This window comes from Dreissena polymorpha, chromosome 4, assembly GCF_020536995.1.
Source record: "Dreissena polymorpha isolate Duluth1 chromosome 4, UMN_Dpol_1.0, whole genome shotgun sequence".
Classification (NCBI taxonomy): domain Eukaryota; kingdom Metazoa; phylum Mollusca; class Bivalvia; order Myida; family Dreissenidae; genus Dreissena; species Dreissena polymorpha.
This window is the reverse complement of record NC_068358.1, coordinates 27,609,934-27,895,305: the sequence shown is the minus strand read 5'-3', so window position 1 is coordinate 27,895,305 and position 285,372 is coordinate 27,609,934. Positions and strand designations below refer to the sequence as shown.

At 37.5% G+C, this 285,372-nt stretch overlaps 3 protein-coding genes and 4 long non-coding RNA genes across 11 annotated transcripts; 5 read left to right on the top strand and 2 right to left on the bottom strand.

Annotated features, from left to right (window-relative positions):
• Window positions 1–29,337: 29,337 nt before the first annotated feature.
• Window positions 29,338–46,423, top strand: LOC127879456 (sulfotransferase 1A1-like). Of its 4 annotated transcripts, none has more exons than XR_008049103.1 (7): window positions 29,338–29,487; window positions 30,003–30,115; window positions 30,361–30,690; window positions 32,555–32,655; window positions 33,336–33,513; window positions 44,273–44,373; window positions 44,932–46,423. XR_008049103.1 is itself a non-coding variant. In XM_052426306.1 (7 exons), exons 1-6 carry the CDS (start codon window positions 29,348–29,350, stop codon window positions 44,370–44,372), a joined length of 948 nt encoding a protein of 315 aa, XP_052282266.1. In that variant the 5' UTR covers window positions 29,338–29,347; the 3' UTR covers window position 44,373; window positions 44,932–46,423. The 4 variants fall into 4 exon arrangements, 3 of the variants coding, with proteins under 3 accessions (XP_052282266.1, XP_052282264.1, XP_052282267.1); XM_052426306.1 differs by having other exon boundaries at window positions 44,287–44,373; XM_052426304.1 differs by lacking the exon at window positions 44,273–44,373.
• Window positions 46,424–71,700: 25,277 nt separating this feature from the next.
• LOC127876862 (uncharacterized) lies at window positions 71,701–84,684 on the top strand. Of its 2 annotated transcripts, none has more exons than XM_052422357.1 (8): window positions 71,701–71,857; window positions 77,244–77,377; window positions 78,632–78,737; window positions 79,477–79,638; window positions 80,059–80,183; window positions 80,857–80,921; window positions 81,666–81,791; window positions 83,672–84,684. In XM_052422357.1, exons 1-8 carry the CDS (start codon window positions 71,809–71,811, stop codon window positions 83,982–83,984), a joined length of 1,080 nt encoding a protein of 359 aa, XP_052278317.1. In that variant the 5' UTR covers window positions 71,701–71,808; the 3' UTR covers window positions 83,985–84,684. The 2 variants fall into 2 exon arrangements, with proteins under 2 accessions (XP_052278317.1, XP_052278318.1); XM_052422358.1 differs by having other exon boundaries at window positions 71,703–71,857; window positions 84,530–84,684.
• A 1,854-nt stretch (window positions 84,685–86,538) lies between these two features.
• On the bottom strand, window positions 86,539–244,235 carry LOC127878309 (uncharacterized). The gene is made up of 85 exons (XM_052424831.1): window positions 244,196–244,235; window positions 241,589–241,699; window positions 240,425–240,598; window positions 235,327–235,526; window positions 234,405–234,522; window positions 231,209–231,379; window positions 230,430–230,500; window positions 227,437–227,556; window positions 226,422–226,581; window positions 224,340–224,564; window positions 223,733–223,838; window positions 221,174–221,315; window positions 216,454–216,598; window positions 215,718–215,902; window positions 214,837–215,004; window positions 214,145–214,388; window positions 212,106–212,251; window positions 209,945–210,066; window positions 204,265–204,460; window positions 203,587–203,678; window positions 202,767–202,816; window positions 201,695–201,847; window positions 193,011–193,208; window positions 190,319–190,506; window positions 188,218–188,357; window positions 186,679–186,788; window positions 185,967–186,119; window positions 183,305–183,398; window positions 181,667–181,827; window positions 181,283–181,399; window positions 180,232–180,354; window positions 178,345–178,464; window positions 176,793–176,909; window positions 171,045–171,173; window positions 170,479–170,645; window positions 168,369–168,494; window positions 164,767–164,896; window positions 163,438–163,488; window positions 161,529–161,791; window positions 160,784–160,943; window positions 158,671–160,341; window positions 157,699–157,843; window positions 157,326–157,443; window positions 155,626–155,767; window positions 153,158–153,241; window positions 151,255–151,544; window positions 150,167–150,284; window positions 146,513–149,368; window positions 144,940–145,226; window positions 144,065–144,476; window positions 141,072–141,214; window positions 139,542–139,676; window positions 138,897–139,032; window positions 136,983–137,072; window positions 136,325–136,551; window positions 135,245–135,383; window positions 133,399–133,604; window positions 131,847–131,963; window positions 129,357–129,510; window positions 128,485–128,585; window positions 127,793–127,865; window positions 126,375–126,521; window positions 125,641–125,691; window positions 124,109–124,276; window positions 123,254–123,332; window positions 118,049–118,200; window positions 115,301–115,409; window positions 113,188–113,234; window positions 108,916–109,080; window positions 107,900–108,064; window positions 107,169–107,285; window positions 105,624–105,756; window positions 103,530–103,573; window positions 102,472–102,547; window positions 101,459–101,658; window positions 100,709–100,876; window positions 99,091–99,249; window positions 97,568–97,720; window positions 97,181–97,241; window positions 95,144–95,279; window positions 94,649–94,753; window positions 94,397–94,457; window positions 93,901–94,066; window positions 90,493–90,626; window positions 86,539–86,752 (listed from the first exon to the last, which is right to left on the bottom strand). The coding sequence occupies exons 1-85, from the start codon at window positions 244,233–244,235 to the stop codon at window positions 86,706–86,708; spliced, it is 16,173 nt and encodes a 5,390-aa protein (XP_052280791.1). The 3' UTR covers window positions 86,539–86,705.
• Window positions 197,496–200,231, bottom strand: LOC127876863 (uncharacterized). The gene is made up of 4 exons (XR_008048118.1): window positions 200,134–200,231; window positions 199,718–199,782; window positions 199,297–199,338; window positions 197,496–198,882 (listed from the first exon to the last, which is right to left on the bottom strand). It is a non-coding gene; the product is annotated as an uncharacterized LOC127876863 (long non-coding RNA).
• Window positions 202,845–208,656, top strand: LOC127876864 (uncharacterized). The gene is made up of 3 exons (XR_008048119.1): window positions 202,845–202,899; window positions 205,283–205,416; window positions 206,769–208,656. It is a non-coding gene; the product is annotated as an uncharacterized LOC127876864 (long non-coding RNA).
• A 538-nt stretch (window positions 244,236–244,773) lies between the features above and the next one.
• On the top strand, window positions 244,774–246,160 carry LOC127878959 (uncharacterized). Its single transcript, XR_008048864.1, has 2 exons — window positions 244,774–245,244; window positions 245,965–246,160. It is a non-coding gene; the product is annotated as an uncharacterized LOC127878959 (long non-coding RNA).
• A 32,661-nt stretch (window positions 246,161–278,821) lies between these two features.
• On the top strand, window positions 278,822–284,751 carry LOC127879541 (uncharacterized). Its single transcript, XR_008049140.1, has 4 exons — window positions 278,822–279,158; window positions 279,936–279,997; window positions 283,853–283,914; window positions 284,693–284,751. It is a non-coding gene; the product is annotated as an uncharacterized LOC127879541 (long non-coding RNA).
• Window positions 284,752–285,372: the final 621 nt, after the last annotated feature.

Genomic DNA, 285,372 nt, shown 5'->3' with positions numbered 1-285,372 from the left:
ACACTTTTCCGCCTTAGCTGGATTAAGGCTAAAAGTAGACTTCATGTCAATGAAACATACCATCAAAGCGGATATCGTTGTCCCTGATTAGCCTGTGCGGATTGCACATACTAATCTGGGACGACACTTTGAGCACATACAATAAACCCTGTTTTCATAGAGTTCATTTAATGGGAATCTGATAACAGAAATCTACATAGATGACATATACATTATTTTGAACAGATATATCAGATTGGTTGATGACGATAATTGAACACGAATCATTTTGATTTTGCACTTCAATGACGTGACTTTCAAAACTGCTCAAGATTACCGGTCATTATAAATCAGAACTGTTTGAAAATCGATCCGCGTTATGTTTGTTTCAATTTGGATTATATAAATTTTAAGATATATCGGCGATCCTCATGCAAGAATTAAGTTTGACCTTCTTTTAAAGGGACCTTTTCACGTTTTGGTGAATTGACAAAATTGAAAAATATTGTTTCATATGTGCAAATTTTTGTTGTTGTTTTGATATTTGCTAGGAAACATTAATACTGAATACTTACAATGCTCTAAAATACCCATTATATGCATCTTATTTCGATTACCCCCCCCCCCCCCCACACACACACACACACAGATGCACCAATATGTTTATTGATAGGTCTTTGAAAATAACCCACTAAATTATAAACCGTTACAAACGGGAAACGCTTGAATAATTCGGAGAGTTCTGTTGTTATCCTTATATTGTGTTACATTACGAGGATTGCTTATATAAAGTAAAAATAAGCCTGATATTATCAGGACAAGAACGGTCGAGTGGTTTGTGTGCAAGACTTTTAATCCATGGTTCTGTGGTTGCAGCCCAGTTAAGGTTTCCTTTTTTCTTTCCTTAATTTGTATCCTTGTTTTTTTACTGGATGTATTTAGTTCAAATGTTTTCATTTATCAATTTAAAGCATTCAATGAAAAACTTCAATTATGACAAAATCGGTAAAAAGGTCCCTTTAATATGACCTTTTGCATCAGGTAACCATCGCGTAAGTGCGCATTATTAACGAACAATGCTATATTTTTTTGTTTTGCTCCATTTTTAGGAATTAAGAAGATCTATTATATTTCCTTTCCTAATAGGGAGTTAATGAAGCAAAAACATATCTTTAGACATTTATACGAGTGAGAGAATGGAATTTCTTGTCTTTAGTATTATACAATAATATACAACCGGCTGCAGTTGTAGTTTTTCTTTTTAAAAGGGGCATAACTCTTATCAACTCTAATCTACGTCGTCCTGAAGTTATTCCCCCTATCTGACATGTTAATTATCATTTGCGTCCGTCAAGCTCCAGCGGGAAGGAGGGGTTGTAAGAAAGTGTGAGGGTTTGTGACAGGTGGCAGGGGGTTCAGACCATATGGGACGTCACGCAATTATTTATCTAATTATTTATTAGAATTTAATAGCTTTAAGAAATATATACAATTGTTAAACATTAGACTTACAATGCCAGTTTAACTATGGATGGGCAATTTACTTCACCATAGATGGATGATGTCCAGTGAACTTGTGCGGTGCGTTTAACATCAGGCCCGTAGCCAGGGTTTTGAAAAGGGGGTGCGAATTTTTGCCATCGACGATTGTTATTGGGCAACGAGGTGGCGAAGGGGGTATGTGCGGGAGGGGATGCCCCCCCCCCCCTCCTGCAATCGGTGGCTTTGGATGTCCTCCTCCTAGAAAATTTTGAAAATGAAACGTAAACTACTGCATTCTGGTCACTTTTAACTGTATTTAGAGAGTAAAGTTACAGAGCATTGTTTATATAAAATTTCACTTCCATTGACCATACTCAGTGACTGGTCGACATGAATATGATATACATGTAACATACATGTATTCCCCACCACGTTTTTCAATAACCACCTTTTTTGATCAGTCACGGATATACATCATTTTATACGGTGTTTAATCCGACACTAGTATGCGCGCACACACTTTGTTTACATATGCATCAACAAATTTATAGAATGTTAAATCAAACAATAAGAACGGTATAAAATATCATTATTTCTTGAATCTTGATAAAATTGGTGTGTTTCACCATTCCAACATTCTACCATTCATAAATCGAGCAAATTAAATGGAAGTACTTGACTTTTTTATTCGAAACATTTGTTTGTCTGCTACTATGGATAGTACCAGAGGATTAGCATTGCTCTAAACGTGCTATAATAGTGTATTGTACAACAAACACTGATCAACAAAATTGGGTCTTCTCTAATCTGCATCGATACTAAAAATAAATCAAAATTGTATGACTGGTTACTTTATTAGTTTTTTAAACTATTTTCCACAAATAAGTAATCTTTTTCTAAACGAATTTCAGAACAATATAGCACTTAAGGCTTCATTAGGACCCTATAAACACAAACTACTACTGGCCCTATGGTCTCAAAGTCATTAACAATGTATGCCAGCACTTCGAAAAAAAAGATGTAATTATTTGCCCATTATATGCTCACGATCCGTCAAAGTTGATGAACATTTAACGTTAACGTCCACCTGATCATATGTTTTAACGTTTTAAATTCATTATAACAACTGTTTGAGTGTAGAACATTCCTAGTGTCAAGTTTGACATAATTAAAACATTGTGGAAAGTTATGTATGTAGAGCAGAACAGATGCCATTAGGGGTTGGTAAACTATAAAAAAAGCTACATTGCTTTACAGAAATGTTTTGTTTTCTTGTCATTTAACAACAAAATGAGCCTGTCTTGAGCATAGCTGATATTTTTGTTGCTGGAAAATCATTTAGGGGATCCGAAAATGGTTGTACGGAGATATAACAAAAAGACAACGCAGTCTGTCGAAAATGATGTGCAAAATGTGTAATTGTTATAAGTCATGGCTTCATCATTTTGTTATGATATCTAATACAATTATGGCTTTAACAGACATTAATTACGATGACAAAAGTTACAAAACAATCATTAAGTATCAAATATTTATAAATAAGTATCAATTTTATACGGATAAGAGTGCCAGGTTAATAATTATGCATTTTACAGAAAACAAACATCCTTTTATAACAAAGATCCCCAATTACATTTTGCAGGGACCGGCTTCCTAGATCTTCTCAAATTTTGCAGTCAAAATCTCTGTTGATTTCAACAATTCTGCGGTTATAAATTGTAAATAAAAATCACGCGCTATCTTGGGAATGACTTAATCGAGGAATTAATTATATGGTGACCTGTCGGTTGCATATTGAATGGGTACCTGGAAAAAATAAATAACCGTTTCTGCGTCAAATAAAGTTGTTTGCAACTTAAAGTACATTTTTTTACTCGTAATAATAAATATGGACGGCCCCATTCAATGTTCTCATGAAATTAAAAATAAGTTCATTATAATATTATATGTTTTTTCATCGAAAACAAACCTGAAATTTCAAGGCACACGCCTTTTCTTGTTTCATGGCCAGCAATTCTTACCATGAGCTAAGTAGCTTATATATAAGGTGTCAACAAGTTGTTTGTTTCAACCAATCTCCACGCAGAGTTGTCGTTCCGTGCTATCACATATGTACAATCTTTGCAATCAGACCGTGCTATCACATATGTACAATCTCTGCAATCAGAAACAACTCCTTTCAGATCTGGAAGGATTTTATTATTTTGGTTTAAGTATTATATGTGGAAAAGAAGTATAATTTTATTTTATATTTTTAAAACAGTTTATAAGTTTAGGTTCATAATACAAAAATATAATTACCTAAATGTAAAATAAAAAAGCAAAAATAACAACGGGACAATTAGTGTGCCACGTGGCTCGGATATCATCACGTGATTGATTAAAACGGCAGGGATTCGATCGAGCTGTGCTGATTCCAGTTGAATCTCTTCGCATAGGTTGTGTTTCCACCGGCCTACCGACCCTTATTTTCCTGCCGATCCAAAAACTCCATTGGGGTTATTCTACGTCAAGTTTTCGTTAAACTGTGCTGAAGTAACTTAAAATTTACAAAAAATATTGAATAGTGATATAGGGCATTTCTGCATATTCTTGTAAGTGGAAAATCAACTTATTCTAATTATTGTGGCGACGTGGGTTCGCACAAAAGACATTTTCTGTATTGTCTTATACGACTGTACGTGCTAATCTAGTATGTCACTTTACGCACATGAAATACGCCTAGTTGCTGGACCAGAACTCGAACCTCGGATAAATCAACCTCCGTGCAGAGATTTGACTGGAGCAAGCAGCGCTGGATCAAATCCCTGCCTTCATAACCGACCAGGTGACGATAGCCGAGCCACGCGGTACATTAATTTTACCGTTGTTATTTTTACTTTTTTTCTATTTAAGTAATTTGTTTCTTATTATGAACATAAACGTATTTACTATTGTCAAAATGCAAAGAAAATGATACTTCTTTTCATAATATATGGGAGCAAGGAACGACAACTCTGCGTGGAGATTGGGGATATATTTCTACCAACTGAGAAAGCCAGCCCAACAACCTTGGTTGGATCAAACGCCGCTTGCATTTCAGGTCACGTTAATAATAATTAAGCACCACCCCGGCCCGCGCTTCGTGGGTTAAATATGTCAACATGCTTATAAAGCACAATACTAACATGTTGATGCGTACCGGGAAGAAACCCCACCAGTGCGGATTGGTGACCACAAACATGGCTCACATGCGCATTTCAATCTCCGCACACAGTTGTCGTTCCTTGCTCTCGCATACAATCTCTGCCATCACAAAAAAATCCTACCCGATTCGGTAGGATAATATTTTTGGTTGTATTAAGTATTATATGATGAAAAGTAGTATCAGTTTCTTTTAAATTTTGAATATCGTGTATAAGTTTAGGTTCATTATAAAAATAAATTACCCAAATTAAATAAAAAGTGAAAATAACAACGGAAAAGTTATTGTACCACGTGGCTAAGATATAAACACGTGGTTGATTATTTAGGCAGGGATTTGATCCAGCTATGTTGGTTCCCGTCAAATATCTGCGCGGAGGTTGATGTGCCATGTGAACCCGTGTTGAGAAGCGCGCATTTCAACCCCTGTGCAAACGCCTACCTACACTGTTCTAGCGCAAAGTGGGAAAGTCAACTGAATGTAACGGTATCGTCCGCACAGACTGATAAGGGACAACAATACCCGCTTTTATGGAATTTCCCGTTTAAAAGAAGTTTCTACTTAACGGAAATCTCATTGAGGCGGAAAATGTCGTCTCTGGTAAGCCTGTACGTATTGCACAAGCTAATACTTAGTAAAGGACGACACGTATCACACATGCATTAAATGTTCTCCATAAAATTTGAGCAACAGTTATATTATTAAAGTAGCCGACGATTAAGCAATAAAACGGGTGTATCTGCACCATTTCAATTTATATTTTGGGGAAAGTAGCGGCATCTAGACTGAATGTAACTGGTGAAATGGCTGGCTGGGGGGAAAGTAGCGGCATCTAGACTGAATGTAACTGGTGAAATGGCTGGCTGGGGGGAAAGTAGCGGCATCTAGACTGAATGTAACTGGTGAAATGGCTGGCTGAGTAGCGGCATCTAGACTGAATGTAACTGGTGAAATGGCTGGCATGGGGGAAAGTAGCGGCATCTAGACTGAATGTAACTGGTGAAATGGCTGGCTGGGGGGAAAGTAGCGGCATCTAGACTGAATGTAACTGGTGAAATGGCTGGCTGGGGGAAAGTAGCGGCATCTAGACTGAATGAAACTGGTGAAATGGCTGGCTGGGGGGAAAGTAGCGGCATCTAGACTGAATGTAACTGGTGAAATGGCTGGCTGGAGGAAAGTAGCGGCATCTAGACTGAATGTAACTGGTGAAATGGCTGGCTGGGGGGAAAGTAGCGGCATCTAGAGTGAATGTAACTGGTGAAATGGCTGGCTAAGGGGAAAGTAGCGGCATCTAGACTGAATGTAACTGGTGAAATGGCTGGCTGGAGGAAAGTAGCGGCATCTAGACTGAATGTAACTGGTGGATGGCTGGCTGCCGGTGCTGGAGGAAAGTAGCGGCATCTAGACTGAATGTAACTGGTGAAATGGCTGGCTTCCGGTGCTGGAGGAAAGTAGCGGCATCTAGACTGAATGTAACTGGTGAAATGGCTGGCTTCCGGTGCTGGAGGAAAGTAGCGGCATCTAGACTGAATGTAACTGGTGAAATGGCTGGCTGCCGGTGATGCTGGGAAACACTGATATAATTTATGTCCAGTGTTCCCAGAACGGGGCTAAATACTTTTTGGCTCATATGGGGTAATTATATCGTTTGAACATTATCCAAGATAAGAACTGATGCAAAGCATCAAAGGGCGTCGGGAATTTAAGTGTAAAAGGCACTCAATGAAGTTACATGGAAAGATTTTTTTTCTACTGCAAATATTAATATATTGGCCGATTATTTTAATCAAAATAGAAAAAGATAGTGGTATTACCGTTATCTATGATTTTGTGTTATAACCCCCAAATAACCATTATCTATGATGTTGTGTTGTAACCACCAAATATTTCATAGTTCATTTTATTTACATTGGTTTCCTTTTTTTTACTGGCATCCGTGTGCAGTTTTCATTAATGGAACTGAACTGTGTAGGTTTTAAAAAATCTGCTTAATCTTGTAAGCGTAATTTCATATTTTTCTCAAGTTCAAGGGGAGATGATTCTGAACTTATTCTTACGTTGCTCATTTACGATAGGCGTTGAGTACTCATTGATATGAAAACACTGTAAACGTTTCAATGTGTTTACGAACCCCCCCCCCCACCCCACCCCACCCTCTCACACATATATTTCATGGGCATAATAAAAACAAAAAATGGTTAAAACAAAACAGAATATTTATTTAAACTAAAATGTCTACATCAAAACAAAAAGTTAACATAGAACACAAATAAAATAATTGTATTCTACTGGGGCTCGAACCTTGGGCCTCTCACATGTGAAGCGTGCGTGTAACCACTACCCTACGGAACCGCTTGAAAAATCACCTTCTAACTAAGATATTAATAAGTGACTGTATTGTAACGGTTTTCAATAAAGTAATTAACCGTGTAATCGCTGTCGTCTTGTAAAATTAAAGAAAATACACGTTAACCAAAACTCGAACAGCAAAAGTCTGCGCTATTGTTTGAAAAACCACAAAATAAATATATTTTGATTATGTTTTGTTGTCATACAAAACCAGAAAGTTTCACCGGTTCGCGTATTTGCCCAGTGCCTGTGATCTTTTATTATTGCCCAATCCCTGTGATCAGTTATTAATTAAAAGAATTAGCTTTTTCATTATTGGCAACAAATGTTGTAGTAAATGTAATATGCATAAATGCAGTACTTATTTACACTAATTTACACAAAACCACCACTATGCAAGATATTCTTAAAACAAAAATATATACATTGATCCGTAAAATAACTTCTCCTCCCATAAGCGAAAAAAAGTATCACATACTCGTCGCCGCACTTCAGTGCGACGCCATTAAGGAATAAACCATAACACCGTAATTCATGAAATTACATTTAAGCCTCTCCCTGTGAAAACGGCTTATGGTAATACATGTGCATAAAGTGACGAGACTTATGGTAATACATGTGCATAAAGTGACGAGACTTATGGTAATACATGTGCATAAAGTGACGAGACTTAATACATGTGCATAAAGTAACGAGACTTATGGTAATACATGTGCATAAAGTGACGAGACTTATGGTAATACATGTGCATAAAGTGACGAGACTTATGGTAATACATGTGCATAAAGTGACGAGACTTATGGTAATACATGTGCATAAAGTGACGAGACTTATGGTTATACATGTGCATAAAGTGACGAGACTTATGGTAATACATGTGCATAAAGTGACGAGACTTAATACATGTGCATAAAGTGACGAGACTTATGGTAATACATGTGCATAAAGTGACGTGGGACTTATGGTAATACATGTGCATAAAGTGACGTGGGACTTATGGTAATACATGTGCATAAAGTGACGAGACTTATGGTAATACATGTGCATAAAGTGACGAGACTTATGGTAATACATGTGCATAAAGTGACGTGGGACTTATGGTAATACATGTGCATAAAGTGACGAGACTTATGGTAATACATGTGCATAAAGTGACGTGGGACTTATGGTAATACATGTGCATAAAGTGACGAGACTTATGGTTATACATGTGCATAAAGTGACGAGACTTATGGTAATACATGTGCATAAAGTGACGAGACTTATGGTAATACATGTGCATAAAGTGACGAGACTTATGGTAATACATGTGCATAAAGTGACGAAACTTATGGTAATACATGTGCATAAAGTGACGAGACTTATGGTAATACATGTGCATAAAGTGACGCGGGACTTATGGTAATACATGTGCATAAAGTCACGAGACTTATGGTAATACATGTGCATAAAGTGACGAGACTTATGGTAATACATGTGCATAAAGTGACGAGACTTAATACATGTGCATAAAGTAACGAGACTTATGGTAATACATGTGCATAAAGTGACGAGACTTATGGTAATACATGTGCATAAAGTGACGAGACTTATGGTAATACATGTGCATAAAGTGACGAGACTTATGGTAATACATGTGCATAAAGTGACGAGACTTATGGTTATACATGTGCATAAAGTGACGAGACTTATGGTAATACATGTGCATAAAGTGACGTGGGACTTATGGTAATACATGTGCATAAAGTGACGTGGGACTTATGGTAATACATGTGCATAAAGTGACGAGACTTATGGTAATACATGTGCATAAAGTGACGAGACTTATGGTAATACATGTGCATAAAGTGACGAGACTTAATACATGTGCATAAAGTGACGAGACTTATGGTAATACATGTGCATAAAGTGACGAGACTTATGGTAATACATGTGCATAAAGTGACGAGACTTAATACATGTGCATAAAGTGACGAGACTTATGGTAATACATGTGCATAAAGTGACGAGACTTATGGTAATACATGTGCATAAAGTGACGAAACGTATGGTAATACATGTGCATAAAGTGACGAGACTTATGGTAATACATGTGCATAAAGTGACGAGACTTATGGTAATACATGTGCATAAAGTGACGAGACTTATGGTAATACATGTGCATAAAGTGACGAGACTTATGGTAATACATGTGCATAAAGTGACGTCTAAGATTAGCCTGTTTATTCCGCACAGGCTGATCAGACAAGCCATTTTCCGCATTCGTGGTATTTATCTTACAAATTAAGTCTCTTCTTCGCGAAAAGCCAGTTTAGAGGGAAAATATCATCCCCGATTAGCCTGTGTGCAATGTAATGCATTAAGCCCAGTTTTCCCAGAACGAAGTTAAATTTTCTATTTGCCATTATAAATGCAATTAAAAAACATTCATTCATAAAAAAAACATTAAAAATGATTTATCCGAGATGTTCTAACGATACTTATGTCGTAATATGTCATTAATAGTACTACAAAGTGATGTATGTTGTCTTATAAACAAAGCAGATGCGAAATAACCATGACATTTGCTACCTAATCTAATTTATTAAATGTCAACTAAGCTAAACTTAGAACCTTTAATTAATGATCCATTCGCTATAAACATAAGGTTTACGTAGACTTAATTAATTGTTACTGGTTTTGCTGTATTTTCGTGACACGATGTTCCTTTTCAGTCTGTGGTAATGCCACAGATTGGCGTATACCATATACTGTTATATCATGAATATTCGCGGGGCATTTATTATCGTGGGTTGACATATTAACAAGTCTAACACAAATACATCGGACAGTTACCGACGTAAATTCCTCATGTTTTCCCCAAATCAGAAATACACAAAATCCACTCATAGTTTTTTATTTATCCACGAAAATTTATGACGAATATAAATGGGCCGTGCTCTGTAAAAAATGGGTTAAATGCATGTGGGTAGAGGTCGTCCAAGATTAGCCTGTGCAGTTCGCACAGGCTAATCATGGACGACACTTTCCGCATAAAAAGGATTTTTTTGTTAAGAAGAGACTTTCTGTAAACAAGAACACCACACAAGCGGAAAGTGCCGTCCCTGATTAGCCTGTGCGGACTGCACATGCTAATCTAAAATGACACTTTGCGCACATGCATTAAACCCCTTTTTCACAGAGCACGGCCCAAATGATTTTGCAAAACATGAATCCCGATTTGTAAACGTGGATAAATAATTTGTTGTCAGACGAAAACATTTAAGTTCAAATATGACTTCAATCTTTTGACGGTGTTAATGGAATGTGTGATTTAAATAAATATAAACAAGTTAAACTCAATATGACAAGACGACTTTTTCAGAGGTTTCATGAGACGAAATTGAAAAGAATCAAGGGTTAGAAGAAAAGGAAAAGGAAAAGACAGTCGAACGAAAAGAACACGAAATACTATAAAACATATATCCACCGTATATCAAACATACACAAACATAAACATTATCAACATAAATAAAACATTATCAACATATATAAACATTATCAACATGAATAAAACATTATCAACATATATAAACATTATCAACATACATAAAACATTATCCACATATATCAAACATTATCAATATAAATAAAACATTACCAACATAAATAAACATTATCAAGATATAAAAAAAATATCAAAATATATCAAACATTATCAACCTATATCAAACATAATCAACATATATCAAACCTAATCAACATATATCAAACATTATCAACATCTATCAAACATTACCAACATATAAAATATTATCAACATATATAAAATTATCAATATATATCAAGCACAGGCTAATCATGGACGACACTTTCCGCCTAATCTGGATTTTCGTCAAAAGCAGTCGTTCTGTAAAGGAAAAATACAATAAAAGCGGAAAGTGTCGTCCCTGCTGAACCTATTCGGGCTGCATAGGCTTATCTGGGACGACACTTAACGCACATGCATTACAAGGGCGACTCATATATTGGTTTTACAAAGATATATAACTCGAAAGTGTTGCATCTAGTATGCCACTGATTGCTGTACCAATCACATCTAGTGAGATTGTATGCCACTGATTGCTGTACCAATCATTGAGATTGTCTAGTATGCCACAGATTGCTGTACCAATCATTGAGATTGTATGCCACAGATTGCTGTACCAATCATTGAGATTGTCTAGTATGCCACAGATTGCTGTACCAATTATTGCCACAGATTGCTGTACCAATCATTGAGATTGTTAACATTGTTCGATACCAGGTAAGCTATATATTAATTATTTTCAAACAGGAAAGGGACCGAGGGTGTTTCCGATTATAGATTGGCTAGCGGTGTGTTCGAATTTAAATAAAGTAAATAAGTACAAACTTATAAACACAACATGTTAAAGTAATTTTAAATTAATACAAACACGAACGCTTTCTTACCAATCCGTGTGTGATACAAATGTATATACATGTACACATCACAGGTGGTAAGCGTGTGGCTATGATAATTATTGGCGGCGACTAGTATGTAATGCGTTTTTTCGCTTATGGGAGGAGAAGTTATTTTACAGTTCAAATGTATATATTTTTGTTGTCAGAATGTCTTGCATATCGGTAAATTAGTGTAAATAAGTACTGCATTTGTGCCTATTACATTGACTACAACATTTATTGCCAATAATGCAAAGCTAATTGTTTTAATTGATAACTGATCACAGTAGAAAGATCACAGGGACTGAGCAAATACGCGAACCGGTGAAACTTTCTGGTTTTGTATAAAAACAAAACTTCTTTGTTCCACTATCCTAGTAACCACCTAGTTACTTATAAAGGCGCTATACAGCGCGAAGCGCGACACGTATTATTAATTGTAATAATGAGTCTTGATAAAGGAAGCAGCCGCTTATCAATGAGGAGCACCATCACAGCACCCCAGTCTCATTATTATCATGTCCTCCTACAGGGTTTTTTTAAGAACCACATATTAAAGGCCGCAGGCCTGACCCGTATCTTGCCAGTGGTATGGACCCTTTGGTATGGACCTTTAACCCCGCTCACTATCCAGCGTTTAAACTTCCGGGTTTACATTTAAACCGACTATTAATAGCTTATTAATATCTTTGTTAAAAGGTGATTTTTCAGGCGGTTCCGTAGTGTAGTGGTTACACGCTCGCTTCACATGTGAGAGGTCCAAGGTTCGAGCTCCAGTAGAATCAAATTATTTTATTTGTGTTCTATGTTTACTTTTTGTTTTGATTTACACATTTTAGTTTAAATAAATATGCTGTTTTATTGTAACTGTTTTTTGTTTTTATTATGCCCATTAAATATATGTGTGAGAGGGTGGGTGGGTGATTCGTAAACATATTATAGAGCCCTATCTTTCCACCGCGCAGGTGCCCATCTTCCCGCCTTTTCTTATCAACACAATATTATAGCCAATAGGGTATACGGACGATACGGACCATGTACCATACGGCCCAGACTCTTCGCCAATAGAATCAAAGGGATATTGTCACGTGATGTTCTTCACAAAATCTAAGTGCGGCATTTTTCTTACAACGAGACTTAACACATATTTCTCAAAATGGTAAGGGGCTTTTAAGCAAATAATTATGCACCATGGGTGTCCTATTTTTGCACCATTTAATGGCATGCAATGTACTGCTATGGCTTTAGATTCTCTTCTGTGTTTTTTTCCAATTTTGTAATCGGTCGTATTCGCCACAAGACATCGATCATATTTTGCTTGAAGGAAATAGACTTTATTCGGAAATATGTAATGGAAAAGGGGAAATCAGATATCTTGGTCATGCAGACTTGCCAAACGAAGTAGTTTTCGAACACAATTCTTTTCAGGTACAATATATTCGAGACGTTTATTTTGGCGTGATTAATAGAAATGTGGGCAAACATGTTTTTACGAAGCAATTGCTCAAACTAGACTTTGGCACCCCATCATATGCTGACAATAAACCAATTGACAATTTCAGTATTTGCTTCTCCACAGAAAAAAGAGTATTTTATTTTTGATTCCCATGAGCGTGATATAAACGGGCGATATAGAGAAAATGAGGCTGTCGTGCTAATAAGATTTGGTTCTTTTGATGACCTGGTCCACTTCCTTTTTACAGACTATTCGGGTTCTCATTTTGAACTGACTCCTGTTTTTATAGATATAAAAATTCAAGGAAATTCTAATAATTTGATTAATCATAGTTGTCCAAATTCATTTGAATATATACCAGACAATGCAGGCCAGTCAACAATTGAGTTGATTTCCTCTCCGGTTCAAATTTAGAAACGATGACCTTTGCAGCATGTAACTCTTAAGATATTGTGCCATTGTCAAGGACAAGAAAGAAACAAAAAACAAAAGTGTCTGATTTGTTTGAAGGTCCGGTGAAAAACTCTAACTCTGCAATGAGCAATCATTCATACACAATGCCATCGTGGAAGAGAAAAAAGTTCAGACCTAAAGATTCTGTTACGTTTGCAGATATGCTTTATACTTCTCATCATAATTCCAGTGAGTCTGCAAGCACATTCTCTATGTTAAATGTTGCTCATGTATGCGAGGTTTCAACTGTCAATTTAGCATTTGTTGATTACCTCAAGCAACCAAATCACATTTTTAGTAATGAAAAGTATATTCGATTGCAACCTAAATTTTATTGTGCATCCTGTTGCAGATTTTTGTTTGAAGATCAGGTAATATATTTTAGAAAAAACAACTCAATACTGACTGATCTTGGGATAACGCCACCGTGTGTTGTTTGTAACAACTGTTATTACAGTCTAAACAAAGGTGATTAACCAAGTACAGCCTATTATAAAAATAAGTTGGATCCTGGAATTGTACCAGAATGTTTGCAGTGTTTGAGCAAATTAGAAAGAAGGCTTATTGCTAAAATCAATATTTTCACGACTGTTGTAATATTACCTGGTGGACAATATGCTAAGAGAGGTTTGGTTCTAGATTTAACTTCAAACACACTCGAACTAATAGCTAAATTGCCCTCAGCTGCAGCAGACTTTCCATATGTTGTAGTAAACTTTGAATCTGGCTCAACAGAACCTAAAGAGGTACAGAGTGAAGGAGTATATGTGAGACGCATACAGCAAGCCCTGCTTTTGATGAAAAATAACAAATTGTACCATGACTTATTGTTAGAATGTGCTGATAGCTTTTTAATTGAAAAAGATTGTTCCAGTGATTCCTTTCAATTGACTGAAGTAGATGAGGATGTTCTTATACCAGTAAATCCATCAAGTCTGTATTTTATAAAGGGAATTCCTGAAAAAAGTATAAATAAAGCTGTTCATATTCATGACATTGAAGGTGGTAAAGAAATGGCGTATCCTTGGTTATTTCCCTTAGGTTGTAATGGATATAAACAGGTACGAACTTTGAAACTTCTGCCCAAGATGTATTTTAAGAGTCGCTTATATAACCATGAAGGCCGTTTTAGAAAAAATGCAACATTCCTGTTGCATAGTGCTGAATCCTACAACATTTTATGTTTAAAAACGGCTGTAAATATTAAAATGAAAATTTGTCGATCTGTGAATGGCAATAATATACCAGCTTCTGTAAGCTGTTTACGCAACATACGTATGAACACATATTTGTTGGAGAATTCTTACATGTTTATGAAAAATATAAAGGGAACAGTTGCGTATTTCAAGAAATGCTATATGACTTGCTGGATGTTTAGGGCCTCCCACTTTATTCATGACTTTATCTGCAGATGACATCCACTGGCCAGAGTTGGGCATGACTTTGGAAAACACGAGTTTCTAGGATGCATTTGATAAATCGTTTTACAATTCCATGCGAAGTGACCCATTACTTGTTTTGAAAGAAGGTTCCGTTCTCTGTTAAAAAATATGATAATTAAAGGAAGTCAGCCACTTGGAAAAGTGTTGGATTATTTTGCAAGAGTAGAATTTCAAAACAGAGGTAGTCCTCATATACACATGTTTTTTTTGCATTGATGGTGTACCTAAAATTATCAATAATGATACTTCTGATGCAGCAATACATTATATTGACAAGACTATATCTTGCAATATACCTGACCTTAATGAAGAGGCAGAGTTGCATGCACTTGTAAACTGACTTCAAATACATCACCACAGTCCATACTGCATGAAAAATAAGCAACCATGTCGTTTTGGATTTCCAAAGCAGACAGCAAAAAATACCAGACTGCTTTCAAATGTGTTTGTGCAGAAGAAAAATAAAGGTCGATTTTATGTGATGGCAAGAAACTCCGAGAGCAGATATATAAATGATTATAACGCAGTTATTCTTAGACACTGGCGAGCAAATATGGATATTGATTTACATTATTTACAAAACGCTGAAGGGGCAGCATATTATGTTTGTTCATATCTTTGCAAGTCTGAACCTGATGACTTGAAGAATGCATTAGCAAATTTAATTCATAAAAGACAATCCATCAATTCCTAGAAATATAAGATAATTAAAGATTGGCCTTTGTACTTTGAAACACAGAAGAATGAGTGTGCAAGAGGCTTCATATCGTATGGGTAATATGCAGCTTCTACATGCTTCAAGGCAATTTGTATACTTAAATACTTGACCATTAGAGAAACGTCTCAAAATTCTGCGACCTCCGGCTGAACTTGACAATTTGACATTTAATACTACAGACGTTTTTCAGCAAAGCATGCTTGATTATTATCGAGATAGGCCTATAAGTTTAGAGCATTGTAGTTTGCTTTATTTTGTCTCTTGGTTTGTTAAAATTCCTCAACTTTCTAAAAGGGAAAACAAGATTTATTGAAGAAAATATAATGCATGGTTTAGGTAAAAAAGGTTTATTTAGTGTTGTCAAATACCCCAAATTTGCATTTGGTACAGATGGTTATTTTTATAGCATGGTTTTGCCTCATCGAAATTAACGTGAAATCTTAGGTGATTTTTCAACTGCACGTGAGGCCTTTGAAAACAGAAAAGATTTGTTTGATGAAGGTGTTAAGTTCATGTTCATAGCAATTGCTAATGAAATAGAAAATGCAATCAGGAGAATTCGTCATGTGGACAAGAGGTAGTCGGTACAAATAATAATATATTGCCTGAATCCGAATTATGTGACACTTCTAGTGATATTCTTCCATTATATCGTACCTCTATACCTTTACTAGAAAATGCAGATGTTAGAAGTCAACATGAAGAGGAGAATGAAATTCATGATGTTGATGCCCAATTACACTTGCATAACTTGCTGTGTTGTAATATGTCTGAAGTGGAATTTTATGAAAAACTGTCATTACTTTCTTCATGTCAGTTAAATGCATTAAATAAGATTAAATTTCATTTTCTTGCATCTGGTCAATGTTTAGAGCCTTTCCATTATTTTATAACTGGATGAGCTGGTACAGGAAAATCATTTATTTTAAACATGCTTGTTGCCTACTTGCAAATATATACTTCTTCTCAGACTGGTGTTTGTCCAGTTGTTGTATGTGCACCTACAGGAACAGCAGCAAGAAATATCAGGGGTTTCACAATTCTTAGTTTACTTAAAATTCCTATCAAACAATTTTTGGAATATGAACCACTTTCAAATTATCGGTTGTCAATACTACAACGACAGTTTCAAACAATATCTACTATTATTGTAGATGAAATCATCATGGTTAGTGCTCCAATGCTTACTTACATCAGCAGAAGACTTTCAGAAATAAAAAAAATGATGACCGACCATTTGGAGGAATAAATGTTATTCTTGTTAATTTTATATTACGTGACTGATAAGAACAAACTGGGGCCCTTCACACGGACAGCGGATGTGTTAATCGTTCCCTTTGATACAATTCAAGAACTTTAATTAGACGATGCAAATATACGGCCTTTACCTTGCAAAAAGACTAGACTAAAAGCATACATTTGCGCCTTTCGTCTCATTGCTGATTTACTATGAAGACGCACTGAGCAGTGACGCGGAAACTGCGCAATTACTTGTCCTGCGTGTACAGTAAGAGAATACATCTTATATCCTTAGAATGTAATTATAAGTAAACAGACATTTTGCATTTTTTTATTTTTTCAATAAATACAAGAACCGGGATTTTCGTTGTATATCAAAAAATGTTTTAAAGAGATGAACGCAAATATAGGATTGAAATTACGGATACAGACAAAATAATTCTTAGCACTTGCTATTCTTACACGGTTTCTCGCGTATGTCTTAGATCCTAAAACATTGTCAACATGTCGTGAAAATCTCTGCAAAAAAGAGGATTTCCAAACAGCTCATACCCCTCACATTATACTGCAAAAAAATATCTTCAAGCAGCCTTTAAATTCATCACGGATGCTTGTTAAAGAAATAATCAAGCGTTTTCTGTTCTGCTCATGTTACGTTTTTTTAACACAGTCGTATCATTCAGCGAAACTATTTTATTTTATCCTGTTACATGCCTAATCACCAGGTAACCTAAAAACCCAAAGGATATTAGGCTAGTTGACCACGTGACCTCGAATATCGGTCTGTCGCTCTCCGCGCTTGCGCATGCCTTTACTATTTTCTATTTATAAAATATACTTTTTTATATTTATAAAATACCAAATAGATGTAAAGTAATGTTTGTTTAAACATTATTATTTAAACAGCATAATTTCGTCTTTGTGTATTGAATTATTAACGAGTAACTCGATTTGTGTTGTTAAACAAGATGGAAGCGAGCCTAAGCGCTTTGCATGACGTGACGTCGCAATACTTTTGTTCGCGCGTGGTGTTTCCCATATTAAATATTTAAACACAAACTACTCGAAAACTGGATATTTTAGAAACATTTCAACGAATGTTGTAAATGTGACATGATAAATAGAATAATAGGTTGGTGTCGTGGATGGAGAATGGTTATCTAGCTCGTCGAAGGATCTTATTGGGTTTGCCTTCGGCTCACCCGATACATTTTTCCGACTTGCCATATAACCTTTCTCCATCCACGTCATCAACCTATTATTCTCGATATTGTTCCCAGATCGTCTGGACAGATCTTTACTCAAAAGTTTGAGATGATCTAACGGGGAATGCCACTTATTAAGCTACTGTGGGTTTTTTTACTGACAAATGACACTGCGACAGTCCATTGTACGTGTGTATTAATATGAAGGAAAGCGCAATCCAGGTGTTACCTTTTAAAAACGTTCAGGTATTACTGACATTAATAAGCACAAGAAATGATAAGTAATTATTATAAACGCGACCATTCACGGCGACGTCGCGCCAAAATCAAAACATTCTCCCGGCCCCGAAAAAATAGAAAATAAATATGCAGTAATATTAACTTACGACACATACCACAATTAAAGTAAATAAAATATTATTATTGCAGTATAATTAACAAGAGTGCCAAACTTTCACAAACTTCGCCCGTTTGAGGGTTGGGAATACTTTGGTGAAGATTGGATGAAAACTACTTGAATTAGAAAGCGGACACAATGCTGAATGTATGAAACGCACTTAATGACCCCATGTCCTTGTTTTTGACCCTACATGACCGATTTTCAAACTTGGCCGATACATCATCTAGAAACATCTTCTGACCACGTTTGGTGAAGATCGAATGAAAACTACTTGAATACAAGCGAGCACCATGCTAAAAGCTTGACATGCACTAAGTGACCTCGTGACCTAGTTTTTGACCCGGCATTACCCATATTTCAACTTGACCTAGATAAAATTTAGACACAACTTCTTACCAAATTTGGTGAAGATCGGATGAAAACTATTTCAATTAGAGAGCGGACGCCATGCTTAATCCTTGAAATGCACTAAGTAATCCCGTGACCTTATTTTTGACCCGGCATGATCCATATTCGAATTTGACCTAGATATTGTCTAAATACAACTTCTGACCAAGTTTGGTGAAGATCGGATGACAACTAGAGCGGACACTGCTGTGGACGCCGCCCGCCCGCTGCCTGCCAAGGGTGATCTTATAATACGTCCCGTTTTCAACGGGTGAATAAAAATCTAGTCAGCAGACTTACTAGGTTCATTTCAATTGGATACACTTTAGTGATCATTAGTGCAGGTTTGAAGTCCCGTTTGCAAAATTGGGTTGAGAGATTTTCTCATTTGATGTGAGTTAATTAGTCCTTATACATGATAAATCATAGAGGTGCCTGTCCGTCACACTGCCAGGAGCCTCAAAATACCAAAATCCAATATGGCCGCCGACGGCCATGTTGAAAAGAAAATAATATTGTCTTTTGGAGTAATAATCAAATGAGTTACCTCATAATTATGTATTTTTGGTAAGATCTCATTTATGAAAGGTCATGTTAAATATTGACGGTAATTGATCCGGAAATGTCAAGTACTAGGTCATATGATACATCAACGACCTTCAGTAGACCTTGGACAGTAAAAGCCAGTGTATAAACTTTAATGTGACAAATTTTGACGTAATTAATTCAATTACAATATTGTTGTTCACGTTTTACGTAATAATGGAACATTCAGATAATTTACGCATGTTGTACTTACAGACAAGTGACTAGTAATCTAAAAATTTTCACATTCGGTGGAAAAATACTGCAGTTAGCGGGACTCAAACCCAAATGCAGATGGTATGAAAATGTGATAATCGACCAAACATCTAACCAAGCAAACCCGTGATATTTGTTCAACGTTGGCTCAAAGTCAAACCGACGTAACATCTATTTGATGTCGGGAAGACTTTGAGCCAATGTCATGTGTTGGTTGGGTAATCACTGAATCATCCCCAGTCCTAGGGACAGGCTAAGTTGGCCAACGGGCTTACACATTATTCCATATGGCATTATAGCAAAACGCACACAACTTATCATTCTCATTTTAAAGGCTCTATAAAGGTGACAATCCGTAATTTTTTACCGATTTTTAAATATTTTTTTCATATTCTATTTATAAAGGTTATCAAAAAACAATATATATATATATATATATATATATATATATATATATATATATATATATATATATATATATGCTATTGGACATAACCATAAAAAATGAGCAATACAACTTGTTTTAAGCTCAAAATACAGTGTCCTCCAAGTCATTTGTGTTTACAAACAATCAGTTTATTTACATCGCTGTTTACTTGGGAAGGTGAAAGTGAAAGTGACTCAGGTCACCAAAAATATATCGTTGATTTTCATCGTTTTCCGGTATCACTCACAAAGTAGGTCTCTTCAAAATGGTTAAAATGTTTGTAGTGATCTAATAAGTTACTTTCTGCTGGTAAAAAGTTGTTTAAAATAGAATAAAAATTGAATTGTCTTCGGCTATTTTAAGCATACGTCGCCGCCTTGAGGCTACACATCACGTTAGTTACAAAGTTGTAAACATTTCTTCCAATTATGAAACGGGTATATCTTCCATAATTCTTCACAACGTTGCACCTTAGCTGTGTTATAATCATTTTTTATGCAAGAGTAACTGAAATCCGGTAAAAGTTATACTAGTTTATATGCATAATAATTGGATTTGCCACCTTTATAGGGCTTTTAAATGGTTTAAAATTACGTTGTTTCACATAGATTACATACAGTTCCGAAGTTAGGCATTTCAAGTCAGGTTTCCACAAGAATAATTGTCCACTTTACCATGACAAAATGTGAAACAAAGCACCCCAGCAGCACGGCACGGACAACGTCGAGTATCGCACTTTCCTGTACACTTGCACAATATCAGCAAGCTCCGTGGTAAAGGCTTCAGGCACTCCTCCCATCCACCATGTATAACTGGCGCCAGCCGTGTCTCGGGACCATCAATATTTATAAGCAGTTTAAATGCCCTATGTATTAGAAAGGCTCCTCTAAGAATATGTCCTTTGATTACACTGCTTGTAGGAGGTAGGCAATCAAGTCCAACACTCGCACTGTTATAGTTCTCTAGTCGGAGATGGTCAAATGTTTCCGCAGTTGTCGTCGATCTGGCCCCTGCCCAGACGCGTGCCAGATAATTTTTTGCTTATGCTTCATCCTGCTCTGACACGGTATCTGTCTCTCCAAAATTCATTAAAAACTGTACCCGGTCAAAGGTCACAGCTGTGTGCTTGGTTCTCATTTTTCTCATGAAGTTGTCGCCTGTCAATATGTGAGCCTTTATCGTTGTCCTTGCCAGCGGTGTCCCAAGCCGAAAAATTCGACGCTTCTCACCAGTACCATACTGATGCCATATTTATTTCATACCGAGTGTCTGAAAATATGGAGTAAAGTGAAGCAATAACGCAAAGCTGTCGGTGTCGTTGGACATCACAACAACTCTTTAACACAGTTTGATACGAGCAGCCCACTCAACATGAGCCACTACCCTGGCATCGGCCGTCTCAATCCAGTTCAACAGTTCAGGAATGACTTCATTACCAAACTTAATTGCTAGAAGAGTTTCATTTTCAGAGAAAACTAAACTTGCAATGATAGGGTTGGCACAGACGTTATTGCATACTATATCCCTCACCAATAGTTGAAAATAAGGCTTATTTTCCTCGGATGCCCAGAATTTATTAAGTTGTTGTGGGATTGGTGTGTCTCTGCTAATGTCAATAATTGCAATACCTGTTGCTTCGTCTCCGCGCCGCAACCGTTCACCTTCCTTTAAAGACATTTCAACGTATGAGACTAGTACAAGATGAATGTATTCTGGCCCCTATGCTTGACGCTGAGTTGCTGACAGTATTGATTTTACCACCCAGAGTAGAAAATTATGCAAGTGGCATCTGTCGCATCTTAGACATGAAGTCCACGATGACATGAGTGGGAAGAAGAGATTCCCGACTCCATTTACTGATGTCCAGTCTAGATCCAATCTCCCCAATAAGTTTTGACTTATTAACATGGGCTGGGACGTCACCATCAAATAATGGAGATGAAGAAATCAAATCATGGGATAATTTCTGTTTGAGGGGCATGCCTCGTTCCTTTGCAATGTCCATGCTCCTCTGTGCATCTGCCATATCGTTGGATGACGGGGCTTTCCGTTCCTTAAGAATAGCTTTTGAAGTCAATAATGACTGTTTAAGATGGTCAGTGAACCTGGGAAGCTTTTTCTTTGAAATGGTGGAACTGATGTTTTTGGCTTTCTCAACTATTCTCTTCTGCCTGTATGCGCGGTAAACACGTTTATCATTTTCAATACATTTGAAAAGCCGTACAGCAACCTCTTTGTCAACAGCCAGTTTTGTCAGTAAATTGTGTAGTGGAACGGGAACATTGACCGTCACTGTGTATGGGTTCTGACCTTCGAGCACATAGTTCAACAACATTTCTTCATTGTGGTTGAACGAGTTACGACGAGTGGCGCTCAGCGAATGCTGAAGATGACATTCTGTGTGATCCATCGGATTTTTGGTGGTTAGAAGATTTAGGAGGCTGGTAATGGACCCTATCTCATGGAACAAAAGCTCAAATTCTGCTAATGCACCAGCATTGCGTGTCTCTCCTACAACATAGTGACCTCCTGGACCCTTTGATACTCTCTGAATAGTCTGCTCAACCTTTAGATCACCTGCAACACTGCAAAACCATCCTTGGCGGTCAAAAAGAGATACTGTATTGACATTTTCTCTGATAAACAGAGATCGTTGAAATGTAAACATTTAATACTAGAATCAAAGCAACAAAGCCAATTAATTAAGCATCATTTTACATGAGAACATACTAAATAAACCAAAGTTTATCAAAATAGCAGCCAGCATGCTGTGGTAAACAGACTCGCATTTCGCAATACTATACCATGACTTTTCCCGCTTTTGTAAATAAAATGATCGGATCAATCTAAGCAATCAAAATGCACTAATAAGCATAAAAATTAAATGACTATCTATTAAGAGGAATGGTTTATTGCATATTTTTATTGATTTTAATACAAAAACCATATGCAAATAAACATTTGACAATTTAAAACTGCATAAATAAGTATTACATTTTAGTAAAATTGAAGCTGTCAATTCAGCAAATCAACGAATCAAAGGACTGAGCGGTATAAATGACAAAATGACCTTGTAAATGCCGTTTTAAGGTCATTCTGACTTTGAAAAGATACATTGATTACATAATTTTATCCTGCACACCATATTTAGTCAGTATATATATTTATTATATATGTATATTGTTGTTACGGTAGATAAAAGTACAAATTGTATTATGTCAATGGCGGCCATCTTTGAATCGATAATTGCAAAAACGTGGCATGATGCCAGACAAGCACCTAGGTTTTTTTGAACGTCTACAAACCCATAAACTCAATTCCACTGAGAAACGCCCTCAACTCCATTTTGCAAACGGGTCCACATACCAAGTACAGGACTACATTTAGCATTATTGTTCTTAGTGGAAATGGTTTTTAATCACTCTGAGGACGATTATCAGCCCTTACACCGATGTTGAAATAATGTCCTCCAAGCACGTGTTAAGCAACCGAGCTTGTTCCATTTCGACACTTTCGTCAATGCTTTCACAGTCTGGGTCTACTTGGAAGTCGCTTAGTTTTTCAGCGTTCTTCATATTCGGACTAGACTCTAATTGGCTGCTGATATCCGAATTGAACAACATGTCGAGTCGACGCATTCGCTCTCCCTTTCTGTCAAAGTCGCTGTCCATAATAAGTTCATGAATGATAAAATATTGTCTGCAATAAATGCACGGTTGTCATTACCTTCAAGATCCTCGAAAGTAACAACCTCTATTGATAGTGTACGTATAGCGTGTACAAGTTATAAATTGTATGATAGAAAAATAAAATGAGTTTTACGTATATTTACTTAACGCCAGTATATTTTCGTTGCGCGAAGCAAATGCTCGTGCTATGGTCCCTGTTAGCACGTGCGCGTAGCTATTAAGTTTCGTTACATAAAATATTTAGCGAACATTTCAACTCCAGATAACAATAAGTTTGAAATAAATGCCAAATATCATAATACACTAATTTAAATTGTGATGATTATCTAGAATATGGGCCACCATGTTAATCATTTGAGGTTAAAAAATGTATCATTCACCATTGAATTATAAGCCAACCAACTAAAATCTTCATTGACATTTAACCACTGATAAATTAATGTTGTAAAGCTGCGATTGTATAATAAAACATGTAATATATTGATAGATTTCAAATTTATGTTAATATTTGTATGTAGGCCCGAGATGGAATATACTTATACCCATGTAAAATCCACTAACCCTTTTATTACTTAGATACGTATTGTGCCGCATGTGTTGTCCCATAGAAAGTTACATTTAATTAAATACCTTTCTTACTGAATTCTAGTTAAAGGCTTCCTTTTCAAGCCTGAGATACTGATGAGAAGCCAATAGCATACAACCTGCACAGAATGCGACTTACTCTCAGGCTGGTTTTAACCCTTTGCATGCTGGGAAATTTGTCGTCTGCTAAAATGTCGTCTGCAGAATTTCTAAAATTAGCATTTTCTTCGATTTTTTTCAAAGAATACTATCAGAATAGCAACAGTTTGGATCCTGATGAGACGCCACGTTCTGTGGCGTCTCATCTGGATCCAAACTGTTTGCAAAGGCCTTTAAAATTCAGCTCCAGCGCTTTAAGGGTTAAGCTGGTTGCAAAAGCCATATGCACTTTGCTTTTAATGGCGAAAGTGTTAAAAGGGCCTTTCCACGTTTTGGTAAATTGACAACATTAAAAAAGTTGTTTCAGATACGCAAATGTTCGTTTTAGTTATAATATTTGTGAGGAAACAGTAATACTTAACATAAACCATTCTCTAAATTATCCGTTAGATTTAAAAACCTGAATATTATAAATCGTTGCAACGCGAAACGATTGAATAATTTGGAAAGTTATGTTGTTGTCGTTATATTTTGTGAAACTACGATTGTTTATGTTGTATAAAATGCATACTTTATTCTATGAGCACGGATGGCCGAATGGTCTAAATGTTAAACTTTTACCACCGGGACTCCAGGGGCCAATTGTTCGAGCCCTGTTGAGTTTTTTTTTTTTTTTTTTTTTACATTTTATTTTTGATTTTTTTACTGGAGCTTTTTAGATCCAATTTTTACATTTATCATTATAAAGCATTAAATGACAAACTTCAATAATGCAAAAATCTGTGAAAAGGCCCATTTAAAGTAAACAACGTTTACAGTTACTTATACAAGGGTGATCATCCAAGTGTTACCTTTCCTATCTAAAGAGAGTGGCAAAAGACGTTGGTTGTTTCCTTTGAAGGTATCTGGGCTGTTACCCATGTCACACATACATTTCCTATCACACCGGTGTTTGCTGAAATACATCCAGAACAATAAATAAGAATGTAGCCTAAAAGGCATGTATTTTCAAATTGTTAATGATGAGTTACTTTTAAATATAAATTGCCTCTTTTCACAGTGACACTTTGCTTAAACTGACTGATATTGTTACTTTGTTCATCATGTTTGTAATGGAACGGTTTGTGTGTGTGTGTTTTTATTTTATTTTTTATTTTTTTTTGGGGGGGGGGGGGCACACATTTCTTGTTACAATTGTGTTTTGTGTACAGATGTGGTTTATGTCATTGTTGCATTTTAATTGATCAATTCAGGGTCATAGGATATTAGTATTCAAATCAGTAGGTCTTTACAGTTCTTAATAGCTCATTTGACAATAAGTTTATATCACTCAGAACAAGAGTGCAAATGTTTTACAATTCGTATATCTTCGCAATCAAGTACCAATCCCGCATTTCATTAAAATCATGTATAACACAAAGAGCTATAATTATATTATCATTTACTTCGATGATCAACATGCATGCAGTTTAATTAGAATATCGATTAAACAACAAAATGTGCTCCTCTGTTTCTCTGACGTTTTACCTTATTATTTCGTATAAAATAAAAGAGTTGTTGAACTTATAGGGAAAAAATAACTCAACAGAAAGACGCAGCAAGTATCGCAGCTTCTACCTAATTTAATGACCATTATGTATTCCACGTTGGCATGTTGACGCGTCTTATAACATTAAACTGATTCAGGAATCACACTCCACCATTCCGTACTATTTGCTCATATGTTCACATTAGTTTTAATGAATGGATGTAAATAATCGAACAATATCTGGTGATAAATAAAAACTTCGAGCCAAACCTCGGCACTGTCTTTAGAAACATCCGGGTCAAGCTACGAAGAATACATACTTCTGCGTATTTCCATTATTGTCAATGAATTGAACATAAGACGTGAGTTCCATTCGTTCACTTTAAAGTTCAAGTTTTATTAGCATGACACACTTCGGATTCATTAATTTGTAGGTTATTGGAAGGCTACTTCGAATGGTGACTAGTCAACTTCGTCACTCAATACATATAGTTTGAAACCTAAAAAGAAAATAGCATACTCAATGGTTCACATTGCTGGCTATACACATACGTTGTTCTTTCATAAATACATTGCGGCGTGTATGTTCAACCGCTCAACGTGGTTGCTTCCTTCTGTTTTATGGTTCAGTTTATTCGCACATTACCTATAGTTACTAATGTAAAATTTCGCAGGTAGGTTAGAAGTGTGTTAGTCCGGGACTCGAACACGGGACCTCCCGCTAACAAGGCGAGTGCTCTATCGACTTTAGCTAACCGAGCCACTACACCTATCACGCTTAAGTTCAATACCGTGACATGCTCCCCTACCAAGTTGATATTCATCCTTGAATATTAGTTACAAAGAACGGTGTACAACTGAACTTGATGAACCCACAGGCACATGCTATTGAGAACTATCATAGTCCCACGATGGACATATTGTTGCCTGGTGGAGAAAGTGTGCAACCAGACAGGTACTCGAACCCGGGACATCCCGCAATCAAGTGTTCTACCGAGTAGGCTTGTCTGAACCCCTGACACAGCTTATAAACCATCCCGATTAAATTCGATACCTTCACAGGTAGAAAAATGCTCGTAGTTATGGTATAAACATGTGCACTTAAGATGTAAAGCTTTTTAATTTTGAATTGCGGCCTAGTTCAAGTTCTAAACTATCTCGGTAAACATATTAATCGCATACACCGTTAATATTAAGATTCTTTGTAAACATGTTTATCTCGTGCACTTCATGAAACTTAAAAGATGATTAAGTGAGAATGCTTGGCTCCCAACTTCTTACCCACAATTGATCAATACTATCACACAGCGAAGGTTTACTCTCATATATACTATGAAATAGCGTAGGTTTACTCTCATATATACTATGAAATAGCGTAGGTTTACTCTCATATATACTATGAAATAGCGTAGGTTTACTCTCATATATACTATGAAATAGCGTAGGTTTACTCTCATATATACTATGAAATAGCGTAGGTTTACTCTCATATAAACTATGACATAGCGTAGGTTTACTCGCATATATGCTATGACATAGCGTAGTTTACTCTCATATATACTATGAAATAGCGTAGGTTTACTCGCATATATACTATGACATAGCGTAGGTTTACTCTCATATATACTATGACATAGCGTAGGTTTACTCGCATATATACTATGACATAGCGTAGGTTTACTCTCATATATACTATGACATAGCGTAGGTTTACTCGCATATATACTATGACATAGCGTAGGTTTACTCTCATATCCACATCGTACAAAACTGCATACACTATCCTCACTCATTCACATTGAACATGGAGAAACAGATGACTTCGGGCGTTAGATGAACACATGTCGTTTTATTAGCATGGTAATTACATTCAGCAAATAATATGAAATTACGATAACGCATGCATTGTGGCTGTACAAGGCGAAGTCAGATTGCATTGCATCATAACGATAAAGCTGTAGATTAGCGAGTCAATTTTACAGTAGTGAAGACGATCATTATGAGGCACATACTAGTTACTAGTTACGATATGAAGTTGATATATCGTCACACTATTCTATTATTTATAAAATAAACTCATATAATATATAGAGAATAACAGGTTACTGTCTGATCTTTTTGTATTATTTAAGGCAAGGCTTATAATATAAAGGCGAGGCTTGCCGAGCCTTTATTTTATTCGTGCCGAGCCTGATATATTACAAAAAGATCAGGCAGTAACTTGTTTTTCTGTTTATTATACCTTGACGTTCCCGGATTTCGTTAACAAAATGAAAAAAATCGCTAAAAAAATCTTCATTTTTAGCGGGAAATAATATGATTGTTGTCGTTTGACGTGTTTATAATGACATCATGATCACTTGCGCTTAATATTAGTAAAACAAGTTTTTTTTCTGTTTCTCTTGAATTTTGTGTTCAAAATATTTTACATTGGTATCAAATTAATTGTTTTGTTAAATCTTATTCGAATTTACTAAAAATGATTACTTTATAGTTGATTCTGAGTAATATGACCTACCTCCTATCATCGACTGATATAAGAACTTCCTTTTAAACTGATATAAAGAGAATAACGTTTTGTAATATATCAGGTGAGGCTTAGAATGATATACCGGCGAGGCTGATATATTACAAAAAGATCAGGCAGTAACCTGTTGTTTTTTTCAGTCACTATTATATCAAGCATATAAATGCAGCGGTATGATAAAAAGTGACATTTGGTTAAAATGTGGTAACATTTTGTTTGTATGAGTAATTCATGGATATTGTGTAAAGAACTGAATGACTTATTTTACATGTTACGTTGTGAACTCAGTTGTAAAAGTACCAATAACAATCATATTAAATTCTAATGGTAAAGAACTAAAATGAACGTTAGTTTACTATTTTGTTGCAATGTCGTATTTGAGCGTTTCTGTTAAATTTGCCACATTTAAGCAAGCCTTTTCACCGATTTTGGCAGATATTGAAGATTGTCATGAAATTCTTTATATCGATAAATGTAAACAATAAATCTAAAAAGCTCCTGTAAAAAAAGAATAAAATAAATAAAGAAAATAAGTAACCATCAACTGGGCTCGAATCTCTGACCCTTGGAGTAAAAGTCAAACTCGTACACCACTCGGCAAAACGAGCTCATACAATGAGTAATGTATTTTATACTTAATAAAAGCAATCCTCGTAGTGTCGATAAATAAAACGACAACAGCAAAACTCTCCCAATGATTCAATCGTTTCGCGTTGCAACGCTTTTACATTTTCATGCTTTTTAAACCGTCAAAAGATGCATATACATGTAAAGGATATTTAAGAGCAAAGTAAATGGTCAGTATTACTGTACACGCAATTATCATAACTGCAACGACCAATCTGAAAGATTTTGTTTTATTTTGTAAATTTACCAAAACGTAAAAAGGCCCCTTTAATATGTGAACTGGTAAATGTTCTGAATTTTAAACTTTTATCACGTGTATGTGTGTACATGCGAGTGTATTGCTCGACTGTCAGTGTAATAGTTGTGTCTGTGTTAAGCAAGTTTAACAAAATGACAACGAAAATTAATTTAACAACCCCGAATGGCATAGAACTTGAGTATTGCTTTGCAAAGGGGATATATTTTAGGTAAGTAATGCTTTGCAGAGGTTACATCGTTATTAATTACATCCATTGGATGCAAGAGCGCAAGACATGTCCGTACGAACGATATAAATGGCGATTAACATTTTACTTTTCGTACCTGGTTCTTGCTTGTCGTTCTGGAGATTGCAAACATTATAAAACACTGTGCGATTTTTAGTTACCAACAACTCCAAACTGTAAATTGACAGCCTTTTAGTGATTTTCTTTCTTTTGCGTTCTATTTTGTGTTGTTTTAATGTGCAGGTATGTTTTTCATCCACTATTTTGTCTTTTGTTAGAACCTATGCAAGTAAACAGCTGTGTTACAAATATTTTTTTTTAATTATACAATTATATTTTGAATATTTTGTTGTACTCGTTAAAATCTATAAATAATTGTCTATAAGGATATTCTGATTTTTTAGTTAATATTTCTGTACAGTCATTTACTCAGTGTTATTTGTATATGCTGCGACGTCTTCGCAGTGACACCCTCTGTACTTAGTTCACATTTTCAGAGCCTCAACGCTAGAGCACCTGACCGATGGTGACCTGTCCAAACAAGTTGAAAACGTGCAAAACCTTCCGATTCGTGATGACGACGTCTACCTTGTTACGTTTCCAAAGTCAGGTATCTATGCTTTAATGCGGCCAACTTGATTGAAATTGTCATATGCGTTATTTATAACATTATAGTCGCATATAATTTTGTTCAAATTATCCATTCCATTAAGATTAACACTATATATGTTTAGCTGAAGCTCAATTTTCTGGCATTTTTTGTTCTGTCCTGAAATTTAGTTTGTGTAATTTGTTATGTTGCCTATGCATGCTTGAAAATCAATTGCGTTTTATACTTGCATGTTCGTTGTCAAGGAACTCACTGGCTCTGGGAAATCGTCTGCATGCTACGAAAGGGCAAATCTGAGTACGAAAAGGACGTAAAGGAAGTGGCATTCCTTGACTTCAAGTCCACAGAACAAATCGAGGCACTTCCGTCTCCTCGTGTCATCAACTGTCACTATCCCGTTCATCTTACTCCGCGAGAGATATTCACGAAAGGCATCAAGATTATCCACGTACAAAGGAATCCAAAGGATATAGCCGTTTCGTACTTCAATCATATTTTTAAGTTTAGCAAAAAGCCTTCACCGTTGAAAACGTTCAGCGACTTCCTGCCTTTAATGCTCGGGTCGTACGGCATAGGTTTGTACAATAGTAACACATTTCTTGAAAATTACATATAAGTTTTATCCTAGTATTAAATTATGAAAAGTAAGTAGCAGAACAAGCAGTATTTTGCGCAGTGAGAGCAAATCTTTTAATTTTTGATTTTTTTAGTAGGAATTTTTATTCTGATAATACCAATCAAGTTGTACGTGTAAGTTACGCAGAATAATTGCAAACGTACAGCCATTTCCGTTCGTATCAGTATTCGGTCAAACACTTCTGAGTTTTATTTGCTCGGTTCTACATAGCACATTCTTCGTGTAGATTTGTTGATTTTTTTGTTTACAGTTTTTAGCTCACCTGATTGCTCAGGTGAGGTTTTGGGATCGGTTTTGTCCGTCTGTCCGTCCGTCCACATTTGGTTGTAAACACTCTAGAGGCCACATTTCTTGTGCGATCTTCATGAAACTTGGTCAGAAGATTAGTCCCAATTATACCTCGATCAAGTTAGAAACTGGTTATGCTGGGTCAAAAACTAGTTCACTAGGTCAAAAAAATAAAAACCTTGTAAACACTGTAGAAGTCACATTTCATGCCTGATCTTCATGTAACTGTGTCAAAATGTTTGTCTTAATGATATGTTGGTTTCGTTCAAAAGTGGTTCCGGTCCGTTGAAAACATGGCCGCCAGTGGGTGGGGCAGTTTTCTTTATCTGGCTATAGAGAAACCTTGTACACACTCTAGTAGTCACAATGTTTGCCCAATCATCATGAAACTTTGTCAAAACATCGGTTTTATTGATATCTCGGACGAGTTCGAAAATGGTCCAGATCGGAGAAAAAAACATGGCCACGAAGGGGCGGGGCAATATTCGCTATATGTATATAGTGAAAACATGTGAACACTCTAGAAGTCACATTTTTGGCCCAATTGCATTTTTATGAAATTTGGTCAGAACATTTGTTTTCTAGATACGAGAGTTGAGTTCGAAAAACATGGCGGCTGGGGGGGGGGCATTTTTCTTATATTTATATATTTAAAAAAACTTTGTCAACACTCTAGAAGTCACATTTTTCCCCAATCATTATGAAACTTGGTGAAAAGATTGGATTTATTTATATCTGAGATAAGTTTGAAAATGGTCTCGATCGGTATAAAAACATGGCCGCCAGGGGGGGGGCAGTTTTCCTCATATGACTATAGAGAAGCCTTGTGAACACTCTAGAAGTCACATTGTTTGCCTTATCATCGTGAAACTTAGTCAATATATTGGTTTTATTAATATCTCGGACAAGTTGGAAAATGGCTCAAATCGGTGAAAAAAAACACACTTTTTAGCTTAGTGAGGTTTTAGGATTAGTCTTTGTCGACTGCCGTTGTAAACAGTCTATCATTCGCATTTCTCAAGCCCTTTTTATCAAAGTTGCTAGAAGCTATATGGCCACAAGATCCGAGTCAAGTTTAGTAACGAGCAAAATCACATAATAAATGCCATAATTATTGCCCTTAGATTGTCAAAATTTTCATTATATTATACACAATCCTTGTAAACACTCTAGAGGTTACAATTTTGTTTCCGATTTTATGAATCTTGGTCATAATAATTATTTTTGTCAGAAAAGTTTGATGTTTGTCACGAGGGGTCAAAATATAGGTCACCAGGTCAAATCTTACAAAAAAATCTCGTAAACACTCCATACGTCAGAGTTTTGGTTCAATAATGATAAAACTTGACCAGAATGTTTGTCTGGACAATATCTAGGTCGAGTTTGACGTTTGGTAAAGATTGAATGAATCGACCCCTCAGGTGAGCGAACTAGGGCCTTCTTGGCACTCTTGTTTAACGTATTCTCGAACATTAAGTGCTACAGTAAACAATGGTATTTGAATTATATTCCAGATCTATATTACCCTTGGTGCAAATATGTAAAGGAGTGGGAAAAGTTTTCCAGAAAACATCCTGATCAAATTCTTAACATGAACTTTGAAGACGTAAAAGAGGTGAGTTTCAAGAACACTAATAGTAATTCTTTTTCCGGACATTTGTTTACATATTTTTATCGCATTTATAAAAGAAGTTTAAAGTTAGTAATTTTTGTGTAACGTAGGAAGTGGGTTTTACGATAGAAATTATAACTATCTATACTGTACACGCATTTGGTTTGTTGTATACTCTGCAACAATTTTGTTAGTTACAGCTTCTTATTGACCCCGTTCGGTGTTATTCAGGTTCAGTAATTTAAAATGGGGCTTGATCTACTCTATCGCCTAGTATACACTTATTACCGTGTATCATACTATGTGGGGAGAGTGAAAAGCCATATAAAACCGCGTAAAGAATGTTAATGTTACCGAGTACTATTTCTTCTCAAGCATTAACGTAATAACATGATATAATATCGCTAGACTGAATATTACATGACGTCTTCTTATTTACTACCGTGACATTTAAAGTTATTAATCATATATGCAAAGCTCCAGGCCTAGTATTAAAAATGCACGGTCAGCACGTGATTTGGCCAGCACATAAAAAACGATTATTTTGTAAAGATAAGATAAAATAAGATAGGCAAGATAAATAGAAATACATTTTTTAGCAAATCTCATTAACTTTATCTAGTTTCACTAATCGTTTGATGTAGTTTTCACGATATTCAAGTTTCAAATCACATCTGTCACAGAACCCGATTCGGGAGATTCGCAAAGTCAACGAGTTTCTTGGAACAAAGTGCAGCGACGAGCTTATAGCCGATATATCTGAGGCTTGCGAGTTTGAAAATCTGAAGAAAGCGGACGCTGAAGTGAAAGACAAAAAGGCGTTTTTCAATCATGAAGGACCTTCCCCAATGTATCGTAAAGGTAAAATGAATTATTTTCTTTACATATACGAGCATATTAAATAGCAAGGCTTCTTATCGACCCCGCACGGTGTGATCTCTCATCTCCTAAACAAATGACCTAGTAGAATACGAATGGCTTAGAGAGGTCAAGTGCGCGGCCTGTTCTTTCCTTACACATATCAACGTCAAATAAATGGCGTCTGTTTTAAAAAAATGACAAATTAAACACTGACATAAACATGGTATTCTTTTTATCCTACAGCATGTAAATAAACAACGTTTAATTGTTAAAAACAAGATAAGTATTGACTCAAAGCATCAAAGGGCGTCGGGAATTTCTGTGTAAAAGGCACTCAATGAAGTAACATGGAACGATTTTTTTCTACTGTAAATATTAATATAGTGGCCGATTATTTTAAGCAAAATAGAAAGATACCGGTATAACCATTATCTATGATTTCGTGTTATAATCCCAAATAACCATTATCTATGATGTTGTGTTATAACCGCCAAATAACCATTATCTATGATTTTGTGTTGTAACCCCCAAATATTTCATAGTTCATTTTACTACATTGGTTTTCGTTTTTTACTGGCATCCGTGTGCATTTTTCATTAATGGAACAGAACTGTGTAGGTTTTAAAAAATCTGCTTCATCTTGTAAGCGTAATTTTATATTTTTCTCAACTTCAAGGGGAGATTATTCTGAACTTATTCTTACGTTGCTCATTAACGATAGGGGTTGAGTACTCATTGATATGGAAACACTGTAAAAGTTTCAATGTGTTTACGATCCCCCCCCCCCCACACCACCCTCTCACACATGTATTTCATGGGCATAATAAAAACAAAAAAATGGTTACAACAAAACAGCATATTTATTAAATCTCAAATGTCTACATCAAAACAAAAAGTTAACATAGAACACAAATAAAATATTTTGATTATACTGGGGCTCGAACCTTGGACCTCTCACATGTGGAGCGAGTTTGTAACCACTACACTACGGAAACGCTTGAAAAATCACCTTCTAACTAGGATATTAAGGTAGTAGTAGCCTAATGGGTTCTTTTCCAGAAACACTCGTTGTTATTATTTCCACATAGTTAATTGTATATCACAACTAATTGCAAAATTTTAAAACATTTTAACTTTTTATACTAGGTTGAATACACCTACCTCTTGACTCGGTTGGTCGTTTTCTATGGATTTACCCTATATCCAAAATATATAGTTATTTGTAATGGGATATATATATATATATTGACAATTAACTTAATAAACGTACTCGACTGGATTATGTTAGTAGAAACAGAATTTAAAAAGTGTCATTGAAAGAGAATTGTGCCTTTGATATCCAATAATATATGCACTTATCTGGATAAAATGGCAAAAACGACAACAAATGGTTCAGTGACAAGAAACTTTAATTACGTTTTATTTCACTTGTAGGGTGATGAAATGCATATATTGTACATATTTATTTAACACAACATATTTTCTACACACTGAATGAAATTCAGGAAGTTTTACCGTTCCTATCTTAAGAAATTTTACTTTGAGTATGCCTACCTCAATTCATTTTTACGCAATGAATGTAAGTATAAATTTGTATATCACTTCTTTTGGGGGTTTTCTAGTTGCTAATTAAAAGCTACAGTTATAAACCATGCCATGTGAAGAAATTTAGCTAACTTTGATTTAATATTGATATAATAATACATTAACAAGAGCACCGAATAACGGGTGCCACGCTCGGCAAGCGTAAGCTTGTCAGAATTAATCTATTTTAGAGGTCACAGTGACCTTGACCTTTGGCCTAGTGACCCAAAATTGGTGTGGCGAGAACTCATCAAGGTGCATCTACATACATGTATGAAGTTTCAAAGTTGAAGGTGGAAGTACTGTGATGTTAGAGGCAAAGTTAAAGTTTTATATTAGAGGTCACAGTGACCTTGACCTTTGACCTAGTGATCAAAAAATGGGTGTGGCGTGTAGAACTCATCAATGTGCATGTACATATGAAGTTTCAAAGTTGTAGGTGGAAGCACTTTAATTTTAGAGCAAATGTAAAGGTTTTAGCACGACGCGGACGTTGGACGGCGGACGACGAAGAGGCTATGACAATACCTCGGAGTTTTCTCCAAAAACAGCCGGGCCTATAATACAATCTTAAGATCATCTAAAGTCAAAAGGCAACATATGAATACAGGCGCAGTTCACCGAAAAATGTCAAAGTTGTCCTTAATATTACGTAGCATAAAGATGTATGAGTTATCATGTTTCTTTAAACATGTAGCACAATAATATACAACTTATATTTTAATAAAAACAGCCAGATTAATGACAACTAGATGTACATTATTTAGTATCAATATAAAGCCATTACGTGATTGTGATTGGCCGCGTGTCATTTGAAAGCCATATTATCTAGTTCCGTCACTCTTCGTCACTGAAAAACTGACCGATTTTAGGGACCACTTCAGATAAAATATTTTTTTGCGTTTGTGACTTTTGGTAGTCCCTCATTATTTTTAGCAATGAAAGTATCCCTAAAGTCATCCTCTCCGGAACTGGAAAATATGGCTTTCAAATGACACAAGGCCAGTCCATATCCCGCAATGTTTTCAGTTGTTGGTCGCTTTAGAGTTCCTCTATGCAACAGCACCTCTAATAATCTAATGTTCTTTGCCTTTAAGGCTTTTCATGACTTAAACAAACTGAATTATGGTTTGCAAAAACAGTAAAGATGTAGGCAATATTGTCAGTAATTTTACATTTTTAAGCAAAGATCCCAGTGCTTACACATCATCAGGGGCACTGTGGGCGTTGCAGGTTGCCTGGAGAACACGTTCACTAGATCTTCCTGTTTGTGTGACTGTCCAGGATACGATTTTTGAAAACCGGCATAGAGTCAACAAAACTGCTTACATAATTACAAAACGTTTCAAAACAGTGTGTGTTCAGCAATAGACTAACCAAAACCGGAAAATCAAACCTGCGCCCATTATGAGCAACACAAATGGCTCTGGGAAATTTTGCAAGCCACATCATGCAATCATGCAGAGAAGTTTTAATTGATACACCTTCAACACTTCCAACATCCATTTACACGCATTATGCTATGATCATCAACATAGATGCCAATCACTTTCTGAGATTCGGAAGAAATTGGCACTGTTGTCTTCACATATGTCGAGAACTTAAAACCCGTCTTCAAATGCACAGCAGCATTCTGAGTTATATAAGGCAATACTGTACCTCGATATGAAATACAAAATTAAATTCACACAATGCTGATTTCATGAACTTTATCATTCCCCTTTAAGTTAAATTCTGAGGCCTTATATGATCGTTAGTCGTTAGACTCAAATTATCGCTTGTGAAAAGAATTCACCATTTATATGAATAGCTCAGAATTTTAATATACCTATGCTCCTTAATAAGATTTAGTACTCAAAGTAGTGAAATTATTTTAAAAAAGAACTGTGTTCGTGAAACACAATGCCCCCTACTGATCCGCTTTGAAGCCATATATTTGACCTTTGACTTTGAAGGATGACCTTGACATTTCACATTTCAAATACGCAGCTCCATGAGATACACATGTATGCCATATATCGAGTTACTATCTTCACTAATGCAAAATTTGAACTTTGACCTTGAAGGATTACCTTGACCTTTCACCACTCAAAATGTGCAGCTCCATGAGATACGCATGCATGCCAAAAATCGAGTTGCTATCTTCAATATTGCAAAATTTTACATTTGACCTTGACATTGAAGGATGACCTTGACCTTTCACCACTCAAATGATGCAGCTCCATGAGATGCACATGCATGCCAAATATCGAGTTTTTGGACGCACAGACGCCATATATTTGACATTCGACCTTGAAGGATGACCTTGACATTCATCTTTCACCATTCAAAATGTTCAGCTCCATGAGACACACATGCATGCCAAATATCCAGTTGCTATCTTCAATATTTCAAAATTTGACCTTTGACCTTGAACGTGAAGGATGACCTTGATCTTCACTTTCACCACTCAAAAAATGTGCAGATCCATGAGATGCACATGCATGCCAAATATCAAGTTACTATCTTCAATATTGAAAAAGTTATGGCAAATGTTAAAGTTTTCGGACGGACAGACGCCATATATTTGACATTTGACCTTGAAGGATGGCCTTGACCTTAAACGTTCACCCTTCAAAATGCAAAATGTTTAGCTCCATGAGATATACATGCATGCCAAATATCAAGTTGCTATTTTCAATTTAGAAAAATTTGACCTTTGACCTTGACCTTGAAGGATGACCTTGACCTTCACCTTTCACCACTCAAAATGTTCAGCTCCATGAGATACACATGCATGCCAAATATCAAGTTGCTATCTTCAATATTGAAAAAATTTATGGCCAATGTTAAAGTTTTCGGACGGACAGACGTCATAATAATCACTTTAGAAAACCACAAAATAAATATATTTTGATTATGTTTTGTTTTTAAACAAAACCAGAAAGTTTCGCGTATTTGCCCAGTCCCTGTGATATATCCCCTGTGATCAGTTGTGGATCAGTTATTAATTAAAACAATTAGCTTTGCATTTTTGGCAATAAATGTTGTAATAAATGTTAAAAGGCATAAATGCAGTACTTATTTACACTAATTTACACAAAAAATCACCAATAAGCAAGATATTCTTAAAACATATATATAAAAAATACATATTGATCCGTAAAATAACTTCTCCCATAAGCGAAAAAAAAAACGCATTACATACTAGTCGACGCACTCCAGTGCGACGCCAACAATAGCAAAATACAGATCAAATTAAATGAATCTGATATTTCGCAGTAATATCAAAGTTATTTTTAGGATTTTAGCACTCAAATGAACTTTTTGCATTATCGCCTAATTTCGGACATATCCATCGTGGGACTCGCAAGTTACATAAAATATGGCCGTCACTGTACGCGTCAGGTTGAGAGTGTATATCCCATAAACCATCAATCACAAACTATGGAACGCCATAGCGACCTTAACATGAAAACGTATATTTTATGACTATATATATAATTATATGATGTTGAATATATATTATGTGATGTTACTTTGGCATTAAACGTTGTAAATTAACGATAGTTTGCGGATAGTTTAACATTATATGATCCTCACGGTCCATTATATTATTCTTATTGTCCATTTTATGCTGCCTATTGTCCATTATGTGATGCCCATAGTCCATTATATGATGCTCACTCTCCATTATATGTTGCTCACTCTCCATCAATTGATGCCCATGTTCCATTATATGCTGCTCACTCTCAATTATATGATGCTCACTCTCCATTATATGCTGCTCACTCTCAATTATATGCTGCTCACTCTCAATTATATGATGCTCACTCTCCATTATATGATGCTCACTCTAAATTGTATGATGCTCACTTTCAATTATATGATGCTCACTCTCAATTATATGATGCTCACTCTCAATTATATGATGCTCACTCTCAAATATATTCATGATGCTCGCTCTCAAATATATTCATGATGCTCACTCTCAATTTTACGATGCTCACTCTCAATTATACGATGCACATCATCCATTATATGATGCTCACTCCCCATTATATGATGCTCACTCTCCATTATATGATGCTCATTGTTCATTATACGATGTTCACAGTCAATTATATTATGCCGGTTGTCCATTATATGAATATCATTGCCCATTATATGATGCTCACTGCCCATAATCTTTGTTCAATGTATGATTTATTATGTTGCCTGGTCCGTTTGCTATATTCTGGTGCTAGTTCTTTATTATAGGCTCATTATTTATCATTATGCAATGCTCAGATTCTATTTTAGGATGACCAATATTCAAAAATGATTGGTGGGCTGGAGGTTATTATTTCCCTGATGATGAATTGTTAGTGTTAAGGCTAAATTGTTCGTGGCGATGTGAAAATTTTAATCAATGAGACAGATACATGTGGCTGACCGAGTTCATTGTCTGATAAGTGTGCCAACGATTCCAACTCGATTCCCTGGCCAACAAAAAAATGCTAAGAGTGCATGGAGGTCAATTTCTTGCAACACTTTTTCGACCGTTTTGCGGACGGCCATGCTTCTTAAGTTAGCTAACAACAAAGGGAGGCAACCGTGCAGATATGCACATGCTCATTAGACGGCTAATATAAACATGATGCCGTGAAATGAAATCTTAGACCAATGCAGCTGAAGCGTTTCGACCGTCATGCCGGCTATTAAATTAAAATTAGATCAATAATTTTAATTTTAATTAATGTATCAAAAACTGTGACGGAGAAAGCTACTGTGGTTCGTCTGAGCCTAGCTTGAGGCACAAGAAAAATCAACAACAATGTGACTAAAATATATTTATTCTTTAAAATTATTCATCACTCATACTTAAGCAATAATGCAACAATACAAACAATTCATATAGAAATACAGTTCATAAACTTTCAAAAGTTAATCATAGTTAAAACAAGGTTTCAAAAACAATTATACACTTTCATGTCAACAGTTTGTGTTCAGTATGAGGCAAATGCCTGTATAAAACACTAGGATAAACAAACACCCGTGATCACTTTAATTGAATTCACTCACAAACTTCACTTTCACTAATCAAATAATTCAGAGCTCACATCCATTGTATTATTCACTAAAGTAAGACACTTAAATAAAACAAACAGTTTAAATCAATTTCTTCGGCTTGAATTAATCACTTATAACTTGCATTAATCACAACACATTAAGTCACTTTGGTAAAATGACTAGCTGAGATTTGTCATTTAATAAATTCACTATATGTTCACTTATCACTAATTAAAAACACTAACTTGTTGTTGCACAAAATCACTAAGTCCTGTTCTTTATTGAACCACTAACTCAAATTTCCACTTAGAGAAAAAAATACTAAGTCCCTTTGCCTTAGTAATAACTAAGTTAATAATTCTCACTTAGTTAAAAGAACTAAACTAACTTCACTAACTGAACATTCCCAGTTAGGAAAACACAGTAAAATACTAATTCAATATTTTCATTTCAAGAAAAATAAGACTAAATCACTTTTATTTAGTGAAATATATACTTAGAACTTTAAACTCACCTCCATGATAAATTTTTACTAACAGATGCCTATCTCTCTAAACAGCTTGTTTCTCTAAACTGTTCTGGCAGGTTAGTAATTCACTAACCCCAAACTTTCAATTAGTGGACTAACTCTTTCAACTTAGAGCCAGGGGGGTCTGACATTAGTCTTTAACTTGTATGCTCAGATGTTTCGAGTGAGTAGTTCTTTTGGGAAAGGCCAACAATGTGCCAGTCCCCTGATTCTGAGGTGTAGCTGGCATATATCTAGGCAAACATCCAATCAAATGAGAGCACTGCTATCCTTAGTATCCAGGTAAAGATAAGCACTTGCCAGCAGCACTGACCACTGATGTAAACTATCTGCATCAACACTTACAGAGAGTTTAGACTTTAATTCATTAATGATGGATCAGGTATATTTTCATTGTATGATAATTCTGAAGAAATGAGATACATGCTTTAAAGTTTTAAGCATGTATCTCATTTCTTCAGAATTATCATACAATGAAAATATACCTGATCAATCATTAATGAATTTATCAGTTATTAAAAAATGTAATTTAAAAAATCATTATTGTAAGAATAAATACAAAGTAAAAACAATTACAAGGCAGGCGTTACACAACATTTATATTGGTGTTTATAAATAGTTAAAAATACGTTTCGACCATCTATTCTACATAGAATCCTCCCCTTATATATTCATTATATTATATTATGTGATTATTATTAGTATTATATATGTGAGAGAACTGAGAGGCTTGATAAAGAGCATGTGCTTTCTCGCGCTACTAGTACAGTAAATGAATTGCTTTGTCGAGAAATACACTTGTGCCACGCTCGACGATCGTATAATGAAATTTGCACATAATATAATGAACAATGTGGATCAGATAAAGGGAGTGAGCATCACATAATGATGTACAATGAGCATAATATAATTGAAAGCGAGCATCATATAATTGAGAGTGAGCAACATATAATGGAGAGTGAGCATTATATAATGTACAATGAGCATCAAATAATGTAAAATGAGCATAATATATTTCAGAGTAAGCATCATATAATGGAGAGTGAGCATCATATAAAGTACAATGAACATCATATAATTGAGAGTGAGCATATCATGTACAATGAGCAGCATATAATGTACAATGAGCAGCATATAATTGAGAGTGAGCTTATCATGTACAATGAGCAGCATATAATGTACAATGAGCAGCATATAATGTACAATGAGCAGCATATAATTGAGAGTGAGCATCATATAATGGAGAGTGATCATCATATAATGTACAATGAACATCATATAATGTAGAGTGAGCATCATTTAATGTAGAGTGAGCATCATATAATTGAGAGAAAGCATCATATAATGTACTTTTTTCTATTTTTTATTCAATAAAAGACATACAATGTATACATGTATATGATCATAAAACAAAGTGATGCCATTTAGCAGCAGTAATGTTCAAACATGTTATACAAGATATGCTAATATATACTTTTTGTTCTTGTGGTTTGCTTTTGATTAAAATAAAGGTAATATGTATTATTTTCTTTTTGGTTGTTTGTAAAAATAAACAGAATAGTTATGCATATGGATGAGTTGCATAAAGTGTGTAGGAAACATACTGGACTTGTTTATGAAAGTTTAATAATTGATAAAACAGTTCAGATAAATATCATTTAATGTACAATGAGTATCATATAATAGACACTTATCTTTATATAATGTACAGTGAGCATCATATAATGAACAATGAGCATTATATAATGGACCGTTAGCATCATATCATGGTGATTTGTCATCATACTATCATTCATTATTGGCGTATAATGCCAAAGTAACCTCATATAATGTAAAATCAACATCATATACTGATACAGATAGCCATGTAATATACTTTGTCATGTTAAGGCAGTTATGGCGTTTCATAACAAACAGTCTCAATAAGAATAAGTGTTCAACAAATAAATGTTTATGCGTGTCCAGTATAAAATTAGTACTCTGTATCAAATTGCGGGGAGAGGGTTAGTTAGTAGCCGTGTACAAAATTTATCTTCCTAGATACCACTCCTGTCTTTATAAACATCGTTATAACGGGGAAAAAATATATATATACTGCATTTAATAATAATGTTTACGTTACTTTTATGACGTTATTTGACTTTTAGAACTTCAATGACGTATACAGGCAAATGTGGAGGAAAAAATCACGGTCAGAGAGTGACCTATCTTAGCCAATAAAAGAACGATTATTTTGTACGACGTGAGATATCTTTGAATATTTCTTAGCGGTTGCAGCAACCTTTGACTAATACAGTTGTTGTATCACACATTGAAATCATACATACACATGTCGTATGACTATGCATTACCTTTCTCATTGCATATACTGCTAGGCATTTTAATCTTTCTTAAGGTGTAACAAACGTTGTAAATGAAATAAATTAACTTAGTATGATAAAGCAATAACTACATAATGTGTAAGTATCTTTACATTAAATATACAGTTGTATCAGAAAGTTGTCAGGAAGTGACGTAAATCCGCACCATCAAAAGAAGTACAAATTATAACAATACGATAGTGACACGAGTAGATGTACCACAGAAGCATATAACAATACGATAGTGACACGAGTAGATGTACCACAGAAGCAGCGCTACACATAAATACGATGTGTATTAAATTTAGATAAGAAATGGGACTTTTTAGTTTGAACCTCTTTACGCTTTACTCGATTCTATTAAAACTTCAGGTTTATTTGGATACTCCATAATTTATTTCAAGTGTCAGTCGTGGACGAAGCAACAACAGTACTTCATTAAATGTCGTATTCCTATTTCTCCTGACCGTTGGTTAATGCTTTATGCCAAATACATATAGGTAATCTTACTTAATCAATTAAGTATACTCACTTTGAAATACATGCCAGTTATTCAGCATTTCACAGGCGGAAATCCGTTTTCGTATTCAACGGTTAAAAAACGGATTTTGTAATGACGTTTTTAAAGCCACACACCTTGAAATGAGATGCATGTGAGTCAATACATTAAGATGCAATTTGAAAGTGTGCACAATTTTCTTTTAATCTATAGCCTAGTCTAGCAAGTATTTTTTTTTATTGTTAAACCGAAAGTATGATTTCTATACGTATACGTATATTTCGACAAACGCGATTATTCTTAAGTTTAAAAGCGCAAAATAGACGGATTTCTACCTTGTAACCACAAGATATATTCTTATTGGCATAGCTAAAATTAAATCTATAGCCTAGTTAGCAAGTAATTTGTTATTTTTCAAACGGTACCGCTTTTAAAACCGAAAGCAGGATTTCTAGACGTATAGGTCCATTTCGACAAACGAGATTAGTTTTAAGTTTTAAAGTGCAAAAAACGGATTTCTACATCGTAACCACCAGATATATTCTAATTGGCATAGCTACAATATGTTTCTTTTTTATACTTAAATTTACTATGCCATGTAGTTCATTTCAAGGTGTGTGGCTTTAATGGACATACATAGTAATGTCATTATAACATGAACATATTAGTGTTGTTGAATAGAAAGCAGGTGTAATAATCAAATGGTTAAATAAGTTTTGCATTGGTGGCGTTTTGATGTTGTTTGTATTGTACTAGGTATTAAATAACAGGGAACTGTTATGGATGTGGTTTTGTGCTGGGTCGAACACACCGTTCAATCGCCTCCAGCGACGACTATGGATCATGCAACTACTGAGGTACTGTATAATTAGTCACGACCGTCACCATTAGGCTTTTTTCAAAACCCACTCGAGTTTAATAATTGATAAAAATGTTGTTTGTTCACGTGGGTTGTTGTTATTTGGAAAACACGAAAGAAAAAGATTTCAATAAAATGTTTTTTCATATTTATCTTTGGTCTAAATCCTGTGAAATTGGAGTTTGACTGAAATAGTGGTGAATTTTGTTAGATTATTTTAACCACATTCTAACGGATTTCTTGAGAAGTTAGCAACTAGAAAAGTAGGGATTACGTTCTCAAAGTACTTCCTACTTGGGCTCTAAACGAACACACTCAAACCTGCTCAATCCAATACGAAAAATACAAAAAATAGGGAAATACTTACAATCTGCTTTCCACCGACATGTATACAGTATCGCAGGTGTCACAGTTGTCGCTGGAGGCGATTAAACGGTGTGGTAATCCTGCTCGTCTAATACAATGTCTCACAATAATCTCATGCGATTCACTCATCAAAACACCTTCGTCAGGCTATGCTCCCTGTTTCTTATTCTCATATGATCGTTTTTTACAGGCGAAGTTGGCGATTGGAAGAACTGGTTCACAGTGAGTGAAAGCAAGCAGATGGACCGATGGCTCAGTGACAATTTAACCGACACCGACTTGAAGTTCAGATATGAATTATAACGACGAAATCGATTTGCAATGGATTAAAGGCACACACCTTGAAATGAAATACATGGCATAGTAAATTAAAGTATAAATAAGAAACATTTTATCTATGCCAATTAGCATATATCTGGTGGTAACAAGGTAGAAATCCGTCTTTTTTGCGCTTTACAACTTAAAAATAATCGCGTTTGTCGAAATGGACGTATACGTCTAGATATCCTACTTTCGGTTTTAAAAGCGGTACCGTTTGAAAAATAATATATTATATGCTAACTAGGCAACATATTAAATTTTATCTATGCCAATTAGAATATAACTGGTGGTAACAAGGTACAAATCCGTCTTTTTGCGCTTTAAAACTTAAAATTAATCGCGTTTGTTGAAATGGACGAATACGTATAGAAATGATACTTTCGGTTTTAAATTAAAAAAATAAATAAATTACTTGCTAACTAAGCTATAGATTTAATCACAATTTTGCACACTTTCAAATTGCATCTATATGTATAGATTAACATGTATTTCATTTCAAGGTGTATGGCTTTAAGCCTCGTGAAATATTATTGTTTTGGCACAGCATTGAAAGTCAATTGACACTAGAGTTCATGTATCTCTTCACTCTTGCTTGGATAAACATTGATTAATTATTGAAGATACGTTGAAAATATTTATTCACAAACCTTTTTATTTCAACGATTGACGAATTTAAATTTGTAAATAGTTATTTTGTCCGGTATTTCAAAAATCATATATTGGATTACCTTAGACATGGAAAAGATAAATATCAATCGTTATCTACGCATAGGTGCTGTACCAGTTTTGAAGTGTAGATAAATCCAGATTTTCGATAAAATTGATTACATTATTCTGTGAAATTAAATGCAGTTAATCTGCATCGATGACTTCGTGTAGGCACATGAGTAGGGATTTACGCATATCTTTATGAACTATTGTGGGTATTTTTGTATTTCGGGTTTTTGCGAAGGTTAAGAAGCAATCTTTCGGCGGATCAAAGACAATAAACGCAATTAAATGATGACGATGTTCTTGTCAACACCTTATTAAAATAATCCCTGCGCCTTAATTACCGAAAAAAACTACATATGGATGTGTAATTGTTTGGTTATTGTAAACTACATTTACTAGCAAATAGCTTAAGTGTGTATAAGTGGTTGGAATCGGTTCCCCAAAACCGAGGTGATTAATCGGAGACCATACTCCGTGATTAATCGATTATTCAGCATTTTATACAAAAAATGAACTTTTTAATATTTTTACCGCTTTTTTTGTTGATATAAACATTATATTGCTATATTTTACAAAAAAAGAACTTTATCATGAATATTCCTTATGTGTTTTGTGATTTAATAATTAATAAATGCTAAAAAATCTTGCTTCATGTTCGAATTAGTGAAAAATCTTGTGGCTGCAATGTTGTGCACAATTTAGTGAATTTACCCATATCATTCACTTAAAAAAAGTTCTCTTGAGAGAATGTAACAATAGAACCAGACTATTGCCAATCAATATACGTCCCCACCAGCTCCACCATTGTCAGAAATATTTTTGTTATATGTTGCCATAGCAACCAGAATTCTTGACGTATGAACAACATAAAATGACGTGCATAATGTCCTTATTGCCCATCTATCCATGTTTCAAGTTTCATGAAAAAAAAAACTTTTAAAGTTATCGCAGGATCCAGAAAAGTGTGACTGACAGACGCACAGAGCGCAAACCATAAGTCCCCTCCGGTGAAGCCGGTAGGTAACAATAACCAAAACATAATGAGTGCAGATTTGTATAGTTAAGAAATGAATTAGGACATATATGATTCAGGATTTCTTCCAAATGAACTTGGACAATTTACAAAATAAACAATGTAACATCGTATGTTTGCATGGTTTTATTTTTAGAGTAAACATACCATGGTTCGTGTACTGATTACTGCAGTAATTATAGAACACATATGTCATATCAAGGTTTCCGTCCTTTGCTGGTTTAGTAGGATTGGTTCCAAACAACAGATTTTTTCTTAGATTTTTTTAGAAAGGGAACAAATTCTTCTCTGATAGACATCTTGAATGAATTGCCTATACACATCCGTATTACGATCGCTGATTGGTATAAAGGGATTGTTTTACCCAATAAAAAATTCGTTTCAGTTGATCGGTAAACAGAAATGGTCTAGTTAAAAAGTTATCGAATGATCGGTACGGTAAAAAATTTATCAACTTTTCGGCGACTCGAATTTTTCATCGTCACGACGCGTCGACGATCTGATTAATCAACTCACCACTAGTGGGTATACATTTAATGTTGTTAAATTCATCGACATATTAGAGTATATACATATGATTTTCTGTCCAGATTTTTAAACTAGAGATTTTAAAACATATTTAGTGTATACGATGTTAATTGCTTTAACAGGCATTGAACTGGTTGCAATGAAACCTGCTTTCAGGCACCGCACATGTACCCATTGGCAGACTGTAGTTAAAATGAGGTATTATTTACGAAGCAATGCGCTTGAAGCTGAATGAAACACAAAGCAAAAATATTTGCTCGCAGTAATATTTACCCATTATGTTGGAAAATTCTCTAAATGCCCTGATAAATGTAAGATACTAGGCTAAGATTGTAACTGAATAAAGCTAATTGGAAATTGTCTTCATCGCTATAACACTCGTTTACAGCCATTCAGTTGAGTAAATATGCATGCAGAAACAACAACAGCATTTATAAGCTTTTAGCAAAAGTAAATTTTTTTTGTCAAATGCAACATACACATGTGAAATGACATGGACTATGAGATTTATGGTACTTACTTAACATTAGAAGTTTATTTATTTGTCATATAATATGTATGACTCAAAATTTAAAATGACTGTTGTTCATTAAATACGTTAACAATGTTTTGATATAATACTGATATGTTTATTATTTTGAGTTCTCATTAAGATATCAAACTTATTTAACGTTGGAGATACTAAAAAAATGACTTTAAATAGGGTTTTCTAATATTTATAGGTTATTAGACGTTTCACTGTACAATACGGAGATATATTTGGACGTGCACACAGTTTGACGTCATATTGGACGAGCCTTTAGGCGAGTCTAATATGACCTTCAATGAGTGCGAGTCCAAATATATCACGTATTGTACAGTTTAAACGTCTAATAAGCTTTTTATTCTATAACCCTTTCTTCAGCTCTTTGTTTCACTTTAATTTTGATTTGAAAATGCTTTAATTGCATCTATGCTATTTTCAAGACAAGCACCCGTGTGAGTCGATTATAGTACATTCGGATACTTTTTCTCGGTAATGGCTTTTATCGTTATAAAACAATTGCTTAGTGCGCTAGTACTCAACTGACCAATATGGAAAAAAATACAGACTTTTGGATCCAATACCGGAATATATTGGACGGTCACGTGGTACATATGAAGAATGCCGATTGGATGAATTTTTTGGACATATAATAACTTCGTGTATTGAAAGAGTCCCGAGCAATATTGTGGTATTGACCTTGTTCTAATTTTAATCTAGGTGATTGGAATGGGCAGAATTGAGTAAGTGCTGTTTTGAATTGTTTCGTTGTAATGATATCCAAATAATTTGTGATACTAAAATATCTTTGATGCGGTTATATGTATTAGGTCGAGATGAATTATTGATCTAAGTGTTTTATGCAATACAAATGGCAAGTTACTGGTCACCTCATAACCCTGGGCTAGTTTATAGGCATGTGATTATTAGTGTCTTGTTCTGAGAAAACTGGACATAATGCGTGCGCTTAAAGTGTCGTCCCTGATCAGCCTGTGCAGTCCGCATAGGCTAATCAGGGACGACACTCTCCGCTCTAATGGTATTGTTCGTTTAAAGAAAGTCACTTTTTTGAAAATCTAGTTTAAGCGGAAAGGGTCGTCCCTGATTAGCCTGTGCGGACTGCACAGGCTGATCAGGGACGACACTTTACGCGCATGCATTATGCCCAGTTTTATCAGAACAAGGCTCATTATATAAGGCTCTTCAAGTGACTCCCAAGGGGGACCCTCTCTCTTGAACGCAGACAGGTGGTACAAACATCTCGGAAAATGACCGATGCAAGTTAAAGAAAGTCATTATTTTGAAAAAAGAACATCATTTTATGATGACAAAAATAAACGGTTCACAGTACCCTCGTATTCAGATTAGCGTGTGTGGATGGATATTAAAACGATCGCTTTTTGAACGCTACTGTTGTAATTGTGTTGTACTTACATGTTAAGTTAGTGTTTTGTTTATTTAAGACATGTTCTGACTTGTATAGCCTTATAACTCTTTCCAGTTCACACAAGCATGCAATCAAGCATACTCCTTACGAATGTTTGTCACAACCTCCGTAAGGTCCAATCATAATGATGTATTTACATTCGATTAATGTTGACAGAGTTATGCATATTGCATAAAATAATGCTTTAAATTATTAAGCTACATGTACATGTAATGGGCCAATACTGAACTTATATTGGCAAAATGGTTTATGCTTTTAAAGCTTTTATTACAACTTTTGGTATATCGCAGTAAAGAAAATATGTATTTCAGTTAAATTTATTTATTGCAGTTTTTACCTAGACCAGTTCAATTATAGTAAAATGTGTCGAGATTTATAAGAATAAATGATTGTTGTGGCGTTTGTTTTTATAAAATAAAATGAAAATATAACACTTTTCTACACCAAATGGTCAATTATAAAACCGACTACGTCCCTGCAAGTTCTCATTCATATTTCAAAGTTTGAGCCGACCTGACGTACATTTGTACTCAAGAAAGAATTCTACCAAATTGGCAGTGCGGCTAAAGGCTGCGCAATTAAAAAAACAACACAAATCAATATTTCAACTTAAAAACGTCAATAACCAGCTCCAAGATTGTCCATGTTTCAACTTCATATCACAAATGAAAAAATTTGAAACAACGACCTCTATTTATATGCAAATTGTCTGAACGTATTGCATTTATGGTTTGAACGTTGTAACTGCATTGAACGAGAAAAACGTACTTGGAACCGACTGCGACCTCCTTAAAACGAGTACAACGTACTAAGAACTTACTGAGAACTTATAGAACGTGTTGCAAACGTTGTAAGAACTTATCTTTTAGTTTCTATTTATATACACGAAACAAGATCGTACTTAAAACGTAGTGCGGACGGGGTCGGTTTTTTTGAGAACGGATTGGACGGACTAGAAACGAACTCGATCGGCGATGCATCGTACAGCTAATTTTGGTCCAATCGCACAACGTTCTGGCACGTTCCAAACCCGACCTTAGTACGACCTATCTGTTCTTAGTACGTCCATTCCGTTTCCATTACGTTGTTACTACGTTTAATTGTAGAACGGGATGATCGGAAGAAAATTTGAGTAGGCTCAAAGTTCTGAAACACCTGTGCCGTTCAACCCCGTTCCAGGCCGTCAACAAAGTTCGAAGACAGTTCGTAACACGTTGCTACTACGATCACTCCGTTCTCAAACAGTTCGAGAACGTTTAGTCAAAATGTTTAGAACGTATTTCGAACGGAGTCGATGTATCGGGGGTATAAACCAATCTCTGGTTTAATGGTCGCCATCTTTTGAACTATTTTCAATCTTGCCGGGTCGTGTGCATCGAAATGCTACTTTTTAAATGTCAGGGAAAAAATATAAAGCATGAGGACGCCAGAAATAGCAACAGTGGAAGGCGATATTAATTGCGAAAAGTTGGGAATTTTAGCACATGTTGCACGGTTCTGTATATGTATAGTGTTATTATCAACTGTATTCGAGGATATTGAACTGGTAGCTGAATTGTTGGTGGAAATGGAATTTCGAAATATGTTATTATATTATATCGTGTAGAATTATTATCAGCATCATTTATGTGGAACATTGCAATATTAAAAATACTAGTGTTTCATAGTTACTGTGCTCTTAACATAGTTCACTGACCATCAACATTGAAACGATTCCTGTACACAGGTAAATTAAATATTTGAATTTGTGCAGAATTTTTATTTTTACAAATAATTATTTATTTTTACCAATGTATCTTAGATAGATTGCACTGAAAGTATAAAGCTTACTAAGACACTCAAGCTGTTTCCTGGGTAGCAACAATATTTGTTCACAATATAGCAGGATCATGCGGCCTCGGGTATTTTTGGCCTCGGCTTTTAGCCTGGGTCGATTTTTCTCCAGTTTTATAAGCCCATAAATCAACTCGGCCCTATCTTTACTAATTCATATTATTTACAGATTTTGAGAACCCTCACTCAGTGTTAGTGGGGATCAAGCAGGGACCTTCTTATAGCTAAATGGAAACGATATCCAGTATGACTGCAACACTTTTTGTATATCATTAAATATCATCATTGATGATCCTGTTATTCTAACTTCATTACCAATTAACTGAAACAATGTTAAACTCATTTTTGCTACTGTCCTCTGCACAAAACATGATATATCTGCATGTACATCCAACCAAACCAGTAAAACTAACTGTCACTTAATTAAATTAATTACAGTAACTTTTGTGCATGTGAGCTTTTCAACATTAACAGCTCTTGAAAAAATATACTTCACATCATATTTCATATTGTTTTATTTAAGTATAGGCTTTTAATTGTATTATTCCAACACTCATGTATGTGGCTATACAACAATACAACGATGTGTCACATTATTTATGAAAAATGCCAATACATCGCCATATCATCTGTGATTTAAGGCACGTAATCTAGTGATGTTATCTGATAAATAATGAAAATATAATAAATGCAAAGTGAAACAAATCAGTTGAATAATGCGACCAACTAAGATTTTCTAAAAGAGCAATACATATCGTGAATTAATTTAAATAAAAGCAAGTGGAAACTTTGTCTCTGGGATGATGGGATCACAGTTAAGACTTATTTGTAAAATCTGCAAATTTGCCTTTGGCCATATAGAATTTGGGAATAATAACCCTCAATTCACATAAAAAGGAACAGGGTGTAGCACGCTGCTGTTTAACTCTTGATCTTGTTGATGAATTGTACGGGTAATTTTCATACAACAAAAAAGAATTGGCAGATACATTTTTTCTAAGCAGAACACATGATTCATACAAATGATATCATATTGTGTAATGAGCTAGCATATGAGCAAACATTATATCTCATATTAGTGGTGCACATGTCATGTATGTTGCACATTAAAAAATCATATGTCAAGATAATTTCTGTATCACTAAAGCATTTCATAACAAGAAGACCTGCATTTAATGCCAATTACATGTAACAGTATTCTGTATTTCATGCGCATTTAATACACTTGAAAATACAGATAAGATACACATTTAACAGAAACAAATGTATTTATTCTGCATATTTCCAGAATTAATACTCTTCAATGTCTTAAAGTGTATTTTTTATCTTCACAAATGATTCATACATATGATATCATATGGTTTATGAAAAATCATTTGAGCACACTTTGTATCTCATATTAGTGGTGTAAATGTAATACTAATGTAAGTGTCACATTTCGAGGGAAACATTTATATAAAAGGGTTTTATTAATCTTTAAAGACGTTATGACAAGATACTGTCTGTATCACTAACGCATTTAATTACAAATAGTGCATTTTATGCCCATTACATAAAACAGTCTTGGCGTTTCTCGTTTTTATGCATTTAATGTGCGTGTACTACACTTGAAAATGCAGCCAAGACAGGCATTACACAGAATAAAATTATCTGTTCTGCATTTTTACAGCATAAATACTCTAAAACGTATTAAAATATATTTGTTATCTTCACAAATACACTCTTCCAGGAGATCATTATGTTGAAGTACCTTTTAGTAAGTTTTAATGATATTTTCAAATGCATTTGTACACTCTTTTGCAAAGAAAAAACGTCGTACAAGTCAGAAATAATATGCAAGTATAGTTATAATAAAAGTTATTTATGTTCATAAAAAACAGTGGCATATGCATATCAGTGCCTATGTAGTAGCTGTAGGCCTTATTAAGTCTACTTGTGTTGGACATCATGCATTTTGTATACTAATACATATGTTGCTTTAAAAATATAGCTTCCCATACAGCTCAATACAATGTTCAATAGACCAGACTATGTAGAGTTGGAAAAAACATCACTTTTGGAATAATCTTTGCAATAATGTATAATATGCTGATTTGATTTATAAGTGAAATAGACACTTGCTTATAAAACCTGATTTTACGTCAGCACTAAATGTTTAGTTTGAGATTTTTATTACTCAAAAAATAAAACCGTGTCCATGAACACAGTTTATGAATGAAGTCAGAATCATAAAATATGCCATAACTTTTCACAAGAAAGTCATGGAAAACTGCTTCTTGTATTAAAAGAATAGAATGAATATTACAACAAGACTTTCTGAACGTGAAATAAACTGTTTTGTCTCGGAAAATAACCAAAATGATGTCCATTCAAAGTTTTATATCTTAGTTCAAATTCAGATATATCATTGTTAAAACACTACTTCAATTCCTTTCACACAATACTGTAATAATTTCACAGTTTATGATTGTTATTGACTCTTTGTTAACTTAATTAGTTATCATTATAATATTGATGCATCATCAATTTAATTATAAACATGTTACATCACTGTTTTAACACTAATACTTTAAAGAATAAGGCTGGCTTAGTAGCATAATAATTCCTGAATTCTAAAGTACTTTCACACAATAAAGGAATACTGCTGTGATAGTAATTTAGCTCATGTGATATTAATTTGGCTCCAATAGAGATAACCCAAATCAAAGTATAGATCTATTAGTAAAACTAACATTGATTGACATTGATAAAACGATATTGAAAAACATGTATTTGTAAAACTATTGATACAAATATGAATTGTTTTATTACATCATTTAGGATTATTTTGTTAAGCCCCGAAGACTATCACATTGTAACAGTCAATATACGGAAAATCAACATTAGCATTTTTTTCCTCGTTCATCAATGTCATAATTGATAAAAATGTATATTAAAATGGTATTATTTTTATATTAAATGGTAAGATCTGCTTTGTCAGCTAGATTGTCACAATCCAGTGGGGTTTTATACTGAAGTTTTCTCAATGAATGTGGGGTTGTCCTGAGAATCAATCACACATGGTATCATTGGGGAGATGCACTGTTAAGTTAATGATCATATCAGCCACACATGGTATCATTGGGGAGATGCACTGTTAAGTTGATGATCATATCAGCCACACATGGTATCACTGGGGAGATGCACTGTTAAGTTGATGATCATATCAGCCACACATGGTATCATTGGGGAGATGCACTGTTAGGTTGATGATCATATCAGCCACACATGGTATCATTTGGGAGATGCACTGTTAAGTTGATGATCATATCAGCCACCCATGGTATCATTGGGGAGATGCACTGTTAAGTTGATGATCATATCAGCCACACATGGTATCATTGGGGAGATGCACTGTTAAGTTGATGATCATATCAGCCACACATGGTATCATTGGGGAGATGCACTGTTAAGTTGATGATCATATCAGCCACACATGGTATCATTGGGGAGATGCACTGTTAAGTTGATGATCATATCAGCCACACATGGTATCATTGGGGAGATGCACTGTTAAGTTGATGATCATATCAGCCACACATGGTATCATTGGGGAGATGCACTGTTAAGTTGATGATCATATCAGCCACACATGGTATCATTGGGGAGATGCACTGTTAAGTTGATGATCATATCAGCCACATATGGTATCATTGGGGAGATGCACTGTTAAGTTGATGATCATATCAGCCACACATGGTATCATTGGGGAGATGCACTGTTAAGTTGATGATCATATCAGCCACACATGGTATCATTGGGGGAGATGCACTGTTAAGTTGATGATCATATCAGCCACCCATGGTATCATTTGGGAGATGAATTGTTAAGTTGATGATCATATCAGCCACACATGGTATCACTGGGGAGATGCACTGTTAAGTTGATGATCATATCAGCCACCCATGGTATCATTTGGGAGATGAATTGTTAAGTTGATGATCATTAGTCCTTTATAATCCAGTATACATGTAAAAAGCGAACTTACAACTAATAATCAAGGACAGGATGTTATCACTTATGCATGTAGAGGGATACACAGATTGTCTAAGTCTGTTTACAGCCTTGTAAGAATAGATTGTCTAAGTCTGTTTATAGCCTTGTAAGAATAGATTGTCTAAGTCTGTTTACAGCCTTGTAAGAATATATTGTCTAAGTCTGTTTATAGCCTTGTAAGAATAGATTGCCTAAGTCTGTTTACAGCCTTGTAAGAATAGATTGTCTAAGTCTGTTTATAGCCTTGTAAGAATAGATTGTCTAAGTCTGTTTACAGCCTTGTAAGAATAGATTGTCTAAGTCTGTTTATAGCCTTGTAAGAATAGATTGTCTAAGTCTGTTTACAGCCTTGTAAGAATAGATTGTCTTAGTATGTTTATAGCCTTGTAAGAATAGATTGTCTAAGTCTGTTTACAGCCTTGTAAGAATAGATTGTCTTAGTCTGTTTATAGCCTTGTAAGAATAGATTGTCTAAGTCTGTTTACAGCCTTGTAAGAATAGATTGTCTAAGTCTGTTTATAGCCTTGTAAGAATAGATTGTCTAAGTCTGTTTATAGCCTTGTAAGAATAGATTGTCTAAGTCTGTTTACAGCCTTGTAAGAATAGATTGTCTTAGTCTGTTTATAGCCTTGTAAGAATAGATTGTCTAAGTCTGTTTACAGCCTTGTAAGAATAGATTGTCTAAGTCTGTTTATAGCCTTGTAAGAATAGATTGTCTAAGTCTGTTTACAGCCTTGTAAGAATAGATTGTCTAAGTCTGTTTATAGCCTTGTAAGAATAGATTGTCTAAGTCTGTTTATAGCCTTGTAAGAATAGATTGTCTTAGTCTGTTTATAGCCTTGTAAGAATAGATTGTCTAAGTCTGTTTATAGCCTTGTAAGAATAGATTGTCTAAGTCTGTTTACAGCCTTGTAAGAATAGATTGTCTTAGTCTGTTTATAGCCTTGTAAGAATAGATTGTCTTAGTCTGTTTATAGCCTTGTAAGAATAGATTGTCTAAGTCTGTTTACAGCCTTGTAAGAATAGATTGTCTAAGTCTGTTTATAGCCTTGTAAGAATAGATTGTCTTAGTCTGTTTATAGCCTTGTAAGAATAGATTGTCTAAGTCTGTTTACAGCCTTGTAAGAATAGATTGTCTTAGTCTGTTTATAGCCTTGTAAGAATAGATTGTCTTAGTCTGTTTATAGCCTTGTAAGAATAGATTGTCTTAGTCTGTTTATAGCCTTGTAAGAATAGATTGTCTTAGTCTGTTTATAGCCTTGTAAGAATAGATTGTCTAAGTCTGTTTACAGCCTTGTAAGAATAGATTGTCTAAGTCTGTTTATAGCCTTGTAAGAATAGATTGTCTTAGTCTGTTTATAGCCTTGTAAGAATAGATTGTCTTAGTCTGTTTATGGCCTTGTAAGAATAGATTGTCTTAGTCTGTTTACAGCCTTGTAAGAATAGATTGTCTAAGTCTATTCAGAGCCATTGTCTTTATTTGGCGTCTGTGATGTATGACCAGATCGAAAGTATACATGTCGAAAGTTTACTGTTCTTATTATATTTTCAATTATTTATCGAATACCCGAGTATAACCTAACATGTCATTCATCTTTATTGCAAGGCAATTTAAATACAATTCGTGCATATTTATACCAGGTTCATATAGACAGTTGTAGGATTGCATTCTCAAGATTAAGAATGTCTGCACATAATTTAAAAATTGAAGCTGGTAGATGGAAAAAAACAATACCTACTCCACGCGAAAATAGAACATGTTGTATATGCCATAAGTTAGAAGACGAATTCCTTTTTTTACTTGAATGCCTACTTTACGCTGAATTAAGAAAAAAATACATTAATAAATATTACTATGTAAGACTAAACGTACCGAAATTAATCGAACTTCTTCAGTGCAATAATAGTAAAATAAATAGAAACCTGGCAATTTTGTTAAGAAAGCTTTCAAATTGAGAAATACATATCAAACATATTATGAATAATTTAAGCAGTTTCATAGTGCATACCTCTCACACGCTCACCTAACACATAACATGATAAAATATCTTCCTCGGTACATTTATTATTCTGTATAACGTATTATATTACAAATGATGGATTGTAAAACATTTCATGTGTTTATATGTCTGTGCATGTGTTAAGGTTCATGGGAGGAATAAAATTCATTAAAACTTTGATTTGGTTTTTCTTCATTCAATGTGGTACAATATGGTCAAACTATATATCATTTTAAAGGTAAAGACGGATAGAATAACACAAACACATTTTTGGAATTCAATTTTTTGGCTTTATTCATATATTTTTTTAACCAATACATTTTTACACTAATTTACAAAATCTCAATCTATAGTTAGGAAAGATATGCACTACCGTAATTTGAATAAATACAAAGCTATATACATATACAAGGTCAAGTTAGCAACATTTCACAGAAAATTATTGTCAGAAAACAACAAATGGGTTATTATTCAACTGCATTTTTTGGATAATTTTCCTAAACAAAGTGCTAAAAATAACTTAACTGAACTACTTTTTAAAAATCCAGGTATGGTGGATAATAAGATTCACCATTCTATTTCAAGGACTTAACAATTTTGCAATAACCAAATTGAAAATTTTAAACCATCTCAAATTGAAAGTAATTGCAGACGGCATATAAAATTGTAAATAAATATAAAGAAATAGGTTTGACTGGGAAGAAATCATTGTGATAAAAGGAGATATTGCTCATCAATAACAAGATGTTCTGAGTTTTGTGCAGACGACTCTAGAAATCTCAGTTTTACATAGAAATACACAGCTAGGTATCATGTTTTTTTCTTTCTTCCTTTCTGAACAACTGCTGTGCTTGTACCGTTTTGAATAATGTGTTCCTTTTGGCAAACCGAATCTTTTTATACATTTGTATATTGATTCCTTCTACCCATTTTGAAAGCGTGGCACTCGCTGTGCTCCGTAGAAAGAAACGTGCATTACAAATCGGTCGAAATCACGTGAAGTAGTAAGAAAACCTGGTATGTGTATACACATACCTGAGAAAACACATAATTATTTTGACAGTTGGGTCGCGACTAGTAAAACAATTGTTAACATTAATCAGGAAGAGATCGCGCTTAATAACAGAAATGATCACACAGAGATATAATCACTTACTCCAATTCAAATATTTCCCAGCTGAAAATTTTCCCCCACACGTCTTTTTTTAGTTTATTTGCATTGTTTTTCTGGAGCCGAAGTGCAACTCACATAATATCCATCCGACTTTCGTTGTTTTCACTTTCGTTATTAAAAACTCTGTTTAAAAGAATTATTTTTAACTTTAGGTTGTTGAAGCGAATTATTATTATATATTATCAATAAAATAGTATACCGTGATGAATTGAACGGAGTTTCGTATCGATCTGTCTGTCAGTCTGTAAGCGTTCTATTTTGTGCGCAATAATACAAGTACATGTGATTCGACAACAATTGTAAACATTGGTGAAATGCTTCTTACAAAGTTATTTTTTTGGAGTGTTTATGAGGTCTGATCATGCAGTTTGCACACATCAATGGAAAGATTACAATCCAATGCCTTTTTTAATCGTCAGCCGTTTGGAATGTCAATTAGGCGATTAGTGAGTTTTTAGCATGTTTCTTTCAATTTTATTAATCTAAAAATGGCTGCCCCCATCGTCATGCAATGACATGTGTTCGAGTTTTGATATTTCTAGATATGTAAAAAAATACAAGTATAGCGTAACTTGCCCTCATCAATGTCGATATTATTAACTAGTTATATAATTTTCCGCCGAAATACGTTGAATAAACACCATTCAGATTTTTGAAAATAGGGTCTATTTTTGTGTTAAAATCGCTTTGAATTTTGATTGATTTTGTCGATGGTATGAGATTTTGCTGCACAAAATTGGTAGCAGTTTGAAGGAAAACCATCCTTTCAAGCAAATATGTAAACATTTTCAATGTGGTACTCTTCGTTTAGTCAAATTTGAGTTCAATGCTAGGGGTCCCACATTGTTAAAACTGAAGCCTCTACATGAACCTTTAAGAGAATATATTGTTCTTCATAACAGCGTGTAACAATCTGCATGTTTAATTATAACATTGGCATCGATGTGTGCAGAACATATTTTTGTATATTTTTGTGTACTCATTGGCATTTCTGCCCCGATGTATATGAAAATAAATCCTAAAAATCCATAAAAGCATTAAATCAAAGATTGATTTTGTTGTATCATATTTATTTCTTACTCAAGTATTGCTGTACAAATATATATTTAATGTTTTCTTGAATGTATATACTATTCAAGTAATAAACACATAAACATAGATTTCTCAAAAAGTGCAATTTTTGCCACTGAAATGTCGTTCCTTTCTTGGTTTCTTGGTAATAAGTAAATCGATAACCATTACAATTACTGGGGGCAAAGGTGGAGTATATGGTCTGCTAGACATCTTCCTCGGCCTTACACCTTTTGCCGCGGATCAGCAAGTCCCATCACGTTACAGTCTTCCAGTCTAAAACGCGCAAATCTAATTAATGAGTTGTTGTCAACGACTATACATGTTCACTTAATGAATTTCAGATTATGGGACTGCTTTCTACCGTACTATTCCGTCAGCAGAAAACCAATACGCAATGTATCCAGCGCCAAGTTGTTACGTACAGTTTGCCGTTTGATAAATGTTAAAGGGATCTTTTCACGGTTTGGTAAATTGACAAAATTGAAAAAAGTTGTTTCATATTCGCAAGTTTTCGTTTTAGTTATGATATTTGTGAGGAAACAGTATTACTCAACATTTACCATAGTCCAATATAGCCATTATATGTATATTTGACGATTTGAAAACCTAAAAATTATAAAGCGTTGCAGGGCGAAACGATTGAATACTTTGGAGAGTTCTGTTGTTGTCGTTTAAATTTACGAAACTTCGAAGATTGCTTATATAATGTATTAAATACTTAAATTGTGTATATCCGGCGGAATAGCCGAGAGGGCTTATGCGGTTTTAGTTCAGACACACTCCAAGACTCCGGGGGTCACTGGTTCGAGCCCTGGTACCGGCTACTTTTTTTTCCTTTTTTAAATTTTATTCTTGATTTTTGACTGGAGCTTTTAAGATCCAATGTTTACATTTATCAATATAAAGCATTTAATGACAAACTTCAAAATATGCCAAAATCTGTGAAAAGGCCCCTTTAACTCGGTTAAATCATTGTTTATGTACATACACGCCAGGTATTATATGCAAAGTTTTTAAATGTTCCTCTCTGAATTTCATGCGATTGGTATTGTTCGTAAACAATTGAACATGGATGTCGGTCAGATCAATTGAACATGGATGTCGGTCAGATCAATTGAACATGGATGTCGGTCAGATTAATTGAACATGGATGTCGGTCAGATTTAAAAATGCCAAATTCCAAAACTGACTAAATCGTTTAGCTATTTGCATAAAATAGTAAATTGACGTTAACATAAAACTATTAGCTAATAATGGGCAAGAACATTAAAATAAATTATTCCTCTTCCTTCTTTTTGTTTTAATTGTGAGTGAATCAACACATTATAATAGTTGAACAAGTTTAACAAACCCTTCTATTTAAACATCTTAGATTTTCGGATATAAAATTGAATAACTGCATCACTTTTATGTACAACAATATGAAATTAAGTTTGAAGAACATACATATAACATGATTTTCCTATTCAATTAATTGCACGGACGGATTTTGTTGTTGCGAGTGCCAGTGATGTTCAATACAGTCAAAGGTATAACATTAAGATGAAATGCCGTCTTTGTACATAGAAAGGATCTCGTGTAAAGCAAATATCGTTTAAAGCTATGTAAAAATATTGTATTGTAGAAATATTTGTATGTATGCAAACAAGGTTGCAGTAACAATTTGAATGTAAAGGTTCATGTTCAACAGTGTGTAATTAAAACAGTATTTCTATCGTATCTTCCGTTATTAATGTCTAAGGCCGGGTTTCCATGCATCCGTGTCCGCGCTCCGCGTCCGCGTACCGTGTTCGCGTTCCGTTTACGGACGCGGAGTATCGTTTCCACGCATCCGCTTATTATCTAAGCCTTTCCGTGTAAAAAGCTCATTCCAAACGTGGTGGTACTTGGATAAGGATGTCGTTATTAGAAGAGCACACATTTTTTAGGATGACTGCTGCGGCAGCACTGTATGTTAGTAGACGGAAAAGCAGACAAAGGTGCTGGACACGTGCCATCATAAGAAATCGTCAAATTTACGGTACATATACTACCATCTTGTAAGAGAATTAGAGCTGAACGATGAAGAGTTCAGGAGCTTGGTAAGTTAAAGAAAGAAAGAAAAAACCATGATACCTTGGTAAGTTATTAATACTTATTAACAAAATATTTTAATATTGTTATAACCAAAGGTATAAAAAAAGTCCTAATTATCTCCTTGTTCCATACCGCTATCAGCTAATTTCTCCAACACCACAGTACAGAAAGCCGAAACTAGCTGATAAGCCACTCTGGACAGGCTGAATTAATGACAATTAGCAAAGTTATATTGATACACATTACTGATTATTCGTTTTACAGACTTTAAAACTTGTATGTGAGCCCTCGATTTTTCACGGACGCAATACGCGGACGAAAAATGCGGACGCGGAACGCGGATACATGGAAACGCTCCAACAGATTTTAACCAGTTTGTTTATTCGCGGACACGGACACGGAACGCGGACGTGGGGACATGGAAACTCGGCCTTATCAGTGTATGTTTTGCTGTCTTGATTTTATGTCTTGGCACTTGCATTTGAACGAACAATAGAGCACTGAAAAATAGTATATTCATTTCAAGCCGAGCACACCCCCTACCACAGATTTATTGCCGAAAGTACATGGCGGGAAAAAAAATAGCATTCATGTCATAATGAGCATGGCTTTTAACACTTTGTTTCCATTGACTATTTAATAACCAAACAGCATCCATTCCTCTTATTCCATTCCCAATATCTGATTCACTTCTAGCGGAGACATAAACATTATTTTACTACCTCGAATTGTTGATTACTACAGTTTGTCTGAAAAGAACGTCGGTACTTATTTATGTTTGCATTTTACATATTTACATTGTACATATGTATCACCCTAAGTAAAACTTATATATACTAGTGTATATTAAAACAAACATTAATATTCGATGTACATTACGTATATACGTATTGTCACAAAGAGTTGTATTGTATTATTTTCAATACGTTTTCCTAATATCCATGCTATCTGCAATCCATGAACCTTCCAATATGAAAACAATTAAGATTGCTATCATATAAACCTGTTTGTTTAAAGAACATTCGTGGATGAATATTTCAGGTCATAGAAAGACGTCAGCCGTTAAAGCTTGTCTACGCATACGTACACAATTGTAACAATATATGTATTGGGAGAACATGTATTCAGAGCTCCAGATAAGGATTTAGTTTAAAGGGTATTTCACCCCTGATATTATTGTTAAAGCGTATTTTACTCCTTTGTTTCAGCCATAAAGGGTATTTGGGAATATTTAGAGTATTTTCCATTTCCATTGACACTTGACAAAGTAAATAGCTTGTTTACTCTAGAAACATTTTTTTTATATTATAAAATGCAAACAGAATGAATTGAAAATGACGATATAAACAGACTTTCTTTAAAAATATTTCCGCACGAGCCGCTGGTCGCTTAAAAATCCCGTTTGTTGATCCACAAGCAGGCTTATTTTGATTTACTTACTTTTGATTCAAAGGTTAACTTACACTAAAAACTCAACTTTATATTTGGTTAAACACTTTAATTGATTTAAAATACGTACCAAGATTTTTATTGCGTTTTGTTACGTACTGGGCCGATTTTAATGCGTTTTTTTTTCTATTTTCAATGCGTAAATACGCAGATACGCCTCTTATCTGGAGCTCTGCATGTAATTTCGTTGTGCGTTACGAGTAAGAATATCAGTTCGTCTAAGACCACAAATAAAATAGCCCATGCATTAACAAACGCAGAGACATTTACTTGTAAGCGTCGCACTGAAGTGCGAGGACTAGTTTGTAATACGTGTTTTTTCGCTTATGGGAGGAGAAGTTATTTTACGGAGCAATGTATATATTTTGTTGTCAGAATATCTTGCATAGTGGTGATTTTTTGTGTTAATTAGTGTAAATAAGTACTACATTTGTGCCTATTACATTTACTACAACATTTATTGCCAATAATGCAAAGCTAATTGTTTTAATTAATAACTGATCACAGGGGAAAGATCACAGGGACTGGGCAAATACGCGAACCGGTGAAACTCTCTGGTTTTGTATAAAAACAAAACTTCTTTGTTTCACTAGCCTAGCAACCACCTAGTTACTAATAAAAGCGCTTTAAAGCGCGAAGCGCGACACGTATTATTATTTGTAATAATGAGTCTTGATAAAGGGAGCAGCCGCTTATCAATGAGGAGCACCATCACAGCACCCCAGTCGCATTACTATTAAGTTCTCCTTCAGATTTTTTTAAGAGCCACATATAGATGGCCGCAGGCCTGACCCGTATCTTGCCAGTGGTATGGACCCTTTGGTATGGACCTTTAACCCCGCTCACTATCCAGCGTTTAAACTTCCGGGTTCACATTTAAACCGACTCTTAATAGCCAATTAATATCTTAGTTAGAAGGTGATTTTTCAAGCGGTTCCGTAGTGTATTGGATACACGCTCGCTTCACATGTGAGAGGCCCAAGGTTCGAGCCCCAGTAGAATCAAATTATTTTATTTGTGTTCTATGTTAGCTTTTTTTTATGAAGACATTTAGTTTAAATAAATATGTTGTTTTACTGTAACCATCTTTTGTTTTTATTATGCCCTATGTGTGAAAGGTTGGGGGGGGGGGGTTCGTAAACACATTAAAACTTTTACAGTGTTTTCATATCAATGAGTGCTCAAGCCCTATCGTAAATGAGCAACGTAAGAATAAGTTCAGAATCATCTCCCCTTTAAGTTGAGAAAAATATGAAATTACGCTTACAAGATAGGGCAGATTTTTTTTAAACCCACACAGTTCTGATCCATTAATGAATACTGCACACGGATGCCAGTAAAAAAGCAAACCAATGTAAATAAAATGAACTATGAAATAGTTAGGGGTTACAACACGAAATCATAGATAATGGTTATTTGGGCGTTATAACACAACATCATAGATAATGGTTATTTGGGGATACACCACAAAATCATATTAAATGGTAATACCAGTATCTTTTTCAATTTTGTTTAAAATAATCGGCCAATATATTAATATTTACAGTAGAAAAAATCGTTCCATGTTACTTCATTGAGTGCCTTTTACACTGAAATTCCCGACGCACTTTGATGCTTTGCATCAATACTTATCTTGTTAAAACAAGATATCGTTAAAAAAGATATACGGCGTTGATTGTGGTTGCATTTTATGAAAGGTAAAGAGTTCAATGAATGAGTTTAAGGATAGCGAATGTCTTTTTCTGTGCAGTTCTTAGCTGCATCACACGCAGTACGGGATGTAACGCGGAGTTTTTGCGGCTTATTTTACATTATTACATATTGCTGGTCAAAAACCTATAGATACAAAACAGAAAACCAACAGAAGCATGGAAGGGAAATTAAAACATATGAGTCAACCGGCCACACTCGAAGTATCCGTACATATTTTAAATATTTATACGCCCGTTCTTCGAACAAACCTGTTTAGTGGTTTGTCGGGCATTGATATTTGATTCGATTATTAACAGTATCGAAAATCATCGCGCTCAAGCCTAATACATTAGTCAATATGGTGGAATAATTCTTGTTAAAAATAATTAAAAATAATATTTATCATGGTATTGTTGAAAACACATTAAGAATCTATTATTGACATACCATAATTCTATCGCTGGATATCTTCATTTAACATCTTTCTGTTCTAAAGAAAATTCCAGTTCACCTAGCTCACGCTATAGCGTCTTTATTATATAACGATTATTTTACTGGCCGCGAACTCCGGTCAGCACATAAGGTAGTCGTGAAGACGCAGCGATGACCTGTATCTGACCCTGATACCTCGCGGGTTGAAATGAAATTCATTACAGTAAGGCCTCGCTTCCACTGCTCTTTATACTGCTACATGTTAACATGTTGACAGGAATATGGAAAATGGTTCTAAATATGAGAACATAGCCTTTAAGTACAAACGTTCTCGCGCTGGCAATCCTCTGAAAATAAAAGGTGCACGCACACACTGTATTGATGTCGAGATTGAGTTTAAAACTGTTCTATCTATTAAGCCTTGTTATAAGAGATAAAATTGTTTGCTGAACACACAGTAGAACAGTGTTACAAAACGCGGGCATGTTTCCAATGTTCTAGTCGTATGCTTAAATCAGCTTATGTGATAAATGAAGTGCATTCATTCTGACCTAGCCGCGGGAAACTTTATTTGAATTTTATTGGACAGTTACAAAGGTCAGGTAAGGTGAAAAGCTGGCGTATACAGCTACGCCGAAAAACCATCATTTTAAATTAAAAGTATCAAACAATAAGGAAAAATCAACTTCTCCGAAAAAAAACTATTCACTATCAAAAATATAATATAAATAAAGAAAGTGAAAAAAAATTCAAACAAGTTGATTTTTCGTTATAATTTGATTATTTTTTATTCAAAATGTTGTTGTTTTTTTCTAATTATTATCATAGACACACGCTAACCACCTTTGGTACACATGTACTATCCAAAACAATTGAAATGAACCTCGTTCTGGAAAAAAATAGCTTAATGCATTTGCATCAAGTGTCATCCCATATTAGATTTTTCAGCCCGAACAATCTTACCAGGGAAGACACTGCCCGAACAATCTTACCAGGGAAGACACTGCCCGAACAATCTTACCAGGGAAGACACTGCCCGAACAATCTTACCAGGGAAGACACTGCCCGAACAATCTAACCAGGGAAGACACTGCCCGAACAATCTTACCAGGGAAGACACTGCCCGAACAATCTTACCAGGGAAGACACTGCCCGAACAATCTTACCAGGGAAGACACTGCCCGAACAATCTTACCAGGGAAGACACTGCCCGAACAATCTTACCAGGGAAGACACTTTCAGCTTTTATGGAATTTTATGTTTAAAGAAGTTATCTTTTAGACGAATATTTAGTTTAGGCGGAATTTACGCATATGCATTGAGCCCGATCTCCATGAACGAGCCTCGGATAATGTTGTTTACTGAAAACTGTCAAAAGAAAACAGACAAAAAAACTGTTGGCGTATTCATCAACACCAATCATAACAACACTATCTTTCATGTCAATGTAACATCAACGCCGACATGCATACATAGCACGCAGATGTCATAAGCGCCCGACGTACCTGTCAGCATGTACTGCACACCGGACAGAGCGGTGACTGTTTTCGCAGATACAATATGCGATTACTGCAGGTTGCGTTGACGATCGACCAACGGGCACTATAGAATCGTTTAACATCATAATATGGTTGCGCAATATTTCAGTAACAAAGAGTTGGATATTGCATCTATAAATTTTAATTAATTTCATGAGTCCACACATAATGCAGCTTCTGGCTCGGAAAGGACCTCATAATTTTCGAAATACACACACGCACGAAAGCACACATGCGTTGTTGCGTACAACTTTGAAGAACAACACACCATTAATAAGTCAATCCAATCAGAAGTACTGAATTTGAGGTATGAATTGCACACGACTTTTTCATATAAACAAGTCATTTAAAATGCCAACTTACAACGGGCAAACTTCAAGTTTCGACAGACACATTAATTTGCATTCATATAAATAAAAAAACAACATAGATACGGTGATTATGTTAATGGAGTTTTGTTGTTGATAAACACAAACGTCGTTAAATTCAAAGTGATATGACTAATGTCGCGGATGTTGTTTTAAAACGCATTTCCTCCACTTATATTTAAATGAGAAAGAACGTGGTTTAAAATCAGAGACCCTACATCGAGAATTTAAAAGCCAAAAGAAAACTAGTAATTCTGAAAATTGAGATAAAACAAAACTGGAGACAAAAAAAGTAGTACCGGTTGGTTTCGTTGTAAAATTGTATAGGGAACAAGCGAATTGTGCGGCGAGACTGATTACATACTTACGTCAGAACAATGGCTTTATTTCACTGACAAACAGTGCTAATTATTCATAATGTTCGCTTTTATTTTTCGCTAATTGAAAAAGTGAATTACCAGTTTAAATCACTGCCGAAGGACATACAATTAAATACCATAAGGTATTTCCTTTAATAAAACGACAGCTTCATCATTCGTTGTTTTAAAACTTCAAACACTTTTTTACTTGAAAAGAGTACCGATAAACAAGAGTACCGGTACACAAGAGTACCGGTATACAAGAGGACCTGTAAACAAGAGTACCGGTATACAAGAGTATCGGCATACAGTATACAAGAGTATCGGCATACAAGAGTACCGGCATACAAGAGTGCCGGTATACAAGAGTACAGGTACACAAGAGGACCTGTTAACAAGAGAACCGGTATACAAAAGTACCGGTATACAAGATTACCGTCAGACATGAGTACCGATATACAAGTGTTCCGGTACACAAGAATGCCGGTTGACAAGAGTGCCGGTACACCAGAGTATCGTTAAACAAGAGTACCGGTATACAAGAATGTCGGTATACAATTGTACCGTTATACAAGGGTATCGGTATACAAAAGTATCTATACAAATGTACCGGTATACAAGAGTACCGGTATACCAGATTATCGTTAAACAAGAGAACCGATATACAATAGTTTCGGTTTACAAAAGAACCGGTTTACAAAAGTATCGGTATACAAGAGTACCGGTATACAAAAGTACCGGTATACAAGAGTGCCGGTATACAAAAGTACCGGTATACAAGAGTATCGTTAAACAAGAGTAACGGTATACAATAGTTTCGGTACACAAAAGTACCGGTATACAAAAGTACCGGTATACAAAAGTAACGGTATACAAGAGTACCGGTATAAAAAAAAGTACCGGTATATAAGAGTATCGGTATACAGGAGTACCGGTATACAAGAGAACCGGCATACACAAGTACCGGTATACAAGAGAACCGGTATACACAAGTACCGGTATACAAGAGTACAGGTATACAAGAGTAACGGCATACAAGAGTACCTGTATACAAAAGTACCGGTAAGCTAGAGTACCGGTATACAAGAACACCGGCATACAAGAGTACCGTTTACAAGAGTATCGGTCAACAAGAGTACCGGTTTAAACTATTGGTATACAAAAGTACCGGTAAACAAGAGAACCGGTATACAAGAGAATCGGTATACAAAAGTACCGGTAAACACGAGTACTGGTATACAAGAGAATCGGTAAACAAAAGTACCGGTTAACAAGAGTACCGGTATACAAGAGTATCGGTATACAATAGTACCGGTAAACAAGAGTACCGGTATTCAAGAGTACCGGTATGCATGAGTACCGGTAAACAAGAGTAACGGTATACAAGAGTATCGGTATACAAAAGAATCGGTATGCAAAAGTACCGGTGAACAAGAGTACCGGTTAACAAAAGTATCGGAATACAAAAGTACCGGTTAACAATAGTACCGGTATACAAGAGTACCTGTAAACAACAGTACCGGTATACAATAGTATATTTATACAAAAGTACCGGTAAACAAGAGTACCGGTATACAATAGTATCGGTATACAAAAGTACCGGTATACAAGAGTACCGGTAAACAAGAGTACCGGTATACAAGAGTACCGGTAAACAAGAGTATCGGTCAACAAGAGTACCGGTTTACACAAGTATTGGTACCCACGATATTTCATAAAATGATCCCATTCAAGTTTACTAATATAGCAAATCTTTTAAAAAAAACTGATCGACGGCGAAAGAGGCGCTTCGCTTTTGACAATAACAAGTTTCAATACAATATCAATTTATTTCACAGTTAATTTTGGATATTAAAAATGAATGCCACTAAGTTTTAGCAAGTAAATATTATTAACATTGACACTATTTGCCAAAAATTTGATGTTATGATATGCGAGAGAAAAACAGCTCGTTAATAATAGCAACTTAAAAATCAACATTAATTTAAAAACAGGCGTAATATTTTGTATAAACCGGCATAACTCTCAATGCCACAATAAAGGTACGAACTCACGCAAATTAAGACTTCACAAATGCGTCAATTTGTCACTAAATTATATGGCTTCTTGACGTCAGTTCTGTACAACAATCTCTTTGCAGAACGTCCGAATAAATAATTGTGTAAACGTTGTCTTGACGTGAACCGATGACATTCAATGAACAAGTGTGATTACAATGTGCGTGAGATTTCGTCCATCGTTATAGGAAACTATCAAAATGACAAAAAGGTGACATGAACGATGTTATGATGGATGTCATCTGTGGCAAAATTGAGGTAATCGGTGTGCAGGACCACGTGACTTTAGGGGGTCCCACCTTTTAACTTTAAAGATTTAAAAACTTGAAAATAACTTGAGATATTTGCAAAAATTAAGTTCTTAGCGGTGTGATTACATGCTGTCCAGCCTGCGTGTAAACCCCGTTGATTCTGCACCCTGGTAATCTGTGGAGGGAACGCTCGTTTGGTGCACGAAAAGGTAGAGGCGTCACTGGTTCTGTTGGTGTCTTCGAAATTCCGATGTAAGTGAACTACCGGTGATCACTATGTACACTGCACTCTGTGTAATGTCTTTACATAGATAGGAATAAACATAATCAAACCCCAGTAATAATTTTGGAAACAATATATTGTTACCGTCCGCAAGTCTTATATTTAAGTCTCGGTCGCTATCCGGTTATATTTAAGTCTCGGGTCGCTATCCGGTTATATTTAAGTCTCGGATAGCTATCCGGTTATATTTAAGTCTCGGATCGCTATCCGGTTATATTTAAGTCTCGGGTCGCTATCCGGTTTTATTCAAGTCTCGGGTCGCTATCCGGTTCGTGCAGCGGTTGATACTCAGGCTTCCCACCTAAGTGACCCGAGTTCAATCCCCACTTTCGATGCAGGCATACAGACAGACAGACAGACACTGTCAGACAGATAAAACAGTTTATTAATGTCTCACTTTGTACATAACAACACAATAAAGCGTACACAATTATTTTATATATATAGTAATTTCATCGGAATAGTTTCCATACTTTATGTCCATGCAATAAAACTGCATAGCTTGTTTTAAACATATGCGAAATTCTGAATTTCTTTTTGCATAGATCTAGTTTCCAGCATGTTCTTTCAAATAATTAATTTGCTTGTGCAAGAACAATCTGATAAGCGCCAAAAGAAATGACACACAGATATATATTTATGAGTTGTGCTCTATGAAAAAGGGGTTAAATGCATGTGCGTAAAATGTCGTTTTAGATTAGCCGGTGCATTTCTCACAAGCTTATCAGAGACGACACTTTCCGCCTAAACTTGATTTTTGCTAAGAAGTGACTTTGAATTGACTCTTGTGGCTATAGTCCATGGATCGGGTTAGGCAGACAGGGAACATGTAAATTTTTATATGTATGTTTTATATCTTAATTACCTAAACGTATATTTATCCTGGTTACTTATTTACTGAGGTTTGAGTTAGTCGCAATGATTGTAGATACGTTTGTACTATATTTAGTAAGTAATTCTTGAAATGAAACATATCATAAAAAGGGAAAGTGTCTTCCCTGATTAGCCTTTGCGGACTGCACAGGCTGATCGCGACGGCACTTAGCGGACATGCATTAACCCCTTTTTCATAGAGCACAACCCAAATATTTCATATTTGACATAAACTTAAGGAATTCATCTGCCGGTATATCTCCAAACACCGTACGAAACCTCCGGTAATTATCGTTAATTATTGGGCTAGATTGCACTTTACCGGTTCGCAGTTGTTTACCACTATCAACAAAGCGGGGGTTTGGGGGCGGTAGCCCCCGATACTAGGATATATATAAGATTAAAATAATTATTAGGTGTTGCGTTCAAGGTGTTAGGTGTTGCGGATTAGGGTAAGGGTTAGGGTTCGCTTTTCCGTTATTTACGTACCGGTAAAGTGCAATTGGCCCAATTATTGCTGTACACAAGGTCTCAACACGCTTCCCTAAACAGCATCGTTCGAGGAAAGCTTGTTTAAATGCATGCGGGTAAAGTGTGATCAGAGATGAGGCTTATCTGGGTTGATACTTAACGCACTTGCGCCAAGCCCAGCTTTCCAAATGTATCTCGGAAATTCGTCGTATCATGCACACAAATCTTACGGCGTTTTCCGGAGATAGTCGGCGTATTCCGGAGATAGTCGGCGGCTTCCAGAGATAGTCGGCGTTTCATGATTAATGATTGCCACCGCATGAGGCCATCTATTAATATCACCGAATTAATTGTCGGCTTCACGAAAAACGCATTTGTATCAAATATGAACTATCTATTGTGCCGCAGCGCCGCGAGCTGTCACGTTACGCTCAGCGTTTGACAGGTCGTGCTCGACTGACGTTACGGCGACGTATTTATGTCTGACGGTACGTCAGCTAGAGAGAGCTCCTCAGTTGGGATCTTGCGTTCACAGGATGAAGACGACGATTGCCATACTCCTGCTTGGTTTATGCTCGCAGCATGGTAAGTGGGATCTATTTGGAGGCTTCACAAATAATTTAGCCTTGCTCTGCGAAAAGGGGGTTTAATGCATACGCGTAAAGTGTCGTCCCAGATAAATCAGGCTATTCAGGGGCGTAACTAACCGTCTAAACTCAATTTTTGCTAAGAAGACACTTTCTTTAAACGTTAAATATCATACAAGAATGAAGTGTCGTCCCTGATTAGCCTGTTCAGACTGAACATGCTATTATGCGACGGCATTTTTACGCACATGCATTGAACCAACTTTTCACAGAGCAAGGCCAAATGAGAATATATTGTTAAATTATAATTATTGTTCAGGGACATTCTTTTTCGCCTATTTGAGCGGTTTAGAAATGCGCGAATATTAATTATTTACAATATTCTCATTCTTTTTTTGTAATAAGCGCTAAAATTTAAGCCGCCAAATAATATTTTTTCATAACAAATGACACTTGAGAATACTGTTAAATCATTCATATTCGTCGCCTGTAAATTTCGTGTTTTTTATGAAAAAAAATATACTTTTTCGTTGACACGTTAATTCGTGGAATTCCGAATTTAGAAACATGAGGTGTTTCGTCGGTCACTTACCGATGTGTTTGTGGAAAATGCTTGATTCGGTCCAATCAGTAAATGAAGGAATATTAATGGTCGAATAATCATGGCTTCTTTCTTACATATCATTTTTCAAAATTATAAACCATGCGACTTTTATATTCCATGGACTTTTTGTACGATAACTTACGATAATGTTTATCTTACGACTTAAATTTAAGCAATTAAAACACACGATAAATGTTCTCCTGTGATTATTAAAAAAAAATAGAATTACTGAAAATAACTAATTGTTCATGTTTTGTACGTATCAATTTTATTTTCTTGCCTCGTAATAACTCGTATTTTTTAAGTTTGTCTCACGGTTTTAGATAATTAAAACTCAATGTATGTATTCAAATATGTGTTGTCTTAAACGCACGAATTTAGTTTAACTCTTACACAACACACTGTATAATTATCTATCGACAGTGCGTTGATGAACAAGGCGAGCGGAATACGGAGCGGAATATCGTAAAATAAAGCTCTCATTGCAAGTGCAAAATTATGGGCCGCGTTCTGTGAAAACTGGACAGAATGCATATGCGTAAAGTGTCGTCCCAGATTAGCATGTGCAGTCCGCACAGGCTAATCAGGGCCGACACTTTCCGCTTTTATGAAATTTTTCGTTTAAATGAAGTCTCTTCTTAGCAAAAGTCCAATTTAGGCGTAAAGTGTCGTCCCTGATTAGCCTGTGCGGACTGCACAGGCTAATCTGGGACGACTCTTTACGCACATGCATTATGCCCAATTTTCTCAGAACGCGGCTCATATATGCGCAGATAACGCAAGAATCAATATTTTTCAATCAACTTCGTTTGTTTATCAGCCGTTAAACATCTCTGTGTGACATTCTAATATTTGATCAACGTATTGTTTGTAAGGAGCAACCTTCGAGAAAACATGGCTCGATGCACTGCGAAATTGTCGCTCCAGATTAGCCTATGTTGTCCGCACAGGCTAATACAGGACGACACTTTCTGCTTTCAATTAATTTGTGTCTAAAGGATGTCTCTTCTCAAAGGAAATCCAGTAAACGTGAAATGTGTTGTCCACGTTCAGCCTGTGCGGACAGCACAGACTGCAGAGGCTAATGTAGAACGACACTTACACACATGCAATAATGTCAGTTTTCCCAGGACCTGACTCATTCAATCTCTTTTATAAACTTTTCATAGTTTTAGGGCCGATTTAAGCCAAGGGTTAGGGTCAAAGCAGTTTGGTACAATGAGCGGGTTGAAAGAGCTAAGCCTCGCTCTGTGAAAAGGGGGTTTAATACATGTCCGTAAGATGTCGTCCCAGATTTATCAGGGACTACACTTTTCGCTTTTATGATTTTTTTTTCGTTCAAAGAAAGAATCTTCTTAGAAAAAATCCAGTTTAGGCGGAAAGTGTCGTCCCTTATTAGTCCGTGTGGACTGCACAGGTTAATCTGGGACGACACTTTATGCATAAGCAGTGAGCCCCCTTTTCACAGAGCGAGACTCAGCCCTTTCAATCGGCTCATTGTTCATATTTCTTTTACCCTTTACATTGAACTTACTAGGCCCTACAACTATTAAAATTGTATAGAAGTGACTCATATACGTGAATGAACAGTGAAAATTATCGATAATTTAACTGTTTACTGTGAATTGACGCCATTTTTGGACTAAAAACGTCATTATCCAAGCGAAATTCTTAAACTCTTGACAATGTATATAAACTGAGAAAAAAGCATAAAATAAAAAGAAAATTTGTTGGATTCTGTGGAATATCAGTTTTAATTCACTCGTGATCATAGAAAATATATATTTCCACTCGTGACTGCGCCACTCGAGAAAATACTATTTTCTATGATCACTCGTGAAATAAAATCGATAATGCATCGAATCCAACGAATATCCTCTATATATTGTGTGACATTACGAGGATTGTTTATGCATTGTATCAAATAAACCAATCACTGCATTAGCACGGTTGGCCTGTATGAAATAAACCAATCACTGCATTAGCACGGTTGGCCTGTATAAAATAAACCAATCACTGCATTAGCACGGTTGGCCGATTGGTTTTAGTGTTAGACTGACCCCAAGGTATAAAATAAACCAATCACTGCATTAGCACGGTTAATAAACCAATCACTGCTTTAGCACGGTTGGCCTGTGTAAAATAAACCAATCACTGCGTTAGCACGGTTGGCCTGTATAAAATAAACCGATCACTGCAATAGCACGGTTGGCCTGTATAAAATAAACCAATCACTGCATAAGCACGGTTGGCCGATTGGTTTTAGTGTTAGACTCACTCCAAGGGAGTATAAAATAAACCAATCACTGCATTAGCACGGTTGGCCGATTGGTTTTAGTGTTACACTGACTCCAAGGGTCAGTTTTTCGAGACCAGTTGTGTTTTTTCTCTTTCCTTAACTTTATTCCAGTGTTTTTACTGTAGCTATTAAGTTCCAATATTTGCATTAATAACCATTAAAGGATCCCTTTAAATGTTAACAAATATGAAATAGCATTACACAAATTAATGATGGTACACGCGGGAACTCGTTGAATTTATTTTATTTTTACTGACAGTGACAAAATGACGGCAATTTATTACCAAAATGCGACAAAAACGAACCGGAATATGCATCATAAAATGATAAAATGATAAATGACTCAGCCCTCCAGAGCGACACACAAAGATAGCATTATGCAGATAATCACATGTATCGACGTTAATGAAGACGTTAATATCTGCGTTAACACAATGGAGCGCTTTGTTTTGCAATGACAGGCGAAAAGACAGAAACTGTCGTCATGACATCTGTAATTGACAGCTTGCTACACGCAAATCAACGCTTTTCGTGTACGCGGTGTACATAATATACTAAATAGTTTTCCCATATAATGTAAAAGCGACAACTTAAAGCGAAAATACATGCAACATTTTGCACATAGAGATTCCCATAACCATACCTTTCCTTCCAGGCCATTTTAAGCTGAATCGATTTAAGCAATAAAAAGATATGTCATGTATAAACCAAGAAAGAACTCGAATGTTTCAGCAACTTCTTTTGCGGCCGTTTTCTCGTGGAGTGTAACCTTTTTTTCAATGTGCACAATGTTTAACTGTTGTCTCTAAGTTAATCATAGTTCAGGGATTTAGTAGTGTACACCTCTTCATGTCCGACCACTATCTCCAAAAGATAAAACCCGAACAACAGTTTAAAGTGTAAAACATGCTTTCGAGTCAACTATGATATTTTTTAGAGAGTACAGCCCTACATGACACGATTATTTAGCCTTCACGACACGATTATTTAGTATACTGTAATCTCGAGATTGGAAATTGCATAGACATATTTCAAAACAATTTATTTTCCGTTTTTTACTGAGCCATAACTGCTTACTTGTTTTTTCTCTCCAGATTACATGTGTAACTAGTGGTATGTGTTCTCTCCAAATTATATGTGTAACTAGTGGTATGTGTTCCCTCCAGATTGCATGTGTAACTAGTGGTATGTGTTCAGCGCGAAAGCAAACACATTTTCTTGCAAAAAAAGCTGCATTTGTTTTCAGCGACGGAGCATTAATATTTGTTTAATAATGACATCTCACTTTGTTTTTGAGCTTATTGATGGAAGACATTATATTTGTTCCTGAACGAAATCAAACCGTTTTCCTGTGCAGTGTGCGACAATATTTGTTCGTTAACGTAATTTCGTTTGTTTTCAGTGGCGAAAGCGACCATAATTGTTAATAATAAATCAAATCAACCCATTTATGCCTAGTGGACTCTCCAATCCTTCTAAATTGGATCAATTTATTTCCAAAATTAGGGATGTCCAGAATGTTTATTTCTATATTAAGAATATTTCTAATAGAAATTCCTTTAAGCAAACAGCGCTGACCCTGATGAGACGCCGCATAACGCGGCGTCTCATATGAGTCTTCTCTGTATGCCAATGCCTTTTTAAGACGCTAGGCATACATGGGTTAATATATAAATATAATTAAGTTTCAAGCGCTACGAGCAACAACAGTGGTTTATAACCGATAATTCACTTTTTCTTTTGCTTGAAAGGCGATCATGTTTTGTCTATGAACAAATCTCACTTTGTTTTCAGAAGTGGAAGCTAAACTATTGTTTCTCTGTTTACGAAGTTTCACGTAGTTTTCATCGACGAAAGTCACCAGATGGGTGTATAACCGAGACATCGATTTGTTTTTAGGCGCTCACGCGAACGTGTTGTTAATTTAGGAATGATCACTTTGTTTTCTGCCCCGGAATATACCATTCTGTTCATTAATTAATTAAGCCTCGACCTGGGAATACTGTGCTTAATGCACGCGCGTACAGTCTCGTCACATATTAGCCTATGCAGTCAACAAAGTGTTATCAGGGACAACACCATGCGCTTTTACGGAATTGTTCGTTTAAAGCAAGTCTCTTCTTAGCGAAAATTCGGTTTCGGCGGAAAATGTCGTCCTTGATTAGGCTGTTCGGACTTCACATACTAATCTGGGGCAACATTTTGCGCATATGCATTTAACAAATATAACACAGAACAAGGCTCATTATATATCAAAGAAATCCCGATCTGTATTTTAGCCCTGAAAAGTACCAATTTGATTTAAAAACACTTCTCACTTTGTTTTCATCGCTTTCATATCATTTAAATTAAAAAATGACTTCTCACATTGTTTTCAGCGCTTTAATATATATCATTTTGATTAAAAAGGACTACTCAAATTGTTTTCAGCGCTTTAATATTATCATTTTGATTACAAAGGACTTCTCACTTTGTTTTCAGCGCTGGGACAGATGAACCCAGCGATGCTATCGCTGCTGGGTAGAGGCGGTGCTGGCAGCATGGGCTTGGGTATGGGAGGCATGGCTGCTCTTGGAATGGGAGGAATGGAAATGCAGGATTTAATGACAATGCAGGTACGTATGTCGTCCGTGTGTCTTCGATAACATGTCGTCCGTGTGTACCCGGTTACATGTCGTCCGTGTGTACCCGGTTACATGTCGTCCGTGTGTACCCGGTAACATGTCGTCCGTGTGTACCCGGTTACATGTCGTCCGTGTGTACCCGGTCACATGCGTCTGTGTGTACCCGGTTGCATGTCGTCCGTGTGTACCCGGTAACATGTCGTCCGTGTGTGCCCGGTAACATGTCGTCCGTGTGTACCCGGTTACATGTCGTCCGTGTGTACCCGGTTACATGTCGTCCGTGTGTACCCGGTAACATGTCGTCCGTGTGTACCCGGTTACATGTCGTCCGTGTGTACCCGGTCACATGCGTCTGTGTGTACCCGGTAACATGTCGTCCGTGTGTACCAGATAGACGTTTTTCCGTAAGTTTATTTGAACTATTTTGAACATCATTTCAGTCATTTGACACGTAAAAAGCCCATATGACCTTGACCTTTAACCTCAAAATCGATAGGCGTGTTTATTTCTTTAAAGCAACCATCACATTAATTAGGATGATGGTAGGTTTCAGCGTTCTTAGGACATTATAAGGAAAGACATTGTTTTGGTCCGACCATCCGACCGACCTACCGACTGTCTGCGGACTGCACAGGCTCATCTGGGTCGACTTTAAACACGCATGCAGTAAGCCCCACAGGCTCATCTGGGTCGACCTTTAACACGCATGTAGTAAGCCCCACAGGCTCATCTGGGTCGACTTTAAACACGCATGCAGTAAGCCCCACAGGCTCATCTGGGTCGACCTTTAACACGCATGCAGTAAGCCCCACAGGCTCATCTGGGTCGACTTTAAACACGCATGCAGTAAGCCCCACAGACTCATCTGGGTCGACTTTTAACACACATGCAGTAAGCCCCACAGACTCATCTGTGTCGACTTTAAACACGCATGCAGTAAGCCCCACAGACTCATCTGGGTCGACTTTAAACACGCATGCAGTAAGCCCCACAGACTCATCTGGGTCGACTTTAAACACGCATGCAGTAAGCCCCACAGACTCAACTGTGTCGACTTTAAACACGCATGCAGTAAGCCCCACAGGCTCATCTGGGTCGACCTTTAACACGCATGCAGTAAGCCCCACAGGCTCATCTGTGTCGACTTTAAACACGCATGCAGTAAGCCCATTGTCCACAGAGTGGAGCTCAGATAATTTTATACCCGTTAAGCTTTACCAAGTGAGTTATTCTTGTCTCCACCAGATGATGAACCAGATGTCTGGCGGAGGAGCTGCAGGCGGCGGTGCCGGCGGCATGGATCCCACCACGATGTTAATGCTCAGCGGGGCCGGCGGTGGCGGAATGATGGGTATGGATATGACCCCAAATTGTGATGTTGATCTGCCTCCAAAATTGTAATGTTGATATGACTCCAAAATTGTAATGTTGATATGCCCCCAAAATTGTAATGTTGATATGACTGCCAAATTGTAAGGTTGATATGATCCCCAACTTGTAATGTTGATATGACCCCAAAATCGTAATGTTGATATGACACCCATATTGCAATGTGTATTTGACCCCCAAATTGTAATGTTGACATGACACCCAAATTGTAATGTTTATATGACTCCCAATTTGTAATTTTGATATGATCCACAAATTGTAATGTTGATATGATCGCCAAATTATAGTGTTGATATGATCCCCTTAATTTCAATTTTAATACGATAATGTTTATATGGCCATGCCATCAAATTGTACTGTTGATATGATCCCAAAATTGTACTGTTGATATGACCCCCACATTGTACTGTTGATATGACCCCACATTGTACTGTTGATATGACCCCCACATTGTACTGTTGATGTGACCCCCATATTGTAATGTTGATATGACACCCACATTGTTATGTTGATATGAACCCCACATTGTAATGTTGATATGACCCCCACATTGTACTGTTGATATGACCCCCACATTGTACTGTTGATATGACCCCCACATTGTACTGTTGATGTGACCCCCATATTGTAATGTTGATATGACACCCACATTGTAATGTTGATATGACCCCCACATTGTACTGTTGATATGACCCCAATAGGCAACGATATGCTTACCAACATGATGATGATGAACATGCTCAGCGACAACCAAGGTCAGGGTCAGGGTCAAGGTCAGGGTCAAGGACAAGGTCAAACCCAAACGCAAGGGGGAAACACCATGGCAACTCGAATCGCAGAAATGCTCGGAGACATGGGCACAGGTAGGTTTGTATATAAATCGGCTACGCAAATTGTATAATGGTTTGATTTTAAAGGTCAATCTTTCCTTCTCTAATTATAGCAATTCAACGATAACGTCTGTCAACTTCTAAGCAAATAAATAACCATCGAATACAGACAACGGTAGAAAACAGTGTTTTGAAAGCATTATTTCGAAAAAAAGCCAAAAACAACAAAACCCACCACAAAAGTTCGTTTTAGTCACCCATCAACCAATGTGATTTGAATTCCTCAAAATAATAAAATATTAGAAATAACCGCGGAAGACATGTCTGTTAAAGATTGTTAAATGGCTTTTGTTCAAGAAGAGAAAAGGAACTCTTTAGAACAGGCCCTTCGTTTAGAATACAGAGGGATACTAGTACTCAATTATTTAGTTGGATGTAACATCTATTCTACAGGCATCACGCCAGCCCAACAAGAACAGATCTGGATGTACCTCACCATGAATCGTTTACAGCCTAAGATCATGGAAGCAGTGGCCAGTCCTCTCGACCGAGTCCAGCTCGAGAGAGACGGTGTCATGGTAAGTTATGCCCCGCTTATATTGCCCCCGCTGTCACGGTATCATGATAGGTCATTACCCGCTCATATTGCCCGCGTCGCGACGGTTGCATGGAAGGTTATGCCCCGCGTATATTGCCCGCACTGTCACGGTATCATGAAAGGTCATTCCCCGCTCATATTGTCCGCACAGCGACGGTTGCATGGAAGGTTATGCCCCGCTCATATTGCCCGCACTATCACGGTGCCATGGTAGGCCCGTCCCGCTCGTATTGTCCGCACCGCGACGGTTGCATGGAAGGTTATGCCCCGCCTATATTGCCCCCACTGTTACGGTTACATGATAGGTCTTTACCCGCTCATATTGCTCGCACCGCGACGGTTGCATGGAAGGTTATGCCCCGCGTATATTGCCCGCACTATCACGGTGCCATGGTAGGTCCCGTCCCGCTCGTATAGTCCGCACCGGCAGATTACATGTTTTTTACATAAAAACTTTGCGGTTCTTATATAACTACAGGTTGTTCAACTGAGTACCTGGCGGTTCTTTTGACTATAGGCTTTTTTACTAAATGCTTGACTTTTCTTATTATTCTTTGTACATGTTTGTTTAGCGGGAGATGCGGTTCTTATAACCATATATGTTAGTGCAGCGAGTGATGTGCGGTTCTTATACATGTTTTTGTCACTTTCAGGGTATCACTGAGCCCCAAATGATGTTCATGCTCAACTCCATGTGTCCCGCCCCCACCGGCTGCAGGTAAGCTCGAATTTATTTTCCACCATGGTTCTGAACAGCCTCTTCTTGGACATATACTGGGAAACTGGGTTTAATGCACTAATATAAATAGTTGACCCAGATTTTTCTCTGCAGTCAACACAGAATAATCAGGGACGACGCTTTCCGCTTTTATGGAATTTCCGTTTAAAGGAAGTCTTTTTTTTTAAACAAAAATCCGCGTTATGTTATTCATGATTAGCTTGTGCAGACTGCAAATGATAATCTGGGACGACAGTTTTACACTCATGTATTAGGCCCAGTTTTCAAAGAACGAGGCCCTTATAATACTTTGATAAGCATATCATCTTTAAATATGATGTATAAAAGTATATACTTTGTCGTTTCATTCCTTAAAGAACGTAATCTCATCTTGTATACCCCTACGACCGAGGTTAGATAGTGTGAGATATAAATCACTGTGTCGGTCGGTCGGTCGGTTTGTCGGTCAGTCAGGGTGTCCGAATGAAATGTTATGTGGAGAGGAATAAGTTTCTATATCGAAAATTGAAACAAGGCATCACCATACAGCGTTGTATGAGCAAAACCCTTCCTTTATTCTAAGCGTTCCAGAGATTTACAATCGGACATGGTTGACAAAACGGTCCGAGAGTGATAGTCACGTTTGTGGCGTATTTCCGATTCCGGTTATGACAAAGTTTGGCGTTTTTCCGGTTCCGGTTGTGACAAAATTCTAGCTTGATTTTTTTTCCGGTTCCGTTGCAGGTTCCCGATGTGCGAGGCCACAGAGATCCCGTTCAGCCCCGAGAGCTTCTACGTGTGCCGCGGCTGCCCTCGCTGCAGGCTCGACAGCAGCCAGCAGTCACTGTTCAACCTTTTTCAATCTCGAAGGTAAGGACTTGTATCGAAGTAAGACTCTGGGAAAATGGTGATGAATGCGAGAGCGTAATGTGTCCTCCCAGAATAGCTAGTACAGTCCGCACAGAGCGTAATGTGTCCCCCCAGAATAGCTAGTACAGTCCGCACAGAGCGTAATGTGTCCTCCCAGAATAGCTAGTACAGTCCGCACAGAGTGTAATGTGTCCTTCCTGAATAGCTAGTGCAGTCTGCACAGAGTGTAATGTGTCCTCCCAGAAAAGCTAGTACAGTCCGCACAGAGTGTAATGTGTCCTTCCTGAATAGCTAGTACAGTCCGCACAGAGCGTAATGTGTCCTCCCAGAATAGCTAGTACAGTCCGCACAGAGTGTAATGTGTCCTCCCAGAATAGCTAGTACAGTCCGCACAGAGTGTAATGTGTCCTCCCAGAATAGCTAGTACAGTCCGCACAGAGTGTAATGTGTCCTCCCAGAATAGCTTGTACAGTCCGCACAGAGTGTAATGTGTCCTCCCAGAATAGCTAGTACAGTCCGCACAGAGCGTAATGTGTCCACCCAGAATAGCTAGTACAGTCCGCACAGAGTGTAATGTGTCCTTCCTGAATAGCTAGTACAGTCCGCACAGAGTGTAATGTGTCCTCCCAGAATAGCTAGTACAGTCCGCACAGAGCGTAATGTGTCCTCCCAGAATAGCTAGTACAGTCCCCACAGAGCGTAATGTGTCCTCCCAGAATAGCTAGTACAGTCCGCACAGAGTGTTTAGACTATTAGGGGAATCCAATTTTTTTTCTAACATTTCCTAAAATATGAGAAGTTAAGAACGTTTGCTGACTCCAAGTTAAAAGTATTATGAAACACTCCATTCTGTGGAAAGTTTAGTCCATTCGAGAGTACAACTAATTCAAAATCGCACCGCTGTGGGGAGTTTAGTTTAATTAAGAGACCTACTTGTTTCAATACAACCTTCACTGTTGATAGTTGAGCGCATTCTAGATACCACTAAAGCAACCAACAATTTTAGAAATGTAACCATATTATAAACACCACTCATTTGCATGGTACTTTGGTTTCAGGATTGCATGGTCTCTTAGTGGAATCGGTCTCATACCGCTTTTGCTCTGCCATTTACCGCTGCCATTTTTTCGATCGCGTTTAGCATTTACTGCATTTGCAATCACTAACCTATCATGTAACAATGTACATCATCGCATGCAAGCGCTCCGCTGTATTTCAAAATCCAACGCAAGTACCAACAACAATTTGTTTCAAGAGAACAGGAAATATTAATGTTATGAGATAACTACGCCATAATAATATTATCAAGTTTTAAATAACCACGTTTGTATCTGTGAATAAATACGACGACGACTGGCACACATGTGTGTGTGTGTGTGTGTTGATTGTTTATAATGTGTAATATACGGGGCTTTGGAACATTGACTCTAGGATTTTCTGCGATATACATTTTGACTCGATTTTACAATGTTAAAGTCAAAATGTACATAGACAAAATCAGATCGACTCTCATAAATGTGGACACGAGTCAGTTATGACTTAAGACTTTTCGAATCTAATACCGTAAAGGCATCATGGTTCTTGGGTTTGTTTTCGTTGATTTCGTGGGTAAAATATGAGATACTAACGGAAACTTGTGTCCAATGTTTACATGTTTTAATACTACATTAACATATGGCATAAAACACATGAATATCAAACGTAATTCATGCACACATCCTGCGTTTGTTTCGCAATCCATATACATCAAACAGAAACGAAGAGAAGTACACTACACTGTGTACTTAGCCGACACTTGACATTTCTTCAATACAGTACCTATATATAACTTGCGTTGGGTTACACACCACTAACTCAGCGCATGCTTTCTTTGTCAACAGGGGCCGCACCGGCGGAAACAGCGCAACAGGCAACGACATGGCCCAGCAGCTCGCTATGATGAGAATGATGCAAGGAGGTGGCGGAAGTAGCAATCTCCAAACTCTTGCGCTTCTCAACTCCCTCCAACAGCCGCAGACGCCGCCAGCCCAACCCCCTCAGCCTGTGACCTCGGCGCCCCAGTCCCCGGCCGCTCAATTGACCTCTGCCCAGCTCCCGGCCGGAGCTCCTCCATCACCCGAGTTCATCGCTTTCATAAAGCAGCGACGAGAGCAGATGCGCACGCAGAACCAAGCGGCTAGACCGCTTATGTAACCATGGCAACAGAAACATAGCGAACGAATTCATTAGTTTTTCATCATTGAGTTTTTAGTTGTACAGAGCAAACAGAAAAGCGATGAAAACTGCATTCACCACGCTGGACATTATTGCAACCGTGTTTAAATTTGCGCTACGAATGTGTTACAAACGTTTCAGTCAACCAACGTGCATCGTTCTTTAAAAGTCACGCATTTAATCTGAGCGTTACCCTAAAACCTTTCTTCAGCAATGGTGGTGTGGCGAATTGTCTGCCTTTAAGCATTTTATTGCGCTTTGAGTGCGAGCCTGGGACATTTGCAGCCATTACAGTGGCCGATCGAAACGGACAAGCTAGCTGGCATTCTCCGGCAGTGCTTTTCGCCTTAAACGATCATCACTGATATATTATTTTTTCTTGAAAGCCTGTTCAACTTTGATATATATATATATATAATTGAAAGAATGTTGTTTTTTTGTTTTGTGACAGTTGTGGTTCTTTTAGTAAGATATTGTTCTTGTATAATGTGGACTATGATGGTGCTGATGATGTTTGTTTGCAGACGCGGCCAGAGCAGCCTAGCGGGAATGGCCTTCTAGAAGTGAGTCACGTGATCTCTCGCCCAGCGATTCGCATCATTCACATAACATGTGTACCAACTATTTACTTAGAACATAATCGCCGAGGCATTGCTTTAAATAAATTTATAATATAAATGTTTTGTGTTTATTCGTCTTTTTTGTAAATTACGCATAGTTCGACGGAATCGTGGTGGTTTCAGGTTTGTTTAGATGTCTTAATCACGTCATTTACAAATTTATGCCATTTAGAAAAGTACTAATATAATTTCACTTTGTAATATTTTAATACATTTTTGTTATCGCACAGTGGACTTGTTAGATACATTGAAACCGCTTATTCACGACAGTGGACTAGTTAAATACATTAAGACTGATTATACGGGACAGTGGACTAGTTAGATACATTAAGACTGCTTATACGGGACAGTGGACTAGTTAGATACATTAAGACTGATTATACGGGACAGTGGACTAGTAAGATACATTGAGACTGATTAACTACAGTAGTGGTCTAGTCATATACATGTAGACAGCTCAACAACAATAGTGGACTAGTTATTTACATTTAGACAACTTAACTACAGCAGTGGACTAGTCATATACATTTAGAAAGCTTAACTACAGTAGTGGACTAGTTATGTACATTTAGACAGCTTAACTACAGAAGAAGACTAGTTATTTAAATTTAGACAGCTTAACTACAGCAGTGGACTAGAAATATACATTTAGACAGCCTAACTACAAATGAAGACTAGTTTTTTACATTTTGACAACTTAACTACAGCAGTGGACTAGTAATATACATTAAGACAACTTAACTTCAGTAGAAGATTAGTTATATACATTAAGACAGCTTAACTACAGAAGAAGACTATTTATTTACATTTTGACAGCTTAACTACATCAGTGGACTAGCTATATACATTTAGACAGCTTAACTACAGTAATAAAGTAGTTATATACATTAAGACAGCTTAACTACATTAGTGGACTAGTTATTTACAATTAGACAGCTTAACTACAGTAGTGGTCTAGTCATAAACATTTAGACAGCTTAACTACAGTAGTGGACTAGTTATATACATTTAGACAGCTAAACTACAGAAGAAGACTAGTTATTTACATTTAGACAGCTTAACTACAACAGTGGACTAGTCATATACATTTAGACAGCTTAAAAACAGAATAAGACTATTTATTTACATTTAGAGAGCTTAGCTACTGCAGTGGACTAGTCGTACACATTTAGACAGCTTTACTACAGTAATGGAGTAGTCATATACATTAAGACAGCTTAACTACTGCAGTGAAATAGTTGTTTTGATACTTCAAGCATTTTTAATCACGGCGATGAACTGGTTTCGATACTTTAAGCCTTCTTCATTACGGTAGTGAACTGATTCGGTTTTTAGACAGCCTAATCACGACATTGGATTGCCTAGATACATTAAAGATTGATCGATAATATCAGTGGATTGATTGATAAAAGGCATTTAATCAAGTCGACCACGGTAATTTAATACCCGTTCTTCAAACATGGAGCGTCATATGTTTGACGACTGACATCTTTTTTTTTTATTGAAGCATTGTTTAAGACAATGCATGGGTACTATTGATGAGAAAGAACGTGCATAATTCGATCATTGTAGTTGTGACTTCATTCTTAATGACGATTCACATATTGTGTCTTGTTAATTCGGCGTAAAATTGACCATTGGAGACACGAAACCCAAATTGTCTTTCAGTAGCGATATTACGCATTATTATTTTAACACATGCGTGCTTGTTGGTGTATAATGCTGATCAGTGACGCAGTGATGAAATGTTACGAATCAAAATGAATACGATCAACCAGTTATTTTTCCAAGAGAGTATTTAACACGATACGCTTTGAAATACTATAAAATGCTGTAAGATATATGTTTGCAATTAATCTGATCCGGCGTGACTCAAGACGAGCAAGAGGTAAATTAATCAAAGTAACACACTGAACATTTAAATACCATCATTCGGACACAAACATGTCATACAAACGATACACAATAACAACATAAATACGTTTAGACTTTACAGTATTAATTGCAAACTACAACATTTATATTCGTGTCCATAGAGCGACTTCGAAGTCCTGTACCGCGCATGTGCGAATTTGTATATTTACTTCCGTTTTCCTGTTGCTGTGAACGCGTCCGCTGGGACAGATTCTGCAACAAAAAGTGATAGTTAAAACGCAAAATGAAACGTAAAGCAATCTTTTGTTATTTTACTTTAGCTTTCTGGTAATTATTTTTCGGAAAATCATTTATATCGCAGGTATTAAATATCGTGGTTTAAAGGAGACTTTTCTTGGACACGTTAATTCGCTTATGTCTGACTTTGAGAAAAACAAGAGACGTGTTTGTCAGAAACACAATGCCCCTTATTGCGCCGCTTTTAAAGAAAATTTCAATATATCATTGGGCAGGTTAAGAAATTTTCTCCCTTTTAAATCTTATTACTTCCCTTGGATTGTATTTTTTTACCTTTGACCTTGAATGATGACCTTGACCTTTCACCACTCAAAATGTGCAGCTCCATGAGATACATGCATGCCAATTATCAAGTTGCTATCTTCAATATTGCAAAAGTTATGGCCAATGTTAAAGTTTTCGGACAGACAGACGGACGGACAGTCAGTTCAAATGCTATATGCCACCCTACAGAGGGCATAAAAAGAGAACAAATTGAAATCAAATTTTCCGATGGATCGGTCAACCCAGAAAATAACCGAAAAAAAAGGATTTTACAGTAACCGCCACAAAACGTAATCAATAGGAGGCCATAACACTTTGCTTCTTCCGACGTAGCCTTTAAATTATAAACAGGTTTGACACGATTTGTTACTCTCATTGCATAAGTAATCTTGCATATCAAAATACACTTTCCGCCTAAACTGAATGTTCGCAAAGGTGAGTCTTTAAATGAACAATTGAACGGTCGGGGTCATGTGAGTCACATGCCCCCCCCCCCCAAACAAGGCTTTAGGGGTCATCTATTGTTCAAGGTCAATGCACATGTGAAATATCGTGCCAATCGTTCAATTCGTCGTTGACAGGTTATTGATCGGATACAATTTTCACACTTATTGTGACAGTGACCTTGACCTTTGACCTAGTGACTCAAATTTCAATAGGGTTCATCTACTGTCCAAGGCCAATGCACATGTGAATTATCAAGCCAATCGGTCAATTTGTCGACGAGTTTTTAATCGGAAACGATTTTCACACTTATTATGACAATGACAATGACCTTGACCTTTGACCAAGTGACCCTCATTTCAATAGGGATAGTATGCTGTCAAAGTTCAATGCACATGTGAATCATCAAGCCAATCTGTCAATTCTTTCATGAGTTATTGATCGGAAACGATTTTCACACTTATAATGAAAGTGACATTTGACCTATTGACCCAATTTCAATAGGGGTCATCTACTGCCTAAGGCAAATGCACATGTGAAGTATAAAGCAAATCAGTCAATTCGTTGACGAGTTATTGATCGGAAACGAAGTGGTATACCGAAAGACCGACAGACAGACCGACCTACAGCCAGCAAAACATTATACTCCCTCTTCTTCGAAAGGGGGGGGGGGGAGGGGGCATGATACAAGCAGAAAGTGTCGTCCATGATTAGCCTGTGCGGTATACGCGGGATAATCTGGATTAAAACGTTACGCTCAGTCAATAAGCCCGTATTTTCCAGAACGCGGCTTATCAATAGTGTACCATCATTATCGAGTTTGGGATGCATTTACACAATTTCAACATGCACTCTGGATTTTATTTTACAAAATCTCTTTTGCGTACCGATATAATTTTCATTTAAAGACCTGTTGATATGGTATGTGATTTTGAAGATTTTTAAAGGGGTGAGATTGAATTTGAACCTCATAATAGTGGGGGGTGGAGGCTCCAAAATTTTTGGAGTAAACATGTAAGCCTCACTCTGGGAAAACCGGGCTTAATGCATGTGCGTAAAGTACCGTCCCAGATCAGCGTAAAGTACCGTCCCAGATCAGGGTGAAGTACCGTCCCAGATCAGCGTAAAGTACCGTCCCAGATCAGCGTAAAGTACCGTCCCAAATCAGCGTAAAGTACCGTCCCAGATCAGCGTAAAGTACCGTCCCAGATCAGCGTAAAGTACCTTCCCAGATCAGCGTAAAGTACCGTCCCAGATCAGCGTAAAGTACCGTCCCAGATCAGCGTAAAGTACCGTCCCAAATCAGCGTAAAGTACCGTCCCAGATCAGCGAAAAGTACCGTCCAAGATCAGCGTAAAGTACCTTCCCAGATCAGCGTAAAGTACCGTCTCAGATCAGCGTCAAGTTCCGTCCCAGATCAGCGTAAAGTACCGTCCAAGATCAGCGTAAAGTACCGTCCCAGATCAGCGTAAAGTACCGTCCCAGATCAGCGTAAAGTACCGTCCCAGATCAGCGTAAAGTACCTTCCCAGATCAGCGTAAAGTACCGTCCCAGATCAGCGTAAAGTACCGTCCCAGATCAGCGTAAAGTACCTTCCCAAATCAGCGTAAAGTACCGTCCCAGATCAGCGAAAAGTACCGTCCAAGATCAGCGTTAAGTACCTCCCCAGATCAGCGTAAAGTACCGTCTCAGATCAGCGTCAAGTTCCGTCCCAGATCAGCGTAAAGTACCGTCCCAGATCAGCGTAAAGTACCGTCCCAGATCAGCGTAAAGTACCGTCCCAGATCAGCGTAAAGTACCGTCCCAGACCAGCGTAAAGTACCGTCCAAGATCAGCGTAAAGTACCGTCCCAGATCAGCGTAAAGTACCTTCCCAGATCAGCGTAAAGTACCGTCCAAGATCAGCGTAAAGTACCGTCCCAGATCAGCGTAAAGTACCGTCCAAGATCAGCGTAAAGTACCGTCCCAGATCAGCGTAAAGTACCGTCCCAGATCAGCGTAAAGTACCGTCCAAGATCAGCGTAAAGTACCGTCTCAGATCAGCGTAAAGTACCTTCCCAGATCAGCGTAAAGTACCGTCCAAGATCAGCGTAAAGTACCGTCCAAGATCAGCGTAAAGTTCCGTCCCAGATCAGCGTAAAGTACCGTCCCAGATCAGCGTAAAGTACCGTCCCAAATCAGCGTAAAGTACCGTCCCAGATCAGCGAAAAGTACCGTCCAAGATCAGCGTAAAGTACCTTCCCAGATCAGCGTAAAGTACCGTCCCAGATCAGCGTAAAGTACCGTCCCAGATCAGCGTAAAGTACCGTCCCAGATCAGCGTAAAGTACCGTCCCAGATGAGCCTGTGCAGTCTGAACATGCTTATCAGAGACGTCACTTTCCGCGTTTACTGATCATTAGTTTAAAGGGAGTCTCTTCATAATAAAGAATTCAATCAAGATTGAAAGTAGATTCAAAGTGCATATGCATTTAGCACGTTTTTCAAAGCGTTGTTCCTTTTTGATTTGCATCAAGGTTTTTTTCAATATGTAGAGCAAAGTCATGGCGCTACAATCTGGGGGATAATACATTGAACAAGAGATGTGTTTGTCGGAAACAAAATGCCCCCTAATGCACCGCTTTGAATTTTCGTTTGACCTTTGACCTTGAAGGATGACCTTGAAATTGACCTTTCAACACTCAAAATGTGCATGCCTCCATGAGATACATATGCATGCCAAATATCAAGTTGCTCTCTTCAATATAGCAAAAGTTATGACCAAGGTAAAAGTTTTGAGACAGACACACAGAAACACAGACACACAGACACACTAACAGACAGGCCAAAAACAATATACCCCGGATCATTCGAGGGCATAAAAAACAAATTGGAAAAGATTATCTTGACAAATCCCGGGGAATAAAATCGTTTTTAATTATCTTGGTGAGGGTCTATATAAGACCCCTGCTAAAGATGACCGTCAAATCACATGTAGCGCGTGACATACCACGTGACTCCGCGCATGCGCGACACCTGCACGCGGACATGACGGGAACAAGGGCGGTGGTCGGTCGCTTATTTATCCCCTCACCACAAAGCACGTTCACCACGCTGTAGCGGTCCACGTCTCCCGTGCAACACCTGAAATATACAATACGACCCAATTGCAACACTTGAGATAGACTATACGACGCAAGTGCTACACTTGATATAGACTATACGACGCAAGTGCTACACTTGAGATAGACTATACGACGCAAGTGCTTCACTTGATATAGACTATACGACGCAAGTGTTACACTTGATATAGACTATACGACGCAAGTGTTTCACTTAAGATAGACTATACGACGCTATCGTTCACGAGAAGCTATACTTACACATAGCTTATGGAAAAAGGTGTAAGGCCTAGACTTGTATCCACCAAACAATTCTTAGATTTAAGTATAAGAGCGATGAATATTCTTTAAATTGGCATATTCGTTAATTACAGTCTTTTGCTTAGAAGGGACAACTTGTCAACGAAAAATACCATCAAAGCGGAAATTGTCGTTTATGATTAGCCTGTCAGGAATGCACAGGTTAATTTGAACGGACACTACTCACATGCATTAGGCCCGGTTTTCCCAGAACGCGACTCATTTACAGACGGTGCAACTAGTGGTATTTTGTATCAACGTATAAAATACCAACATGTACACCGAAAACAATAATGTTTTTTTAAGTTTATGGTTTTGCAAACTTGACATTTTCTGGAGGTTTTTGTAACATTTCCTGTCATAAAGGCGCACACCATTAACAGTGACGACCAGGATCTGTCGTGAGAGACAGCATACATTTATGACAAAAACGGGATGTTACAGTTCTCATCGCAATTTGTATCGGTACAGAATTTAAGTGCAGTAGTGTCAAAAGTGTGGGCAAAACTATCCGGAGATAATCTATTATTGCACAAAGAAATATGGTCCAACTTAAGAAGACATCAAACTATCAAGTTAGCGTTGCATCTTGAGAATATTGCCAAACAAACTTGGTGCAAGAAAGATCGTTAATATCTTTTACTCACATCACACGCAGTATCTGCACTGCTTTAACCCATTTATGCCTAGTGGACTCTCCCATCCTTCTCAACTGGATCAATTTATTTCCAACATTAGGGATGTGTAGTATATTTATTTCTATATTTAGAATATTTCTTACAGAAATTCCTTTAAGCAAACAGCGCAGACCCTGATGAGACGCCGCATAATGCGGCGTCTTATTTGGGTCTACGCTGTTTGCAAAGGCCTTTTTTCTAGACGCTAGGCAAAAATGGGTTAATGCTCAGTAGACACTATTGAAGACATTCAGCCGTATTTCTATAATCGAGCTCAGTGAAAACGGTGTTTAATGCACGTGCGTCAAGTGGCACCCGTGATGTGCTCGTGCAGTACACACAGGCTGATCAGGGACGTAACCTCCCGCTTGTATAATACTTGATTTTTAAAGGAAATCGGTTCTTGGGGAATATTCAGAAAAGGCGGAAAGAGTCGTCCTTGATGCAGTCCGCACAGAGACTTTACCTCCCGCTTGTGTTATATATTATTTTTTAAAGGAAGTAGGTTCTTGGGGAAAATGCAGTTAAGGCGGAAAGAGTCGTCCCTGATGCAGTCCGCACAGGCTAATCGGGGACGTAACCTTCCGCTTGTATAATATTTTATTTTTAAAGGAAGTCAGTTCTTGGGGAATATTCAGTTGAGGCGGAAAGTCTAGTCCCTTGATACAGTTTGCACAGGCTGATCCGACACTTCACGCACATGCATTAAGCCCCGTTGACACAGTGGGAGGCTCATATAATATGCGTTGAACTGATCGACTCGCCACTGTACTGACTGAATGTGCGAAAACGCTACTGTTCTGACTGATCGACTCGCTACTTTACTGACTGATCGATTCGCTACTGTACTGACTGATCGACTCGCTACTGTACTGACTGATCGACTCGCTACTGTACTGACTGATCGACTCACTACTGTACTGACTGATCGACTCGCTACTGTACTGACTGATCGAATCGCTACTGTACTGACTGATCGACCCGCTACTGTACTGACTGATCGACTCACTACTGTACTGACTGATCGACTCGCTACTGTACTGACTGATTGACTCGCTACTGTACTGACTGATGGACTTGCTACTGTACTGACTGATCGAATCGCTACTGTACTGACTGATCGACTCGCTACTGTACTGACTGATCGACTCGCTACTGTACTGACTGATGGACTTGCTACTGTACTGACTGATCGACTCGCTACTGTACTGACTGATCGACTCACTACTGTACTGACTGATCGACTCGCTACTGCACTGACTGATCGACTCGCTACTGTACTGACTGATGGACTCGCTACTGTACTGACTGATCGACTCGCCACTGTACTGACTGATCGACTCGCTACTGTACTGACTGATCGACTCGCTACTGTACTGACTGATCGACTCGCTACTGTACTGACTGATCGACTCGCTACTGTACTGACTGATCGGCTCACTACTGTACTGACTGATCGACTCGCTACTGTACTGACTGATCGACTCGCTACTGTACTAACTGAATGACTCGCTACTGTACTGACTGATCGACTCGCTACTGTACTGACTGATCTACTCGCCACTGTACTGACTGATCGACTCGCTTCTGTACTGACTGATCGACTCGCTACTGTACTGACTGATCGACTCGCTACTGTACTGACTGATCGACTCGCTACTGTACTGACTGAATGTGCGTAAACACAAATCAGTTTATGTGCAATATGTCGTAGTAAATCATAGCCGCGAGTAATGCTTGACAAAAACGTGATTGCGAGTAAATGTCATAATTAGTGGTCCATATTTTCATAAGTAACGCAACAAACGTCAACAAACAGATCTGAAGAACCAGTCCGCACCGGTTTGATTTAAAGTAGACCTGGTCGTTTCTATTAACACTATAGAGTTTTATTATTACTGTTGAATCATTGATAGTTGTCGGAATGAAATTTTGTGGGTTTTTTTTTCAAAAAAAAAAGAAGAAGAAATGTTCGCTTATTTTTGGACTTCTGATTTTTGGGAGCGGCCAAAATCTTCACTCAGTCACTGAGGAAGTAATAGTTTAAACCTAAATTTTAGATAGATTGCATCGACAGCCGAAGGCTAATGGAAACGATCTTGAGTCCATTACTTGATGTCGATGGGGGGAGGACGCTCAAAATGGAGCCTGTGCCCGTGACTTCTCGGTCATTAAGTGGTATTCAATTCGCCATGGCAACAAGTAAATAGTCAAGCATTATTTCTTGGACCACTGTACCAGAACCGGTTAAAAACTTCCAGCAGTATCTTAGCGATGTAAATGGTATAAGTCAACAGCAAAGAAGGAAATAATACGGACCTGCAACTGACGTCCAGGGTATATCCGGTGTGAAGCAACAGTTGGGGTGAGGCGGTGCTGTTTCCACACGAGCCCGTGCAGAATGTGAACTCAACCTTGTCCACTGAGCGACACGTGCGGCCGGCGTCGTACAGGAAGTCGAGGCGCCTCTGCAGTTGACACGTGTCTACGAGAGAGCAAACAGGTGGGTTGAACTTAACTTTAACAGCTTGATCAGGTATTCACCAAACATTTATAATACTTTCGAATAATTATACAAAGTATTCTTTACATTGATATGTTCAAGAATTGCTTAAATTTTAAGTCAAACTTGGCATTTACAACCTTTAATGACGTATTTCTTTTAAGGACATTTCATGTCACCAAAGGCACCCCTGGAATCATGTACAATTTCAAAATCAGACGTGCTTTTTCTTTGTTCTAAGTCTATTCTTTATTCTGAATGGGTTGGTGATTTTTAATTTTGGACCAATCCGTTTTTGGCATACTAGTTTACCTGATTGTTTGACACACCGCGGGCAGCACGGATCTGTGACGTCATAACTGAGCGTCTCGTCCTGAAATCACAACAGCCAATCATAAACGACTCCAATATTTAATAGAAAAGGAATTTTGCTTCATGCCCATATATACACGATGACATTAACACAATCGGAAAAGTAACTTGTATTTTTAAACAGCAAAAGCGTTCAGTATTTTGTGTATTTTGATGACGTCATTTGACGTTTTTAAAGCGTATGTGTTTTACCTCTTTACAGACCGGTATCTCACAGCGAGGGGAACACATGACGTCTCCGTTCACACATTCACAATGGACACATTTGTTGTCAGTTGGTGCCCAAGTTTCACCGGGCTGAAATAGAAGCAAATACATTGATTCATGCTTATCAATATAGTTTAAATCTCTCCAGAGGTTTTGTTAAAAGATTTATATGCGCATAATAATGTTAATAGCATTTGTAAATCATTAACTAAAATACCTTTCCTCCTATTCGTTTACGACATAAATTAACCCAAATTTTTCTCCTCAATTTACGACATTAATTAACTCACATGTTTCTCCACTGCGTTTACGACATTTATTAACCCACACTTTTCTCCACTCCGTTTAAGACATTCATTAACCAACCTTTGTCTTCACTCCGTTTACGACATTAATAAACCCACCTTTGTCACCACTCCGTTTACGACATCAATAAGCCCACATTTGTTTTCACTCCGTTTACGACATTGATAAACCCACCTTTTTCTCCTCTCCGTTTACGACACAGACCTCACACTGATTGCCCGTGACGCACTGACCCTTCTGGTTTCTATAGTAACCGCGCGCGCATAAACAGCCCGTCCGGTTACATACAGCATAGGGCCCTGACGTCAGCCTGGCAAATTGAACATGAGTAAGATGTTAAAAACTATATGAGCCTCGCTTTGGAAATTCGGGCTTTAAGAATAAGCGTTATAAGTCGTCCCAGATGAGCCTGTGCAGCCCTCACAGGCTAATCAGGGACGACACATTCCGCTGTTATTTTATTGTTTCATTGTTTCAAGTATCGTCCGAACAAAAATCTAGTTAAGGCGGATAGTGTCGTACATGATTAGCAGGTGCGGACTGCACAGGCTAATATGGGACGACACTTGGCGGACTGCACAGGCTAATATGGGACGACACTTGACTGCACAGGCTAATATGGGACGACACTTGACTGCACAGGCTAATATGGGACGACACTTGACTGCACAGGCTAATATGGGACGACACTTGACTGCACAGGCTAATATGGGACGACACTTGACTGCACAGGCTAATATGGGACGACACTTGACTGCACAGGCTAATATGGGACGACACTTGACTGCACAGGCTAATATGGGATGACACTTGACTGCACAGGCTAATATGGGACGACACTTGACTGCACAGGCTAATATGGGACGACACTTGACTGCACAGGCTAATATGGGACGACACTTGACTGCACAGGCTAATATGGGACGACACTTGACTGCACAGGCTAATATGGGACGATACTTGACTGCACAGGCTAATATGGGACGACACTTGACGTTCATACTTTAAGCCCCGTTTTCCCAGAGCATGGCTAGAATATACTACATTGGAATTCAAACAAAAGTGGTTAACACAAACTACACATACCTGAATATTTGTGCCTACACTAAATTGTTTTTTCATTTTTTGAATCAGGTTTTGTCACATTCGAATTACTTTTTACAAAATAAATATGGATAACATTTGGAAAATTTCTGATAATTTATATTCTTATTAAGGTAAAAAAGGATAATATAAAACATGATGCTAAAATCAATAAACACATGCTCCCATCGGAAGCCATGTAAGTATCGATGCTAGGACCCATTTAACCCTTTCAGTGCGGGAGCCGAATTTTGAAGGCCTTTGCAAACAGTTTGGATCCAGATGAGACGCCACAGAACGTGGCGTCTCATCAGGATCCAAACTGTTTGCTATTCTGATCATATTATTTCGAAACAATCGAAGAAAATGCTAATTTTAGAAATTCAGCAGACGACATTTTAGCAGACGACAAATTTCCCAGCATGCAAAGGGTTAAATAAGTGTCAATCCTAAACTAGATGGACGTCAATGTCAAAACGAGGTCAGATGATGTGGGTGTGTTGTTTGTGTACATAGATACTGTCTGTGCAAGTACCAAAGCTCTTTTGCGAGCGGTATTTTTAATAAGATGAAACCTGTCATTTTGGGTTAACTAACAATTGGGACCTTAAATAAGTCAACGTGCAAAAAACAGGTGAATGTAAACGCTGGGAGTATAAACAAGTTTGAGCAAACTACTTTCCGAATTTGGTTTCAGATTTTGTTGGAAACTGAGTGTTAGGGTTTGGAGGCGTATGGCTGTTTCAAACACCAATGTATTTTAGCATTTTTTTCCAAGGCAGTGACACAATATTTTTTTCATATATAATGTCTTAGTCTGCTAACAGTATTCCAAGTATCGAGGATAGGTGTGATGTTTGGCGCGTATAAAACTATAACTAAAGGATAGATATGAGGTTTGGCGATAAATTTAAACCGGTTTGCATACGATACTTGTGAGGCTTGGTGCTTATAAAACCGGTTTACATATGATACGTGTGAGGTTTGGCTCTTATAAAACCGGTTTACAACCTCACGAGAATATAGGAGAGGTCTTGTACTTATAAAACCGGAGTTAAGCCTTACTAGTATGTTTCTCACTGTGATATGTAAATAAAGTAAATAAACACGTAATTTTCTCCATCGTACCTATTGGCGCATGTGTCCTCACAAGTCGTACAGTTGGTGTAATACTCATTGGTTCCGCAATCTGAAAGCACGGTGTAGACAATAATGTACACATGTTATATCATTCATATACATGTAATGTATGTTAAATTTATTTCTGAGGGTGAAATATCCATATTTAACAGCTAATATCAACATTCATTACTAACGTCGACACAGGTGTTGTTTTTTGTTGTTGTTTTTTTGCTTGAGGATTTGTGAACATCTATCATTAGTTGCGATGACATATTTCAAGTTTCAATTCAATCACGGAAGAAATATGATCAAACCTCCAGTCAGGGCCAACTCAAATAGCGACTGCCATATAATAATAATCAAACATTGTTTACGGGCCTAACAACTACTTACTGCAAGCGCCTGCATAGCAGACGGCGTCATCGATCAAAGTGGGACAGTCGTAGGTGGTTATTCCTAACACACGTCTGCTGCGCTCCCTACGACCCGTACCACACCGTACCGAACATGCCGACCATTCCGACCAGGCACTCACGTTGCACCGCACTGAAAGATGTAATTGATCCACGTTCTGGATAAAGTGGGTTTAATGCATGTGCGTAAACTGTCATCTCAAATTAGCCTGCGCAGTCCGCACAGCACATAATAATCTGGGACGTTAATGTCCTCACATGCATTAAGCCCAGTTTTCCCATAAGGCGGCTTAATTATTTTTTTGGTTTAAACCAATTTGTTGTTGGAGATCAAAAGACAAACGATCACAAATGATTTAAACAAATTACATTTAATGTTTATACAATTTTCACTTGGCAAGGACTCTCCATAATTATAGAAAATGTAATAGATGTGTACATTTTAAAGTCGTAGGCGTGAAGTTCTGTGGTTTTTCAAAACATTTACTATTTTCGTTGACACGCTTATTCCTGGAGTTTTTTTATTTTGAAAAACAAAACACACACACACACACACACACACAAAGATTTGGGTCGGTAATATGCCAATGTGTTTGTGGAATTTGTGAAACAATCAACCCACGATATCAACAAAAATTAATGCCCCAGGATCAATAATGATATGACTATGTATTCTCTTACTAATGCCCCAGGCTCAATAATGATATGACTATGTATTCTCTTACTATGATCAATAATGATATGACTATGTATTCTCTTACTATGATCAATAATGATATGACTATGTATTCTCTTACTATGATCAATAATGATATGACTATGTATTCTCTTACTATGGTCAATAATGATATGACTATGTATTCTCTTACTATGGTCAATAATGATATGACTATGTATTCTCTTACTATGGTCAATAATGATATGACTATGTATTCTCTTACTATGGTCAATAATGATATGACTATGTATTCTCTTACTATGGTCAATAATGATATGACTATGTATTCTCTTACTATGATATGACTATGTATTCTCTTACTATGGTCAATAATGATATGACTATGTATTCTCTTACTATGATATGACTATGTATTCTCTTACTATGGTCAATAATGATATGACTATGTATTCTCTTACTATGGTCAATAATGATATGACTATGTATTCTCTTACTATGGTCAATAATGATATGACTATGTATTCTCTTACTATGATATGACTATGTATTCTCTATGATATGACTATGTATTCTCTTACTATGATATGACTATGTATTCTCTATGATATGACTATGTATTCTCTTACTATGATATGACTATGTATTCTCTTACTATGGTCAATAATGATATGACTATGTATTCTCTTACTATGATATGACTATGTATTCTCTATGATATGACTATGTATTCTCTATGATATGACTATGTATTCTCTATGATATGACTATGTATTCTCTATGATATGACTATGTATTCTCTATGATATGACTATGTATTCTCTTACTATTGCACGGTCTCTCCAGACAGACTCCAGTCTCCAGCAGCGTCACGTGACATCGTGTCCAGTCCAGGGGGTTCGTGTACTGACGGCGCCGCTCGCGCGTCCCCGAGTCGCAGGTGGCGCTACACTCGCTCCACGCCGTCCAGCCGCTCACCTCACAACCTGCGACATAATACTGACTCCTATTATACCCAGAGAAATTTTTGTTGTAAGGCAGGATTTGAAAACTCCTTTCTACCCTAAGCCATAGCAGCACTATGAACCCCATATCATCAGTGTGACTCCTATCATACTCAGAGAAATTGTTGTTACAATCCATACTTTGAAACTCTTTCTGAAGCAACGTGAGCCACTTAAGTTGAATCCGTACGACGCAAGTGACCCCCTTAGACGCAAAATGACCTAATACGACGCAACGTGACCTCATACGACGCAAGGTGACCCCATACGACGCAGGGTGACGCCATACGACGCAAGGTGACCCCCTTAGACGCAAGATGACCTAATACGACTCAACGTGACCTCATACGACGCAAGGTGACCCCATACGACGCAGTGTGACGTCATACGGCGCAGGGTGACCCCATACGACGCAGGGTGACCCCATACGACGCAGGGTGACGCCATACGACGCAAGGTGACCCCCTTAGACGCAAGATGATCTCATACGACGCAACGTGACCTCATACGACGCAACGTGACCTCATACGACGCAAGTTGACCTCATACGACGCAACGTGACCTTATACGACGCAACGTGACCTCATACGACGCAAGTTGACCTCATACGACGCAAGTTGACCACATACGTCACAACGTGACCCTTAAGACGCAAGATTACACCATATAGCAAGATTTAAAAAACTATTTCTATTTCAATTAATTTGGATCATACTGACACGGTACATCGTTGTTGGCTTTGTGACAATTGTGAGTAAAACTGCTGTATCTGTAGAACATTCGACACAGTTGTTTTACACCAAATCATCTGTAGAACATCCGACATAGTTGTTTTACACCAAATCATCTGTAGAACATCCGACATAGTTGTTTTACACCAAATCATTGGTTCAACGATCCCCGATGGAGTGTTGTAAAGTCATGTTGCCGTTAACTTTCCCATTCATACATGTGGCATCATCATAACATTAACACGTGTGAGATTGTTTTGTTCAGGACATGTACTTGTAAAAGTCTATATGGCAAGACCCCAGAGTACAAGAGATGGGTGACAGAGCACAATCTTTATTATATTTCTATTTTCAGCTCAAGAAATTTCCGTCTTTCTCATATCTAGCATAGATGACGACGCAAGGCGTTTGTTAATTATTATCGCTGAAAGCATCTGCGAACAACAGCGGTGTTGTTGGGGAGGGAAACATTAGTTTAAGTAACTTTGATCATCATCACAGGTTCACAAATTTATATTTCAAGAACCTTCCCTCAGACTCACGGAATCGCCATTGCGAAGTGGATATGGCAACCGCCTTGAGATCTTGAGGCCATGGCTTCAATAACTATTATGCGAGCGTTCTTTAAATCTCCCGAAAAGACACTTAGAACTGTTTCTACGCAATCGTGCTAAAATAAATAGGTTTTAAAATTTGAATTTTAAACTCACATGTGACGTTGTTGTTACATGGCAAAGTCTGCGAGTTTTCCCCGGCGCATGGCGACCCGCCGCAGTTCTGCAAGGGGAGGTTACACATCCGGAACCTGTTGGTCAGTCCGCCTGCGCATGTCCGGCTGCAGCCACTCCAGGATGTCCACTGACCCCACGAGCCGTGAACTGACCACAAAACAACAAAGGTCAGAAAATACATAAACACGTCTATATACACTGATAATTTTAGCTTACAAAATGTGTCGCCATCTTGCCGATCACGTGATTACATCCTCTGGAATAGCACAGACAAATGTTCGAGAAGTAACTCAATTATACAATAACTATTATTATACCTCACTTTTATTCACAATGCTTAACTCCCATAGGCCATCGTGACATAGAAATACTGTAAGACCCAGCGGGAAAAAAATTACTGGCCAAAAAATACTGTCGCCCGCTACCTTAGCAATCACGTGCGGAATGGTAAAAAATTAAACTGTCCCATTCGCGCATGCGCAGTACGCAGTTTTGCATTCCGTTGTAAACAGAGGACCAAATATAAAAATTGTTCATGGTTCATATAAATTGTTCATGTTTGAATAGTTTTTATGGTATAATCATGTCTGACAGGGTGGCAGTAAATTTGTGAACTTTCGGAAAAATACTGTCAACCTAGGCTTCGCCTCGGTTAACAGTATTTCCTCAAGTTGACAAATTAACTGTCACCCTGTCAGACATGTACTATTTTTATACTGTCCGCCTCACCTATAGCGTTCTTGTCCCTCTCGCACCACCGTCCGCCGGTCGTACAGCGGCAGATGAGACACGGCGGTGATCCCGGTATGACGTCACCAACGTTATACGAGAGCCCCTCATAGACGCAGTCCGCCGGACAGGGGCGGTAAGGGCAGATTTGAGTCTCGAACTTCTGACCGCAGTGCACGGGGCTTCCGTGCAACAGTGATCTAGAACACGGACAGATGCAATCACTGAGTGTGGTGTGTATAAACGGACGAGATACTTTATTCAGGGATTTGAACGATTTAAGACAAAAATGAGTGAAAATACTATTCACTTGTACTTTCCAAGGGGCATTTATTTTTTAAATTTTCGAAAATTAATAATTAGAAAGTAATTTTGTTTCTGCGCATTTGTCTTATGATTTGATTGTGCTTTGTTCACATTAACTACTTACACCAGCAAAATATACTAGTCTCTCTCTGGGAGAACGGTACATAATGCATTTGCAAAAGTGTCGTCTTTGATAAGCCTGTGTAATCCGCATAGGCTAATCAGAAGCGACACTTTCCGCCTAAATTAGTATTTCATTTAGAAAAGACTTCCTTTAAACGGAAAGTGTCGTTCAATAAAAGGCTCTGCGGACTGCACATGATTATCTGTGACGGCACTTTACTTACATGCATTAAACCCCGTTTTCCCAGGGCGCGGCTTATATATACTTCAGATTTCAATCTGGAACGAAACTTTACGCAAACGCATGAAGCCTCGCTTTGCCAGAGCGTGGCTCATATATACTTTCCACTTTAATCTGGGACGACACTTAGCGCACATCCATTAAACCCCGTTTTCCCAGAGCGCGGCTCATTTATAGTTTCCACTTAAATCTGGGACGACACTTAGCGCACATCCATTAAACCCCGTTTTCCCAGAGCGCGGCTCATATATACTTTCCACTTTAATCTGGGACGACACTTAGCGCTCATGCATTAGGCCCTGTTCTCCAATACCTAGTCTACCCTTGTACCCTGTCTACTAACCTGTATCGGTTGCGAGTGGCTCGTCCACACGTGTCGCTACACTGTCCCCACGTGCCCCATGCGTCCCACGTGCAACCTTAACACAATATTGACAATATGTATTTGTTAATTATATATTAAAGAAATTCCGAACTAAGAATTGGGGAAATTTCAATATCGAATACAAAAGACCAGATTAAACTACTGCATGTCACAAATACGTCAAAACTATGCAACAAGTATATCAGAATTTATTTTCTGAATTTATAAACTGAATATCATTCAGAAATTTAAATTTGTCGACACGAAATGTCGTTTTTTTTAAGAAAAATAGAAATGATTGTCGGCCATTTTCGATCTGTTTGTGAGGATCAGCCAACCCATGTCCCTTGAATAACGATTCAATAAGTAACGATTGTTCAGTATTTTAATATCTTCTTGACTGTATGTGTCATCGATTTGTTCCGTTTCAATCTACACTGAAACAGTTTAATGTTTAGCAAATCAGTAATCTTTTTGCGGCGGTTTCCTGCACTGTTTTTTTTATATCGTAACAAGGTTATTATCATGATTGGAATTGTATTTATTTTGCCAAACAAATATACTTATGTGCCGCTTTTGGAAGGCCGGGCTTAATGCATATGCTTTAACCCTTTGCATGCTAGGAAATTTGTCGTCTGCTAAAATGTCTTCTGCTGAATTTCTAAAATTAGCATTTTCTTCATTTTTTTTTCAAAGAATACTATCAGAATAGCAAACAGTTTGGATCCTGATGAGACGCCACGTTTTGTGGCGTCTCATCTGGATCCAAACTGTTTGCAAAGGCCTTCAAAATTCGGTTCCAGCACTGAAAGGGTTAAAGTGGTGTCTTTCAGGCTAATCAGAGAATACACTTTTTGCTTTTATGGATTTTTTCGTTTGGAGGAAGTATGTTCTAAAGGTTAATCAAATATAGGCGGAAAGGTCTGCCATGATAAGCTTGGGCGGATTGCATGAGCTTATCTGAGAAGACACTTTATGCGTAAAGCCCCGTTTTCCCAAAGCGCATCTTAAATGACAACACACGTATGTAAACTTACACTCTGGGTCCTTGTTGCACTCAAGGGTACCATTTCGGCACACGCTGTAAAATAGATCAACGATTTTAGAGCTTCACATGTATAAAGAGCATAATACTTTCAAAGATGTAAACAACTTTAAAATATAAATTAACAACATTTTTGCAGCTTTTTAAATTTGAAATATTATATAAGATAACGATTTTACGAATATTTTGTGTGTAAGTAATTTCGGCCCATAATGGGTCATAGTGAAAATACGGACTGTCACTCCAAGCATTTCCTGACATATCTAAAGATATAGAGGATATTTGTTCATGTCAGTGTAAGATCGTTTGTTATATAACACAAAACAAGGGGCCCATGAGGGCCTGAATCGCTCTATGCTATAAACTCTGTGAAAGTTTGGAAAGAATAAGATTGCAACTGTGTACTTAATCGCGCAAACAAGGAGAATTTTCTAAAATTCAAGGGGAGATTATTGTGTACTTATTTCTCCGATACTGCTCATATTCAATAGGGTTCAAGTCCTCATTGATATAAAGATACTGTGCAAATTTCGAAATAATTGGATGAAAACTGTGGAATTAATTGCGTAAACAAGCGGGATTTCAAGATTTTCTCCTATTCAAAGGGGAAGTCATTCTGGACTTATTGCTTTGTTATTGCTCTTTTTAAACAAGGGATGTTTGTAAAACATGCCCCGTATGGGCTGTCAGTTGTAGTGGCAGCGTTGTGTGAATACGTTTATTGTCACTGTGACCTTGACCTTTGACCTAGTGACCTGAAAATCAATAGGGGTCATCTGCCATTCATGATCAATGTACCTATAAAGTTTCATGATCCTAGGCCTAAGCATTCTTGAGTTATCATCTGGAAACCATTTTACTATTTCGAGTAACTGTGACCTTGACCTTTGACCCAGTGACATGAAAATCAATAGGGTTCGAGTCCTCATTAATATTAAGACACTGAACAAGTTTGACAAGAATCGGATGAAAACTGTGGACTTTATCGGATAAACAAGAAAAAGTAACCATTTTACTATTTCGAGCCACTATGACCTTGACCTTTGACCTAGTGACCTGAAAATCAATAGGGGTCATCAGCCAGTCATGATCAATGTACCTTTGAAGTTTCATGACGCTAGGCCTTAGCATTCTTGAGTTAACATCTGGAAACAATTTTACTATTTCGAGTCACTGTGACCTTGACCTTTGACCCAGTGACCTGAAAATCAATAGGATATGAGTCCTCATTAATATAAAGACACTGAACAAGTTTGAAAAGAATCGGATGAAAATTGTGGACTTTATCGAATAAACAAGAAAAAGTAACCATTTTACTATTTCGAGTCATTGTGACCTTGACCTTTGACCTAGTGACCTGAAAATGCAAAGAGGTCATCAGCTAACCATGGTCAATGTACCTATTAAGTTTCATGATCCTAGGCCTAAGCATTCTTGAGTTATCATCCGGAAACCATTTTACTATTTCGAGTCACTGTGACCTTGACCTTTGACCCAGTGACCTGAAAATCAATAGGGTTTGAGTCCTCATTAATATAAAGACACTGAACAAGTTTGAAAAGAATCGGATGAAAACTGTGGACTTTATCGGATAAACAAAAAAGTATAACGCACGCAAACACAACACACACGCACGCACGCACGCACGCACGCACGCACGCACGCACGCACGCACGCACACACACACACACACACACACACACACACACACACACACAGACACCATGCCATCCCATAAGCTCTTCTGCCTTTGGTAGTAGAGCTAATGACGTCATTAGTGTGACGAAATGACGTAATTATACCAGCGAAATTTTCCAGTTAAACTCTTTTACAATGTAAATAAACGGTGAAAAAGCATAACATAAAAAGAAAATGTGTTGGAATCGGCGGAATGTCGATTTTAATTCACTCGTGATCATAGAGTATATATGTTTTATGATAATCTAAAAATAGAAAAAGGAGTTCCGAAAATTTGTTCTTTTCACCGATGAAAATAATAATTTGTTCTTTACACTGAGCACTGTCCTTGCACTGCAGAGATGTTGAATATTTTATCATAAGGTATAAAAGAAACGAGGCCACTTGCCATGTCTCGCAGGGCCCTCTATTTATCTCCATAGTATGTAGGACCACGCTGCCGTCGGTGTCGTAGCAGGGGCAGTTGTTGACGGGAACACACATGCTGTTGTATAGCATCATACCGTCAGCACACGTGCAACCTGTAAATCAAATATAAATAAGTCTTCCTCAGCGAAAATGGAGCTTAATCCATGTGCGTAAAGTTTAGTTCCACATTAGCTCTCTTTGGAAAAAACTTTCTGTGTGGACTGCACAGGCTTTTAGAACGACGCTTTACCCACATGCATTAAGTCCGGATTTCCAAGAGCGAGGCTGATATAAAGATATCATCTGAAAACACATAATATACGACACTTAGACCGTTACCTATGACATTCAATGCCATTGGCGTCTTTTTCGTCCTAATAAACCCCCATACCAATTTGCATGGTCTAAGCTCACAGCATGATCTTCGCATTGCGCGGAGACTTTTGTTTTCCAACCAACCAATCCACCATCAGAAAGACAGTTATTTGCTTACCAATATTACCCCATGGCCCAATATTACGAACTTTCTCAATATTTGAGCTCAACTCAGACGCTGAGATTTGAGTTTTAATGTAGTTCAGAATTGAATATATCGGTCATCTAACAAACATGTTCAAATATCAGCTTTAACCCATTGATGCCTAGCGTCCTGAAAAAAGGACATTGCAAACAGCGTAGACCCAGATGAGACGCCGCATAATGCGGCGTCTCATCTGGGTCTGCGCTGTTTGCTTAAATGAATTTCTTTATGAAATATTCTAAATATAGAAATAAATATACTTGACACCCCTAATTTGGAAATAAATCGATCCAATTTAGAATTAGGCATAAATGGGTTAAGAATATGCATATATTCCTCCTCTAACATAGGGCTGGGTCAGACGCAAAGCTCAAATAACTTCTGTGAACAACACATTAGGTATGCTGACTTAACTCATATTACAATTTGAAGCAAGATGTGTTTGTGAAACACTATGTCCCCCTCCCATATATTTGACCTTTTATCTTAAAGGATGGCCTTGACCTTGATCTTTCCCCACTCAAAATGTGCAGCTCCATGAGATACACATGCATGCCAAATATCAAGTTGCTATCTTCAATATTGCAAAAGTTATGGCCAATTTTAAAGTTTGACGCAAACAAACAAACCAACAAACAGACAGGGCAAAAACAATATGTCCCCCTGTATAGACTGGGGGGGACATAAAAAACAAACACCAAAGTTGTGTCAGAATATTGACTTTTCAATGAGCATTCCTGAGACCAAGGTCTCTGCATGAGTGTTAGGCAAAAAAAGGAAATAGGTCTGTTACTGGTCTCCTTGGGAAAAAAACAGGGTCGGTAGGTAGGGATTATATATGTTTTAGATATTACATCTTATATGAACGAAAATGGACGATTTTTTTTGGCGACCCTAATAAAAAGTTGTGGGTCGGCGCCGATTCGAGAGGCACAGTCGGGCGACCGGAAACGGACCTAATTTTGTTTTGCCTTAACCCGCACAGCATCACAAATCCACACCCACCTGGTACACACATGTCATCATCCTCGGTGCAGGTGTTGAGGCGCAGGTCAAAGCAGGTGTGGGGGCACCTGTTGGCGCAGGTGCTCCAAACTAAGCCTGGAGGACACTTGGAAGGGACTGAAATGTTAGAAAGCACAATACTGTAAATTTTATTATTTGCGGGACATTTGTTTTCGTTCATTTCGCGGTGTGACCGACCCATATATTAAAGATAACAACGCAGAATTGCGCCCATGTTTAACTTGTAAGACCAAAATACGGTGCGCATAAAATACATTACTTGAGCCTTGTTCTGAGAAAACTGGGCTTAATGCATGTGCGTAAAGTGTCATCCCAGAATAGCCTGTGCAGTCCGCACAGGCTAATCAGGGACGACACTTTCCGCTTTAATTTGATTTTTTGTAAGGAGGGACATCCTTGAAACTCAAAATACCATAAAAGCGGAAAGGTTCGTCCCTGATTAGCCTGTGCGGACTGCACTGGCTCATCTGGGACGACACTTTACGCACATGCATTAAGACCAGTTTTCTCAGAACGCGGCTAAATTTTAAACGTAATCTGCTCACACATCCTGTGTTTTTCCTGCAATCCAGATAAAGTAAAATGCAGCAAGAGCATCGTCACAAACAGGACTCATACAGCTTCACCGTTTGTTACAAACATGTCAGCTATGAACAATGCTGTGATTCTTTGTAAAATGTTATCCGTTCAGAAACATAACCTATGCTCACTCTCATTGCAGGTATTTTCGCAGTGGCGAGTCTCCATCGCATCTCCTAGGCAACCAAACAGGTGGTTGCAGGCTCGGGTCCGCAGCTGGGTACCAGCCAGGCAGGGGATACCGGGGGTACAGGCACTCCAAGGGGACCAGGGATTCCAACTGGGCGGTAGAGCAGCTGTTAGGAGGAAAAACATTATATAGACGATATTTGCTGGTAAATACAAGATCAGAGCTTGGTACCAGCCAGGCAGGGGATACCGGGGGAACAGGCGCTCCATTATATAGACGATATTTGCTGATTAACAACAAGATCAGAGCTTGGTAAAAGCTGTAGAGGGATTCCATATATTCCAGCCAGGGTGGGTAGAGTGGGTGTGTGGGTTGGGCATGGGTAATAGGGGTTTTAGAGGTAACGGATAGGATGGATGGGTGGAAAATTGTGGTAGTGTTGGTGGGCCATGATGGGTCGGTGGGGTTTGGGGGTTTGCTGATGGAGAAAATAGATGGACGCGATGGGTTTAGGGGAGTTCTGGTTCGGTTGACTGGATTTAGCAGAGCAGCTGTTAAGAGCAAATGCATTAATATACTTTTTGCATTTTAAAATAAGATCATAGGTACTGAATTTAGCCGATACAAGGGCTTCCAACTTACGGACATAGAGGCTGTAACATGGAATGCCATCTACAATTTAATTATTAATATTTTTGACTTTAGTGTGTAGAACAGGAGATTTATAAAATGAGTCGCGTTCTGAGAAAACTGGGCATAATGCATGTGTGTAAAATGTCGTCCCAGATTAGCCTGTGCAGTCCGCACAGGCTAATCAGGGACGACACTTTCCGCTTTTATGACAGTTAAATGAAGTCTCTTCGTAGCAAAAATCCAATTTAGGCGAAAAGTGTCGTCCCTGATTAGCCTGTAAGATTTGCACAGGCTAATCTGGGACGACACTTTACGCACATGCAGAATGCCCAGTTTTCTCAGAACGCGACTAAAATACACATAAAGATACAAGCAGACACTCACTTGGGCAGGGCTCCACACTGCAATCCTCCCTCTCAGTCAGCTCGGGTTTACATTTGGCCGCCTGGGGACCGCCGCTGACGCGCAGGCGCCGCGTCCGCCACTTTTGGCCGACGTCACAGGATTTAGAGCACAGGGACCAAGGGCCCCAGGGCCAGTAGGAACACTCTGTTAGAAGATGTTAGGAGTGGTAATTTGTTAAATACGTTCACATATGAGCCTCGCTCTGGGAATCCCGTGCTTAACGCATGCGCGAAAGTGTCATCCCAGAGTGGCCTTCGCAGTCCTCAAAATGTAATCAGGGACGACATTTCCGCCATTATTGAATTTTTCTTTAAAAGTGACGAAAATTAATTTAAGGCGGAAAGTTTCTTCCCTGATTAGCCTGTGCGGACTTCGCAGGCTAATCCGTTACGACATTTCACGGCCATGCATGAAGCCCTTTTTTTCAAGAACGCGGCTGATGTTATTTTCATTATAAAATCAACTCACTGCATTTTTAAATAAACGCTTTTCCACCATTTCTTTACATATATAAAGTGATAAACTGGGGAATCTCTTGTGAATACTAATATTTAGATATCCAAATAAAGACGTAATCGATACAGTGACAGTTACAACTCGTTTTTGACGATGCTGCGTCAGCATCGCCTAAGTGATCATACCATGGAAAAATTCCTCTCAATGGTGAGCTATGTAAAAGACCGAGATTGAGATAGTGTCGATATTTTAATCGGCATAATTATCTCGCTCATGGTTACAATATACTAAATACTCGTTTCATGTAGGGCTGTACTCTCTAAAAAAATATCATAGTTGACCCGAAGGCATGTTTTACATCTTAAACTATTGTTCGGGTTTTATCTTTCGGAGATAATGGTAGGGCATAAATAGGTGTTCACGACCGAATCCCTGAAATATGATAAACTTGGAGACTTTAGTAAAGCATTGCACTGAAAAAGGTTACATTCCACTAAGAAACGGCCGAAAAAAAAGTTTCAAAAACAGTCGATTTTGATTAGCGTCAAGTTCTTTTTTGGTTTGAACATGACATATCTTTTTTATTGCATAAATCGATTCCGCTTAGAATGGCCTTTAAGAAAAGGTATGGTTATGGGGGTCTCTATGTGCAAAATGTTGCATTTATTTTCGCTCAAAGTTGTCGCTTTTACATTGAATTATATAGGGAAACTATTTAGTATATTGTGACCTCATTAGCATTGATAACATCTCCAGCAGAGTTGTCGTTCATGCCTCAACATAGGGTACGACTAAAATGCGTATATGACTGATATCGGCGGATAAGACTGAAAAGTGCGGATATGAACAAATAATGGCTTTTTTAATGTATTTTACTTTATTTTTGTCATATGAAAATCGTTATGTGACAAAAATACACGTCGCTAATGTGTAATGTTACAATCGAATGAATTTAAAAGCGTTTTTCATTGGCATTTTAATTTTAGTAACTCCAAATTAATATCCGCGAATATGAACGACCAGTCAGACCACCGCTTTTATTAAATTGCTCTATTTTGAGGCAGTCTTAACATATTTAACACATATTGTGAATTTTTCATTCGACAGTGATTTGTTCATAACAAAACTGCAAAACAAACGCATAAATATTGCCTATATTCGTTCATATTTGCACTTTTCGTTCATATCCGCGGATATGAGTCATATACACGTTTTAGACGGACCGCTCAAGGTCATACAACAATGGCCGCGCCCATGAATGTTCACACTCGTGTCAAAACTTTCTTAGAACATACATCGGCTTGTTTGGCTATTTAGAAACTGTCATTTAGGATATATGAGTTATTTATTAACTAAATCTCCGCTAATGTCAACAATGGATTGAATTCGAAGGATACATTCGATGTGAATGTAAACCTTTATTGACCTTGACCATAGGCGCTCGATGTCAATGCCAATGTTTTATTTATTTATTTGTTTTTTAGTTACCCGTTGTTTATTATAATGCATACACATACTAAATAAATAGAAATCTTCCGACAAAACGTCTTCTTAAAAAAAGATAGTTTGACTATGTACATAGATATTGACAAGGTAAATCACTCGCCATTTTCTAAAGTAACGGAAGTGCGTCATTATGCATTATTAAATCGCTGTCAACCCGCTCGCTTATTGAAATGCGCGCGCAGGCCGGGAACCTCGCTCTTAAAACACAATAACATAAGGTAGCAGTACACGGTAGGAAGCAGAAATATGCGAATTGGCCCCGGTCAAAAAGTGAAATATTGGGAAAGGGTAGGTTTCCATGTCAAATTTGAGGGTGATAGGTCTTATTGTATCCCCAAATTGCATTAAATCCTGAGAATATGACCATTTTCAAATGCGAAACTGTGGGGTCATGACCTCTTGTTGTTGTTGTGTTCTTTGTTACTCAGGAAGGAAAACTGCGGTAGGCATATTGTATTTTGGGTTCTTTTTAAGCTGGAATCGCTAGTAGGGTCACGCTGTGAATTATTGCGCGAAAACCACCTGGATACCTGGTATTTATTCATGGTTTGATGGGTTGTGCTATGTTTTGCGTGTAAAAATATCATTCCAAAAGCAGGCTATCATTACGTTTCATTCGTCCCCAGCCACTTTCGTACATGGTAAAAAGTTGATTTTGAAGCCCCTTTTTGCGGCCTTGTCATTCTTTCACTTTTGTCAATAGTATCACCTGTACAGGTTCCATATGCTCTTTTTTTATCTTAAATGTAAGTTTCAGACTACTTGTGTGCAGTGAATGTGTTTTTATGATTGCAGGTTCATTGTTTTCTGAATTGAGCGTGGTGGAGATCAAGAAGGCGTCCGCGGCTCCGAGAGAGTGTGTGTCTACCGTGGTCTGCTACCATAACATCCACAAAACACAATGGGCGTCAAATTTGATTATTGACGTGCTGATTTTTTTTCCTGGAAATCACCATGGCCGACGAAATCAAGTTAAACAATTGGTATGGAATGATTCATGTGTATGCAATTTACAATATCTTTTGTTGATTGCCCCATTACTTGAGTGAAACAATAGTTACAAGGATTTATCACATCGTCTGTGGTTGTTTCTGTTGAAACTGAAAGTAAATAGAGAAAGAGCGAGGTTCCCGGTGTGCGCGTGCAGTCGCTTGAAAGCTGTTTGCTTAAAAGCGGTTTTCTGACAATAACAAATAGTTTAATTGGATACTGATTAGACTGTCTTTTCCCTGTGACCTGGCTTAAATAGTTTTTTTTTCGTACCCAAATTGTTTTCGTACCCAATTTTTCTTTCGTACCCATTTTTTTTCGTACTCTAATTTTTTTCGTAACCAAATTTTTTTGTTTGGCATAATTTTTTCGTTCCCAAAATTGTTGTACCAATTTTTTTTTCGTACCCACATACACAATTGTGATGATGTAGATCAACTTAAATTGATGCTTTTATATATCCATCGTCTTCAAAAGCATCGTCACACCAGTACTGTCAGTACTTTGATATTGTTACGTAAACGCTGGATTATGATTGGATAATCCGCTCACGTGCCCCGGTTGTCATTATCCGTTGAACCCACTTGGAGCGTCCATTAAACATGCATATCCATTACGTCTTAAAAAACAAGACGTGGACAGAAGTCATGTGCTTAATGTGTCGTCCCAGATAAGTCTGTGCAGTCGGCACAAGATAATCAGGGACGTATCTTTCCGCCTGAACTGAATTTTTACTAAGAAGATAAATATTTTTAACGAAAAATACAATAAAAGCGACACAGAACTAGGCTTAAGTTATTGTTTCAACAACCTTAACAAGGTTGAATATCAGTCCTCAAAAGCAAAATGACGTCATAATTTAGCGCGAACGTCAACGATATAGCGTTCGAAAAAACATATAAAAACAACTGAGAATCAATATTCAAACGCCCGGATAATCCGTTTTAAATCAGTGTGTTTTTTCACAAAAAAAAAATAAAACACAGAAAAGCATACAACAAACATTGTCCCGTCATTTCGTATTCACATGAGCCGCGTTCTAAGAAAACGGGGCTTAATGCATATGCGTAGAGTCTCCAAAAATAGCCTGTGCAGTTCGCACCGGCTCATCAGGAAAATACTTTTTGCTTAGCTTAAATGGTCGTTAAAAAGAAATTTCCTTTTCACAAAAAATCCATAAAAGCGGAAAGTGTCGTCCCCGATCAATCTGGGACGATACTTTACGAAAATGCATTAAGCCCCGTTTTCCCAGAGCAACCTACAATATGTACATGTCCTGATACGATCTGCTGTACATACCTTCACACTGTCCTATTGTACACTGGAGCAGTCCGTTCATACACGTGCTGAAACGAATAATTTGAGTTTGGTTATTTGGATTGTTAACGTTTTCAACAGTATTTGGGATGGTTATTTATACAGGTTCTGAAAAGAATAGTGCGTGTTTGGTTATTTGGATTGTTAACGTTGTCAACATGTTTTCATTCACATAAAGGCGGTAAGTTAGCATATAAACGTTTTCCTGTGTAAGCGATTCTCCCTGTAAAATTTGCGCTCGATTGGTCAGTGTCGGTGTATGGTTGCTACTTAAATGTACACCGGGTACTCTTAGGTATACTTAAATGTACTTTGGGTACGGAAAAGTTACTTAAACGAACCCTGGAATTCTAATGCTGAATTGGTCGTTGTCGGCTAGGTTTTATAAGTTAATTATATTTATATTTATGTCAATATTTTGTAAAACAACAACTATATTATCGGAACTCGTACTCAAAAAAGAATGTTCAGGTAGGTTTGTTCAAAGAGAATTTTGTTTCGAATTTCGTAGCGAGTTTTAATAGATCGGATTTTGGGCGGGAATAACACTCGAGTATGTAGTATAAATTTACCGGGTACGTTTTAGTACATCTTCCGTTCCCGGGGTAAATTTAAGTAAAATTAAGAGTACTCGGGATACATTTAAGTAGTACCCAGCCGACAACGACAAATCTATCACTATTTGCATGAACACCAAGGAAATTGGAGATTCACACAGAAATCAACTCTTTTAGACCTACTGTAAAGTTATTTATATTCGTCTGTTTGTGTCGTTTGTTTTTAAATAAGCTCCATCATGGACACGTACACACATGGATTTCTGTTTTTTTACATATAAAAAGAGGAATTTGCGTCGGTCATTTTCCGATACATTTTGTATACAATTCGTGGACCCGTCTACCCACGATATCAGCGACCATTAATGTCCCGTGAATAATGATTGTACAATTGATGCGAGTTTAATGTAGAGGAGACGGACTGTATCAGTCTACCTTAGCTTTGGTAAAGAAAATCTAGACATCAAAATGTGATACGGGTGTTAAATTAAAACAAGAGCACCACATAACGGGTACATACGCTCGGCTGCGGATGAAGTTTTGAATAAATGAAAGCTTGTCAGAATTTTTTTTTAAAGGTCACCTTGAAGTGACTTTGACATTTGACCTAATGACCCAAATAGGTGTGGCATGGAGAGCTAATCAAGGTGCAGCTACATATACAGTTTCAAAGTTGTAGGTAGAAGCATTTTGATTTAAGAGCCAATGTTCAAAAATTTAACAAAATGTCAAGGTTTTAGCACGACGCCGGCGGACGACGAGCTGGTTATGACAATATCTCGGGTTTTCTCCGAAAACAGCCGAGCTAAAAATAAGCAAATTGAAAGTTTTCAAATGAGCACTGTTCTTAGAAATCTGGGCTTAATGAATGTGATTCATGTGTCATCCCAGATAAGCCTGTGTAGTTCAGGTTTATAATGGAACATACTTTTCGCCTTAACTGTTTTTTGCTCAGAAGAACAAACCTACTATATCAGCAGCAAGTGTGGCCCCTGATCAGCCTTTGCAGTCCACATCAGGGATAACACTTTCCGCATTAATTGGATTTCCACGAAAAAAGAAGCGTCCGTTAAAGCGGAAAATGTCGTCACTGATTAGCCAGTGTGGCCTGCACAGGCTCTCAGGGGCGACGCTTTACGCAATGCATTAAACCCATCTTTCACAGAACGCTGTTCAAATTCTCAAGTTCATGTTTAGAATTAGAATTAGGAGCAATGCTTTGAAATGAGTCGCGTTTTAAGAAAACTGGGCATAGTGCATGTTCGTAAAGTGTCGTCCCAGATAAGCGTGTGCAGTCCGCACAGGCTAATCAGGGACGACACTTTACGCCTTAATTGGATTTTTGCTAAGAAGAGATTTCATTTAAACAAAAAATGTCATAAAAGCGGAAAGTGTCGTCCCTGATTAGCCTTTGCGGACTGCACAGGCTTACCTGGGACGACACTTTACGCACATGCATTATGCCCAGTTTTCTCAGAACGCGACTAAAATAATAAATAATTTAAACTGAAATTTTCAAATTGAAAACCGCCTCTCACCAGTTGCTGCAGTCAACATGTACAATGACGCCGACGTCAACTTTGTCTCCTATGTAGACGTCTTCATCGGGCGACGTTGGCCCGTACTTGCCGTCAGATTCAACATAACCTGAGAAATTCGGAATCAAACGAATCAGCATGAAGTAAATAGTATGAACAATGGCTCTCGACTCAGCGAGCAGTAAATAGTATGAACAATGACTATTAAATGACTATTAAATCAGCGAGCAGTCCATGGTATGACTAATTACTACAATTACCATCGAAACAGCGAGCAGTCAATAGTATGAACAGTGAGTATCGAAACAGCGAGCAGTCAATAGTATGAACAGTTACTGAGCAGCTAATAATATGAATAGTTACTATCGAAACAGCAAGCAGTCAATAGTATGAACAGTTACTATCGAAACAGCGAGCAGTCAATAGTATGAACAATTACTATCGAAACAGCGAGCAGCCTATTATATGAACACTTACCATCGAAACAGCGAGCAGCCAATTATATGAACAGTTACTATCGAAACAGCGAGCAGCCAATAGTATGAACAGTTACCATCGAATCAGCGAGCAGTCAAAATTACGAAAAGTTACTATCGAAACAGCGAGCAGTCAATAGTATGAACAGCTACTATCGAAACAGCGAGCAGCCAATTATATGAACAGTTACTATCGAAACAGCGAGCAGCAAATAGTATGAACAGTTAGTATCGAAACAGCGAGCAGTCAACATTAGAACAGTTAGTATCGAAACAGCGAGCAGTAAAAAAGAATGAACAGTTACTATCGACACAGCGATCAGCCAATAGTATGAACAGTTACTATCGAAACAGCGAGCAGTCAATAGTATGAACAGTTAGTATCGAAACAGCGAGCAGTCAATAGTATGAACAGTTAGTATCGAAACAGCGAGCAGTCAATAGTATGAACAGTTAGTATCGAAACAGCGAGCAGTCAATAGTATGAACAGTTACCATCGAAACAGCGAGCAGTCAAAAGTACGAACAGTTACTATCGAAACAGCGAGCAGTCAATAGTATGAACAGCTACTATCGAAACAGCGAGCAGCCAATTATATGAACAGTTACTATCGAAACAGCGAGCAGCCAATAGTATGAACAGTTAGTATCGAAACAGCGAGCAGTCAACATTAGAACAGTTAGTATCGAAACAGCGAGCAGTAAAAAAGAATGAACAGTTACTATCGACACAGCGATCAGCCAATAGTATGAACAGTTACTATCGAAACAGCGAGCAGTCAATAGTATGAACAGTTAGTATCGAAACAGCGAGCAGTCAATAGTATGAACAGTTAGTATCGAAACAGCGAGCAGTCAATAGTATGAACAGTTAGTATCGAAACAGCGAGCAGTCAATAGTATGAACAGTTACCATCGAAACAGCGAGCAGTCAAAAGTACGAACAGTTACTATCGAAACAGCGAGCAGTCAATAGTATGAACAGCTACTATCGAAACAGCGAGCAGCCAATTATATGAACAGTTACTATCGAAACAGCGAGCAGCCAATAGTATGAACAGTTAGTATCGAAACAGCGAGCAGTCAACATTAGAACAGTTAGTATCGAAACAGCGAGCAGTAAAAAAGAATGAACAGTTACTATCGACACAGCGATCAGCCAATAGTATGAACAGTTACTATCGAAACAGCGAGCAGTCAATAGTATGAACAGTTAGTATCGAAATAGCGAGCAGTCAATAGTATGAACAGTTAGTATCGAAACAGCGAGCAGTCAATAGTATGAACAGTTAGTATCGAAACAGCGAGCAGTCAATAGTATGAACAGTTAGTATCGAAACAGCGAGCAGTTAATAGTATGAACAGTTAGTATCGAAACAGCGAGCAGTCAATAGTATGAACAGTTAGTATCGAAACAGCGAGCAGTCAATAGTATGAACAGTTAGTATCGAAACAGCGAGCAGTCAATAGTATGAACAGTTAGTATCGAAACAGCGAGCAGTTAATAGTATGAACAGTTAGTATCGAAACAGCGAGCAGTTAATAGTATGAACAGTTAGTATCGAAACAGCGAGCAGTCAATAGTATGAACAGTTAGTATCGAAACAGCGAGCAGTCAATAGTATGAACAGTTAGTATCGAAACAGCGAGCAGTCAATAGTATGAACAGTTAGTATCGAAACAGCGAGCAGTCAATAGTATGAACAGTTAGTATCGAAACAGCGAGCAGTCAATAGTATGAACAGTTAGTATCGAAACAGCGAGCAGTTAATAGTATGAACAGTTAGTACCGAAACAGCGAGCAGTTAATAGTATGAACAGTTAGTATCGAAACAGCGAGCAGTTAATAGTATGAACAATAACTATTATACGTATTCTGAATTTCAGATAATTATTATTCAAACTTCATAAATGCAGTCGGATTCAACCCGACCTGGGGAATTTAAAAACGAATCAGCGATCAGTCAATTGTATGAACAATTACTATTCTAAGTTTAAGAGAATAATTATTTAAACTCTACTCTTGACGTCATATTCAAAACAACTCAAAAAAACTATCAAGGAACCAGCAAGCAGTCCATTTGAGAAAATTGGATTTAATGCATGTGCGTAAAGTGTCGTTCCAGATTAGCCTCATCAATTCTCACAGACTTTATATATATATATCACTCACTCAGGGATGACATGACACTTTATGCATATGCTTTAAGCACAGTTTTACTAACACGCGACTCTGTGTAATACCGGAAATACCGGAATAAACATGACATACCAATCTGCTCAGCCGGCTCGTAGCCAAACGCGTTCCGGAAGGTGATCATGTCAAACGTGCACATGCAGGGTCGCTCCATACACAGCAGCGTCTGAGTGGCGTTACCTTGACAACCAGTGTCCCCTGGCCCTGGGGCGGGGCTGTCACATGCTCTAGAGAAATCGGAAACGTAAAATTCTGAGTACAAAAGAGAAATGTTTCCTATTCAGTGTCCCCAAGGTCTGTGTGAATGTAAGGTACACACACTAGAAGCGGAAATGGCCAAGAAATATATTCATTTGAGCCTCGTTCTGGCAAAACGGGGCTTAATGCATGTGCCGGCGCATTCCACACAGTCTAATCGGGGACGACACTTTCCGCATCTATGCAATTGTTTGTGTAAATGCAGTCTCTTCTAAACGAACATCCGGTCAATCCAATTTTCCCAGAAGGCAACTTAAAAAATTAGTGAATTTTAACCCATTCATGCCTAGCGTTCTGAAAAAAAAACATTGCAAACAGCGTAGACCCAGATGAGACGCCGCATGATGCGGCGTCTCATCTGGGTCTGCGCTGTTTGCTTCAAGGAATTTCAGAAAGTAATATTCGAAATATAGAAATAAATATACTAGACATCCCTAATTTTGGAAAATAAATTGATCCAATTAAGAAGGATGGGAGAGTCCACAAGGCATAAATGGGTTAATAAAAGCCGATCTTGTCCATGTATGTGCCGAATATTTCCAAAGCATTGTTTTCATCTCAAAAATAGATTTCACTCCATAAGTGTGATAAAGCGGAGAAAAAAGTATACAATATCTCAGTGTTTATTAAAAACCAGAAAACATACTGTAGAACAATATCTTTGTTATAGAGAAGAACGCGTTATATTAGCCTCGCTCTGGGAAAACCGGGCTTAATGCACGCGCGTTATGTGTTGTCCCAAATAAGCATGTGCAGTCCACACAGTTTAATCAGGGACGACACTTTCCGCTGTTATTGAATTTTGTGTTTTAAGGTTGAAAAAAAAATCAAGTGTCGGTGGAAAGCGTCTTCCCTGATAAGCCTGCGCACACATTAAGCCCAGTTATTCCGGGACGGGACCCATAATACTGTTACTCTGTACAGCCTCTCAAAGTTCCGTTCAACTATGTCAACTTGTGCAAGATTTACTTCAATAATTTTAAATTAATGCTCGCTCTATAATATTTAGTTTAGTTAAAACCTATTTATTTTTGCTCAATTGCAACGAAAGCCTTGGGCATATTGAAACGCTCTCGATAGTACGTTTCCTGTGCCTAGAACCAGTACTTTGTGTCTTGTGGGAGATCTAAAGAACGCTCCCACAGGGGAATCGAACCTGTGACCACCCGGTTTCTAGGCGGACACCATATCAATTACACCACGTCAACCTTAATATCTTAATCACTTTTAATAATCTGTTCAATAATTATACATCTATTACCTATACATAAGAATTAAAACGAAGGGCAATAACATTGTAAATACTTAATTAAGAGTAGTGTACTTGGCATGTCTGTTAAGGCTATCTAGTATTAAATAAAGATTAATTTGAATATATTTATATTCGTTCGTAGTTGTGATCTATACAAGAAACGAACAATTTAAAATATCTTCAAATGGCAAAAACTCCACAAGTACTGTCAACAGAGATTTATTTATTTTACTCTGCACTTACGTCCGATATTGTATATCAATATACAAAGATTTATTTAAATGCTTTCACTACAAAGTTATTTCTAAGTGTAAGTTATGGTTCATGTCAGGGGCGGATTTTTGCAGGCTGTCAAGTGACCTTTTTTCAAAAAGTAGGAAAAAATAGGAACTACTTTTGCAAGAAAAGTAGGAAAAAAGTAGGAAAAAGTAGGAACTTTTCCCTCAAAAGTAGGAATACATAATACTAATTTTTAGACACAGGTCCATGAAACATAGCTTGATACAGAGCAGGAGTGCCATCACATGTTCTGTATGGATACCCACTTGAAGCTACCTTAAGGGCCCAGAGGATTTCAGCCTTTTGTATCTGTTCCTTGTGTGATGGTTGTACTTGCATACAGATAGATTTATCCCCACCACCCTGAGAGCTGCTTGGCTTTGGGGCACTTCCACGCTTTTGTGAATTATCATGCATGTATTTCATGTTTTCCTTGTGTTTTTATCCATCTGCATGACTTATCAGTTGATTAGCACCAGAATTACAACAAGATGGGCTTCATTCAGACAGTACAATATCTTGCAAACTAATTGCCGGTATCTCTCTTGCACCATGATCCAAGTGTTTTTCCACTGTTGTCCAACTTCTCCATCCATGAAGGGTTAAACTTTGTTTTCCCACTAGGCATTTTAGCACTTATAGTGCATCTATGATAATTAAGTTTCAAGCAAAGCTACCCTGTTAAAGAAGTATAAGTAGATGCTGTTCACTTTGGTGTATCATCCAATAAGTGGTTAGAGGTCTTCTGTGTATCGATATAAAAATGGTAATATATTGTGCAATAAAAATGGTAATATAGTGTGCATGTTATATCCTTAAGCAGAAGACCAAATTTATTTAGTGATACACCAACTTGTTGTACAAGATTAATACTAGTATATAAAGCAGTGTCAATGCTCTGCTACAGCTACATTGTGAAACCTTTAAATTGACAATAGGGTGCAGTTATAATAACTTAAGTTACATTCAAACTCACTGGTCATTGCAGAGCAGATTATGCAACTGGAGATAGGACCTTATCACCTGACATCTTTTATGACATCATTGATTGGGCAATGAAACAGTTGCACTACATTGTTTATTCCAGTTTCAAATAATGGTTTTTTCATTACGGTATTGATTACTTCGCCGGAGTGTAATAATGCCGTTATATAATTTTAATACTACGCTGTAACACCTTGAAGTTACCTCACTAACTATGGCATAATTAGACAAGAACTGTGTTTGTCAGAAACACAATGCCCACTATTGCGCCGCTTTGAAATAAAATTTCAATATATATTATTTGGCAGGTTTAGAAAATATCTCCCTTTTAAAGCGTATTACTTCCCTTGGATTGTACTTTTTTACTTTTGACCTTGAAGGATGACCTTCACCTTTCACCACTCAAAATGTTCAGCTCCATGCATGCCAAATATCAAGTTGCTATCTTCAATATTGCAAAAGTTATGGCCCATATTAAAGTTTGCTGACAGACACACTGACAGACAGACAGACAGACAGACAGACAAACGGACTGACAGTACAACTGCTATATGCCACCCTACCGGGAGCATAAAAATGTATCGGGACATTTAGGCTCTGTGCATTTATTTTTAATTACTAAACATGATGTGCCTATGATATCAATAGAACATCATATCTGTTGTCCTGTAATACAGAATTTATTACATTATATTTTTAAATGATGAAAACTCAGCAAAGCATCAGTTTTATCCTTTTCCAATAACTTGTGTAATAAATTCCATATTTCATAACCACTCACACAATACATGGTATCTCTATATCTCTACATTCCAAACAGCAATATCATGTAAATATGCATAAGGTTTGGTCAAATTTTTGTCAATAGAGACAAAATAAAACTGGAATAAACAATGGGTGCCCTCAGCTCTTGCATCACTGGGAACTGTGTAAGGTATGTGAAGTCTGCAGTGTACAAATGCTAAGGAAGTAAACAAGGCACTATTGTTACTTAAAAAAAAAGTTGTCAACATTTTCAAAAGTTACAAAAGAAATAAATATTTATGCTTCCTGAAGAGGTGCTAGAAGACAGTCAGCATGGGTTAATTGTCAGGTCTCATCTAGATGAATGCACATTACCAGGGATACAGTCATGCCATTGATTCATTCATCCTGCAAGTTTACTAAATAAACTCTTTAAAAAAAAATATTCTGAATTGAAAATGAAAAAGTAGGAATAGCAGGAAGATTTGGTAAAAAAATAGGAAAAAGTAGGATCCTGATGAAAAAGTAGGAAATAGTAGGAAAAAGTAGGAAAAAGTATGACCGCTTGACAGCCTGATTTTTGGTAACGGGGGGAGGGGGGGGGGATATTGAAAGATTTGCTGGGGGTTCAGGGGCCGCTAGGGCCCCTGGTTGGTGCAGGGAAAAGTCCATGTTGACGAAGCCCACCGGAAGCTTCACGATTTTAGTGATTTTGAAGGCTTTGACAACCACTTCTTTGAGCATACATCATTGTTGACATAAAAATGCAACGAAAAGAGAATCAATGTGCAAAAGAGGGATACATCAAAATCGCAAAGTTTGATTTGAAAAACCAAGCGACAGAGAGTCTAAAGTTAAATAATTAGCGATTGTCTATGATAAGTGGAAAGTGTTGTGTACGAAAACGAAGAAAAATGAGTTTAAATAGATGATTTAGATTAAGTGTGAAACTTAAATGAATTGACTTTACTTTAGCGATTTTATGGGGGCGTCGGGTCCGCGACCCCCATTGGATCCGCCTATGCATGTAATATGCACTTCCCCTCGAAATCATCTGTCATGACATGATTCAAGTGACATTTAAATTCCTTCGATAGAAGATTGATTTTAATTCCTTTTATAATCCCGAGTTATACTCCGCACGAGAGGTGAGGCAGACGGACTGACGGACGGACAGATTTAATGATGAAAGTCGGACGAAACAATTATTATATCCCTCCCTTTGAGCGCTAAAAGTACTTTTCTTTCATGTTTTTATGATACGCTCAATCAATCCAAAATTGGCACATGTACTCTTTACCGGAATATTTTATAACACAAACTACGAGTGCGCATGCGTAACACATCTCTTTTAAAAAGGAAATAAACTTCGAACGAAATAGGCTGTCCAGTTAGCGTAATGCACATGAATTAAGCCCTCTTAAGTCCTGCTCATACTGACCATATAAATGATGACCGGCAAGTATTCACAAACAACATTTTGTACTTCCGCACACCTAATTTTCGTATGAACAAACAACATTTTATACTTCAGTTTACCTGGTTCTCGTTTTCACAAAAAAACAAAACATTTTGTACTTCCGTTGAACTGGTTCTCGTATTCACATACAAATGTTGCACTTCCGTTCACCTGGTTCTCGTTTTCACAGACATCATTGTGTACCTCCATTCGCCTTGTTTTCGTATTCACATACAACATTTTGTACTTCCGCACACCTGGTTCTTGTATTCACAAAAAACGACATTTTTTTACTTCCGCTCACCTGGTTCTCGCGCGTTTTCCCGTGCCGCACGTGACGTCACAGTCGCCCCAGGCCGACCACGGGGACCAGTTAGGCAGGCCTGAAAATGTACGGGACAGTGTAATGAAAACATCTTAGCCGGGTACGATATATTTCTTCACACATGGTGAATTATCAACCAATTGCCTCAAGAGAAAGTCGTTTGGTCGACGTTGATATGATACACTATGTGACTTTTAACCAATATATTGGTGCCCGATTGAATCAAATGCCTTTCGAGGTACCCTCAAGTCGATTTCTTGGGTAGAACCAGTAGTTGGTGTCGTTGTGGAAGACTTTTATCCAATATTTTACAGAGTTCTCTCAACTATTTTACAGAGTTCTACACCCTACCTTTTTACCGAGATCTATCTTATATTTTACAGAGTTCTCTGCCCTATTTTATTAACTTTTCTCCCCATGTTTACACTGCAAAATAGGGGAGATTAAGCTGTAAAATTGGAGAATAACTCCGTAAAATAGGGGCGATAAATATTAGGACCCCAAATTCAAACCCCACTGCAACCCATCATAACAGTAAAAAAATATGTCTAAGAATAAAGCGAAATAACGGGACGTTATGCATGTGCGTAGGATGCCGTCCCAGGTAAGACTGTGCTTGTATGGTATGTTCGTTATAAGGAAGGCTCTTCTTAGCGAATATCCAGTAAAGATGGAAAGTGACGTCCCTGATAAGCTGTGCGAACTAAATTGCTTATCTGAGGCGGCACTTCACGCACATGCATTAAACTCCGTTTTCCCAGCAAGGCACATTTAATGAAGTCAATGCCATACAAAACCACTGGCACATACATTTAATTGAGCCGCCGTCCTTACCATAGGCACAGTCTGCGAGTCTGCAAGGTCGGGAACCAGTGGCGTCACCGGCACACATGGCGCCGCCGGGACCCGGTGGTGGCTGGTTGCACAACCGGTACCGTGTCTCCTCCCCGGGGCCGCACGACCGTGTACAGCGCGACCAGGGCGACCATGTTCCCCATCCGCCTAGAATCAACCCCCCGAAAACATATGAAACAATTATTTTTACTATAAAAACTGATACTGTAAAATCATTTGTATTCGTGTGACGTTAGTTTTGGTTGAATTCGTTGTTTTACCGTTCCACGAACTAAACACAAACACATCGGAATATTAAAACAACGGAAATTCAACATTTTACCAAAATCAGATATCCACTCTTAAATCTGTTCACGAAAAGTCATTTCTAAAAAAAAAGGAAGATCATGCTGACCAAAATACATGATTTTAGTTAGTTTAAACCTATTTATTTTAGCTCGGTTGCATCGAAAGCGTCAAGCTTATTGTAACGCTCTCGAGTCCGATTCCTGGGCCTAGAACCAGTACTTGGTGTCTTTTATTGAGATCTAAACAACTCATCCACAGTGGAGATGGAACCGGCGACCACCCGGTCGTTAGGCGGACACCATATCCGTAACACCACGGCGACCTTAAATGATTTTAATGTAAAAAGCAGTGAGTTTTATAATGAAGACCACACAAACCATCATCAAAATCCCTAGATGGGTCATACTAATAATAAGAATATATTTTCACATTGTATTGAATGATTTTGCGGAGTTAGCGTGATCACAACAACCATCTCTTGTTTACAATATTTATAAGACGCGTTCTGAGAAAACGGGGCTAAATGCATGTGCGGAAAGTGTCATCTCAGATTAGCCTGTACAGTCCGCACAGGCTAATCAGGGACGACACTTTCCGCTTTTCTGGTATTTTTGCGTTTAAAGGAAGTTTCTTCTACACGAAAATCCAGTTAAGGCGGAAAGTGTCGTTCCTGCGGACTGCACAGGCAAATCTGGGATGACACTTAACGCACATGCATTAAGCCCAGTGTTCTCAGAACGAAACTCATATAGGCATCGCTCTGGGAAATTGGGTCTTAATGCAAATGCGTAAAATGTCGTCCCATATACAGATAAGCCTATCCGCAAGGCTAATCAGGGACTATACTTTTCGCATTTATGGAATTGTAAAGAAATCTCTTGTAAAATGTCGTCCCACTAGAGAAGCCAGTCCGCAAAGCTAATCAGGGACCATACTTTTCCCATTTAAAGAATTTAAAAGAAGGCTCGTCTGAACGATACTGAAATCAGACACTTTACGCACTTGCCTAAAGCTCGTCTGAACGATACTCAAATCAGACACTTTACGCACTTGCATTAAGCTCAGTATTTTTCAGGACAAGACTCAATTATTGTTCAGGGCTCGACTACCGGTAATGCAATTTCGCGTGTTGACATCAAGGGTCTCTGCTAAGAATAGGAATTTATTTATTATAAGCAATGCGACATGAATGTGTAAGTCACTCTCGACACACTGTACCGTACCGTTCTGTGCCGGCGTGGTTGTCTCAAACTTGGTGGTGGTGGTGGTCTCCTCTAAAACAAGACGAAGGTCGTCAGTTTTATATTCTATCAATACGAGGGCTGTTAATTGTATACTCTATTAAAAGCCAGGGCTGTCAATTTTATATTCTTTCAATAACGAGGGCTAGCAATTTTATATTCTATCAATAACGAGGGCTAGCAATTTTATATTCTATCAATACGAGGGCTGTCAATTGTATATTCTATCAATTTATTTATGTATTAACTTGAAATGTGAATTATATTTGAGTACAGTTATAGTTGGGTAGTTTAATACTGGCTATTTGTGCCGCCCTCTGGAAAACGGGGCTTAGTGCATGTGCGTAAAATATCGTCTCAGATGAGCCTGTGCATGCGCTTAGGCTAATCGGTGGCGACACTTCCCGCTTTTAAGGTATGTTCATTTAAAAGAAGACACATGCAAGCGAAAATCCAGTTAAGACGGAAAGGGTCGTCTTTAATTAGTCTGTGTTGACTGTACAGGCCGCGTGAGACGACACTTAACGCACATGAATTTTCCCAGAGCGCGGTGGAATTGTGTCCTTTAGAATGATCATATGTTACCATGTCACATGAGAATCTAGAATAATTACCCGTCAATTCCCCTGGGCTTTTATTGACGGACTGCACATGCTAATCTGGGACGACACTTTGTGCATATGAATAAAGCTCCGTTTTCCCAGTGATGTACTCACCGTTAGCGCGACAACATGGCCCAAAGTCCGCACCCGGGAAGTATGTGCAGCGGTCACTCGGCCTCGGACACGTTGCGCCCGCGGCCCCTCCGCATATGACCTGTTGACCTCCCTGCACTACCGGCTCGTACCCGAAACCGCCGCACACTGCGGGCAGAACAAGGCACATATTACACGACAGGTTAATACAATATTGATGACTACTTTAAATAGGGGATATTTTTTGGATTTTGTGGAATATCGATTTTAATTCTCAAATTGTCATAGAAAATATTATTTTTTTCTATTAACACGAGTGAATTAATATCGATATTCGACCAAATCCAACAAATTTTCTTTTTATTGAATGTTTACAAATTATATATTTTTTATTTTTGCTCAAATAATGATGTCGAAACGCCATGAAAATGACGGCATTTCACAGTATAAAAGTAAATTGTATCGATAATTTTTAATGTTAATTTTCCAAACAAAATATAGTCAATGGTTTTTATATTTCCAATACTCAACTTTACATGCTTTGAACGAAAAACAAAACAACATATAAATAAACATCAACAGTTGAGTAAAACAACCCACTAAAATAACCAAACTGTGTTTTAGTCTTTAGTTTAAACCAATTTATTGAAACGCTCTCGAGTCTGTTTCCTGGAACTATAACCAATACTTGGTGTCTGTGGTATCGATGGAACGCTCCCTCGAACCCGTGACCTCCAGTTTGATAGGCGGACACCATATCCGCTACGCCACGGTTTAAATCTTTGTGCGTGCTTAACAGTGATGTTTTTCGCTTCATAACAAAGTGTGCCTTTTGATTGGGTAAAAAAACGTGACAAACCATAAATTTAAAAAATAAACAGATTAATATTATATAAACATTATACCAATTGTTAATAAGTGCATGATCAGCTGCTTTATAAAATGTATATGATCAACTGCTAGGGAATTTAATTGCTGTATAATTAACTGAACAAACCATATTTAGTTTATTGGAAAAGATTGGCATATATTTGTGGGAAATGTTGGTCAGATGTTTGGGAAAAAAATATTACCTTTTGCCATTTGGAAACAGCCTTTTTAAAAAACTTTTTTGCAATTGGGAAACAGCATGTAAGAGGCTATAATTTTGGTAAAAAAAATGAGTCGCGTTCTGAGAAAACTGGGCATACTGCATGTGCGTAAAGTGTCGTTCCAGATTAGCCTGTACAGTCCGCACAGGCTAATCAGGGACGACACCTTCCGCTTTTATGACATTTTTCCTTTATATGAAGTCTCTTCTTAGCGAAAATCCAATTTAGGCGGAAAGTGTCGTCCTTGATTAGCCTGTGCGGACTGCACATTCTAATCTGGGACGACACTTTACGCACATGCATTATGCCCAGTTTTCTAAGAACGCGACTCAAATATTCCCTTCTTACCATCAGCAGGTGTGGTGGTGGTGCAGTTTTCTTCGTCCCGGCAGTCATAACAGTTGCATTTCCCATCACACAACTAAAAACAGAAGATATTGAAATCAGATTTATATCATTTTCGTCTCGATTTTGCAAACACGTGCTAAAAACCTGTGCGTAAGTAGTCGTTCCAAATTAGCCTATGCAGTCTGCGAAGGTTAAGCAAGGACGACGCTTTCCGCTTTTATGGTATTTTTTCATTTTTGGGAATCGTCCTTGGAACAAAAATCGGCGCAATGCGGAAAGTGTTATCTCTGATTTAACTCTGCGGACTGCACAGGCTAATCTGGGACGAAACTTCACGCACATTCATTAAGCTCAGTCATCCAGAACGATGCTCATACAATCTCGTCTGCATTGTAAAAATACGTCTTTTAACATTTATAACAACGCTACATGACCACATTTTCTATTAGGCAAATGTGCGCAGTAAATACTAATTCTTATAGCAATCCATGATCTTTTGAATCGCACGGAGCACCGTTATCCTTTATGCTGGCTTGGATCAATGTCCTTACAACGGAAGCTCATGGGGCCGAATAGACGGCTAGTCACAAATCTTGCTCAAGTTCACTACAATAACATACCACAGACAAAAATATAGCAAATATATAAACATTGCGTTAAAAATTGTAATACAAAGGCATTGATACACCAACCTCTTCAGCGTGCACACAAGTACTTCCAGCATCGCACGAGAAATAGCACGTGATCGGTTCCGGTGTCGTCGTCAATGGTGTGGGGGCGATTGTTGTCGCCACTGGAACATCATGAAACATGGATAAATGGTGAATTACTAACCGTGGGGCAACCCATATGGCACTAACAAAACAAAAGCCTCGTCCTGGAAAAACTGGGCTTTATGTACGCGCGAAGTGTTGTCCCAGATTAGCCTGTGCAGTTTCGCACAGCTACTCAGTGAGGGCACTCATCGCTAAACTGAATTTTCGTTTTGAAGTGACTAATTTCGGACTGTAAAAAAGAATATGTCAAGAAATATTACGCACATGCATTAAGACCAGGTTTTCCAGAACGAGGCTTTAATAACCGTGAGTTTGATGATTAAAAAACACTCCTCCCAATTTGTAAAATAGCTTCTTCAAAGCTTATGAAAAGTTGTTTATATAAATTGATATGCATTCGACGATAGACTATCACCATCAAACTTCGCCAGTGATATCCATTTTGACACCACTGGAAATAACGTATGACTCATCAAATACATCCCTTATGACGTCATCGATAAATATCGCCTATGACATCATCATTGTTCATCACCTTTGGCATCAGCAGTGTGCATCACTCATTACATCATCGATGCATATCGCCTATGGCATCATGATACAACATCAGTGAAATCACATATGACATCATCTATGACATCATTAGTTTGACATCATCTTTGACATCACCATGTCCTAATTGACTTATATCGTAAGTGACAACATCTATTACCAAATGATTGAAATAATCCGTGTGTTCATCTTACAAGCATAATCTATGACATCATCAATGACACGATCATACGTACCCTCTGGTGTGTAGCAGGCGTGTATCTCAAGGTCAGACACCTGTGACTGCGTGTTCTTGGTTGGACTCACGTAAATGTAGACCTTGTCACCGGTCTGCCCGTAAAAGTTGTACGTGATACGCTTATGATGGACGGGCGTGTTGCACTTGATCTTCTACAAAAACAAGCAACGTGCTTTGCGTAATTAAGCCTAGCACTGGGAAAACTGGGCCTTATGCATGTGCATAGAGCGTCGTCCCAGATAAGCCTGTACCGTCCGCACAGGCCGATCATGGAATACACTTTATGAAATTTTGTGTTTACAAGTAGTCTTTTCTAAACTAAAATCCATTTAGGGCGGAAAGTGTCGACCCTGATAAGCTTGTGAAACTGAAAGTGCTAATCTTGGACGACACTTATTACACTTGCTTGACGCCAAGTTTTGCTAGAAAGAAAGCTCAATTTATTTATTGCATGGTGTATGGGCAGATGGAATAATCACGTGATAGCCAAGATGGCGATCTCCATGCCGAGACAGGCTTTTTTCGTTGATTTCAGTTATTTTTTTAAGCGTATAAACTGCACACAAAAAAATCTGCCTCGGCATGGACGTCGCTATCGTGTTTGTCCCGTGTTAATCCCCTCTGGTACTGGAGTATAAATCTTAATCTTCTGCAACAAGACAAACGCATTACGTTGCAAAGAAAAGTAACGTCACGTTATGCGAACATTTACGTTTACGTTAATAATATTTTAAATGAAAAAGTCAGGATTGCTCTGCGTAATAAATCGAACACACAAACAGTTCTATATTAGAATCAGATTTTTTTACCAAAACCGTCAACCATCATCGTCACTTTCATCATTAGCCGTATAATCATCATCGTCGTCGTCGTCATACTCCTTTCATCATCATCACCACCATCAATATACTCGTCATCATCAATGTAATAATTTTTAGCTTTTTAATCATCAGTATCTAAAGCATCATTATGAGTATTATCTATTGAAGCGTAAATCACTAAGTTAGCTGTACTGGTCTCAGTAAAGTTTAAAGCCACATACCTTGAAATGAAATACATGGCATAGTAAATTTAAGTATAAATAAGAAACATATTTTATCTATGCCAATTAGAATATATATGGTGGTTACAGGGTAGAAATCCGTCTCTTTTGCGCTTTAAGACTTAAAAATAATCGCGTTTGTCGAAATGGACATATACGTCTAGAAATTCTACTTTCGGTTTTACCGTTTGAAAAAAAATAAATTACTTGCTAATTTGGCTACATATTCAATTTTATCTATCTCAATTAGAATATACCTGGTTGTTACATGGTAGAAATCCGTCCTTTTTGCGCTTAAAACTAAAAAATAATCGCGTTTGTCGAAATGTACGTACACGTATAGAAATCCTACTTTCGGTTTTAAAATTTAAAAAAATTAAAAATTACTTGTTAACTAGGCTAAAGATTTAATGACAATTGTGCACACTTGAAATTGCATCTATATGTATTGATTAACGTGTACTTCATTTTAAGGTGTGTGGCTTTAACACTTGACTAATACTACAATCAATCATGCCTTTTCCCGTGCACGGTAGGTCATGAAGGTCCAATCACGTACGTCGAACGATATACATGTGTCATTCGAGACATTTCATTGAATAAATAAGATCGTTGCTATTTATATTAGTTCACATATAGGACACATAACATAATGTATATGTGCCTTACTTAATATACAACAGTAGATAGGGGCCCAGATATTTCACTGAGAAGATGCATAATGCACAGCATGTTTCCACTGAGCCTGTTTTCAGCTCAGCTCTGCTTTTGTGTTCGTCTTTTGTCCGACGTCTGTCCTGCGTCGTCCGTCATAAACATTTCGTTTAAACCTTTTCATTTTTGACTAATTGCTTATAAAGCCTTAGGCTTATTTGAAAAGCTTTCGAGTCCCTTTCCTGGTACTAGAAGCAGTACTTGTTGTCTCTGGATCTAAAGAACGCTCCCACGGTGGGGATCGAACCCTTGACCTCACGATCGATAGGCGGACACCATATCCACTACGCCATGACCTTTGCCTTGTAAACATTCAAGCAGTCAGTGCCAGGTTAATATTGGTGAGCTAATAGTATGGATGTTTCAATGCATGTAACAAGATGGATCCCACACAGTATGCAACACTTATCTCGCTCGTGCCCACTTTGGTTCGTTGACATCACCAGTAATATCACCATGACATCATAATTGACGTCATATATTACGTCATAAGTGATTATGTTAGACCATTATTACCTCGCTCGTGTCCACGTTCTGATTGTTGACATCATCAGTTATATCACTATGACATCATAATTGACGTCATATATTAAGTCATAAGTGATTAGGTTAGACCATGCTTACCTCGCTAGTGTCCACGTTCTGATCGTTGACATCCTCAGTAGTAACACCATTACATCATAATTGACGTCATATATTACGTCATTAGTGGTTATGCCAGACAATGCTTACCTCGCTCGTGTCCACGTTCTGGTCGTTCCTGTTGAAAAGACTAAGCACGACAAACTTAGAGAACCTCAGGGTGAATGTCACCTTGTATACAACAGCGTGGCCCTCACGTGCATTGATCTGAAAAACATGTGAACCGCACTCTGGGAAAACCGGGCTTAATGCATGTGCGTACACTGTCATCCCAGATTAGCCTGAGCATTTTCCCCAGGATAATCAGGGACGAAACAATCAGCAAAGACTTGCTTTCGTTAAGAAAATTTTTCGTAAAATCAAAAGAGTCCTTAGAAGCGGAAAGTGCGTACTCCACAAGCTAATTTGGGACGACCACAGTTACTTGTCATCTCAGATTAGCGTAAGCAGTTCGCACAGGCTTGTCAGGGACGAAACTTTCGGCAAAGACTGGATTTTTAGTAAGATACATTTTCTGGCATACATAAAAGTCCTAAGAAGCAAAAAGTGAGGACTGCACAGGCTAGTTTGAAACTACCACAGTTTACCCACATGTATTAAGTGCCGTATTTCCAGATAGAGCAAGTCTAACCTCAAGAGATATTTTAGTACTTTTTTCTAAACAATATTGGCTTATAAACACACGTTTGATTGTTTCTGTGTAGACAATTCTAATTTTGTTAAAAATTCATAAAAATATCATCGAATAAGCCGGGTGTTTGGAAACATTGGTTTTAAACATGTGCGTAAAGTGTCGTCCCAGATTAGAAATTACAGTCCGCACAGGATAATCAGGGAAGACACTTTCCGCTTAATGGTATTTTTCAACTAAGGAAGTCTCTTCTAAGCAAACTCCAGTTAAGGCGGAAAGTGTCGTTACATATAAGCCTGTGCGAAATGCACAGACCAATCTAGGACGAAACTTTACAAACATGAATTAAGCACAGTTTTCCCGGAACGATGCTTAAAATATTGAGTACAAACCCCCGGTTTGACAAAACAACCAAACATCAACTCATTAAATAACCCAAACATAATTTATCTTAAGAAATAACGCTAAAAAATATTTCTTTACAGTACATATGAGCAACGTTATGGAATAATGACTTATTGCATGTGCGTGAACACATGTGCACTCCGTACATGCTAATCAGGGACGACACTTTCCGCTTTTATGGAATGTTCCAAAACGAAATTCCAAATAAGCAGAAAACCTCATCCCTGATTAGCATTTGTGGACTTCTCAGGCCATTTGGGGATGATATTTTACGCACATGCATTTAGCCCCGTTTTCCCAAAGCGAGACTTATATACAGTACGTGTCATAATTTGAGTCGAGTTCTGAGAAAACTGGGCATAATGCATGTGCGTAAAGTGTCGTCCCAGATTAGCATGTGCAGTCCGCACAGGCTAATCAGGGACGACACTTTCCGCCTAAACTAGATTTTATGCTAAGAAGAAACTTTTTTTAAACAGAAAATAGCATAAAGGCGGAAAGTGTCGTCCATGATTAGCCTGTGCGTACTGAACAGGCTAATCTGGGACGACACTTAACGCACACGCATTATGCCCAGTTTTCTCAAAATGCGGCTCATTGTATCACCTGAAAGAACAGGTAGGGGTACGTCTCCACATCGTCCGTCGTCGGCGACCAGAATCCATTGGACCCCTTTAAAGCCTGCACGGCCTTGGCCCCTGACATCTGGGAGGAGGCCCCTGCTAGGCCGTCCACGCGTGAGAAGTTGATGACCTTGACCTCGCACTCGGGGGGCGACGTGTAGGAGTTGGACGAGTAGGCGGGTGTGGTAACTGAAAAAGAGAACAGGATGACGTGAGCCTTGTTACGCTGAAACTGAGCTAAATGCATGTGTGTGAAGTGTCGTCGCAGATAAGCCTGTGAAGTCTGCACTGGTTATTCAGGGTCGACGCTCTTTGCCTTAACTGGACTTTCGTAAGAACAAACTACGTTTACACAAACAATGCCATAACAGCGGACAGTGTCATCCTTGATTAGCCTATGCGGGCTGCACACTTTACATGCATTAAGCCCGGTGTTCTCAAAGAAAGAGGCAGATTGCTTATTGAGTTTAAAGTTCCTACGGGTAGGCGCGCATTGGTTGTCAAAGATCGATAAATCAATAATCGTAACCACAGACCCACAGGGGTTATGTGAAGTAGGCCACGGAGTATAATGGAATGGAAAATGAAATGAAGAAAAGTGCAGCATCATCGTTCAAACTCTCATACATACCAACATTCAAGCAGGCCCAGATATAAAGGTTGATACATACCAAGATCGAAGCAGGTCCAGATATTTAGGGTGATAATACCAACATCGAAGCAGGCCCAGATATTGAGGGTGATACATACCAACATCAAAGCAGGCCCTTATAATGAGGGTGATACATTCCAACATCAAAGCAGGCCCAGATATTGAGGGTGATATATACCTACATCGAAGCAGGCTCAGATATTGAGGGTGATACATACCAACATCGAAGCAGGCCAAGATATTTAGGGTGATACATACCTAAATCGAACAGGTCCAGATATTGAGAGTGATACATACCTACATCGAAGCAGGCCCAGATATTGAGGGTTATACATACCTACATCGAAGCAGGCCCATATATTGAGGATGATTCATACCAACATCGAAGCAGGCCCAGATATTGCGGGTGATACATACCAACATCGAAGCAGGTCCACATATTGAGGGTGATACATACCTACATCGAAGCAGGCCCATATATTGAGGATGATTCATACCAACATCGAAGTAGGCCCAGATATTGAGGGTGATACATACCTACATCGAAGCAGGCCCATATATTGAGGATGATTCATACCAACATCGATGCAGGCCCAGATATTGCGGGTGATACATACCAACATCGAAGCAGGTCCACATATTGAGGGTGATACATACCTACATCGAAGCAGGCCCATCTATTGAGGATGATTCATACCAACATCCAAGTAGGCCCAGATATTGAGGGTGGTACATGCCAACATCGAAGCAGGTCCACATATTGAGGGTGATACATACCTACATCGAAGCAGGCCCATATATTGAGGATGATTCATACCAACATCGAAGTAGGCCCAGATATTGAGGGTGATACATACCTACATCGAAGCAGGCCCATATATTGAGGATGATTCATACCAACATCGAAGCAGGCCCAGATATTGCGGGTGATACATACCAACATCGAAGCAGGTCCACATATTGAGGGTGATACATACCTACATCGAAGCAGGCCCATCTATTGAGGATGATTCATACCAACATCGAAGTAGGCCCAGATATTGAGGGTGATACATACCAACATCGAAGCAGGTCCACATATTGAGGGTGATACATACATACATCGAAGCAGGCCCAGATATTGAGGGTGATACATACCAAAAGCGAAGCAGGTCCACATATTGAGGGTGATACATACCAACATCGAAGCAGGCCCAGATATTGAGGGTGAGGGTGATGGGAAGGTCGGCCTGTAGTTTTTCCAGCACGACTACCACCACCTGGTTGGCCATCATTCCTGTTGGTAGAGGGATCGGGGCGTCCGTGACTGGAATAGGCTGAAATAAGTGGTGAAAAGTTTTAATAAGTGACAAGCTTAAATAATTGCCAATTAGAAATGAGTAAAAAGTCGAACTAAGAGAAAAGTTTAAATAAGTTTAAAGTGGAAATAAGTGAACAGAGTAAGTTAGGGAAAAGTTGAAATAAGTGAAAGTGGAATAAAGTGTTAAAATGTAATTAAGGGAATATTTTTAATAAGTGAAAAGGGGAAATTAGTGAACAGTTTAAGTAAGGGAACAGTTTAAATAAGTAAAGAGATAGTTAAGTGAAAAGTTAAAGTAAGTGAATAGTATAAATATTTGGAAAAAAGAGAAAAGTTAAAAGTTTAAATAAGGGACATGTTGGAAAAAAGTGGAACGTTTACAAAGATGGAATGTTGAATGAAGTGACAGATGGTGAAAAGCTGAAATAAGTACCAAACGGTGAAAACTTGAAATAAGTTACAGGTGATGAGAAGTTGAAATACGTGAGATGGGATGAAAAATTGAAATAAGTGCAAGCGGTAAAGTTGAAATAAGTGACAGGTGGTGAAATGTTTAAAAAAGTTACATGCTGTGACATGTAAAAGTAAACGACTGTGGATAAAAAGTTCAAATAAGTGGAAGGCGATGAAATATTAAACAATTTACAAGTGGTGAAATGCTGATATGAATGGCAAGTGGTGAAAAGTTTAAATAGTAGCTAGCGGTGGAAAGTTTAAATAAGTGAGAAGAGGTGAAAAGATTAAATAAGTATGAAGAGGTGAAACGTTTAAATAAGTGACAACAAGCGTTTTGAAGTGGACATAAGGGGCTGGCGGTGAATGGTGGAAATAAGTGACAAGCGGTGAAAAGTTAAAATAACTGAAAGGTTGGCGAATAGTCGTTAGAACCTTATACCGAAGGTTATTGTTGGGTTGGTCAAATTCATACTAAGATATTATATGATTCAATTCTCTTACTTGCCCTCCCATGTACGGTATATATTTCGTCTCCCCAGGTAACTGTATAAGGATCTTTATAGTAAGGATGTTCCCATGCGTTGGCAGCACCAGCTTGTCAAGCGCCGCGCCCCCATTGAAGTTGACCGCCACCCTAAGGTTGGCTTCGAACGACACCGCCGGGCCTGCGGGGTTTCCGGGCAACAGGCGACGGAGGTCGAGCGTCTTATCGGAGGTTTCCAGGGACTCTAGAATATGCTAGTTTTTTTTAAACCGTGTGGCAGATGATAGTGTGGCTAAAAATGATGATAATTCACTGTATACGCCTTTTTCTAAATAACAAAGATATCGATCAATTAATTTTAAACATAAAATATTTATGTTGTGGTCTTAGCTAGAAACGCTGTATCCAACAGTTTTTTATTTGAGCCGCGTTCTACAAATGGGTCTAATGTGTTGTTGCAGAATAGCCTGTAAATTTCGCAACGACTATTTACGGACAAACTTTCCGCACGAACTTGAATTTCGTTTTAGAAGAGGCTCCTTTACACGAAAAAATCAATAAAAGCAGATAGTGTCGTTCCTGTCTAGCCTATTCGGACTGCACAGGCTAATCTGGGATGACATTTTCTACTAAATGCATCAGGTCTTTTTTACCCAGAACGAGGCTCATACATACCTGGGGACAGAATGCTGCGCTCCAACATGCTCTCAGCTTCACAGGGGACTGTACTCTCGGACATTGTAGTTAAGGCAGGAGTAGTCGTCCCTAGAATAAATTTTTAGTGATATACATAATGCTTCATAAGGGACTGTACTCTCTGAAATGGGAGTGTAAGCTGGTCGTCCCTGGCATAGACACGTACTGGTAGACATAATACTTCATAGAGGACTGTACTCTCCGACATGGGAGTGAAGGCTGGAGTTGTCATCCCTGTAATACACATGTACTGATATGAGTCATGAAGATTAAAGAAACATATCAATACAAATAGTTTTTATACAGGAGTTCGCCGTCGTGGAAGAAAAGCTGTATTGACAATGTGAAAAAGTGGACGTCCATCCCAATGGAATGAGCTTATCTTAGCAGCCCACAACAGAATTGACCGGCGGAGGATCTTTTTGTCGCCGTTCCTCGTTTATTTCAAACGGCCAGAACTTTCAAAGGAATGATGATTATGATGGTGGTTGTGGTGGTGGTGATGATGGTGATGATGATGATGATGAAGATGATGATGAGGATGATGACGATAATGATAATGAAGAAGAAGAAGAAGAAGATGATGATGGTTGATAATAAGTTGTCTCTGCATTTAGGTAAGACGGAGTCTATTCTTTTTGGTTCTAGGGATAGAATCAGGTCAAACCCTTCTCTCGATATTTCTTGTAATGGTACCATTATTGAATCTACATCTTCAGTCAAAACCTAGGGGCTACATTGGATCAAACTTTGTCCTTTGAAACCACGGCTCGTTCAGTCATTCAGAAGGCCAACTTCAGGTTAAAATATCTATATAGAAAGAAACATATCTCACCAGCAAACCCAGAAACTTCTTGTCATGTCTTTGATCCAATGTCATTTTGATTATGCTTGCTCTATTTGGTACCATAGTCTCACCAAAGTGTTACAAAATAAGCTCCAAACCACCCAGAATAAGTTATTGCGGTTTGTCCTTGGTCTCGATGCAAGGGCACATATTGGGCCAGAACACTTTCGATGGCTCAACTGGCTACCAGTCAATAAATGTGTACACCAGATTGTTCTTGGCCATGATACGAAAAGATAACACATTTATTTTCTGTCCTAAATGTAAACGTATATTCATGTTTTTAAATGTGATTTATTTTCTGTTCAAAATGTGATAACATCATTGTTCCCCTTTTCCTCTTTTATCTCATACAATTAAATGCATCTGTATGCGATTTATTCAAACTTTGATTACGTTTACATTTAGGACAGAAAATGTGTTATTTTTTATATTTTATATGGTATAAGTGATATGCCCGTTAATGTTCGCGCCTAAGACATAGATATCGTAGAGTCCACAATTAATTGCGATTCTGCACATTGCATTACAACAGTAGACGTGAGTTGCATTACAAAAAAAATGTGACTTTATATACTCAATAAAGGGTTGCGACATTTCAGATAATGAAAAACTGTAATTGCATTTTACATGCCCTTTTAATGCTATTGATCAGTCACAAGTTAGACATTCGTTTGTGGTTCGCTGACCTAATAAACCTAATAAAACTTCCTGTTGATTGGAGATATAACAATGTCACCAATTTGTTAGAGCCATGTTGCACTAAGAAACAAGATAAAATAGTTATACATGATATAAAAGATTCATCAATTGCCTCCGAAAAATCCGAATACTGCGTAATCATCCATATTCGTAACCATAAAAAAATCGTGTTTTCATTTCAATGGTTTTCGTGGAAAATTCGTGGATTTCTGATTTTTGAGCACAACAAAATAGGAATTTAAGTTGTTCGACGTGTTTGTGTTGAATTCGTTGATCGGTAAACCCACGAAATCAACGAGAATTAATGTCCCTTAAAATAATTGTTTGTGAGTAGATTGATATACCTGGAACAAAGCAACCCCAAATCTGCAGAGTCATCAAGATGGCGTCCTGCGCGATGTTCTTCTCCACCACCTCGAGGACCACGCGCGCTATCGGCAGGTTCCTAGGCATTTGAATGGCTGCGTCAACCGGAAGTGGCTGCAACAGGATGTCAATGAAAGGAGCCGCGTTTTCGGGAAAACTGATCGTAAAGTGTCGACGCAGATTAGCCTGTGAAATCCGCACAGGCTTATCGGCGACGATGCTTTCCGCCGTAACTGAATTTTAGAATTTTACAAATCACCATAACGATTATGAAACAGAACAGTACAAAATTTGATGTACAAGAGTGCTATTTGCTGCTGTTTCAACTCGATCAAGCTGTACATACCATGTTGCAAAGCGATCATAACGCAAATTCCATGATTTAACGCGATCATGCCGTAGATACCACATTTCTGGTAAGGTTCAGTAACGTTTTATTGTTATTAACGATGTACTTGTAAATTTGTAATTTGTGTCTCTCATGAAGACCACTACTGTGTATCATAATTATTCATTGTTTGTTATTTAACAGCAGAATAGCAAAATGCAACACATGCATTAAGCCCGGTTTTCCCATAACGAGGCTGATACGAATACTAGTGTGTTACAACTGTGGCACATACCTTGCCGCTGTTAAGAGTGACCAGAGTGCCGTCGCCAGGCCTGGTGTAGAAGACGAACACCCCCTTGATGTTGGTATGGTCCGGCAATTCCAAGCGGTCCACAATCACCCCAGATGGAGGTAGGTCTACCGTGACCTGGAACATAGAGCAGAGAAATCAACAACAGTGGTTCCTAACTCAAGAGATAAGATTTGAGTATCCAATCTGCTGAGTATTAAGAATGTCGGTCGGGAAACAAACAATCTCAAATCTCGTCGATATGAGTATGTACATATTCTTTCTCAAACTCATGTTTGAGTCAGACTCAAAAGCTGTTATGTAAACACTTTGAGCATGATGGCCACACTGTCAGATCTAAAACAGTTAGAAAGACACACACACACACACACACACACACACTTAAATTTGACTCATAATAACATAAGTATGATCGTTATACTAGGCCATGGTCGTGATTTTTTGCGTACAACACTTTTGTTTGCCGATGCACTTACTTTGCCATTGTTAAAGATATACTTAATAGTCTTATAACAAATAAGACAAAATGAAATGTAATAATTGCGATCTCTTGAAAGTAATTTAGTTTTAACAGATCGGTGTGATATACCACCTTAAAGTTGAACAGCGATCTAGGAAAACAAGTCTTAAAGCATGTACACAAAGTCTCGTCACAAAGTCTCGTCACAAGTTTGCCTATGCATTTCACACTGGCGTATCAGGAACGACACTATCCGCTTGTATGGAATTTCTCTTTAAAGGAAATGGTTTTTTAAACCATACTCTAGTCTAGGCGGAAAGTGTCGCCCCTGATAAGCATATGTCGTCCGCTAAAGCTAAGCCGAGACGACAAAATGAACACGAAGTCAGCCCTATTGTCCCAGAGCGAGGCTAATATGTTTAACTGGTTCCCCGTTGAATATAACTGTTAACTCCGTTGACTTTAATATAGAGAGTAGCGATAGATAAGGGGAGGTAACCAATCTACTAATATTTTGGTCATACTTTAGAAAGTTGACTACTGCTTACATTTATAATATCAAAGGTGATGTTAAGTGAGGAAAATATCGCCCCGTTGGTGCACAAAGGTATCACGTGCCTTCTAATTGCAATGTCGCGTGGTACCTTTTTTACACCAAGGGGGGCGATATGATGCATGCTAACATTTTTAGCTATTTATACATGCAAATTATCTGTACTGCCTTAGCAGCATAAACGTTCACCTGAAATCACTATAACATACCGGTGATTGACTTTCATCGAAGGATCAAATATAGATACGCATGTTCAACTATTCATTTGCATTTTGAAATATAAAAGTTCATTTTCAAATATTAATTTGCATGTTGAAATATTTATTTGCATGTTCAAATATGAATGTGCATGTTCAAGCCCCGTTATAAAAATGGGCTACATGCATGTGCGTAAAGTGCAATGCGCATACACTAATCAGGAACAACACTCGGCTCGTAAACTGGATTTTCCTTTCCGAAACCAGAACGCGGCTCTGATATACCGATAACAAGTGCTTGCCTTCAAGTTAGGTCGGTGGGACTTGAGTGGGTTACCAATCTGTGGACGCAGTCTATTTGCATCCACTGTGATGTCGTTCGTGCGAATGTTGCCGTTGGGAATATCGTGATAACTCTCCATGCCCTTCAGCAGTAAGCAGGGCTCTAGAAAACAACCAAGGTTACGTTGAGAATAATATAAAATCATTAATTTTTGTTGTCATGAAATGGCGTGTGTTTGTTTATGACGTTTTCGTGGACAGGTAAATTTGTGGATTTCAGATTTTAGTTGTTATATGAATTTGTGTTTTTTCTTTTCCGATGTGTTTGTGTGAAATTCGTGGACCCGTCAACCCATGAAATGAGCGACATTTGTTGTTCCATTAAAATTATGATTTGACAATGCCAGTGTGGTATTCTGATAATTCGTATCATTCGACTTGGTTGAGCTAAGTACGGAATCCAGTTAATTTTGAATGTGACCTGTCGATTTTAGCGCCGCTTTTAGTGAAAACAACTTAGGGTTGACACTCAGTAACGGTTATTGTGCGCAATGTGTGCTCAATTGAATGTCATGGGTCGTTTGAAATGTGGCGCGTCGCTTTAAACGTCGTTTGAAGTGCTACGTTGGGTAGTGTCGACAGTCGACCATTGCACAACATCTATGCGGTATTATGTCGCTTGTCGATTGAAATGTCGCGCATCGCTCTGGATTACGTATTTAGTGCCCCATGGGTGTGTACGGTATGGTGCGTCGCTTTGAATGTCGCCTGTCACCCGTTGAGGTCGACACACGATAATCAAAAGCGAAAAACGACACGTCATTCGATATCTAACAATAAGTGATATCAGTGGGAATGAAAGTGTCTTGCACATGTTCTGTATGGTGATGGTATATTAGAAGTTTAAATTCACTCGCATATGAATTATCGAAGAAGTTCGTTGCAAACCCTTTTAATATTTTATGTAGACTGAATGACCAATCAAAAAAGCAAAATGTTTGACAAATTGACTCTAATTTACTGTAAACTCATTATTATTCGTGGGTCATTAATTTTCGTTGATTTCGTGTGTTCCCCGATCCACGAATTTGACACAAACACATCTGACAATGACCGACTTTTGTTCTAAATAAGAACTGCACGAATTTACGTGTCCACAACAGACATTAAAAACCACGAAATTTCTTGCCGAAGAATATCAATGATTTAACAATAGTTTCTATAAGACTAAGTTTAAGTGGGCATTTGCTACTTATAACGACTATATGCTTGATTTGGGACGATTGAACTTTACCGGTACGTAAAAAAGAATAGAAATAGGGGATATTTGTTGGATTCGGTGGATTATCGATTTTAATTCACGAGTGATTATAGAAAATAATATTTTCACGAGTGGCGCAGTTCAATCTAGCCCTTGGTTTCAACAATAATCTACAAGCACCTCACTTACCGGTGGTGTATACAGTTACATACGAGGTCGTGTATGCAAGCACCTCACTTACCGGTGGTGTATACAGTTACATACGGGGTCGTGTATACAAGCACCTCACTTACCGGTGGTGTATACAGTTACATACGGGGTCGTGTATACAAGCACCTCACTTACCGGTGGTGTATACAGTTACATACGGGGTCGTGTATACAAGCACCTCACTTACCGGTGGTGTATACAGTTACATACGGGGTCGTGTATACAAGCACCTCACTTACCGGTGGTGTATACAGTTACATACAAGGTCGTGTATACAAGCACCTCACTTACCGGTGGTGTATACAGTTACATACGAGGTCGTGTATGCACTTACCGGTGGTGTATACAGTTACATACGGGGTCGTGTATGCACTTACCGGTGGTGTATACAGTTACATACGGGGTCGTGTATGCACTTACCGGTGGTGTATACAGTTACATACGGGGTCGTGTATGCACTTACCGGTGGTGTATACAGTTACATACGGGGTCGTGTATGCACTTACCGGTGGTGTATACAGTTACATACGGGGTCGTGTATGCACTTACCGGTGGTGTATACAGTTACATACGGGGTCGTGTATGCACTTACCGGTGGTGTATACAGTTACATACGAGGTCGTGTATGCACTTACCGGTGGTGTATACAGTTACATACGAGGTCGTGTATGCACTTACCGGTGGTGTATACAGTTACATACGGGGTCGTGTATGCACTTACCGGTGGTGTATACAGTTACATACGAGGTCGTGTATGCACTTACCGGTGGTGTATACAGTTACATACGAGGTCGTGTATGCACTTACCGGTGGTGTATACAGTTACATACGAGGTCGTGTATGCACTTACCGGTGGTGTATACAGTTACATACGAGGTCGTGTATGCACTTACCGGTGGTGTATACAGTTACATACGGGGTCGTGTATGCACTTACCGGTGGTGTATACAGTTACATACGGGGTCGTGTATGCACTTACCGGTGGTGTATACAGTTACATACGGGGTCGTGTATGCACTTACCGGTGGTGTATACAGTTACATACGGGGTCGTGTATGCACTTACCGGTGGTGTATACAGTTACATACGGGGTCGTGTATGCACTTACCGGTGGTGTATACAGTTACATACGGGGTCGTGTATGCACTTACCGGTGGTGTATACAGTTACATACGGGGTCGTGTATGCACTTACCGGTGGTGTATACAGTTACATACGGGGTCGTGTATACAAGCACCTCACTTACCGGTGGTGTATACAGTTACATACGGGGTCGTGCACCTCACTTACCGGTGGTGTATACAGTTACATACGAGGTCGTGTATGCAGTGTGACTGGTGACTATTGACTTACCGGTGGTGTATACAGTTACATACGAGGTCGTGTATGCAGTGTGACTGGTGACTATTGACTTACCGGTGGTGTATACAGTTACATACGAGGTCGTGTATGCAGTGTGACTGGTGACTATTGACTTACCGGTGGTGTATACAGTTACATACGAGGTCGTGTATGCAGTGTGACTGGTGACTATTGACTTACCGGTGGTGTATACAGTTACATACGGGGTCGTGTATGCAGTGTGACTGGTGACTATTGGCGGCAATGTTGTTTGTACAGTAGTGTAAGAAGGCGGCGTTGTCTTTTCAGAGCTGTACGAAGCAGTTGTTGTCTCTGAACTAACGTAACCCAAGGTGATCCCTTGGCTGGCCGTCAGGCTGGGTTCTGTTGTCAGAGACGATGACGCGAGACTTGACTCCGTAGTTAGGACAGACGACACGGTTGTGAAGACTGATACAGTCGGAACAGCGGTGGTGGTCATGTAGCGGAAACAGCCATACACTTCCAGTCTGAACTTCATGGTTTTGTTAGACTGGTCTCGCGAGAACGTGATTAAAATGTCAACTGCGTCTGGTAATCCGAGGAACTGGACTATTGTAGATGGAGAAACCTCCTTGAAATGAAAGGTAAGATACATTTTAAAATCCCATCAACTTTCAAAATCAACGAAAAGTTCCTTACTTTAACAACCTCCATTAGGAAATAAACAGGTCCAGCATGTGTAACAGATGTTTCAAAGGGAGAAATACGCTTAAACAAAGAGTCACTTCATAGAGGAAAATTTACTTGAAAATAGAAAATAATACTGAGCGTGTCAGTATCATTTTTAAAGCAATTTCAGTTTTCGGAGGCAGCGGCTTTATACATATATCTTAAATAAGAATAATTTGAATAATGTGTAAATGTAATTAATATCCAAGAAGATGTAAACAAAAGTATAACATAAAGGCAGTGCAACTTTAGTAATATTTTCGCATGTCCAATTTCATATAGAAGAATATACTACTCTGTATTTAACATGCATTCATGAAATAATATATGGTAAAAATACAATATCCCACAAAAACGCAATGCACCTGAGCAGCCAGAACTGTCGTAGCATTCTTGTCCGGACGAACAAATTCGACCGTAATAGATTTCACGTTCTCAGCCGTCGGCAGTTTCACCGACTCTATGGGAATGGCCGGCATAAACCAGATCTTGACAGTGAACGCGTCCTTGTCGACGCTGAATGGCCGCAGACTGTTTGGCCTTAGCATGTCAACGTCGTCCAGCGACTCGTTCTTGACGTCAACGATGCTGTCTCTTCCAATAAACAAGGGCTTGCTCATTCCCTCGATCACTTCGCATCGTGTTGTTAGTCCTGGAGCACACCATGTTACAGTAATGATGTTACAGTAATGATTTGGAAATCTAGCAGCTGACAACAATAGCGTTTATATAAGCATTGTTCTGGGGAAAACGGGGCTTATTGCATATTCGTTAAGTGTTGCCCCAAGTGTTGCAGTCCGCACAGTCTAATCCGGGACGACACTTTCCGCTTAAACTAGATCGTCGTTAAAGGGATCTTTTCACGCTTTGGTAAATTGACAAAATTGAAAAAAGTTGTTTCAGATTCGCAAATTTTCGTTTTAGTTATGATATTTGTGAGGAAACAGTAAAACTGAACAATTACCATGCTCTAATATAGCCATTATATGCATCTTTTGACGATTTTAAAACCTATAAATTATAAAGCGGTTCAACGCGTAACGATAGAATAATTTGGAGAGTTCTGTTTTTGTCGTTAAATTTTGTGCAACTACGAAGATTGCTTATATAATGTATAAAATACGTTAAGTATGTGTACGCGGCGGAATAGCTCAGTAGGCTAAAGCGATTTTACTTCAGGACTCTGGCAGGACTCCAGGGGTCACTGGTTCGAAACCTACTCCGGGCAATGTTCTTTTCCTTATTTTAATTTTATTCTTGATTTTTTACTGGAGCTTTTACGATCCAATGTTTACATTTATCAATACAAAGCATTTAATGAATAAGTTTAAAAAAATGCCAAAATCTGTGAAAAGGCCCCTTTAAGAAAAGACTACCTTTGAACGAAAAATTCCATACCAGCGGAACGTGCATTAAGACCAGTTTTCCAATAAAGAAGACCTTTTGCTTTTTAAAACTCGCAGCTTTGAACAATATTAGTTATTGTATAGTTAAAGTTTATCCTAAACGCTACCCATGAAAATGCTCTCAGAAAACACACATTCCGTCCAAAACCGTGAGACGCGAGTAAAAGCAAAGCCGAATATGAATAAAGGGTATGATTTCTTTTATTAGAAGTAGGGTTCGTAATGCAATTTAACATCATAATAAACATTGATATGGTTATGTGTAACTTATGCAGAGTCTTAAGATAGTTACCGTACTTAACCACGTATAACGCGCACCCATTTTTTTTTAATTCCAAAAATAAGAAACACAGTTTGCAGATAAAACTAAATACAAATCGGATTCTAAAACTTATTGAACAAAATTACACGTTAGTGGTTTGACTAGCTATGTATCAATGTTAAGCGCGCTCACTCACTTTTTAAATTAAAATTTCCTGATTTACAGCTGAGCGAAATACGTTGTAAAGTACGATAAAAGAACAATAATTACCTGCTGTAACCTCGATGGATGATGAGCTAGGAGCTTCTGATGTACTTGGAGTTGTAATGGAACCTGTCGGTGTCATAGATGAATATACACTAGGAGTTGACGATGATGATGAAGATACCGAGGAAGAAACATATATAGTACTTTCAGTTTCAGAAGACATTGTCGATGTGGTGCTAATTGGACTAGACATTGATTCCGGAGTAGAAACAGAACGTGTTGATTCTATTGCGGACGAAACGCCAGGGGTTGTAGATGATGACTCTGTTATTGAAGATGTTTCCGAGACGGTGCTTAAACTTACCGACGATGTTGAACTACCTAGACTTGAAACTGTACCCGGAGTAGAAGCTGAACTTGTTTCAGTGAATGAAGAAACACTGGAAGTTGTAGATGACGATTCAGCTACAGTAGGTGTCGCAGTGCCTATGCTTTGTGATACTGAAGATGAATATCCTGGTGTAGAACTTGTACCAGGGGTAGACGGATAACTTATTGTTTCAGAGGAGGAAGGAACACTAAAAGTTGTAGATGATTCTGCTATCGAAGGTGTCGTTGTGCCAGTGCTAGATACTACTGAAGTTTTTGTTTTAGTAGCGGAAGAAACACTCGATGTTGTTGATAATGATTCTGCTATTGAAGGGGTCATTGTGCCTGTGGTGGATGCTACTGACGATGTTGTTTCAGTATACGAAGAAACACCAGCAGTTGTAGATGATGATTCTGCTACTGAGGTCGCTGTACCTGTGCTAGATGATACGGAGGATGAATATCCTGGAGTAGAAATGGTGCCTGTAGTAGAAATATAACTAGTTGTTTTGGAGGATAAAGAAATGCTAGGAGTTGTTGATCGTGATTCTACTGTTCCTGTACTAGATAACACTGAAGATGACGTTCCTGGAATAGAACTTGTGCCAGGAGTAGACACAGAACTTGTTGTTCCAGTGGATGATGATACACCAGAAGTTGTAGATGATGGCTCTGCTATTGGAGGTGTCGTTGTGCCTGTGCTGTATGGTTCTGTTGATGTTGTTTCAGTAGCGGAAGAAGTACTAGAAGTTGTATATGATGATTCTGCAACTGAAGACGTCGTTGTGCCTGTGCTATATGATTCTGCGGATGTTGTTTTAGTAGCGGAAGAAACACTAGACATTGTTGATGATGACTCTGCAATTGAAGGTGTCGCAGTTCCTGTGCTGTATGATTCTGCAGATGTTGTTTCAATGGAGGAAGAAGTACTAGAAGTTGTAGGTGATGACTCTGTTACAGAAGATGTCGTGCCTGTGCTGTATGATTCTGCAGATGTTGTTTCAGTAGAGGAAAAAGTACTAGAAGTTGTAGGTGATGATTCTGTTACAGAAGATGTCGTGCCTGTGCTGTATGATTCTGCAGATGTTGTTTCAGTAGAGGAAGAAGTACTAGAAGTTGTAGGTGATGACTCTGTTACAGAAGATGTCGTGCCTGTGCTGTATGATTCTGCAGATGTTGTTTCAGTAGAGGAAGAAGTACTAGAAGTTGTTGATGATGACTCTGTTACAGAAGGTGTCGTTGTGCCTGTGCTGTATGATTCTGCAGATGTTATTTCAGTAGCGGAAGAAGTACTAGAAGTTGTTGATGATGATTCTGCAATTGAAGGTGTCGCAGTTCCTGTGCTGTATGATTCTGCTGATGTTGTTTCAGTAGCGGAAAAAACACTAGACATTGTTGATGATGATTCTGCAACTGAAGGTGTCACCGTTCCTGTGCTAGATGATACTGAAGAGGAATATCCTGGAGTAGAACGTGTGCCCGGAGTAGAAAGATAACTAGTTGTTTCTGAAAGGGAAGAAACGCTTCGAGTTGTAGACGATGACTCTGTTACAGAAGGTGTCGATGTCCCTATGCTAGATGATACTGAAGAGGCAGTTCCTGGGGTAGAGCTTGTGCCGGGCGTAGAAATATAGCCTGGTTCACTTGACATTGTAACTTCACTTGAGGAAACTGATGATCCTGGAGTGGATCCAGTACTTGGAGTTGTTGAACCTGTTTCTGATGACGACACACCAGGAGTTGTTGCGGATGTTGATTCACCATGAGTTGTTGTTGATTTTGATGACGTAACAAATGGGGTTGTTGCTGATTCTGATGACGTAACAAGTAGAGTTGTTGCTGATTCTGATGACGTAACAAGTGGAGTTGTTGCTGATACTGATGACGTAACAAGTGGAGTTGTTGTTGAAATTGATGACGATACAAGTGCAGTTGCTGTTGATTCTGATGACGACACACTAGGAGTTGTTGGACCTGTTTCTGATGAAGACACACCGAAAGTTGATTCTGGATACGACGAACCATAAGCTGTTGTTGATTCTGAGGATGTTACACCAGGAGTTGTTGCTGATGACGTCACACCAGGAGTTGTTGCTGAAGATGGTGTCTCAACAGGAGTTGTTGCTGATGACGATTCACCAGGTGTTGTTGCTGATTGTGATGACGACATAACAGGAGTTGATTCTGATGAAGACACACCAGGAGTTGTTGCTGAAGATGATGTTACACCAGGAGTTGTTGCTGATGATGTCACACGAGGAGTTGTTGCTGAAGATAATGATTCACCAGGAGTTGTTGCTGATGAAGATTCACCAGGTGTTGTTGCTGATTGTGATGACGACATACCAGGAGTTGATTCTGATGACGACACAACAGGAGTTGTTTTTGATGACGTCACACCAGAAGTGGTTGCTGATGACGATTCACCAGGGGTTGTTGCTGATGACGTCACGCCAGGAGTGGTCTCTGATTCTGATGACGACACAAAAGGGGTGGATGGTAAACTCGACGAAGGTGTAGTTTCCGATACGACTGATAGAGTTGATGATCCTGAAATGGTTTCATTTATACAGATTATATATGAATTTGCAATTTTAAATACAACATATGATTTACTTCATGTATATGTTTGTGAAATAGCAAAAAGCATGTAATCAAATGGTATATTAAAAATGAAGGCATATTATCGACAATCTTGGGGTATAAGATTCTGCACCATTCCCACATCAATAGATCCTTTATATATATTTTTGTTTAAACAATGAATATTTAAAACAAAAGTTTAATTTAATTTCATTAAATCAAGCATTAAAATGCTAAACACGCAATACGCATGCGCATAAAGTGTTGCCCAAGATTAGCCTTAAAACTCCCCACTTTGTAATCATGACCGAAACTTGCCACATTTACTGGAATTTTGCTAAAAAGAGACTTCTTTTCAACGAAACATTCCAAAGAGGAAGGTTTCCTTCTTGATAAACCGGCACAGGTGTATCTGGGGCGACACTTTACGCACATGCATTAAGTTTTCTAAACCCGTGGCTGATATAAATGAGCCGTGTTCTGAGAAAACTGGGCTGAATGCATGTCCGTAAAGTGTCGTCCCAGATAAGCAGTCCGCACAGGCTAATCATGGACGGCTTTTATGGTATTTTTAGTTTCAAGGAAGTCCCTCCTTACCGAAGATCAAGTTTAAGCGGAAAGTGTCGTCCCTGATTAGCCTGTGCGGACTGCTTATCTGGGACGACACTTAGCACAGGCTAATCTGGGATGACACTTTACGCACATGCATTAAGCCCCGTTTTCTAAAACCGAGGCTCGTATAAATATGCCTTGAAATGCGTATACCTGTTGGATAGCAGGCAATGACGCTGATGCGCAGCTGGTAGGGCGCCGTGCCGAACAGCTCTATGTCCACCTCTATCACTGCATGGTTGATTGGCACACGCTCTGAAGGCAGAAACTTCTGAAAAAATAAGAAGTTTCGGTAATTCATCGGAAAAAAAGAAGGATAGTAGTACGTTTCGGTCGATTACCGCATACAATGAAGGATAGTTGTAAGTGTCGGTAGATTAACACATGCAAGGCAGGATATTTGTTCGTGTTGGTAGATTACCACATAAAATGAAGGATAGTTGTAAGTTTCCGTCGTTTACCGCAAACAATGAAGGGTAGTTGTCAGTGTCGGTAGTTTACCACATTACATGAAAGATAGATGTAAGTGTCGGTAGATTATCGCATTTAGTTAAGGACAGTTGTAAGTGTCGGTAGATTACTGCAAACAAATGAAGGATAGTTGTAAGTGTCGGAAGATTACCCTATAAAATGAAGGATAGTTGTAAGTGTCGGTAGATTACCGCATAAAATGAAGGATAGTTGCAATTGTCGGTAGATTATCGCATTTAATAAAGGACAGTTGTAATTGTCGGTAGAATGCTAGATTACCGCAAAAAATGAAGTATAGTTGAAAGTGTCGGAAGATTACCGTATAAAATGAAGGATAGTTGTAATTGTCGGTATATTACCGCATAAAATGAAGGAAAGTTGTAAGTGTCTGTAGATTAACACATACAATGAAGGGTAGTTGTAAGTATCGGTAGATTAATGAAGGATAGTTGTAAACGTCGGTATATTATCGCATAAAATGAAGTATAGTCGAAAGTGTTGGTATATTACCGCATCCAATGAAGTATTGTTGTAAGTGTCGGTCGATTATCGTATACAATAAAGGATAGTGGTAAGGGTCGGTATATTACCGCAAAAAATGAAGGATGGTTGTAGTGTCGGTAGATTTCATCATAAAATGAAGGATAGTTGTAAGTTTCAGAACATGGAACAAAGTAAAGGTTAGTTGTATTTTCGATAGATACACAATTATAAAAGGATAGTTGTCGGTTGTGGTAGATGGTTCGGTTTGATTAAGTCAATGGGCCTACCTTTCCTCCGCTGACAGGTTTCAATGTCGAGTTTATCGGGCGCTTGACCTTCACCCTGAAGCTGTCAACATTCGTCGACGTCACCAGAGCCACTGACTCAACAAACACAACCGGGAGGACTATGCGGATCACCGGATCATTTTTCCTGATGAGCAGCGGAGAAACGCTACCCGGCCGGATGTTGTCGATGTTTTTTATCGCAGCCTCGTCGTCGGTGAAGATCACGTTTGAAGGGATGGACAGGGGGCTCGACATGCCCTCGGAGACGAAGCAGGGGGTCACCATGGAAACTGAAAAACAAAACATGTCATGATAATACTCCGAAATTTGATTTCCTTTGGCAAATGCAACTTACTGATAAGTCGTTATTATTTGAGGGGCATTTCTTTTGGTTTATTTCGCGGGATGACCGATCCATGATTTTAACACAAACACATCGGAACACATCAGAGAATTACCGCGCGAATTCCTTTTTTTTCTTCAGTCGGAAATCCATGAAATTTACCTGACCACATAAAATTCATTTTTTGTAACGACGAAATGTCTTGCTGACAGTATCCGGGCTGCAAATCAAACTGACCTAATTTAAATAATGTAAAACTCACTTGTCATACTTTTTACAAATATTACTTTAATTACTTAAATGAAACTACCGTCAGTACTAAGGGATAGATCAGCGTTGTTTTTACATAGATACCTTAATTTGTTGAACATTACGAGATCTAAAAAAACAACATTAGTTTACATCCTTATCCAAGCCTTACTGACCGTTTGGTGGGAAAAAGTCACCGATCCATAACTGGCTGTTCTTAAATATTCAACATATTTTAAAATCTTTAAAATTTATTGGCATTAAGTTTCTTTAAAATCGATTTATTCGTGGACATGTAAAGTCATGAATTGTTGATTAAAACAAAAAGGTTGATTAAGAAGGTCATTTTGATTTTCATTCGTCAGGGTTATATTCGTGGATTGGTCAAACCACACAATCAACGAAAATTATGTTACAGAATAGTGAATTGTTTACGTAATTTTTTTTTGTAGTTTCATTCTTTAAACATGTGATATTTTGCATATAACATTTTATTTTTAAAATACACAAAAAGAGTATATCTGTTTAACATGTTTTGATATTAGTTATGATACATAAAATATATAAAGGTCATGGTTGTTGTGGATAAAATATGTTTAAAAAAGTGTGAATTTCAAACATGATTTCAAGGTTTTCACTAATATGGGAAAGCATTACAAGAGTACATGAAGATATGGGTAAAATAAGGGAAAACGTGTTTGTTGCTTTAAGGTAGGTTTACCTTTGTTAAAAAGTATACATGTATTTAAAGTAGTTTTATAGGATAGGTGTACTAATTGGAGATAAAAAGCACCCAGCGATTATACAATATATGTTATTTAGTTTGCGTAGTCGCGATTAATTCCTCGATTGAAATTATATTATTAAAAAAATAAACAAAAGCGTCTATTAGTGTTGTTAATAATTCCATAGAGTTTATCATGTGTGCATTGTTGGAATCAGCTATTGTACAATTGCAGAATGATGTTATTGCAAAATTTAGTTCAATGGTTTTTAACCTTTCTAACTTGTTGAAAATAAAGTGTTTGATATCAATTCAAAACTTTTGAATGACATGACAATCCCAAAATATGTGAGTATTTGTTTTTAAGTGCATATAACACAAATCACATAATGTTGACAGAACAAGATTGCATTTATGAAGTAAAGTATTATTTTGCTTGATGTATTAATATTGGGAGGATCTAAGTTTAGTGTCAATAGTAAATTTTATCACAAGTACTGGTTCCATCTAGGAATGGACGTAAGAGAGTTTCAATGAGCCTTAGGCTTTTAATGCAATCGAACCGACATAAATAGGTTTAAACTAACCTGTGGTGGAGCTCGACTCTTGTAGACTGCTAACTGTTGTGAGAACGGACTCTGACATTGTCGTCACGGAGGGTGTCGTAGTCTCTGTAAGGAGAACAAATTCAAAGCACACTGATGTCCTTAATGTTCAACATTTAAAAGTGTCACTAGTAAAGAGATAATAACTCCTTGCAGCATTTGTGTAAAGAACATGTTTTTTTATTTTAGTTAGCCCTTGCATTTTGTGAAAATGAATATGTCATTATATTGACAAGTGGTAACATATGACGCAAAATTATGCATGATTTACAAGTTGTTATCTAGGACTCCGAATAATGCAATATCAACAAGCAGTTACCTATAACTCAAAATAATGCAATATTGACAGTAGTTACCTGTGACTCAAAATAACACAATATTGACAATTGGTTACGTATTACTCCAAATAATGTAATATTGACAGGCGGTTACGTATGACTCCAAGTAATGCAATATTGACAATTGGTTACGTATGACTCCAAATATAGTAAATACTGACACTTGGTTACGTATGACTCCAAATAATGTAATATTGACAATAGGTTACGTATGACTCCAAATAATGTAATATTGACAAGAGGTTACGTATGACTCCAAATAATCAAATATTGATATGCGGTTACATATGTCTCCAATTAATGAAGTATTTGCAAGTGCTTATCTATGACTGAGAGTAATGCAATATTGACAAGTTGTTACCTAGATCTTCAAATAATGCAATTTTATTAACATATGATTACCTATTATTGCAAATAATTTTATACTGACAAGTTGTTACCTATGACTCCAAAAAAATGCAATTTTATTAACAAGTGGTTATCTATGACTACGCATAATGCTGTATTGACAAATTGTTACGAGTGACTCCAAATAATGCTGTATTGACAAATTGTTACCAGAGACTCCAAATAATGCTGTATTGACAATTGTTACGAATGACTCCAAATAATGCTGTATTGACAAATTGTTACCAATGACTCCAAATAATGCTGTATTGACAAATCGTTACCAGTGACTCCAAATAATGCTGTATTGACAATTCGTTACCAGTGACTCCAAATAATGCTGTATTGACAAATTGTTACCAGTGACTCCAAATAATGCTGTATTGACAAATCGTTACCAGTGACTCAAAATAATGCTGTATTGACAAATTGTTACCAGTGACTCCAAATAATGCTGTATTGAGAAATTGTTACCAGTGACTCCAAATAATGCTGTATTGACAAATTGTTACCAGTGACTCCAAATAATGCTGTATTGACAAATTGTTACCAGTGACTCCAAATAATGCTGTATTGACAAATTGTTACCAGTGACTCCAAATAATACTGTATTGACAAATTGTTACCAGTGACTCCAAATAATGCTGTATTGACAAATTGTTACCAGTGACTCCAAATATTGCTGTATTGACAAATTGTTACCAGTGACTCCAAATAATGCTGTATTGACAAATTGTTACCAGTGACTCCAAATAATATTGCATTGACAAATTGTTACCCGTGACCCCAAATAATGCTGTATTTACAAGAAACAACCTATGACTCCGAATAATTCAATATAAACAAGTACTTAACTATATATGCAAATAAACTAATATTGACAAGTAGAAACAAATGTCAGAAAGTTATGAAATTTTGACTAATTGTTACCTATGTCTGCAAATAATGCAGTATTTACAACATATTTCTTCAATGTATAATGTATTGCCATGTTATTTATGTCTTCAAATAATGTAATATTGACAAATAGTTACTGGGTTTGCAAGTAATGCAATAATGACAAGCGGTTAAAATGTCTCCTTTTTATGCCGTATTTAAAAGTAGTTACATATGACTCCAAATAATGAAATATTGACACGCAGTTACAAAAATACACATAATTGTAATATTGACAAGTAGTTACATATGACTACATATAGTGTAATATTGACAGTAGTTACTTATTACTACATATACTGTTATCTTGACAAGTAGTTATCAATAATTCCATATAATGCAAGATTGACGAGTGGTTATTTATTACTCCAAATAATGTAATATTGAGAAGTAGTGACCAATGACATATTGACAAGAAGTTTCCTATGATTTAAAAGCGTGCAATATTGACATGTAATTACCCATGGCTACATATAATGTAATGTTTACAAGTGGTAGCATGTATATGACTACACATAATGTAACATTGACAAGTATTTACCTATGACTCCGAATAATGCAATATTGCCGAGCGGCTATATATGACTCCAAATAAATGCAATACGAGGGTCTCTGTGGCGTAATGGATATGGTGTCCGCGGGTTCGATCCCCACTGAGAGAGTTATCGTTAGATCTCCCCAGAAGACACCAAATACTGGTGTTATTCAATTAAATGGTTCATTAAACCTTTTGATGCAATGGAGGTAAAATGGTTTGAAATAAATACAGCAATACTTATAAGTCGTTACCTATGACTCCAACTTGGCATCCGTACAGTTCCACTTGAAGATAAGCGCCGCCCCCGGATGTAATACGTACACGCAGAGCAGTGACCTTAACCGGCGCGAACCGGAACTTGGTGGTCACATCCGGTTTGTCCAATCGAAAAACCTGACATAACAGAAACAAATGAATTACAACATAGTTAAACAAGTCCATTTTTTGACAAACTCGAAATACATTGCGTGACATAAATTATTAAAAAAAAACATACCTAAAGCCAGTCCGAAGTGTCGAACAAACATTTTGACTGCAGTTTACTGGTCTCATTGTATGTGTTCTCTCGCAAAACATGACCCAAGATACATACTTAAACATATTGGCTACAAATAAGTTTTAGATAGCATGGGGTGGATACTTAATAGCTTCGGACAAAATCCTTGACATGGATATACCTTGTTCGATGGTGTCTTGCGGTGTATCCGAAAATCTGACGCAAGTAAATACTTAATCATATTGGCTACAACAGGCCTATGCAAAGAAAACTTTAAACTTGCTGCATGGAATGATATACAAACACATGTATATAGCCTTGCTCTGTGAAATGGGGATTTAATGCATGTGCGTTAAGCTTCATCCCAGATGAGACTGTGAAATACACACAGGCTAATCAAGGACAACAATTTCCGTTTAAACTGGATTTTCGCTAGAAGAGTATCATATTATCTGAAAATGTCGCCCCTGATTAGCCTGTGCATATATATATAATCCAGTAAACCCAATAAACATTGTAATTATCCCCATGCTTTTTGAAAAGCGTGGGAAAATTGTGGTTATCTGCGCCGTCCGTCCGTCCTGGCCATTATCTCCTCCTACACAATAAGCACTAAAACCCTGAAACTTACACACATGGTAGCTATGAGCATATGTGCGACCCTGCACTATTTTGAATTTTGATATGACCCCTGGGTCAAAAGTTATGGGGGTTGGGGTGGGGCCAAAGCAGATATTTTCACTCATTTTGTTATGTTATTTAACATTAACTTCTTCATTTCTACACCGATTCACTTCAAATGTATACTGAACATCTCTTATGACAATACGGTCAACCTCAACTATGCATGACCCCATTACCAACCCTGGGGCGCCCCGCCCATATAGACCACGCCCACCAAAATTGCATTTTACTATAACTTCTTAATTTCTACACCGATTTACTTCAAATTGATACTGAACATCTCGTATGACAATACGGTCAATCTCAACTATTTATGGTCCCATTACCAACCCTGGGGCGACACCGCTCACATAGACCACGCCAACCAAAAATTGCCTTTTACTTTAACTTCTTCATTTCTACACCGATTTACTTCAAATTGATACTGAACATCTCTTATGACAATACAGTCAATCTCAACTATGCATGGCCCCATTACCAACCCTGGGGCGACCTCGCCCTCACCCACATAGACCACGCCCACCCAAAATTGCCTTTTAATATATATTCTTCATTTCTACATCGATTTACTTCAAATTGATACTGAACATCTCTTATGACAATACGGTCAATCTCAACTATGCAGGGCCCCATTATCAAACCTTGGGCACCCCCTGGGTCAAACATGCGGCGTGGGGATACGCGTCGGCCTCTGCCGCGCCATTTCTAGTTGGAGATATAAGAAAGCCCTCGTTAACAATTGAACTACGAGAGTCAGTAGACATGAGTTACCCTAGGTCTGCCGTCCTTGTCATACTCAGTCTCCCAGGCGCCCGCGGGTGTCTGGTACTCGAGGAGCGCCGTGAGGGTGGAGCCGCGCAGAGTTACCTGCCGCACCTGCATCGCCGCCCTGAAATCAAATGTGTTTTTTCACAATTTTGGGAAAGAGAACGGGGCCATATTAAGAACAACAATGTCTGCAATAAAATATTTACGGATAAAAAGCTATTAGAATTGGATAGGAAAATTAAGTAAATGTTGAAAATTATAAACAACAAAAAAGACCATGGCGCAACCTGTGCAGACTTATAAAGCCCAGCCCCCCCCCCCCCAAACACACATACAAACAAGATCTATCATGTTTTCAAAACACGCGCGAACAAACCTGAACTTGACGGTCAATGCCGGTGTAGCGTCGGAAAAAAGGGGCCTCCAGGGCTCGCCATCGAAGGTTCCGTTCCCAGACAACGGCCCCTGTGAGCTGTACTCGTACTGGGCCCGGCTTGTTGTCAAGGGCTCCAAACAAACCTCTATAGGGAGAGAAAGGGATAAATTAGGGGCCTTGTTACAGAAATATCTGAGGTCTATGTTTGCTTACTTTATATTCATTTATTTTCGTCGACATAAAATTTCGTGTGTTTATTTTTTCATGTAAACGTACTGTCGTGGTTTTCAAATCAAAAAGAGGATTTGCATGGTTCTCATTCAGAGTTTTTAATGTTAAATGTTGGGATCAGTCAGCCCTGAAAATCATCGAAAAGTTATGACTCACGGATTATTATGATTTTACTGTATTTACAGGTATTTTCCAGTTTGAGCCCGGAAGGGACACTTCGTCTAGTGTGGATTTTTATTTAAAAGAGTAATCCGTTTAACCTTTACAAAACCATGTGTCGTTAATGATGAGCCTATGTTGACAGCACATCCTTATCTGGGACGAAACTATGCATCAAACCCCGGCGCAGCTCAATCAGTTGCCGTTAACACGACACATCTTTACAGTTTACCCTAACATATTTTTTCCGTATGTTTTCCAAATCTGAGCCAGGGGAAAATAAACACATCTCTTATGAGAATGAATTTGTAATGCAGGGTCCATTGTAAAAAGCGATCTTCTCTTATCTTCTCAGTAAGTTTTTAAGTTGTTCTTTTTACAAACAATATCCTATCAAATGGGCATACAATTACATTGTAAACATGGTCTCTTGTACAGACATCAACACATGTTAATGTTAATTATTCAAAGTAAACATAGCAATAAACGCTTACAATTAAATGTGCTTGTTTTATTTGTTTATTTTGTCTATTTAATACTTATTAACTTTATAATATCCTTAAAGTTAAAAAATCTCTTAACCTGGTGTTGTCGTGACCGATGAATAGGGAGATGAACTTGTCGAAGCTTCAGAAGACAGTGAATAAGTTGACGACTCCGATGCAGTTGTGGAAGGTAATGACGACTCAGAAGCAGTTGTTGAAGGCAACGACGATGCAGAAGAAGTTGTAGAAGGTAACGACAATTCAGAAGAAGTTGTAGAAGGTAACGACGATTCAGAAGAAGTTGTAGAAGGAAACGACGATTCAGAAGAAGTTGTAGAAGGTAACAAAGACTTAGAAGTAGTTGTAGAAGGTAGCGACGATTCAGAAGAAGTTGTAGAAGGTAACGACGACTCAGAAGAAATTGTAGAAGGTAACGAAGATTCAGAGGAAGTTGTAGAATATGACGATTCAGAAGGCGGGGTAGATGATGACTCAGAATATGCTGCGGCAGTTGATGACTCAGAAGAAGCCGCAGAAGATGAATATTCAGAAGGAGGCGTTGAAGATGAATATTCAGAAGACGTTGTAGACGATGATGATTCAGAATACGTTGTAGAAGTTGAATATTTAGAAGACGTTGTAGATGATGGATATTCAGAAGATGTTGGTGTAGATGTTGAATATTCAGAAGACGTTGTTGAAATGGATGATTCAGAAGAATACGGTGTAGAAGTAGATGACTGAGAAGAGGGTGTAGAAGATGAATATTCAGAAGACGGCGTTGAAGTTGATGACTCAGAAGACGGCGTTGAAGATGAATATTCGGAAGACTGCGTTGAAGATGATGACTCAGAAGACGGCGTTGAAGATGAATATTGAGACGATGGCGTTGAAGTTGATGACTCAGAAGACGGTGTTGAAGTTGATGACTCAGAAGACGGCGTTGAAGTTGATGACTCAGAAGACGACGTTGAAGATGAAGATTCAGAAGACGGTGTTGAAGATGATGATTGAGAAGACGGCGTAGAAGATGAATACTCAGAAGACGGCGTAGAAGATGAATATTCAGAAGACTGTGTAGAAGTAGAGGACTCAGAGGGATACGGTGTAGCACTTGATGTCTTTGAGGAATACGGTGTAGAAGTAGATGACTCAGAAGAATACGGTGTAGCACTTGATGCCTTTGAGGAATACGGAGTAGCAGTTGATGTCTTTGAGGAATACGGTGTAGCAGTAGAGGACTCGGAGGAATACGGTGTAGCAGTTGAGGACTCAGAGGAATACGGTGTAGCACTTGATGTCTTTGAGGAGTACGGTGTAGAAGTAGAGGACTCAGAAGAATACGGTGTAGCACTTGATGTCTTTGAAGAGTACGGTGTAGAAGTAGAGGACTCAGAGGAATACGGTGTAGCACTTGATGTCTTTGAGGAATACGGTGTAGCACTTGATGTCTCTGAGGAGTACGGTGTAGAAGTAGAGGACTGAGATGAATACGGTGTAGCACTTGATGTCTTTGAGGAGTACGGTGTAGAAGTAGAGGACTCAGATGAATACGGTGTAGCACTTGATGTCTTTGAGGAATACGGCGTGGCAGTAGATGACTCAGATGAATACGGTGAAGAAGTAGAGAACTCAGAGGATGCTGTAGAAGACGTCGACTCTTGTGAACTTGTGACTGAAGATAAACTTGAGGATGAGGGGGTCATTGTGTATGTGCTGGTGTATGTTGAAGATTCTATCGAGCTCACTGTGGGAGCTGTCGTCTTCACTGAAATAATTATAAAAATAAATGTAGGTTCTGTTATTTTTTTTAAATATCAGAGACATTTCAGCTTTTTGTGATGATGGCGCACTAAGATAAACATATGTTTGTGAATATTCTACGCGCATTTTCATTTATCAGGAAAAATAACTGAACCTTATAAATACGCCGATTTATTTGATGGAAAAAAACTAGTATTCTTACATTTTCAATTAAAAAACACTATAATTGTATATGTTGAACTGAAATCGAGTTTTGTGCAACCATCAAAGTCTATAACCCACTGAAAAACATATACTCTATACACAAGCGCGTCTTTTATACGGACAGAATTGAAAAAAAGGTATGAAATAAGGGAATTCGTCTTAAACTTTAAATTTTACACGTTAAACCCAGACAATACGATAATTAAATTAATCAAGTGATATTTTTTACTTTGTTACTTTACCTAGTGGTTCGAAGCAGGCGGTCACAATGAGCCCACACAGTTTTATGGGAGTGCCTGCGGCGGGGACCAATTTGATCTGGATGACCCGCGCGGATTTCCCGGACGGCGACGAAAACTCTATGTCGGAGGGCACGGTAGCGTCACTGAGCACTCGAACAGGCTGAAATATCGAGAAGTACAAGCTTTAATATCGGAGGAACAGGCTGAAATATCGGCAAGTATAGGCTGAAATATCTAGAAATACAGGCTTAAATATCAGGAGTACAGGCAGAACTATCGGGAAGTACATGCTTAAATATCGGAGGTAAAGGCAGAAATATTGGGAATTACATGCGTAGAATACCTCATTTTGTATAAAGTAAGTGTTCATTTGAGAAATAAACAACATATAAAGATGATACGAACACTATGACGATAAATGTCACCACACACTGCTTATCAATATCCGATTTGTTTGTGTTAAATTCGTGTTAAGTAAACCCACGAAATCAACAAAAAATTAACTCATTTATGTCTAGCGTCTAGAAAAAAATGCCTTGGCAAACAGCGTAGACCCTGATGAGACGCCGCATGAAAGGAATTTCTGTAAGAAATATTTTAAATATAGAAATAAGTATACTAGACATCCCTAATTTTGGAAATAAATTGATCCTATTTTGAATGATGGGAGAGTTCACTTGGCATTTATGGGTTAATGTCCCGCAAATAATTCTGATTTTACAGAACTATGACAATTTAAACTTACCGGCATAAACGAACTCGGCAGGTACTCCACCATAACGATGGTTACTCCCCGTACAGTCATCTGCAGCTTTGTAACCAGCGCGTCACCAGCACTGAGGATGTTTAAGGTCAGTCGCGGGAGGGGGTCGGAGTCGACCGGCTGCCAGCATGACACGGGACCGGATTCCGGAAGTAGAGCGTCTTCAGGCTCGTTACCCGGTTTTGAGGTGGATCCCTCGACCCGGACGTACCGGGAGTCACCGTCTAGCATCCTCTCTGTGCATTCTGTACATGATCTTTAAACTTTTAAAGCCCCGTTATGGGAAATCTGGGCTTAATGCAGGTGCGTACAGTGTCGTCCCAGATTAGACTGTGGATTCAGCACAGGCACATGGACGACACGTTCCGCTTGTATTGCATTTTTTTAAAGATCTCTTCTTAGCAAAAATCCACTTTAAGAGTGTCGTCCCTGATTAGCCCGTGTAGACTGCATATGTTTATCTGGGAGGTCATTTAACGCACATGTATTAAGCACAGTTTTCTCAAAACGAGGCTCAAAATATTTATAGCACTGTTATTTTTTAGGGATTTAAGAGGTTAACCGGTTAATCGGCCGAAACGACCAGTGAACAGGTTGCATTAAAGGGAAAAGGTTAACCTAAAACAAGTTGTTTATGCTTTTTTCATGGAACAATATGTACGATTTAAAGTTTTGCGTGCGACATACTGCCAATTTGCGCTGGCGACTAGTTAGAACAACATGCCGCACGTTAGCACGATAATAAATATCGTCTCAACAAAAACAGACAGCAATGAATCGGTATCTTAGTGGTTACAAACACGGGATACGTTTTGGTTAAAGGCGCTTACAGGTTAAACACACTTTTTCTTTTCACTAGATTGAGCTAAAGTTATTGTAAATACGCACTAGATTGAGCTCAAGTTATTGTACATACGCACTAGATTGAGTTTAAGTTATTGAACATACACACTAGATTGAGCTCAAGTTAATATGACAAAATAAGGTCATTGGCCGAAAAAATGCGATTTACGCCATTTAATGGCATCACACTAAACCCAAATAAGCAGACAATTCTGAACTATTGAAACTGGTGATTGTACTTTAAGGGCCTGGTATCATAAACAAGCTCAAATTTTGAGCTCAACACTGAAGATGAGATTTCAGTTTCCACTCGGATAAGTATTAAGAATACCGGCTAGATCACGAACAATCTCAAATTTCAGAAAGAATTAATATGCATAATTTTCTATTCAAACTCAGGGTGACTAAAAACTCATAAAAATCCGTGAACACCAAATGGAGCAAACGCATCTCAACAATTAAAACAAGAGATGCCCCCTATTGCGCCGCTTTTAAGCCGCACGGCAGCTATTTTAGAAAAAAAGACCTTTGACCTTGAAGGATGACCTTGACATTTCACCACTCAAAATGTGCAGCTGCATGAGATACAAATGTATGCCAAGTATCAACTTTCTATCTTCAATATTGCAAAAGTTATGACCAAGGTTAAAGTTTTGTGACAGACACACAGACAGACACATACAATGACAGACAGACAGACAGGGCAAAAACAATATACCCCCAGATCATTCGATCCGGGGGCATACAAATCACTCAAAATTGAGTAAGACTATTGTCTTATGTACGTTCGTGATACTAGGCCCTTGTGCTTGCGCTTTATAGTAAACCTATTTATTGTAGCTCGATTGAGCATAGGGCCTCAGGCTTATTTGAAACACTCTCGAGTCCGTTTCCTGGGACTAGAACCAGTACTTGGTGTTTATAGGGGTAATCTAAAGAACGCTCCCACAGTGGGGATCTAACCCGCTACTTCCCGACCGCTAGGCGGACATCATATCCACTACACCACTGTGACCCTGATGGCGCTCCCCATGTAAGCTATACATACCAGTAGGAGTAGGTTTGGTCACAACAACTGGCGTGGTGGACTCAATCCTCACTGAAAACGATAAAACAAGGAGGCTTGAGTACAGCGCCTTAACTCTTTGCATGCTAGGAAATTTGTCGTCTGCAAAAATGTTGTCTGCTGAATTTCTAAAATTAGCATTTTCTTCGATTTTTTTTTCAAAAAATACCATCAGAATTGCAAACAGTTTGGATCCTGATGAGACGCCACGTTCTGTGGCGTCTCATCTGGATCTAACGGTTTGCAAAGGCCTTCAAAATTCGGTTCCCGCACTGATAGGATTGAGTGTGCAACAGTTTTTTTAAGTTTTTTTTATGAGGCAGATATATTATGTTATATCTTTTATACTGGTAGAGGACATTTTATAAAAAAAATTGTCTTATAAATGAGCCAGGTTCGGGGAAAATTGGGCTTAATGCATGAGCTAGAAGTACCATTCCAGGTGAGTCTATGTAGTATGCACAGGCCTATAAGGGACGACACTTCCCGCTTTTTTGGAATGTTTTGTTTAAAGGAGATCTCATGTAAACGATAATTCAGGATTTGCGAACATTAAAACTGTTTCTTTGATTATCCTAGGCAAACTGGGACGACACTATAAGGGCCTGCATTTAGCCCCGTCTTTCTAAAACAAGGCTCATGAACAAGGCTCATGAACAAGGCTCATGAACAAGGCTCATGCTATCTTTCGTGAAAGCAAAGACGCTGAAACTCAAGGGAACAACTTCATCGCTTAACCCTTTGCATGCTGGGAAATATGTCGTCTGCTAAAATGTCGTCTGCTGAATTTATAAAATTAGCATTTTCTTCGATTTTTTTCAAAGAATATTATCAGAAACTGAATAGCAAACAGTTTGGATCCTGATGAGACGCCACGTTCTGCGGCGTCTTATCTGGATCCAAACTGTTTGCAAAGGCCTTCAAAATTCGGTTTCCGCACTGAAAGGGTTAAAAGAATAACAAATGACAGAGGCGCAAAAATGGTGGCTATGACAGTTATTTGATCTCTACATTTGAAAAGGAACCGTGTTCTATACATATTGAATAAACATTTAATGAATCAGTAATTTCATTTATGGAAGATCGTATTTAACCCATTTATGCCTAGCGTCTGGAAAAAAGGCCTTGGCAAACAGCGTTTACCCAGATGAGACCTCATCTGGGTCTGCGCTGCTTGCTTAAAGGAATTTCTGTAAGAAATATTCTAAATATAGAAATAAATATACTAGACATCCCTAATTTTGGAAATAAATTGATACAATTTAGACGGATGGGAGAGTCCACTAGGCATAAATGGGTTAAACATCGTACCATCTATACAGGCGCTGATCTCCAGCTCGACGTAGTAGGGCCGCGCGGGACGCACAGGCGAGGTCATGGTCACCACGACACCGTCCACCGACTGTCCGCGCAGGCTGACTGTATCCGTGGGTCCGAATATCTGAAAGGGAAGAGTTTGTGCAAGATATAATGTGCACTCATGGGTCCTTTATTAACTCTCTGAAAGGTACTTACACAAAGTTTGGTAAAATGACGATTTTATAAATTATTGTCAAATATTTAAGAAAAGAATTACACATTATGTTGAAAGAAGAAAAAAGAACACTCCTGACTTAGAAACGTGCTACAAATTTTTGAATATTTATGGCCCTCATCATGCAAAATTGGTAAAATAACCAAACTTATGTAACGTTTTCTTTGATGTTTGGACAAATACGTAAGTATTTACAAAGGGTTAATGGCTCTCAATTATTTACTAAAGCCTGCATGACAAAATCGAAGCGAATCATTCAAAATCGGTTAAATAATCTAACGAGGGTAACGTTTTCTTTGCTTATTTGGGAAATAGGTATAGTAATAATATAGCGTTAATGTCTCTCAATTATTTACTCAAGCCTGTATGGCACAAGGGAGGCTCAGTAGGTTTGATACCAGAGGTCCAGGCTAGAATCCCGTGGAATATTTAATCAAACTGTTTTTCTTGCTCTTATAGTTAGTAAAGATTATTCAACGCATCATAGTTCTGTGAATTACCGTACCTAATTCTGTGTTTCAAAATTTTTTTTTAAATGTGAACAAGTCCCTTTAAGGGTCTTCTTAAATCCGTCTTCTTGCCCCGTGTGTTACATGCATGTTTATTGGCACACCGCCGTGGTCATGGTGCAGCGACCTTCGTCAGCGATGATCAATGCACAAATAATAGTAAACAGTGCCGTAAACCACACATAAATCAACTGAGATCACACAACTGCACGCCTAGAATCAGAGGTAGGCGGAAGATTGCCGCTGATACATTAATCCTCGTTCGCGTAAAGGGTAACCCTAGATTAATTTGTGTTGTTCATACAGGGGTCGTATTCCAGACGCATCTTAAGTTAAATTTTATTCTTATCCTTAAATTGGGAAATTTTCTTAAGTGTTTCATTTCATATTGCAGGGTTCGCCAAAACCGTCGGTCCGCCGGTCCTGACCGGCAAATTTTTCTAAGGACCGACAAGTGATTTAAGGTAATCGGTCCGACTGACCGACACAATCGGATGAAAAATGGTTTCAAAAAGATCACTTAAAGTGTATAATATACTATTGGATTAATAGAAGGTAAATGCTTTTTGTTCAACTTCTGTCAAAATCCTTTTTTTCTTACCTTCATTTTGATGTTTTGATGTTTAAAGTTGGATTAGAATTGACTATCACATGCGAGTTCAAAATCAACGGTCTTTGTTAAAAAAGCAATCGAGTGCGTCCGCCATTTTATTTGTTCCATTTATTTTCTCCACAACAAAAACTGCATGAAAACTTCTTTCAACAGGCATTTGTGAGCATTTCTGTTAAATAGTTCATTATTATATTGTTCTGGGAAGGATATATTTTAATTTACACACCAACAATTTCTGAAATCAAAATTAGATTTTTCACCCGATGTACTATATTTCGGATATTTTAAAATTCGGACATAGGGATATTTATGTTTTGATTTGTTGTTCATAGTTTGTAGCAATATGTGTTGTGTTATTTCAGACAACAAGAATGAATGGTGGTTATTATCATAGGCCTTTCTATCAAGAAATAGGTGTGAAAGAGATTCATTTAATTGAACCTGGAAATCAACCACCTCAGCTAAGAGAAAATATTTTAACAATAGGTGTTGTTTTAGAACTTGTGAAATCGGCTTATAAACAGAAATTGAAGTCATCCAAAGTAGTGTGAATGGGTGTGTGCAATTAAGTCAAACTTGATTGGATGTCACCCTAACTTTTCAAGAACACGGATTTGTAGAGCTGTGCAGGCTAAGTAACAGTTTGACAAAAAGAAGTCTAAAAAGAATACCTCTGGTTTATATGTGGTTTATTATTATTATAATAATTGTTTTATTATATCGACTTTGGACATGTTTTTATTGTATTTTAATGTGATCAAAACCAATAAACATCAAAAAGGTACTCTCTTTTGTTGTGTTTTGCTGTTATAGTTTAGTCGGACAGTGGGACTGACAGAAACTGATTCGGACTGACACAAAATTCAAGTCTGTCAGTCCGAATGACTGACAGATTTTTCAAGTTTTGGCGAACCCTGATATTGCAATAGATTGGCATCAAGATATACATTTAAATAACATCATTATGCCAATGTTATTTAAGGAATACCAAAAAACATGTGTTTCCTTATTTAGTAACGAAATACAAAAGATTGTAATTTTGAACTTAAGTGAAATTATTTAAGAAATGAGTTAAGATGTTTCTGGAATACCACCCCAGGCTTGTAAGGGACGATACCTTCCGCCTAAACCGTACTTTTGTGTCGTTCCTTATTACCCGGTGTGGAATGCACAGGCTGATATGGGGCAACACGTGACTCACATGGATTAAACCTTTCAGTGCGGGAACCGAATTTTAAAGGCCTTTGCAAACAGTTTGGATCCAGATGAGATGCCACAGAACGTTGCGTCTCATCAGGATCCAAACTGTTTGCTTTGGATCCAGATGAGACGCCATAGAACGTGGTGTCTCATCAGGATCCAAACTGTTTGCTATTCTGATAGTATTCTTTGAAAAAAATCGAAGAACATGCTAATTTTAGAAATTCAGCAGACGACATTTTAGCAGACGACAAATTTCCCAGCATGCAAAGGATTAAGCCAGGTTTTACTAGAACGAGGCTCATGTCATACCAAAACTAACACAAGGGCTGGGCGTCAAACCCGCAATCCTCCGATTTTTAGTCTAGAGTTCTACCAAATTACCGACGCCTGTCCCTTACCTCAACCGGGATGCTCATATTCATTCTTTTATCAAACTCACCTAACGAATCTATCATTCTCTCTATCAGAAATACTGTCAAATCATATATATTTGTCAGCATGAAATTAAATGTTTTTTTGTAAAATTGCCTTTTTCGTGAAGCGTTTTTTTCCATCGTTTTGGGACTGGGTCCCTTTGGATTGAGAAAATTAGAGGCGTTTTGACAATATTTGGGAAATTAGTGTTGTTGTTGTTTTGCTTAAAAGTGCTTCAAAATTGAGAATATAAGTGTGTTAAGTATTATATTTACTAAGGTGGAACTTAAATGAATGGGAGATAAACACAAAATTAAAATCTAAAATTATTTTTTCGGAAACCTTAAATTGGGAATTTTTAGCACCCATTTGGGAAAAATATATACGTTTTTCAATTAGAATTGGGGCCAATTACCGGACCCGATTTTGAATGGAAAAAACACTGTCGTGGATAGGAAAATTCGTGGTTTTATGAATTTGAAAAAAATAGAAATTTGGGTCAATTATTTTCCAGTGCTTGTGCTATATTCGTCTATCAACAAACTCAGCGAATTGCATTGTTTCGTGAGTAAAAATGACTTTACAATACTCAGCTAACATATGTAGCATTCCCTCGAAAATAAATATTATGGCTACCTACCTTGCCATCCTGGACCGGAAACAGTTGTCCAGTCCGCTTCACGTGGACTGTGAAGCCGGCGACGTTTTCCGACAAGGGCAGCCATATTGATTCCACCGGGGTTCCAAAGGGCAGAGTTACAGTGATCTATAAAACACAAAAACAAAACACCGTCACACAATGTGAGCTGCGTTTGGGGTAAAGGACTTCAAACATGTGCGTAAAGTGTCGTCCCAGATAAGCTTGTGCAGTTCGCACGGAGTAAAAAGGGACGCCACTGTCCGCGACAACTCTCTTCGCTTAGAAGAGAATTTCTTTACACGACAAATACCATAAAAGCGGAAAGTGTTGTCCCTAATTGTATTCGTGGACTACGCAGGCTTATCAAGGACGACACATTACGCACATGTAGTAAGGTCCGTTTGAACAGAGCGAGGCTCATATGTAATACAATCTGTTAACACTCCAAGTAGGGCCGTTGAAATGGCCTTGATTTGCCATTGACTTGAAATGGCCTTGATTTGCCATTGAGTTGAAATGGCCTTGATTTGCCATTGAGTTGAAATGGCCTTGATTTGCCACTGACTTGAAATGGCCTTGATTTGCCATTGACTTGAAATGGCCTTGATTTGCCATTGACTTGAAATGGCCTTGATTTGCCATTGACTTGAAATGGCCTTCATTTGCCATTGACTTGAAACGGCCTTGAGATGCCCTTGACTTGAAATGGCATTGCTATACCCTTGACTTGAAACGGCATTGACATACTCTTGACTTAAAACGGCCTTTAAAATTCCTTTGACTGAAGCGGCCTTGATATGCTCTTGACTTGAAGCAGCATTGATATGCCCTTGACTTGAAACGGTCTTGATATGCCCTTGACTTAAAACGGCCTTGATATGCCCTTGACTTGAAACGGCCTTGATATACCCTTGACTTGACACGGGCGATTTGTTTCAGCAAATTTCAGCCCCATAAAAATCACCTTTAATTAATGAGCATATCGAATCTGTAAGCCTGTTTGCAGAAAATGGGTGCTCTTAAAAGAGACACTAAATGTTATAGAAGTTTCACTTTGTTAATATGTAATATTTGTCGAAATGTAGATCTGTTCATGTTTTTGAATGCTTCTGGCATTTCAATACGAAGGAAGGGCATATTAAATGGTTAAACAAAACTTCATCTCAATACATATTGTTGTGCTAGAAATATGCTGATTTACTATTGATATTATTTCTGCCAATATTAAATACAAGAGGTCTTAAATTTGCTTGAAAATATAATCTATTTACCGTTATATAGTTTTAATGTTATTTTCACTGACGAAACTATGGCGTGATATATTATCGAATTATTTGGTACATAATATTAATACATTTGTAATTAGCAAGTTGATTTCCAACAACTTCATTCTGGATCATGGAGTCCAAACATTTGAGAATTCTAGCCAATAGACGGATTGGATTTTTGTTGTGTTATTTTATATAGTTCATGCAAATATGAAATCAACATCAATTTCAACACCGATTGTAGATAAATTTTATTTGAAGATAACAGCAAAAAACAACAAACTTGCTAAAATACTTCGTATTGTACAAACATGAAATTAAGATTTTGGGAATATTTGCATTTTTTTTCAAGCCTCTGATGAAGAGTGGAATATATCTACATGTATACTGCATGTTTGTTTATTTATTGTTTTATTGGTATTGAACTGAAGAATAAAGTAATAGAAAAACACACAAGAAGGGTAGACTGCAACACGTGATTGAATATTGCGACTACTATTTTTACATTAATGAAACATATATATTTATTTATTATTTTATTTATATTGAACACCAAAACATATTGAAATAGTATTTATATTCGATCGCATGGAACTGCGTGTTGTTTTTTTAAAATGATTATTTTTTTTCGTGAACTCGTAAATTACTTGATTTATTATTTTGGACAAAACTCAAAAAAATTCAACGATACATCCATTTCCGTTATGTTTTGTTAAGATTCGTGGATGTCAACAAAATTAACAAACGTCTTACAAACAATAATGATTTTACAGTAAAAGGTTTAAGAAAAAATCGCACAAAGAAGCGCCGCTAACACGTGCTACAATGTGATAGTCACTCACTGCGAGTGTGTTTTTGTAGGACTTGAGTGGTTCCCGTCCGGGCCGGATATTCTCCTTACTGGCTTCTACTTCCGGGTCATCCACAGATATGTCCTGCGGCTGAATGGCTCCCGGTGTTGCCATGGCCTCGATATACACACAGGAGGGCGGGGTGATCGGGGTACCAGCTACAAGTAAACATGTTTAAACAAATATTGTTAGACGTAGCATAACTTTAATTTAACACAGCCCTGATATTCCCTTGACATAACACGGCCTTGACATACCTTTGACTTTAAATGGCCATGATAGACTGCTGACTTCACAAGGCATTGATATAAATGCATGGTGAGTGGATATTAGGAAACGAGAATAAGTAAAGATGTACACAGTCATAACTGAAGATAAGTTCGATTTCTCATTCTTTATTAACAAATATGTAATGTGCTTTAATGTGTTAGGATTCGACGTGATCTTAAAGCTTCCCCTATTATATTCTTTACGGAATGCACTTATTTAAACCTACAACAAACCACTGATATCTAAATAGGTAACTGTTGGTATTGATACATCTTTAAAGTACGTACATGGGCGGTGGGTGGTAACCCCGCATCCCTCCTCGTCACTTCCGTCCTGGCAGTCTACATCACCATCGCAGTGCTGTGTAGACTGGACACATTTACCGTCATCGCACGTGAATTCTCCTGCCTTACAACCTGGGGAAAGTAAAAACCAATCACAGTGGCGTACACAATATTAGGGAATTAAACCAGTCAACACATTTCTTTGAGTCGGGTCGGCAGGTCGAAAAAAACACGAGGAACAATATAAAGCACATAATGGCTAGAACGATATAAAGCACATAATGGCTAGAACGATACAAAGCACATAATGGCTAGAACAGTACAAGTCACATAAATGGCTAGAACGACGCAAAGCAAATTATCGCTAGAACGATGCAAAACACATACACAATTATATTGTTTAAACTTTGAACAAAAACGTTTCGTACTTAAATGTCAATGCGATTTTAATGTTTGCTTTAAATGCCATTTAAAAATTGAAGTCGATATAGATTTTATAGTTCCATTTTAGAAATTCACCATGTATTTGTCGAAAATCTGTTTACAATTTTAAGACTACCATACGTCGACATACATGCGTAAGGTGCGTATATTCTCTTAACTTGGGTTTAAAACAACGCTTCAAACGCTTCATCAAATAAACTCTGCATCGTCTATTTCGTAAATTAGCGACCCGACTCGGTATCGTTGGCAAAAGCATTACCCCGGATCCGCAGGTATTTTTCCACCTGCAAATCCGATTTTTTTCTGTACCGATTTGAGCCCTATTGAATATGATGTCTATCTATCTGTTTTGATAAGGGAAAATATGTTGCAGTAGTAAAATGTATAAGTCGTCCGCATTGCGACCCAAAAGTTCCATGTTCGATCTCCACTAGATGAGCTTGAATAATAGTGCTCCTAATGACGTCATGTTCTGGTGTAACGTGCCTTCGACCGAGCGTCGGTCTTTATAGTATGGTTCAGACAATAACCCAAAGCACAATACAATAGTATAAAATTTTCCTCAAGCTACCTTGCTTTATGATTGGTTATTAATACAATAATTGGTTTTGAACAGTAAATCAAATGTAATCAAATGCTATATTCATATGACCTCGAACCCCACTATTTACGCTTATGACCTCGGGTCTATGTATGGAGACCTATGTCCAGCGTTTTTTTTCCTTCTTTAACTAGTACCGGGGAACGGTACCTTTCCCAAAGCCTACCGGAGGCTTCCCAATTTTAGCACCGGACCTTTCCCAATCTCGATATCTACCGTTCCGAACGATTTTAGGTGCCGTTCCCAATAGCCAGTGCCTTTTATTTTCGCTGGAAATATCTTTTGATATTGTCGAGCCTTTCATTTTCGACCATTTATTTTCGCAGGACATTGTTGCGTAGAAAGTAAACAAAACTTTTCAAATGGGGCGCAACTCTAACCGCTGTGTAAAATGTGAATGGATTACATAACCGCGACGAGTGATCGATATTTCCCGTGAAAGAATTCCATCGCTAAGACCAGTCTTCCTTACATCAATAAACTTTCTCAACACTAATTTTGTGTTGACATTAAAAAAAAACGTAACCGTATTGAGTTAAATGCGCATATTACTTCTATGTATAGTTTTTTAAGTGTCAAATCCGGACAGTAACTATTCGGATACGAATATAAACAAATAAAAGTTTAACATAAAATTAAAAATAATGAGACATGGGTGTAAAATCCTATAGTTATTTACAACATATACATAAGCATTTAATGGCAGATGATCTTAATATCTTATTTGATGATTTGAAAAAAAATCAAAACAAAATATAAGACTTACCTTTGAAAATTATTGTTAAAGCATTCCACTCTAAAAACTCATTTTGGTTACGTGTGACTATTCTCACTGTCTATTGTTAAAAGATGTCAAACCAGTACAAGATCCATTGTTGTTGTTTTTGTTTAGTTTTTAAGTTTTTAATTTAACTCACATGAAACATTGCAGGGCTTGTAAGACTTGAGGGCTAAAACAAAATTATTAATATTATTTTTTATGCAACCTCAGTGCTTATGCCTATCACTGGAAGATATTTTTCCAATTGACAGGCACATTCTAACTGAAGTGGCAATAACACAATTTTCACATGACATGATACGATAGTCAAAATATCATAACCGAACTGTAGTTTTTCTGTCAAAACCTAGAGTTTAAAATGCTTTGTGATGCAGAATATAGCCCCTTATGATAGATTACATGCATTTTAAAGGTTCCCAATTCATCAATTTTGCGACTCGAATTTTTCCCAATTCATTGATTTCGCGACTCGTTTTTTCCCAATTTGAAGATTTCACGACTCGAAAAATTCCCAATTGTAGGGGTACAGGTACCTTTCCCCTTTGGGGAAAAAAAACGCTGATGTCTCAGAATTATGTATGGAACCCTATGCCTCGGAGCTATGTATGGAGACCTATGTCCTCGAGACGTTGTATGGAGACCTATGACCTCGAGACTATGTATGGAAACCTATGTCTTCGGGTCTATGTATGGAGACCTATGTCTCGGAGCTATGTATGGAGACCTATGACCTCGAGACTATGTATGGAGACCTATGTCTCGGAACACTTCATTATGACTCCGAGTCTGTGTGACTCGTTACCCTAGGTATGGAGCCTTGTAGTGTTGTGTGAAGGTATGTGACTTATATATCAACTATTAGCGACCCGGGCTGCTGAGGGGTAGGAATCCAACTTCAAGGCTCTCAGAACGTTTGAAGAGGATAGCCAGTCTCTATGTGCCCAAAGTCCCTAATGTATGTTAATAATATAATTTAATTACCTAATTTCGCGATGTTAACTCGACGAAGTCGGCAGTACAACTGACTTTTCATTTTTTTTTTGAATCAGAGTTTATTTACAGGTCCTACCGGCCTCTTCACGAGGTCTTTGAGGTTCGACCTGAACTGACTTTTCATAGAAGAAACGCGCGCTTTTATACTATCTGCTCATGCGGCGTTACTCGGACATTTCCATAGTGATACAGTTGAGATCTACGTCAGGGCTCGAATTAAGCACTCGCAAACAGGCCATTTGCGAGTACATTTTAAAAAACACGTCTAAAATGCGAGTGCAACATTTAGATACTCGCCATTTTTTGCGAGTTGGGGAAAAAACAAACAAGGTGCTTAAAGATCTTGGATTAAATACAAGATTTGTTCGCCGATCGAAAGTCTTCCGACCAAGTACGAAAATAATTAAACCCCGTCTAGTTTCGATCTAAAAATAGATCTGAAAATTGGAATTACCCTAATTTGCATAATGTATTTCAGCGGTTACTTCCGTTCTAGCAGAAATAATTTTACGAAATATTTTTTAAAATATATTTACGCTCTGCACTGTATCTTTCTGCCGATATAGTTAGTAAAGAACATTGAAAATTATATTATTGCAATTGAAAGTATGTTATTCCCTTCTTAAGTGAAAATTGGCGATAGTTATTCAGTATGAAGTTTTTTTTAAAACGAAGCTCATTTCGTTAATTCCTCATTCTTATAAATAGACGGAACACGTTTAGCAGACGATTTAAAAACTCAAAAATGTCGTCTACTAAAAAAATAACTAGCTTTTTTGTGGCGAATTCCTCCGTCTCCTCTGTGGAAGACAAAAAAGCCGAGGCCGAACCAGATAAAAAGAAATGCCGAAGAACTAATCCCAGTCCCAAAACAGTTAAGAAATGGGAAGACGAGCTAAAAATAACTTTGAACACGGAGAGAGACCAAGACGGCAATGTGTGTAAGATGTTCTGCGAAATATGTGTGGAACACAGAGCTGACCAAACTTCGTCAGTAAGTAATTTTCATCCGCAAATTTTTATCATTTATTTGATTGATGTTTGGCCAAAACGTTCTCAGGATGTATTCCCGTCGGCTTTGACTTTTTCTTTTAATTTGAATACCGAACAATCAAGTGCGCCGACACCCGACTGTCATCTCTTTACGAGGCCCAAAATAGAATTTTACCAATGTTCTGATATAAAAAAAAATACTCTTTACACTCAATTGTGTTACAATGTTGCTTTGAAGTTTTTAGTTAAAATAAACATAGGTCCATCCTTTCAGTGCTTAGTGAACATCGCCAATCACTTTTTATCAACCAAAGGATGCATTATTATGAAAACTTGTATTGCGAGTTGGAAATAAAAAATGCGAGTTGAAATATTAACAACTAGCAATTTTTTGCGAGTTGAAAAAAAAAAGTAATTCAAGCCCTGCTACGTAATAGTGGTTTGACTTAATTATAAAGCATAATAATGAGATTCTGGTCTTTATCAACAGAATAAACATTTATTAAACAAATGGATATAAAAACAACATACAACGACATACAACGATAAATTTCTAGGCATATTTTCAACAATGAATTAAACGTCAACAATGCTTACCGGAAATCAATGGACGCTTTTAATATATTAACTAAAAGGAACAATTTACCCAAAGAAAAATGAACGTAAGTAAAGAACGGTGGTAGGTTAAAAATCACCACACTGGTTCTGGTCACATTATACTAAATATTTACCCTTTATAAATCAATGTAAAAGCGACAACTTTAAGCAAAAATTAATGCAACTTTGTGCGCATAGAGATCCAAATAAGAGTACTGTCGATCACATTGAGCTCATCTAAAACACTTTTTCTAGAACCTGTATTGCTTTAATTTACATTTTATACAGTAAGAGCCACTTGCATGTCATCCTCAACCCAAATCCTTGATAAAAAAACTTTTGAAAAACACTGTTTTATATCATTTTTTACGTTGATCAAAGTTTGCTTACAACTCACGTTAAGGATACACTACACAAAGTAAAGAAAGAACTTAACACAAATCAAAATCGACTGTTTTTGCACCTTCTTTTTTCCGGCCGTGGAATTCTAGTGGAATGTACACCTTTTTCAGTTTAATTGTTTACCATAGTCTCTAACTTTATCATATTTCAGGTATTAAGTCGTGAAGAACTTATCATGCCCACTTCTCACTTTCTACATAAAAAGAACCATAACAATAGTCTAAAGTGTAAAACATGCCTTCGAGTAAACTATGTTTTTTTTAGAGTGTACACCCATACAGGACTCGATTATTTAGTATAATGTAACCTTCTATTCAGACTAAATCGGAGATAATTTTTCATCGTAAGGATCTAACGCCAACGCATAATGGGTCATGTTCAGTTAACGTTTTATTTAGTTCGCAGCTGTCCGTTTTTAACCAATCAAATATCTTTTTATGTAAATGTGTTTAGCTTTTATCCTAACCTAAAGGACACAAAAGTATACCGTAGACGTTTAAGCGATGGTTTAATTGGTAATTGAAAGGTCATCTGGACTGACCTCTAATATGATACCATCATACCTTGTCAGCAGATAATACTAAAGCGTCAGACAGAAGATGTTTTTATGAGATTGGAAGAACGGAAGATAACAATTGGCTTTCTATAAATCCGCGTTCAGTGGAAACGATACTTAGCGCATGAGTGTAAAGTGACGTCTCGGATTAGCCTGTGCAATCCGCACAGGCTTATCAGGGAGAAACACTGTATTACCGTTTAGAAGAGACTTCTTTTTAGCGAAAATTTCCATAAAAGCAGAAAGAGTTCCTCTTGATGAGCGAAATGCACAGGCTAATCTGGAACATCTCTTTACGCACTTGCATTAAGCCCAGTTTTCCGAAAACCCGACTCTATACAGCTTACATGCCAAGGTTGTTAATACAAGTTCATGAACACTCACTGCAGTTTCGTTCGTCACTGCCGTCAGCACAGTCCCGTACACCATCGCACTGTCGATACTTGTCCAGACATTCACAGCTCCCGCACGCGAAGAGACCTTGGCCATCGCACGTGCAGTCTAAAATAGAAAAAACATGTTAATATACCTTGGCCATCGCACGTGCAGTCTACAATAGAAAAAAAAACATGTTAATATACCTTGGCCATCGCACGTGCAGTTTAAAATGGAAAACATTTCAATTGACCATGGCCATCGCACATGCAGTCTAAAATGGAAAACATGTCAATAGACAATGGCTATCGCACAATCAGTGTAAAATGGAAAACATGTCAATAGACCATGGCTATCGCACGTGCAGTCTTAAATGTTGAACATTTCAATAGACCATGGCTATCGCACGTGCAGTCTAAAATGGAAAACATTTCAATAGACCATGGCTATTGCACGTGCAGTCTAAAATGGAAAACATGACAACAGACCTTGGCCATCGCACGTGTAGTCTAAAATGGAAAACATGTCAATAGATCTTGGCCATCGCACGTGCAGTCTGCAATTTGAAAGAAGCACAGGTAGTATGTTCATTTTAAAACAAATGAGCTTGGTCAAATGCTTGTGCGTAAAGCGTCGTCCAAGTTGAGCCTGAGCAGTCCGCACAAACTAATATGGGACGAAATGTTCTCCCTAGATTGGATAGTTAGTTAGGGAGACCTCTTTTAAACAAACATTCCGCGAAAGGGAATAATGTCGTCACTGCTTTGCCGATACGGACTTCACAGGCTTATCTGGGACGACAATTTAGGCTGCACAGGCTTATCTGGGACGACAATTTAGGCTGCACAGGCTTATCTGGGACGACAATTTAGGCTGCACAGGCTTATCTGGGACGATAATTTAGGCTGTACAGGCTTATCTGGGACGACAATTTAGGCACATGCAAGTATCATAGTTTTCCCAGAGCTTGGCCCAAAATTTATTGCAATATGCACACTTAATGATGACACAATTAATTCAGCAATACTAAGAACTTCTTTTTGACAAAATTGCCCATATAAATACCATTTCACCAAACAGTTTGTGTTCTAAACATTTTTCCAAAATGTACGGTAAATTAAAGTCAACAATCCCGAATTCACAAGTCTGGGGTCAAATGGACGTCAATTTTAATCCCTGTATCATATATAATATTTGAGCCTCGGTCTGGGACAAGAGTTAAGTAAATGCTCAATACGTGTCAAACTAGATTAGCTTGTGCTGTGCGCACAGGCGAAATTAAGGGACGACAGTTTCCGCTTTTATTGTATTTTTTGCTTTAGTTAAAGGAATTATCTTTTCAGCGAAAATATTGTTTATGCGGAAAGTGTAGTCGTACATGCATTAAGCCCCGTTTTCCCAGATTGAGGCCCACATGTTTTGCAATATGTACTTGAATATTTTTTTAAACCATTAATGAAGCAATTCTCTGTATTTCTGTTTTACAAACATGTCCATGTAAAAACAAGGTTTTACTTTTACTTTTTAAGAATGCAAAATGATGTAATATTATGTTACATACTGCAGCCAATTTCGTCACTGCCATCCCCGCAGTCGTCGTGGCGGTCACAGCGGAGAGTATATGGCACACAGGCGCCATTGCCGCACCGGAAGGTCCGAACCACCGCGCACTCCTTGATCACTGAAATGTAGGACCAGAAATAGAGACATGCATTTATAGACAAGAACAAGTGCGGTGTTTTTATACACAACAACTAGTGCGTTATATTTCAGACAAGAAACAAGAGATGTGTTTGTCAGAAACACAATTCCCACTATTGCGTCGCTTTGTAGCCATATATTTGACCTTTGACCTTGAATGATTACCTTGACCTTTCACCACTCAGAATGTGCTGCTCCATGAGATACACATGCATACCAAATATCAAGTTGCTATATTCAATATAGCAACAGTTATGACCAAGGTTAACGTTTTGGGACAGACACACAGACACATAGACACACACATACAATTACACACAGGCTAAAAACAATATACCTCCTATCTTTCGATCATAAAAATGATGTGTATGTATACACAATAACTAGTGCGGTGACTTTATAGGTCGGAAAAAAGTTGCGGTGTATTTATATACCAGAAATAGTGCGAAGAATGTTCAGAAACAGTGTGGTGTATTTATAAACCAGAAAGAGTGTATTGATAGAATATTGCCTACATGTAGGACCAGAAACCAGTCCGCAGAAGCTTATCGAGGACAATAAATTCCGTGTTAACTTGATTTTCGCTAATAAATGACTTCCTTTAAACCAAAAATACTAAAGAAGCGGAGGTTTCAGCCTAACTGCATTTTTTTTATTAAAAGTGTAATTCCTTTTACACGACAATTACAAGTGTCGACTTTTAGCTTACATTGTATTTTTCGTTTCAAGGAAGTTCCTTCTCTGTGAAAATCCAGTTAAGGCGGAAAGTGCCCCCAGTGGAGACTGCACGGGCTTATCTGGGACAACATTCAACGCAGTTCCACTAAGCAACGTTTTTTCCAGAACGAGGCCCATAAAAACGTCTCCACTAAAATAGGTGGACTAAACTCTGAGAACAACAATCTGAGGACTAAACTTTGAGGATTCCAATATGAGGACCAAATTGTGATGATTCCAGTATGATGACTGCAATATGTGAACTATAACTAAGGACTACAATTTGAGGACTACTATGTGAGGTCAACCATGTAAGGACTATAAGCTGACGACTACAATATGAGGACTACAATATGAGTACTACAATGTGAGGACTACAGTGTGAGGACTACAATGTGAGGACTACTATATGAGGACTATAAGCTGAAGACTACAATATTAGAACTACAATGTGAGGACTACAAATGTGAGGACTACAATGTGAGGACTACTATGTGAGAACTACTATATGAGGACTATAATTTGAGAACTACATATGAGGACTACAATGTGAGGACTAAAATGTGAGAACTACATAAGAGGACTACAGGGTGAGAACTTCAATGTGAGGACTACAATTTGAGAACTATAATCTGATGACCTCAATCTGAGGACAACAATCTGAGGGCTTCAATGTGATAAGTACAATGTAAGGACTACTATGTGAGGACTACAATGTGATAACTACAATGTGAGGACTACAATGTGAAAACGACAATATGAATACTACAATCTGAGAAAAATTTGAGGACTACAATCTCAGTAATAGAATCTCAGGATAACAATCTAAGGACAAAAAATTTAAGGACTACATTATGAGGACTACACTTTGATGACTTATTTTTGCTCTTACCTGAAAAATCAAAATAACAGCGGAAAGTGTCATCCTTTATTAGCCTGCCCGAATTGCACAGGCTAATCAGGGACGACACTTTACCCACATGAATCAAGCCCCAATTTCCGATAGCGAGGCTCATTTATTTTCTCGTACCTGGACAGTTGCGTTCATCAGAGCCGTCCATGGGCCCACAGTCGGACTCGCCGTCACATTTGAAGCTCAGAGGGATACAGTAGCCGGAGCGGCACGTGAACTCATCGGCACCACAGGAAGGAACTGCCGGTGGAGAAATAGTTAAAACTTATTTGTAAGGTTCATTGCATCGAAATACTAAGGCGTATCGATACACGCTCGAGTCCGTCGTTTCCAGGCTAGAACTTGGTGTCTAGCGGGTAGGTTTAATTTAAACATATTTATTTTAGCTCGATAGCATCGAAAGCCTAAGGCTTATCGATGCACTTTCGATTCCGTTTCCTGGGCCTTGAACCAGTACTTGGTGTTTTTGGGGAAGGTTTAACGGACGCTCTCACAGTTGGGATCGAACACGTGACCTCCCGGTCGCTAGGGAGACACCATATCCACTACAATACGATGACCTCTTAGAAATAGTTAAAATTTATTTATTTACAAAAAGTGTCAGCTAAGTTCAGAATATAATGTACTCCCTTTGAGTAGTATCAAGATTGCGAAAAAATCACAGAATTACGTTTGAGGGATTAGTGTCTCTAATTGCAACGGAAAACCAATTTTGCAAAGTTTTAACACGTGGCATAATTATTTGTTTGGATCTTAAATTCTTAAATGTTCAAACAAGGAAATCAGAGGAAATAAATGTTCCACGAATAATAAAGGTTTCACAGTATACGACACCAGAGTGCAGTATGATTTGCATTTTTATATTCATTTTGGTAAACTTCGTTTCTCATAATAAAACATACAAGTTGTGATTGTTTTACCATAAATGTTACGAAAAGAACAATTTACATTACTAACTGTTATATCTTTGTCCGAAAAATCATCAACACGTTATGAGACCAGGGATAAGTTAAATATATGTACGTTATTTGGACATTCATTACATCAATTTTGAAAATGACTAGAACCTGTTGCTGCCCCCCTCCCACATTCCTGCCCCCCTACCGCCCTCCCCCATCCGCCCCTCCTTCCGCACCCCTCCCGTCCCCCCCCCCCCCCTTGAACTCACCACCGCAGTCGGCCTCGTCGGACATGTCCAGGCAGTCGTAGAAGCCGTCACATTTAAACTTCACGTTGATACAGCGGCCGTTACCGCAGCGAAATTCGTCCTTGTCACATTGCTTCGCTGAAATGACGTCATATGACACGTGAAAATCATTTCAATGCTGGAATAGAATCTTGCTTCACTGAAATGACGCCATATGACGTCAAGTTTTTTTTTAATTTGCGTCTAATTGACAACGAAAACTCCTGGATAAGCAAATTAAAAAAAAGTGATATTGACAACAAAATGAAACAATGTCGCCCTTGTTGAATTACACAGTTATAATTTGAAGCATAAACTATTTCATGGAAATCTATTTAAGTGCTGGGTTATTGTTCCCACTTCTACCTGTGCAGTTGTTTTCGTCGCTCCCGTCGTGGCAGTCCGAGTACCCGTCACACACGTACTGCTGACCGATACAGTCTCCGTTTGTACACAGGAACTCCCCGGGAGCGCAGGCTCCCGTACAGTTGGTACCCGTGCACTCGAACTTGCCTCGCTTGCACGTGCTGTAAATAAAATAAAATGTAGCCTCTTTTTAGGAAAATGGCGTTTAATGCATTTCATAAAGTGTCGGCCAAGATTAGTCTCCGCACTCCGCACAGGCTAATCAGAGAAGACACTTTCCGCCGTAACTGGATTTTCACTTATAAGAGACATCTTTTAATCGAAAAATTCGATAAACACGAAAAGTGACACTTTGTGTCCAATTAAAAAGACCCGTTTTCCCAGAGCTAATCTCGTGTATATTGAGCCGTGCACTCGATTATTTATTGCTCTGGAAAAATGGGGCTTAATTCATGTGTGTTAAGTGGCGACCCAAATTAGCCAGTGCAATCAGGAACGACACTTTCCGCTTTCACTGAATTCTTAGAAGACTATTTAACGATAATCTAGGCAAAAAGTGGTTCCCCTGATGCGGACTTCACATAAGTAAATGCATTAAGCCCCGTTTTTCTAAAGCAAGGCTCAAATATAAGCCAATCAAATTTAGCATTTTTCTACTTCTCTATGTCGAGGTGTTTTTTATCTATGGTTCTATTCAATTATTCGTTTAAACTGACGGTTATTTATAACGCCAAAGTATGGTAAATTGAGAAATCGGATTAATCAGTCAGCACACAACACATATATGTAGTATATCAAATCTTGTTGTCCAGTCTTTTCTATATAATATTTTAAAAACTAGATCTGGTGTTACCAGTTCATGCACTCGTGGTGTGAGGAAGTCCCTGGTGGTAGGTAAAAAAAAAGCTTGGACTCAAACCACCAAAATGGCTTACACATTATTTTTTCTAAACTAGCTCGGATTCAATACGACCAAAATGGCCGTCAATTAATCTAAAAAAGCTCTGACTCAAAACCACCAAAATTGTGCTTTCTCAAATAGCTAAGCCTTGAAACAACGAAAAAAGCTTGCAAATTATTTTTTTCTAAAACCAGCAATATGGATTGCAAATTTATTTTTCACGAACGCTGGGAGTCATTACCAATAATCAAATTATTTTTTCTTAAACTTGATCAGTGATTACCAGTTCATACAGTTGTGTTTCACGGCTGTCCCTGGTAGGTAGGTCTGACCGCCCTGGGTACACGGACAGTCGTCTGCGGGCACTCACTTACCAGTTCAAGCAGTTGCGTTTCACGGCTGTCCCATGTGGATAGTTCTGACCATCCTGGGTACACGGGCAGTCGTCTGCGAGCACGCACTTACCAGTCAATACAGTTGTGTTTGACTGATGTCCCGGGTGGGTTGGTCTGACCGCCCTGGGTACACGGGCAGTCTGGCCCTGGTAGATATGTCTGACCGCCCTGGGTACACGGACAGTCGTCTGCGAGCACGCACTTACCAGTTCATACAGTTGTGTTTGACTGATGTCCCGGGTGGGTTGGTCTGACCGCCCTGGGTACACGGGCAGTCTGGCCCTGGTAGATAGGTCTGACCGCCCTGGGTACACGGACAGTCGTCTTCGGGCACACACTTACCAGTTCATACAGTTGTGTTTCACGGCTGTCCCTGGAGGATAGGTCTGACCGCTCTGGGTACACGGACAGTCGTCTGCGGGCACGCACTTCTCACCTGTTACAGGGCATATTATGGTTCATTTAAGCCTAGTAGACTCTTCCATCCTTCTAAATTGGATCAATTTATTTCCAAATTAGGGGTGTCTAGTATATTTATTTCTATATTTAGAATATTTCTTACAGAAATTCCTTTAAGAAAACAGCGCAGACCCTGATGAGACGCCGCATCATGCCAAGGCCTTTTTCTAGACGCTAGGCATAAATTGGTTAGAATTCATTCAAAAGTGTTGGACGATAAACAAATATTTCATCTTTAAATGCCAACAGGAAAAAAATCAACACCACATATAGATGTATTTTGAATTTAAGAAATAATATTTTTCTATCATGGTTTGTTGTCGAATAACCCACAGTAAGGAGTATAGATGCGTAGGAATTAAATCACGGGTGCGAAGCACGAGTGATTAGATAAGACGCATCTATACTCCTTACTGTGGGTTATTCGACAGCAAACCATCATAGAAAAATATTATTTCGATTCTAACACGATTCTGATTGATTTTGTTCAAGCATTTGGACGTGAACTATATTTTTTAATACTCCGCCCTTCTTAGTACAAAGTTCACTATTTAGTGACGTCATTGAATTGTACAAACATATGACGTCATTTTCATTCATAATTATTTTGCAAATGACGTCACTTTCATTGGGAACAACAATCGAAGAAACTAAATGACGCCACGTTTATTGATTCTACTGAAAAGCAGACATGCTATAAATGTTTCTTAATTAAGTTTCTTAACAAATAACATTATTTCCAGGCGTGGTTATGCCACGTTTCACCAAATATACAATTTGTTGTTTCATTACATTTATATACATGCTACATGCATTACTTTTATATCGGGATTTAGCACGTGCCTTTTACTGCAATATTTTCTTTATTTATTTGGAACTATTTTCGAAACATTAAGCTCCGCCCATAATTTATTGCAGAATAACCCACACTTGATTTCCTTCTTTGTCTATAGAAAACAAGTCGCGTGCCGTGTTAATTTTTTTTATAAAAGAATTAAACTCGAGTAATTAATCGCGACAACACAATAAATAAATTACATATATTTTATACCAGTTGGGCGCCTTTTATGCCCAATGAATACACCTAACCTAAAACACCTTTAAATATACTGTGTAATATAGGTACACATTCCTTAAAGCAACATACCTTTTTTTCATTTTTTGTGCGTGAATTTTACCCATATCTTGATGTACTTGTGTATTGCTATTCCACATAAGTGAACACTTAAATCAGGTTTGAAATAGACACTGTTTTAAAACATATGAGTCGTGTTCTGGAAAAACTGGGCATAATACACGTGCATAAAGTGTCGTCCCAGATTAGCCTGTGCAGTCCGCACAGGCTAATCAGGGACGACACTTTCCGCTTGTATGGTATTTTTCGTTTAAAGTAAGTCTCTTCTACACAAAAATCCAGTTAAGGCGGAAAGTGTCATTAAGCCCAGTTTTGTCAGAACGCGGCTCATATTTTACTCACACCAACCATAGTCTTTATAGAAGATACGCACCATTACTAATATCGGAAACATGTTAAACAGATATACGCTTTTTTACTTGTATTTTAAAAATAGTATATTATATGCTAAAAATATCATGTTTACGAGACAAATACAAAATGTAATTACAAACCATAGTTATGCTGAGTCAGTTGATGGACAATAATAAAGCATGGATTTCAATAGAAGCACAATTCTACGTTTTCATGCAAGCATCTCGCAATCTTGTTACTTTTGGGAATTCTGGGATTAATGCATGTGCGTAAAGTGTCATCCAGGATAAGCCCATGTAGAAGAAACCTCATCTAAACGAAAAACATGATAATGCAGAAAAGTTCGTCCCTGATTAGCCTGAACGGGCTCATCTGGGGAAAAAAATCTCCGCACATGCATTAAGCCCCGTCTTCCCAAAGCGAGCGTTACATACCACGTTCTACCACCATACATACCAAGTTCTACCACCGTACAAACCAAGTTCTACCACCGTACAAACCAAGTTCTACCACCGTTCATACCAAGTTCTACCACCGTACATACCAAGTTCTACCACCGTACATACCAAGTTCTGCCATCATACATACCAAGTTCTACCACCGTACAAATCAAGTTCTACCACCGTACATATTAAGTTCTACCACCGTACATACCAAGTTGTACGACGGTACATATCAAGTTCTATCACCGTGCATACCAAGTTCTACCACCGTACATACCAAGTTCTACCAACGTATATACCAAGTTCTACCACCGTATATACAAAGTTCTACCACCGTACATACCAAGTTCATCCACGTCCGTACATACCAAGTTCTACCATCATACATACCAAGTTCTACCACCGCATATACAAAGTTCTACCTGCGAACATACTAAGTTCTACCACCGTACATACCAAGTTCATCCACGTCCGTACATACCAAGTTCTACCACCGCACATACAAAGTTCTACCAGCGAACATACTAAGTTTTACCACAGTACATACCAAGTTCTACTACCGTACATAGCAAGTTTTACCACCGTACATACCAAGTTCTAACACCGTACATACCAAGTTCCACGAATCCCTGTGGACAGAAGCATCCCTCCACGCAGGGGGAGGAGTCAGTGGGTGTGTCGTCTGGTCCCCAGCCCAATGTGTCGCACGTCTGCAGGTACGGGGAACCACAGGGCGTGTAAACCTTCCCGTAGTCGCATTGCAACGCTGTGGAAAGAATAAACCGTCAATGCCGTTTTTTAAATTATTTTGGGAATACGGCCGAACCCATGAAATTGGGCATGCCAGCCTTACTGGACTTTACATATGGGACAAAGTGCTACTGTTTCATGTATACAATTTTAGCCTCATTCCGTAAAAACCGTGCTTTAATCATGTGCGTAAACTGTGCTTTAATCATGTGCGTAAACTGTGCTTTAATCATGTGCGTAAACTGTGCTTTAATCATGTGCGTAAACTGTGCTTTAATCATGTGCGTAAACTGTGCTTTAATCATGTGCGTAAACTGTGCTTTAATCACGTGCGTAAAGTGTTGTTCCAGATTAGCCTGTAATTCCCCACACAGGATAATCAGGGACGACACTTTCCGATATTATATAATTTTTCGTGTTAGAATGTTTCTTTTAAACGAAAATCCAGTTTAGGCGAAAAATGTCGTCCCGATTAGCCAGTGCTTAATGCACAGGCTGATCTTTAACGACATCCTTTGTAAGTGCATTAAGCTCAGTTAGACCAGAACGAGGCTCACATTGTGAAATTTACTCACGGCACAGTTTCTGGGTTCGCCAGCGCACAGGGGTACCAAGCTCGTTACATTTCTCGGCGAAGTTTGCGAGGGAAGTACACAGACAGTCACAGTCACCACCCATGTCACATCTGAAACAGACGGCGAATATGATACAGACGGCGAATATGTCACAGACGGCGAATATGTCACAGACGGCGAATATGTCACATACGGCGAATCATTTAAACAGGCGGCGAATATGTCACATACGGCGAATATGTCACAGACGGCGAATGATTTGAAACAGGCGGCGCATATGTCACAGACGGCGAATCATTTGAAACAGACGGCGAATTTGGCATTGTGATGACGTCTGTAAAGTAAACTATATAATAATGATGATGGAGTCGCGCTATGGGAAAACGGTGCTTAAGGCATATTCGTAAAGTGTCGTCATAGATTAGCTTGTGCAGTCCGCATAGGCTTATCAGGGACAACACTTTTCAGCATACACTCGATTATCGTTTACCATTAAAGCGGAAAGAGTCCTCCCTTAATCTGAGAAAAGACTTAATGAACATAAATTAAGCCTTTTATTCACAGAGCGTGTCAATTATTAAATTATTTTTTTCAACTAATCAGTTATCGCCTGTTGTCCGTTATTCGTTAATTGTAAATTTTGCAATATTTTAATTTCGGTCCCTTTTATAGCTCTAATTCAAATGGATGATCCATGGATTACTCACTATCCAAGTTGTTCTACAAGTCATTTCTGAAGTTGAAAAGCTACACGCTTTTGTGAATGTTACTAGGGTCAAAGCTGTTGAGAAGGTAACTAGGGTTGCGCCCAACCATATATAAAGCGCATCCAATTTGTCAATCCCAAAATGAAGACACAAATTGTATAATAAAAACAAGGGACAAAATTGTCACACAACCATGTTTTAAATTTGAAAAAAAAAGTCTGATAAAGGGAGACAACTCAAACTGAACTGATTGTTTATAATTGAACCCTTTGTTTCAAAATAAATCTATTTTTAGTCGTGGCGACTTTGACCTTGGAGATATTGACGTAATTCTTATGTGCGACACACCGTCCCATGATGGTGAACAAATGTGCCAAATGATTTTAAAATCTCACAATGAATGACATAGTTATGGCCTGGACAAGCTTATTTATGGCCATTTTTTACCTTTAAACTCAAAGTGTGCCCTTGACCTTGGAGATATCGATGTAATTTTTTTCGCGCGACACACCGTCTAATGATGACGAACAAATGTTCACAATGATTTTAAAATCTCACAATGAACGACAAAATTATGGCCCGGACAAGCTTGTTCCTCCCGCCCGCCAGCACGCCGGCCCGCCGACATTCGCCAATCTAATAACCAGTTTTTCCTTCGGAAAACCTGGTTAAAAATCAAAAAGGCTGCCATCGTATATTTTCCCAGGGGTTGCATCAATAAAAAACGTGCACCATTTTTTTAATTGACATTTTGAGCGTACAAAACTCTTCGTAGTACATGGTAAAGTATGGTATTTTTTTAAGTAGTTGTGGTCCGGAAAATGAACGTTACCTGCAGGCGTCAAACACACAGTCCTGGTAGTAGAACTTCTCCATCCAGTCTTCCATCTTCTCTCGGCAGGCGGAGAACACGTCCCCCGTCACTATGAGTGAACACATCTGGGTCGCCCACGGCTCGCGATGCTCCACTCCCTGCGCATGCGCAGAGAAACAAAAATAATTAAAGGAGTTTTCACTTAATCATATAATCAAGCTCAATTGCGCCTAAACCCTGACAAGTATTACTTGTCATCTCTACCATTGTTCTTTCAACTGATATTTAATGAACCTCACTCTGGGAAAACGGGGTTTAATTCATATGCGTGAAGTGTCGCACCAGATAACGGGGTTTAATTCATATCTGTGAAGTGTCGCACCAGATAACGGGGTTTAATAAATATGTGTGAAGTGTCGCACCAGATAACGGGGTTTAATTCATATGTGTGAATTGTCTCACCAGATAACGGGGTTTAATTCATATGCGTGAAGTGTCGCCTCTGATAACGGGGTTTAATTCATATGTGTGAAATTCGCCCCAGATAACGGGGTTAAATACATATGTGTGGAGTGTCGCACCAGATAACGGGGTTTAATTCATATGTGTGAAGTGTCGCACCAGATAACGGGGTTTAATTCATATCTGTGAAGTGTCGCACCAGATAACGGGGTTTAATTCATATCTGTGAAGTGTCGCACCAGATAACGGGGTTTAATTAATATGTGTGAAGTGTCGCACCAGATAACGGGGTTTAATTCATATGTGTGAAGTGTCGCACCAGATAACGGGGTTTAATTCATATGCGTGAAGTGTCGCCTCAGATAACGGCGTTTAATTCATATGTGTGAAGTGTCGCCCCAGATAACGGGGTTAAATACATATGTGTGAAGTGTCGCACCAGATAACGGGGTTTAATTCATATGTGTGAAGTGTCGCACCAGATAACGGGGTTTAATTCATATCTGTGAAGTGTCGCACCAGATAACGGGGTTTAATTCATATGTGTGAAGTGTCGCCCCAGATAACGGGGTTTAATTCATATGTGTGAGTGTCGCACCAGATAACGGGGTTTAATGCATATGTGTGAAGTGTCGCCCCAGGCTAATCAAGAGTGACACTTTTCGACTTAACTGGATTTTGCTATGGAGACGCTTTCTTTAAACGAACAATAACACAAAAAGCAAAATGTCGCCCCTTATTAGCCTGTGCTGACTACACAGGCTAATCTGGGATGACACTTTACGCACATACGTTAAGTCAGTTTTCCCAAAACAAGGAAGTATTAATTTTTAATTCATTCAAATTAACCCATTTATGCCTAGTGAACTCTCACATCCTTCTAAATTTGATTAATTTTTTTCCAAAATTAGGGATGTCTAGTATATTTATTTCTATATTTAGAATATTTCTTACAGAAATTTCTTTAGGCAAACAGCGCAGACCCTGATGAGACGCCGCATCAGTCGGCGTCGCCTCTGGGTCTACGCTGTTTGCCAAGGTCTTTTTTCTAGACGCTAGGCATAAATAGGTTAATGTACTAAGTATTCAAGCTCGTTTGCTCCCAACGTCTTTAGGTTATTACGACGAACTTGAGCATGTTTCCTAGGTAGTACCAGCACTTGGTGTCAATGGGTAAATATTGAGCACGCTACCATATTTGGAATTAAAGAGCGCTTGACTTAGCTTGACTCCCTGCGTCAAAATGGTCAACTTTGAAGTCGCGAAGACAGGTTACAGAAATGGATTTCAAAAGACACGATAATTCATCAGTATTTAAATTTACACAAAAACAGGTCAAATATATACTTGTTACATATAATGACTGTTCTTTCAACAGATATTAAATTAGTCTGGTTCTTGGAAGACTGGTATAAATGCATGTGCGCAAATTTCCGTCCATAAATCAGGGACTACATTCTCCGCTTACATGGATTTTTGTTTTGTTTTAAAGAAGTCTATTTTAAACGAAAATCCAGTTGAGTGGAAAGTGTCGTTCCTGTTTACCATGGGCTGACTGCACAGGCTGGGATGACAATTAACGCATATGCATTAAGCCTAGATTTCTCAGAACGCAGCTCGGGCTCATTTTATGATAGCACGTTATTCCTCAACTCACATGGCACGGGTCGAGCTCTTCGGGTCGAGGTGTCGGAGCGTCCGCGCAGGCGGTGCTAGTTTTCCAGTCGTTTGCAAAGTCAACCACGTTAAGGCCTCCGTCATTGTTCTGTCGCCCATCAAAGTTGCCGCAAAGCCCCTCCACGTTGTTACGCCAGGACCCATCCAGATAGACGCCAACGCGGGTACCTGCGTGTGAGATGTATGTGCTTTTTGTTATCAGTGCTTTTTGCGGTCAATTTCGGGGCCGATCTTTGGCCCCATTCCGAATGTCAACAAATATTTATTTTTCCCAAATGACGGCATAAACTTAAAAATTGAAGGTTTATGCCTACACATTTACTATGTTGAACATTTGTAAGGATAGTATTGAAAACAACCTTTTTCCTCAATTGTTAAAGAATTTGTAAGCAAAAAAGTGCATTGCGATTTTCCTCAACCGATAGGGCTCCGTCCCCATTACCAAAATGGTGAAAACAACACTGGTAAGGGGCGTTTCTTTGCTTTGTATTGAATTAAGTCATTCGTGTTTTTATGTATGCATAAGCATAGTGTCGTGATCTCAAAACAGTTATTTACTTACATTGTTATAGTTGCTATCCATATGTAACATCTTCTATCAAATAAGTCATTATTCAATGTAGTATGCTCAAATTCGTATGATAAAATATGTATTTTGAACGCATTACCGAATAAACTGTTCATATGACGTTAACACATTTTAGGTAAAAATAAACAGTTCTTGGGTATTTCGTTTAAATGTTTTGTCCTGATTAAAAGCGTTCGAAACTTGAACTACATGTACAATGTCGCGTCATCCTCGTGGAAAGCATGAGCTTTCATGTTTGATTCCTTACTTAAAAAGTAAGTTGATGTGTAGAGCATTTAAGAACTAGCAAACCTTTATCTAAGTTATAAACACATTGTTTATGCTGTATCAACAACGCTATGGTTGTAGAGATAGGTCCGTATGCAAAAACAAATGGCCATACTTCTGCCAAAACTCATAGATGCCAAAATGCTGTTCTTTATGACAATAAAGGTGGGTTTCCACTGCCGATCCGATCAACTCGATCATCCCGATCACCGAAATTTCCCGACCAAAGCCGACCAAGCTCGACTAGAAAGGGTATACACGACTTCTTCTCGACCTCTTGTCGATAACACACGACCCCCACACGACTCATTCACGACGTCCACTCAACCATCTATCCGATTACCGCTCGATCATCTCGACCTATACGCGAGCCCCATACGATCTCAACTCAACCAAGTGGACCTCAGGTCGATCGCCACCAGATCTTCACACGACCAGATCGTGATGGTCGTACTACAGTCGTACAAAGCGATCTAAAATAACTCGGGTAGAGGTCGAGCCGATCGTGTACAGAGCTCGTGTATAGTTGAATAGCAATCGGGAAGTGATCGTGTACGGTCGAGTCGCCGTCGGGTAGCAGTCTAGTAAATCTGTACATCAAATCGAATAGAGGTCGAGTGGATGGTGTTGCGATCTAAAATAACTCGGGTAGAGGTCGAGCGGATCGGGTACAGATCGTGTAAAAGATGTCAACCCGATCGCCACACGATTGCTCCACGATCAACTCGATCTTCTACTCGACTAATACACGACCACTTCCCGAGCGCTTCTCGATCCATTTCCTACTCGACAGCTACTCGATAGTTTTTGGCATGTCAAAAAATATCGGGTAGGAAGCCCGACCAATGCCAACCTACCCGACCGTCCCCGACCACTCATGCTGACCGAACCAGACCGATCGAGTTGATCTGATCGAGTTGATCTGATCGGCAGTGGGAACCCAGCTTAACAGTAATTGTACAGTTATTGTATACACCTCCACGTGGACCGCGTGCTGTCGGCTGCCCGATTGCTGATTGGCTGATTGTTCTGATAAAATTGGGCGCAATGCATGTGCGTAAAGTGTCGTCCCAGATTATCCTGTGCAGTCCACACAGGCTAATCAGGGACGACACTCTCCGCTTAAATATGATTTATTGACCCTCCGTGTCGCTGGCGGGACAATAGCTAAGGTATACGAATGCACTTATAAAAGCACAAAGCATTCAATAAAAATAAGGCTGACCGTATACTGTTTATGTATTCCATGTCAAGTATTCAATTATATGTTTACCATAAAATCATACTAGAATATGCAATGTACATAAATAGAAAGATATTTGATAGATTTAGGAGATTTCGCTCATTGAATACTGGTATATATTTAAAAAATGAAAAAAAAATCGGAAAAGAAAATCTATAAAAAAAATAAGTTTGGCCGACTTACCTTCCCTTTTTTGTAAAGTTGATAGTGGAAACAAGCATGTTTTGGGACGGTTTCTGGAAAAACCTTCATGCATGTACGTTACGTATCGTCCCATTTTACCCTGTGCAGTCTGCACTGGTTAATCAGGGACGACACTTTCCGCGTTTATGGAATTTTTCGTTTGAAAGAAAAATCTTCTTAATTAAAATATTGCAAGATCTTGTCGGAAAGTGTCGTCAAAGATTAGAATGTGCGGACTGCGCAAGTTAATATGTGACGATACCTTACGTACATTGATTGTGACAATACCTTACGTACATTCATTGTGACGATACCTTACGTACATTCATTGTGACCGGTTTTCCCACATACCGACTCATGCACATTTTGCCTTTTTTACTAGAAACATACCTTCGTCATATTGCACTGTGACCTTCAGTTTAGGCGCCCGAACGAACACCCACAAACCGGACCTGCTGATGGTGAGCCCGTGCGTCTTGTAGGCACTTCCGGTCACCGTGATGTTATCCACGGTGGGTGGCATCCCCCGCAGGAGTCGAACCGTGACCCCGTACATGCGCACAGTGACAGCCTTTGTGCACGTGACACCTGAAAAAATAACACGCGCGGTTCAGATATTTATTGCCACGCGTGCACTGTATATAGTAGCATGGGATGTCTCTACTCCAGATTTACGTTTTTCCACAACCAAGCCCATTCGGGAATAGCCTAACCAAACCTAGCTATGCCCAGCCAAACTTAGCCAAGCCTAGCCAAACATAGCAAAGCCTATCCAAACCTAGCCAAGTCTAGCCCGTTTTGTTAGTCTATGAGTTAAAGATTTTGCATGTATAAGGACAAAACTATATCAATAAGTTCTATGTTGTTTGATATATTTTATTTCCCACATGTTCCGCGTTAAATACCTGTATTCTCATAATTGTTTGTGTGTGTGGCGATTTGTAGGTGTGCAACAATACATGAGTCTCGTTCTGGGAAACCCGGGCTTATTGCAGTCCACAAGGGTTAATCTGGGGCGACACTCTCCGCCTTTATGATATTTTTTTCGCCTGCATAAACTCCCTTGTAAGCGAAAATCCAGTTAAGGCGGAAAGTGTCGTCCATGCGGACAGCTAAGGCAGATCTGGCATGAAACTTTACGCACATGAATAAAATTCCGTTTTTAACTAAATCGCATTATTATTAAAAACGAATCAAACATTTCGCAATAAAAAGTATTAAAATGAACCAAAACGTGTCATTCCGAGCAATAAGATGAGTCGTAACCTTCGACACTATATGACTACGCACATCGTTAAACTAAAATACTACGGAAAACACAATTGTTTTGTCTTATATATGGGAAAACTGGGCTTAATTCTTGTGCGTAAAGTGTCGTCCCAGATTAGCCTGTGCAGTCCGCACAGTCTTATCAGAGACGACACTTTCCGCCTAAAACTTGATTTTGATTTTCCTTGAAACTAAAAATACCATACAAGCGGAAAGTGTTGTCGCTGATTAGCCTGTGCAAACAGCGCAGGCTTATCTGGGACGACACTTTACGCACATGCATTAAGCCAAATTTTCTCAAAACAAGACACATATATTCATGAAATACATGAACTATGACGTGCCGTTTTAGGGAGTGTAATTCATACGAGATATTAATGGCTAACTGAAAATATCATTTATTTCCAACATAACATAAGCCATGATAAGTAAAAGGAAAAAGTTCAAGCATCGTGTTATGCCAGTCGCGTCAATGCTTTTTTACAGATGAATGAGTGGCCATATCTAACACGGTAACAAAGCGTGAATGTCAATATTTCTTTGATCATTTGACCTGTCACTAATAGATGGATTCGCATTTTGCCGCGGTAGTATAAATTCCGCCCCGACGTCTGTTACAGGGTTGACGTCAACTTCTCAAACAAATCGATAAACATCGCCCCCTACTACCAAACTTGCATAAACTTTTTTTAAGTTTTTAACAAATGATACGCAGGTAATATGTCGGGTTCAAAAGCTTGTTATATTGAGTATCATTTAATGAAGTGTCATAGTATGTAATATCATGTAAATTTTCGTCTGAAAAATACTATTTTGTCAGCGCATAAACGCCCAAGCAATGTTCTTAGTTTAGTTAGTAACACCACTCAATCGTTGTTCTGGGACAACAAAATTTCCATTTATGGCAAACTATAATTATTTAAATCCTTTAATCCTGTAATTTTATGTAAAACCGTCAACTACAGTGAAAACTTATCCAACAATTTGCATGTACGGATCCGCACAGATCAGAAAGATATATACATATATTTCGGCACAGGTAACATCGTATGGTTCACATAAAAATAATCTTTTTTGGCAAATGATGAAACACAATTTATTTTATTTATACAAGAAAAAACGATAAACTACTAACGGGTTGCAGGATCACGGTAATATGTGGGGTCCCAATTAAACGTTAATGGATGTCAACACACAAGTAAGTGGTGCTTTCTTCAGATAATTTTTCAAAATAACTAGTGCATAAAAGAAAGATTTGTATTCTGTTTATTTCAATGTGAACTACATTAGAAATACTTTATTTAATAAGTCTGTGTTCATGTTCAAAACTTCAGTGTACACTGCACGTTTATGCTTTGCTCAACGTGAAATTGTTTCACCGTTTTCAGATATACTCAATGATTTATTTCTTATACTTCAAGATATCGGCACAAACTACAGGAAAAACAATCTTTTATGCACGTAAGATTTATGCAAATGTATTTCAATAACTATAGATATTTTAACAAAAATAAAGTTTTTAACGGCGTGTTAACATTCTGTCTAGTCCGTGTGTAAATCCCTGACAACCCCGTTGATTCTGCACCCTGCTAATGGTATTAAGCCAACCGTGAGGTGTTTCCTATTATCAAAACCCTCCATTTTCTTAACCCTTTGCATGCTGGGAAATTTGTCGTCTGCGAAAATGTCGTCTGCTGAATTTCTAAAATTAGCATTTTTCATTTATTTTTTTTTCAAAGTATACTATCAGAATAGCAAACAGTTTGGATCCTGATGAGACGCCACGTTCTGTGGCGTCTCATCTGGATCCAAACTGTTTGCAAAGGCCTTTAAAATTCGGTTCCCGCACTGAAAGGGTTAAAGAGCATTCTAGGCTGAATGCATTTAAGAAAAGAAGTTTGTTAATGCGATATATAAGAAAGCGCTCGACACTTATAAATGTTCAAAGCTTGTTGGGTTTTTTTTACTTTTATTCCGGCTAATTTTTATAGAGCGTAACCATATTTGCGCAAGTTTCCAATTCTAGCTTTCAATCTTAAACCATAACAGTGATTTCTATGGGAGCATCAATAATGTGTTTGCATACAGGTCTATACAAGAATAAATTAACGAGTGTATCTAACTAAAACGTTTCGTCCAGTAAATCAATCATTCTTTAAAAGGCTATACTACTGCATATATCAATTATCTAGTATAATGTAACCTCTACATTGAAACTAAGCAGGAGCCGTATTCACCAATGTACGTAAGTCTCAAATCTTAGACTCAGCTCCAGTTTCTGACTCAGACTCAGACTCAGCCTTACAAAACTTAATTTACGAAACATAAAATGGTTAGTTTTAGACTCAGACTCAGTAAGATAAGTCTCAAATGCTAAGTCTACAATGTTTAGACTTACGCTATACAATCATGACGTAACGTCGTTTGAGCGTTTACTTTACAAAATGGCCGCCGCACGAGCTACTTGCGTAATAATAATAATATTATTGAAAGAGTGTATTTAGATCGTACCAACGCTTTGGAGATTTATAGGGATATTGAACTTTACAAACGGTATCGTTTAACCCGACCGGGAATCGTATTTATTTGCAATATTTGCAAGGAATAGTTGAGCCGCAATACGATGCGGATTCTGCCAGTTCCGGTCGCCCTGGCAGTGTGTACTTTCCCGAGCAACGTGGCAAAAATCATAAAAAAGCGGCATTTAAAGTTATGGTAGCCAGAACTATGTAGACCTGTGCACAGGTCAATAATATTTTGACAGCTAAGGAGTTGAAGTTGTCAAATTTCCAGCTGGTACGACGCCGTTCGTGCAAAACAAGAACTTTGTGCGATCGCTGATACGTGAGTCATTTGCGATGTGTGCATTTTGCAATTGTTCTTATTTATTGTAAACAACTGTCAAATTCATAATTCTCCGCGTTTGTTTGCTGTCTTTCGTGAAAATAATCTCCAAACTTAATGAACGTGAACATGCACTAATTTTATGGATAATACTTGTTGTTTGAATGAAAAAGTAATAACATATAATTTGCATGTATCATAAACTATAATAATGGATATTCTCTAAAAAGGGAAACCTATTGGAAAACGTTTACAAGACATTTACTATGCATACATTTTGATTTCAGTACTATTACAAATCTATTTATAGATGAAGGAGTTTACCTATAGATATGTATATGCCGACAAAAGTTACACTGTGCCATGACGCAGTTGGTAGCGCATCGGTGCTCGTGATTATTTTTCACCGACTATTCGGTGGTTCGAAATTACATCGGGGCCTTTTTTTTCTCCAAACATTTTCAATATAAATTATGATGATTATTTAATTATTTTTTTATTCTTGATATTTAATGTAATGTGAATTAATGTTTATTAATTTTAAAAAAGGTGCTATAATTAATGTGTATATTATACACCCTGCTAAGAAGATATAGGGTACACCTGAATCCATATGTGCATCTGTCCTTGTGTCTGTCTATGTTGTAATTGAGTTCCAATACAAAATGTTTTTTTAGCGACAAATGCTGTAGAATATGCATTTGTTGATGGCAAGTGCATTGTTGTAATGCACTTTATTTGTAAATTAATAAAACACTCAACAACAGAAATAATATTTTATTCTCAAATGCACATATTATTGCATTTTCAATCAATAGTAAAACGATGACATTATTTTTGATTATCAAGTTGAGACACATCAGCATATTGCATCACTTTTGACATAAGGCAGAACAAAGATCTATTAATTATTATTTTTTTGGGCAGAACTTTCATTCAATATAATGCACATAAATGCACCGATCACAATCCATTTATATCAATATCTATTTACTTATTAATATCGTAAGTTTTCCAAAAAATGGGTCAATTTTAAATGATAAACTTTCCGGTTTTACAAGTACTTTGGGGTGCATCGATTGGACGCATGTGCATATCAAGAAGCCAGTGAACCATGTAGAAGTCTACATAGGGCGAAAGGGCGTTCCCACCATCAACGTTCATGTATGGCGTAACAGTCAGTTATGTGCAAGTCCAAATGCAATCCTTTTTCTTTGATACAACTTTATTTTAAACAAAAATATTTAATGAAACAACTGTATGTTTATTTTAACAGTTTGCCATTTGCAAAATAAGAAACATTTTATCAAATACTTAAGAAAAAATGTACAAAAATATGTCTTATTTTGTTAGTGTAATATAACATGTTTTATGTTAACAGGCTGTGTATGATGGCAGCTACAGAATAACGAGCTTCACTCAAGTTCACTGCCAGTTGGCCTGGGCGAAAGCATGATGCCAGGATTTGTTGATGTCTAATTTCAAATTCACATTACTGTATCTACCATTATTCTGGAATTTCATTCAGTTCATTGAATGAAGAATTTTTTTATTATCAATGATGTATATCTTGTAAGCAAATAATATCAAGAAGTGTCCCAAGACACCGCATTCAACTAATATTCCTCTTTGAATGTAGAATGTATTTTTACTGTCAGTAACATAAAACAATGACCAATGTAATATTTAACCTACATTTCTTAAAGCACACAAATATTGACTGGAATTTTATAAGTACAAAAAGGGATAGAATCATATTTTTATCATAGAAATATTAGTATGCCCCTTTTTGAATTATTTTTTTTTATATTATTTTGTGTGCAACTGCTCCATAACTCTATTATTTCTAGTATAGACTATCTATTTTAGAAATAATAGAGTTATGAAGTAGTTGCACAAAAAATAATAAGATCCTTTTAATTACAAAAAGGGGAATAAATCTACTACTAGTATATTACATGTCAGAGTTATAGCACTTGGTCACGTATTGACACTAAACACATCTTTTTCTCCAAATGTATTATTTCAATTTCTACAGTCAACTTTTGTATTTCTTATTCTAATTTTTCTTAGTTATTTCCCATCGGTTTCTCTGTAAGTTTTGTTAAGGTATCGGCTTGTGATCTCTTGTCGTTCTTCTTTGTGAGCGCTGCAAAAATGGATAAAAAGTGTGATTTGTATAAATGGACTTGTTCTCATATTATGATCTTCAAAGGTTAAAAAATTAATACATATATATCACATAATCTATGTATGCATTGGTACTATGCATTGGTACTATGTTTTAACATATTTGATGCTAATTATGTTTCAACAAATGCATGACTTTTGTTGCATATTACATAATAACATTATACAGTACTTGCTTTGTCAAATGGTATTGTCAGTATAATTCTAAGAACTGGAATTCCATCCATGCAAGTTAATTATTAACTCTAAATTAATTGTATGCACTGCAATACCTTCAATTAGAGCTATCTAAGTGTTAAATTTATTAATATTTAATTTTCAAGATTTGTTCCAGACAATTTGAAATCTAAATTTAAAGATATCCAAAACTTACATTCTTTACACTTAATGCCTCTACTTTCATGACTGGTACACTCTGAAATCACATGAAAAAATATAGTGTCACTTAAAAAATCTAAATTAATTTAATCCAGTGATGTTTTCAATGCAATAAAATTGACAAGTAATGTTAATATACTATACTTAAGTCAATGCGTGACGTAGCTGTATATATTCTAGCACCATTTCAGCAAAATAATACAGTATCATAAAACATACATTAACCAATGAAAATGCTCATAAGCTTTTTTACAAATTTAAACAATATAAGTAAGTAGGTATTGTGATTATATCACATAGAAAACACATATTAGGTTCGACATGTAGTAATATTGAAACAGACTAATTGCAATTGATTATAGTTTTTCAACAAAATTAATTAAATGAAAGCATAACAAAAAAAGTAATTAATTTACACCGAGCCTTGGAATTTTGGTTCTTCTTCTGGCACTGTTCACCAGTTTTTGCGACCCCAAATTTTCTGAAAGTTTAATAAAAACAATTGTATGATGTATAGCAGTATTTATGAAACACATTACATTTCATGTTTGCCATCATAACTGTCGATTAGTTTAATATAAACGACATACAGGGTAATAGTTATCAATGTAAACGTGTAGTAAATGAAAAGTTCGTTTGGAAATGTGCAGATTGTAATCAGATACGAATAAAACACACATGGGTACGAATCTAACAGGGTACGAGATGAAAACTAAAACAATAGACCTCCTTAAATGGTAAACTTATCCGTGAAACCACAAATATTCATTATTAATACTTAAATAACAATTCACTTGTGCAAATTTTGGAAACAAAGAACGTGCAACCGTACCATAAATTATAACAAATGTTTGAAACTAAAACACATTCCACAATCACATCCGAAATCCGTAAGTACAATTTGCTGAGTGGTTATGCCCCTTGTTTACATAGTGCATTATTCGGCGCTAGTAAAAACGACATCGGTAGCAAATCAAAAAGTAAGCTATTAAATAAAATATTACAACTATAAGGCAGATACGATGTAACTTACATTGATATTCTACTCGCCACCTCGTCCCATTTTTTTCTTCGAATAACCAAAATCTTTTCGGCTCCGATCCCCTTATACTCGCGGATAGAAGGTTCCAGCGGTCCCGAACCAGCGCATTAAAAACAATCTCTGGCTCGGACCAATCTGGACCTGCTGGCGCTTCGTTTCGCTGTCTTCAACTGCCAAACACTCCATTCAATAAGTTATAGCAAACATGTCCGCTACTATTTTTGACACTATTTGGCGCGTTTTCCCTACTAGAGAGTTCGCTTAGTCGTGACGTCATTAAAAAAACACAATCTTATTGAAGTCTATTTCCAAATGCGTTCGTGAATACGAATCCTGAGTCTGTCTTTAGTAAGTCTAAGCCTGAGTCAAAGTCTGAGTTTGAGTCCAAGTTTGAGTTTATTATTGATGAATACGGCTCCAGATGTTTCATGATTCTTTCGTCAGCGTTCAGAAACTCGACCGGTGTTCCGAAATTATTTTGATGCGTGTGATTATTCTCCTGTTTTTCTGGTTATTTTGTCCGCTTGCGAATACTCACCATTTGTCCTGTACTATTTCGTCTGCGTATTGACACTCCGAAGTTTCTTCGGACTATTTCTAAGGGTATTAACACTTACCCTCGTCCTTGAACACTCCCATCCGCGGATGTCCACTTACCGGTTTCTTTCGCGCATTTGTAAACCCCTTAATATTCCAGAATATACACTATGGTCAAAGACTTTTTCCTTCGTTTATAAACACTCACGTCCTGAAGTCAATTTTCTGAACTTTTTCAAAATAAATTTTTGATATAACTTTGATCGTCATGCTCAATTTGCTATTCATAAAAACGTTTTTTAGTTTAAGTCCGACTCAACCCTGAGTTTATGAAGGAATATCTGCATAACATATTCTTATAGTAGAGATTATAGATTGTTCCTGAGCTGACCGACATTTTCAATACTCCGCTGAGTGGATACTTAAAAGCCCATAAGCACTCAAAATCTATTTATCAGATGTTTCGTACAATACTTCGAAAAATAAAGTTAGCACATAAAAAGTCAATGTTCCTTTTAGCATAGCCAAACTTTCGACGCTGGATGTGGTCTGGTAAAACTAACATAGATTTAACGCGATACAAAATGTTCGTTTTTTTTATATTTTCGTGTCACAATATATTCCATGTGAATTTTCTGCTACGATAAACGAGCATTCACGAGCTAACGCGAGATTGGCTTTTGGAAGCTTCGGAAGCACGACGTCAGCTTATGATTTAAAAACAAAACAAAACGAGAATGTTCTTGCTACTTGTCCCTGGCGCAATCAATTACAAGTTTATTTGGACTATAATGTATACGTTATGACAACTCACCCGTCGTACCGCACGGCATGTTCTGAACGGTGACGTCAAACGCTCCACCGGAAGTGGCGTCACGAACAAGCGTGTAGGAGCACACGCCCTGGAAGGAATAGTGGCGTCCGTCAAACGTCTTGTAGTGCGGGTCGCCCGCCGCCCAGCAGCTTCCTGTATTGCAAGTTGCCACGTGTATCAGTGATTTACAAGTCATCAAAAAGTACCACGTGTTATAACCCTAAAGTGTCCTAATAAACCGCAACGCGACTTAGCTAAATAAGTTGAATAACAACGTTTTTTTATAGTTTTATTTTGCGTTTTTTATCTAAAAGCAGCGGGTCAAGGCGAACCGAAATCGCGTCATAAAACATAAGGTGATTAGCAAATCATGAAAAGTCAAAACAGTTTACAACCTTTCATATCGAAAAGTAATTTATTAAAAGCAACCAAAGCGTGCCATACCGCAATTTGTGAAAAGAACGAACCAAAATGTTTTCAATGATACATAACTAGTTTATATGAACCCAAACGATTCATGACGGACAGCATCGTTTCGTCACACGCTTAACGCTTAAAATATGCGAATACAAATATTAAAGGCCTAAAACACTATATAACACCCATGTTTACTGTAAATTATTGTTCTGGGAAATTACATGTTGAAACCAGCAACTGGTACGAAAGAAACTATTTACAGAATCGAAGCATCATACTAAATGTTATAATGTTTCATTTGAGCCTGGTTCTGCGAAAACCGGGCTTAATGCATGTGCGTAAAGTTTCGTCCCAGATTAACCTGTGCAGTCTGCACATGATAATATGGGATGACGCCTTTCACCTTAACTGGATTTTCGCCTACAAGAAAAAAGAAAGATACCATACAAGCGAAAATCGTTTTCCCTTATTAGCCTGTGCAGTCGGCACTTACTTATCTGAGACCACACTTTACGCACGTGCACTAAGCCCTGTTTTTCCCCAAACGCGGTTCATTTCATGGAGCTAAAAATAAGCGGCGAATACATGCTTGTCGTAATCCTATGATAATTTCCTTTTAACTCTTGGTGTAATTCACTGGTGGTGTTTAACCTACCTGGGCAGTTGTTGTCCTTTTCGACGACCCACTTCTGACCCTGACACCGTCTGTAACAGTGAGGTCAAAATTTGCGACTTTCAGAGTGGGTAATCACGTGAAAGTCAAGATGGCGACGTCAATGCCGATACAGGTATTTTTCGCCGTTTGATACCTTTATTACTCGTGTTTAATTTTTAAATGGCGCTCACTATCCAGAAATATCAGTTAGAAAGTGCTAAGCGTTTATTTCGTATTAAAATTTGATTTATATATCGAATTATCGCGGTGTGAGTTTTCTTAATGGAGCTGCTATTATGTCATCCTGCTAAGAAATTTTGCAGCGAGTTAAGTCGATATTTTAAGCGAATATTAATACGAAATGAACGCTTATTACTGTCTAGCTGATATGGAATCTTCTGTTTTAAATTTCGAAACGTGATTTTGCAGGATATTGTAGTCTATTGTTTCAAATTTAAACAAAGATCTTAATTATGCAAATCTTCCAAATTTTATATAGATTCAAATGTATCATAGAAAAGCATATGAACTGCCCAAATGCACAATTGAAAAGTCGGAACGTGTGCACATAGAATTAATTGCATGCGATCCGGGAATATATATATCATTTTGTTAATGATAAAGTTACAACTAACGATATTTATAAACTCATTCAATTTTATAGTACATATATATGAAGCAATATTTATATTTATTCAGCGTAACAACATTGGTCAGACAGGCCGATGCGCTGAATCCGTTTAACGGCAATGTAGGCTTAGGGCTTAAAGAAAGCCCTGTGATCATGTTGAGACGAGAGATGTTATAAAGCGCCACTTACAATTCTTTGCATCCTGATTTGACGATTTTTCCCACGGGAAACCACTCCGTTCCGTACTGACACGGGCATTCCCCTGGGGACACGCACTGACCCTGTAAAATACAGCCAGCCCGGGGGTATGGGTAGGGTTGATACAAGTGCAGGGTAAAATTGTACATAATCAAAATTGTCGCGCATGCGTGAAGACTATCATATCATTTTTGACATTTTAGTTGACTGAGTATGAGCGTCTTAAATTGTGACAAGCGAAACAGAATATAACTAATAACAATACGTGCGAATATGCTTTATAACCAAGTGGAAAATAATTACATACGCTTTGCGAATCATTAAACAAATAGCTCTTTTTGAGGATTAATTACATTTTTATATATTGATTTTTTTTTAGTTTTAAACATTGAATTTAATAGAGAAATGTAATACATTATGCAGAAACATAGTTTGCAATGTAAATGTTCATTTCAGCTCGACTTAAATGTTAGCTATTGTCTTATTGCTACACTTTCGACTCATTTCCTTGCGGAAAACCAGTATATTGGGTCCCGGAGTATGGATCGAAAACGGGGCCACCCGATCGCTAGGTCGAAACAATGTCTATGAAGCCACAGCGACCTTAAATAACTTTGATTAAGTGCGTCATGGATATGGCCCGCAATGCGTGCGTTTTGTTCAACTTACATCCGGCGCCATGGTGGTATTCTCGGGACACCCACATCCGGTGTACACGTAGCCCGGCCCGCAGTCGTATCCGTGAGTCTCACACGTGCTCTGGCACACGTGACTGTCCTCCAGGTAGCGCTGGTTACGCGGGCACGTGACGCCAGTGAGGCAGTGCTTCACGAGCGCGCATTGCCACGCGCCGTTAACACACGTACTGTTTTGAGAAGAAAAAGATGTTATAATAAGCCCCACTCCGAGAAAAACTGGGCTTAACCCTTTGCATGCTGGGTAATTTGTCGTCTGCTAAAATGTCGTCTGCTGAATTTCTAAAATTAGCATTTTCTTCGATTTTTTTTCAAAGAATACTATCAGAATAACAACCAGTTTGGATCCAGATGAGACGCCACGTTCTGTGGCGTCTCATCTGGATCCAAACTGTTTGCAAAGGCCTTCAAAATTCGGTTCCCGCACTGAAAGAGTTAATGCATGTGTTAAGTGTCATCTCAGATTAGCCTGTGCTGTCCGCAACAGGTGAATCAGACGACACTTTCCGCTTTTATTGAATTGTTCGTTTCTATGAGGCCTCTTCTAAATGAAATTCGGTGAAGGCGTAAAGTGTCTTCCCGGATGTGTCTGTGTAGAATGCACAGGCTAATATGGGACAATACTGTACGCATACACATTAAGTCCAGTTTTCCCAAAACTAGGCTCAAATAATGCAAAGGGTTAAACGCGCCGTCAATGATCAAGTTTTACGTGCGTGTGTGTCTGTGTTAGATTACGCAAATATAAATCAATAATAATTTAGCTAAACAAGATATTGTGTAAACATTTGCATTCTGGCCAGAAACAAATATTGATACGTCGTTAGTGTTCAGCAAAAAGCAACATCCTTTTCAATAAATGAACGTAATGACGGACGTTGTGTTTACGACAGAATAAGAAGATTAGTGTTCGCAACATCTGTCGGTAATCGACTAAATGAGCCGTCGCTAAAACCTCAGAATAGAAAACAATATGTTGTTTTTCTTTTTAGTTGATGTTTGGCTCGATACATGTTTTGTCAAAAGCGTAAACGACACCGTGCATTGAAGAAATCACAGGGCATGATGGCATATGTTTCTACCAGCCTAGAACAGCCGCGCTCTGTGTAAACCGGGATTAATTAGGGTGCGTAAAGTGTCGTCCCAGATTAGCCTGTGCAGTCCTCAAAGGCTTATCAGGAAAAACACATTGACACTTTTCGCCTACATTTGATTTTCGTTAAAAAGAGACTTTCTTTCAACGATAAACTTTTCAAGCGGAAAGGGTCGTTCCTAGTAAGCCCGTGTGGACGGTACATGACGTACATTCTTTAAACAACATTTTCCCAGAACGAGGCTCATTTTTTAATGAAGAGTATACACATGTCACACGTGTTTGACAATGTAAAATTTCACTTTAAATTAGGGATGGCAAAATTATTCGAATATTCGAATATTCGATTGAATGGTCAGCATTCGAATAATAAAAATGATATTCGCATATTCGCATTTTTTCCAAACGTTATTTCACCAATATTTAATGACCTGCAAACCGCTTACAAAAATGCAACCGAAATCACCTGGGAGTAACATGTTTGACGTGACGTTCTTCGTGTCAAACTGATAACGCGGCCCGTATCAGTGTTGATTGCGCAATGCAATATACACGCTCTAAGAAAGGCCCCGACTGTTGTTTGCCAATGGGGTGCCAATTTACGGTTTCAATTGACTGGCGAATAATAATTACGTTTTGTGATCACAGTATGTACAGCCATTAAAATGTGTGAATTACTCAAATCGCACAATGCAATATACTTACTATAAGAAAGGGCCCGAACTGTTGTTTGTCAATTAGGTACAAATTAAGGGTTTCAATTTACTGGCGAATAGTAATTTAGTTTTTGTGATCACAGTTTGAACAGAAATTTAAATATGTGAATTAACAATTCAAAAGTAACAGATGATATAAATTAAACAATCATCAAGGAATCATAATTCAAATCTGAAAATGCCACCAGCCCTTTCTGCAGTATGGAATACTTTACACGGTCTGTGGATAAGAAGACCGCAACGTGTAATGTGTGTAAACGTATTTTTACATATGCGCGGTCTGCTACAAATCTGTGGAATCATTAAAAAATAAAATTCTATGACACGATGTTTTTCATTCTATTTGTGCCCGATCACAGTATCGGTCATAGTATTAGTCGACAGCGATACAATTATTCGATAGCATCGTTAATAAACAGCCTCGTATTTAGCAAACGGATATAACTTACAAACCAATGGAAATTAACACATAACAAGGAAAAATCAATCCAGCCGTTTTATGCGAATATTCGATTGAATGAATTTGCGAACATTCGAATGCCGATATTGGTATTCGATGCCATCCCTACTTTAAATTGTATAACAGTAAAGCTTGCATTTCCCTCCGTTCAGAATTCTTAAGTTATGCCCCTTTCTTCACGTGGAGTTTCTATACGACGTTTATTTCAGCTTTCTACATGCAGAAACATTCGGCCTTCTTCATACAGAAACATTCGGCCTTCTTCATACAGAAACATTTTGCCTTCTTCATACAGAAACATTCGGCCTTCTTCACACAGAAACATTCGGCCTTCTTCATACAGAAACATTCGGCCTACTTCATACAAAAACATTCGGCCTTCTTCATACAGAAACATTCGGCCTTCTTCATACAGAAACATTCGGCGTAAGCAATGTTCGTCAATACTGTGACAAGCACTAAGCTGTAAAGTCATAATTGTTCTTTCGCGGGACATAAATTTGTACCAAAATTGACCGACGCAAATACATGAATCTACGAGTCCTTTACCTTTTAACCACGAAATAAAATGATCTTACATAATTGAGGCCTGAATTACATGATAATGACATTCCTCCATTTACAACTTGTTCACATGAGTGATTATACAACTTTATAACATAATAAAAAAAAAATATTAAAGAAAAAAATATTATCGTTCTTGGAAATGGGATAAATGCATGTGCAAAAGGTATCGTCCCAGATTAGCCTGTGCAATCCTCACAGGCTAATCTGGGACGAAATCAGCCGGTGCAGTCATCACAGGCTATCTGTGGCGACAGTACATGCATTTAGTCTAGTTGTCCCAGAAAGAGGCCATGAAAATGTTGGACACATTTATTTAAAATCTTCATTCTCCGCCTTCACGCTCTATTTAGCACTTATTGCTCTGTGTTCTACACATCATACAAGCCAATTGACCAGCAGTTATAGTCAGTCATAGTTACACGTGATTTGTGGTAAGGCCAAAATTAGAGTTCATTTGTTACATCTAACATCTCATAGACTTGGGTTGATAGGACAGCCAAACTTGTTTCTGTTTAGTTTCTTCTGACGTTCGTGTTATATCAACTTGAATACAAATATGTATTGGCATGAAGAGATCTTCCAAATATGTAATACACATGATCTCTTTAGGTAATTGTAGTACATGTATGTTCATAGTTGATTACTTAACAGGATAGAATGTAACAAAATGATCGAAAAGTTAATTTAGCGAATATACTCAAATGAAGTAAGTTCGCCGTGGCGTTATGGATATGGTGTCCGCCAAGCGATCGGGAGGTCACGGATTCGATTCCCACTCGGGGAGCATTCTCTAGATCTTCCCTAAAGGCACCAAGTACTGGTTCTATGCCCAGGAATCGGACTCGAGAGCGTTTATATAAGCCGGAGGCTTTCGATGCAATCGAGCTAAAATAAATAGGCATAAACTAAATACAGTAAAAATTGATAGGCAACACAATTCCTCAATCTTCAGACATGCCCAGACCCGTTATTCTCCAACACAATTCCTCAATCTTCAGACATGCCCAGACCCGTTATTCTCCAACACAATTCCTCAATCTTCAGACATGCCCAGACCCGTTATTCTCCAACACAATTCCTCAATCTTCAGACATGCCCAGACCCGTTATTCTCCAACACAATTCCTCAATCTTCAGACATGCCCAGACCCGTTATATCAACACAATTCCTCAATCTTTAGACATTCCCAGACCCGTTATTCTCCAACACAATTCCTCAATCTTCAGACATGCCCAGACCCGTTATTCTCCATATTTAAGAAAAGATTGTAAATATTATGATTACCACCATTTTTATGGATGATTATATGATTATATCGGAGATAATTTCAAGTCTTGTCTTAGCAAAATTTCAGTTCAGACGGAAAGTGTAATAGCCTCTGTGATTAGCCTCTGCGGACTGCATAGGCTAATCTGGAACGACAATAAACACACATGCCTTTAACCCTGCTTTCCCAGAACGATGATCATATGATCAATATTCGTCAGTAACACACAATATTCTATTTTTGAGGGTTAAATCCATGTTCAAGATTTAACAGTCACTCAAGTATGCTCATATTCACGAATCCTTCGTGAGTAACTTAATAAACTGCTTTCAAAAACAGTAAATATTGGATTTCAAGTGTTCAAGTGTCTTCAGTCAAATTATGTTCGGTGTAAAATGTTCCAGTCATCAATTTAAAAGGTTGCTCTGTGTTCTTGAATATTCTGTCTAATAAATGCTCCGTGTTCTAAAAACCAGTGCCTGGATGTTTTATTTTCTGAATATGGTCTGTGTTCATGAGCATTCTGTCACTTCACGCTCAGAATTCTAAACACTAGTGTCTTAATTTTCATATGTTGTTAGTTCAGTGTTCGTCAATCTTCAGTCACTTAACGCTCTGTGTTACGACTGCAACTTTCTTAATGTTTACATTGCTCAGCGTTCTTCAATCTTCAGTCACTTAATGCTCCGTGTTACTTACACTAGTGTTTTAATTTTCCAATGTTGTCCGTTTGATCTTTATCGTCGCATCTTCAGTAACTTGATTTCCGTGTTTAAATACCAGTGCTTAGAGTGTCACAGTCTGTCAGCGTTCTTGAATCATCAGGTACGTAATGCTCCGTTTTCTGAATACAAGTGCTCGTATTTTCACTTTTTGAAACGTCAGTAAATTGCCGTGTTCCAAATAACAGTGTTTCAATTTTCGAATTTGAGATTTGTGTTCGTTTATTGTTGTTTTGTGGTGGGTGGGTATGCGCTGTGTTCGCAAACTGTTCCTCTACTTTTCATTTATGATTTCAGTATCCTCGATATGACGTCGTCGCGTGATGCAATAACTGCCGGACAACAGCGCAAAATGGAAGTAACTTTGCGCCACAATCTGGCAGCTACCCCACCACGTAAGGCACTGATGGTGACGTCACTCACTGTGGCACTTCACTCAGCTCGCAAGTTAACACCGCGACTGTTGTCGTAATCCCGCGTAAAAGGGGACATGGGGTGGGGTCATCTATACTAACTTTTCAAGTTAAACTCGTGAAATTTATATAAAAAAAAATGTTTAAGGTCTGACATAGAAATACAGATGCTACCGTAATCTCGCTTGAAGTGTGTATTGAGTAGGTAATCTATTTTAACCTTTTTTTTTAAATTCCACTCGTGAAATACTGGCAAATTCATAATCTTCAAAAGCTATGACATTGGAAATGGAAGTGCATTAAGCCCCGTTTTCTCAGCGCGAGGCCCATTTACTTGGTGTATATATGAAATAATCTTGCACACATCACATACGCATATCCATTATCACATTTATACCCATCGGTACGCAACTCACCATCGTTGGCAATTCCTTTCTATGACGTCACCAGCCTTCCGGATACGGTCACCGTCCGGCGCGTATTTGTCGTAGCACGTGCATTGACCGAGTCGCACGCAATCCCCGTTGTCGTCCATTATCTGTGTGTGCATGAAACAAGATTGCACAGTTGAGCCACGCTCTGGGTCCGTCTTATCAAAGATCGTACGACAATGTTAACTTACGATTGAATTTTGTAATTTAAAAATATAAGTGATTATGATCTGTATGTTTCAAATATAAAGCATATCTTACAGCTACTTTTGAAAATAAATGGAAATGTTCAACAAAAGTAATTATAAAAGTGACGGTAACATATTTATGGCGCTTCGAAAATCGCATCGTAAGGTGAGAATGTCGTACGAAGTTTGATAAGACGGGCCACACTGGTCTTTAAGCATGTGCGTAAAGTGTCGTCCCAGATAAGCCTATCCTATCTGCACAGGCTGATCGGAGACGATACTTTCCGCTTTACTGGAATTTTCCGGGTTTAGTAAGTCTCTTTTAAACGAAAATCCAGTTAAGGTTGAATGTTTCGTCCCTGATAAGAATATGCGAACCGCACAGCTTTATCTGGAAAGACACTTGACATAAATGCATTAAGCCCAGTTTTCCCAGAACGAAGTTCAGTTACTTACTGGATCCGAGACTGTGAAATCAATAATTGCCTAAACCTACTGTTATTTATATGTATGTTTACGACAATGAGATTCACATGCTTAAGTCAAAACTAAACAATTCTGTTCTGTTCTGTCAAATACTCAACTCAAACCATGTTCCTTACAAACTGTAAAATCATGTTATATTCGTCAACATGAAATGTCCTGCTTTAAAAAGGACTTTTTGTTGACACGTAAATTTGTGAATTTTCATTTTTTTTTTAATATTGAGTAATTTGCATCTTTTCCAAAGTGTTTGTGCTAAATGAATGGATCGTTCAACCCACGAATTAAACGAAAGTCAATGTCCACTGATAAACACTTATTCTACAATACATATAAAAACTTCAAAGAAATTGTATTCGACGTAGATCTCAAAGACCTAATTGCTAAAACGTATTGAATGAAAACGGTGAAAAAGAACGATATTTTAATGATTAATTGTACGTATAGTTTTTCTAAACCGAGCAAGTACAACAAGTTCGTTTAAAGCTTATGAACACTTAAATAATTATATTGTTTAAACATGAAATTTTTAGTGGAATAAACAAGTTTGATGCTATTTTAAAATTATTTGATATAATTGAATATTTTTCTATAGGCAATGGCTTTAAAAACATATGGGCCTCGTTCTTGTTAAACCAGGCTCAATGCATGTGCATAAAGTTTCATCCCAGAGTAGCCTGTGCAGTCCGCACAGGCTAACTAGGGATCAAACTTTCCCCATGAACTGAATTTTCGCTTATAAGAGACTATTTTAAACGAAAAACACAATTTATGGACTGCACAGGCTAATCTGTGAACGTTTTACGCACATGCAATGATCTCCGTTTTCACAGAACGAAGCTGTTTGCCCTTGGATTAAACCGTTTTGATTTGATTATTTATGCTCATAAAAAAAACAATAAGTGGTAATTATGTCGAGTGTGAACTAACAGAACAACACAGTGTTGCTAATCGAACGAGTAACAACAATTTCAATGCTGTCAACATTAAGTATCTTATCAAGTGACCGGGGGAGGGCGGTACATCCGGAGACGCATTACTCCCTACAGAGAGTGTCTATGTTCAGTTTTCAACCTCCGCGCAGATATTTGACGGGAACAAGCAAAGCTGGATCAAATCCCTTCCTTCATAACCAACCACATGATGATAGCCTAGCCATGTGGTACATTAATTTTACCGTTGTTATGTTTCCTTTTTTTAATGCAGGTAATATTTTTTTCAAATCATCAACCTAAACTTAGAGTTATTCACTATTTTTCAAAATATAAAATAAAATGATACTTCTTTTCATAATATAATTCTTAAACCACTAAAATTAAATCCTACCAAATCTGGTAGGATTTTCTTGTGATGGAAGAGATTATGTGTGAGAGCAGGAACGACAACTCTGCGTGGAGATTGCCTGAAAGAGTGGACAGATCTACATCCGGCGATATACAACTCTTTACATGAAGTGCCCGTTTTAGTGAACTTACTTGACCGGGCGGACACGTGCATCCGGCGACGCATTCTTCTTTACAGGAAGTGTCTGCCACCTCCTTGTCTCGGCAGTGACCTTGACAGGACGAGCTACACTCGCTGTAGACGGAACCGCCGGAAGAGCCACAGCGGGTCAGATCGTCTGTGAGAGAAAACATGGGCCCGTATTCACAAGTCTGAACTTAATATTTAATTTAAGAGAAAACTTAGGATGTTATGAGCCTCATTGTGGGTAAACTTGACGTGTTTGTTTCTTCCTTCAAAATTGGGTCAAGAAATCCAATGTAAAAAACAAACAAATGGGAGCTAAAAATTCCCAATGGAAGCTTTACAAAAAAGATCTCAATATGTTGTTCAATTCCCATCCATATATGTTTAAACTTAGCCAATATAATACTGAAAACACTTGTATTCTCATTTACGAAGCATTTTGTAAGCAAAACAACAATATTAATTTCCCGATTTCTGTCAAAATGCCGACAATTTTTCCCAATCCAAGGGGACCCAATCCCATTCCCAAAATGGCGAAAAAACACTGACTTGTCTTGATGCTTGTGCGTTAAGTGTTATCCCAGATATGCCTGTGCATTTTTATTACAGAAAACTATCATTTAAAAGTGAGCTCAGGGAACACTGGGCATAACGCTTGTGTGTAAAGTGTCAACCCCGATGAGCATGTGTATAGTGTCAACCCCGATGAGCCTGTGTAAAGTGTCAACTCGATGAGCCTGTGTAAAGTGTCAACCCCGATGAGCCTGTTTAAAGTGTCAACCCCGATGAGCCTGTGTAATGTTTCAACCCCGATGAGCCGTTTCAGTCCACACAGGCTAATCAGAGGCGATACTTTCCGCTTGTGTGGGATTTTTCGTTAAAGAGTGGTCCATTCTAAAGAAAAATCCTGGGTATGCGCAGCACGTCGTCCCTTATTAGCCTGTGCGGACTGCACATGCTGAATTAATATAGGGCCATTGTTTACGCACAGTTGTTTAAACCATGTATTCTGAGAACGACTCTCATCGTAGTGTTGCATTTATTGCAATTGACCCTTACACCAAACTTTGATCAGTGCTAACTATAAGCTGCTGGTCGTAATTGCTGTATATTTTCGGACATTACGTTTCGGAAACCCCTTTTTCGCAAATTTACGTTCTTACGCTAAATTAAATTTATTTGATAAAACAACGTCTGCATAACTATTTTTTATTGAGAAATAACCATTTCACAAAACGACAATTACGTGATACAGATCGTTTCATTGCCTTTCTGAAATGATGAAATAAATAATAAACGGTACGATGATGTGTTGCTTTCCTTAATATATAATTATCTATTGATAAAAATAAATAAACTGTAACTTCCTTTTACGATGATATGATTTATCATCATTACCCATAGTCGCAGATGGTTACATTTATAATTTATCCTGCCTCTGTTGCAACCATTGACCTTATAAAGCAGGGTCGAATAAACTAGTTGATCTCCGGCAGTACCTCGCGTGACAACAATCTAACCGTAAGTACGTATTCCTACGCGCCGATTAACATGTTCTAATATTTGACCTTTTACAAAATGTACATGCGAAGTTCCTGCGAAATGTTTTGTCAAAACAAAATGATAGTTTAAGAAATAAATGTGTATTAAATTTTAGCAAACATGTGGCAATAAAGTACTACATTTTGCCTTTCAATTAATTTACTCATAACCTTTACTATACACCGTTTATATAAACAGAAAGGTTACACTAATACACACTTATTTTCGGTCGTCTGCAATTGATTTTATATTTCATCGAAATATCATTAAATCGAACCAAATAACACTATGTAAAAGAAATAATTTAAAATGAAGCAGGATAAATTATACATAATTATTGTCGAAATGGAGAAAGTTTATCCGGTTCGGCCCGAAAAAGCTCGACATATTTTCTTTTTCTAAGCCGCACAGGATAAACTTTCTCCATATCGGCACTAACCATGTATTCTCTATATATCAACCACGATAGAGCCCACGAAACACCAGTCGGCATCTTACGTACCGCACTTTCCGCGTATACTGGCATGCCCACTCCAGTCGTCGATTTCCGCTCCCAGAAGAGCGCACTCTCGCGCCACCACCGACAGGATGACGCACGCGGGAGCGCTGACGTCCAACGAGTTCACGGAGCATACGTCACTCAGGCACTGTTGGTAGTAGACGTTGAAGTCGAGCAGGTCGCGGCAGCGTTTCCATAGTGACGTTGCGTCACGCACCGGCTCACAAATCTCCTTGGCGTATTGCAACTGAAATGTTTCTCGTTTTTATCACGCACCTAGTTAAAAAGGAATACGAATGCTAGAATCAATGAGCAATACGTTTTATAGTAGCTCATACATCCCTTTGGCGTATTGCATCTATGAGGACAGGAAAAAGTGGTATTCGTTTTCTAGTTAATGGGTCATATCGAAGGTGGTGATCAATACATTAAAAAACGTAATAAACAACCGTAACTTCATAGTTAATCCTCTTTAAATATTCTTTAGAGTAAAATCAGAGAATACACTACTATTAAATATGTGTTTTGATGATTACATGAAACTTATTTAACAACATTTGCATTTGTTATCATGAAGTTGATTGAATTTGTGGCGGGGATTTGTTGAGAGCGATGCTCGGAACCAGTCTTATCTTTGCGCGGAGGCTTTATCATCTTCCACTATGAGACAGTTTGGGAAGCCGGAAAGCACTCACTTTCAGTATGGGACAGTCGGGGAAGGATGGTCGCTCCGCCTGGCGGGCACAGTTGGGCGGTGTCATGTAGTGCGACACGAACGCCCCCGCTTTATTCTCCGTGATCCCGTTCGGCGCCATCCAGTCGTCATTCGTAACGTAGTTGAACTTGCCACACAGGCCTTGAATCTGCGGTTATTAAGGATCATACGTTTGTTGTCATGCTATTTGTCTCATAAATAATAAAATATCATACATAATATAATAATTAACTATTAGTTTAATAAAATATGTTAAAGAAATAACGTTCGCTATATATTTGTAAGATGCATTCTTGTCAATATGAATCTTTCTCTGGGACAAGGGGTTCTATGCATTTGCGTAATGTGTTGTCCAAGCAAGTGCAGTCCTCACATGCTTACCAGGAACGACGCTTTAAATGGATTTTGTTCAATTAAAGGAAGTATCTGTTTAGTGAAAATCAAGTTAAGGTGGAATGTGTCGTCCCCGATAAGCATCTGTAGATTGCACTGTTATGTTTATAACTGTACTTGTATTTTACAAATTGTATATTAGCATATTGTCGCAAACTAGTTTATCAATAAGAAATCAAACAAATATTAATAGCAATTATTTCTTAATTTCAAACACCCATGGTAAACCACCAAGAAAATGACATCTTCTTTCTATTAAGGGAACCTTGTTCTGGGACCACTAGGCTTAATGGATGTGCATTAATGTTTCGCTTATATGGAAATTTTCGATTATAGGAAGTGTGTTTAATATGAAAATCCATTTAAGTCGGAAAACGTCGTCCCTGATTATCATATGCGGTTTTCACAAGTTTATCTGGGACGAATCCTTACGCAAATGCATAAAGCCCAGTTTTCCCGCGTTCTCACCTTGTTGTCGTAGAAAGACTCCACGCTGACGTAGATCCGCCGCTGTCCGTACAGTACCCGGAAGCCGAACCCCCGCACGAGCTTGAAGAGAGAGGTGACCTGCTTGACGTACAGGTGGTGGGAGAGATAGGGCTTGTCCTGAATGTAGGCCGTGTAATCTTGACCGTTTACCTGGACGCTGCCACCTGGCGGAAAGAAGGAAACGATACTTACGATTCGGAAATGATAAAATGGTACTTATTATTCAGAAATGATACTGATGATAATAGATTAGGAAATAATGTTCAACTCTGAAATGAAACTTGTGATTCGGAAATAAACTCGAATCCGGAAATTACCCTTAAGATGCGGAAATATTAATATAATTTGAAAATAAACCTTACAATTCGTAAATGATGCTAACATTATGAAATGATACTTGTTATTCGAAATTGATACTCATGATTCGAAAATGACACTTATGCTTCGGAAATGAAACGCATAATTTGGTAATAATATAATTCCGAATGATACTTATGATTGAGAAATGATACTCATAATTCGGAAATGAAATCTTTAGCTTAAAAATTATACTCATGAATCGGAAAAGAAACTTAATATTCGGAAAACTCCTGTAATTCGGAAAAGATACCTATATTTCGGAACTGATACTTTTGATTCTGAAATGATAATTAGCAAAAGGAAATGTTCCGTATAATTCGGAAATGATATTGTGCTAATCGTCACGCCTCTTTACCTTGTATGACGACGGATTCCCCCTGGGTCTCCACTCGGACGCCTGCGATGCAGTTGCGACCCGCCATGTATGTCCCACAATCCTCGTGAAGGGCTCGGATGACAAGGTTTGCCCGAGGGTCCGCTTTAATCGCCTCAGAGGCAGGCTACATTCGATTTATGAAAAACAATGCAACAGAGTGGGTCGTGTTCTGAGAAAACTGGGCATAATGCATGTGCGTAAAGTGTGGTCCCAGATTAGCCTGTGCAGTCCGCACAGGCTAATCAGGGACGACACTTTCCGCTTTTATGACATTTTTCGTTTAAATGAAGTCTCTTCTTAGCAAAAATCCAATTTAAGGCGAAAAGTGTCGTCCCTGATTAGCCTGTGCACACCGCACAGGCTAATCTGGGACGACAGTTTACGCACATGCATTATGCCCAGTTTTCTCAGAACGCGACTCAAGTGGTCTTTGTTTTTTTTCTTACATACCTATTTTCCCATGCCCACCATAAACACATTTGTTGTTGTTGAGAACACAAACTTTATTAACCTCGTCAATAGGTATGTGCAGGTCGGGACCATCCTGCTTCAGTCCGTACAATTATGTGTTTAAAGGGCAACAGACAAATGGTAAATTGACAAAATTGAAAAAAGTTGTTTCAGATTCGCAAATTTTCGTTTTTGTTATGTTATCTTTTGAAGAAATAGTAATACTGACCATTTACCATGCTCTTAAATATCCATTATATGCATCTTTTGACGATTTCAAAACCTGAAAATTATAAAGCGTCGTGCGACGCGAAACGATTGAATAATTTGGAAAGTTCTGTCGTTGTAGTTATATTTTGGGAAACTACGAAGATTTCGTATATAGGTAAACAAGAGGGCCTGAAAGGCCCAAAGTCGCTCACCTGAGCTAACAAGATATTATTGGGACAAATCTTTTTACCAAGTTTCATTAAGATCGGAAAATAAATGTGGCCTCTAGAGTGTTAACAAGGTTTCACTATAGCCATATAAGGAAAAATGCCCCGCACCCTGGCGGCCATGTTTTTCAACCAACTGGCATCATTTTCGAACTCGTCCAAGATATTATTGGGATAAATCTTCTGACCAAGTTTCATGAAGATTGGACAATAAATGTGGCCTCTAGAGTGTTAACAAGATTTTACTATAGCCATATATATCCATATAAGGAAAAGAATGCCCCGCCCCATGGAAGACATGTTTTTCAAGCAAAGGTTACCATTTTTTAAATCATTTTAGATATCATTGAGACAAATCTTCTGAGCAAATTTCATGAAGATCGGAATATAACGTGGCCTCTAGAGTGTTAACAAGGTTTTACTAAAGCCATATAAGGAAAAATGCCCCGTCCCCTGGCGGCCATGTTTTTCAACCAACCAGCATCATTTTCGAACTCGTCCAAGATATTATTGGGATGAATCTTCTGACCAAGTTTAATGAAGATCGGACAATAAATGTGGCCTCTTGAGAGTTAACAAGATTTTACTATAGCCATATATAGCCATATCAGGAAAAATTCCCCGCCCTTTGGCAGCAATGTTTTTCAAGCAAACGTTAACATTTTCAAACTCATCGAAGATGTCATTGAGAGCAATCTTCTGACCAAATTTCATGAAGATTGGACAATAAATGTGGCCTCTAGAGTGTTAACAAGGTTTTACTAAAGCCATTTAAGGAAAAATGCCCCGCCCCCTGGCGGCCATGTTTTTCAACCAATCAGCATCATTTTCGAACTCGTCCAAGATCTTATTAGGATGAATCTTCTGACCAAGTTTCATGAAGATCGGACAATAAATGTGGCTTCTAGAGATTTAACAAGATTTTTCTATAGCCATATATAGCCATATAAGGAAAAATGCCCCGCCCTTTGGCGGCCATGTTTTTCAACCAACCGGCATCATTTTCGAACTCGTCCAAGATATCAATGGGATGAGTCTTCTAACCAAATTTTATGAGGATCGGACAATAAATGTGGCCTCTAGAGAGTTAACAAGATTTTGCTATAGCCATATATATAGCCATATAAGGAAAAATGCCCCGCCCCTTGGCAGCCATGTTTTTCTAGCAAACGTTACCATTTTCGAACTCATCCAAGATATCATTGAAACCAATCTTCTGACCAAATTTTATGAAGATTGGACAATAAATGTGGCCTCTAGAGAGTGAACAAGGCAAATGTTGACGTCGCACAACGGACAACGCACGACGCACAACGGACGACGGACAAAAGGCGATCACAAAAGCTCACCATGAGCACGTTATGCTCAGATGAGCTAAAAATACATCAGATGTACGCATGAGTATGGATGGTCGTGTGGTCTAGGCGGGGGGCTTTTTACTCCAGGACTCCAGGGGTCAGTGGTTCGAGCCCTTTTGAGGTTTACTTTTTTACCTTTTTTAAATTGTATTCTTGTTTGTTTACTGGAGATTTTTAGGAGAAATGTTTAAATTTATAAATATAAAGCATTAAATGACATGCTTCAATGCATGCCAAAATCTGTTGGACGGCCCCTTTAACAGCACACAATTTGAAATAGTATTTCCAGAAAGAAACAATAAACAATGCAGGGATAATCAGTTTTGATATATGGGTTCATTTTTTGGCCTGTCTCATGAAAAAATCTTTCCGTAAAAATACCAATCGACTTTTTTTAGATCATAGCGAAAATACATTTGACGATTAATTTGTTCCTTGAATACAATTATGTAAAAGATTGGTAGAAAATGTAAAAGAGTGTTTGAAACTGTAAAATATTGTTAACAATTGTGAAACATTCATAGGTAAAATGAAAGATTGTAAGGAAATTACTAGAAATACTGAAATTTAGTATTCATAGATGTATACCAACGTGTATCAACACTTACTCTTCGTCAAATACTGCATCGTCAGTTTACTTGATCCAAACGGTTAGCATTACACATATATTGTATTCTTGCACGGTAAAGAGTGTTCAAATGTTCAAGTACAATGTCTAATCTATTTTAGTTTTTCATTAGGCAAAAAACCTGATAATTTGTATCACAAAAAATAGCGTTCGACTTAAAATTGTCGCATAATGTTGCATAAGATGAACTAAGAAACGCCCCCCCCCCCCCCTGATACATATGCTATACAGTTCTTACTACCGTATATAAATATGGAAAACATTCACATCACAGGCACTCGGCATTAGATGCTAACCCCTCCCCCCCTGCTACTCCTCTCCGCTCAGCTGCTGCCCCCTCCTATAAACCCTCTAAATTGTCCATTTCTTATACAAAATATCAAAACGAAAAAGTTTGTTGATATTTTTTACTTATATTTATATATCTAACATTTATGTAAGTAAAGCAAAAACATATTTTTAAATCTCACAATGACCGACATAGTTGTGACCCGAACAAGCTCCTTTATGGCCATTTTTGACCTTCGAACTCAAAGTGTGACTTTGACCTTGGAGATATCGATATAATTCTTTTGCCTGACACACCGTTCAATGATGGTGAACACATGTGCCAAATGATTTTAAAATTTCACAATGAACAACATAGTTATGGCCCGGACAAGCTCATTTATGGCCATTTCTGACCTTTGAACTCAAAGTGTGACCTTGACCTTAGAGATATCGACGTAATTCGTTCGCATGACACACCGTCCAACGATGGTGAACAAATGTACCAAATGATTTTAAAGTCTCACAATAAATGACAAAGTTATGGCCCGGGCAAGCTCATTTATGGGCAACTCCAAGTGTGACCTTGACCTTGGAACTATCGACGTACTTCTTTCGCATGACACACCATCCCATGATGGTGAACACATGTACCAAATCATTTTAAAATCTAACGATAAATGACATAGTTATGGTCCGGACAAATTTTCGGTTTAAAACGCACTAAGTGACCCCGTTACCTAGTTTTTGACCCGGCATGACCCATATTCAAACTTGACCTAGACATCATCTAGATACAACTTCTGAACAAGTTTGGTGAAGATCGGATAAAATTTTCGGGAAAGACCGACAGACCGACCGACAAAGTGACTCCTATATAGCCCCCATTACCATTGGTAATGGCGGTATAACTAAACAACAAACTTGTGGACGGTTTTCCTTCAATGACCTCTACGAACTTGGAACAAAAAAAACTAAGGAAGCACAAACATCGTAAAGCCGAAAAAGCATATTCATTTGAAAGAAACATAAATATAAAGTCGCTTACCGGGTGAAAGTTAAAGCTAATATTTTCAGTATATTAGGTAATAAAGTGTACTGGGTACAGATACCAGGTAACTACCAGTTAACTATAAATAATGCAAGTAGATTGATCATCATCGTCACGTTGTAACCCAGAAATGCAAATTGTGCATGCGTTGTGAATAGTATATATTTTATAATATAAAATGATCAAACTACTTGCGTTATTTAAAGTGTGCATATCGTTATGTCACATATTTTCGCGATGTACTTTCGATTTCACATCGCGAAATTTTATTTTTCCGAATATACTGAAAAGATGATTTTTTTCAAGTTATGTAATATACCAGTCGTGATATTTTAATCAATATAAACTAATAACTGTAAAAAAAGTGCGGTATTTTATTACTTTTATTTTTTCGTCAATCGTGGTTGACGGTCCCTTTTAAACCAATTCATATCTCGTATACGCATGCCCTTCTGTCAATAAGTTAATAGTATGCGTTACTTGCATGTGATGTTTCGCGCATGCGTACCTGCACTAGATCATAGGTGCAAGGCGCCGCCTCGAATTCGTACTCTAGACCGTCGAATGTTTTCACGTGCGACATTCCGTAGTAGTTGCACGAGGAACTGCACTTGTCATCCGTGCATTGCCATTTGCCCATGTAACACTTGCTGAATGATATAAACATATTATTGTCGCTCTGTGAAAAGGGGGTTAATACATATGCGTACAGTGTCGTACCAGATTAGCCTGTGCAGGCCGAACAGGCTAATCAGGGACGATACTTCCCGCTTATATGATATTTTTCGTTTAGAACAAGTCTCTTCTTAGCAAAAATCCAGTGTAGGCGAAAAGTGTCGTCCTTGATTAGCCTGTGCGGACTGCACAGGCTAGTCTGGGACAACACTTTACGCACATGCATTAAACCCCCTTATCACAGAACGCTGTTCATATATATTTTAATAAAACAACGAGCATCGCTGAAGGAACACCGGGCTAAATGGATCTGCGTAAACAATTATATGTTGTTTAATAAGTACATGTTATGTAATATGTCTATGTCGTTTGTTGACTATATTTTGAGTCATTAGTATATGTAGTTTAATAAATAGATCTAGTGTAACAATTATATGCAGTTTAATATATGCATGTTATGTAATATGTCTATGTCGTTTGTTGACTATATTTTGTGTCATAAGTATATGTAGTTTAATAAATAGATCTAGTGTAACAATTATATGTAGTTTAATAATTCTATGTTATGTTATATGTCTATGTCGTTTATTTAGTATTTTGTGGATCATAAGTACATGTAGTTTAATCCATTTATGCCTAACGTCTAGAAAAAAGGCCTTGGCAAACAGCGTAGACCCAGATGCGGCGTCTCATCAGGGTCTGCGCTGTTTGCTTAAAGGAATTTTGTAAGAAATATTCTAAATATAGAAATAAATATACTAGACATACCTAATTTTGGAAATAAATTGATCCAATTTTGAAGGATGGGAGAGTCCATTAGGCATACATGGTTAATAAGTATACGTAGTTTAGTATGTTTATGAAGTTGAATTAGTTTATGTTATGTAATAAGCACACGTAATTATTTATAAATATATGCAGGTAAATAAGTACATTTAGTCTGTTAAGAACATAAATACATTAATGAAGTGTAATGAATCCATGTAGAGTAATACATATATGAAGTATATGTAATTAATACATTATATGCTGTTCATTAAGTAAATGTATTTTATTAAGTACGTGTAGTGTCATAAGTACACGAAGTAGCAGGCATAAATATAATTACAACAACTGTAAGAAGAACAAGTATTTAATAATGAATAATTAAAATGCATAAAAATGAACGTATTTTAATATATAATTTAAGCGTAATAAGCATATATAATGGTAATAATAATACATAGTGTCGAATTTTCTCACAGGCTAGTTTAATCGAGCCGTGTTCTGATGAAACTGGGCTTAATGCATGTGCGTTAAGTGTTGTCCCAGATTTGCCGATGCAATCATAACAGGAGTTTCAAAGTTTATTGTCTAATCCATGACATGTACAATAAAAATACATAAAATAACACAACTTGCATGGCCAATCTTATAGATTTGTAATAGACATTTTAAATGTGTGATATTATGATTAAAACTATTGCCTTTTTTACAGGTACATGTTTCATTGACATACATCATAAAAACCAGATTGCCCCTGTTAACCTTTTGTTAAACACCTGTAATAAAATATTGAAGTTGATAACACACTGGTGATGGTAAAGCAGGGCACTAATGCGCAAAGTGAAAAATGAAGTAAAAGTGACTACCACATAGGATCAGGTCATTAGTGGACTGGTTAACAGTAGCCGTCTGTATTTTAATAAAACAATTATTTCAGATGATAAAATACTAGGAGACATTTGTATAATAAACAACTAATTTCATTAAAACCTAAAGAACTATAGTTGAGCGTTACACAAAATGTATCACCTTTAATCCTATATAATAAATTCTATACACATAGACGCTCAATACAATATCAACTTATGACTATAATTTCTTCCTATACACAAGTACATTATATATCAAAGATAATAAATATACTATCGCTGCTATTCACACAAAACATGCAACACTTCTATTTATTTACATATGTAAAACTGTATTCTTTGTAAAATTAAAAAGCAGGTTTTGGCTACGATATTTGTTAATCCTTCATTGATAAAAATGGACTTCAGTTTATCGCTATTTGACATGTTCATAAAATTTGGAGTAGAATGAACAGCTTTTTCAACAAGATTATATCTGATATCATTATACATGCTACATTCTAATAATACATGACATTCATTTTCAATTGTATTACCTCTACAAAATGGACAGACTCGTTTGTCAGCAGGCAGACCTTCATACCTTCCTATGGACAGAATCGTCTGTCAGAAGGCAGACCTTCATACCTTCCTATGGACAGAATCGTCTGTCAGCAGGCAGACCTTCATACCTTCCTATGGACAGAATCGTCTGTCAGCAGGCAGACCTTCATACCTTCCTGTCTTACAGTCGTCTGTCAGCAGGCAGACCTTCATACCTTCCTGTCTTACAGTCGTCTGTCAGCAGGCATACCTTCATACCTTCGTATGGACAGAATCGTCTGTCAGCAGGCAGACCTTCATACCTTCCTGTCTTACAGTCGTCTGTCAGCAGGCAGACCTTCATACCTTCCTGTCTTACAATCGTCTGTCAGCAGGCAGACCTTCATACCTTCCTGTCTTACAGTCGTCTGTCAGCAGGCAGACCTTCATACCTTCCTGTCTTACAGTCGTCTGTCAGCAGGCAGACCTTCATACCTTCCTATGGACAGAATCGTCTGTCAGCAGGCAGACCTTTATACCTTCCTATGGACAGAATCGTCTGTCAGCAGGCAGACCTTCATACCTTCCTGTCTTACAGACTTATCAAGGACGGCACTTTTCGATTTAATGATATTTCTTGTTTTAAGGAAGTGTCAACTTAGCTAACAAGTAGCTTAGGTGGAAAGTGTCGTCCCTGATTAGCCTGTTCAGTCCACACAATATGGAACGATACTTTACGCACATGCATTTGGCCCAATTTTCACAGAACAAGGCTAAATCACATCGTCATGACAACAGACAAGAGCCAGACCCCCCTCCCCATAAAAACGTACCACTTATTACATCCGATCTGTATGACGGCAGTGTTGTTAAACCGGATATGGTTGTACTCGCACTGGCAGGCGGCCGGTTCAACGCAGCGTCCGTCCTGGAGCACGCGCCCGGGCGGACACTGACATCCGGTCACACAGTCTGCGGGACACGTGACGGGCTGATGGAGACTCTGGCACGTGGCCGGGCAGGGGGAGGCGCAGTCCGAGTACACGAGGCCCGGCGGGCATTCCTTGGCTGGAAAAAGAGAGGGCTCGAACATTGCACGCTGAATTTGTGCGCATAAATCTCTCATTGAGTCCGCACAAGCTTTACAGGGGCGACGCTTTTCGCAATAACTGGATTGGCTCTAATATGAGATGTGCGTTAAACGAAAAATACCATAAAAGCGGTGTCATGCCTATTTGACTGTGCGGACTGCACAGGCTAACCTGGGCCAACACTTTACGCACATGTATTAATTTTGGTGTTCCCGGAGCGAGGCACATTATTATTATTATACAGGCGTGTTTTTTTCTTAACCTGTCTGACGTAGAAAATAAAGTAAAGTGTCATCCCAAGTTAGCCTCGGCTCATCTCTGACGAAGAAAATATTCAACTTTTTCCAAAAACATTCACTTAAAAAAAATATTTAAATGTTATTTTTCACTCAAATACAATGACAACAGATACAATAATCGCTCCATTCAATGCAAATAAGCCTCTTTATGTGAACATGAGGCTTAATGAATTTGCGTAAAACGGCTTATCAGGGACGACACTTTTCGCATTAAAAAATATTTCTGTTAAAGAAAGTCGCTTCTTAAATCCAGAGTAGGCGAAAAGTGTCCTTCCTGATTTGACAGACTGAATAGCGCCACTGTCGTTCTCAAACCTCGTAGCTCCAAAATTTTCAAAATATTTTTTCGTCTTTTCCGAATATATGAAGTCTGGCGCGTGTTTTGTGCTAGATCTCGTAGCTCTACGCCAATCAAAGCCCTTGAAAAAGCCACGTGACGAAATGTTGTAGAATGATTGTTGGCTTTTTCCCCGGCGAAAAGTCGTAGCGACGCCATTTCACCTATAGGTACGTCGTTTCGTTTGAACAAATTTGACAAAAACGTTTTTATATATTTTTTTATTTGCAACTACGAGGTTTCCTATGAGGACGAATTGTCGTACCATATAAAAAAGACAAAACTGTGGTGACAAAATATCGTAGCTACCATGTCTGACTGTCAGTATGACTTATCAGTATGACTTAGGCGTCTACGGCTTATACCATATTTTGCAGCTTCATTTGTTTGGTATTTTTTACAGAATTTCAATTTCTAAAACATCGTTATAAAAAAATGAGACGGTTTTTTCTCTCTCCTGAAAAGTTGGCATTTTGTAGCTACGAGGTTTGAGAACGACAGCGACGATAGGCTAATCCGGAACGACACTTTACACACATGCATTTAACCCCCTTTACCCAGATTGATGTTTAAAGGCTTCGAAACAAAAATTGACTGTTAAATGTTGTTTAGTTAATCAACTTTTGAAGAAATGCCACTGTCAAATTAAGACGAGCGATATTTTTTAATATTATAACAGCTTATAGAAATTTAGGAAAAAAAAATGGCGCAATTGTTTAATACAGCAGTAAATTATAACTCCAATAAGGAGTTTTTTCTGACTGTACGCCTCTTTACAATGTCTCTTTTTTTTAAATATTAAATTATTTTGTACAAAATCATTCTTGGAAAAAAACGGTAAATATATTTGTCTGTTACATGTTGGAAAAGTAAAGTGAACTTTTGCTGTTTAACTACGGTACCTTCGATTGGTATTAAGTATGTTCAATTTAACCCATTTATGCTTAGCGTCTCGAAAAAAGGCCATGGAAAACAACGTAGTCCCAAATGTGACGCCGCATAATGCGGCGTCTCATCAGGGTCTGCGCTGTTTGCTTAAAGGAATTTCTGTAAGAAATATTCTAAATATAGAAATAAATATACTAGACATACCTAATTTTGGAAATAAATTGATCCAATTTAGATAGATGGGAGAGTCCACTAGGTATAAATGGGTAAAAGCTGAATGATTAAGAAGATCCGGTGCGCAAGTACTCACGACAGGCGGCCACGGTTCTCCAATGGACGACCACTCCCTGACCGGAACACTCCCGGGCGTACGCCTCCGTGTAGAAGCAGCGGACGGCGGTCTTGTCTTCCGGGGTGTCCGCCGCGCAGTGGTAGTTCATGCACATTCGGTACCAGATGTTCACGTCGATCTGCGGAACCGGAAGTGCGGCGATGTTATGATACAGATGACACAAGGTAAGCATAGAAGTCAGACAAGTTTATCAGATGGTGAGCTTTTTCGTTGATTCGGGTTCAAATATGGGATAAGATTGCATGTATCATCTCTGTACAATTTAGTTAATTTATAGTAAAACTCGCGATACTTTCTAGTTAAACTCGATATATTCGTAACAATTAAATGGTTAAACCCGCCATCTTCGTAACAATAAAGTGAATTTATAGTAAAACCCGCAATGCCTTCTAGTTTAAATCGACATCTTCGTAACAATAAAGTCAATTAACAGTAAATTCGCGATACCTCCTGGTTAAACCCGACATCTTTGTAATAATTAAGTCAGTTTAAAGTAAAACTCGCGATACTTTCAAGTTAAACCCGCCATCTTCGCAACCATTAAATCAATTTATAGTAAAACTCGCGATACTTTCAAGTTAAACCCGCCATCTTCGCAACCATTAAATCAATTTATAGTAAAACTCGCGATACTTTCAAGTTAAACCCGCCATCTTCTCAACCATTAAATCAATTTATAGTAAAACTCGCGATACTTTCAAGTTAAACCCGCCATCTTCTCAACCATTAAATCAATTTATAGTAAAACTCGCGATACTTTCAAGTTAAACCCGCCATCTTCGCAACCATTAAATCAATTTATAGTAAAACTCGCGATACTTTCAAGTTAAACCCGCCATCTTCTCAACCATTAAATCAATTTATAGTAAAACTCGCGATACTTTCAAGTTAAACCCGCCATCTTCTCAACCATTAAATCAATTTATAGTAAAACTCGCGATACTTTCAAGTTAAACCCGTGTCGATTACTCACGAGGCTGTGACAGCCGCTGAACACCGATGAGCGGATGTACGAACACGCCTCTTCCGCCTCCCGGCGTTCCCTGCTCGTCGCTTCCGGGCAGTACTTCTGGACCGCCGTACTGTCTGGGCACTGTGAAATAAGGTCAGGCGTAAATGTTTCGTCAGAGAAATTACGTCACAAGACATACGTCATAAATAAAATGTAGTTTTGTATAATAATACTAATACTACTAATAATAATAATAATGAAAATAATAATAACTTTATTTCATGAAGAATTCATATTAAGAAATAATTTCTTTTTTACAATGTGGTCTTCAGTAACAAAACACATATTTATTTTGAAACATGCATACGAACATACAAGGAAAAAACGAAAATGAATTATATAGTTAAATGTTATAATAACTTCCTTATCAATTCCGACGACGTCGACAACGACGAAGACGACGACAATGATGATGATGATGATGATGATGATGATAATGATAATACAAAAAATGCAAAATATTTGCACAATGTCTGAACATAACAGAATAGAAATTCAGTTGTTTTCTGGAACAGGGCGGCTACAAAGATGTTGATATTTATGGACAGTGTACAAAAAAGGATAGTAAATTACTTAACGCATTTTCCTTTAATCCTACCAAAAAGCACGCATTGTTTGCATAAATGAAATATGGAAAGAAATAAAACAATCGGACATGTCTGTTTACATCTGTATACATTTTTGTTATTTGTGTAAAATAAATGTGACAAATGCAATGCTTATAATAATAATTAACACACTTGTATTCGTATATATTACGTGTGGAAACACATAGACATTTTATATGATATATCGTTAATCTCCGATACTTGTACAATTAATTTAAGATTTAACCGATTTATTATTCTGCAGTTTAGAATCGCGCTCGATCACACGCATTATCAACTTATCTACATATTGCTATACTTTTTTTGAAAAACAAATGTCGAAAGGATCTATATTTTACGTCAAATGTACTCGTTTGTTCATCAATGGATTTTGTTATGGTGTCGCTATTGTTCAAGAGGTTTATATATACATATCTCGTTAGTGTATAGAAAACAAAATATCACAGACATTTGCTCCGATCTTGTCGCTGGTTTTGGGTTTTAACCTAGTTATTTGAGCTCGATTGCAGCGTTTTGCGTATGGAGGCTTTCTCAAGTCCGGTTCCTTAATAGACCCAATACTCGTTGTCAAAGGAAAGACTAAAAGAACGCTCGCCAAATGGGGATCAAAATCGGGGCCTTTAGGTTGTAAGGCGGACACCATGTCCATAACGACGGTATTCGGTATTGTAGGTGTAAAACGGTTTTCGCGGAAGTTAAAACGTTTTCATAATCATATAAGTAATGTTTAACTTATATATACCTGATGTTCACAGCACAGTAAACCATATATTTATTAACAAACGTTGAACATTTGATAATGATATATGGAAAACATTGTATTTGCTGTTTACGTACTACACTATTTTGCTAGTGTAACGAAATTTAATTGCTTGATGTTATGTGATAACGTGATATCATTAGATAATATTGCCACTTTAATAAATTTAACAAATGGTGTACGTAACGCTATGTTAACTTAATTGATTATGCTTGTATTTGTTTTATCTAAACCACTTAACATTTCGCTTTCAGGTCTTCTCCATTCATGTTATTCTTCAATTTATATGCATGTACATTTGCGCCTCGTTCTGGAAACTGGGCTTTATACATGTGCTTTCGTCCTAGATTACCCTGTGCGATCCACACAGGTTTATCAGTGACGACACTTTCCGCCTAGACCGGAATTATCGTTTACACGAGACTTTTTTAAACGAAAATTTCCATAAAAGCGGAAACTGTTGTCACCGTTATCACAGTGCAGACTTGACAAGTTAATATTGGGCGACACGTAACGCACATGCATTAAGCCCTGTTTTCCAAGAACGCGGCTTAATTTATGTACATTTGTCAAAAACGTCAACGCTTCAATACAGTATCAACTTCGCGCAAAACATTTCTTAACGTCAAAAAAACCGTCTTGTCGAACGTTACTGTGCATCAGTCAATGTGTTGAATTGGGGTATTATATGCAGGGGAACACTAGAGAGAAATGTGGGTATAAATGATGGCCAACAGTGAAAATCGTGCGAAAAACGCATACATAAAAACTCAAGTTAATGGATGTTTCTTAAAGGGATTTTTTCACGCTTTCGTAAATTGACATAATAAATAAATAAAAAAAAAGCATTTTTTTTGTAGTTATGATATTTGTGAGGAAACAATAGTACTGAACATTTACCATGCTCTAAAATATCCATTATATGCATCTTTTGACTATTTAAAAATCTGAAAATTATAAAGCGTTGCAACGCGAAACGATTGAATAATTTGGAGAATTTTGTTGTTGTCGTTAAATTGTGTGACACTACGAGGATTGATTATATAAAGTATAAGATACAACAATCATAGAATGAGAACGGATGGCCGAGTGGTCACAGCGATAGACTTTTACTCCAGATTTCAGTGGTTCGAGCCCAGTTGAGGGGTTACTTGTTGGTTTCTTTAATTCTATTCTTGTTTTTTTACTAGAGCTTTTTGGATCAAAGTTTTACATTTAACAATACAAAGCATTTAATGACAAACTTAAATACATGCCAAAATCTGTGAAAAGGCCCCTTTAAAGTACCTCTCATAAATTACAGTATTTGGATTCCAACGTAATACTTAAGAAACGCTTAAATTCGTCGACATGAAAGGCGGTGTGCGGTTTTTTTTTCTTCTTCAAAACATGACTTTTTCGTGAACACGTTCATTCGTTGATTTCTGATTGAGTAAAAAAGAGGAATTCGTGTCGGTATTTTTCCTATGTGTTTGTGTTATATTTGTAGATCGGGCATATGCACACAATCGACGACGATTAATGTTAAATGAATAACAATTATTTCAGAGTATAAAAGAAATATGCATGTATTTAAACGGACTTACCACGCCGCCGGTATTGACCACTTTGAAGGCGTTACCGAACGTTGTAGGGTTCGTAGTACCGGCAAACTCGTCTGTAAACAGAAATCATGTGACATCTAATGGCCGGAAGAGACGGGTATATCAATGTACCGCGTTTTGGGAAAACCGGATTTAATGCATGTGCCGTAATGTTTCGCCCCAGATTAGCCTGTACACAGTTCAGGCTAATCAGGGACGACACTTTCCGCCTGGATGTTTGTTTAGACATTAGGAAGATACGTGTACTTTCTTTAAACGAACATTTCAAAACAGCGGAAAGTGGCGTAACAACTAATTTGCCTGTGCCAACTGCACAGGCTGATATAATACGACACTTAATGTACACTAATTAAACCCAGCTTTTCCAAAGCGATACTGAAATACACAAGTGTATGATCGCCCGATTGGTGAAAAGAAACAATGACAAATGGTTGGAGCACTATAAAAGGAATTGTCAGTAAAGGCCCCATGATACGAGAAATAATGTTCACAAATGTTTTTTTTTTATAACTTTTTATGTTTTGAGGTATTAAACTCATACATTTTACGCCAGACTACACAAATAGAATACAAATACATACAACCTTCTTAACACGTTCCATAAAGGATCATAATAGAGCCGGAAGATTCTTAAAATTAATATGTTAGTAAGTTTCATAATGAATCACGGAGGGCCGGAAGTTCCCTTCATCGGGGATTTTAAGATATAATTTGTTGACAGTTTGAAAACAGGACCACAGAGGGCCGGAAGTTCCTCTCACCGGGGATGCCTGGTACTCCGTTGTTATTTCCGCACAACCCTCGCACCTGATGCTCGGCTGTCTTCGACTTGTCTAACGTGACGTAGACGGTTGAAGCGTGGTCCGCCTTGACGCGAAGACCGGAAGCACTCTCCAGTAGCACCCAGTCGCCTATCACGCTTACAGTGAACGCTGGAAGAATAGAGGCGGGGCGTGCTGATAATGTACTTTATCACATGCTATACCCTGTTTCCCATGTTATACAACCATTACATATTTTTTTTAATTACACATGTGTAATACAACATTTTTAAGCGTTTTCATTGGCTTCATTTTCGTTTATGGACCAATCGCATTTTGTTATTTTGCTGAAATGACGTTGTCACGTCAAATGACGTCACGAAATGTAAACAACATTCGGGATTTATCATTATGTTTGGGCAAATATTCATTTAATTTGCTCATTTAAAAGCATGTGATAAAAAAAGATCTGACACTCGTTGTCATTTCATACCATATTTTATTCAACTCGTCCAGGAAATTCGTTAGTTGCTCGCTTACTAACAAAATTTCTGAACTCGTTTAATAAAATATGACAAGTCGTGCCAGATCCTATATATACATATACAATAAACGTACCCAGCGTACAAAAGTAACAGATCGCTTATGTTACGATTGTTTATACAATAAATACATATATAACGTTACAATGTTGTGTTGTTTAATTTATATTCTCTTTTTTAAAATTATAATTAATTAACAAAATGTAAATAATAAATTTCCGAATCCATCGGAGTAAAACTTTGCTTGTTTGAATACATCTTATTGTAAACGTTGATAGATAGCTTATTCAATTTAGTCGTAGTGGTACTTATGTTTGCCTAGTGTCTAGAAAAAAGGCCTTGGCAAACAGCGTAGACCTAGATGAGACGCCGCATGATTCAGCGTCTCATCAGGATTTGCGCTGTTTGCTCGATGGAATTTCTGTAAGAAATATTCTAATATAGAAATAAATATACTAGACAGCCCTAATTTTGGAAATAAATTTATCCAATTTAGAAGGATGGGAGAGTCCACTAGGCTTAAAGAGGTTTCAAATAAGTTCAGTAGATCTAATGAAGACAGTTTAACACTTGATAAACACTCAACTCACTCCACGCTTTTCCCGTGCAACGTACTTTATAATTGTTCGATTTTCAATCACGAGCATCGAATAATAAAAATCTGTCATTCGATTGATTTCTTTTAAAGATTCAATATCTTCACATACTTATAATTGTTGGCGTCGCACTGAAGTGCGGCGATTAGTATGTAATACTTTTTTTTTTCGCTTATGGGAGGAGAAGTTATTTTCCGGATCAATGTCTATATTTTTGTTGTCAGATTATCTTGCATAGTGGTGATGTTTTGTGTAAATAAGTGTAAATAAGTACTGCATTTGTGCCTATTACATTTACTACAACATTTATTGCCAATAATGCAAAGCTAATTCTTTTAATTAATAACTGATCACAGGGACTGGGCAATAATAAAATATCACAGGGACTGGACAAATACGCGAACAGGTGAAGCTTTCTGGTTTTGTATAAAAACAAAACATAATCAAAATATATTTATTTTGTGGTTTTTCTAACAATAGCGCAGACTTTTGCTGTTCGAGTTTTGGTTAACGCGTATTTTCTTCAATTTTACAAGTCGACAGCGATTACACGGTTTATTGCTTTATTGATAACCGTTACACTACCGTCACTTATTAATATCTTAGTTAGAAGGTGATTTTTCAAGCGGTTCCGTAGTGTAGTGATTACACGCTCGCATCACATGTGAGAGGCCCAAGGTTCGAGCCCCAGTAAAATCAAATTATTTTATTTGTGTTCTATGTTAACTTTTTGTTTTGATGTAGACATTTTAGTTTAAATAAATAGGCTGTTTTATTGTAACCATTTTTTGTTTTTATTATGCCCATAAAATATATGTGTGAGAGGGTGGGAGGGGGGGGGGGTTCGTAAACACATTAAAACATTTACCGTGTTTTCATATCAATGAGTACTCAACCCCTATCGTAAATGAGCAAAGTAAGAATAATTTCAAAATCATCTCCTCTTGAAGTTGAGAAAAATATGAAATTACGCTTACAAGATGAAGCAGATTTAAAAACCTACACAGTTCTGTTCCATTAATGAAAACTGCACATGGATGCCAGTAAAAAAAATGAAACCAATGTAAATAAAATGAACTATGAAATATTTGGGAGTTACAACACAAAATCATAGACAATGGTTATTTGTGGGTTATAACACAACATCATAGATAACGGTTATTTGCGGGTTATAACACAAAATCATACATAATGGTTATACCAGTATCTTTTTCTATTTTGTTTAAAATAATAATGATATATTAATATTTACAGTAGAAAAAATACCGTTCCATGTATTTTCATTGAGTGCCTTTTACACTGAAATTCCCGACGCCCTTTGATGCTTTGCATCAATACATATCTTGTTATTATTATAAACACTTAAATTTGTCAAAGACAATACGCGGTTCTAGATAACACGATGTAACCCGCATATACCAGTCGACAACACAAACAACTCTGTCCCATAATATCCAACAATGGTAGTTGCATCCACATAATAACGGTCCATATGGTATGTGATTTTGAAAGGATTTTAAATTTGGTCAATTGTGCTTGTATCCCATGTACACATCTATTTCTCTTATTCAGAAATGCCATCAGGTATAGGTAAATGCCAGAAAAGTAACGATGTATATAGGCAGTCAAAACTACGCCCTGAGAAAACGGGCTTTAAGAATGTGCGAAAAGCGTCGTTCCTGATAAACCAGTGCAGTCCTCACATTCCACTGATAAACCAGTGCAGTCCTCACATTCCACTGATAAACCAGTGCAGTCCTCACATTCCACTGATAAACCAGTGCAGTCCTCACATTCCACTGATAAACCAGTGCAGTCCTCAGATTCCACTGATAAACCAGTGCAGTCCTCACATTCCAACCAGGGGCCACACTTTCCCCCTCAACTGGAATGTCGCTAACAAGAGACTTACTTTTTACAAAAAATACCATAAACGCTTAAAGCGTCGTCCCTAATTAGACTGTGCGGAGGGCACATTCTAATATAGGACGCGACACTCAACGCAGATGCATCAAGCCCAATGTTCCCAGACCGATTATCAATTAACCTTTTACTTACATTTCTCGGGAGTGAGGAGCGGCTTGTCGGGCAGGATGCTGACCGGATGTCCGTTGACCTTGACCTGACCTCCCTCGGTCTCAACTGTGTCGCCGGAGTCAGTATAGGTCTTCACGAGCTGTGGACAGAGTGGGATAGTGGGATAATCATCACAGGGATAGCTACATGTAGATATTCACTGGGATAGTAGGATATTCACTGGGGAAAAGAGGCATTTACTGGGAAAGTGTGAATGTTACAGGGATAGTGGGTTATTCATCGGGATGGTGGTATATTTACTATGTTCATGGAATATTCACTGGGACTGTAGTATAATTAACAGTGGGGTCATTACTTAGATAGTAAGATGAGTATTTCGATAGTATGGTTACTAGTGGTAGCGTGACGGTAGTTAATGTCTCTTTATTCGTTTAGTTTTCTGTATATATCTGTAAATATATATGTTTCTCACATTCATTTATTATAACTATTTCTATCATATTATATGTATATAATTATTGATGTATGTAAACTTTTGTAATTTTACACATCTTTTAAACATGTGTCTATGAATATATAAAAAGTTGTGTCTCTTATCTCATTAAAATAGTGTTTGTATGAACTCATGTTATAGTTCAAAGTGACAATCTTTTTATTTTAATCTCTAAAATATCTCTATTAAAACATATGACTTTACGCGCGTTTTGACTTGTTTTCGACATTTTGTTATAATTTAATATTTTTCTATAATAAATTTGTAAAACATTTTACTTCACGCACGTTTCGACTCTTTATCGACACTTTGTTTATAATAACAATATTTCTCTATAATATCTTTATAAAACATGTGACTTATCGCACGTTTTCGACTCGTTGTCAACACGTTGTTAATATTTACAATATTTCTCTAAAATATCAGTATAAAACACGTGACGTCACGCACCTTTCGACACGTGGTCCAGTAGTCGCAGTTTTTCAAGGTGACCTCCACGTGCCAGCCCTGCAGCACGCTCTCCGCCAGGGTGTACGTGCACGTGCCCGCGAACTGGAACTCGAGCCCGTCAAACATCCGGTAGAAGGAGCGCCCGAAGTTGAGGCACGTGCGGAAAGGAAGATTCGTCGTCTGCATGATCACAGCAGGCGCTGGAAGAAAGAAATTATCTTCATTGTTCAAGAGACTACGAAATAACTTAAGTAGCCTTTTAGAAATTTTACATTGTTGTTTAGATAACTAAGTGTATTTTAAATTAATCTAAGCAGCATGTTCAGTAACGGTGTGGCAACGAGTCTCATTGAAATATGTAAAGACTTCGTTTGTCTCACCTTGCTGCCAAATCTCCGGACACACGACACAGTAGAGGTTTGACTTTGATGCGTCAGTTATTACAGGGTGCAGGATCACGTGACTTTGTAGGGTTCACAATTGAATTTTAATGGATGTAAACTCACCGGTATGTGGTGCTTTCGTAAAATAACTTTTTAAAACAATATTTCTTAAGAATTTCAACTAGTGCATAAAAGACAGATTTTTATGCTGTTTATGGCAATTTGAAATACATCAGAATTACTTTATTTAATAAGCTTGTGTTCTTGGCCAAACTTCGATGGGTAACACATTCATTTACGCGGTAAAACTGCACGCAACGTGAAAATTTGGCACCGATTTCAGACGTATTCTTAAATCTTTAGATATCTGTAAAAACTGCAAGAAAAACTGTCTTTTATGCACCAAAGATTTTAAAAATTAAAAAAAAACTTGAGGTATTTGCAAAAATAAAGATATTAACGTTGTGTTTACATTCTCTCAAGCCCGTGTGTAAATCCCGTTGATCCTGCATCCTGATAATAAGATGTGTCGAAATGATGAAGTAAAATTGAAGAAGAGATATTAAAAGACTTACAGTTGCATCATGCTTGACTTAGAGGAACACATTTTGGAAGTTGAAAATAGCAGCCATCTTTGTTTTTGGTATTTTTGACGATGCTGCTTCAGCAGCTCGTCTAAGTTATCATACCATGGACAAATTCTTTACAATGGCGAGCTATGTAAAAGACCGAGCCAGTCCAATTGAGATAGCGTCGATTTTCTAATCGGCATATCTCGCTGATTAGCATTGATAACATTCTCCAGCAGAGTTGTCGTTCATGCCTCAACATAGGGTACGACTAAAATGCGTATATGACTCATATCGGCGGATATGACTGAAAAGTGCGGATATGAACAGATAATGGCTTTTTAAATGTATTTTCCTTTATTTTTGTTATATGAAAATCGTTCTGTGACAAAAATACACGTCGCTTATGTGTTATGTTACGATCGAATGAATTTAAAAGCGTTTTTCATTGGCATTTTAATTTCAGTAACTCCAAATTAATATCCGCGAATATGAACGACCAGTCAGACCACTGCTTTTATTATGTCGCTCTATTTTGAGGCAGTCTTAACATATTTATCACAAATTGTGAATTTTTAATTCAACAGTGATTGGTTCATAACAAAACTGCAAAAAAAATGCATAAATATTGCCTACATTCGTTCATATTCGCACTTTTCGGTCATATCCGCAGATAAGAGTCATATACGCATTTTAGACGGACGCTTACAGGTCATACAACAATGGCCGCGCCCATGAGATAATGTTCACACTCGTGTTAAAACTTTCTTACAGCATACATCGGCTTGTTTGGCTATTTAGAAACTGTCATTTAGGATATATGAGTTATTTATTAACTAAATCTCCGCTAATGTCAACATGGATTGAATTCGAAGGATACATTCGATGTTAATGCAGGACTTTCTTGATCTTGACAGCTTGACACGGCAAAACTGGTATTTTTAGTTATCAATTTAAGTCACATTTTGCTTTGTAAATTGTATTCGAGCATTTTGCGACTTATTGAATGACTATGATACCCGATATCAACATATCACATGGGATTTGCAGATCACCAAGCTGTCCTGAAAACATTGATGACAAAGTCTTTACTCATATTTCGGGTTTGTATTATTTCTTCTTTCTATTTTAGTACAGTCGATTGGTGTACAGCGGATTTTAGTGAGTAACGGATAGGTTAAACGTTTTTGCAAAATACTTTTACTAATGTAAAGATTTATAGTGTTCTATGAACTGAATACAAAATAAACTGAATACAAAATGCCTATCATTGTTCAGTCTATTCATGTTTTAGTTGACGTGTGTCAATGTTTAACTTACAATTGTTTCTTTTTTCGAAAGCAAAACAATGTCACGTTATGTACGCACCGTTTTTGTGACGAAAGGAAATGTGAAGACGTATGGTTTCCTGCCTTTTGCAGATTTTGTTTGGTAAACATTATGTTCATTGATGTAATATTGTAGTATAATGTGTCCTTTCTAAAAGTAAGAATGCTCAGAAACCAAATTGATGCGTACCACATAAAAAAGCATGAGAGCTGCAACTCGTGATTTAGTGAATAACGGACATGTGGCGACACAGATTCGGGAATGTGGGGATTGTCTCAAACTAAATGAAAACTCAATTGAAGTTGTCCAATACACATGTGGGTAACGCGTGGCTATGATATTTATTAGTAAAACCATCATTTTGAATGAAAAACAATAAAATTATAACGAAAAATCGATTTCTCTGATAACATAGTTTTCACTATCAAATATATATATAAAACAAGGTATTCAACTAAAAACGACCCGAATATAGGGTGCATCGCTTTGAACAGCCATTACTTTATCAATTGTGCAGCGATTTCCATGAACTAGGTCTAATTAAACGCAGACATGAATTTCCTTTTCTGGAAATGTACATATCGTGTAATATGTTTTACAAATACTGGGTAAAATTTTAAAAAAAATACGATACTCATGTAATCCGAAAAAGACCTAAGCGATCCGGTAATTGCTGAATCAGTTTACCATGAAATTTGCGCTGTAAACAAAACATATGTGTCGGAATTTTAAAACCGCTGGCATGTTTCAATAAGAAAGACATTTGTCTTTCGAGGTTTAAAGGTTTAATTCTTGGATGTATGGTGCTTACGTCGAAATGAGACTCGAAGTCCTTAGCTATCCGTTATACACCAATCGACTGTATTAAATATCATTTTTAAGTCAAATGAACTGTGTCACAGTAAAAGAGACATTAAGGCGATTGTGGCCAGTTTGGATCTAGATCAGCCTGCAGTCGCTTGAAAGCTGTTTGCTTAAAAGCGGTTTACCATTATTTGCATAAGTCAGAGGTTAATTCCGCTATGCCAGGTCAATAAATACGCACAATATCTACGAGTTAGCGGTCGATAGTCGCATAATTTGGTATAAATAATAATAATAATGTTCAATAAATACGCTCAATATCTATATGTTAGCGGTCGATAGTCGGATAATTTGGTATAATAATAGTAATGTTCAATGTCAAATATCTCTAAAAGCAACAGATGTAATGCGTCTTCTGATTGGCTAACACTCAAGGGTCAGTAAAGACTGAACGTCGAATTACAATTTTGTACATCGAAGTACAAAAAATGTACTTCGACGTACATATTGTACGTCAAAGTACATTTCTCTTTTTACCTACTAGGTCTTGTTGACTTTCGACCCAAATGGTACGCCATAAATGTGTATTCATACTATTGCCTTCGAGGTACTTTTCCGATGTTTGAAGGAAAGGGTCAAGAATGTGCGATTGTTGGTCAAGTTCCCCAGGAGTACTATGTCCCCGTAACCCCATTTTTTTTCGTACCAAAATTTTTTCATACCCAATTTTTTTTCGTACCAAATTTATTTTTTGTTCTAAATATTTTTTCGTACCCAAATTTGTTTCGTTCCCAATTTTTTTTCGTACCCAATTTTTTCGTACTCTATTTTTTTTCGTAACCAAATTTTTTTTTGGCATAATTTTTTCGTTCCTCAAATTTGTGTACCCATTATTTTTCGTACTCACATACACAATTGTGATGATGTAGATCAACTTAAATTGATGCTTTTATATATCCATCCTCTTCAAAAGCATCGTCACACCAGTACTATCAGTACTTTGATTCTTTTGTGAGACCAGAATTTGAGTTAGAACAAAACATCCTGTGTTCTACTTGAGTGTGCCACATTTGGAATGCTGATGAAATTTGAATCGAGGCATAATGAGATATTTTGTCTAATAAATTTGCCGTTTACATGGAATTGTTGAGGACTTCTGTTATCGTTGCGTTACCGGTGAAGGTTACACACAATCTTAATGTACTACGCACTACGCAAGGTTAGATTCAGTTAATTGAATTTGTTTTTGCTATTGTCTTAACAATTAAACGCAAATATTTGTTGTTGTTTTTTTTACAGATATTGTAGGATAAATAGAATATAATGTAAGTGCCTTCGCCTCGCCGTGTTAACCTTTCTTCAACTCGTCGGATAACCTCAAGTACACAAATACACTTACATGATATTCTCTATCTAACGGAATTGCTCTAATATTTCGGACACTTAAAAATAATTTTATCTTTTTGTATCCGAAAAAATTAAAAACAAATATTCAACAACTTAAGGTGTCCAAAATTTAGACACACAAAACACAGGTGTTCGAAACTTAAGATACAGTCTATAAAATAATGCATTGGGTTTTGAGATGTGTCAATTGTTTCAACGAAAAATGGCACTTGCTTGTAAGACACCGTATACTAAACATTAATATTATATATGTTTTACTTTTATATGTTGGGTGAAACCATAGTCTATAACCGATATACATTGTTAGTTACCAAATAACGCAAATCTAATGGTCCATTTCCTTAAGGCATTTGTCTTCGATGTTGTATTACCTTTATCCGTTCGTAAAAACGCATGCTCGATGTCTCACTAGAAAAACGCAACATGACAGAAATCTGATAAAATAGCATTGTTAGATTAACTGTCCGAAAATTTAGAGTCATTATTTCTTTACGCACACCCGTATGTCTGAAAATAAAGAGCCTCACAAAAAATAATTATTTGTGCTGTAAACGGGGGTGTCTGAAAATGTAGAGTGTCTGAAATTTTAATAACGGTATGTCTCACCAAGCTGCCCGGTCTCCGGACACGTGACGCAGTGGTCAGTACCCCCGACCCCCCACGAGCCGCCGCCGTCCCCGCAGCACTTGTCCTGACTGACAGTGACGTCACCAAAACCTTTGTGCTTCTCGCCGTAGCACGTGCTCGCCTTGTAACAGTACTGCAGGGTGGATTCTTGCTCTGTTGCCGTGTCATAAATTGGTATAGTAAACGAAATTATTGAAACTTTAATAGGAAAATAAGTAATAAAATAATGTGATGATGATGACGACGATGATGACGATGATGATGAAGAAGATTTGATGCTCTTACCCAGTAAGAGATAAATATAAACATGGTAAATGCGTTTTCTTTGAGAGGCTCTAACAATTACAAAACATTATGTTGAAATACTACGACATTTTTTAATGCGAAACGGACCCTATGCGTTCATTGAAGCCGATGCTTTCACTAGTGAAAACTACCAGATCTGGTAGGATATCTAGTTCATTACTTTTCTTATTTTACGCAAATCAGTGTCTTTTTCTACATAACTGTACGTCTTTGTATCTTTTCCAGGAAAAATTACAGCAATAAACAATCAATACAATATAGCTACAAAATACAATACATATATAATTTGAATCGAACAAACGTATGTGGTTTCCGACATTGACATTTATTTGATGATAAATATTTATATTGTCTAAAAAGACTATGGCCGATAATTTAGAGTGTCTGAAAACTCCGAAACCTTACAGTTATTACGGTATAATAAAACCAGTCAAATCTGCACGGAATTTCAATAGAAGTTTTGCTGAGAACCAGTCAAATTTCGCGTGATTTTTTAAAAATGGCTATGCTCGTAAGTAAGTCAAATACATGTCTCTGCGCGGAGTTCAGATGTAAGATATGATCGAAACCAAACACATTTCTCTGTGCTGCGTTTTGATAAGTGCTATTATCAGAGCCACTCAAACCTGCACAGAAATTAGACGTTTGCTCGGAACCAGTTAAATTTCTCTGCGCGGCGAAGTTTTGAAAAAGCTTTGCTGCGACCCAGTAAAATCTGCGTGGAGTTTAGATAGAAGCTATGCTCGGAACCAGTCAAATTTCTTTTCGCGGATTTTAGATTAGAGCTATGCTATGGTTAATCTGAGAAAATACTGCCACTCTCCCGGTGCTACTCACGTTTCGTCAGGTCGTCACAGCGATAGCCTGTGTAGTCTTCCTTACAGTCGCACACGTTGGGCGCCACACACCCGCGGGCGTTGTGAACGTTACACGGGGGGTTGCACACCGCTGAAATAGTCACCAGTTTGATTAACCCATTTATGCCTAGTGGACTCTCCCATCCTACTAAATTGGATCAATATATTTACAAAACTAGGGATGTATAGTATATTTATTTCTATATTTAGAATATTTCTTACGGAAATTCCTGAAAGCAAACAGCGCAGACCCTGATGAGACGCCGCATCATGCGGCGTCTCATCTGGGTCTACGCTGTTTGCCAATGCCTTTTTAAAGACGCTATGCATAAATGGGTTAGAACAACTAAGTAGGGACAGAGCTAATATAGCAAATTGTACATAGTGCTGCTACAAAGGGGTATGGTACTGTTAAACAGTTAATTTTCATGGGAATAAATTTTCAGGCTTTTCCAAAAATACAAATATCCCTGGAAAACACAATACATACAATGGGGATGAACGTTATTAACAATTAGCGCTAATCCTTACTTTTCAACTTAAACGAAGTGAATGGTATCGATTCAACATTTATGCATTTGCGTTTTATAGTAATTGTCAAGTTACAGCATATTACACATTGTAATGTTCTCATTTTTGTATAGTATCTGGATTGCGAAACAAACACAGGATCTGTGCGTGGATTTCTTTGGTTAATACTGTCTTGTATTACAACGGTAATTCAGTCTTTAAAGAAAATTCATAGCACTTAATTATTCGTCGGGATCTTAAATTTTCTAATCGGTCAACCCAAGAATTCAAGGAAAAACGCTCCGCAAACAAAAACGCCCCACAAATAAAAAACGCCCCACAAATAAAGACGCCCCACAAATATAAACGCCCCACAAATAAAAACGCCGTACTAATACTGCTCATAGTATATAACCGGACCAGTCAGCTGACAGTTTGCAGTCAAACCATCAAATCCATAGAATTTGTTTTGACAATGAAGTTATGCAAGCACAGTTGTTTCCTTTTTTGAACGAATATTTTTTTAAACATATTTTGCATGAAATCGTAGTTAATTTAAAAATAACGACTCATCGACGACGCTTATCGTACCGCTGTAATACTGTGGAAGCATTATATTTTCACGGGAATTATTTTCCATTGATTTCCTGGCCTGACATATCAACCAATTGAGTCGCGTTCTGAGAAAACTGGGCATAATGTATGCGGACTGCACAGGCTAATCTGTGACGACACTTTACGCACATGCATAAAGCACAATTTTCTCAGCACAAGACACAATTAATCTCAAACACATCGGAAAATGACCGATGCTAATTCCTCATTATATTTTCCCAAAATAAGACATCTGCGTACATTTACGTCAAAGAAAAAAGCCATTAACAAACACGAACTTTATTGCCAACTAATATGGATGGTTTTACAGTAGTCACCGGCTTGACTAAAAGGCTTTGTTCACAGATCGACGAAAATGACAATTGTCTTTTTTCGCCGATTCTAAAACTACAAGCAAACTGTACATCAGGAAGCGAACAAAATCAGGGCGTAGACACACACTTTAAATGCATATTCGTGATAGAGAAATTGTCACGTGAAGTTGATAAAATTTCGAAGCGGTATCAATACAAAACAGTATTTACGATGTCTTTTTCAAATTTAATGATAACATGTGAATATCGTAAATTAGGCATCAAATTCACAAATCAAATTATATGCACAAATGGTGGAGACGACAGCCTTTTAATCCAAAATGACACCTTATCGACTGCCTGTTAGGTTAGCTTTGTGTATTTATTTCATGTTTTCAATTTTATTTTTGTCTTAACTCTATACCAAGTTAATATAAGCGATAAATAATAATTATACTCAACGTTTCGGTCATCATTGTAAACCGGCAAATAAACAACACGTTAGAGTTCTCATAAGAAAGTATGAACCACAAAAGAAAAATCCCGAGTAATCCCGAATGGTGCCGAGTAATCCCGAATGGTGCCGAGTATTCCTAGTGATTTGATATTAAGAAGCACAACGACAAAGACTTGTTAATACGCCAAACACAACGATGATAAGCCATTTATTTCGATTCTAAAATGATCTGGCAAAAAATGCGATTTGAAAACTTACAACGCTCCGCCTCGAATCCGGAATTGTGTTGATCTTTACTGAATTGTGTGGAAACAATAACCGTGTTGTTGTTTATATTAATTAGCGAATATTGAGTACAAATACTAAATCTCAAATACCAGGGCTTTTAGCCTGTTTGATTGCCTTATTGGGCCATATTCCGAATTAAAGAAATTATATTTCCATACATTCTCTGCTGTTATTCATTACTGTTTGTTTTCCTATTAGATGTTTGGAAAAAATGTGTTAAGTGCAAAAATAAATTAATTTTCTCCCTATTTTTGTTCAGAATCTTTTATGCTTTATAAAGCCATCTAGCCATGTTTTGTTTAAAATGCGAGAAAATGTCTTCTATATGTAGGATAAATTATATATTTTTCACAAAGACAATAAGCTAAGAATAATAGTATACGTGTTTCAATTATTAATTTACATTTGTACATTATGTGATTACTTTGTAATGAATCAGTCAAATCTTTGTTGACTTCTACCATTACGTAATTATTCATAATTATTATCATCCGTGTCACCACATATGTGTATTTTGCATTTGGCTTAAAAGCAACTGTAATGCTTGAAAGCTTATCATTGTTGTTGTTGTTGTTGTTGTATTAACCTCATCCATGTGACATCTTCACTAAAACATGTTGTATTTTATTCCTTCTTTTAAATTGATATTTCTTCGAAATGATGTATGTTTTGTATTAAATTAAACGCCTGCTGTTATTGCATATGTATGTTTATGACGATGAGCTGTATATATGCTTAAGTCGAAATAAACTATTATGTTCGTATAAAAAATACAAAATGTGATTAACCAATGTATTATGTATTAATTGCCTCAATTTAAGATACATGAATAAAATTGATTATCGTTAATACTCCCAAAATGATATAAAAGCCATATATATACCGGTAATTGACATCATACTGTCGTTTCTTGAGTGATTCATACCAAACATCGCGAATGCATTACACAGAAGTTGTTTATTCCTAAGTATGATCCCTTCATCAATTATTGAGTGAAGCCATTGTATCAATCGTGATACATCGGCTATCTCGGATTCCTCCGTAAGATAGGCCTCGTGGCTAACGGTCGCCATATTGCCTTGTATTACTACTTTACTACCCAAAAGGTTGTCAGTCTATTGTTATGAGGCTGTATACGATGCGCGTTGAACTAGCGCCAAACTTTTCACCGAAACTTTGATATAAATAGCACTATTAACGTTCATTTGTGTTGCATTTTGACCTATTATCCAAGTGATTTACTTTTCCATTTTTATTTAATCACCCTATCATCCAATTTTTAAGATGAAATTACGGTGTTTACAAAACCAACCAAACCGAAAGTGAAACTGGATGCATTACGTTTCGCGATGTAAACATTAAATATTTGTTCAGTTTGAGGAAGCGAATCGATAATAGACGTTGAAATATGTATGCAATACAGACTATCATTGCCGATTGTAGTACTGGCTAAAAAAATACCTTTTATGACAGGTCATGTATAGAACGTTAATCAAATAGTGACCATAAATCACTACAAATGTCAAATGTCTGGGTTGTTCATTAATATAATTAATGCACGTTTCTGATCTAATTGCCTGTATCTAGTTGTAATTAACATGATATTGATAAAATTAAAACGTTTTTTTTCATAAATTAACATGACATGTTTTATTTTTATCATTTAGGGAATATATAATTGTATCATTATCATCATTAAATATTCTGAAAATGATCTCAATTATCATGATTACTTTAAAGTAGAATTTTTAAATTTTACTCATTGTTTTTAATGAATTTGCACATTTGCTTGATTCAAAATAAAATGTTTTAATAAGGGTTTCAGTTGTTAGTTTTAACCCATTTTTAGTTCGATTAAATTTAAAGTACTAACTACGTACATGTATGTGAAATGTTCTTGAGTTCGTTTCCTGGGCCTAGAACCAGTACTTGGGTGTCTCTTGGAGATTTCTTAAGAATGCTCCCACACTGGGGATCAAACCAGTGACCTCCAGATCATTAGGTGGACACCACATCCATTACACATCAGCGACCTTTAATTAGTAAATTACTTTAGTATTGCAGCATTATATAATGTAATGTTGCTACATATTTTTGGAAAATGATTAATGTGCAGTACTAAATAAATCTAAATGCATACAATTTTAATTGTGTATATTGTGTGATTATTAGTTACAAATTCCCTTTTTACAGGTTTACTGGATTATGAAAGACTGATAAACATAAAATTGACAACTCATCTCCCCAACGATACTTTGTGTGGCTCATTCTCGGAACAAACCCATAGTCAGTGAGAAAACTACAGTGTAAAAAGACCACTTGATTGTGACAATTATGGCTGACCAAGCAAATGTTATCATTTAAAATAAAGAAAACTTCCAGTTCAATATACATTTTATACCAATTATGACATTGGCCAACACAGAAAATAATTATAAGGTTGATTTTCTCAAAATTGACTGTTACAATTGGATACTGTTTTAAGCTTCACTCTACTTTGTCTGAAAATAAAAGTCCTAAATGATGTAATAGAAACATATTTAATTTTTAGTTTTACAAGGATATATATATATATATATATACATATATTATAATATCTTTTTATCGATGGTCAATCAATTTAAGTTTAACTAATATATACATACACATTTTATACATGTGTATGCTTTGATTTTTTTTCTATTGAAGCCAAATTTATATCCTATTAGATAGATAGATAATATCACAGCAGTATTCCTAGTTTGTCTGCAAGTACTGCATAAATCATGGATTATTATTTTACTGAGTCAGCCTTAATCTTTATATTATAATTGTTAAAACAGATTAAGATGTGCATTATACAATTGAGGATGCATCAAGATTAAAAAATGGTACATGTATAAATTAATAAAGAATCAATAACAATCAGAAACTGTGCATTTTTTTCAGTATTGTGTGGAAGGATTTGAAGTAATTATGTGTTTTTGAAAAATGATTTATGTGAATTTGAATAAATATATAAAATTTAGTGATTTTCTCAGACAAAACTGTTAATTACATACTAAAGTATTCAGAATGTATTATTGTAATTTTCATTCGAATTTTTTAGTACAAAAAGCACTTTTCCCTGGCATTTGTATTTATAGTAATTGCATATTTTATAATTCTGACAGCATTTATAAACTGTGTTCATGCAAGCATGAAACCGGTTTCATTTTTGAGTATTTAAACAAGAGGGCCATGATGGCCCTGTATCGCTCCACTGCTGAAAAAAGTCTGAAACAAATTTCTCTGCATGTGCAAATACTTAAATATAGGCCCTATTTAAGCACATGTACACTTTTGTGACCTTCTGGGCTGGGTCAAATTTAACCCCAGGGGCATAATTTGAGCAAATTTTGTAGAGGACTACTATATCTCACTACATACAAAATGTGGTAGCCCTAGGTCCTAGAGTTAAGGACAAGAATATTTTTAAAGTTTTCACAAAATAAGCAAGATATAAGCGTATATAATGTTCAATTTTGTGACATGCAGGTCAGGATCAAATTTGACCCAAAGGGCATAATTTGAACAAACTTGGTAGAGGACTATAAGATGTTACTGCATACCAAATTTGGTAGCCATAGTCCAAATGGTTTTCGAAAAGAAGATTTTTAAAGATTTCACAAAATAGGCGCTTTAAAAGCGTTTATTCAATTTTGTGACCCCCCGGGGCAGGGTCAAAGTTGACCCCAGAGGCATTATTTGAACAAATTTGGTAGAGGTTTATTAGATGTCACTACATACCAAATTTGGTAGCCCTAGGCCCAATGGTTATTGACAACAAGATTTTTAAAGTTTTCACAAAATAGGCCCCATATAAGTGTATGTTCAGTTTTGTGACCCCGGGCAGGGTCAAATTTGACCCAAGGGGCATAATTTGAACAAACTTGGTAGAGAACTATAACATGTCACTACATACCAAATTTGGTAGCCCTATGCCTTATGGTTAAGGACAAGAAGAGTTTTTAAATATTCACAAAATAGGCACTATATAAGCATATAATTGATATTGTGGCCCCCGGGGCAGGGTCAAATTTGACCCCTGGGCCATAATTTGAACAAACTAAGTAGAGGACTATACAATGTCACTACATACCAAATTGTGTAGCCCTAGGCCTAATGGTTATGGACAAGATTTTTTTTTAAGTTATCACAAAATAGGCATTATATAAGCATATGTTCAATTTTGTGACCCCCGGGGCAGGGTCAAATTTGACCCAAGGGATTAAATTTGAACAAATTTGGTAGAGGACTATTAGATGTCACTATATACCAAATTTGATAGCCCTACGCCGGATTTTTATGGACAAGAATTTTTTTGAAGTTTTCACAAAATAGGCCTTATATAAGCATATGTTCAATTTTGTGACCCTCGGGGCAGGGTCAAACTTGACCCCAGGGGCATAATTTGAACAAACTTGGTAGAGGACTATAAGATGCCACTACATACCAAATTTGGTAGCCCTAGGCCCAATGGTTATGGACGAGAAGATTTGTAAAGTTTTCACAAAATATACCCTATATAAGTATATGTTCAATTTTGTGACCCCCGGGGCAGGGTCAAATTTGACCCCAGGGGTATAATTTGAACAAATTTGGTAGAGGACTATTAGATGTGTCTACATACCAAATTTGATAGCCCTAGGCCCAATGGTTATGGACGGGAGATTTTGAAAGTTTTCACAAAATAGGCCTTATTTAAGCAAATTTTCAATTTTGTGACCCCCAGGGCAGAGTCAAATTTGACCCCAGGGGCATAATTTGACCAAATTTGAAAGAGGTTCACCCCAGGAACATTCCTAAGAAATTTCATCAGAATTGGACCAGTAGTTTAGGAGAAGGTGTTTAAAGGAAAAGTTTATGCATGGATGCACGATGGACACAGGACCTTTGGCCAGTGGAGCTAAAAATCAAATTAAACATTTAGTTTTGATGTAAAATCAGTTTTTATATGCAAGTGTTTATTTCACTTATAAATTAAAACAGCATATTATTCATTATTGAAAAGATTATTCCAAGCTTGATGTCATATTTCAACTTTGCATAGTGTAGTTAATTGAACATTGTATTGAACTGTATGGGCAGCTATATTTTTTAATTTATGTATGTTGTATTATACAAAATGCATTATTTCTACCACAAGTAGACCATATAAGGCCTACTGCTACTAAATAGGCACTGGTATGAATTTGACACTGTTTTTGATGCTCATACAAAACTTTAATTATTACTACACTTTAGTATACATGTATTAAATATTTTCAAGTTTTTGTTCAACATTTTTTGCAAAAGAAAAGAGTGTCTTAATGCATTTGAAAATATACTTAAAACAAACTAAAAATGCATTTTAACATACCTTTTTCCTTGTAAAGTGTATTTGGGATGATAAAAAATACACTTGAAGAGTATTAATGCTGGAAAAATGCAGAAAAAAATACATTTGTTTCTGTAAGAAGTGTGTCTTGTCTGCATTTTTAAGTGTATTAAATGCACATCAAATGCAGATAAATACAATGCCAATACTGTTACATGTATTGTAATGGAAATAAAATGCACTTGTTCTTGTAATTAAATGCTTTAGTGAATTGAAATAACCTTTTATAACGTTTTAACAATTAATACCTTTTTATATAAATTTTCTTTTGAAATGTGACACTTAAATGATTTTTGCACCACTAGTAAGAGGTATAATTTGTGCTCATAATGCTTTATCATTACACTATATAATATCATTTGTTGTATAAAAATTGCCTGTAAAATTCATGTGAAAGCTCAAGAGATCAATAGCAGCGTGATTTACCCTGCTCCTTTTTACATGACTTGATGGTATTTAGTCCCCAATTCTACATGGCTAAGGGAAAATTAATGTGCAGATTTGACAAATAAGTCTTAACTGGGATCCAATAGGCAGACTTTCATATTACTTGTATTTAATTTAAATCATGATCTGAATTGCTCTTTGGCAAATCTTTGTTGGTCACAGTATTCAACTGAATTTTGTTCAATTTGTAGTGATTATATTTTCTATATTTATCAGACAACACCTTTCTTCAAAAGTTTAACATGATTGCTTGGTTAATTTAGAAACAAAATCAATGCATCATAACATAAAATGAAAATATGTGTAATAGTAAAAATGGCAGCAAAAAAGCACTAGATTATCTGCCTTAAATCTGAGACGATATGTTGATGTATTGGAATTTCTCATAAATAATGTGTTCCATAGTTGTATAATTGTATAGTATCATGCATGAGTGGTGTCAATGTCACAATACCAATTAAAGCCTATAATTTACTAATACAATTTGAAGTTTGATGTGTGTTTTTTTCAAGATCTGTTATATATAATTATATATACATGTATATATATATATATATATATTGTTGAAAAGTTAACATGCAATAAGTTTACTGAAAAGTGCCAAATAGTTTTACTGATTTGGTTGGATGCATATATGCAGATATATCATGGTTTGTGCAGAGGACAGTAGCAAAAACAAGAGCTGTCTCCGTAGGATGACATATGCCCCCGATAACCGCTTTCATAGAAGTTATGAGCATTTTTCAAAACCTAAACGCCGACCCTAAGTTCAAGGTCAAAGGGGTCAAAATTTGTGTGTGTATGGGAAGGCCTTGTCCATATACACATGCATACCAAATATGAATGTTACATCTGAAGCGACATAGAAGTTATGAGCATTTTTCAAAACCTAAATGCAAAGTGTGACGGATAGACAGACGGACAGTGCGATCACTATATGCCCTCCTTTGGGGGCATAAAAATGTGTTTCACATTGTTTTGGTAAATTAGTAATGTAGTTATAAGAACAGAATCATCAATTATAAAGTTATTGATTATAAAGTGTTGCTGGCATATTTGATGCATTCTTCTAGCTATAAGAAGGTCCCTGTTTTATCCCCACTGGCACCGAGTGAGGGTTCTCAAAATCTTTAAACAATATAAATAACTACATATAGGGTCAAGAGCCTTGTTGATATGGGGGCTAAACACCTGAAATCAAAGCGACCCAGGATAAAGGCCGAGGCCAAATAAATAAACCAGAGGCCGCATGAGCCTGCTATACTCTGAACAAGTATTGTTTCTTCTCAGAAAACTGGCTTAAGTGTCTTACTAAGCTTTAGACTTTGAGTTTCAGTGCAATCAATCTAAAATAAATTGGTCAAAATAAATAATAATTTGTAAAAAATAAACATTCTGCACAAATTCAATTATTTACTTTACCTGTGTGCATGAATCATTTCAGTCTTGATGGTTAGTGAACTATGTCAAAAGCACCATATCTATGAAACACTTGTATTTTGAATAGTGCAAGGTTCCACAGAAATAATGCTGATGATAATTCTACACGATGATGAATTACTAGATATATTTCTAAATTCCATTTCCACCAACAATTCGGTTATTCCACTACCAGTTCACATGCTTCATACACAGTTGAAAATAACACTATTCCACTCAACAACCGTGACAAATGTACTCATTTTTTCAACTTTTCGCAATTAAAATTGTCTTCTACTGTTATTGTTGTTGTTGTACTTTTGAAAGTAGTTCGAAAGATGGCGACTATTAACCCAGAGATTGATTTATGAAATAAATCGTCTGCTGATCCAGAGTGGCCATTGTATGTGACCGTTCATGTTCATGCATATTTTCCGCAAATATCGCACAAGTAACGGTCCAATGATTTCGCACATTCGCCTGCCAGGTTTAATGGCCGTTTTATTAGCTTGTGTATTGTGCAAACAGATTAATGCAAATAGGTTGATTTCAAATAAAAATGCAATTTAGACCAATTTAGAGCAATTAATTATGGGGAAAATCTGGATATTCGAAAAATTGGAGTCACACAAATATTAATTTGGCTTATAAAAAAGGGTATCCGAAAACTTAAAATGCCCGAAAATTACGGTACTCACGTAGGTCACAGGCGGCGCCAGTCCAGCCGTCACAGCAACTCGTAATCGTCTCCTCGCGCTCTCTGTAAACAGGAAGTGAACGAAGAGTGCCCAATGGTTGCCTTAACAGTTTGGTATAGCACTCAAAAGGGGGGCCTTATGCATCTGTATAAAATGTTGTTCCATATGAGCCTGTGCAGTCCACACACGCTTATCAGGAACGCTCTTTCTGCTTTATGATATATTTTGTTTCAAGGAAGTCAATTCTTAGCGAATATCAATATTTGGCGGAAAGAGTCGTCCCTGATTAGCCTGTGAGCACTGTATCGACACTTTACGATCACGTATTTAGTCCCGTTTTTCTAGAGCGCGGCTTTTATATACATTCGCAAATAAATAAGACCAGCTCTTTATAAAGACGAAGTGAATGCTGAGGAGACACCTTAGCCATTGAGTTAAGTATATAACACTCGCCAATAAATTAGACCTGCTCTCTATAAACATGGAGTGAACGCTAAGTGGACATCTTAGCCGTTGAGTAGAATATAAAACACTCGCAAATAATGCAGCATGCACTCCAAAATAGGCAGTGAATCATAGATTAGTGTGTAGTTAATAGACTCTTGCAAATAGATACAACATGTTTTCTACAAACAGAAGTTAAGCCAGTTTTGTGTAATGCATATACAATTCCAAATGAATGTAACATGCTGTACAAAGAGTTTGAACGTACAATATATACCTTAACTATTTTGTATAGTATGAATTCAGTCAAAAGATGACACCTCGTTAGTTGCGTGCGGTTTACTCTTACCTGCTATAGACGCAGCGAGGGGTGGAGCTGTTTTTGGCCATGGCCGCCTGCATAAACTGTGACACCTCTGTATCGGACATGTCCGCCAGGCCTGAACCTTTCTTGTCTAACGTGTAACCTGTACGTGGATTCAGACGTAGATAAGTGTTGTCTTAGGATAGTATTCAAAAAGTATCATAACCCATTTATGCCTAGTGGACTCTCCCATCCTTTTAAAGTGGATCAATTTATTTCCAAAATTATGGATGTCTAGTACATTTATTTCTATATTTAGAATATTACTTACATAAATTCCTTTAAGCAAACAGCGAAGACCCTGATGAAACGCCGCATCATGCGGCGTATCATCTCGGTCTACACTGATTGCCAAGGCCTTTTTTTCTAGACGCTAGGCATACATGGGTTAACCCTTTACCACTTTTATACGTATTTTGACGCATGTCCTTTTTTCTCTTGGAAAGTTTAATTTAATTAAAGACATTTCCTTCTAGATTCAAGTTTTAAAGACTTTATTTTATAACTCTTAGATACTGATGAGCAGCAAACAGCATACAACTTGAACAGACTGCGAGTTACTTTGTATTTAGCCATTCTGATAGGGAAATGGATAAATAATGTGTTACAGTGTTAGTTAAGTGCATTTTTTTACATGCATTTGATGTCTAAATTTGAGTGTCATTCTGTGAAACTTTGCGTTATACAATTGCGTAGAACGTCGTTATAGATTCAAGTCTGTGCATTCCGTACAGGCTAATCAGAGAAGAAACTTTTATGAATTTTCCGTTCGAAGGAAGACTTTTCTTTACGAAAATGCAGTTAAGACTAAACGTTTGGTTCCTGATTAGCCTGTGTGGACTGCACAGACTTATATGGAGCGACATTTTACGCATGCGCATTTGCCCCGTTTTTCAAGATCAAGGCTTTTATTTATGTTACTATATGTGTCAGTAAAGTGCATTATTGGATCATACATGTATAACATGTCTTTATTTAATAAACATCAGGAGTCAAGTTTATTTAACATCACACGACAAATCTCAAGTTACGATACACTTTTTGATAAAGCATACTCGCGATTTTTCTCAATTTTATAGAACCATATTTATCATGAACGTATTTTTGCTGTTTGACGTAAATCAAGTCTTTAGTTGGTCGTAGTTACTTTCTAACGGCAGGGTCATTGATTTAACATTGATATAACTCTGAAAAAAGACTAAAATAATATAAAAGCATAATATTTAGCAAAGATAACAAATTGACGCATGTGTGCACATTATTTTAGAATATAGACAAATTATAAAATCAATAATACATATATTTTATTCGGAAAGTGGACTTTGCTTAGCAACCAAAACGTGCGCATGCGTACCGGTAACCATCATCTGCGTGAATTCCGCGCAGGCCGCTTTCCATGTCGTCTGCACCGTCCGGGTCGTCTGGCATTTCCTGGTGGGGAAAAAACAGGGGGCATGTGACAGTCACATCTCGCAGTTAAAAACATAGGTCACGTGACAGTCACATCTCGCAGTTAAAAACAGAGGTCACGTTACAGTCACATCTCGCAGTTAAAAATATTGGTGACGTGACAGTCCCATCTCGCAGTTAAAAACAGTGGTCTCGTGACAGTCACATCTCGCAGTTTAAAACAATGGTCTCGTGACAGTAACATCTCGCGGTTTAAAATAGAGGTCTCGTGACAGTCACATCTCGCATTTAACAGAGGTCACGTGACAGTCACATCACGCAGTTAAATGGATACATGTCAGAAACATCTTATTGTAACCGTCTTGTTCGGGGAAAACTGTGCTAAATGCATGTGCGTAAAGTGTCGCTCCAGATTAGTCTGTGCAGTCCAAACATGCTTACCAGGGACGACACTTTCCGCTTTTAAGGAATTCTTCGTTTAAAGGAAGTCTCTTCTTAGCGAAAATCCAGTGTAGGCAGCTAGTGTCATCCCTGATTGCAGTCCGCGAAGGCTAATCAGGAACGACACTTTCCGCTTTTAAGCAATTTTTCGTTTAAAAGAAGTCTCTTCTTTGCGAAAGTCCAGTGTAGGCAGCAATTGTCGTCCCCGATTGCAGTCCGCACAGGCTAATCAGGGACGACACTTTCCGCGTATGTATTTAGCCCAGTTGCCCCAGAACGAGGCTTATAACGTGAATCATATCCCGGAATTATAGCGCAATTACATGGTTTATTAGCCAGAAACAGCTCTCAGTTACCGGGTCATGCGCTAGATAGTGGTGATGTAAAAAATCATAATAACAAAGTCAATGTATCAAACACATCTAAATAAGCCATAGCAAAATCTATAGCGCCAGCATTATTTTGTCATCTGCATAGTAAGTTCACACTAACAGGTTTCGTGATGTACTCTAGATAATCTCATCGGCCACGTCCGGCTAGCGGACGGTTTCAGATCTTCGGCTTTTCGAGCAGTTACGATTGGGTCGTGTGCAGAAATAATTAAAAAAATTGGCTGGTTTATATTTGATATAAATTTCTAATAGAGAGAATGAAAGACTTACAGCAATACGAGAGTCATTTTCAATAAACATCGCAAGGTCATCGAAACCAGAATTCGAATTATTTTATTATGCACGAGTCCTTAACCTTTAGCTTAAACACAAATAATATTGTCCATATTGCAGATACATGTACGTTTCTATTAAAGTGTCTTAGCCGCGCTTTTTGATAATTTGGTTAAAATCATGTGGGTAAAGTGTTGTCCCAGAATAGACTCACCAGTCCGCACAGGATAATTAGACTTTCATTTTTTTATTCAAAGGAAGTCTCTTTTTAGCGAAAGTGAAGGCGGGAAGTGTCGTCCTTGATTAACCTGTGCAGACTGCAAAGGCTATTAGAAGACAACACTCTACGCATATGCAGTAAGCCCGCTATTAGAAGACAACACTCGACGCATATGCAGTAAGCCCGCTATTAGAAGACAACACTCTACGCATATGCAGTAAGTCCGCTATTAGAAGACAACACTCGACGCATATGCAGTAAGCCCGCTATTAGAAGACAACACTCGACGCATATGCAGTAAGCCCCAAAAGTAGTTAACTACCTGTCATTGGGTGTGTACATTATGTATGTGAATAAAGAATACAGTGACTCAAGATTATATAACGAAGATAAGTAAACAACAATACTGTGTACAAAATATACAAAGCGCTACAGTGGATTGGTCAATAACGGAATAAGAGTGTAACGGATAGGTTTTAAATTTTCGGGATAATAATAATAATATTTGTATAATAATTGTTATTGTTTATTTTTTCACAAACTGTAGTTGATAATGTAATACGTGTATAGTGAATTCATGTTTTTATTGATAGGTGATTAGAATTTACAACTGTTATATTTTTAGAAGAGAAACAATGCCACGGGAGGCAGGCAATGATTCGGTGACGAAACGAAAGTAGCCAACATATGTTTGAATGCATTTGACGTCCTTTTAAAGATAAATGTACTGATATTGGTGTTATACCGATATTTTAGAAGGAACTGTCCTTTAATAAAGTGTCTATGCACAGAAATGCGTATTGTATAAAAAGGCACGGGAAGTGTAAGTTGTGCTTTACTGAATAACGGAAACGTTATTACCAACATTCTCAAGAATTTGTTGTTTCACAAAGTACACCAATCTCCACAACGAGTTGTCGGTCCTTGTTCTCACATACAATCTCTGCCATCACATGAATATCCTACCAGATTTGGTGGGATTTTATTGTATTGGATAAAGTATTATATTATGAAAAGTATTATAATTTTCTTTTATATTTTGAAAATAGTGTATAAGTTAAGGTTCGTAATTAAACAATAATTTAAAAAGTAAAAAAAAGGTAAAATTATTGTACCACGTTGCTAGGCTATCATCACGTGGTTGGTTATGGAGGCAGGGATTTGATCCAGCTACGCTGGTTCCCGTCAAATCTCTGCAAAGTACATATTGACTCAACCGCGCTTGACTTAGGTTCAATAGCAATTGAAAACTGACTAAAAACTACCAGTTGGGTAGTAGAAATTTCAATTTGTTAGATTAATTTTTTATCACTTGGCTACAATCCAAAATATCTGAATAAGTCATTTATGGCTCGTTTGGCTTAATTATAGCGATCACCTCGATATTTGTATTTATTTGTGTTATTAATTAATCACCAATAGATGACAGTTTTATTCAGATAAGTGTTTTTATTCCCATCAAAAGACGGAGTGATACAGTTTTGGCCTTGTCCGTCCGTCAGTCTGTCCGTCCGTACGTGCGCTGTCATTCACACACTAAAAAGACCTGTATCTAAGAAGCTATAAAGGATTTCAACATGAAACTTCATAGATGTATAGATATTAACAAGGAGAAGGCGGGGATGTAAATTTATCGAATTTGCTTGTTTTAAAAATGAAATGTTTACCTATATGCGTAAAGTAAACACACTCGATTATACAATTTTTCGTCTTTAACTTAAACTTATTCGATACGTTCTTCTTGTCAAATTGTTTTGTGATTATATCCACAAGTGTTAAAATAATTTGTAGAAAAGAAACACATTCAAAGCACTTCATATTTAACTTGGAAGCTTTAAATGATTTTAAATATAAAAATTTTTAACGAAAGGTTTCTAGATGGCTGAAAAAATGTTTTATATTTCCTAACGGAAAAAGTAAAGTAAAATACTCTCAAAGAAAAATATGCAATTAAAAAGACTCGGGTGCCGAATCAGGGTTAATGTATCTAGTCTTTATATTTTTATCTATTATTTATAGTCATTACATTGTATTCATTTCTTCAAGTAATTCATTGTACACTATTGATCCAATTTTAGAGAAAGATGGGGAGGCAGCGTTGAAACGTAAAAGGTAGGGATAGCCCAGCGAGAGCAAAGCTGCAGCCAATGCCAAACTAATCAAGACAAAAGTATGGTCACGGATACATAACATAGAGGGCATAATTGTTCGACTTAATGCTTAGATGACTTTCAAATGTTTGTTTTCATAACATATTATTCAAGAATATAAAACAAACAGTTGTATTGTTCATTTTTTAAATATTATTTTCGTCCGATTATGAGGTTGTAATTGTTGTTCCATGTGTTGCCATCAGTTTGTTTACGTTGCTACTTGTTTACTGCATTGCATATTTAATAAAAGAATACGGTGATGCTACAAATTGTGAATCAGTAAACGATGACTTTGTTTATCTACCCAAGTGACATTCTTCAACTTTCATTGTGTTTGTTTGATATGCAACGTTGTTGTTTTTTTGTGATTTGACATATCAACATAGCTTTTACTGGTATATGATTTTTTGTTAAGTTAAATTATGTTTATGCAACATTTTCTCTGTGATTTATATTACTTTTATGGCAATATTTTCTCTCTATATACCTAAATGATTTCACAAATCGTGTCTTTTTATCAAATTTATTTATTATATAAATTTCCATGGCACGTCTAAGTCACTTCAGGGTAAAATACATGTTGATGACGACGCGATATAATATAGTTCAATTCCAAAATGTTATCATACGGTCAGCTTTACTGCGCAATGACCATTTTGAGATGGCTTGAGACAGCCCCTGGCACTCGGAGATTGCTTGAGACAATCCCTGGCACGCGATACCGGTTGTTAATTAAAGACCAAGGATATCCGGTATGGCGAATTAGTAGTACCATAAAACTTTACCTGTCAACGATTATTGTTATTATGGAAACTAAAAAAGCGAGTAGACAATACAGTTTTCTTTCAATGTATAGTAGTTGATATGTGGAATTCGAGATTCATACGTTGAAATGAGACACCGTAGCGCGGCGGTCCGTGGTCCACGGTTCACATATAAGCCTCGTTCTGAAGAAAGTGGACTTAATGCATGTGTGTAGTCCGCACAGGCTTATAAGGGAATAAATTTTCCGCTTTTATGTTACTCTTTTGTTTGAAAGAAGTCTCTTTTTAGCAAAAATCCAGTCTAGGCGGAAATGTTCGTTCCTGTGAGGACTGCAAAGGATAATCTGGGACGAATTTCACGCACATGCCTTAAGCCCTGTTTACCAGAACGAGGCTGTTTACCAGAACGAGGCTGTTTACCAGAACGAAGCTGTTTTCCCAGAACATTGCTCATATTGTCATGACAACGCGGCCGCAAATTTAAGCAAGAAGTCACCTACCAAACAGTCGACCAGTGTTATCTGCCGCGAGTGTCTTGGCAACAGACAACCGACCGCAACGTTATCTAGATTACTGTTAATGAAAAACTTAAATTTCAATATACATGTACATTACAACGCACCTGTTTTTATTAAACAGAACGATTGCATGTATGAACAGCTTCATCGGTTTCAAATAATACGCCTCGATATGGGAAAACTGGGCTTCATTAATGTGCGACACGTTCCGGTTACAATATACTAAATCATTTTGGTGTTCAATGCTATACCCTCTAAAAATGGAACGTCATTTATTTGAAGACACAATTCTCTGTATGTGCACTTGCCATGACTTTATTTTTGAATATTTCTGTGTGCATGTGGTAGGGAAAACATTGTTGTATACTACAAATTCAGTGTTTTGCTTATAGGTTGGAGACTACATGAGATTTTGACAGGTGGCGGGAAACCCTCATCAACTGGAGATCAGCCGGTAAAAAGGTGGCCTTTAAACAGTGACCGTTGATTCGCGTCGAGTTCTTTCTTACATACTGCATGGCCTATCTTTTTTATTGTTTAAATCCATTCGGCTTGGCATGCTCTTTAAGAAAAGGTATGGGTATGGGGTTGTCTACGCGCAAAAGTTTGACTTTATTTTTCGTTGAAGTTGTTGATTTTACATTGAATTTGTTAAGGAAATCTTTTGGTATATTGTAACCTAAACTAACTTTAGGTAAAAATGAAATATCATCTGCAAGTGCAAAATATGACTGGGAAAGCTGATTTTTGGTCATTTCTTAGCAAAAGAGAAGATTATAAGTGCATTAAATGCATGAATTCAGATGATTTGACCCAAAATAGTTGTTTTTCAAGTTGACCCTCCACCCTTATATAGCCGAATAAGGGCTAAATTGCTTTCCAACTTAAATTCAAAGGCATATTGGTTGACCGTGTAGCATTAATGTGCTACATGAAGTCAGAATTCAACGCCTGGGTCTCCGTGATCCAGTAACGCAACAATAGCTTGTGCGTAAAGCATGAACATTCAAACAGAGCCCCATTTCACCTACATGGAATGGCGGACATTTTTACAGTTTGGACAGTGCAGCAGATGCTTAGCTGAGCCAGCCTTCATATTTAGTACAATCATGAATATAACAAGCTTTATCACTTCATATTATTCATAGAAGTACACTTAAAATACATAAATGCATGTGTTTTTTTCATTTTATATCTATTTCAATTGGGTATTTTGACTTTTTCAGGTAGAGGAATGTCTGCGACTAAGCCGAGGGCTACTGCATAAGGGTTATTGATGGCAAAACAGGTAATAATACTAAATTATTATCATGTACACAAGCAAATAAGCATATTAATGATGCTTAAGGTGTGAAATACTGCCATAATCAGGTTTGTGGTCACTCAAACCCTTGCCGTTGTGCAATTCCCCGTTCAGTTTGAATCTATAGTTCCGCATCCCGACACGTAAAGCTCGTGCTTTGCTGGCAGCGGAAGTTGGCACTTAACAGGTTTATCCTTGTTCCTGAGCATGTATGCAGTACAGCTGAGTTGATATGCTACTTGTAACCCTACAATTAGCTTGTGTTTGGTATTGTTTCCTCACAATATGCTTACAGTCATGGTCCCGGCTTGAAAGGATGTGGCGTCCGACTTAAACATAGGATTGTTGTAGCAAGTGTCCCCTTCATCATTTACCTAAGAGGGATCTTTTTGCCAAAATTTGGCACTTTCAGCAACCAGTTTTGTTTTTTATCTGGTACATGCTTCTCTCGTTCAGTGATGTAAGGGAAGTATTGACCTTATTTGCTTGTCTTTGCATACAAAGGTGACATGGATCGATGATATTTGTTGTGTTGAGAATTCTGCGTGAAGCTGTGTGCCCAGAAGAAGTACTAGAAACCCCTTTTAGGAAGCCTACATTGATCCGAGCTCCTTTCTGGCCCTGCTAGTACATGGAACCTCATTGCTAAGCTTATAATGCTTGCCTACATATATGTATCTTGTTCATTTTAACCTTTCCTTCCGGTCTAAACCCCCAACATGAGCATTTTTTTCTTTCGCTCGGTTATGAACCTCCATTTTCACCTGATTGCCACCATAAAAATAGTCAAAAGTACTTATTTTTTGCCCAAAATATAAAATTTTGTATTCTCTTGAACCTCTAAATGAGAGCTGGCAGTGCATATTGACCATCTGCTGCAGTTTAAAGGCACCCATGACATCATATGTTAGAATATATCATTGGCTGCTGGTAAATAAAGGGGCTCCGAGCGACAAGGCGCTTTCAAGATTTCACACTTTTATTGTTGCGCAACAAAAAGTTATTGGAAGCTTATTGATTTCTACACTTCAAAGTATCTTTGATCTTTCATTTTTACTAATTTGTTTATTGTTTTGGATGAAATTGGATTTTTTTTGCTTTGAAATTGACATTTTTGGGGTTATTTAAAAAAAAACACACTAAAAAGACATTATCAAAATTGCTTAGAGTGAAAATATCTAACAAATTCATTCTTTCCCCACCCCGCATAAGCCCCAGGTGCCTATCCATTTGGTTTGTTTTGGTATTTTGTTGCAGATATTGAACACAACAGCTTTAAATCTTAAAGGGACATTTAAGCTTTAACAGGCCTAAAATCGCCTTCTTCGCACGGAAAACACCAGCGTGTGAAAATATGATATAAAATGGCCAAATGGACAGATAATCCAGCCAAACTTAATATACATGTATTGGTGCAATACGAATAGGAAGATAATAATATGCAAGAAAAACACATTTTAATCAGAATATATTTCTCCTTTAGGTTACAATATACTAAATCATCTTGGTGTTCAATGCTATACCCTCTAAAAAATGCAACGTCATTTATTTGAAGACACAATTCTCTGTATGTGCACTTGCCATGACTTTATTTTTGAATATTTCTGTGTGCATGTGGTAGGGAAAACATTGTTGTATACTACAAATTCAGTGTTTTGCTTATAGGTTGGAGACTACATGAGATTTTGACAGATGGCGGGAAACCCTCATCAACTGGAGATCAGCCGGTAAAAAGGTGGCCTTTAAACAGTGACCGTTGATTCGCGTCGAGTTCTTTCTTACATACTGCATGACCTATCTTTTTTATTGTTTAAATCCATTCGGCTTGGCATGCTCTTTACGAAAAGGTATGGGTATGGGGTTGTCTACGCGCAAAAGTTTGACTTTATTTTTCGTTGAAGTTGTTGATTTTACATTGAATTTGTTAAGGAAATCTTTTGATATACTGTAACCTTCCGCCTAAACTGGATTGTAGCTACGAAGAGACTACCTTAAAATAAAAAATACCCCACACACGGAAAGTGGTGTTTGTCACTGATTAGCCTGTGCCACCGTTAGACGGGTATATTTACATTGGCCTATTTACATGTTCTCACTACGATGTATTTCGACATTTACATCACGTTTTCCTAAAGTTGCATAAAGATATTCTTGAACTCATGTCTTGTTGATTTCGAATTGTTTTTTTTTATGTTTTGGAACTCGTTATAAGATAAACTAGTTTCACATGTGTTAATAATTCACATTGTTTTATTTGCTATAAGCGCTGACGCGTTAGTTGTGTGTTCAAAGTATACATTTATTTATTTATTTTTGTATTTATTTATTTATGTATTCTTTAAAGGGTAACATTTGTGTACTGATGTACATGGATCTGTAAGTGGAATTGGGTTAATCAATCGCGGCGGACCACCTCGACATCCACGGCGACCCGCGGTGATGCCTTACCGCGGCGTGTTTGAAGCGTCGTGATAACACCGCTGGATTTAACTAATGAACCCCGTTCTAGTAAAACTGGGCTAAATGCATGGGCGCAAAATAACTTTATAGATTAGCCTGTGCAGTTCGCATAGGCTAATCACGGCGACTAATTTTCGTTGGTACTTTTCGTTGAAAGGAAGTCTCTTCTTATTGTCTCTTCTTGGGGACTGCACAGGCTTAACTGGGACGTCACTTTACTTTACGCTTTACTTTACGCACTGGCATAAAAGGGGCCTTTTCACAGACTTTGGCATGTATTGAAGTTTGTCATTAAATGCTCTATATTGATAAATGTAAACATTTGATATACAAAGCTCCAGTTAAATAAACTCCAGTAAACAAATATAATATTAAAGAATTAAATAAAAAGTAACCCTCAACTGGGTTCGAACCACTGACCCCTGGAGCCCTGGAGCCCTAGACCACTCGTCCATCCGTGCTCATACAATGAGTGATGTATTTTATACTCTATATAAGGAATCCTCGTAGTATCACCAAATATAACGGCAACAGAACTCTCCAAATTATTCAATCGTTTCGCGTTGCAACGCTTTATAATTTTCAGGGCTTTAAATTGTCAAATGATGCATATAATTATACATTTTAAATCATGGTTAATGATCAGCATTACTGTTTCCTCATAAAATAACGTAACTACACCGAAAATTTGCGAATTGTAAAACATTTTTTTTATTTTGTCAATTTACCAAACCGTGATTAGCACCGAACAAGGGCAGAAGTTCGCCCGCATTGAAGCTCGAACCAGTATCCTTTAGATGACAAAGTTACAATGCAACTTTGGGCCGTTTTATCATTATTTACGATTTTTATACAATCGTCAATTATGTATCGAGATTAATGCAGTCGTTTACGATTTTACATAAATTCCGTTTCATCAACGAAATCGTAAAGACACCATTCATAAAATACGACCGCCATTACGTATATTTACGGGTGCTCTTACCCAGTCGTATATTTATGTATGACATTTTTATAATTTAATTTACGTTTGCTTGATGAAACGCGATTTCACTGAACCATTGTAATCTATCTAAATCGTAATTTACGACCTGTCGTAAATCGTTGATGGAAATCATTATGATTCGTGGAAAATGAGTTATCATCGCTTAAGTACGGTGGCATAGAGGTGACATTCACTCCTTCCTTTTTTAATTGCACTCCTCTTTTATTGAGTTTTGCACTCCTCTTTTTTCTACCTCGTGGCCTCGACTTCGTTACTCGAGACCACGACATAGCTAACTCGTGTGCCACGAAATAGAAAGTCGTGGCCACGAGATTGTAAAAAGAGGAATGCAATTTAAAAAAGGAGGAATGAATGTTACCTCTATGCCACCGTACTTAAGAGGGTTGACAGATCGCCGAATTTAAGACAGACACATCGGAAAATAACTGACGCAATGTTCTGATTTTTTTTCGAAAAGTTAAAATTTATAGAATGTGTGTGTCCACAAAAAGTCAGTTTTTGAAAAACACAAACGAGCTTTAAGGCCAACGAATAGATATTATTTTACGGTAATAAGCACTTGGTTATCAGGTTTGTAATAAGTATTTGCAAGCGCGTGTGATACTTTAAATAACCGATCCACGCGTTATATACAATTTAACAAAATCGTTTCGCGTTAGTAAGGCGTTATAATTTTGTCAATTTCAAATGATAGTTATTAAGTTCGGTTTACGGCATAAGTGTTATTTCGCTGCCTGATGTTCTCATTTTCTTTTATCTTCTTAATGCGTGACAAAAAGTTGGAAACCCGTCATTTAAATAATCGGCTAACAAGTCTATGGGAGTGCAGTTTATGCACATGCATTTAGCCCCTTTATCCAAGAACGATACTCAAATGTTTCGACAAAATTTAAAAGGGGGTTAGACACAGTACATTATAACATTCTATATCAAATTCTCACATGTTTCTTTAGTGTCACTGTTCTATAGTTTGGATATTGATATTCCAACTTTAAACCGTCCACTTACCTGTAACGTGTACGGAATTGGCGCTTATAAATTGCACATACCGTTCAAATGTGTTTACAAACGTTACAAAAGTGAACACAAAGGTAATTATTCAAGAATGCACATAACAATGTATAACCGTGAACACCGACCTTTTAAGTGTGCACAGAACCGTCAAAGTATAAACTATAAAAACAAAACAAAATTCAAACCGTTCAAACATTTCACACATAGACATAAAACTTTTTAAATGATAGACCTGAACAACCCGACATTTAAACAAACTTTTATTTTTTTACATACATATACCTGTCAAACGGGTACTTAAAGGGATCTTTTCACGCTTTGGTAAATTGACAAAATTGAAAAAAGTTGTTTCAGATTCGTAAGTTTTCGTTTTAGTTATGATATTTGTGAGGAAACAGTAATACTGAACATTAACCATGCTCTAATATAGCCATTATATGCATCTTTTGACGATTTTAAAACCTAAAAATTATAAAGCGTTGCAACGCGAAACGATTGAATAATTTGGAGAGTTCTGTTTTTGTCGTTAAATTTTGTGAAACTACGAAGATTGCTTATATAAGGTATAAAATACGTCTTGAATGTGTATTCGGCGGAATAGCTCAGTAGGCTAAAGCGTTTTTACTTCAGGACTCTGGCAGGACTCCAGGGGTCACTGGTTCGAAACCTGCTCCGGGCAATGTTCTTTTCCTTTTTTTATTTTTTTTCTTGATTTTTTAATGGAGCTTTTACGATCTAATGTTTACATTTATCAATATAAAGCATTTAATGAATACGTTAAAAAAATGCCAAAATCTATGAAAAGGCCCCTTTAAGTTTTTAAAATACACAGGCTATCGAAATCCATAATTTTGTCTTTTTGAATTGTAAGTTATTGGTTTAAGAAAGGTTTTGCAAATTATTGCCAATTGGGTGAATGTTGATGAAGAAAACCACATTCTTTATTAAATTGTAACGATATAATTGAATTCATCTTGTGTTTGACGATGTTTACTATATTAAGCGTGCTCTGTGAAAAAGGGTTTTGATGCATGTGCGTAACGTGTCTTCCCAGATTAGAAATGGCTTATCAGGGACGACACTTTCCGCTTTATGTTATTTTTACAGAAAGTCTCTTCTTAGCAAAATCCAGTTTAGGCGGATAGTGCCGTCCCTGATTAGTCTGTGCGGATTGCACAGGCAAATCTGGGACGACACTTTACGCACAGGTATTAAAAAAACCCGTTTAACAGCGTTGGTCTTTTTTCGATGTGTTTGTGTTCAATTCGTGGAACGTTCAACCATCGAAGTCAACTAAAATTAATGTTTTAAGATAAATTATAATTTAGTATTAATTTTACACTAGTGTATAACTTTATCAGAGCCATAATCTTATAATGAACATGCTGGCAATATAACACACATGATAGATTACGGTATAACTTGCAGGAAATTGACAAAACAAGATAGACTACGGTATAACTTGCAGAAAAATGACAACACAATATATGTTACGGTATAACAGGCAGTCAATCGACAACACAAGACAGACTACGGTATAACAGGCAGTCAATAGACAATACAAGACAGACTACGGTATAACTTGCAGGAAATTGACAACACAAGATAGACAACGGTATAACAGGCAGTCAATAGACAGTACAAGACAGACTACGGTATAACTTGCAGGAAATTGACAACACAAGATAAATTACGGCACAACAGGCAGTCAATAGACAGTACAAGACAGACTACGGTATAACTTGCAGGAAATTGACAACACCAGGGATATACTACGTTATAACAGACAGAAACAACACCGTAAAGGATGGACTACGGTCTATACAGGCAGGAAATAGACAACAAATGATGGACTTCGGTATAACATGCAGGAAACAGATCACACAAGAAAGACTACGGTATTACTTGCAGGAAAGATACCACACAAAGGATATACAACGTTATAACAGGCAGGCATTATACCGAAAATGATTACGGTAAAGGCAAACAGGCAATAGGCCACACACGATCGACCACGGTATAAACATATCCAACAAACCTATGTACATATATAACATAAATTCATAGATACGTGCATAATGCACATTTAAAATAGCAAACTCATTAGGAAAATCATACAAGCATGTGCAAACGTTCGCTTCATTACGAAAACTACACATAAAAGGCTCGACAACAATGGCATTGAAGGACAATAAATGTATAGCAGCTGCCAATAATTGTGTAAAAATCCAAATACGCGAGAAGAATCTATAAACTGAACTAAATCATACTTGCGCTATGTTTTTAATCTGCATTTAAAGTGAATTATACAAAATGCAATCAGTTCATAAGCTATGTTATATATATATATATATATATATATATATATATATATATATATATATATATATATATATATATATATATATATATATATATATATATATATATATATATATATATATATATATATATATATATATATATATATATATATATATATATATATATGTGCAACTTATATACTGAAAGTCTATATACATGCGTACATCTAAGTACGTACAAGTTAGCTTCAAGAAAAATGTTAATCGAGACAACATTTTAGCATTCGTATATCTAAATGTCGAAAACTAAGGCGTTCTTTTTTAACTTTCGATATTTGGGATTCAAGTGCGAGCATACGATACGAAGAATAAAAAAATACGATTCGAAAACGAACGGTTGTGATGTCAGATTGCGAAATTAATATCGCGATCTCGAGTTGTAATCTAGTGTTTCCTTGTTGTGTTTTTGTCGTGTCGCCCTTTATTCAGATATTCAGAGATCGAAACAAATGAAACAAGATTCAAGCTTGGGGAATAAGTCGCACGATCTTGCATCGTAACATCGCAATTACGAATGGTATTCTCGTAACCTCATATCGTTAAATCGCATCGTTATCTCGCGATGCATCCTTGCAACCTTTCATCGAAATCATGCATTGTATTCACGCAACTACGCATCGTTATCTCGTGTTCTCGCATCGGAGCCTAACATCGTGATCTCGAAACATCCCATATCACTCTCGTATTGTTTTATCGCAATCTCGCGTCGTGTTTCGATCGATTTTTTCGCACGATATTCCAGCATTATCTCACTCGTAACGTAGAGATTGAGATCGAAAAACAAGCCATCTCAACGAAGCATCGTAATACACGTCATTAAGACTGCATTGATGACGTCATTAATGCAACGTATGGGCAGATTTAGAGCGTAATAGCAGGTTAATGTTATCTAGGGTGGTATTCCACAAACATATTTTAAATAATTTCACTTAAGTTCAAAATTACAATCTTTTGAATCTCTTTACTAAATAAGGAAACGCATGTTTTTTTTTTGGTATTCCTAAAATAACATTCGCATAATGATGTTATTTTAATGAATATCTTGATGCCAATCTATTGCAATATGAAATGAAACACTTAAGAAAATTTCACAATTTAAGGATAAGAATAAAATTTAACTTAAGATTCTTCTGGAATACGACCCCTGGGCTCGTATTCACCAACTAATCATAAGACTTCAAAATATGAAAAATGGACTTAAAACCAAAAAATATTTTTGACTTTGAATATGTTCATGCTATAAATGGTTCTTATGGCGGAAAAGAGTCCTCTATACAAAAACGTAATTAAAAGTGTTTTTATTATTATCAATGGTTCTTATGGCGGCAAAAAGTCCTAAATTCAGACAACACAATTTGAAGATGGTTAATGCCAAGTTTGACTTGGCTTGGTGAGCACGAGCCCTGGTCCATTATACCTCTCTCCATGCCATCCCACTGCTCCCTTCCCCCCCCCCCCCCCGCTTTAACAGGAAGTATGATAATGGTTTGAAATCTAAAGCACATTTGCACATTCTAGTATCAGATGGCAAATGGAGACACTCTACTGAAAAACACGCTTATGATTATAAGATTTTGAAATTAATTGAATTTAGCAAATTATCAGATTACTGTTATCATACTAACAGTTTTAGCAGCACTTTGTATCGGTTTGATGACATAAATGTCTTGACATAGGATACTTTGTTATGGATATGAAATAGGGACCATGTATGCCCTTAATGTTGATGCGTATTCACCTCCGCGCAGAGATTTGACTGGAACCAGCAGTGCTGGATTAAATCCCTGCCTTCATAACAAACCACGTGATGATAGCCAAGCGGCGGTGAAATTATTTTCCCTGTGTTATATTTACTTTTTTTTAATTTGTTTTTTTTTATATATAATGAACATAAAGTTATACACTATTTTCAAAATATAACACAAAATGATACTACTTTTCATAAAAGAATACTTCAAAATAAAAAAACCTACCAAATCTGGTAGGGTTTCCTTGCGATGGTAGAGATTGTATGTGAGAGCAAGGAACGACAACTCCGCGTTGAGATTGGATATAAATATCACCCATTTTTAATCGTATTATACTTTAAAATACTCACTGGCCTATTAATGTCCGGCTTTTTTTAAAAACTCAGTCGCATATATCAATACAAACTGAAACATACTTTTTGATTGTTGACTAAAATAAGCCGTGGAAAATCAAACCCCAATTTCCGAATCAAACAAATTTAATTTAGACTTTATGTACACATCGATTATAACAATATATCCGAGCCGAACTCTGTGAACAAAGGGGTTAAATGCATGTGCGTAGACTGTGCACTGAGCACAGGGTAATCAGGGACGACACTTTCCGCCTAAACTTCTTTTTTTCTAAAAAGAGTTTTTCTTAAAACGAAAAATATCATAAAAGCGGAAAGTGTCGTCCCTGATAAGCCTGTGCGGACTGCACACGCTAATCTAGGACGACACTTTACACACATGTATTAAACCCCTAGGCTTATTTATATCTAAGAACTAAGAATTACGAATTAAGAAGATGAGCCTCGGACATTGATAACGGGGTTATTGCATGCGCGTTAAGTTTCATCCTCTATTAGCCTGTGCTATTCACAGGCTTATCACGGAGGACATTTTCCGCATAAACTGAATTTTTAATAAGAAGAAACTTCCTTTGAATGAAAAATACGCCAAAAAGCGGAAAGTATCGCCCTGGATTAGCCTGTGCGAACGTGTCTTAACGTACATGCATTTAGCCCCGTTTTCACATAACGCTGTTCAATAGAAAATAAATCATCCGGAACTTACGTTGCATCTGCGCTGTCAATATTTTTAAAGACGAATATCCAAAATAAAATCAAGGCACACGGCGACTTGTGTGTTGTCATGATTATCCCGTTAGGGGCCGATGAACGAGGGCCGGGTCCTTAAAATGTCCCTATAAACACGCGTCGTTTTATAGTTCACTAAGGGTAAAACAAAAGTGGTCCAAAATGTCCCTTTTACTTAATCCCCCGTTTTGTATTTCCGTTTAGTTTGAGCACTAAGGGACAATAATTGCACGTAAGCGCATGCCCAACTTTTATACGAGTATTATTCTTCATGTGGGCCGTCTAGAAAGTAGTTCCATTTGGGCACGCGCACACACTTGACATGTATCAATTCGCTTCTTGGAAAATGTGTGCATATGTGTCACCAAATATTAGTTATATGTTAGATACATCGTAAAATTATTGGTGTTATATTAACGTTAAATATCATATCCGGTCTCTCCTGTGACAACGAAAGACACGCGTAAGATATTGTCGTTTGCAAACCGTTGAATTGCATAAATTATATTAATGAAATCGAAATGTTCGGTACTGACGGATGCGTCCGGCGCGCCGGAAGGACAAGCAATGGATAATTTCGAAGACGTTTTGAGCGACCCTCGCAATATAATAAGGGTCATACAGGGTCGAGTATTACGGCATATTCATATATTCACATTGAATCGCACAGATATCCGCGAAAGGCGCCACGTGCTAAAAGAATCTACAACGCAATACATCCTGCACTCACTTACGCGTTTGTTGCATACACGTTGCTCCCATGTACGTTACCGTCTGAATCCATGCTACACTACGCTACGTCGCCGAACAACGAGCTCTCACTTAAGCGTGTGTTGCCTCCATGGCGCTCTCATGTACGCTGCCGGCTGCCGCCGTCCAGCATCATTGGCTGCCCGCAGCTGGTGGGGATCAGGGAGGCTTAGACCAGATAATCGCCTATACCAGTAAATAATTTCTTCGCAAATGGGAAGGGATTCCAGTGAAGTGTACGGGTTAAGCCGCGATAAAGCGCCCGTGGATGACGCTATGTGCGTGTAAGCGGATTACAAAACTGAATAGTAGGAAATAAGGAATGTCGATGTTGTTCCGTTTGATCGAGATGGGGTTTAACAACGACTTAAACAATAGAAAATAATGACGATGTTTGTAATATTATTTAATTTACTGGTTAAATCCCTCGCACGAATATGCGAATATGGCCCGTGAATGCGTGATCGGTTTAACGATAAAGCGGTCGTGTTTTCTGAAAAACAAGAGGTTTCTCACGTTTTGGAGAACGTTCACGCGAAATGTTTTCACTAATTAGACGAAGAACAAGGACTATCTCCACAATTTAAATATTTCATTGCTCAGTACGACTGACTCACAGACTGCAATCACGATTACGACTGACTCACAGACTGCAATCACGATTCAGTCGATGTCCAGTTAGCGCATAGGTTGGTGCACTCGCTTAAAAGCCAAGGTGATCTTGGTTCTACCAATGCCCTGCCCACGAGAGCCCGAATTCGCTCCCTACTACCAATGCATATGAGCTGAATTAGCTAAATAATCAAGGCGGATATTTAACAAAATTCGCTGATAAACAACGTATTATCAAATAGATAAGAACTACAGAATCTCATTTTGGAGAAACGATTAACTTTAATATGACTATTAAAATCATGGAGATGCTGGAACATTCGTCAAAACATGCGAAGAGTCTGTTTAGTTAAATAGGTACCCAGAGACAAGTTCCGATTTCTTTTCAGAGAGTTATGACTGATATTTGGACGTGACATGGCTTGAGGTACAATACTACAAAGACAAAAACTCTATACTGTACAGCTTAAATGCAACTATAAATATCTGACAAATTCACACAACATAGCTGATAACTATTCACAACATTGCTGATTACTCTATACAATATAGCTGATGACTCTACCCAACATAGCTGCTAACTCTATACAACATAGCTGATAACTATACACAACATAGCTGATAATTCTATATAACATAGCTGCTAAATCTATACAACATTGCTTATAAATCAATACAACATAGCATGTATCTATGTACAACATAGCTTATAACTATACACAACATAGCTGATTTATCTATCTTACATAGCTTTAAACTATATACAGCATAGCTGATAACTCTACACAACATAGCTTGTAACTCTATGCAACGTAGCATGTATCTCTTTACAACATATCTAATAACTATACACAACATAGCTGATTTATCTATCTTACATAGCTTAAAACTATATACAGCATAGCTGATAACTCTATACAACATAGCTGATAACTCTATTCAACATATCTTATAATTTTAAACTATATAGATGACAATTATGCACTCCATAGCTAATTTTGTTATATAACAAAGCCAATAACTCTAAACAACATAGCTTATTACTATAACAAACATAGCTCATAAATCTATACACCATAGCTGATAACGCTATTTAACATAGCTAATGACTCTATATCACATAGCTGATAACTCTACACAACATAGCTGATTACTCTATACAATATAGCTGATTACTCTATACAATATAGCTGATAACTCTACACACCATAGCTGATAACTATACACAACATTGCTGATAACTATACACAACATTGCTGATTACTCTACACAACATAGCTGATAACTATACACAACATTGCTGATTACTCTACACAACATAGCTGATAACTATACACAACATTGCTGATTACTCTACACAACATTGCTGATAACTATACACAACATTGCTGATTACTCTATACAACATAGCTGATAACTATACACAAAATAGCTGCTAACTCTATACAACATAGCTGATAACTATACACAAAATAGATTATAACTCTATATAGCATAGCTGATAACGCTATACAACATAGCTGATAACTCTACACAACATAACTGATAATTCTAAACTACGTAGATGGCAACTCTTCACTACAGTTTTCTTCTGCATCACTACATAACTAATAATTCCAGCCACAATAGCAGACATCAGTACACTGCGTAGCTAATAATTCCAGACAAAATAGTAGACATCTGCGCACTACATAGCTAATAATTCCAGTCAAAATATCAGACATCTGTACATTACGTAGCTAATAATTACAGACAAAATAGATGACATCTGTACACTACATACAGTACAGCTCACGCAAAACAAACATAGTCCGCGATCCGCGGAGTCAGACGCCATCTTGTGTTCGCGGAGTCGACTCGGAATCGACTATCTGGTCGCCGAGTAGCCGTGTCTGTCCGCCGAGGCACTCCGCATCTCGTCTCCGCGACACGCCGAGGCATGATGCCGAGGAATTTGTTGATGATGTCGAGTCATTCGGCGGACAATCGTATTAATTTTAATTTACAATGTACATGTACCTCGGATAGAAATGGACTCCGAGTTTCGCATCATAAAATTTATTACATGGAGCGTTACTACGTTGCGAAACAGTTCACTACATAATACATTGACAATAAGGTTTTGCATCATCTGTCCAAATTATCTTTATTAACTGTTTCTTAACCCTTTCCCTGATAGATGCGTATAATCCCGAGTCTATCGTTTCCCCGATACATGCGTTTATGACTGTCATTCTCAATTACCACATACATGCGAATTTTTCCGTCTCTATCTAATCCCGTATATTCCATTTTCAAATGCAAATTCTGATTAATACTGACGAGAAAAGTGCTCAAGAAAACTCATAAACACAGACATCAAACATTTTTCTAAAATATCAAATGAATTTCGGAATATGTTTCTTAATAAAGATTTGATGAAATATGTGTCCAATCGGGACAAGGGTAACACAAATAAATACATGTATATGCCCATGATATTTTCGTGTCCAGTGTTTGTCTAAAACAAAAAGCGCGCGAAAATAGGCGTGGGTGAATTTATTGATACACAAAACTACGTAGCGCAGACAACATTGTAAAACTTCGTAGTGAATTTCCATTTGAGTATCGGGGTATCTCGCAAATGATTTTGACATTTTCCTGAATAAAATAAAAGTAAAAAACGCTGTATCATTTTCATATTTTAGTTCGTTCAATATTGCAACAATTGTATTGTATCTGATTACACACAAAGTGCCGTGTAAAGTTAATATTCTTTTACAACGACCAATAAACAGCGTCATCTATATTAAGATTTTATGAAACATGTATAAGTCATTTTCTGAAAATTGGGAGAAAGGAAAAGCGATTTTTCGAAAATAAACCAACGTTTTTTTCCCATTTAATTTGTCATAATTATTTATATTTTGTTTTGTCTGTGTATGTTTGATTGGTTCTCATTTGTTTTAAGCAACTCTTATGAAAAAAAAATATCGCAATGGTAAATGTTTAAAGCAGTCCCGTTTCCGAGATCATATACGAAAATTACTTCGATATGTTTACTGATAAATTATGGTTTTGACAGACGACACGTGCTTATCTAAAGTGTGTGTTTTTGTAATACACGGGATATTGGTTTATCGGTGCTTGATTGCGCAATAAAACAAAGACGCAGTCGGCGGTTTTCAGAAGGCCTTTTGTACTGACCAACATAATAATTAATAGTGACGTGCTTATCTAACATTAAGGGATAAATCACACGGGAGACTAGACACTTTGTGCTTGTTTGGACCATAACCGTTGGTTATTTTCAGTAGCACACGTGTCCAGATACTAACGAGTTCGGGTAATAAAGCACTGAGATTATGATCTGAAAACTGCATGGAGTCTGAAATGAAACAAAATGCCGACAAATCAAAAGATTAACCGCCTAATGTTTCAGTATAAAAAAATGCCGACAAATCAAAAGATTAATCGCCAAATGTTTCAGTATACAATTTGATATTTTAAGGCGGGGTTCTCACTGCATTTCTTTTTGCATTCGCATACGCTTGTATAACTTGTTATTTCCTCGTATTATTTGCACAGATTTATTAAAATTACAATGAAAATATTCACGCTTTCCCGGCAGATAACGTGATAGTACACAAGTCATCTTTATTTGCGCGCAATTTCTAAGAGAACAGCAGATATACAAGTGTATTGAATTGTCACAATAATGATACTGTTTAGCGTCGCAATATTATTTTGGAAGTCACATTTATACCGAGTTTAATGTTTTAATATATTGCCCGATAATTTCGTTTATTAAATTTATATTTAGATGCAACATGTACATGGCCATTTCTGAAAATCGGGACGAAGTGAAAGTTATCATTTTTAAATATAAACGAAAATAAGTTTTTATTAAAATTGTCAACATTATTTTTATTTGTTTTCTATGTGTATAGTTGTTTGGTTCTCATATGTATTTTCGCAAATCTTATGATACTCAATATGTTATTTTCGATGTTTGAAGCAAATCTTGTTTCCGAGATCATGTTCGGGATTAAACTGTGTAAGGTTCATTGATATGGTTATAATGACCTACAAAATCATTATGTATCAAGTTCCGTATGCAGAGAAGCTGACCAAAGGTTTACACAATCACGCAGAAGTAAACATATGTATTTTTTTCGGCGAATCGCTGCGTGTAAAGACGCGGCGTGATGCCGCGGATAGATGCCGAGGCAGGAACAGACGCGGCGTAACTCCGCGAATTATCGCGGAGTGCCTCGGCATGATGCCGAGGGAATACTCGTTGTGGATGCGGAGTAATTTCGAAAACAAAAGAGTGTGTCCGCGGCGTAGCCGCGGATTTTGTTGGTTTTGCGTGAGCTGTACTGTAAAGCTCGTGCTCTGTTGGCAGCAGAAGTTGGTACTCAACATGTTTATCCTTGTTCCTGAGCATGTGTGCAGCACAGCTGAGTTGATTTGCTACTTGTTACCCTACAATTAGCTTGTGTTTGGTACTGTTTTCTCACAATATGCTTACAGTCCTGGTTCCGGCATGAGAAGATGTCGCGTCCGACTTAAACATAGGATTGTTGTAGCGAGTGTCCCCTTCATCGTTTACATTAGAGGGATCTTTTTGACAAAATTTGGCACTTTCAGCAACCAGTTTTGTTTTTTATTTGGTAAATGCTTCTCTCATTCAGTGATTTAAGGGCAGTATTGACTTTATTTGCTTGTCTTTGCATACAGAGGTGACATGGATCAATGATGTTTGTTGTGTTGAGAATTCTGCGGGAAGCTGTGTCCCCAAAAGAAGTACTAGAAACCCCTTTCAGGAAGCCTGCATTGATCTGAGCTGCCTTTTTGCCCCTGTTACTACATGGAACCTCATTTCTAAGCTTAAAATGCTTGCCTACATATATGTATCTTGTTCATTTTAACCTTTCCGTCCATTCTATACCCCCAAAATGAGCATTTTTTCTTTCGCTTGGTTATGAATCCCCATTTTTTACCCAGATTGCCACCATAAAAATAGTCAAAAGTACTTGTTTTGTGCCAAAAATATGAAATTTTGTATTCTATTGAACCTCTAAATGAGAGCTGGCAATGCATATTGACCATCTGCTGCAGTTTAAAGGCACCCATGACATTAAATGCTAGGATATATCATTGGCCTCTGGCAAATAAATGGGCTCCGAGCGACAAGGCGCGTTTCAAGATTTCACACTTTTATTGGTGCTAAACAACAAGTTATTGGAAGCTTATTGATTTCTTCTGTTCAAAGTATCTTTGATCTCTCATTTGTACTAATTTGTTTATTTCTTGGATGAAATTGGATTTTCTTTGCTTTGAAATTGACATTTTTGGGGGTGATTAAAAAAAAAACCGCGTGTGAAAATATGAAAAAAAATGGCCAAATGGACAGATAATCCAGCCAAACTTATTATGTGTGTGCAATATGAATAGGAAGATAAGAATATGCAAGAAAACACATTTTAATCAGATGATATTTTTCCTTTAGGTTGCAATATAGTAAATCTTTTTGGAGTGCAATGCTATACTCTCTAAAAACATGAACATCATTATTTGAAGACACGGTTCTCTGTAGGGTCACTTGCCATGACTTTATTTGAGTATATTTCTGTGTGCATGTGGCAGGGAAAACATTGTTGTTTACTAGAAATTCACTCTTTTATCTGAAGATTGGAGACTACATAAGACTTTGACAGATGGCGGGAACCCTCATGAACTGGATAGAAGCCGGTAAATAGATGGCCATAAAACAGTGACTTTTGATTCGTGACGAGTTCTTTCTTACATATCGCGTGACCTATCTTTTTTATTGCTTAAATCAATTCGGCTTGGAATGCTCTTCGAGAAAAGGTATGGTTATGAGGGTCTCTATGCGCAAAAGTTTGACTTTATTTTTCGTTAAAGTTATTGCTTTTACATTGAATTTGTGTAGGAAATCTTTACTATATTGTAACCTAAACTAGCTTTATGTGAAAAATGTAATATCATCTGCAGTGCAAAATATGACTGGGAAAGCTGATTTTTGGTTCATTTCTTAGCAAAAGAGAAGAAAATTAGTGCATTAAATGCATGAATTCAGATTATTTGACCCGGAATAGTGTTTTTCAAGTTGACCCCCCACCCTTGTATAGCCGAATAAGGGCTAAATTGCTTTCCGACTTAAATTCAAAGGCATTTTGGTTGACCGTGTAGCGTTATTGTGCTACAAGAAGTCAGAATTCAACGCCAAGGACTCCGCAATCCAGTAACGCAACAATAGCTTGTGCGTAAAGCATGAACATTCAAACGGAGCCCCATTTCACCTACATGGAATGGCGGACATTTTTACAGTTTTGACAGTGCAACAGATGCTAACTGAGCCAGCTTTCATATTTAGTACAATCATGCATATTTCAATCTTTATCACCTCATATTATTCATAGAAATACACTTAAAATACATAATTGCATGTTTTTTTCTTCATTTTATATCTATTTCTATTGGGTATTTTGACTTTTTCAGGTAGAGGAATGTCTGCGACTAAGCCGAGGGCCACTGGATAAGGGTTGTTGATGGTTAATTAAAACAGGTAATAATACTAATTTATTATCATGTACACAGGCAAATAAGCATATTTATGATGCTTAAGGTGTGAAATACTGTCCTAATCAGTTTTGTGGTCACTCAAACTCTTGCTGTCGTGCAATTCCCATGCAGTTTGTATCGATTATTCCGCGTCCTGACACGTAAAGCTCGTGCTCTGTTGGCAGCAGAAGTTGGTACTCAACATGTTTATCCTTGTTCCTGAGCATGTGTGCAGCACAGCTGAGTTGATTTGCTACTTGTTACCCTACAATTAGCTTGTGTTTGGTACTGTTTTCTCACAATATGCTTACAGTCCTGGTTCCGGCATGAGAAGATGTCGCGTCCGACTTAAACATAGGATTGTTGTAGCGAGTGTCCCCTTCATCGTTTACATTAGAGGGATCTTTTGACAAAATTTGGCACTTTCAGCAACCAGTTTTGTTTTTTATTTGGTAATGCTTCTCTCATTCAGTGATTTAAGGGCAGTAGTATTGACTTTATTTGCTTGTCTTTGCATACAGAGGTGACATGGATCAATGATGTTTGTTGTGTTGAGAATTCTGCGGGAAGCTGTGTCCCCAAAAGAAGTACTAGAAACCCCTTTCAGGAAGCCTGCATTGATCTGAGCTGCCTTTTTGCCCCTGTTACTACATGGAACCTCATTTCTAAGCTTAAAATGCTTGCCTACATATATGTATCTTGTTCATTTTAACCTTTCCGTCCATTCTATACCCCCAAATGAGCATTTTTTCTTTCGCTTGGTTATGAATCCCCATTTTTTACCCAGATTGCCACCATAAAAATAGTCAAAAGTACTTGTTTTGTGCCAAAAATATGAAATTTTGTATTCTATTGAACCTCTAAATGAGAGCTGGCAATGCATATTGACCATCTGCTGCAGTTTAAAGGCACCCATGACATTAAATGCTAGGATATATCATTGGCCTCTGGCAAATAAATGGGCTCCGAGCGACAAGGCGCGTTTCAAGATTTCACACTTTTATTGGTGCTAAACAACAAGTTATTGGAAGCTTATTGATTTCTTCTGTTCAAAGTATCTTTGATCTCTCATTTGTACTAATTTGTTTATTTTCTTGGATGAAATTGGATTTCTTTGCTTTGAAATTGACATTTTTTGGGGTGATTAAAAAAAAAAACCGCGTGTGAAAATATGAAAAAAAATGGCCAAATGGACAGATAATCCAGCCAAACTTATTATGTGTGTGCAATATGAATAGGAAGATAAGAATATGCAAGAAAAACACATTTTAATCAGATGATATTTTTCCTTTAGGTTACAATATAGTAAATCTTTTTGGAGTGCAATGCTATACTCTCTAAAAACATGAACATCATTTATTTGAAGACACGGTTCTCTGTAGGGTCACTTGCCATGACTTTATTTGAGTATATTTCTGTGTGCATGTGGCAGGGAAAACATTGTTGTTTACTAGAAATTCACTCTTTTATCTGAAGATTGGAGACTACATAAGACTTTGACAGATGGCGGGAAACCCTCATGAACTGGATAGAAGCCGGTAAATAGATGGCCATAAAACAGTGACTTTTGATTCGTGACGAGTTCTTTCTTACATATCGCGTGACCTATCTTTTTTATTGCTTAAATCAATTCGGCTTGGAATGCTCTTCGAGAAAAGGTATGGTTATGAGGGTCTCTATGCGCAAAAGTTGACTTTATTTTTCGTTAAAGTTATTGCTTTTACCATTGAATTTGTGTAGGAAATCTTTTACTATATTGTAACCTAAACTAGCTTTATGTGAAAAATGTAATATCATCTGCAAGTGCAAAATATGACTGGGAAAGCTGATTTTTGGTCATTTCTTAGCAAAAGAGAAGAAAATTAGTGCATTAAATGCATGAATTCAGATTATTTGACCCGGAATAGTTGTTTTTCAAGTTGACCCCCCACCCTTGTATAGCCGAATAAGGGCTAAATTGCTTTCCGACTTAAATTCAAAGGCATTTTGGTTGACCGTTGTAGCGTTATTGTGCTACAAGAAGTCAGAATTCAACGCCAAGGACTCCGCAATCCAGTAACGCAACAATAGCTTGTGCGTAAAGCATGAACATTCAAACGGAGCCCCATTTCACCTACATGGAAATGGCGGACATTTTTACAGTTTTGACAGTGCAACAGATGCTTAACTGAGCCAGCTTTCATATTTAGTACAATCATGCATATTTCAAGCTTTATCACCTCATATTATTCATAGAAATACACTTAAAATACATAATTGCATGTTTTTTTCTTCATTTTATATCTATTTCTATTGGGTATTTTGACTTTTTTCAGGTAGAGGAATGTCTGCGACTAAGCCGAGGGCCACTGGATAAGGGTTGTTGATGGTAAAACAGGTAATAATACTAATTTATTATCATGTACACAGGCAAATAAGCATATTTATGATGCTTAAGGTGTGAAATACTGTCCTAATCAGTTTTGTGGTCACTCAAACTCTTGCTGTCGTGCAATTCCCATGCAGTTTGTATCGATTATTCCGCGTCCTGACACGTAAAGCTCGTGCTCTGTTGGCAGCAGAAGTTGGTACTCAACATGTTTATCCTTGTTCCTGAGCATGTGTGCAGCACAGCTGAGTTGATTGCTACTTGTTACCCTACAATTAGCTTGTGTTTGGTACTGTTTTCTCACAATATGCTTACAGTCCTGGTTCCGGCATGAGAAGATGTCGCGTCCGACTTAAACATAGGATTGTTTGTAGCGAGTGTCCCCTTCATCGTTTACATTAGAGGGATCTTTTTGACAAAATTTGGCACTTTCAGCAACCAGTTTTGTTTTTTATTTGGTAAATGCTTCTCTCATTCAGTGATTTAAGGGCAGTATTGACTTTATTTGCTTGTCTTTGCATACAGAGGTGACATGGATCAATGATGTTTGTTGTGTTGAGAATTTCTGCGGGAAGCTGTGTCCCCAAAAGAAGTACTAGAAACCCCTTTCAGGAAGCCTGCATTGATCTGAGCTGCCTTTTTGCCCTGTTACTACATGGAACCTCATTTCTAAGCTTAAAATGCTTGCCTACATATATGTATCTTGTTCATTTTAACCTTTCCGTCCATTCTATACCCCCAAAATGAGCATTTTTTCTTTCGCTGGTTATGAATCCCCATTTTTTACCCAGATTGCCACCATAAAAATAGTCAAAAGTACTTGTTTTGTGCCAAAAATATGAAATTTTGTATCTATTGAACCTCTAAATGAGAGCTGGCAATGCATATTGACCATCTGCTGCAGTTTTAAAGGCACCCATGACATTAAATGCTAGGATATATCATTGGCCTCTGGCAAATAAATGGGCTCCGAGCGACAAGGCGCGTTTCAAGATTTCACACTTTTATTGGTGCTAAACAACAAGTTATTGGAAGCTTATTGATTTCTTCTGTTCAAAGTATCTTTGATCTCTCATTTGTACTAATTTGTTTATTTTCTTGGATGAAATTGGATTTTCTTTGCTTTGAAATTGACATTTTTGGGGTGATTAAAAAAAAAAACCGCGTGTGAAAATATGAAAAAAATGGCCAAATGGACAGATAATCCAGCCAAACTTATTATGTGTGTGCAATATGAATAGGAAGATAAGAATATGCAAGAAAAACACATTTTAATCAGATGATATTTTTCCTTTAGGTTACAATATAGTAAATCTTTTTGGAGTGCAATGCTATACTCTCTAAAAACATGACCATCATTTATTTGAAGACACGGTTCTCTGTAGGGTCACTTGCCATGACTTTATTTGAGTATATTCTGTGTGCATGTGGCAGGGAAAACATTGTTGTTTACTAGAAATTCACTCTTTTTATCTGAAGATTGGAGGACTACATAAGACTTTGACAGATGGCGGGAAACCCTCATGAACTGGATAGAAGCCGGTAAATAGATGGCCATAAAACAGTGACTTTTGATTCGTGACGAGTTTCTTTCTTACATATCGCGTGACCTATCTTTTTTATTGCTTAAATCAATTCGGCTTGGAATGCTCTTCGAGAAAAGGTATGGTTATGAGGGTCTCTATGCGCAAAAGTTTGACTTTATTTTTCGTTAAAGTTATTGCTTTTACATTGAATTTGTGTTAGGAAATCTTTTACTATATTGTAACCTAAACTAGCTTTATGTGAAAAATGTAATATCATCTGCAAGTGCAAAATATGGACTGGGAAAGCTGATTTTTGGTCATTTCTAGCAAAAGAGAAGAAAATTAGTGCATTAAATGCATGAATTCAGATTATTTGACCGGAATAGTTGTTTTTTCAAGTTGACCCCCCACCCTTGTATAGCCGAATAAGGGCTAAATTGCTTTCCGACTTAAATTCAAAGGCATTTTGGTTGACCGTGTAGCGTTATTGTGCTACAAGAAGTCAGAATTCAACGCCCAAGAGACTCCGCAATCCAGTAACGCAACAATAGCTTGTGCGTTAAAGCATGACATTCAAACGGAGCCCCATTTCACCTACATGGAATGGCGGACATTTTTACAGTTTTGACAGTGTTGCACAGATGCTTAACTGAGCAGCTTTCATATTTAGTACAATCATGCATATTTCAAGCTTTATCACCTCATATTATTCATAGAAATACACTTAAATACATATTGCATGTTTTTTTCTTCATTTTATATCTATTTCTATTGGGTATTTTGACTTTTTCAGGTAGAGAGAGAATGTCTGCGACTAAGCCGAGGGCCACTGGATAAGGGTTGTTGATGGTAAAACAGGTAATAATACTAATTTATTATCATGTACACAGGCAAATAAGCATATTTATGATGCTTAAGGTGTGAAATACTGTCCTAATCAGTTTTGTGGTCACTCAAACTCTTGCTGTCGTGCAACCCATGCAGTTTGTATCGATTATTCCGCGTCCTGACACGTAAAGCTCGTGCTCTGTTGGCAGCAGAAGTTGGTACTCAACATGTTTATCCTTGTTCTGAGCATGTGTGCAGCACAGCTGAGTTGATTTGCTACTTGTTACCTACAATTAGCTTGTGTTTGGTACTGTTTTTCTCACCAATATGCTTACAGTCCTGGTTCCGGCATGAGAAGATGTCGCGTCCGACTTAAACATAGGATTGTTGTTGTAGCGGTGTCCCCTTCATCGTTTACATTAGAGGGATCTTTTTGACAAAATTTGGCACTTTCAGCAACCAGTTTTGTTTTTTATTTGGTAAATGCTTCTCTCATTCAGTGATTTAAGGGCAGTATTGACTTTATTGCTTGTCTTGCATACAGAGGTGACATGGATCAATGATGTTGTTGTGTTGAGAATTCTGCGGGAAGCTGTGTCCCCCAAAGAAGTACTATAGAACCCCTTTCAGGAAGCCTGCATTGATCTGAGCTGCCTTTTTTTGCCCCTGTTACTACATGGAACCTCATTTCTAAGCTTAAAATGCTTGCCTACATATATGTATCTTGTTCATTTTAACCTTTCCGTCCATTCTATACCCCCCAAAATGAGCATTTTTTCTTTCGTCTTGGTTATGAATCCCCATTTTTTACCCAGATGGCCACCATAAACATAGTCAAAAGTACTTGTTTTGTGCCAAAAATATGAAATTTTGTATTCTATTGAACCTCTAAATGAGAGCTGGCAATGCATATGACCATCTGCTGCAGTTTAAAGGCACCCATGACATTAAATGCTAGGATATATCATTGGCCTCTGGCAAATAAATGGGCTCCGAGCGACAAGGCGCGTTTCAAGATTTCACACTTTTATTGGTGCTAAACAACAAGTTATTGGAAGCTTATTGATTTCTTCTGTTCAAAGTATCTTTGATCTCTCATTTGTACTAATTTGTTTATTTCTTGGATGAAATTGGATTTTCTTTGCTTTGAAATTGACATTTTTGGGGTGTGATTAAAAAAAAAAACCGCGTGTGAAAATATGAAAAAAAAATGGCCAAATGGACAGATAATCCAGCCAAACTTATTATGTGTGTGCAATATGAATAGGAAGATAAGAATATGCAAGAAAAAACACATTTTAATCAGATGATATTTTCCTTTAGGTTACAATATAGTAAATCTTTTGGAGTTGCAATGCTATACTCTCTAAAAACATGGAACATCATTTATTTGAAGACCACGGTTCTCTGTAGGGTCACTTGCCATGACTTTATTTGAGTATATTTCTGTGTGCATGTGGCAGGGGAAAACATTGTTGTTTACGAGAAATTCACTCTCTTTTATCTGAAGATTGGAGACTACATAAGACTTTGACAGATGGCGGGAAACCCTCATGAACTGGATAGAAGCCGGTAAATAGATGCCATAAAACAGTGACTTTTGATTCGTGACGAGTTCTTCTTAAATATCGCGTGACCTATCTTTTTTATTGCTTAAATCAATTCGGCTTGGAATGCTCTTCGAGAAAGGTCTGGTTATGAGGGTCTCTATGCGCAAAAGTTTGACTTTATTTTTCGTTAAGTTATTGCTTTTACATTGAATTTGTGTAGGAAATCCTTTTTACTATATTGTAACCTAAACTAGCTTATGTGAAAAATGTAATATCATCTGCAATGTGCAAAATATGACTGGAGGAAAGCTGATTTTTGGTCCTTTCTTAGCAAAAGAGAAGAAAATTAGTGCATTAAATGCAGAATTCAGATTATTTGACCCGGAATAGTGGTTTTTCAAGTTGACCCCCCACCCTTGTATAGCCGATAAGGGCTAAATGCTTTCCGACTTAATTCAAAGGCATTTTGGTTGACCGTGTGGTAGCGTTATTGTGCTACAAGAAGTCAGAATTCAACGCCAAGGACTCCGCAATCCAGTAACGCAACAATAGCTTGTGCGTAAAGCATGAAATCAACCAAAACGGAGCCCCATTTCACCTACATGGAATGGCGGACATTTTTACAGTTTTGACAGTGCAACAGAATGCTGAACGAGCCAGCTTTCATATTTAGTACAATCATGCATATTTCAAGCTTTATCACCTCATATTATTCATAGAAATACACTTAAAACTACATAATTGCATGTTTTTTTCTTCATTTTATATCTATTTCTATTGGGGTATTTTGACTTTTTCAGGTAGAGGAATGTCTGCGACTAAGCCGAGGGCCACTGGATAAGGGTTGTTGATGGTAAAAACAGGTAATAATACTAATTTATTATCATGTTACACAGGCAAATAAGCATATTTATGATGCTGTTAAGGTGTGAAAATGTCCTAATCAGTTTTGTGGTCACTCAAACTCCTTGCTGTCGTGCCAATTCCCATGCAGTTTGTATCGATTATTCCGCGTCCTGACACGTAAAGCTCGTGCTCTGTTTGGCAGCAGAAGTTTGGTACTCAACATGTTTATCCTTGTCCTGAGCATGTGTGCAGCACAGCTGAGTTGATTTGCTACTTGTTACCCTACAATTAGCTTGTGTTTGGTACTGTTTTCTCACAATATGCTTACAGTCCTGGTTCCGGCATGAGAAGATGTCGCGTCCGACTTAAACATAGGATTGTTTGTAGCGAGTTGTCCCCTTCATCGTTTACATTAGAGGGATCTTTTGACAAATTTGGCACTTTCAGCAACCAGTTTTGTTTTTATTTGGTAAATGCTTCTCTCATTCAGTGATTTAAGGGCAGTATTGACTTTATTTGCTTGTCTTTGCATACAGAGGGTGACATGGATCAATGATGTTTGTTGTGTTGAGAATTCTGCGGGAAGCTGTGTCCCCAAAAGAAGTACTAGAAACCCCTTTCAGGAAGCCTGCAT

What these genes read in the sequence shown, in the direction of transcription:
- LOC127879456 (XM_052426304.1), top strand. Translation starts at nt 29,348, where the DNA reads ATGCGAGTGTATTGCTCGACTGTCAGTGTAATAGTTGTGTCTGTGTTA. An exon ending in GCAAAGGGGATATATTTTAG is followed by an intron (nt 29,488 to 30,002) that starts GTAAGTAATGCT and finishes TCACATTTTCAG; the next exon opens with AGCCTCAACGCTAGAGCACC. An exon ending in TTCCCCAATGTATCGTAAAG is followed by an intron (nt 33,514 to 44,931) that starts GTAAAATGAATT and finishes CGTTTTTTACAG; the next exon opens with GCGAAGTTGGCGATTGGAAG.
- LOC127876862 (XM_052422357.1), top strand. Translation starts at nt 71,809, where the DNA reads ATGAAGACGACGATTGCCATACTCCTGCTTGGTTTATGCTCGCAGCAT. An exon ending in CGGCGGTGGCGGAATGATGG is followed by an intron (nt 78,738 to 79,476) that starts GTATGGATATGA and finishes TGACCCCAATAG; the next exon opens with GCAACGATATGCTTACCAAC. An exon ending in TCGAGAGAGACGGTGTCATG is followed by an intron (nt 80,184 to 80,856) that starts GTAAGTTATGCC and finishes TGTCACTTTCAG; the next exon opens with GGTATCACTGAGCCCCAAAT.
- LOC127878309 (XM_052424831.1), bottom strand. Translation starts at nt 244,235, where the DNA reads ATGGTAGAAGTCAACAAAGATTTGACTGATTCATTACAAA. An exon ending in GCACCTATGATCTAGTGCAG is followed by an intron (nt 216,599 to 221,173) that starts GTACGCATGCGC and finishes AATCGAATGTAG; the next exon opens with CCTGCCTCTGAGGCGATTAA. An exon ending in TACCGTACATGGGAGGGCAA is followed by an intron (nt 135,384 to 136,324) that starts GTAAGAGAATTG and finishes CACTTATTTCAG; the next exon opens with CCTATTCCAGTCACGGACGC.